This window comes from Sorex araneus, chromosome 5 (assembly GCF_027595985.1).
Source record: "Sorex araneus isolate mSorAra2 chromosome 5, mSorAra2.pri, whole genome shotgun sequence".
Lineage (NCBI taxonomy): Eukaryota > Metazoa > Chordata > Mammalia > Eulipotyphla > Soricidae > Sorex > Sorex araneus.
The window spans coordinates 83700209-83972794 of record NC_073306.1 but is presented as its reverse complement, the minus strand read 5'-3'; the positions used below and the strand labels follow the sequence as shown (position 1 = coordinate 83972794).

At 55.8% G+C, this 272586-nt stretch overlaps 15 protein-coding genes and 1 non-coding gene across 32 annotated transcripts in view; 7 read left to right on the top strand and 9 right to left on the bottom strand.

Annotated features, from left to right (window-relative positions):
- IQGAP3 (IQ motif containing GTPase activating protein 3) overlaps positions 1-20754 on the bottom strand; it is a 36009-nt gene extending 15255 nt beyond the window's left edge. Inside the window, exons 1-18 of the mRNA XM_055139396.1 lie at positions 20674-20754; positions 15620-15776; positions 14548-14625; positions 13359-13435; positions 12692-12759; positions 12492-12605; positions 12142-12320; positions 11486-11564; positions 10928-11091; positions 10276-10363; positions 9304-9467; positions 6820-6977; positions 5468-5580; positions 5228-5391; positions 4441-4531; positions 3487-3654; positions 3270-3409; positions 2996-3166 (exon numbers count right to left, since the gene is read on the bottom strand). Coding sequence (XP_054995371.1) covers positions 2996-3166; positions 3270-3409; positions 3487-3654; positions 4441-4531; positions 5228-5391; positions 5468-5580; positions 6820-6977; positions 9304-9467; positions 10276-10363; positions 10928-11091; positions 11486-11564; positions 12142-12320; positions 12492-12605; positions 12692-12759; positions 13359-13435; positions 14548-14625; positions 15620-15776; positions 20674-20738 — 2238 coding nt within the window. The 5' untranslated portion in view covers positions 20739-20754. The remainder of the gene's footprint in view (positions 1-2995; positions 3167-3269; positions 3410-3486; positions 3655-4440; positions 4532-5227; positions 5392-5467; positions 5581-6819; positions 6978-9303; positions 9468-10275; positions 10364-10927; positions 11092-11485; positions 11565-12141; positions 12321-12491; positions 12606-12691; positions 12760-13358; positions 13436-14547; positions 14626-15619; positions 15777-20673) is intronic.
- Positions 20755-32225: 11471 nt separating this feature from the next.
- Positions 32226-39374, top strand: TTC24 (tetratricopeptide repeat domain 24). Its single transcript, XM_055139911.1, has 10 exons — positions 32226-32925; positions 33088-33291; positions 34054-34182; positions 34452-34564; positions 35456-35554; positions 37628-37722; positions 37815-37918; positions 38382-38472; positions 39009-39149; positions 39225-39374. Exons 1-10 carry the CDS (start codon positions 32226-32228, stop codon positions 39298-39300), a joined length of 1752 nt encoding a protein of 583 aa, XP_054995886.1. The 3' UTR covers positions 39301-39374.
- Positions 39375-46863: 7489 nt separating this feature from the next.
- NAXE (NAD(P)HX epimerase) lies at positions 46864-50399 on the top strand. The gene is made up of 6 exons (XM_004619319.2): positions 46864-47116; positions 47203-47311; positions 47403-47513; positions 47597-47710; positions 49022-49169; positions 50094-50399. The coding sequence occupies exons 1-6, from the start codon at positions 46932-46934 to the stop codon at positions 50294-50296; spliced, it is 870 nt and encodes a 289-aa protein (XP_004619376.2). The 5' UTR covers positions 46864-46931; the 3' UTR covers positions 50297-50399.
- A 27-nt stretch (positions 50400-50426) lies between these two features.
- LOC101539287 (G patch domain-containing protein 4) lies at positions 50427-80068 on the bottom strand. Of its 4 annotated transcripts, XM_055140136.1 has the most exons (9): positions 79946-80068; positions 56781-56978; positions 55607-55742; positions 54645-54718; positions 54464-54556; positions 54281-54367; positions 52369-52460; positions 51981-52031; positions 50450-51779 (listed from the first exon to the last, which is right to left on the bottom strand). In XM_055140136.1, the coding sequence occupies exons 3-9, from the start codon at positions 55683-55685 to the stop codon at positions 51008-51010; spliced, it is 1248 nt and encodes a 415-aa protein (XP_054996111.1). In that variant the 5' UTR covers positions 55686-55742; positions 56781-56978; positions 79946-80068; the 3' UTR covers positions 50450-51007. The 4 variants fall into 4 exon arrangements, with proteins under 4 accessions (XP_054996114.1, XP_054996113.1, XP_054996112.1 ...); XM_055140138.1 differs by lacking the exons at positions 54645-54718; positions 79946-80068 and having other exon boundaries at positions 50434-51779; positions 56781-58799; XM_055140137.1 differs by lacking the exons at positions 54281-54367; positions 79946-80068 and having other exon boundaries at positions 50436-51779; positions 56781-58798.
- On the top strand, positions 65301-72217 carry HAPLN2 (hyaluronan and proteoglycan link protein 2). 2 transcript variants are annotated; one of them, XM_004619320.2, is made up of 7 exons: positions 65302-65506; positions 65984-66233; positions 69760-69869; positions 70038-70391; positions 70542-70658; positions 70756-70938; positions 71616-72217. In XM_004619320.2, exons 3-7 carry the CDS (start codon positions 69782-69784, stop codon positions 71894-71896), a joined length of 1023 nt encoding a protein of 340 aa, XP_004619377.1. In that variant the 5' UTR covers positions 65302-65506; positions 65984-66233; positions 69760-69781; the 3' UTR covers positions 71897-72217. The 2 variants fall into 2 exon arrangements, with proteins under 2 accessions (XP_054996115.1, XP_004619377.1); XM_055140140.1 differs by having other exon boundaries at positions 65301-65506; positions 69760-70391.
- On the top strand, positions 79363-96344 carry BCAN (brevican). Its single transcript, XM_055140135.1, has 14 exons — positions 79363-79572; positions 83183-83291; positions 83746-84117; positions 84397-84571; positions 84852-84979; positions 85660-85953; positions 87756-87977; positions 88562-89167; positions 92415-92522; positions 93217-93375; positions 93920-94002; positions 94705-94849; positions 95203-95414; positions 95892-96344. The coding sequence occupies exons 2-14, from the start codon at positions 83204-83206 to the stop codon at positions 96003-96005; spliced, it is 2706 nt and encodes a 901-aa protein (XP_054996110.1). The 5' UTR covers positions 79363-79572; positions 83183-83203; the 3' UTR covers positions 96006-96344.
- Positions 96345-104980: 8636 nt separating this feature from the next.
- On the bottom strand, positions 104981-111851 carry NES (nestin). The gene is made up of 4 exons (XM_055139537.1): positions 110964-111851; positions 110191-110315; positions 109211-109284; positions 104981-109023 (listed from the first exon to the last, which is right to left on the bottom strand). The coding sequence occupies exons 1-4, from the start codon at positions 111747-111749 to the stop codon at positions 105290-105292; spliced, it is 4719 nt and encodes a 1572-aa protein (XP_054995512.1). The 5' UTR covers positions 111750-111851; the 3' UTR covers positions 104981-105289.
- A 2360-nt stretch (positions 111852-114211) lies between these two features.
- On the top strand, positions 114212-114318 carry LOC129405210 (U6 spliceosomal RNA). The gene has a single exon (XR_008630393.1). It is a non-coding gene; the product is annotated as a U6 spliceosomal RNA (small nuclear RNA).
- An 18220-nt stretch (positions 114319-132538) lies between these two features.
- CRABP2 (cellular retinoic acid binding protein 2) lies at positions 132539-138639 on the bottom strand. Its single transcript, XM_004619321.2, has 5 exons — positions 138501-138639; positions 138025-138149; positions 134015-134193; positions 133429-133545; positions 132539-132954 (listed from the first exon to the last, which is right to left on the bottom strand). The coding sequence occupies exons 2-5, from the start codon at positions 138092-138094 to the stop codon at positions 132904-132906; spliced, it is 417 nt and encodes a 138-aa protein (XP_004619378.1). The 5' UTR covers positions 138095-138149; positions 138501-138639; the 3' UTR covers positions 132539-132903.
- Positions 138640-146514: 7875 nt separating this feature from the next.
- Positions 146515-158960, bottom strand: ISG20L2 (interferon stimulated exonuclease gene 20 like 2). 6 transcript variants are annotated; one of them, XM_055138177.1, is made up of 4 exons: positions 158692-158960; positions 156966-157785; positions 154374-154574; positions 146515-153290 (listed from the first exon to the last, which is right to left on the bottom strand). In XM_055138177.1, exons 2-4 carry the CDS (start codon positions 157713-157715, stop codon positions 153177-153179), a joined length of 1065 nt encoding a protein of 354 aa, XP_054994152.1. In that variant the 5' UTR covers positions 157716-157785; positions 158692-158960; the 3' UTR covers positions 146515-153176. The 6 variants fall into 6 exon arrangements, with proteins under 6 accessions (XP_054994152.1, XP_004619269.1, XP_054994149.1 ...); XM_004619212.2 differs by having other exon boundaries at positions 156966-157782; XM_055138174.1 differs by having other exon boundaries at positions 156966-157826; positions 158630-158959.
- A 73-nt stretch (positions 158961-159033) lies between these two features.
- On the top strand, positions 159034-169233 carry METTL25B (methyltransferase like 25B). 5 transcript variants are annotated; one of them, XM_055138170.1, is made up of 8 exons: positions 159034-159161; positions 165056-165180; positions 165322-165514; positions 165923-165985; positions 166169-166312; positions 167444-167928; positions 168511-168695; positions 168935-169233. In XM_055138170.1, exons 2-8 carry the CDS (start codon positions 165143-165145, stop codon positions 169054-169056), a joined length of 1230 nt encoding a protein of 409 aa, XP_054994145.1. In that variant the 5' UTR covers positions 159034-159161; positions 165056-165142; the 3' UTR covers positions 169057-169233. The 5 variants fall into 5 exon arrangements, with proteins under 5 accessions (XP_054994145.1, XP_004619379.2, XP_054994144.1 ...); XM_004619322.2 differs by having other exon boundaries at positions 159082-159331; XM_055138169.1 differs by lacking the exon at positions 159034-159161 and adding an exon at positions 159338-159491.
- Positions 169234-169655: 422 nt separating this feature from the next.
- MRPL24 (mitochondrial ribosomal protein L24) lies at positions 169656-174754 on the bottom strand. Of its 4 annotated transcripts, none has more exons than XM_055138181.1 (6): positions 174611-174754; positions 170771-171013; positions 170594-170689; positions 170349-170452; positions 169956-170086; positions 169656-169865 (listed from the first exon to the last, which is right to left on the bottom strand). In XM_055138181.1, the coding sequence occupies exons 2-6, from the start codon at positions 170951-170953 to the stop codon at positions 169729-169731; spliced, it is 651 nt and encodes a 216-aa protein (XP_054994156.1). In that variant the 5' UTR covers positions 170954-171013; positions 174611-174754; the 3' UTR covers positions 169656-169728. The 4 variants fall into 4 exon arrangements, with proteins under 4 accessions (XP_054994156.1, XP_054994155.1, XP_054994154.1 ...); XM_055138180.1 differs by having other exon boundaries at positions 174536-174661; XM_055138179.1 differs by lacking the exon at positions 174611-174754 and adding an exon at positions 174426-174581.
- Positions 174755-175993: 1239 nt separating this feature from the next.
- On the bottom strand, positions 175994-186648 carry HDGF (heparin binding growth factor). The gene is made up of 6 exons (XM_055140513.1): positions 186269-186648; positions 178760-178836; positions 178507-178645; positions 177760-177945; positions 177428-177666; positions 175994-177310 (listed from the first exon to the last, which is right to left on the bottom strand). Exons 1-6 carry the CDS (start codon positions 186353-186355, stop codon positions 177304-177306), a joined length of 735 nt encoding a protein of 244 aa, XP_054996488.1. The 5' UTR covers positions 186356-186648; the 3' UTR covers positions 175994-177303.
- A 10901-nt stretch (positions 186649-197549) lies between these two features.
- Positions 197550-226307, top strand: PRCC (proline rich mitotic checkpoint control factor). The gene is made up of 7 exons (XM_004619324.2): positions 197550-198282; positions 209567-209614; positions 213962-214528; positions 218369-218464; positions 220334-220477; positions 224055-224120; positions 225880-226307. Exons 1-7 carry the CDS (start codon positions 197812-197814, stop codon positions 225964-225966), a joined length of 1479 nt encoding a protein of 492 aa, XP_004619381.1. The 5' UTR covers positions 197550-197811; the 3' UTR covers positions 225967-226307.
- Positions 226308-232081: 5774 nt separating this feature from the next.
- SH2D2A (SH2 domain containing 2A) lies at positions 232082-237576 on the bottom strand. The gene is made up of 6 exons (XM_012935139.2): positions 237386-237576; positions 236728-236817; positions 236295-236463; positions 233726-233872; positions 233132-233428; positions 232082-232208 (listed from the first exon to the last, which is right to left on the bottom strand). Exons 1-6 carry the CDS (start codon positions 237574-237576, stop codon positions 232092-232094), a joined length of 1011 nt encoding a protein of 336 aa, XP_012790593.1. The 3' UTR covers positions 232082-232091.
- Positions 237577-253329: 15753 nt separating this feature from the next.
- INSRR (insulin receptor related receptor) lies at positions 253330-272353 on the bottom strand. Its single transcript, XM_004619325.2, has 22 exons — positions 272269-272353; positions 266177-266728; positions 264101-264404; positions 263864-264006; positions 263465-263609; positions 262267-262481; positions 261955-262081; positions 259802-260040; positions 259261-259428; positions 258977-259172; positions 258599-258640; positions 258287-258507; positions 257600-257736; positions 257344-257506; positions 257084-257189; positions 256253-256305; positions 255677-255906; positions 254814-254924; positions 254548-254707; positions 253983-254112; positions 253765-253899; positions 253330-253573 (listed from the first exon to the last, which is right to left on the bottom strand). Exons 1-22 carry the CDS (start codon positions 272351-272353, stop codon positions 253330-253332), a joined length of 3906 nt encoding a protein of 1301 aa, XP_004619382.2.
- Between the last annotated feature and the right edge of the window lie 233 nt (positions 272354-272586).

The window sequence follows — 272586 nt, the reverse complement described above, 5'->3', positions numbered from 1 at the left end:
GCTCAGAGCCAGATGGTCCCCCCTTCCTGCTAGACCTCCCACTGGCCCCCGACTATAGCAAGTGTTTCCCTGTCTCTAAATACACAACAATGGAGGCTGGAGAGATGGTACAGCAGGTAGGGCATTTGCCTTGCACGCGGCTGACCTGGGTTCGATTCCCAGCATCCCATATGGTCCCCTGAGCACCGCCAGGGGTAATTCCTGAGTGCAGAGCCAGGAGTGACCCCTGAGCATCGCCGGGTATGACCCCAAACCAAAGCCAAAATAAAATGGAATAAACAGGTGTCTGTGCCTCTGGCAATGCCCGTCTTCACTGCCCACCCCTCTCGACCGACACCCACTAAAATCCTTCATGACCGCTAGGGCCAAAATCAAACATCCTGGGCTCATGTCCTGGAGGGCACTTCATGGGGGCCACAACCCCAACCTGCAGTACCACAGTACCGGCTCCGGGCGTCCCCACCCTCGTGGACAGGCAGCTGCCCCGCCCCTCTACTAAGGCCCCGCTGCCCTGCCGGGGCCACGCCGTGAGGCCTCCGTGGCGTCTGTCCTAGTGCTCATAGCCCAGAGACTGCCTGTTTCCCTCCTCAGCACTCACCTGCTCCTGCTCCAGGGGGTTGACAAGCCCTCCAGACCCCTCCCTGCCACCCGTGCCCTCTGTCCAACCCCAGGTCCCGCCCTACAATCGGGACTCGCCCCAGCCCTGGCAATGATGCCCAGCACACCGGGGGCTCCACTTCGGGCCCATCTGCCGGGTGGGCTCTGAGCCAGGAGCCCTCTCAGTATCCCGGGGCGCGGGCCAAGCCGTGCAGCGCCAACACGAGCAGCAAGCCCGCCCCTGGCTCCATCCCTCTCCCACCGCAGCGCCCTCTGGGCCGGGTGGGAGACAGCACCATGACCCAGAAGACGGCCCAGCATTGCTATACTGAGTTCTGGGAGCAGTGGCCCACACTGGACAGCTCAGGACGGCCACCACCACTACCGGGAGTGCTTTCTGGGCCAGTGCCGCCAGAGATTTTCCTACTGAGTCCTCGCAGTCAGCGGCCCAGGCAAACAGAGCTGTGGGGAGGTGGAGAGGCCTGAGGCAGGGGCCTCTCTCCAAGGGCCGGGAGGCACAGGCCAGTCTTGTGTGCTCCAGGCCCAGCCGAGTCTGCCTCCCCGTGGTTCCCTGCTGTGGTCTGTGCCCTGCTCTCACCCCCATCTCCACTTTCCCAGGGCCAAGCACGTCCTTGGCAGACTCTGAGCATCCAGAGAGGCTCATTTATTTATTTAGGGTTTTGGGCCACACCAGCAGTGCTCAGGGCTTACTCCTGGCAGACCTCAGGGGACCCTATAAAGTGCCTGGGACCAAACCAGCGTCACCTGCGCGCAGGGCAAGCACCCTCGCCCCTACACTACCTCTCAGGCCCCAGGAAGCTGTATTGAATGAAGTGTCCATTCGGGAGGGGAGGACTTGGCCACACCCTGGCGGTGCTCAGGGGCTGCCCTGGTCCTTTGCTGGGGGATGCCTCCCGGCAGTGCACGGGCGACTGGGGCTGGCCGCATGCAGGGGCAGAGCCTTAGTCTCCGTACTGCATCTCTCACCCTGGGATCTATTTCCGTCTCATGCTTAGGCCTGAACCCAAAGCTTCACACGCGCAGGGCAAGTGCAGCCCCCTGCCCACGGCTCTCTGGCACTGCGCCCTGCCCTGGCAGTCCAGGCTGCCTCGGCCCGCGCGCCTGTGTGAAGTGCGTTCCACGTGCACCAGCTGCAGAGGCCGCCCCGGACACGCGGCATGGGGACAAGATGGAAAGTGCTGGTGCGCGAGAACAAGCACAAGCTCTAGCCCCAGAGGAGACTGGGCTGGGGAGCTAGTACGCCGGGTGAGGCGCTGGCCCTGCACGTGGCTGACCAGACTTCGATCCTTAGAGCCACATAGGGTCCCCCGAGCCCCGCCAGGAGTGGTCCTTGAATGCAGAGCCAAGAGGTGAGTCCTGAGCACCACCTGGTGTGGCCCAAAATCAAAAGGAAATCTATTTTAGAGTATAACCACCGGTACCTCTCCATCTTTTTTTAAAAAATAATTTTAGGGGGCTGGAGCAATAGCACAGCGGGTAGGGCGTTTGCCTTGCATGCAGCCGACCCGGTTCGATTCCCAGCATCCCGTACGGTCCCCTGAGCACCGCCAGGGGTAATTCCTGAGTGCAGAGCCAGGAGTAACCCCTGTGCATCGCCAGATGTGACCCAAAAAGCAAAAAAGAGAAAAAAAAATCATTTTCGTGACCAGAGAGATAGTACAGTGGGCAAATCTCTTGATTTTCATGCAGCTGACCCAGCTTTGATTCCCGGCACCACATACAAATCCCTGAGTACAGAGCCAGGGGAAAACCCTGAGCACTGTCAGGTGTGACCCCCCCCCCCCGCAGATAAATAAAAATATTTTTCTAATTTAAAAAAAAATTCATTTGGGGGCCAGAGCAATAGTACAGCAGGTAAGTCACTTTCTTTGCACACGGCCAACCCATTCGACTCCCCAGCACCCACATGGTTCCCCAAACACAGAGTCGAGTAAGCTCTGCTCTCAGTCAGATGTGGCCCCAAAACAAACAAGAATCATTATCGCCCCACCATTTGCTGCAGTGACAGGGGTCACATACGTGGTCATGGGGCTCGCGGGGGGCCACGTTCTCAGCCGTGGAGCTTGCCCATGAGGGTCGGGGTGCTGTACTCCTTCAGGCATGGGGTTCATGCACACCAGGTGTGGCCTGAGACAGACTCGTGGCCTCACATGTACAAGTGCCTTTGCCTGGGCCATGCCCCCGGCACCCTGGCCTGTCCCGTGCTGGAGCTGACTGCACGGGGCTGGCGGGAGAAGCTGTGCCCCATCTCCGGAGCTGCGGGCGCAGGCCCATAGGGGCAGCTGAGTCCCGAGACTGGCAGACCGGCCAACACCACTCAGCAGACACACCGGGGAGGAGCCTGTCCCTGGGGACATGTGGGAGCCGGCGCTGTCACCTGGATGGTGAGGACTGCGGGGAGCTGGGTCCTCAGGAAGTGGGCGCGCTCGGAGAACGCCTGCCGTGCCAGGAAGCCGCGGAGACGGGCCTGGAGCCGGATGACGAAGCCCTCGCTGGCCTTCCAGAGCAGCCGCCGGTCGTGGGCAGCTGTGACCTTGGTGACAGCCAACTGCGGGGGCACCGGAGAGGAGTCTGGGGCGGGCCTGGCAGGTGGCCACCTCTCCGGCTCCTCCCACCACGACCACCCCCTTTCTTGCAGAGCACCCCGCTACCTGGATCTCCTCCCGCGTCAGGTGGGAGGTGCTGAGGCGACAGCCGCGGGGCTGTGCCCAGGTGCCCTGGAAGCTCTGCAGGTGGAGGTAGTAGGTGGTCCCGTCCTGCAGGTCGTGTGGAACCCAGAGGGCCGCGTCCCCTGGACAGAAGCAAAGTCTGCAGGAAGAGCGGGTGGCGGGAGGGCGGGGCGGCCGGCGGCCAGGCAGGGGCTGTTACCTGGCCGGTGCTTCTTTGCCATGGCACCTTCCAGGGCTCGCTGGTAGCCATGGGCACAGTCGGGGAGCACCCCTCGCAGGGCCACGGCAGGGTTCCGCAGCACCCGCTCCGTCTGGGCCGCCCTGCCCTCCTTGATGGCCTGGTTGATAGCAGCCACCCCTAGAGCCACTAGCAGGGAAGGACAGAGAGCAGAGTGGTTAGTCCAGCTGGTACCCACCCAGACCGGGTGCCCACTGCAGGGGATGCTGAGGAGGAACCAGAACATCCTGCCCAGCAGGGGGGCAGGGACCCCCCCCCCCACCCCAGCATGGACACAGACACAGATGAAAGAAAGCAGGACGAGGTTGGAGGGGTGTCTGTCTTCTGTTCAGCTGACCCAGGTTTAATCCCCAGCACCCCATATAGTTCCCCGGCACTGCCAGGGGAGATCCCTGAGTGCAGTCAGGAGCAACTCCTGGGCACTGCCAGGTGCAGGGGTGGGGAAAGCGCCAGGGGAAGCGAGGTCCAGGTACACACTTAGCACTCAGGAGTCCCAGGTTTGAGCCCTACGTCACATGCTCCCACCACCCTCCAGCATCGAGCCCTGGCTGGTCCCTAAAAGCGTAAAACAAAAAACAGCAGCAGAAGCTGTGTAGGGAGAGGGAGGAAGTGGGAAAGTCAAGGAAGGCTTCCTGGAGGAGCAGGCAACAGGGCTGGGTGACAGAGATTCAAAGGCAGGCGGGCTACTGGCAAAGACCCCAGGGGAGTGAAGCCTCAGCTGCCCGCAGAGCCGAGCAGAGAAACCCCAGACCTGGCACCCACGCTGCCTGCTCCGCCCGAGCCTGCATCTCCTCGCCACAGCAGCGCAGCCGAGAGCTGGAGCTGGGGGCTGGACCCCTGCCCCAGTGACCTGCCCCCTCACTGCAGTGACCGGGGAGCCTGTGCCCTGTCCCTCTCCCCACGCCTGCCCCATACTCCTCTGAGCGGCGTCCGTGTCCTCGTTTGCTTTCAGCACCTCCTGGCGGATCTCGTTCAGCCACAGCACAGCTCCAGGGTCCCCTGTCTCCTGGGCAGCCGAGAGGAACAGAGATGAGTGTCTAGGCCAGTGTCCCCAGGTGGCCTTCCCAGCCTGCCCCCATCAGCTCAGCTTGGCCCCCCACACCCCTGCCCACCCCTTACCCCCTGCAACTCCCTGCAACCCTTCCCTGCCCCCGGGCCTCAGCTGGCTCCAAGAAGACCCTGCACGGACCTGGTGCCTCGTCCCTCTTCCCCCGTGACCCAAGCCACACCTCAGGCTTGGCCTCCTCCCTCTGTCCCTGATCCACGCCCCCGTACCAGCGGCGGGGCCCTTCCCAGCCCGGCCTCCACCTCACACCCTCCTAGTGTGTCTCGGGAATCTGAGCTTTCAAAGCCGTGCCTGACTGTCCACTGCTGTGCCGGTGGCCTCTCAAGCAGCCCCTGACCTTGCAGCAACGAGGCCCGCCTGGCACTCGAAGATGAGCTCCATGTGTGGGGAGCGGGGAGAGCACAGACTGCGGGGCCCGCGCGGAGGCCAGAGCCCTTCTCTCCCCCACCCAGACACTCTCTCCTGCCTCTGTGGCCCCTCTGTGCTGGGATGCGGGGACTGGGGTGGGGTCTGCCCTCATCAGATTGCTGCCCCCTGACCCTTGGAGACCCTCTATCTGCCACTCTGGGGCACGCTCAAGGGCAAACTGGGCACACGGCACTGCCCACGAGAGCCCCCTGGGGCGGCCCTGCTCACCCGAGCCTTCCGCCTCTTGGCTGCAGTGAGCAGGTGGTGGTAGCGGGGCGCCACGGGGAGGCTGAGCTGGTCCAGGCCGGCCGCAGGGAGCAACAGGGCGGAGAAGGTCTTGTTGGGGTCACCCTGCTCCAGGGCCTCGTTGATGAGGCTGACCGCCAGGACCTCTGAGAAAGAAAGAGTGGGGGGCAGAGGGCCGGTCGCGTGGTCCAGGGCGGGCCCCGCGCCCCCATCTCCACTCACGGTCGGTCTCCTCCTGCACGCGGGCGTTGACGCGGCTCACGGCGGCCTGCAGGTCGTTCCAGCTCAGCATGTCCCCGCGCTCCTCCCGCAGCTGCCTCAGCGCAGAGAAGTAACTGGTGGCAGGAGAGGGCGGAGCATGAGGGTGACACACACATAGAGACACACACACACACAGACACACACAGACGTACCACACACATCATACAAACACACACAGATACACAGAAAAGTAAACCAGACACACACAAACACACACACAGAGACACAGATACACACAGACACACACATACCACACACACACACCACAACACACACAGATACACAGAAAAATAGACCAGACACACACAAACACACACACAGGCACACAAGAGACACAGAGATACACAGACATATCACGCACACCACACGAACACACACAGATATGCAAATAGACCAGGCACACACAAACACACAGACACACAGACATACACATAGACAGACACACATATACACACATGCAGACACACACACACACATACACACACTCTCCACACACGCACATGCATGTGCATGCACACACACACTGCCCGCCCCAAGGTCCATCCCGGCATCCCCACACTGGCTGTCCTCTCTCAGCTGCCCCCACTGCTCCCTCCCCGTCCTCTGCAAATCACAGCAGCCTGGGCTCATCTTCGGTCCCTGTCCTGTGCTTCTCTGGGCCTGGGTGCCCACAGACTGTACAGGCTGAGAGGACACGTCCCAGGGACTCCTGGAGGGCCCCTCATGCTCACACCTCGGCTGTTCCCGCAGACCCAGGGCTCCACTCCCGCTTCCAGCCTGACTTGCACTGCCACACCCCATCCTGGAGCCCTGGGCAAGCAGTTCCAGGTACCACTGAAGAGCCAGTGGAGGCTGAGGCATCCCTCCACCTTGGCGGCTTCTCCCCTGGCGGCTTCATCCCTCCCCCTCCTCTCCTTCCCTTCCCTCCCCTCCCCTCCCTGACTGTACGGCTTCCTGGGCCATGTTCTCCTCGCACCCAGGTCCCAGATGGCCTCCTGCAGTGACTTTAGTCTTCTGGTCTCCCTCAGAGAGAGAGCGAGCTGGCTGTAGTTTCGCCCTCTCTCTCCTCCCCACCCCTGCCTCCCTCACTCCCTCTGTGGGACACATGCACCAGGAGCTCTGCTGTCTCACAGAGGGGCTCAACCCCCTGCTCGAACAGATGAGACAACCATGAGCCCACCCAGCCATGGGGCTGCCGAAGGAGCACCTGCGCCCCAGAACACGCTATCTTGGGGTGCAGGGCGTGCAGTCTCTGCGCATGGCTCAGGTCCTGGGCCCACCCCCGCCAGCCCCTCACCCTCCATCTCCCTCACCGCTGAGCATTCTCTCCTTCCACCTCAGCCAGGCCCGTGGCAGGGTGTACCAGGGTGCTCCAGAAGCCGCTGGTGTCCCTGGCCTCCAGCGCCTGGTTGATTAGTACCACAGCTGACAGCATCTCCACAGCCACGAAGAGTTCCTCCTGGCTCAGCGCCTGGCACGGGTGAGAGACACATCTTGCATGTGCTGGCGGGGGTAGCCATCCCGCCCCCCACAAGATTCCCACATCCAGAGTCTCTATCCCCCAAGCCCTAGGCCTAATTCCTTGGGTAACAATTCCTCCTCCCTGGGGGCAGGAGCACAGCGGGGAGGGCGCTGGACTTGCTCACGGCTGACCTGGGCATCCCATATGGGCCCCTGAGCACCGCCAGGAGTAACTCCTGAGTGCAGAGCCAGGAGCAAGGCCTGAGCATTGCTGGGCGTGGCCCAGGAACCAAAACAAGTTTTCTCCGCCTTGACCCTGGAGGACGCTCGCTGCGTGCTCAGGGCACAGGAGCCCCTCACATCCCGGGTCCGTCCTCATCAGAGGCCAGCAGCGGGGCTGGGCTGGGAGACGCCTCTGAGACTCTCAGTTCACAGAGGAGCCCCAGAAGGTTGGTGAGAGCCGCCGCCCTGTCCGAGAGTCCATCCAACAAGGGAGTGGTCAGCTCCAGTCCTCGCCTGCCCCGAGGAAGGCGAAGCGGTGCTCACACCGCCCTCCACCTCGAGCAGCTGTGCCCTTCCCTCTGTCCCGTCCTCTCAGGCAGCAGGTAGCGAACAGCAACATCGGCTAAACCTTCACGCCAGGGCCAGGGAGATGGCTCAGGGAGCACGTCAGCAGCTTGCCAGCCCAGCTACCCCAGAGCATCACCAGGAGCGGCCTCTGAGCACCAGTGGGCGGCTCCCCCAGACTAAATAAGCACAAACAAACCTACAAGGCCAGGCTCCTTTCTTTTTTTTCTTTTTTGGTTTTTGGGCCACACCCAGCGGTGCTCAGGGATCCCTTCCGGTGGACTCAGGGGACCAGATGAGGTGCAGAGGAATGAGTGTGGGTTGGCAGCATGCGAGTGCCCTCCTGCTGGGCTGTCGCTCAGGGCCCAGCCAGGCTCATTTCTAAGTATGTGTGTTCGTCTGTTCAACCCTCCAGCATGGACAGGGGAGAGTATGCTTGTTCCCGTTTCAGAAGGGAGTCGAAGGGCCAAGAAGGCAGCCCTGCTCATGGTCATATAAGCAGATATAAGCAGGGGTGGGACCTGACCCACCACATGCGCCTGTGGGCTCCATTCACCAGGGCACCCTTTCAAGGCCAATGATGGGGCCACTCGGACCTGTTTCGGGTCTAATTCTATGTTGTTTTCAGGGCCAGGGATGGAAGCCGGGGTCTCACACAGCCATATCCCTGGCCCTGCCAGCTAGCCTCTCTCTCCCCCTCTTTCCTCTCTCCCTCCCTCCCTCCCCCTCTCCCTCTCCCTCTCTTTTCTCTCTCTCCCTCCCCCTCTCCCTCTCTTTTCTCTCTCCCTCTCTTTTCTCTCTTTTCTCTCTTCTCTCTCTCTCTCTCTCTCTCTCTCTCTCTCTCTCTCTCTCTCTCTCTCTCTCTCTCTCTCTCTCGTTTTGAGGCCACACCCAGCTGTGCTCAGGGCTTACTCCTGGCTCTGCACTCAGGGATCACTCCTGGTGGGTTTGGGGAACCAAATGGGGTGGCAGGGATTAAGTGCAGGTTGGCCGTGTGGGGGGCGAGCGCCCCACCTTCCCCACTATGACTCGGGCCCCTGCAGGTTTGATTCCTTATTGATCTCTCCCAGGAGGAGCCTCCCCAGACCCACTCCCAGCGCGCCCCTCCCATTTCTCTGGTCCTCGTCTCCCATCCTCCCGGGTGCCTATCCACACTCAGACAGGTTCTAATGTCCACTGTGCCCCGGGGAGCCCCAGCAGGCCCCTCTGTGCTCCCAGTGCGAGGGGCAACAGAGCAGCCCGGGTGTCTTAGCAGCTTGGGCCTCGGCCCCCCGCCCAGTGCTCTAGTTACAGCCGTGCAGGTTTCTGAAACTTTCATCTCATTGAAAATAATTCTCTTTCTTGTGGTAGTGCTGACGAACAGAGACAGGGACACACAGGCGCGGTCCTCCCCGCCCCCGAGTGACATCTCCGCCATGTCTTCAGCTCCGGAGGAAGCACCACATCTAACGGGCTTGAAGGGGGAAACAGACACTGCCTGGGGGCCTGGCTGCTCAGTCCGGACAGACAAGGACAGCGGCCACTTCCATCCTGGCCTGCTGCCCATGGCCCCCGTGGCCTCACAGGGCCCGCACTCACTCACCCCTCTACCCGCTTCACTTCAGGTCACCCCTGGGGGTGCTATGCTCAGCTAGCAAAGTGCTCCAGAGGGTGCTCAGGGGCCCAGGTGTTGCTGGGGACACAACCCAGGGCTCCTGCTGCAAACCCTGTGCTTCAGCCCAAAGCACTCCCCCGCCCCAGCCCCCAGTGTCCTGGAGAGCAAGGCTTACCCCCTGCTGCTGGCGCTGGAGCACTGCCAGCTCCTGCTGGTACAGAGCAGAGGCAAAGGGGTACACTGCGGGCAGCTGCGCGTCAGGGCACATCAGCTCCTGCACAGTGTCGGCGGCCACTCCCCTGTGGATTGCCCTGTTGATCCTCTGCACGGCCTGCAGCACTGCAGGGGAGAGAAGGAGGCTGCGGCCCCTTTCTGCTTTCCTGGCCAGCTGGGTCCTGCCAGGGTGCAGGGGGCAAAGCTTTGCAGCAACTCCTGGAGACAACTGGGTGAGGTCCAAGGCGCGTTTCTACCCAGCTGTTAGGGAGGAAAGGGGCCAGGGGCTTCCCGAAGGGGCTCTGGGAGAAGCACAGGGGAGGCCTATAAAGCAGAGAATGGAAGTGAGAGCCCAAGGAGGTGAGCACAGGACCAATGAGACCAGGGGCTCCCAGAGAACAGATCTCAACCCTGAAAGGAAGAAGGAATGTCCAGGTGAAGCCATCCAGGCCCCCAGGCCAGGGGCGAGGGCAGGTGTCAGCCGAGAGGGGCTGTAGCACAGCTGCTCAGCTGTTAAACAGGGCCAGGGAAATAATACAGTGGCAGGGCGCTGGCCTTGCAGGTGGCCCACCCGGGTTCGATCACTGGCACCACATTGGATCCCCCAAGCCCGCAAGTTGTGATCCCTGAGTGCAGAGCCAGGAGTAAGACCTGAGCACCGCCAGGTGCAAAACAAAACCAAAAAATACAAACCAAACCAAAACACATGGGCTGCACCAAGACGGGAACCAGGGGCGGCAGGGCCAGTGCTGCAGCCACAGTCTCCCGAGCCTGTCCTGAGCCCCGGCGGCCGGGCACGGGGCCCCGGGATGAAGGCCTAAGTCCCTTGCGGGTTGGGAAACAGGGCATCAGCCCGCACTGCCAGACGAAGAGGGCAGCAAAGCTGCTACTCCAGACCAGAGACTCGGCCAGCCTCGGCCCAGAGCAGACTCACTCGCACGGTCCTGGTCGGCCCTGCTGTTGGCGGCGGCCACGCCCGCTTGCACCTCCTCCTTTTCCAGAAGCTCCATGAGGCCCAGCTCCTGAGGAGAGAAGGCAGGCAGAGAGGGGAGTGCTTCTGCCTGCATGGGCACCCGGGCCCTTCCCAGACAACCCCCCCTCCACTTCCCACTTTAGGCTCACGAGCCGGGGCCCCACTGGAGCACTGAAAGCATCTCCACCTCTGGCTCTGCGCATCCCAACCAGCCTCTGAAATAACCGCCCTGCGCGGCGAGCACACGGGTCAGAGGGAGAGAGTCAGCAGCGGTGGAAATAAGGCTGCTAAATTTAGGGCCAGCGAGAGGGCTCAGGGAGCTGGGGCACAAGCTTCGTGTGCGGGCAGGAGCCTCGGACGCGGCACCTGCCACCAATGATCCTTTGAGCCCTGGCTAGAGAGAGCGGCCTCCCACACAGAAAGGAGGAGGGACCAAAAACGGGGCGGCCAAATTTAGATCCCAATTCAGCCCTGGGGGAGGCTCGACTCCCCCTTAGCAGCCTTCCCTGCCCCGCCCAGGCTCAGTGTGGGAGACTGTCTGGGCAGGAGTGAAGCAAGAGAGTCGCTGGGACTTGAGATACACCTGAGCCGGGGAGGAGGTGAGCGGGCTGACCTGCGCCTTCTGCTCTCTGTCTGCACTCAGCTGCTGCAGGTACCAGGCGGCCGAGTCCCGCCTCACGGCCTGCAGGGCCAGGGCGGGGTCCCGAAGGGCCTCAAGCAAGGCCTCAGCGCTCTGTTGCTCCAGGGCTTCATCCACGGCTTCCAGGGCCCCATGAACTGGAAAAAAAAAAAATGAAGAAAGCTGAAATGTGCAGGGACCCACCAGCTCAGGCTCTTCCGAATCCTCACAGGACCCAGGGCCTGGGGGCCAGGCTGCATCCTCCTGCCTTCCCGTCTTCTGGCCTTCCTGCTTCCTGTCTCGCACCGGAGGGTCCCCTCACCCAGAGAGGCAGGCGGCACCCTCACGCAGCCTCTCCTGCTGGCCTGATCACTCTCCGCACCCCTCCATTCTCCACACCTGTGGAGACTCAAACATGGGCTCCTGCCGGGACTGTGGCTGCCTTGAGCAAGGTCACAGGGGCTCCGGGCAGCCAGCAAAAAGCCAGCCCCCAGCATCCCAGGCAGGGGCCTCCCCAGGAATACCCCAAACCTTCCCCTGCCCAGCTCTTACCATTGACCTGATTGATGTTGCCCTGGATTTCCGCCTGTGTCAGGTAGCAGTCATAGATGTCGGAGCTGTCTCCGGCACCCTACAAGGCCACATGGAAGGAAGGGCGCAGGAAACCCTCAGTCCCTCCCTCCCCCACTCCCTCCCTCCCCATCTACTCTTATTTCTTCCTTGGGAGACCTTCCCAAAGCCAAAGGCCAGTCTGGAAAACCGGGGGCCCAGCTGCTCGGTGCTGACTGACCTGGTGAGGCACGATCAGCCATGGACTCCCAAGCCCACCCCTCCCAATTCCATACCCCACAGCCTTTTTCAGTCCCTCACAAAGACCTAGCCCCCCCAAAACTCCTGTCTTCTCTTTTTTTCTTTTTGGCTTTTTGGGTCACACCCAGCGATGCACAGGGATTACTCCTGGCTCGTGCACTCAGGAATTATTCCTGGCGGTGCTAGAGGGACCATATAGGATGCTGGGAATCAAACCCAGGTTGGCCGCATGCAAGGCAAATGCCCTACCCGCTGTACTATCACTCCATCCAGTCCTCTCTTCTGAATCCTCAGGACTCTCCCAAGCTCGACTCCTCTCTCTTTGGAGGAACACGTGAGCTTCTCTGAGCCACACAGGCACCCAAGATCGTCCGAGCCTCCCCCAGGGGCCTCCTTACGCGGTTCCGGGCGTTGGCAGCTTTCTCCATCTTGGCCTGGGCCAGCAGCTCCTGGTAGATGGCGGCCAGCGGCACTCGCAGATTCTCCAGCAGAGCGTTCGGGTTCTGCAAGGCGGCCAGTGTGTCCTCTGCCACTCCTCGCTCCACGGCCTCGTTGATAGCAAGAACAGCGGCATGGACTGGGTGGGGGCACAGACATACAGATGCTCAGAGGAGGCAGGGACACGCTGACACCGTCCCCGACCCCACCTCTGGGGCCAGGCCGAGTAGGTGGCTCACAGCTCTGCCTGGGTGGGTGGTATCCAGTGTCCAGTCCTGTGTGGGGCTCCACGGCCTCCCCCTGTGCCTACCTGCAGCCTCGTCCACCGAGAGCTCATTGGCCAGGATGCCACCAATCTTGCTGAAGGCGGGCAGCTGGAGGCCGTATTTGGCCAGCTCCGAGGCCATGTTGCTGAGCTCCTCAGCTGCAATGACACCACAGGTGCCCTTGGTCAGGCCCAGAAGCCCCACGAGCCACAGGGGGGCACAGCAGGGGCCAGGCTGGACATACCTGAGAACTTGACTTTCCCATAGAGATCGTGGATCTGCGGGGCCAAGCCCAGCCGGAAGAGGAAGAGACTGGAAAGAAGACGGGAGGGTTGGGGGGCACATCCACGGGGACACACTGTCCATCTGGACAGGCAGTGATGCTACGGGGGCCTGGATACAATGGACACCGAGCACCTGCACCTCCAGAGACGGACACGGTGCGGGAAGTGGACAGAGAAAGGGAGGCTGGGACACAGCTGCACCACTCATTCTGGGACTCACCACGGGACACAGCCCCAGTCACAAATAAAGGCCCTTCCCTGCGTGCCCCTGAATGTGCTCCTTTGGGGGCGGAGGGATGGTGCAGAGGTTAGAAGTTGCGCCTTGCAGGGGCCAAGTCGGGTTCAATCCCAGGCATCATCACATGGCCCTGAGAATCGGGGGGGGGGGGGGGGCCTGAGCACTGTCTGGGAGGCATGTGAGAGACAATGCTGCTCACACGGATCAAGCGGACAGGCGTCCTCCAAAAGCGCATAGACCCTCTGCAACCTCATAATGACATGATTCCCCTCTCCCGCGGAGGGCTCCCCTGTACCCCTCCCACCCTGCTGCTGCAGCACACGCAGCTGTCTGCCGTGGACTGGGGCCACGCTGTGGAAGCCGGATGACAAGGAGGAGGGGCCTCCTACCTGAGTGCGTGGATACAGTAGATCACCCGGGGCATGTTCTTCTTGTCATAGATGTCTGTGGTCTCTGGGAAAAAGGTCTGGGGCGGGGGGGTAGCAAATTTGGTTACGGTTTGGACACCGTGAGCATCACAGACACAGAGCGAGAAGCTGGGGACCATCTTCCTTGCTCACGCGGGCTGTGTGCTCTTGGGGTCTGAGTGATTCCAGCCCAGACTCCACATGTGTCCAAGGCCCTGGGGACATCTGTCAAGGTACAGTCATACCCACCCCAGACAAGGCTGGAGGCCATGGCACCCAGGAGAGGCAGCCTCCCTCCTCCTCTGGACACAGAAGCCTGCTGACCCTCACCCTGGACACGCACGGGAAGAGGGTCATGCTGGGCAGCAGGCCTAGTGCCAGAGGGGCCCCATGAGGCAGCTGTGACCAAGGACCCACAAGGGTGGGGACCGCTCCCCGACCTCTTGGCCTCTGACCAATGGTATCCAGAACTGCTACCTCTTGGTGACTTCAGAGTCCCGAGAAAGGGCCAAGTTGAGAAGCTGGACAGTGTAGCAGCCCCCCACCCCCAAGAGCACACATGCCGTTACAAGTCCTGCCTCTCAACAAAGCAACTTGCTTCACTGCCATTGCCTTGTCCTCCTGTCCCCTTCACGGTGAAGAAAGCAAGGGGACCCAGCTCCTGCTTTACCACAGCCGCACTGCCCGTGGGGACAGTCATGTGCCAGGGAGCTCTCCCTGCCCTCTACCCACATGGAAACAAAGGCGGAAACCATGCAACCTGCTTCAAAGACATCCAGCACCAAGGAACAGCAAAACTCTTGGGTGCCTCGAGTGTAGAGACACATGCAGGGTCAGGGACACAGCTCAGGCCTGGCACGTCCAAGGCCCTGAGGCTGATCCTCAGCAGAACCAGGCAGGGCCCTGGCTGGCCCCCCAAAACACACACACACACACACACACACACACACACACACACACACACACACGCACGCACCACCCCCACACTGGGCCCAATCGGCACATCCTACCATGGGACCCTCAGGACCAGCTGCCTGGGAGCACCAGGAGGCTCCCTCCCTGCCAAGAGTGGATGTGTGCCAATGAGGACTAAAGGGCCCCAGGGAAGTCAAGTGTAGGGGGAGGACGCTGATGCAGAATAACAAGGACCCCTTTCGAAGCCTTGCATTACCGAAGGCAGACCGATGTGGGCTATTGCAGAGAGCCAAAAGTTGATGTTGTCCGTGTGACGGAAATGCAAGCCAGTTGCCTAAAATAGAAAGAAAGAGAGGCTATTTGGGGGCTGGAGCAATAGCACAGCGGGTAGGGCGTTTGCCTTGCACACGGCCAACCCGGGTTCGATTCCCAGCATCCCATATGGTCCCCTGAGCACCACCAGGGGAGATTCCTGAGTACAGAGCCAGGAGTTAACCCCTGTGCATCGCCAGGTGTGACCCAAAAAGCAAAAAAAAAAAAAAACAAAGAAAGAGAGGCTATTTGCCAGATCTCAGGGTTCTCGGTGGGCCAAGCCCAGACCCCAATCTGGGAAATCAAGGGATGGGGACTGGGGCTGGAGAAATAGCACAGTGGCTAGGGCTCTTGCCTTGCAAACAGTTAACCTGGATTCCATCCCCCGGCACCCCAAGTGATCTCCTGAGCCCTGCCAGAAATGATCCCTGAGTGCAGAGCCAGGAGCAAGCCCTAAGTAACGCCAGGTGTGGCCCAAACACCAAAACTCATTAATTAATTAAGGGATAGGTATCTAGAGAGCCTGCCTCTAGGATGTCCCATCCCCCACAGGACATGGGTGGGAGGGGTCCAAGTGCCCTTAGAAGCACCATCAGAGCCCTGGGTTTGATCCCCTGAGTACCATCAGAGGTGATTCCTGAGTGCTGAGTCAGGAGTAACCCCTGATAGTGCCGGGTGTGGCCCAAAAAGCAAAAAGATAAATAAAATTAAAATGTAGTGCTGTCACAACAGCAAAGCCCGTGGCCCCTGAGCACAGGCTGCGGATATAAACATCTGCCTGGGAGAGTCATGTCAGGGGCTTTTCATAACCTGTCAAACAAGTGACCCTTGCTGAGACCCCAACATGCATGAGGCGTCCCAAGGCAATGATTAACCATGGCACCGTTCACACCCCCTCCATCCTCAGAAGTGTGCAGACAGGAACAAGAATTAAAGCACACGGTCCTGGAGCCACAGCTTGGAGAGGGGCACTCTGAGGGGGCCAGGGAGGAAGGGCTGAGCCTCCCGTTTCCCACCTGGTAGCGCAGCTGCTCCGAGTCGTAAATCTTCTTCAAGGGAACCACGGACGGTGCGAAGCAGTGGCCCAGCTTGGCCAGCAGCACTCCGTTCCTGAGGCTCTCCTCCAGCTCCACCGGGGGCGGGAGCTCCTCCTTCAGGCAGGCCTCCATCCAGCTGGGAAGCACAGGGAGCGAGGACCTTCGGGGCGCCCATCGGGCGACAGCCTTCCCTCCCTCTCTGTGCTGGCTGGCACTCGCCTCCCACCCTGTGCCCAGCTGTCCTCCCTGCCTTCTCCAGAGCTACCCACCAACACCTGAACTGGCCGATCCCTGGGTCCCACTCGCCCCAAGAAGCATCTTTCCCTGACAGGTCCTGACCCAGTGAGGCTTCAAGGGGCTCTTCCCGAGGAGAGGAGAGAACTCGTGCTCTGTCATGCCCACGGAATCAGCTCACCCCTCCACTCTATTCTTTGAAAGGTGGAGCCCACTGGGGCAGCTGTGATGAGGCTGTGGGGCGAGGGGAACCCCCAGAGTTGAGAGGAAGGGAGCCTACAGTTGGAAGACCTGCTGTGCACACCATCTCCCCGCCCCACCCGAGCACCTGGCACGGTCCACAGAGGGGGAAAGATCGTCCCTGTGCTCCCTGCTTTGAGGCCAGGGTGCGTCAGGAACAGAGCAGCCGACACTGAGGCCAGCGTCTGGATAGAGACAGCAGGTCCTGCATGTGGGGTCTTCACACCTCACATACTGGGGTCCAGACTCCAAAGGAGCCAGTCAGATCTTGACTCACGTCACTCCTACAGAAGCAGGAGGTACTGTCTCCCCCCTTCAATTGACTATTTTTTTTTGGAGAAAATTAAGAATATACTATTGGAGACTGAGAGATAGTACAGTGGGGAAGGCACCTGCCTCGCATGCAGCTGACCCCAGCATTACGTATGGTCCCCGTGCACTGGCAGGAGTGATCTAATAAGATGTATCAGGGTGGTTGAAAGGGCTGGAGCACATGCGGAGCACGTGGGAGCCCAGAGTTCAATCACTGGTACTAAATGGTTTCCTAAGCCCCGCTGATATGCCCCCAGCAAAATGAAAAAACCTCAACACAACTATAAATAGGGCCTAAACCTTCAGACTCCTCTCCCAAGACTGGAGAGATAGGGCAGGGCTTACAGCACTTGCCTTGCATGTGACTGATCCTGGTTCAATTCCTGGCATGACATGGTCCCCTGACTACCTCCAGGAGTGATCCCTGAGCACAGAGCTAGGAGTAACCCTGAAGCACTGCCAGGTGTGGCCCAAATATCCACCCCCCAATAAATAAATAAATAGATAAATAAAAATATAACCTCATCAAAGATGGCAAACAAATATCCAAAAAAAATGCTCCAAATGAAAATTCATCAGGGAGATGCAAATTAAAACAGTGAAATATGGTGACTCTTCACTTAAGAGGCCAACAGCAAGAAGAATAGCGGTGCTGGCAAGGGTGTGCAAGGGAGGGACATGCACTGGTCAGGGAAGGAAATGCAAACTCTAACAGCCACTTTAGAAGACAGTTTGGGGATTGCTCACAAAATTAAGATATAGACTCCAAGCTGACTCCAATTGCGCTCCCTGGTACTTGCTAAAGAATTGAGTAGCTCAGGGAAGAAGCAATAGCACATCGGGTAGGGCGTTTGCCTTGCACGCGGCCGACCCGGGTTCGATTCCCAGCATCCCATATGGTCCCCTGAGCACTGCCAGGGGTGATTCCTGACTGCAGAGCCAGGAGTAACCCCTGTGTATCGCCAGGTGTGACCCAAAAAGCAAAAAATAAAAAAATAATAAAAAAATAAAAAGAATTGAGTAGCTCAATAGTAGAGCACTTGCCTTGCATGGGTTTGAGTCCCAGCCCCATGGTGGGGGCAGGGAAACTATTCTGGGCTGGGGAGATGGCTCAGAGGGTTGGAGCTCCACATAGTCCATTGAGCACTGTTTGGCATAGCCCTCTTTCTCCTCAAAAAAATGTATTATTTATTTCTTTGCTTTGCTTTTTGGGTCACACCTGGTGATGCTCAGGGGTTACTCCTGGCTCGGTACTAAGGAATTACTCTTGGCAGTGCTCAGGGGACCATATGGGGACCAAATGTGATACCAGGGATTGAACTTGGGTCGATTGCGTGCAAGGCAAATGCCCTACCATGCTGTATTATTGCTCTGGTCTCTCCTCAAAAAATTTAAAATTTGAAAATGTATGCTTCTACATAAAGCTCCACGTGGGCCAGAGAGATAGTATAAAGTAAGGTGCAAATGGCTGACCCTGATTCCATCCCCAGAACAACCGTAGAAACAGGTAATATAAGAATGCAGTTGTGTGGGGCTGGAGTAATAGCACAGCGGGCAGGGCATTTGCCTTGCACGTGGCCGACCCGGGTTCCATTCCCAGCATCCCATATGGTCCCCAAGCACCGCCAGGAATAATTCCTGAGTGCATAGCCAGGAGTAACCCCTGTGCATCACTGGGTGTGACCCAAAAAGAAAAAAAAAATGCAGTTGTTCAGTTGTCACGATTGGCATTAACTGAAGCCAGAAGCTGCAAAGGTTTTTTTGTTTGTTTGTCTGATTTGGGTTTTGGCCCACAATCAGTGAAGCTCAGGGGTTACTCCTGACTCTGAACTCAGAAATCAATCTTGGCAGTGCTTGGGGAGTCATATGGAATGCCGGGGATTGATCCCAAATCAGTCGTATGCAAGGTAAGCTCTAGCCCCTAAGATGCTGCAAAATTTGACGGCTTTTTATTTTCCCCCCTCCCTGACGGTTGTTTGTTAGATTACACAGACAACTGTTAGTACTGCTTCTTGCAGCTTAAAAATAAGATTCCAGGGGCTGGAGCAATAGCACAGCGGGTAGGGCATTTGCCTTGCATGCGGCTGACCTGGGTTCAATTCCCAGCATCCCATATGGTCCCCTGAGCACCGCCAGGAGTAATTCCTGAGTGCAGAGCCAGGGGTAACCCCTGTGCATCACAGGTGTGATCCAAAAAGCAAAAAATAAATAAAAATAAAAATAAATAAGATTCCAAGAACTGGAGCAACAGTATAGCAGGAAGGGAGCTTGATCTGCATGTGGCCGACCCGGGTTTGATTCCCAGCATCCCATATGGTCCCCCGAGCACTGCCAGGAGTAATTCCTGAGTGCAAAGCCAGGAGTAATCCCTGTGTACCTCCAGGCGTGGTGCAAAAACCTAAATAAATAAATAAGGCTCCAGAGAAACAAAAGCTATTGCAGGAGGATAATGGAATTCCAGTGCCTCTACAGAGTGGGTGTCTGATGCCCTTGCATGGTCACTCCGGCCTTACAGTTGGCGGAAGGGCAGATGCCATGTATCAGCTGGTTATGACTTCATTCTCCAAGAAGCAGGATCGATTCAATTTATTATCCCAGCAATCAATTGATTCAATGGACCACTAATCTGAGTTCTTTGGGGATCGATGTTTACTGATTTGTATTTAACTGCTACCAATAAAGCAGTTTTTACTATGAAAAAAAAAGAGGAAAGAACAGTAGTCATTGGCAGGGGTGAGGAGAGAGAGCACCAAAGATTTTTAGAGCTGCAAAACTACTCCATGGTTTCCCAATGATGGTTACCGAAACCCACAACACTGGGTATAAAGCCGCAAGGAAAGGCTCAGACTTGGGTTGATTCTGTGTTTAGGTACGTTTATGGGTAACAAACGTACCATTCTAGATATGACCACAGAGAACAGAAGCATGTGAGAAGACAGACACATCTGAGAAATGTCTGCATCGTCCTCTCAGTTTTGCTGTGATAAAACTGCTCTTAAAAAAAAAACAAAACTATTAAGTCTTTAGGACTAAGCATGCTGCAGCTGGATCTTCCCAGGTAAGCCTCTTCTCTGGGCTGAGATCTCTGGAACCTACTGGGGATGGGAATGGGCCAAATCCCCACCCTGCCAGGAGGACCAATACCCCACCCACCACCTGACATCCTCCAGCACATAACGGCCCAGCTCCCGGCCCCACAGCTAATCTCGAAGAGTGCCAAGTTGCTGAATTGCCCCAGTTCCACAACTCCTGGAGCAAATGGTCACGTATTTTCATTTTAATTAAATTAAATTTTAATTATTTTAACACCTCCTAATTCCACAGGACTGACAACCCAGTAGGAGCACAGCATATCAGAAGGGAAAGTTGCCTAGAAGCCCACTAAGCATCTGAGCAAAAACAGTAACACAGAAGCCCAGCGGAGCAGCAGCCGGCCAGGGAAACCCTCAATGACCATAGCGACACTCTCATGAGATACATAGGAGATACATGTTGCAACATAAAGTTATTTTGTGCCAAAAAAACTGTATTATGAGTAACTTTGTAAATCAGTGTTTAAAGTTTCAAACATTTAAAAAATAAACAAATAGAAGAAGTCTTTTTAAAAAAGTGTAGAGCAGGGAAGTATAGGATCCAGAATGATAATACAGCAGGTAGGGTTTTTGCCTTGCTTGCCACCAGTGTTCAATCCTTGACACTCCATATGGTCCCCCGTGCCCTCCAGGAGTGATTCCTGAGCTCAGAGCCAGGAGTAAGCCCTAAGCACCCGGGGTGTGGTCCAAAAACAAACACAAGAGTGGTGATGGGGCTACAGTAGTACAAGGAAGGGCTTGCTTGACCCTGGCTCAAACCCCTGAGTACCTCCAGGAGTCACTCCTGAGCACAGAGCCAGGAATAGCTCCTGAGCACCCATGATGACTTGGGATCCACCTCTCTGCCCCTCCCGTAAAAAGATGCTCTTTCGGGGCTGGAGAGATAGCACAGCGGGTAGGGCGTTTGCCTTGCACGCGGCCGACCCGGGTTCAAATCCCAGCATCCCATATGGTCCCCTGAGCACGGCCAGGGGTAATTCCTGAGTGCAGAGCCAGGAGTAACCCCTGTGCATCGCCGGGTGTGACCCAAAAAGCAAAAAAAAAAAAAAAAAAAAAAAAAAAAAGATGCTCTTTCAACTCTCCCCTCCCACCAGACTCATGTCCTCTGGCGCATTTTTTGGGGGCAAAGACAGAAGAGGGAAGCTCTTGGCTCACCGCTTGGCTTCCTCCAGTCGGCACAAGTACTGGTAGGCCACGTTCTGCCGCCTCTGCTCGTCCATCTCCTCCGCCGTCAGGCGTTCATCTGCGAGGCAGAGGGAGGAGGGTAAGGTCCATGCTGGGAGCTGAGACAGGGGCCGGAGCGGGCAAGGCCGTCCCCATACACTCCCGGGCAAATCTGCTCTGAGGCCACCAGCATCTCCCCTGTGTCCATCTCTCTTCCCAGGACACCATCCGGTGACACCAGCCTGCTTAGCAGCCCCTTTACTGCCTGGCCACACAGAGAGGGGGACTCCTGCAGCCTAGCCATTCCTGTCTCCAGTGGCTCCCCGCCTGCTCCTTCCCAGCCCTTCACTCGGTGCCTCCCAAGACGAACGTCCAAATCTCTTCTTGGCAGGGGACTTGCGTCTCTGTTTCTCCCTAACTAGATGGAATTCGCCAAGAACTATGGAAGTAAGCTCCCCAAAGTGTCAGAGGTGGGACTGGAGCAATAGCACAGCGAGTAGGGCGTTTGCCTTGCACACGGCTGACCTGGGTTCGATTCCCAGCATCCCATATGGTCCCCTGAGCACCGCCAGGGGTAACTCCTGAGTGCAGAGCCAGGAGTAACCCCTGTGCATCACCGGGTGTGACCCAAAAAGAAAAAAAAAAACAAAACAAGGTGTCAGAGGTGATGCCAGTACCACCAACTCGAGTCCACTACACAAGGGTCCTTCCGTCTAGGCACAGGGTGGGCAGATGAGAAGCCCCTCTCCAGAATCTCAGGTCACCATGAGAAGAATAGATAAGTAGTAACCTCCAATTTAGGGGCCAGAGAGGCAGGACAGGGGTTAGGGGACTTGCCTTGCATGTGGCTGACCCAGTTTGATCCTCAACATTGCACATAGGGTCCCCTGAGTCCCAGCAGGAGAGATATCTGATCACAGATACAGGAGTAACCAGGGCACCACCAAGTGTGGCCCCAAAACCAAAACATCAACAACAAAAAACCCTCCAATTTAATTTGCTATGCATGATTCTATCCCACAAAAGCCTATGGAAGCAGCAAATCCCACCTATGCATAGAATCTTTTCTCCTTTTTTTAGGGGGGGTCACACCTGGCTCTGCACTCAGGAATTACTCCTGGCAGTGTTCAGAGGACCATATGGGATGCTGAGAATTGAACCAGGTCAGCCGTGTGCAAGGCAAACACCCTACCCGCTGTACTATTGCTCCAGCCCCTATGCATAGAATCTTAAAGAACAAATTGGTGAAAAGATATCAACAGAGGGCCAGTCACTGAGGATGAAGTTAAAGGCCAATTTTATTTATTTTATTTTATTTATTTATTTTTTTGCTTTTTGTGTCACACCCAGTGGTGCACAGAGGTTACTCCTGGCTCATGCAGTCAGGAATTACTCCTGGCAGTGCTGGGGGACCATATGGGATGCTGGGAGTCGAACCCGGGTTGGCCGAGTGCAAGGCAAATGCCCTACCCACTGTGCTATCACTCCAGCCCCAATTTTAAAAGATCATAAAGGGGGCTAGAGTGATAGCTCAGTGGGCAGGGCACTTGCCTTATCCTTGGCTGAGCCAGGTTTGATCCCTGGCACCACATAGGGTCCCCAGAGCCCTGGAAGGAGTGATCTCTGAGCCTCTGAGTGCAGAGCCAGGAGGTAAGTCCTGAGGAGAGTCAGGTGTGGCCCAAAACCCAAATAAATAAATAAAAACTCAGGAAGGGATTTTGTTTTGTTTTGTTTTTTGTTTGTGTCACATCCAGCTCACAGTTTACTCCTGACTCTGTGCTCAAGGATCATGTCTGACAGGGCTTAGGGGACCCTGTGCCATGTGGGCAACAAATCCAGGGCAGCTACATAGAAGTACTCTCTCCCCTGTATGATTTTTTGGGGGGAGAGGACACCTGGCAGTGCTAAGGGGTTACTCCAGGCAGGCTCAGGGGACTATATAAAATGCCAGGGATTGAACCTGAATTAGGCACGTGCCAGGCGAATGCTCTACACCGTGTGATCTCTCAGGTGATCTGCTCCGTATGAACAAGGCAAGTGCCTTACCCCATGTTCTCTCTCCAACTCAATACAAAAGAAACCGTACCCCCTTTTTCGCATAGTTCCCCTAAGGAGGGAAATAAAATTTGCATACAAAGTAAAATTGCAGACAGAGGCCAGGAATATGAATCTGTGATACAGCACGCACTGCACGCGTGAAGCCTGGGTTTGATCCCTGGGACCACACATATGTTTTGGTACTTTCTGGACCCCACATGGCTGTGCTCAGAGGCCCATAAAAAGGCAGATAAGGGCTGGACAAATAGCACAGGGGATAAGGCACTTGCTTTCCCAGGTTTAAACTCCCGCACTGCCCAGTGTCCCCTGAACTCCACCTCTGATCACAGAGCCAGGAGCTGGCCCTGAGCACAACTGGGTGTGGCCCAAAACCCAAAAAAAACAAAGGACATAAACTCAAAAGATATCACACCTGGCTCTGCACTCAGGAATTACTCCTGGCAGTGTTCAGAGGACCATATGGGATGCTGAGAATTGAACCGGGTCAGCCGTGTGCAAGGCAAACACCCTACCCGTTGTACTATCGCTCCAGCCCCTATGCATAGAATCTTAAAGAACAAATTGGTGAAAAGATATCAACAGGGGGCCAGTCACTGAGGATGAAGTTAAAGGCCAATTTTATTTATTTTATTTTATTTATTTTTTTTGCTTTTTGGGTCACACCCAGTGGTGCACAGAGGTTACTCCTGGCTCATGCACTCAGGAATTACTCCTGGCAGTGCTGGGGAACCATATGGGATGCTGGGAGTCGAACCTAGGTTGGCCGAGTGCAAGGCAAATGCCCTACCTGCTGTGCTATCACTCAGACAGAAATGAGGACAACTGGTTCAGTCCCCAGCACTGGTCCCCTGAGCACTGACAGAAAGTCATTCCTGAGGGCAGAGCCAGGAGTAATCCCTGAGCACCACCAGGTGTGGCCCCCAAACACACACACACACACACACACACAGAGAAAGACAGTGCTTAGCCTCTTTTCTTTGTTATGGGCCATGCAGTGTCCCAGCTTCACACACAGAATCTGAAGTGGACTCAACACTTCATGTCCTTCCCATGGCTTCTCTTACTTCCTTATATTGCGCTTTTGCACAGCCTGAATATGTATCAGAGTGAGGAGGTACTTATTTGACTTGGCAGTTAGGGCAAGCTAAAACATGCCCTTCTCTCTTCCCCGCCTCCCCACTGCCCTCCATGCTCAGATTTGAAAGCTGCGGCCAATCACAGGAAACCCACAGTCTCTCCGAGAGAGTGTACTGGGAACAAGTGCGGTAGCTAAGCACGGAAAACATGAAGCAGTAAGTGAATGACCTCACTTCAGAGTTATGAATTGAGGCCTGTGACAGAGGGCGGGCCTCTGTACACACAGTCCAAACAGAAAGAAACATCAGTCTTCCCGCCCTTCAGGGGCCTGGAACTTTCCTTCAACAGATCAATTTCAGCACACAGACTTTGCTCTTTTCATTCAATGCTGGGTGGCAATGTTCCTGCCTCTAAGCTCGAGGCCCAGGGTTCAGACTGCAGCTACAGCACAGCGCGCCTACAACTTTGGACTCTGCGCTTGAGGTGAGCCTGCAGCAGCACAAGCAAAACTGCAGGGGGGGGCAGGGGGGCCAGGGGCCAGACTTGGAGAGATGGAGAGATAGTTCAGCAGGGAGCAGGGAGGGCCTTTGCCTTGCTCGTGGCTGATCCAGGTTCGATTCCCGGCATCCTGCATGGTACCCCAAGCACCACCAGGAGTCATTCCTGAGTGCAGAGCCAGCAGTAACCCCTGAGTATCAGTGGATGGGACCTAAAAAAAAAAAAAAAAAAAAAAACAAAATCCGTGCAAGGGGTTGGGGAGATAGTCCAGAGGGAGGTACTTTGCCTTGCACATGGTCAACCCAGTTTCAAACTCCAGCACCCCGTAGTGTTCCTGAGCCCTGCCAGAAGTGACTCCTGAGAACAGAGCTATAAGGATACCCAGAATACCACCAGATGTGGCCCAAATACCCCCCAAAAAAGATTGTGCAAGTACTGTGATACCCCACAGTTAAGACCTGTGTGTGTGTGTGTGTGTGTGTGTGTGTGTGTGTGTGCCACTATCATCACAACAAAGCAAAGGAAGAAGGGGAAAAGAGGGGTGTTAAGAGAAGGAAAGGAGGGGCTGAAGAAATAGTACAGCAGAAAGGGTGTTTACCTTGCATGCAGCTGACCCAGGTTCAATCCCCAGCACCCTACTCTGTCCCCTTAGCCCCACCAGCCAGACAGATGCCTGAGCACAGAGATGAAGGGCAGAGCACCGCCAGGAATGGAGAACGGGAGAAAGAACTCAAAGGGCTGGAGGCATGAATATGCTGGAGGTTAGGGTAGATCCCTCCATACTATGTATGGAGGTTCCCCTGAAACCATCTGGAGGAAATCCCAACCCAGAGCTGGGTGTCATCCCGGAATATGGCTGGAGTGTGATACAAAAATCCAATCCCATGGAAACCTCCCTGTCATTTCATATTTCTGAAGACAGTTCTTTTTCTATTTCTCTTTTGAAAATAACTATGTGGGGCCCACAGAGATAGTACAGTGGTTAGGGTCCTTGCCTTGCACAAGAGTAACCGGGTTCAATCCCTAGCACCACAGAGTTCCTGGAGTCATACCAGGTGTGACCCCTGAGCACAGATACAGGAGTAATCCCTGAGCACAGATGTGACTCCCCCCAAAATAAATAAATAAATAAATAAATAAATAAAGAGAATGACCTGGGGTTAGGAAGTCACACAGCAAGTGATACTGTTTAACCTGCAGTTCAGGGGTGCCCAACCCAAACCTAATGGAGCAGAAGCTCAGGTGGGATGGGTCAAGAACCTGCATTTTTAACAAGCTCCTTAGGCAGTTAAGACACAACTAAAATTTGAGAGGTATCGTCTCCAAGAGCGTCGGAAAGCCAAGGAGCACCCCACGTCTCCTTAGGCGCCCAGTCCCCCGGGAGCAGTCGGTAGAGAGCAGAGACGGGAGGGCGTGTCTCCGCAGCCAGGGACTGGGGGCCCTGAGCAAGCTTGGAAGAGCTGCGGGCGTGGAAGCATTTTGCAGTTCTGAGTCGGCCGGACGCTCCCTGCCCATCCCCCAGAACAGACCGCTCCCACCGAGCACAGACCCGCTCGCCCCCCGGCCAGCGGCAGCCCCTCTAGACCACCCTAGTTCCCTCCTGGCACTCACAGGTTGCCCGGCACGGGCCCGTTCCTCTCCCCTCCATGTTCCCCTTCTTCCAGGTTTGAATCTCCCGCCGCTGGGCCACCGCCCCTTATCGGCGCCGCAGCCCAAAAGGACACTTCCGGTGTGCGTCGCAGAGGCTCCTGGGATTTGTAGTTCGCATATGCGGCACCTGTTCTCCAGGTGGGGAGGATAAAGAGGTGCTCCCTTTCTGACTTGACCTGGAGTTTTTGCTTCTGCGGGACTCCTTGTCTGCTACTTTTTTTTTTCTTTTTGTGTCACATTCGGTCATGCTCAGGGGTTACTCCTGGCTATGCACTCAGGAATTTCTCCTAGTGGTGCTCAGGGGACCATCTGGGATGTCGAAGATCTAACCCAGTTCCGTTGCGTGCAAGGCAAACGCCCTACCCACTGTACTATTTGCTCCGGCCCCTACACCTTATTTTAATTTTGTGTTTGCTTGTTTTTTACTTTTTTGTTTGTTTATTTGGGGGCCACACCCGCCAATGCTCAGGGATTACTCCTAACTCTGCGACACCAGAATTACTCCTGGTGTTGTTCCTCGGAGGGCCATATGAGATACCATGAATCAAACCAGGGTCTCGTACATGCAAGGCAAATGCCCTACCCACTGTACCATTAATCCAGTCCTTGCTACGCCTTGTTTTTAAGTAATCCATGCCTTTCTCCTGCCTCTGTGATTCCCCACTCCCCCCACCCAGTAATTCCCATTAACATTACCCCCAGTTCTGCTTTATAGTTTTCCCTTTTGAGGGGTATGTGTGAGAGATGAAGTGGGGTGGGCGTTGGTGGTGGTGGTGTTTCAGAGACCTGGCAGGTCCCATACCGCATCTGGTACTTGCACCTTATGCTCACTAGCCCTTTGAGCTACCTCCCCTGCCACTCTAGAATATTCTCGGGTTGGGCTCACTTGGGGGACCTTCTGAGAGATATGCACTGAACTTGGAGACATAGATGCAGAGATAAATAAGCACAGTTAATGCTCTAGAGAAGGTTGCTGAAAGAAGAATGAGTAACGCTCACAAAGCCAAGTAAGTTAGAGGCCTGTGATACACACCGTCTTCCCCTGAGGAAGGGGAGAAATGCTGGCTGTGATTAAGAGCAAGGAAGGACAGACAGGAAGATGGTGGAAGCGACTGCTGGGCTGGGTTTAAAAGTGAACAAGAGTTTATCAAATCGAAGGAAAAAGGAATTCCAGGCAGAGGAAACTGCAAGAGCAAGGAGATGTGTTCAGGAAATTGTCATCAGGTCTGTTTCATGGGAGAACAAAGCTCAAGCAGGAAAAGGCAGGAAGTATGTTTGGAGAGTCTCAGAGCCAGGCCCCTTGGGGCCTTGGACACCTTGCTAAAGTATGGGGACAAATCAGAAGCCAAACAGCACTTTAGACAGAGGTCAGAGTCAGGCTATATTTCAGAAATATCCTTTTGCAGCAGGGACTTGGCAGAAGATGAGAGAGAACAGAGGTCAATTGGGAGTTTATTGTAGTACTACAGATGTGATAAAGGTTTAAGCTTTTTTTAAAAAAATTGTAATGAGAGGGGCTGGAGTGATAGCACAGAGGGTAGGGCATTTGCCTTGCACGCTGCCGACCCAGGTTTGATTCCCAGCATCTCATATGGTCCCCTGAGCACCGCCAGGGATAATTCCTGAGTGCAGAGCCAGGAGTGACCCCTGTGCATTGCTGGGTGTGACCCAAAAAGAAAAAAAAAATGTAATGAGAGCCTGGCAAGCTACCGAGAGTATCTTGCCCACATGGCAGAGCCTGGCAAGCTACCTATAGCATATTAGATATGTAAAAACAGTAACAAGTCTCACAATGGAGACATTACTGGTGCCTGCTCGAGCAAATCGATGAGCAACTGGATGACAGTGATACAGTGATGACTTGTTGTTACTGTTTTTGGTATATCAAATACGCCATGGGTAGCTTGCCAGGCTCTGCCTTGCTGGCAGGATAGTCTCGGTAGCTTGCCAGGTTCTCCAAAGAGGGATGGAGGAATCGAACCTGGGTTGGCCGCATGCAAAGCAAACAACAAATCTACCCACAGTAACAACAAATCTCACAATGGAGATGTTACTGGTGCCCACTCGAGCAAATCAATGAACAACTGGACAGTGCTACAGTAATAACTATGCTTTTAAAAAATTTTCTTTTGGACAGGGGCTGGAGTGATAATACAGCGAGTAGGGTGCTTGCCTTGCACATGGCCAACTGGGTTCAATCCCCAGCATCCCCCAAACCCCACAAGGAGTGATTACTGAGTACAGATCAAGGAGTTAGCCCTGAGCACTGCCTGATGTGGCCCCAAAACAAATTTTAAAAATTAAACATAAAAAATATACTTTTGGTCAGAAACATAATACGTACCTTATCTGCAGCCAACCTGGGTTCGATCCCCAGCATCCCATATGGTCCCTGAGCCCCACCAGAAGTGATTCCTGAGTGCAGAGGCAGGGGTAACCCCTGAGCACTGCCAGATGTGGCAAAAAAAAAAAAAACACCCTGAACCAGGCAGATCGCCCATGCAGCCAGAAGGGAAATACTGGGATGAGTGCTTGGAATGAGGCCTCTGGGCCTAGGCCAGGTGGATAAGAAGAAGGTGTCAGTGCGTAGAAAACAGGTGGTCAAGGATCAGATGGGGTTTCCCTCACAAGTCCTAGCACTCTGTCCCTGGACTCCGTCCTGACAGGGAAAAGGAGGAATAAAATCAAGACCCCACCAGCCTGGTGGAATAGGGGCTTAAGACAGGAAGTAAAAAAGTGAATAAGGGGGGCTGGAGCGATAGCACAGCGGGTAGGGCGTTTGCCTTGCATGCGGCCGACCCGGGTTCGATTCCCAGCATCCCATATGGTCCCCTGAGCACCGCCAGGGATAATTCCTGAGTGCAGAGCCAGGAGTAACCCCTGTGCAGAGCCAGGTATGACCCAAAAAAAGCCAAAAAAAAAAAATGAATAAGGGCCTGGAGCAATAGCACAGCGGGTAGGGCGTTTGCCTTGCACACGGCCAACCCAGGTTAGATTCCCAGCATCCCATATGGTCCCCCGAGCACTGTCAAGAGTAATTCCTAGTGCATGAGCCAGGAGTAAACACTGTGCATCACCGGGTGTGACCCAAAAAAGCGGGGGGGGGAAAAAGGAATAAATAAATAAATAAATAAACATAAAATATAATTGGGGTCGAAACAAAAGGACAGAGGGAAGGATATTTGCTTTGCACATGGCCAACCCAGGTTCAATTCCCAGCATCCCATATATGGTCCCCTGAGCACTGTCAGGAGTAATTCCCAAGTTCAGACCCAGGAGTAATTCCTGAGCATCACTGAGTGCAACCCAAAAAGAAAAATATATATATATGTATATATATATATATATATATGAGACAGGAAGTCTTTTAGGCAGGAAGTGGACTGGAGCGATAGCACAGCGGGTAGGGCATTTGCATTGCATGTGGCCTACCCAGGTTCGATTCCTCCATCCCTCTCACAGAGCACAGCAAGCTACCGAGAGTATCTTGCTGCACGACAGAGCCTGGCAAGCTACCCGTGGCATATTCGATATGCCAAAAACAGTAACAACAAGTCTCACTTGGAGACGTTACTGGCACCCGCTCGAGCAAATCAATGAGCAACGGGATGACAGTGGTACAGTGAAGACAGGAAGTGAGCGGACATGAATTTCTTTCAGACCAGAGTCAGGGACCAGCACGCCACCTTAATACGCATCAATAATATGCATCAAGTGTGTATCATCGGGTGGTGCTGCACATAGCTCATCTTCAAAGATCCCCTTATTTCCTTCTCCTAGGACAGAGGCAGAAACGGAGATTCCGATTCATAAATGATTGCCAGATCCCTGTGAGGTCGCTGGAGGTTGGGTGGGAGCAATTCCGTCCAGCCCACTCCTCCTCTCGCCACTCCAGGGGAGCCAGCGAGAGCAGTATCTAAGGGCCCTGTTCAAAAGCTGCAGGCAACTGTGAATCCTGTTTGGGAAAAGGGCACCATCTGTGGCACACAGCCCCACGGCTGCGGCAGAGACTGCAGAGTCTGCCAGGCAAGTGCAGGTAAACCACTGCCTTCGCACTTTGTTTCTGGCAAAGGCCTCTGGGCTTGAAAGAAGCCTTTCCCGCAGGTAAATGAGGACATTAGCTTTCTGATGCAGGCCTCCCTGGGTGAGGTGCCCAGTGACCTGAAGCCTGACGTCTCATTAAGCAGAACCTGGAGGCTGCAGATCAGTGGGGCTGGGGAAAGGAGCCCCGGGGCAGGAAGGCTTATCTGATCTCCAGCCCTTCCCAACCATCAAACCTGTTCCCAAAAGGGAAATTACCCCACAGCGGCTCTGTGTGTGTGTGTGTGTGTGTGTGTGTCTGTATGTGTGTCTGTGTGTGTCTGTGTCTGTATCATCTGTGTCTGTCTGTGTCTGTGTCTGTCTGTGTGTCTGTGTCTGTGTATTTGTGTCTGTCTGTGTATCTGTGTGCGTGTCTATGTGTGTCTGTTTGTGTGTGTGTGTCTGTGTCTGTGTTTTCAATTCCATCATTAAATCCTACTATCTCAGTGTCGTGGAAGGGACTCTTGGCTCACAATCAGAAAAACCTGGTTTCTAAGCCCAACTGCCCGACTGCTCCGAAGCCCCAGGCAGGTAAGTCACAACTGCTTGTGACTCACGTCACAGCAGCAGGCCCAGCTCCCACTCTGAAATGAGAGTAGGGGTAGATGTTTGAGGGTGTAACTGGTTACTGATATGTCACTTCTAGGAGTTGGGAGGTAGGCCTGTAGGGAAGGGGACCTGGGGAACAGGAAGTGTAATGCAATCCCTGGGCCTTGATGCCTCTCTGAATGGGAGAGGACATCTGATATGTCAATCAGATATTTCCCTAGGAACAGGGGCGGCACCTGGAAACCTAAAGGGCTCTCAGCTCAGAGCCCAGGGAGGTAACCCAAGCCAGAGGGGCCATTCGGAGAGTCAGCCTTAAGGAGCTCAGAGGAGGTAAGTTGCCCGTGGCTGACACTTCATGGCCTATGGGTGGTCAGGATCAATCAGGGCCTGAAGATGAGGATTCCTAGGACTTTCTCTGAAGAGAGAATGTGTCGCTTCTAACAGTGCCTCTTAAGAAAGGTATTGGGGGGCAGGGGAGAGTCCAGGGAGAACAAAGGGACTGAAGCTCTTGCTTTGCAGAGGGGAGGCCTGGGTTCGGTTCCTGATGCCACCTCCTGGGAGCAACCTGGGATTAAATGAGTACCCTGCCCAAGCACCTTTGGGTGTGGCCCCAAAACAAAGAAATGGGAAAATTGGGAGGGAAGGGAGGTGCTGAGAGCCTGTAGTCTTTTTCTCTCCTGTTCTGGGACATGTGTCCAGGAAAAGGCTCTACCTTTCAAGAGATGAGATACTTGCAGGAAGCGTGTGTGTGTGTGTGTGTGTGTGTGTGTGTGTGTAGGTGTAGGTGTAGGTGTGTATGAATGTATGAACAATATACTTGAACTTAAGAAGCAGGAGAAAGAGTAGAAAATGATTCCCTTAAGATGGGGAGAGAGCAGTGATGGATACTTGCCTTGTGTGTGGCTGACCCTGGCTAGATCCTCAGCACCCCATATGAGCTCAGAGATAAGATTAAGTCCTGAATACTCTCAGGTGTGGCCCAAAACACCAAATAAATAAATAAATAAGGGAGGGGGCAGATAAATGATAGATAGTCCAGCCAGTGGGAAAGGTGCTACTCTGGAATGTGGCTGACCCGGGTTCAATTTCTGGCACTGCATACTGTCCCCTGAGCCCCATCATAAGTGAGCACAGAGCCAGGAGTGAGCCCTCTCCAAAACCAAACAAAACCAGACCAGTGAGCAGACGTGGTGTAGAACTGTCACCACTGCCATCTGCAGATAGTGAGGATAAATGCATCAGTCCCCTCATATTGCTCCCGACCCAGTAAATAGACAAGGCGCTGGAGAATGGTGCCACGGGCCAGGCACAGGTGTTGCATGCAGGAGGTCTGAGTTGAATACCCCCCCCACCTACCCCGGTACCACCTGGTCCCCTGAGCTATGAACAGGGAGTAGTCCCAAGCATCACTGGATGTGGCCCTCCCAAAAAACAAGAGAGAAAGGAAAAAGAGAATTCAGACAGGAGAGTAGGTGTAGTGCCCAAAGATGGCTGGAGCAAGCTGGGGGAGCAGAGAGGAGTCTGGGAGACTCTCCGGCCTGCCGGGGCCAAGCTGCGGGGTATCTTGCTTGGACGGCACCAGGTGGGATTTGCTGACGCCTCTGCTCCCTCCCCTCACCCCCATCAGCGCTATGTCTCCCCCAAACGCTGAGGAGCCACCCCAGGAGCCTGGGCCCTCAAGCTTCAAGAAAAAAAAGAAGAAAAGGAAGTGGCCACAGAGCGAGGCCAGCATCCATGCCCTCACCAGCGCTGGCCACGGGGCCCTCCTGGCTGGCCGGAACCACGAAGCCCTGGCCAGTTTCCAGAGGGCCTTCCTCCTGGCCTCGGAAGCCCCCCACACCAGGGACACCCCCATTCTCCGGGCCTGCGCCTTCAATCTCGGGGCTGCCTATGTGGAGACGGGGGACCCAGCCAGAGGCCTCGAGCTGCTCCTGCGGGCACAACCAGAAGAGGAGGCACAGGGTGTGGGACACGGCGACCAGTGCTTCAACGTGGCCTCAGCCTACCAAGCCCTGGGGGACCTGCCTCAAGCTTTGGCCTGGTACCACAGGGCCCTGGGCCACTACCAGCTGCTAGGTGACCAGGGACAAGCCCAGGCAAAGATGGGAGCCTGCTACCAGGCACTGGGGGAGCCGGAGCAGGCCGTGCGCTGCCTCCAGGAAGCCAGCCGGGCCTATACCCAGGCAGGCCAGCCCCGGGCCGCAGCCCTGGCCCTGGGGGCCGCGGCTGGGTGTATGCTGGCGAGCGGGCAGCATGGGGTGCGCGAGGTGGTGCAAGTGCTGGAGGAAAGCCGGGCGCTTGCTGAGAGGAGCCCGGAGCAGGGCCTGCTGGGTAAGGGCTTGGCTTCCGCGGCCACTGAGGGGTGGAAGGAAAGCAGAGGCGTCCCTGCGGGCTGGGAAGGGGCTGGGGGGGTGGGGGGGCGGCGCGAGCAGGGGGACAGGGTTGCCCCATGCAGCCTTGAAGGCATCTGACCTGCTAGTCCCATCCCCACAGGTCAGCTCTACAATGATCTAGGCCTGGCCTACTCCACGCTCCGGCTGTTCCCTCTGGCCGCAGAGGCCTTCCTGCAGGCACTGCCCCTGTGCCAGGGGCCAGCCGAGGAGGCCACAGTGCTGGGGAATCTAGGGGCAGCCCACAATGCCCTGGGCAACTACCAGGAAGCGCGGGAGTATCACCAGCAGGCCGCGAACCTGCACGGTAGGTCTAGGTGGAAACGGAGTGGACGGAGGGATGGACAGGAGGTTCAGCTGGCACTCCGAGTGGTAGCAGGACTGTCAGACAGGTCCTGGCCGGGGAAGATGGACTAGCCAGACAGGACCAAGCAAGGCCCTGGGCTGAGGCGTGGTTGGGTGAGGAAGCCTCAGGGTACAGAGGGATGCACCCCTGCTCGCTGAATGGCCGAGTCTCATTCTCAGACTCAGTTTGTGGGAGTAAAAAAATGGATCTTTTGGGCTGCAGAGATAGTGTGGCGGGTAGGGCACTTGGCTTGCTTGCAGCTGACCCAGTTTTGATCTCCCCAGAATCCCACATGGTCCTCTCGAGCCTGCCGGCAGGGATCCCTGGTTGCAGAGCCAGGAGTAAGCCCTGAGTATCTCCAGGTGTGGCCCCCAAAACCAAAAACAAAGGATCCTTCAGGGGCCAAAGAGAAGGTATAGAGTTAAGGCACTTGTATTGCACAAGGCCAGCCTGGATTTGACTCAGCACCACAGAGGGTCCTGAGCGCCCACCAGGAGCGATCCTGAGCACAGGGCCAGAAGGAAGCCTGAGAACAGAGGGAAATAAAAGGGTCCTTACTATTAATGCACTTTGCTGTTGTGGAGGACCCAGAGCAGGCAGGAGGCACCCAGGGCTGAGGGAACCTCAGGGGTGAGTCTGGAGGTGTGCTGGGGGGCCAGGGCCCATCCTCGGTGGCTGGGGGCCTGGATGTCGGGTCTCTTCTCAGGACGGTTCTGTCCCTAGGTGTTGTGGGCCAGCGGCGGGAGCAGGGCCGGAGCTTTGGCAGTCTGGCCTATGCTCTGAGCCAGCTGGGGGACCACACTGCTGCCCGAGACAACTTCCTGCACGCGCTGCAGGCCGCCCAGGACACCGGTGAGGCGAGGGTTAGCAGGTGGCTGGAGGGTACGGTGGGTTTGGTGCTTCCCTTGCACACGGCCCACCATGGCACCAATCAGGGTCCTGCCCTGCCAGGAGTGACCCCTGAGTGCAGAGCCAAGAGAACCCTGAGTACTGCCAGGTGTGACCTAAAAAAAAAAAAAAAAGTGGCTTGCAGAGTGCAAGGACTTGGGATGGGCAGCTCTGTAGAGGAAGGGTCAGTGGGGCAGGATCCCATGAAAGGACCTTGAGTTTGTCTTTCCCAGGGGACGTGAAGGGTCAGTGGCAGGCCTGTGAGGGTCTGGGGGCCGCAGCAGCACGACTGGGCCAGCATGATCAGGCTGTGTGCCACTACAAGGACGCACTGGCCCGCTGCCAGGTAAGGCCAGCAGGAACCGTCACTTCTCGCCTGCCTGCAGTGCAGCCCCTCCTGCCTTTCCCCCTGTCCTCTCTGTGTCACTTGTGTGTCCAGTGTGCTGAAACATGCACTCCAGGGGAGAAAGAGCCCATATCTGTCCCCAGTGCTGGGTGGGTGGTGGGGGCCAGGCAAAGGACAGGTCAAGGAGATACAAGACCAAGCCCCCTCCCCTCCTCTCGTCCCTATTTTTTTTCTTGGGGCCATACTCAGCAGTCCTGGCTCTCAGTGACTACTCCTGGTGGGGCTCAGGGGACCTCTTTATCTTGCTTTGGTTTAGGGCTCCCATCTGGCACTCAGGGTCACTCCTGCTCATGGAACCATACAGTACTGGAGGGGAGTTGCAGAGAGGGTTGGGTGCTGGCCTTGCACAAAGCTCACCTGGATTCCACCCCTGGCACCACATAGGATTCCCCCAAATCCCACCAGGAGTGATTCCTGAGCACAGAGCCAGGAGTAAGCCATAAACACTATCACTTGTGCCCCCAAAGTAAACAGAAAAAGAAAACAAAAAACTATGGTGCCAGAGATCAAACCCGGGGCTCCCACATGCAAATCATGTGTTCAGGCTTTTTTGTTGCTTTGTTTTTGCTTGTTTTCTTTTTGGGGCAACTTCCTGTGGTGCTCAGGGATCCCTTCTGGCAATGCTGAGGGGACTATGTGGGGTAATGGGGGTTGAACCCTGGTGGTCTGCGTGCAAGGCAAGCACCCTGCCCCTGTACTATCCCTCTGGTCTGTGCTTGACCGTTTGATCCCTCTCCCTGGCCCTCCTTCCTAGTTCCTTCTTCTGCAGTCCCCTGAGGACTGAAACGTTCAGGCCTTTCCCAGCACCCCATTATCGACCCTCCCCCCCAGAAAGAGCCAGATTCTGTACGTGAGCGACTGGTGGCCAAGCTGGCAGATGCTGTGAGGACCCACATGGCCCGGGGTGGGCTGGTCCCGACTCACACCCAGGTAAGAGGACCCCAAACAAGTTTCTGGGACCAGGGGTAGCTGGCCTGGAGGAGGGGTGTGGAGAACAGAGGGGACGAGGGCACACACTTCTCTGTCTGCTGGGCTGCCACATCTGGGCTATGTATCAGGTGTCACTTTCCCTGCTGCCACCTGGGATGAGGAGCTTGGAGGATAGCTCTGTATCTCCCCAACACTGGTGTTGTGCCAGGGCTTTGCTGAGTAGAAATTAAATCCAGTGGGTAAATGCCAGGGGTGCAGAGAGGGATCCCAAGCCAGAACCAAGAAGGTGGCATTTTTAAGTCTTTTGCTGCAGTTACCAAAAGGGCCACAGGGTGGCAACAGTGCTCAGAGGACAGTCTTCACATCTGCGTTCCTTAAGGGACGTTTCTCCACGTGGCTCCATCTCCTGGCCTCTTTCCCTAAGCCTCCAACTACCTTCTCCCTCACACAGTAAGGCACCATAAGAAGTCTCCCACCCCAAGAATTGAGGTTTTCCTTTAATGCTAACTATATTTATCTAATGAGTTGTAGGTCTTTTAAAAAATTTTGTTTTAAAGACTAGGACATCATATACATGTTATTATTTGGGGGGCTGCTCTCGAGCCAAGGACCTGGGACTTTCAAAATATAATTTGTGGGGCAGGAGAGATAGTACAGCAGATAGTACAGAGACAGTGCTTGCCTTGCACATGGCCCACCCAAGTTTGATTCCCGCCATTACATATGGTCTCTGATCTCTGAGCATTGCAAGATGTGACCCAGAAACAAACAAGAATAAATAAATAGGGGCTGGAGAGATAGCACAGCGGGTAGGGCGTTTGCCTTGCATGCGGCCGACCTGGGTTCAAATCCCAGCACCCCATATGGTCCCCTGAGCACGGCCAGGGGTAATTCCTGAGTGCAGAGCCAGGAGTAACCCCTGTGCATTGCCAGGTGTGACCCAAAAAGGAAAAAAAAAAGAATAAATAAATAAAATATGATTCTTCAGGTTGGAGAAATAGTACAACAGGGAAGACTCTTGCCTTGCATGTAGCCAACCAGATTTGATACCCAGCACCACATATGGTCCCCCAGTGGCACCAGGAGTGATGCCTGAGCACAGAGCCAGGAGTAAGCCCTGAACACAGCCAAATATGGCCCCAAAGCAAAGTGAAAAATTTTTTTTTAGCATTTTTGGGTCACACCCAGCAATGCTCAGGGGTTACTCCTGGTTCTGCATTCAGGAATCACTCCTGGCGGTGCTCAGAGAACCATATGGGATGCCGGGGGATTGATCCTAGGGCAGGCGTTTGCAAGGCAAATATCCAAAGCGCTGCACTATCACTCCAATCCAAAAGTAAAAATTTTTAAATTGAAAAATAATTTCAGAGGCTCAGGGGCTGGAGCACAGTGGGTAGGACATTTGCCTTGCACGCAACCAACCCGGATTCGATTCCCAGCATCTCATATGGTCCCCCGAGCACCGCCAGGAGTAATTCCTAAGTGCATGAGCCAGTAATAACCCCTGTGTATTGCCAGGTATGACCCAAAAAGCAAAAATGTAGTAATAATAATAATAAATAAATAAATAAAAGGCTCATGGCCAGAGAGATAGTATAGCAGGTAAGGCACTTGCCTTGCATGAGACCAATGGGGACCAGGTCGGGTACCAGAGATCATCCCGGGATCAGCTGTACTTCACTTCCCCCATACTCACTCTCTCTGGCCCCCATATTCATTATGTGCAGACACTATTAAGTTAGCCTCATCAGTCATCTTTCTGTACTGGGGGTCAGGTGATCAACCAGTTACCTCTTCCTGTATCTTTGCACCTGGATGCAGGAGGATGTGCTGGGTGCTCAGACCTCGTTCCTTCTGATAGCAGATGATCCTGACTTCTAACCTGAGTCACCAGTGGTGAGACAACCCCTTACCTGGGCACAGTTCTGGTTCCAGACACCTCACACCTGGGCTATCTCCCACACGCCTGACTTCGGGGCCACTGTGTTTGCAGAGAACATTCCCTCACTCATCACATCTCTGCCAGAAGCTGCTTTTCTCACACAGGTCCTCATTCCTCCACTTTCTTTCTAGACCTCCAATCCAGGAAGGACTTGGGCCGTAGGTGGGGTCCCCCCAGCCTGTCCTCCACCCAGGGTGGGCCACAGTGCAGCAGAAGTGCGGCACAGGTGAGAGGTAGGGGTTGCTGGGAGGGTGGGAGCCCCGGGAAGAGAAGGCCCAGCCTGGGTGTCGCGGTGCTGCCTGCTCCCGGTCTCCGCAGGTCCTTGGGATTGTGGGAAAACCACAAGTTAGAGGAAGGCCAGAAGGAGAAAGAAGAGGGGTCGGCAAAGCTTCCTACCAGGTCCTGGGCTCGGAGACCGGAGTGTGAGTCGATGTGGGGTACTCTTCCCAGGCCCCTTGCTCACTGCCCACCTCAGTGCTCCAGTTCCCACCCGTCCCGGCATTTATGTCTGGAGAATGAGGCCTGGTTTTCCATGGAGAACCTTTTCTGACTTTGCCTCGTCCTGCCCCAGAGCCTCCACCCTCCCAGGAACATGAGTCTCCCACAGCTGGCCCTGTGGAAAGCTGCAAGAGCACACGGGCACTGGCCTGGTCGGGGCCACTGCTCCTGCCTCCCCCATCTGTGAGCGAGTCCCTATTCTCATCAGCATCTCTGTCACTCAGCACCCAGGTTGAAGCTACCAGGCTCGGCCATTTGCATCTTTCAGTCTGCAGTGACCTCAGTCATTGTGGCCCATCCTTATTCTTCTAGAGCTTTCTCCCTTCCATCCTGCTGTTTCTCAGCGCACAGAGGCCCCTGGTGAATCTGTCTCTGTATTCCATCCAGGGCCCAAGGCCCAGCTCCCATCAGGAGGCCGAGCTGCCCCCAGCATGGAGGAGGCTGGCACTCTGGGACACAGTGGATCCCAAGTCAACAGGTGGGTCCCTGGAGGAAGGTAGGAAGCCTGAAGGATGGGATGGGGGAAGGAGGAGAGGTGGCTTGGGTGATTAGAACAGGTCCTGCTCAGTGTTTGAAGGCGAGGGAGGGGCCGGGGAGGGAGCACAGTGGGGAAAGTACTTGCCTTGCATGCCACCAACCTGGTTTGATCCTTGGCACCCCTTAGGGTCTCCTGAGCACCACTAGGAGTGATCTCTGAGCACAGAGCCAGGAGTAAGCCTTGAGCACAGAACTAGGAATAGGCCTTTAGCTCAGAAAGAGGTGACCTGAAAACAAAACAAATAAAGCAAAAAGGGGCCAGAAAGCTAGTAAAGTGAGTAGGGTGTTTGCATTGCACAGGCACAAACATGCATAAGCCAGAATTGATCCCTGGCACCCCATATATCCTTCTGAGCCCCACCAGGAGCAATAATCACGATAATAAACAATAACAAAATTTAAATAACTTAAGGCAGGAGACATGGGATCTGGAGTTTGCGGTATCCAGTCCAGAACGTTCTTACCTTTGTCTTACAGCAATCTGAACAATACTCATCCAGCTCCAGGGGCCTGGAGGGTCCCAAGGGCAGCGGACCTCAGAGAAAGGGAGTGTCCTGTTGAACTGGTGGGCTCAGAGCGCAAGGCCTGGCCCTCCCACCCAGGAGCCCAGCGTCACAGGTGAGGGGCAGAGAGGGCAGCAGAAGCCGAGCCTGCACAGGACACACCCACTGGCAAACCGTCCTGTCGCCTCAGGTTGTCCAGATGGGAAGCCCCCCGCAGGAACCCGGAGAGGAGACCCCCTGAGTCTGGCCTCTGCAGCATCATGTGAGCCTCGCCCCCTGTCTCCACGGCCCTCTCCCCTGAGGCTCCTCCCACCACATGTTTGAGGGTGCTGGAACCAGCTTCTCCAGGTTGCTCACGCTGTGTCAACACTGGAGCATCTGTCCAGAAATGGGCTTCTGTCCAGGTGAGCTCTGAGCACTCAGCACTCAGCTGCTCTGGAGTCCTTGTTGGGGAGTTTTGTTTTGTTTTGTTTTGTTTGTTTTATTTTATTTTTTTTAATTTTTGGGTCACACCCGGTGATGCTCAGGGGTTACTCCTGGCTTTGCACTCAGGAATTACTCCTGGCAGTGCTTGGGGGATGATATGGGATGCCAGGGATTGAACCCGGGTCGGCCGCGTGCAAGGCAAACGCCCTATAGGCTGTGCTATCGCTCCGGCCCCCTTTGGGGTTTTTTTTTTTTTTTTTGAGTCACACCTGCCTGCGCTCAGGGATCACCCCGGGCAGTACTCATGGGACCATGTGGGATGCTGGGGACCAAACCCACAATAGCCATGTGCAAGGCAAGTGCCTTACCTGCTATCCTATCCCTCTGGCCCCTCGGATTGAGACTTCAGAATCACTAACTCTTCCCATATCTTCACTGTCTCATGTGGGAAACTGGGTACAATTCTGCAGAAGATACATCGTTGCCAACCGCAGGCCCACTTTCCGCAGAGACTAGCGTGGGAGCGGCTCCTCAGACTGCTGGGTCAAGGCTAGCAACAGTTCCTGGGGCCCCTTCTATACATTCTCCTGGCATGGGCCGTGCACTGTTCTGAAGGCCTTGAGGTGTTTGCTCCTGAGTCCTCATAGCCAGCCCTCACGGAGCTGTTATTACCTGCTTCCTGTCATAGGTCAGAAAGGGAAGCACTAAGCTTAGGACTCGGCCCCTCACACCGCCAGTGAGCGAGAGCCTTTACACTGCAGTATTGTGCACCCTCAAGAGTGTGGCCCTGACCCCTCCCGAGTGGGTAGGGTGTGTGTTTGCTACCAAACCTGTTTAAGCCTGCTGTATGTGTTATTGTGACTTAATCAGCTATCGCATCAATAAACAAAGGGTATGAAAACAAGCATTGTTTCTATGAAGACAAAGTGGCGGCCTTAGGAAGCATGATTAAGGTGAATCACTGTGATAAAAAAAAGAAAAAAAACCTAATATGAGGCCAGAGCGATAGTACAGTGGTCAGGGCACTTACCTGGCATGTGACTGACGTAAGCTTGATCCAGGGAGCCCCACATGAACCCCCGAGCACTGCCAGGAGTGAGTGATCCCTAAGCACAGAGCCAGGAGTAAGCCCTGGGCACTGCTGGATGTGGCCCCCAAACAACAATAACAACAAAAGCAATAACAAAACACATGGTTGAATTAGATGTGATCATGATTATTATACATGTGGGAAGTCGTGAAAATCTAGATGAACTCAGATTGCTTCAAACATGGCATTAATGCTTTTTTTGTTCCACCTATGAAAACAAACAGCAAACTGCAGATGCTACATCCCTAGTGAAGTTTATGCAAGGAAGAAGATGGAAAATAACCATCATCCACCTGATAGGGGCGGGGGGAAGATCTGCAGAGGAACCACTGTGTGCCAGCACAGAGCTAGGTTCTGGAATGCAGTTGTTAATCCTCCTTTTCTGGTTCATTTTAGGGCCACACCTGGCAGTACTCAGGCCTTATGCCTGGCTCTACACTCGGGGATTACTCCTGGTGGGGCCTGGAGGACCATCTGGGGTGCTGGGGATCGAACCTGGATCAGTCATATATGATCCAAATTGATTTTTAAGTCATTTACCAGTGAAAACTTCACAGTTATAAAGGGTCTATCTTAGGATTCAGAGAAACACCTCAAGCCCCCCGCATCTGGAGGATGGTCCTCCATTGTTTCTTCAAAAATCTGGAAGCATGTGGCAAGGATATTTGAGAGGGGCCACCAGCAATGCTCAGGCTTCTGGCACGGAGCCTAGGAACCATTCGCAGAGATGGTCGGGGACCATGTTGTGGTCAGGGCTGAATCCAGAGCTCCTGTAAGCAACGCACATACAATGCACATACTCTAGCACCTTAGAGTGACCCCCTTAAGCTTTGTTAGTGCTTTAGTTTGGTTTGTTTTGGGGGTCACACCTGGCAATGCTCAGGGGTTAGTTACACCTGGCTCTGCACTCAGCAATTACTCCTGGAGGTGCTCGGGAACCTTATGGGATGCTGGGGATTGAACCCGGGACAGCCGCATGCAAGGCAAATGCCCTCCCCACTGTACTATCACTCCGGCACAGTGCTTTAGTTTGGAGGTTTGTAGCTACAATCTGCCATGCTCTAGGACTATCCCTGGCTCTATGCTCAGGAGTAAACTCTGGTGGTACTTAGGGGATGCTATGTGGGGCTGTGAATCAAACCAGGGTCAGCTGAATCAAGGCAAATGCTTTACCGCCTGAATTATCTCTCTGACCCCAAGGGATATGTTTTATGTCTGTAGAGCTGGGCTTGTTACTGTTACTGTTTTTGTCATATCTAATACGCCACAGGTAGCTTGCCAGGCTCACCCGTGCGGGTGAGATATTCTCGGTAGCTTGCCGGGCTCTCCAAGAGGGACAGAGGAATTGAACCCGGGTCGGCCACGTGCAAGGCAAACACCCTACCCACAGTAACAACAAGTCTCACAATGGAGATGTGACTGGTGCCTGGTCAAGCAAATTGATGAGCAACGGGACGACAGTGCTACAGTGCAGAGCAGGAAACCCAATATGTGGAAAACTTGAGCAGGATGATTGTCAATGCCCAAGAAAGTGCTGAGAGTCAGAGAGTCAGCTGAGACATGGTTTATTTGTTTGCTTTTTTTATTTGTTTGTGGGCCACACCTAGCAATGCTCGTGGGGCTATTCCTGACTCTATGCTTAGGAATGACCCCTGGTAGTGTGTGGGGAATTCTGTGTGGTGCCAGAGGTCAAACTAGTGTCAGCCCCTTGCAAGGCAAGCCCCATCCCCCTGTCCTGGCTCTGGATGTCAGCGCATGGTTCCTTGCTGTGTACTTACGGAAGCAGGGTCAGAGGCAGCTGGCGCCCTCAGCTCTGTCAGGTTTTCCATACCAAAGAGCAGAGGTGGAGCAGAAGACAGCCTTGTGCAACAAGCTCTGAAAAGGAGTAGGAGAATTAAAGATGTTGTTCTGTACATAAAAGTTTGTGATAACACAGCTAGCCAGATGGCTCACAAGGCTGGTGTGTATGCTTTGTAAACAGGTTCCATCCCCAGCACTGAGCAGGCCAGGAAAAACACCCTGGAAAAGAACCACCCCCAGCACCAAGCTGGGAATATACCCCACACTTCACCAGGTGGGGGCCTTTCATCCCACCTGCAAAAAAAAAAAAAAAAAAAAGCTTGGGGGCCAGAGAGAGTACAGTGACTAAGGCGCTTGCCTTGCACTGTTAACCCTGGTTTGGTCACACACACCTACAGGTGAACTATGCCAGGAGAGATTGTGAGCACAGAGCTAGGAGGAAGTCCTGAGTGTGGCCAAAACCACCAAATCAATGAAGTAATTAAACAAAAAATTCCGACTCTAGGGCAGGCTGGCTCCACTGTTATTATTGGGCATGCCGTTAGTATCTCTGTGCCAAGTGTAACAAGGGAATACTAAAATGGTTGCTGTGAAAAAAATGCATATTATTACATAGATGACCCAAACCATTCATGTTGATACTGGACACCTAGCACCACTCAAAATGTCACCTCTGTCCTAGAAATATGCTTCATGTTGTGTGCAAGGAATGACCTTCAGAGGCCCCAGGCACAGCGCAATGGCTGATTGGTCACGAGTCCAAATCCCCAGGGTCCCCCATGTGCCAAGCACAGCCCTGGCAGCCCGCTGTCTGAAGTCCCTGGTGTGGCCACAAGTGATTTCTGGTCACTCCACAGCCAGGTATGTGTAAACACCACAAAAAAGAGGAGTGACCCCATAGTAGGACACTGGCCTTACATGCAGCCAAGCTGGGTTTGACCCCTAGTACCCCATATGATCCCTTGAACCCCGCCTGGAGTGATCCCTGAGCACAGAGCTGGGAGGAAGTCCTGAGCACCATCAGGTGTGGCCCCAAAATAACAAAAAGGGCATGATCCCTTATGAGCATGACAGAGACAAAGGACATCAGGACTCAGGAAGTACACTCCCTGGCAGGCAGGTGTGCGAGCACTCCTGTGACCCCCTGTGGGACCGTACTGTGTCCCTTGATCAAGAGGGCAAGTCCTGGAGAGGACATGCGCAGACACAACTAAAGGGGTGGACTATCTCTGGGTACCTGTTTGATGTGTAGCCTCTGGAAAACATCATCACTGAAAATGTTTGAGCCAGGTGTGGGTGGCACTCCAAGTCACACAATAACATCAACAACAAAGGGAATGAGGGAGATGGAATAAAGTAGCACTGTCGCATTGTCGTCCTGTTGTTCATCGATTTGCTTGAGCGGGCACCAGTAACATCTCCATTGTGACACTTGTTGTTACTGTTTTTGGCATATCGAATACACCACAGGTAGCTTGCCAGGCTCTGCTGTGTGGGCAGGACACTCTTGGTAGCTTGCTGGGCTCTCCAAGAGGAACGAAGGAATCAAACCCGGGTCAGCCGCGTGCAAGGCAAACGCCCTACCCACTGTGCTATCATTCCAGTCCTAAAATATATAAATGCTAAAATGTCTGTAAACCTATGTGACCTTAATAATAATAATAATAATTTTCAGAGTGTCCTTTAATATGTCTGCTTTTTTTCTTTTGCGCCACAGTTGGCAGTACTGAGACCTTACTCTTGGCTCTGTCAGGGTTACTGCTGGCAGGGCTCTGGGGCATATATGCAGTGCCAAGGGATGGTTGAATACAAGCAAGCACCAAACCCCAGTACTATCTCTTTGACCCCAAAGTACTCTTAAGAAATAAATAATTTACAGAAGATTGACTGCAGTAAAAGAACATTTATTTCAACTCTGTTACTGCAGTCAAGCACTAGTGTCAGTAGATAAGGCAGACCTTTTTATATTTCTGATGATCAATTTATGGGGGTGTAACATAAACCAACACATGCATAAAAAAAAAATTCTTGGGGCTGGAGCGATAGCACAGCGGGTAGGACGTTTGCCTTGCACGCGGCCGACCCGGGTTCAAATCCCAGCATCCCATATGGTCCCCTGAGCACCGCCAGGAGTAATTCCTGAGTGTAGAACCAGGAGTAACCCCTGTGCATCGCCGGGTGTGACCCAGAAAGCAAAAAAAAAAAAAAAAAACAATTCTTTTTTTCCTCCCCCAAAAAATAAATTCTTATAATAATGGAGATGAATAGCTCAGTGGAAACCTTAAGAAACAACATAGGTATGAATGATCCAAGTGAGCAGGGACAAACACATTCCCTCCAATTCTACCATTTTTTTTTTCCCAATTTGTTTGTTTTTGGGCCACACCCGGCAATATTCCGTGGTTACTTCTGGCTCTGCTCTCAGGAATTACTCCAGGTGGCACTAGGGGGACAATATGGGATATTAGGGATCAGACACGTGTTAACTGTGTGAAAGAATATTATCTTACCCAGATACTATTTCTCCAGCTCTCAATTCTACATTAAGGGATAGAACAGAAAATAGAAAATGTAGAAATAGCATGACTATATAGTTATAGTCATTCTAAACAATTATATGAATAGTCAAAAGATAAAGAGAAATTAAAATGTCTAATCTATAAAATTAAATCATAAAATAAAACATACTGACAAGTAAGGTGTAAAACTGAAGATGCTCCCAGCAGAAAAGTTCTTGAGGAAAAACCTCACCTTTTTTTTTTTTTTGCTTTTTTGGGTCACACCTGGCATTGCACAGGGGTTACTCCTGGCTCATGCACTCAGGAATTACTCCTGGCAGTGCTCAGGGGACCATATGGGATGCTGGGAATTGAGCCCGGGTCGGCCATGTGCAAGGCAAACGCCCTACCCGCTGTGCTATTGCTCCAGCCCCAAAACCTCACCATTTTTTTGAGCCCTGGCTCAAAGTAATATGGAAACAAATGAAAAAATTCAAGGAAGTGGAATATTTTAGCTATTTTCAAGTCTATTGATTCCATAGTCTTCCTGCATTGTCAAAGTAGCTAACATCATAGCAGAAATAGCAAAATGGAATAAATTAAGTAGAAAGAAATTTTCAAAATCACATTAATTTTCTCAAACACATCTACAGGGAGGCTGACAATTACAAAGCAGAGAAGCTCCTCAGATACTGCAAAGTTATCATGGTAATGAGATCTAGGGTAAGAGCTGGCTAATTGTGGATGGGACAGAGTTTAATGGGCTGGAGCTCAAGCTTTGCATGCAATGGACCAGGTTTAATCCCCAGCCCTGCTTGGTCCCCTTTACAGAGCCACAAGTGACCCTTGAGCCTGGGCAGGAATAAGCCCTGAGCACCACCAGGTATATGACCTCAAAACCAAAAAAAGAAAAAAAGACTGTCCAATAGTAACACACTCTATGCTATTACATAGCCTAATAAAACCACATAGTCTAACAAAAACGATTTTCCAGCACAATAACAGTCTGAGAAATTCAATTTCCTACAACAAACATATAAGACAAGCAGACAAGCATAGCTGGAGGCCAAGAGTAAACGCTATAGATGATTAACTACTTATAATTACAGAGGAGAAAATCAGGGGTGGTTAAAAATGCCTGAAGAGTTAACTATCCAGGAATGCAATTCATGAGACAAAGAAACAAAAAATCCAGCATTAAGATCAACACTTTCATTCCACCTGGATAATTATCTTTATCTTAGTGCCTTATTATTGACTGATTTGATATTCTGCAAGCTTCTCCCTTATCATTCAAGTGGGTGTTTGAATTTTTAAAAGCTCCTGTGCAAAAAAAAAAGAAAAAAATTCCTTTTTTAGGATTTCCTTTGAATAATGTATGACCTGGGGTCTACGTTTCAACGACATCTTCAATTTATTTAAGATTGGCAATTTGACAGGGCCTGGGACGTAGCTCAGTTGTAGAGTTAATGCTTTGCATGTTTGTGGGTCCTAGGTTCAAACACACACACACACGCGCGCGCGCGATTTGAGATGGGTGGTGGGGGCGGGGGCCAGAGACATAGTACAGCGGGTAAAGAACTGATCTTGCACGCGGGTTGACCCCTGAGCACTCCCAGGAGTGATCCCTGAGCGCAGAGGCAGAAGAGCATAGAGCGTAGAGCATCGCTGGGTGTGGCCCAAAGCTAAACAGAAAGTACCCTCAAAGGGCGGCTAGGACAAAGTCCTCTGGTCCATCTAAAACGGAGCACGGTTAAAAAAAAAAAAAAGTAAAAAAAAAAGTGTAAAAAAAAAAATAAAACGGCGCAGGCGGGGAGCCGGCGGTCCCCAGCGCGCGCAGCACCACATCCCGCCCGCACAGTCCCAGGTAGCTCGCACCTCCGGGCTGGGGGAGTTTGGAGAGGGCGGGGGACCGTGAAGAGGGCGGCGCAGGCGCAGGGCCGGCCGGGGGCGGTGCAAGCGCAGGCGCAGGGCGGGCCGGGGGCGGCGCAGGCGCAGGGCAGTCGGTGGCGGCGCAGGCGCAGAGCAGTCGGTGGCGGCGCAGGCGCGGGCCGGGCTGGGCCGGGGGCGGTTCTGCGAGCTCATGTCCGGGCTGCGGGCGCTGCTGAGCTTCGGGCTGCTGGTGGGCGGCTCGCGCCTGCCGCGCGTCGGAGCTCGGGCCGGCGCCTGTCCACGCGAGGCCCCTGCGAGCTGGGCGCCGCGGCGACCGATCTCGGGGGACAGCGGGGCCTCGAGGCGCATGGCGAGCGCGGCGGTGAAGTATCTGAGGTAGGCGCGGCGCGGGGTGCGGCGCGGGTTCGGTTCGGCCCGGCCCGGCCCGGCCCCGCGTCCCACTCAGGCGCGGCTTCCCCCAGCCAGGCCGAGGCCCAGGCCGTGGACGAGGAGCTCTTCAGCGAGTACCAGTTCAGCGTGGACCAACTCATGGAGCTGGCGGGGCTGAGCTGTGCCACCGCTATCGCCAAGGTCGGTGGCCCGCCGCGCGCCGCGGGGCTTCCCGGGCGGGGGGCGCTGCTGCCGCCCGCCGCCCCCCGAACCCGCGTGACTCTTCCCGCAGGCCTACCCTCCCAAGGCCATGGCCAGGAGCTCCCCCACCGTCCTGGTCATCTGCGGCCCCGGGAATAATGGAGGCGATGGGCTGGTGTGCGCGCGACACCTCAGGCTCTTCGTGAGTCTCGGCAGGGCCGTGGGGTGGGGGCCGGGCCGGGTGCCCGCGACCCCGGGTACGTGAACCCCTCACACCTCCCGCAGGGCTACCAGCCAGCCATCTATTACCCTAAGAGGCCCAGCAAGCCCCTCTTCGCCTCGCTGGTGACCCAGTGCCAGAAGATGAACATCCCGTTCCTGGAGGAGATGCCTGCAGAGGTAGGACCCGACTCCCCCACCCCAGCAGCCCAGCCCCGCGCTTCTGCAGGACCCCCAGCTGAGTGCGTGTCACTCCGGAGTGCCAATTCCTACGTGGACAGAATTGTGCCCTCCACACACAGGTGGGGGCAGCCACAAGACTAAACCCTTGCAGCTTGCACCTGTTTCCCGAGAAAGACATGATGGAGGAAGTACTGCACATACAGCTGAGGTGCATTTGTGTCTGATCTTGGATCAGGTTTTTACTATGGCCAGAGATTTTTTGTACCCCCCCCCCCCATTTACTAAATAGATCCTATGTTTAAAAACTAGGGTGTGGGCCAAAGAGCTTGGACAGAAGTTCTGGTGCTTGCCTTGCATGAATAGGAGCTGGGTTCAATCCCCTGCACCCCACCTGGTCCCCAAGCCCTGCCAGGAGTGATCCCTGAGCACAGTTGGGTGTAGTCCCCAAACAAAAAACAAACAAAACAGCATTGTAAGGTAAGGCTTAAAGTCGGCTGAGTAGAACCCCTTTCACTTCCCAACCCACCTCCATTCTGCTATGTTTCTCTGCCCCAAGTAGGCAGTACACAGCACTCTCGGCTGAAAAGATGGCCTCACCCCAAACGTATCAGCACTCATGGATTTAGGGAGGTTGGAAGCTTAGGACTTTCTGGATTTTTTTTTTTTTTTTTACAACTTGGCTATGTTCAGGGATCACTGCTGGCAGGGCTCAGGGAACCATTTGTTGCTGAGGATCAAACCCAGGTCTGGTCTGCTGCACGTAAGGCAAGCACCCTGCCTGCTTTCCTGTCCCTCAGGTTTCTGCTAGGCTTTTAAAAAAATAAAACATTAGGGGGCTGGAGCAATAGCACAGCGGGTAGGGCGTTTGCCTTGCACGCGACCGACCCGGGTTTGATTCCCAGCATCCCATATGGTCCCCTGAGCACTGCCAGGGATAATTCCTAAGTGCAGAGCCAGGTGTGACCCAAAAAGCAAAAAAAAAAAAAAAAACAAAAAAAAAAAAAAACCATTTTATAGGTGAAGAGCCTGAGCACTGAGAGTGGAACCAAGCATAGTCGAGGCAGAAGCAGGACCCCCCCTCTCGCTATCCCAGGTGGTAGCTGCCCCATTGGTTAGCAGGCCACACTTCACGGGCTGTTTGTTTCAGCTCACCTGTGCCAGTGACGAAATGGGCCGTTCGCTCTGAGCCTCTGCATCTCATCAGAGCAGACTGCAGTCATCTCTATATACTCTGAGTGGTCTCTCCTGTTGGAGTTCTGGGTGTCAGCACTTGTACTGACACCTCTTCTTTTTCTTGTCACACTGCAGCCCACGCTGATCGATGAACTCTACGACCTGGTGGTGGATGCCATCTTTGGCTTCAGCTTCAAGAGGGACGTTCGGGAGCCGTTCCGCAGCATCCTGAATGTCCTGGATGGACTCACTGTGCCCATTGCCAGCATCGACATTCCCTCAGGTGCTGGGCCAGAGGGGGCTGGAGGACAGATCCTGCACATATTTAGGCTTCCAGTTTGGGTTGGTTTTTTGTCCCCCCTCCCCCCGCTGGTTTATGGGTCAGACCCAGCATGGCTTGGGATCTTACGTGGTACCAGGTTCTGGGATAGAACCCAGAGTCCTCCCCCTCCCCCTCCCCTTTTATTAAGTTTAAGCTTTGGGGCCACATCTGGCAGTACTCGGGTTACTCCTGGCTCTGCATTCAGGAATTGCTCCTGGCAGTGCTCAGAGGACCATATGGGATGCTGAGAATTGGATCCAGGTCAGCAGTTTGCAAGCAAGCACCCTACCTGTTATACTATCTCTGTAGCTCATGGTTCCAGTTCTTTTTGGTTTTGGGTCATACCTGGTGATGCTCAGGGATTACTCCTGGTGGTGCATGGGTAGGCCAGTGGGCCATATGGGATGCCAGGTATCAAACCTGGGTCAGCCACATGCAAATGCTCTACCCGCTGTGCTGTCACTACTGCCCTCTTTTTGTTTTGGGGCCACAGTCTGCAATGCACAGGAGTTATTTCTGGCTCTGCACTCAGAAATTGCTACTGGTGGTGCTCAGGGGACCATATGGGATGCCAGGGACTAAACCTGGGTCACCTGCTTGCAAGGCAATGGCCCTTCCTGCTATGCCATCTCTGTGGTTCCCAGAGTTCCAGTTCTCATCCCAGACTCAGACCAGCTCTGAAGGGCAGAACATGGTTTATGGTTGGGGAGACAGTTCTTAAGTTCCTTCACAATGGCTTATGCACTAGAACAGGACTCTAGGGATGTAGGTTCTGTGGGTAGGATACAGGGGCTTCATTCTTCCTTTAGGACTAGGGGGAGCCAGGTGGACACAGGGAGACCCTCTGTTCTCACTGGCCCTCCCTAAATGCCACCCTTTTTCTAGGATGGGATGTGGAGAAGGGAAACTCTGCAGGGATCCAGCCAGACTTGCTCATCTCTCTGACAGCACCTAAACAGTCTGCAAGACAGTTTACCGGCCGCTACCATTATCTGGGTGGGCGCTTTGTCCCACCTGCTCTGGAAAAGAAGTACCAGCTGAACTTGCCGGCCTACCCGGACACAGAGTGTGTCTTTCGGCTCAAGTGAGGGACAGCAGACCTTCAAGTCAGGACTTAATGCCTCTATCCTGGAACTGGGCAGCTTCTGGGAGTGCTTTTGGCAATAAAGGCTGACAAGTGGTGGAAACAGAGCAGCACTGGAGACAAGGTGCTGGGGAACAGAATGAGATGAGCGGGAGGGGTTTCTAGAAAAACCTACTCTCTCTCTCTCTCTCTCTCTCTCACTCACTCACTCAAACTCATTCTTGGACAAACAGGTAGTTTCTTAGACTACAAGCTCAGAACCAAGCTGATGTTTATTAATCATTTGATAACAGTGACCTAGGTGCGGTGTTCAGAGGCTTAAATTTCTGCTTTTCTTAGTCTTCCCAATATTTTTTTTTTAATTTTTTTTCTTTTTGGGTCACACCCAGCGATGCTCAGGGGTTACTCCTGGCTTTGCACTCAGGAATTACTCCTGGCAGTGCTTGGGGGACCATATGGGATGCCGGGGATCGAACCCGGGTCAGCCGCGTGTAAGGCAAACGCCCTACCTGCTGTGCTATCGCTCCGGCCCCAGTCTTCCCAATATTTTAAGGCCAGTCCTTTGCACGTGAGTCTCCCGTTTTCAGCCACTTCCCATAGGAGCCCCTTCAGAATCTTGCTTGGCTCCTGTAAGCACCCAAGTTGGGATCTCGGCAACTGGCTGAGCCGTTTCCTTCCTAGGGAGGAAATGGGTGGGACCCTCCCCAACCTGAGTTCAGTCCTTTTTCTTGTGTTTCTTCTTTTTTGCTCTCTGGTCTGTGCACTCACATGTTCTTTGTTTGGCTGGTAGCTGCCGCCACCTTTTTATGTCTCTCTGGCTCGTGCCAGTGGGTGCTCTGAGCTCTGCATCCAGAGTCCAGCCCTCCTCCCCCTCCTCTTGCTCCTCCTCCTCCTCCTCCTCGCCTCTCAGCATTACAACATCCTCCTCCTCCTCCTCCTCCTCGGGACACTGCTGCCTTTTCTTTTTGCTCCTGTGCTTCCTGGCCCTGCAGACTGTACCTGTCTCTCCGTCCAGGTCCCTTTCCTCTGCTGGAGGGCAGCTCTTCTTGCTCCTGCGGTGTGGGTCCTTGTGAGCTTTGCTCTCTGGGCTGCAGGCAGCCCCCTCACTTGCCTCCTCAGAGTGCTGCTGCTGCTTCCGTCTTTTCCTGCGGGGCTGCTCACTCTGCTCTCTGTCCTGCACGTCCTCGGGGCATATGGTGCTTCCCTCGGACTCCTCTCTGACCCGCTCTCGGTGTTTTTTCTTCTTGCTTCTCCTGGGGCTCTGCTCAGGACAGTCTGGGAGCTCCTCCTGGGCCTGCTCTTCAGGGACTGCTGCTGCTTCCTCCTCTTTCTGCTTCCTTTTCTTTTTCTTCTTTTTGGGGGTCTTGCTCTCAGGCTGAACTGGTGGGTTCCCAGGATCCTGACCTTGGAGATGAGCCAGGAAGGCCTGTTCCTGGGCCTCTAGCCGAGCCAGCTTAGCCTTCATGGTGATCCCCAGCCTGGCAGCCCTGAAACAGAAGGAAGGGTGGGTCTGCCAGGGCGAGCAGGCCTCAAGCCGAGGCAGCAGTGCTCCTTCTCAGATTGCTTTGGAAATGGGCCGAGTGAAGGGATTGTTTGGGCTGAAGAGTCCAGGAACCACAGGCATTAAGGTAGATGAAAGGAGGCTCCCCCACCCCCCACCTCCCGCCTTCAAGCTAATTCCCACTTACTTGTGTGCTGTTCGCCCCTCACAAGCCTGGAGAAGCATCTCGTCAGTCAGACTGTTAGGGACGGGGAGATCAGGGATTAGAAATGCAGCTTCTGGGGTTCAGTGATAGTACAACGGGTAGAGCGCTTGCCTTGCATGCAGCTGACAAGGATTCTGTCCCAGCACCCTGTGTGGTCCCCCGAGCCCCATCAGGATTCATCCCTGCACACAGCCGGGTGTGGCCCAAAAACTACCCTGTAGTCTGATCTCTGCCCCCTCTGAAACATTCCCAACACTGAATTCTGTTCAGGACCCTCCATTTCTAAGAGCAGGGGACAGATTTGGGTAGCACAGTCCTCCCGTTTCGCCCGACCTGCTCCACCTGCCCCAGCGCTAACCAGAAGTCTCACATCTTTGGAAGCTTGAGCCCAGGGCTGTTATCCTCACTGCAGTGCTCCAAGTCCTGTGCTGGCTTCTCCCCACTCGAAGTCAGTGTGGCCATCTAGAAGGAAGGATTGAGGGGATGTGGACAGGGTCCACTCAGTATCCTTCCATCCCATTTCCCTCCTGGAAAATACCCCCCACCCCCGAATTCATAGCCAGAGGCTCACATTTATTAGGACCCCCCCCCCCCCCCGCAGTGGTGTTCCTTATAGACTTAGACAGGAGGGACAACCCAGCCTCCCTGCTGGCCAGTGTGGAGTGGGCAGAAGTGGTGGGGACAGAGACAGGACACTTACCTTGCACGTGGCCCCCTGAGTTTGAACTCAGGCACCTATAGGAATGACCCTGAGCACCAATGGATTTGGCTTCCCACCTCCAAAAAGGGACTGTCAGGTCATCCCAGTGAAACGAGTGTCCCATGATGCCAATAACTTCACTTCCCACCCCATACCTATGTACCCATTTTTTGTTTTGTTTGGGGGCACACCTGGTGGTGCTCAAGACTTAATCGTGGCTCTGCACTCTGGGATCACTCGTGGAGGGGCTCAAAAGACCACATGGGGTGCCAGGGCTCTAACCTGGGGCAGCCAGGTACAGGCTAAGTGCACTATCCCCCATTCTATTGCTCCAGCCCCAGAAAGCTCAATTTTAGTAGGTTAACTGACACCCTAGCATGGGCCGAGGGGTGGAATAGGTGTGCATGAATGAGGTACATCCAGCACAGTGGGGTCCTCTGAGGAAAGGATGGCCTACGACAGGCCACTGTGACTGTTGGCTATGATGCAGGAGGGGTAGCCTATTCAGACTGGGAAACAGGTTCTAGAAGTACTGAGCTCTGGGAAATGAGGTCAGCAGGCAAAGGTGAAGACAGCAGTGGGTCCCAAGAGAAAGAACAGCATGTGTGAAAACCTGAAGATAGGCTGAAATGACACCACAGAGGGCAACGACTGATCCTGACTCAAGCCCCGTCAGAAGAGACCTCTGAGCACAGAGCCAGGAGTAAGCCTGCTTGGGTTGGACCCAAAAACCAAAAAGAGCAATAGTACAGTGGGTAGGGCGTTTGCCTTACAATCAACCCAGATTTGATCCCCAGCATCCCATATGGTCCCCGAGCACTTCGAGGAATAATTTCTGAGTGCAGAGCCAGAAGTAACCCCTGAGCATCACCAGGTGTGACCCCCAAAGGCTAAAAAAAAAAACAGTAAAGAACTGGAGAGATGGTATAGCAGATAAGGTGCTTACTTTGCATGTGGCCAACCTGGGTTCATTTTCAGCACCATGTATGACGACCACCCCCCACCGCCCCGGGGTGGGGGGTTCGCCCCTCCCCCCCCGCCCCAAGCCCTGCCAGAAGTAATCCCTCAGCACTGTAGGGCATGGCTCAAAAACAGAAAAACAAAACCAAAAACAAGAGTTTGGAGTCTTCACAGAGAAATCTTCCACTGGCCCAGTGTAAGGTACAGAAACAGCAAGAGACAAGGCGAGAGAAGAAAGCAGGAATGGAGGACGACGGGCCACGGGAGCCAGCGTGACTGATCTGCACTGTGCCAGCTCCCAAGACCCCATCTGTCTCTTGGAGAGAACCCTCTAGACAGTGTTCTTGGGGAGGATGAAGTGGGAGCAGAGGGAAGGGCTGGGCTTTCTGCGTGGGGGTGGACGTGAGGGAAGAATCTGAGAGATGACACAGGGATCCCTGAGCATGTCACAGGGTCACAGCCACCAGCCGCCTCTTCAGGGGAAACCTCGAAGAGGTCTCTCAGGACTCCCTTGCTCTTTGTTCCTGCCAAGGCTCCGGCAGTCCCGAGCTCCTGTGAACAGGGAGGGCACTGGGGGCCGCTGCAGGGACCTCGGGAGCCAGGAAGGATGGACCCTCAGTACCTTGACGAACTTCTGATACAGCATGTTGGGCTTGGGATGGTTTGGGCGGGGGGTCTCCTTTGACACACGCCTTAGCTGGACTCCATCCTGTGGGGAAGTAACATTGAGGGGGCCACTCACGTGCCCCTCACTTCCCTAGGCCCCAGGGCCCAAAATTCTGGTGCTTATTAATGGAGCCCACACCTGCTTCGCCTCCACCACCAAGCTGGCCGCCGTCTTGTTGAAGAGATCGCTCCACCAGTGATCAGTGAACTCCTTGGCAGGGTCATGTCCCACCTGGCAGAAGATGACATCATAACTGAGGACCTCTTCCCCCCCATGAGAGGCCCCCTCTGCCCATCCTCCCTCAGCCTTCCAGTCTTACCCCATGAGTGTCCTGCTTCAGTGTGACCCTGAGTGCCTGGGTGATCCCATTCTCCTTCCGGCCCAGACCTTTGCCTACAGGAGATGGGGGATAAGGCTCCTGCGGCCACTCCCAGCCCTGGTGAGGCACTGCCAGCACGAGCCACTCCACACACTGGGCATGCGCTTCCCTGCCAGGCCTATTCTCACGCCTTCCCATGTAGTGCCCCAACTTCGTCCACACTGGTCTTCCTTTTCCCTCTCGCTCCCCTTCTTTGTGGTGCTGGAGATGGAGCCTGGGGCTGCAGACTGTCCTGGCCTCTCCCTGGTCATTCCCAGCAGACAGGGGCCACTCCCAGGCTGTCAGTGTATGAAGGTACTGATAGGTGAACTGAGGGGGAAACCAGGGTTCACCCATTGCTCCTGGGGTTGTAGGGCAGACAGTGACGGGGTGCCTAGTGTGTGGCATGCCCTCCCCAATGAGCTCTCTCTGGGGGGTCCCCTTCATCAGCTTTCCAGACAGCCTCCCTGTTCTTCCTCCACAACCCCTCCCCCACCTGTCCTCCCAACCAGCTCACTCACTTCTCTGCTGTCAAATTTCTCCCCTTCTGCTTTTTTCTAGAAAAATCAAATATTTTTCTGCAAATCCCTGCTTTTTTTGGGGGGAGGGTTAGGGAAATGGGGGCCACATCCAGAGTTGCTTGTGGGTCCAAGTGAGACTAGACTCGAAAGTGTAAGCCTGAGGCTTCCATTCAGCCTAGCACTGGCGAGCTTCTGGGGCCCAAGCAGTGCCAGGGTATCAAACTCAGGGCCTCACAACACCAGGCATACTCCCCACCCTGTAAGCCATCTCCCAGCCCCAGAACACTGCCCTTGAAAGCAGTTTTTCTGATGCAATATGAATGGATCACGTGGGGGTAACCATGCCTGATGGTGAAAATTGGTAGGGGTAGGTGAAGGGGGAAGGGTCCCTGTGGGCATCACCTTGCGTCCATCCATGCTTTAGCAGCTGCTCTTCAGCAAACTTCATCCCACGACTCTTGACCTCCTGGGCAGCAGTCATGGTGACAAGTATGTTGTGTCCTAGAGCCCTCCCAAGGGCAGGGGTTATCCCTCAGCCCTTTAGGAGAAAAGAAAGAAGCCCTCAAACCATCCATCAATACGGACTAGTCCTTGGCAAATTCTTTCCTGAGGTTAGAAAGGAGAGGGAAGTGTGTGGAGCCCCAGTCCTTCAGTTCCCTGACCACACAGTCGGTGTCAACCAGTCATAAAGTCCAGAACTGGTGGGATCCACAGAGTGTCTTATTCCACCAGTCCGGGTCTGATCTCCATCACCACATAGGGTCCCCGAGCCCCACCAGGAATAATCCATGAGCACAGAGACAGTCCTGAGTATCGCTGGGTTTAGCCCCAAACCAAAACCAAATAAAAAAGATTGATCTGGTTAGGTATGAAGAGTAGCAAATTCAGGATGACACATTTCTGTTCAAACTTAAATCTTAAAGGATGATTGCCTGAAAATCTGATTCCTTGAACGTGAGAACAAAAAGCAGCAGCGGGGGCTGGAGCAATAGCACAGCGGGTAGGGCATTTGCCTTGCACGCGGCCGACCCGGGTTTGATTCCCAGCATCCCATATGGTCCCCTGAGCACGCCAAGGGTAATTCCTGAGTGCAGAACCAGGAGCAACCCCTGTGCATCGCAGGGTGTGACCCAAAAAGCAAAAAAAAAAAAAAAAAGCAGCAGCGAGTGAAGCAGACCTATCATTCTTCTTGATAGCCTAACTTTGAACACTGAGGACTTTAACTCCACCTCAAAAATACCTCTTCTCAGACATTATCTCTGAAGTACACAGTCCCTGTATGTCAGTAAGGACAAATCGCTTCAGCAAGGGGCTGGAGTGATAGCACACTGTAGGGCGTTTGTCTTGCATGCGGCCAACCCGGGTTCAATTCCCAGCATCCCATATGGTCCCCCGAGCACTGCCAGGAGTAATTCCTGAGTGCATGAGCCACGAGTAACTCCTGTGCATCACCGGGTGTGACCCAAAAAAAAGGGGAAAAAAAGCTTCAGCAATTATTCTACATCAACTATAGTCAGTAGTTTCACTCACATTATCTCATTTGTTCCTCCCAACAACCCTTTGCTCTAAATCTTACCACGATCTCTCTTGTCACAGAAATTCGAAATGATAAGGCCGGGTCAAGGATGAGATTCAGTCTCCACCCGTGTGCTTAGCGTAGAGCCAGGAATTGAGGGAAATGCGTCCGGTTGTTACTTGCTGTACTGAAGGCTGCAAACACACTTTCTGGAACTGTTTTCTTTCCGATCAACCTGGATTTTCTGGAAAATAAGGGCTGGAGAAACAGACTTCTTAAGATTCTAAAGAGGCCGGCTGCTCTTGCCCTGGGCTTCCTTTCCTCTTGAGGTCCAAATTCCAGCCCTCCTGGTTAGCACCTAGGTAAAACTCTCCCCGCTTCGCTCATTCTCCTCCTGAGCCTGGATTCCCGCCGCCCCTACGCGGGGACAGGAGACCCTGACAGTGACTGCCGCCGGGTCCCATCCGCGGAAACATGTGCCAGACCCGACCCGTGCGCCGCCATGTTCCCGGAAGTGTCGTATCGGCTCTTCTAGGAAGTCAGAACCATAGAGACGATGGCTGGAACCAAAGTCTGGGCTGTCCCCGGAGAAACAGTTGCGGAGATCGGCTTGGGTTACAGTTGCTATGGAAACTCGGCTCCTGAACCGGTTCATTACCAGAAATGTTTTACTTCCAGCTGGCCCTGAGCTGCCTGGGACTTCAGGCTGAACCAGCCCTAGGGGCCGCTAAAAGCAATCTCTGATCCTCTCGGCCTTGTCCCGGAACAGAGAGGAAGGAGAACTGGCCTGTGGTTCGATCCCCAGCGCCCGAGCCCCGCCAGGCGAGAACCCTGAGCACCACTGGGTAGTAACTCCAAACAAAAGACAACGAAAAACCGGCAAAGGATAAAACTGGGTGTTTTATTCTGTGGGGTAAACGACCCCCTTGCCTCTTCTTTGCAAAGTGACTTAGTTCCCTAATAAGCCTAGTGCCTGGAATATTCCCCACCTCCCACACACACACACCAGCACCAACGCTTCAATTTTGTTTTGTTTCTCTCAACATCCTGTTCTGCAGCTTCCAGGCCCTCTTTGGGAACATGGGTGCGGCCATGCAAAACTGGCCCCCATGAGGTTCTCCTCCTCCCGGGTGAAGGGCTCCTCGCTGCCTGCGAGGGCAGGACAGATCAGGAGCCCCAGAAGCCCATTCAGTTCTACAGCTGAGCCGCTCCCTTTCTGTGGTCCAGGGCTTACACGGAAGGAGGGTGAGCTCTAGGGGGTGGCTTACTCTGCCTCCAGGATCTTGGCAGATGCCAATGGTCAGCCAGCTTTTTGCGCTGGGAGCCCCAGCCAGCTTGGCATCATTGAGAATAAGAACAAATGGTGCTGGTGCGGATGTGGGTAGAAAGGGACTCTCATTCATTGTTGGTGGGAATGCCGACTGGTCCAGCCTTTTTGAAAAACTATATGGACATTTCTTCAAAATCTAGATGACTCAGCAATGACCCAGCAATACCACTCCTGGGAATATATCCCACAGAAGCAAAAAACAAACAAAAAAACAGTAGAAATGACACCTGCACTAGTGTATTTATTGCAGCACTGTTCACAATAGTCAGAATCTGGAAAAAACACAAGTGCCTGAAAACAGATGGCTGGTTAAAGAAACTTTGGTATATCTATCTATACAGTGGAATACTATGCAGCTGTTAGATGAAATCATGAAATTTGCATATAAGTGGATGGACATGGAGAGTATCATGCTAAGTGAAATTAGAAAGAGAAGGACAGGCATAGAATAACTGCACTCATTTGTGGACTATAAAGTAGCATAATATGAGACTAACACCTAAGGACAGTAGAGATAAGGACCAGGAGGATCATGACACAGTTTGGAAGCCGATCTCATGTGCTGGGGGAAAAGGCAGTTGAGATAGAGAAGGGACCACTATGTAAATGATGGTTGGAGGGATGTGTGCTGAAAGTAGACTATGGACCAAACATGATGGCCTCTCAGTATCTGTATTGCAAACCATAATGCCCAAAGCTAGAGAGTGAGTAGGAAGTAATGTACCTGCCACAGAGGCAGGGGGTGGGATGGGGTGGGGGTGGCGGGAAGGACACTTGGGAACAATGATTGTGCACTGGTGGAGGGATGATTCCTCTATCATTGTATGACTGAAACATAATCATGAAAGTTTGTACCTGTATCTCACGGTGATCCAATTAAAAAAAAAATCTTAGCAAGCCAAATTCAACAGAACATCAACAAAATCATAAAAAAATAATTTTACTCTTATATTATGTCATAGGGGAACAGGACACATGGATCTTGGCAGAAGGGGTAAGAACACTTCTGAGGTACTTGTCAGAATGAAGAACATTCTGTGTAGAAGTCACACCCAGTCCTTTTCCCTCTAATTCTGTGGCTTTCAGCAAGTCACTTCTCAATATCCTGTTCCTAGTCTAAAACTGAGACTCCCCAGTTGGAAAGCTGCACTGTCTACCGACAGATCCACCCAGGCTTCACCCTTACCTTCCCCCCAAAGTTCCCAAAATGGCCTGGGGATCCCACTTGAAATTCTCGGCCACCAGGCAGGCTGCATCATATCCTCAGGCCCTACCGTGCCGTGGGTACCCAGGCCACTCTGGCAGTGCCAGCAGGGCTGCACCAGTGATGCTAAGGTGACCACTAAGTGGCAGGAATCAAACCCTGTTTATATGCCTGCTGGGCAAGTACCCTAACCATCGGACTATCCCCTGGTTCCATGGGTCCCAAGTATTTGTGCCTCTAAGCTAGAACTAGGTCAAGAACACAGAGCCATGAGGTAGAATGAGTTTGACCTAGTCTTGGGTGCTTAGACACTTTCTAAAAGAGCTTTCCCCCAAGGCTTCAGACCGTTCTGGGATAGGAGAAATGAATCTCGAGGAGCTTAAAGTCTTAATGGGGTCTTCTCTCAAAGTAGAAAGACTAAAAAAGAAAGAAAGAAAGAAAGACTAGTCTGAGAAGCAAGAATGCATGCCTTCAGAAGCAAACCACCTGAGGGCTGAAGTGATAGTAGAGGGGGTAAGGCGCTTACCTTTGCCTTGCACGCAGTCAACACTGGTTCAATCCCCAGCATCCCATATGGTGCTCATCTGAGCACCACCAGTTGATCCTGTAGTGCCAACAACACAGTATCCTTGGGTTCTAGCATTGAACCTATGGTCTAGCTAGCCAAGTAATACCGGAAGTGGCCCCTGAACTTCCTGAACACCACTTGAGAGAGCCCCCATTTTTTGTTTCAGTAATATTTATAAATGGGAAAATTGTGAAGAACCTATACATCCTGTAATAGGATCATGATAAGATTAGAGTGAAACCACGCAATGAACTAAGATGTAGTCTTGTCATTGCTGTGGGTCACAGCTGGCAGGGCTCAGAGCTACTCCGGCTCTGCACTCAGGGTCACTCCTGGCTGGGCTCCCGGAGCCTATGTGGTGCCAGGGATAGAACCTGAATAGACTTCGTGCAAGGCAACACCTTACCTGCTGCACTGTCTTTCCAGCCCTACAATGGTTTTCCGTTTAAATTATTTCCAGGCCAGAAAAAGCTGAGTAGGCTGAACATATGCCCAGGAGTGGCTGGCGGTTTGGAAGGCTCTGCAGGGAAGGCCATGCACTCAGTCACAAGTGCTGTTAGCAGTGCTGGGCATGATCCTGGAAGCGTTGCTGGTGGGGCACAGAGGCTCTGCTTGTGATCCCCAGGGCAGCAAGGGGTAAGACCCCAGAAATGGTATGAGCCCACCACCAGGAAGTGCTCCCCCTGGCGAGTGCCTGTGGATCATAGCAGCAGCATCACAACCAGGATTTGCTGGCGCCCCGCAGGTGGGAGTAGGTGAGATCCAAGGTACTCCCAGCAGCATTAAAAACAGAGAAGGGCAGGGGCTGGAGTGATAGCACAGCGGGTAGGGCATTTGCCTTGCATGCAGCCGACCCGGGATTGATTCCCAGCATCCCATATGGTTCCCCAAGCACCGCCAGGAGTAATTCCTGAGTGCAGAGCCAGGAGGAACCCCTGAGCATTGCTGGGTGTGACCCAAAAAGAAAATAAATAAAATAAAATAAAATAAAAATAAAAACAGAGAAGGGAAGGAGAGTTAAGGGCACCAAGGAGGCACAGCAAAGGTGGTCTCAGTTTTTCTTTTTCTTTTTTTTTTTTTTTTGGACTTTTTGGGTCACACCGGGCGATGCACAGGGGTTACTCCTGGCTCTGCACTCAGGCATTACTCCTGGGACCATATGGGATGCTGGGACTCAAACCCAGGTCGGCAGTGTGCAAGGCAAATGCCCTACCCGCTGTGCTATTGCTCCAGCCCTGGTCTCAAGTTCTGCTTGAGACCCAAGTTCTCTTGGCACTTGGGTCTACAAATTCGAAGAAAAAAACGCTGTTTGAAATTAGGGCTCCTGCTGAGCTTAACCGCCGGGGCTGGGGGCGGGGAATAAAACAAGAAAAGTCAGAGTCTGAAGGACATCTGCAGAGTTCTGAGGACTCTGCAGTGGGGTTTTCATCTCTGAAAAACCTCAACTGCAGACCTGTGGTCCTTGTTGCAACAGCGGGAGCATGAACGGGGCCGGAGCCGAGTACTCAGTGAAGCTACTGCGCCACCTGCTGGTTTCCCGACATACTGCGTGACATCATTGAAGTCATGACTCAAAACCACGAGTAAATGTGTATAAACCCCTGGAAAGTTGAGAAGGAAAGACAAAATGTTAACACTTGTTTTCCCTTTCTGGGTGTTCACACCGGAGATTCTCAGGGCTTATGAGCTCGGGGGACCATGTGGAGTGTAAGGCTCCATCCAACTGCATGCAAGGCAAGTGCCTCACCCATATACTATCACTTCACCGCCAGATTTAGGGAAATTTTCATTTAATTATTAATACAGTTGGGGCTTGAGTGATAGTATAGTTGGTAGGGTGTTTGCCTTTCACATTGCTGACTTGTATTCAATCCCTAGAGCCCAATAACTTCCCTTGAGACCTGCCAGGAGTGAATTCTGAGCATAGAGCCAGTAGTAAGCCCTGAACACTGCCAGATGTGGCCCAAAAACAAAACCTCAAAATAGTGTATAGTTATTAAATTGCCTACAATTAGGTGTATATATGTATTAGTGTAAAAAAAAGTTTTAAAAAATATTAAAGGGACAGGAGCAATGGTATAGTGGGTAAGCCTTACACGAGCAAGCCCAGGAGTAAGCCAGGAGTAAGCCCTGGGCATTGCTGGGTGTGGTGGGAAGGAAGTGAAGGGAAAGGGGAAGGGAAGGGGAGGGAAGGGGGTATGGGAAGGAAAGGGAAGGGAAAAAGAAAAAGGAAAGGAAAGGTCCAGAATGACTGTACAGGGGGTGGAGCGATAGCACAGCGGGTAGGGTGTTTGCCTTGCACGCGGCCGACCCAGGTTTAATTCCCAGCATCCCATATGGTCCCTCGAGCACTGCCAGGACTCATTCCTGAGTGCAGAGGCAGGAGGAACCCCTGAGCATCGCTGGGTGTGACAAAAAAAATTCCCCAGAATGACTGTACAATAGGTAGGGCACTTGGCTTGCATGCAGCTGACCCAGATTCAATCCTTGGCTTCTCATATGGTCTCAGGAGTAATTCCTGAGCAACGCTGGGTGTGGCCCAAAAAACAATTAAAAAGCAGGGAGAGGGAGAATGAAATCAAACACTCCTAATCCATACTTGGCATCTTTTTTTTTGGGCCACACCTGGCCGAGCTCAGGACTTAGTACTGGCTCTGAGCTCAGACATCACCGCTGGTGGGCTCAGGGGACCCTCTGTGATGCAGGAGATGGAACCCAGCTGCCCACGTGCAAGGCAAACGCTTTACCTGCTGTACAATCTCTCCAGCCCCAAGTCTTGGCATCTTAACTCGTTCCTGTTTCACAGTTTAGGGGTCCCTGAAGGAAAGCGGCATCGAGCAAACCAAGCCTGTCAGGCTGCTGATCTTTGATCTGTCCCATCCTTGCCTGTTCCATGCTACTGGCATCAACCTTTCTCAGCATCAGCCCTCTATGGATTTACAAAGCAGAGACTCCCAGAACACAGTTCAGAGGTGATCTGGGAAGGAAGGAGCCTGGAAAGGAGCAGGATCCCATGGCAGGGCCCCATGCCCTGCCTCAGCAGCCACTCGCCCCTGAACCCCGCCCCAGGCTGTTTGTTTGAATTGGGCTGAAGCTAGTCACATGCTCTGGGTCAGGGTGCCCTGGCGGGGACACAGGGAGCTGTTTGTCTTCTCTCATTTGTCCTTGTCTTTGGAACTGGATGGAGCAACAGGGAAGAGAGGAATCGGGATGTTAAAGGGTCCAGGCAGGGTGGGTTCCTAGTAGGGTGGGCCCCGGACTCTCTTGCAGCTGACTGACTTAGAGACACCCAGAGGGGCACAGAAGTGGGGCTGGATAAGCCAGGACACACAGCTGGGGGTTTGATTCAGGGCTGCTGAAGGCTCTGCTATGAAGTGTCTGGTTCTGGCCGAGGGGCTGCTCAAGCAGAAAGAACAGCAAGTGAAAGGGGTAGAAATGTAATTGGGGAGATGGGTCAAAGGGTTGGAGAAAAGGCTTTGCTACAGGACCCCTGGCTCCACATGGTCCCCATTTCCAGGAGTAATCCCCAAGCACTCCTGGGCATGACCCACCCCCCACACACACAAAGCTGGATACATTTCTTTTTTTTTTCTTTCTTTTTGGGTCATACCTGGCAATGCTCAGGGGCTACTCCTGGCTCTCATTCAGAAATCACTCCTGGAGTTGCTTGAAGGATCATATGGGATGCCAGGGATTGAATCCGGATTGGCTGTGTGCAAGGCAAACGCCCTACTCGCTGTACTTGGCTCCAGCCCCAGCTAGATACATTTCTAATGACCACTTGTGGAGTCTTTCCTCTGCAAAGAAGAAAAGAGCTCCTTCAGGGGCTGGAGCGTTAGCACAGCGGGTAGGGCGTTTGCCTTGCACGCCACCGACCCTGGTTCAATTCCCAGCACCCCATATGGTCCCCTGAGCATTGTCAGGAGTAATTCCTGAGTGCAGAGCCAGGAGTAACCCCTGTGCAATGCTGGGTGTGACCCAAAAAGCAAAAAAAAAAAAATTAATTAATTAATTAATTAAATAGAATGAGACTGGAAGAAGTTTATCCATGACTAGCACTAAAATAACCAAAAACAACAACAATCCCAAAACATTGTCAGAGCCACTTTGGGAACACAGAAACTGAGGCCTGATAAGACTCTAACTGGCGCCAGCACTGGCCCAGAGAAGCTCCAGCAGGAACAAAGGGCCGTTGACAGGACCTGAAGGTGAACACTGAAAACCCCCAGCTCTCTCCCTTGACAACACCACAGCAACAGACTCTTATCTCCATAAGGGAGCAGTTGAGCAGGAAACCTATAAATCCTACTCTGTAAAGGCAACCGGGAACTTCCCCATTCTGGGGCGCGACCCACGTCTCCCCCTGAGATGTGCCCTTCCCTCAGCAGGGCATGAAGAAGCCGCGTTCTCTCTTGAATGTCACACTTTTTCCATCCTCATAATCTCTAAATACAACTGGTTTGGGGCTGGGGAGAAGTACAGCAGGTAGGGCACTGATCTTGCACATGACCTGCCTGCGTTCAATCTCTGGTACCCCCATATGGTCCCCTGGATCCGCCAGATGTGATCCCTGAGCAAAAAGCTAGGAGTAAGCTCTGAGCACTACCAGATAAGGCCCAAACCATATCTGAACCCAAACCAGAGCTAATCAGAACCACTTTACTTCACTAGGCATCTCTGCCTGAAATTCTTTTCTGTGAGGGAAAGGCAAGAGACCTGAAAAGTCTGCATAAATTTCAGGACTTTCTTTTCCTGAAAAGAGCAAGTCCTCACTGCAGCCTGGGTTCCAGGACTCCCTCAGAGACTGGGTGCAGGGATTGCTCCCCACCTGGGCAGATCAAGGACAACCCAGGTGCACTTGCTGAATGCCCCTGGGACTGGTGAGACGAGAGGTCGGCTGTGCAGGGGCTCAGAGCAGACTCCTCAGTCCTAGATTTTTCCAGGCACATCCCTGGGGGGTGAGTGGCGGGGGAGAAAGGGGAGCGGCAAATTCCTTTCTCCAGGCTGCTGCCTCTCTGCTCCCCACATCACATAAGCCACCCACAACATAGTAAACAAACAAAAAGATTATCCATTTGTGCTGAAGGAGGAGGTGGAGGACTCGGGGAACAAATAAGATGACCTTTTCTTTGATGAGCGATCCAAAATCCTTGTCTTCAGAAACCCCTGCGTCCCGCCTCCTGCCTGACTCCCACCTCTCTCTCCTCCCTCAGTGGAGCCCAGCCGGCCCCCAACCTCACAGCATCTCTGGGAGCACTGCGTTTGGGGGGAGCTGTGGGGGACCCCATTTCAGCCTCCCCCTGACTTCCCCTTTCCCCCCCTTGGCATCTCTTTCCTAGGGGGTTGTCACTTCCTGCCCTGAGACCGCCCCCACCAGGCCCCTTTCCGGCGCCGTGTGCCAGCCGGTCCTGCATCCCACACCCCCAGCTGTTGACATTCCGCCGCCATTACCCGCAGGATAAAGAAAGGGCCCCTGTTATCCAACAATAGGGGGACAGATGAGACAATGGGAAATTGTGCTTCCGATGGGAGGAGGGAAGGAAGGATGACAGAGGCAGACAGGCAGGGTGGCTCAAGAGACGGGATCAGGTTTCTGGAAGAACATGGAGGTCCTGGCAGTGCCCACCTGGACAGCCTCTCCCCACAGGCAATGAGCAGCCGGGCGGGGGCCCCGGGAGGCAGAGGTGAGGATTCTGTTGGGGGTCGGGAGAGGCCTCTCCAGAAAAATGGGGGCAGCAAAAGCTTGAGGCTGTGGATCTGTTTGTTTGTTTGGGAGTGACAACCAGCAGTGCTCAGAGCTCACTCCTGACTGTGCTCAGGGATCACTCCTGACGGGACTCGGGAGACCCTACATGCTTCCGGGAAGCAAATCTGATTTGCTGTGTGCAAGGCCAGTGCCTTCCGCACTGTGTTATTTTCCAGTTCAAATGCAGATCTTTGGGCCTTGTTTGTCGTATGACCATACAGCCATTGTCCCATCGCCTTTATCCTCATCCGTTAATCAACCTGGTCTCTGGTGCAAGAGCATCCAGAAGAAACAAACCAGGCATCCTGCTCCCCAAGCTTTAGCAATTGTGCTTTTCTGAGGGTCCCTGCCCTACCTTCCTGGCCTGCCTCTTCCCCTGGGCCCAGGACAGTGAGTGCTGGGAATTTGGTGGCAGGTCCACGGCTGCCCTCCAGGACCGGTACGGAGAATTCTTACGTGGCATCTTCTCTGTGTGAGCTCTGAGTGGAAGTCTTCTCTCCTTTGTGGAAGGAACAACTCTGCTGATCCTTTACCTCGGTTCCAGAGCTATTTTTTCTGCTTGGCCCCCTCTGGGGCCCTAGGCCATACCTTCACCTGGATGACCTGCAGAACCTAGAGCCTGGGTTCTGCGCTCCTCCCATCTCAACCAGAGGTGCTCCTCGCAGGTAGGCGCTGGGACGGGCCACCCATCTGGAAGGGGCAGGGAGGAGCTCTGTGGGCACCAGCGCTGAAGCACAGACATGTAGGTCTGGGAATTGGAGTGGGAGGCGGCCCAGACCTCAGCAGTGGGGAATCCCTGCAGTTCGCTAACACGGGAGCTGTGAGGTTTGTTCCAGAGGGGAGAGACGGGCCTTGCCATGGTCCCTACATCCCAGCACTGCTGAGAGGGGGACACTTCCAAGAGTGAGCTATTAGGGCTATTATTTTTTTTGGAGGAAGGGGTGTATCTGGCGGTGCTCAGGGCTTACTCCTGGCTCCACACTCAGGGATCATTCCTCAAGAGGCTAGGGCAGGGGACCCCAAGGGGTGCTGGGGATTGAACCCAGGTTGGCCTCATACAACGCAAGCACCATCCACTGCTGCTCTGTCTCCCCAGCCTGACCAGGACTCACTTATCCAGGCCTCTGCCCGTCTGTGTCCCTGACACTGCTGCCCAGATGTCCTGCCCAGGACTGCTCCTCCCACACTGTCCTTGCCCCAGTCCTTTCACTAAGGGCCTAAGGGAAGGACCCTAGATCCTCAACCTGGGACCTTTTTGTGCTCACCCTCCCTTGATCCTTCCACCTGCCCTTCATGTCCAGGAAGATTTTGCTCAGTGCTTCGCTTTCTTCACCCTCTCCGTGTCCCAGCTGCCTTCTGAGGAGTCCTCTGTCTGGGCTCGTAGCTGACACATTTTTGCAGAAGCTACTGTACTCCCAGACTCTCTGCTGGGAACTGCCTCACAATTAACATCTCCTCCTCCTTCTCCTCCTCCTCCTCTTCCTCCTCCTCCTCTTCCTCCTCCTCCTTGTCCTCTTCTTCCTCATCCTCATCCTCCTTCATTTTTGGGCCACACTCAGTGGTGCTCAGGGCTTACCCCCAGCTCAGTGCTCAGGAAGAATCGAGGGACCATCTTGATCTCGAGGGACTGAATCCAGATCAGACCTGTGCAAGGCAAGTGCCCTATCCACTGTACTACCTTGCAGGTCCCGTATACTTCACTTTTTGTTCTGGCAGTACCTGGGCTCAATCCACATCTTCTGCATGTAAGTCATACCACACATCACCCGTACAATGAACTGAAAATTATGTGTCTGGTGGAGGGGCATACCTAGAAGTGTTTGGAGATCATATGGTTTAGGGCATTGAATTTGGAGCTCACACATGCGGTTAATACCCTCCAGCCCTTTGAACTACCTCCCCAGTCCCACACATTGCTCTCACTGCATGATATTTCATTCAGTTCTCGATTACTCAATGAAGTAGCTATGCTATTAATATTAAGTACATTGAAGGGGAGAGATGTGTTCAGTAACTTGTTCAAGTCATGCGATTAGAAAGGGGGGCGGTGGAGAGAGTGTAGGGGTTAGGTGCTTGCCTTGCATGCGGACAACCCAAGTGTTGCATAAGGTCCCCCAAGCACTGCCAGGAGTGATCTCCGAGCCCTGCCAGGTGTGATCCAAAACCCGAAATAAAAATAAAGGAAGTGGGAGAACCCAATTTTTCGAATAAGTAAAACCAGGTTAAGGAATTCTCTGTTCTATTCTCCCTGCCCCCACAGTGTCTGGGATCAAGTCTGGGGCTTCATACATGTAAGACATGTATTTTTTTGTTTCTTGGGTCACACCCGGCAGTATTCAGGATTGCTCCTGACTCTGTGATCAGGGATCACTCTTGGCAGTGCTCAGGGACCCTGTGGTGCTGGGTATCAGTCTCCAGGATTAAACTCAGATCAGCAGCATGCAAGGCAAGTGCCCTACTTGCTACACTAACTTCTCAGACCGTGGCATGTGTTTTTATTTGGTTGGGTTAGACGGCCATACAGAGCACTGCCATGAGTCGCCCAAAAAACCAAGACAAACCAACCAAAAGTCAAGATGACAAATTTTTCCTTCTGTTTTTGGGCTACACCTGGTGGTACTAAGGGGTTACTCCTGGTTCTGCATCCGGGAATCATTCCTGGTGGTTTGAGAGGACTGCATGGAATATGGGGGATCAAAACAGGTTCAGTCACGTGTAAGGCAAACACGTTACCCACTGTACTATTGCTCCAGTCACATTAAGGTGATATATATATGTAATATTTTTGCTCTTTGGGTCATACCCAGTGATGCACAGGGGTTACTCCTGGATTTGCACTCAGGAATTACTCCTGGTGGGGCTCAAGGGACCATATGGGATGCTGGGAATTGACCCCAGGTCAGCCGCGTGCAAGGCAAACACTCTACCTGCTGTACTATATCTCCAGTCCCCTAAGGTGATATTAAAATAAATAAATAAATAAATAAGAGGAAAATTGGACCAGGGAGATGGCTTTGCATATGGAGGCCCTGGGTTCAATCCTGGCACTGCACTGCTCTCCACACCATGAACTGATAGGTATAGATCCCTGCCCCTCCCCCAAACAAAAAGAGGGAAATCATCTACTGAATTGACAATTGTGTTTGAAATCCTTTTAGTTTTGCTTTTTGGGGTACCGTACTCAGCTGTGTTCAGAGCTTACTCCTGTCTCTGTGCTAAGGGATCACTCATGGCAGAGCTCAGGGGACCATGTGTGGTAAGGAGAGTGAAAAGTGGGTTGGCTGCATGCAAGGTAAGCACCTTCCCTGATGTTCTATCTCTCTGACTCTTGACACTTTTTGTCACTAGGCTTTAACATTTTTTTCCCTCTGCAATAATTGAAAACCTCATCAGTGCAATACATAGGTATATTCATTACTTTAAAATTTACACTTAAGTTAGCTGCTTATAAAATTACTCCTAAGGGTCTGGAGCAATAGCACAACGGGTAGGGCATTTGCCTTGCACGCAGCCGACCCGGGTTCGATTCCCATCATCCTATATGGTCCCCCAAGCACCGCCAGGAGTAATTCCTGAGTTCAAAGCCAGGAGTAACCCCTGTGCATCGCTGGGTGTGACACAAAAAGCAAAATAATAATAATAAATAAAATAAAATTACTCCTACGGAAGAACGAGTACCCAATCCTGTGTGGGAAGAGGAAAGTTTTCCCAGAGGAGGTAAGGCCTTGGGAAGGAACTGTGTCTGAGGGTCAGCGGGAGCCAGGAGCACTTGCCTTCCTGAGTGCATTGCAGAGGCACAGGGATCTCCAGCGAGGTGAGCGGATGGGCAACTGTGCCCCAGATAGCCTTGGAAGTTGCGGCTGGGACACTAGCCTTCATCCTCAGAGCCACGGAGAGCTGGAGAGACGCAGTAAGAGCCTGGTTGTGGGGGTTAGAGCAGGTCCCCCAGGGCGAGGGGACAGCAGAACAGGCCCCATGAAGACCTGCCAGCGGCGGAAGGGTGTGAGAGAGAAGTAAAGCTCCTTAGTAAAGGTCACTACACCACGACCTTCCTCTAGCCTCTACCACTGATTGGCGCCTTTCCCTCAGCTGGACAGTGGGTCTGAGGAATCCCGTACGGGAATTCAAGACGCCCACCCTCAAACACGCACCTGATGTCTTAGTCCTAAGGATTGGTCCTGTGCTTTGCAGAAAAAGCCGCCGCCTCCCCAAGATGCCTGGCGGGCTGGGCTTCCCTACACTCTGCTGCCTCCTTCTCCCTTGGGCGGCCACCACCTTCCACAGGGCGCTCGGGGAGCCAGGTAAGACGTGGGCCCAGCCCCGGGAAAGTGGGGGTGCCGCAAGGGCTGGGGCTGGAGACAGGAGCGGAGCCTTGAGGATGGAGAGCCCGTGCTGCCCCTTTGGGAGGAGGGGCACTTGGCGCGTGGCGGGCTCAGGGGGTTCCAGTCACTGTGGCCCCCTCTACTCAGCACCCAGCGCGGGCCCCCACTACCTCCTGCCCCCCATCCACGAGGTGGTTCACTCTCGTCGCGGGGCCACCGCCACGCTGCCCTGCGTCCTGGGCGCGCCGCCCCCCAGCTACAAGGTCCGCTGGAGCAAAGTGGAGCCGGGGGAGCTGCGGGAGACGCTCATCCTCATTACCAACGGGCTGCACGCGCGGGACTATGGGGCCCTGGGGGGGCGCGCCCGGCTGCGGAAGGGCCACCGGCTAGACGCTTCGCTGGTCATCGTGGGGGTACGCCTGGAGGACGAGGGCCGGTACCGCTGCGAACTCATCAACGGCCTCGACGACGAGAGCGTGGCGCTCAGCCTGCGCCTGGAGGGTGAGGCCCGCGCCCCCGCCCCTCTCCCCTCCCGCGCGCCCGGCGCGTCCCGCAGCCCCGACCCGCCCGCACTCCGCCCTCGCCGCTAGGTCGCGCCCCCTCCCGGCCCTCCTCCCGCTGCCGGCCCTCCCCAGGCTGTCCGCCCCCCAGGTGTGGTCTTCCCGTACCAGCCCAGCCGGGGCCGGTACCAGTTCAACTACTACGAGGCGAAGCAGGCGTGCGAGCAGCAGGACGCGCGCCTGGCCACCTACGCGCAGCTGTACCAGGGTGAGCAGCCGCGCCCCGCACGGTCACCCGGGCCCCCGCGGCGCCGCGCTGAGCTCCGCCTCTGACCTGTCGTTCCTCAACCTGCCTCTCCCGCCAGCCTGGACCGAGGGTCTGGACTGGTGTAACGCGGGCTGGCTGCTCGAGGGCTCCGTGCGCTACCCCGTGCTCACGGCGCGCGCTCCGTGCGGCGGCCGAGGGAGGCCCGGGATCCGCAGCTACGGTCCCCGCGACCGCAAGCGCGACCGCTACGACGCCTTCTGCTTTACCTCGGCGCTGGCAGGTGAGCTGGGCGTGCCCGGGACCCGGCCACCGACAAGGGGCGGGGCCTGGCGGGCCGCGGGCGAAGGAGACTGGCCCAGGGAGCTCGGGGGCGGGGCAGTGTGGCGGAGGGGCGGGACGAGGGCGGCGGGGAGGTGGGGCAAGTGGGGGCGGAGAGGCGGAGGGGCGAGGCCTGGCAAAGGGGCTGGGAGACTGGCGAGTGCGAGGAGGCTGGACGTCGGGCAGGATCATCTGAGGGGCTTAATGCTCTGGAGTGCACGTTTATGCTCTTCTGGGAGGCCCCACCCGTCGGTGCTCAGGATTAAGTCCTGGCTCTGCACTCAGGAATCAGTCCTGCAGTGCTCAGGGGAGCATACGGGAGCTCGAACCCAGGTCGGCTGCGTGCAAAGCAAGCGGCCTACCCGCTGCGCTGGAGTGCATGCTTTGCATGCAGGAGCCGGGGTTCCATTCGTGCACCGCGGGATTGACCCATTGAGGTCTGAGCCGGGAGCAGGCCCCTAGTATCTCTGCGTGTCCGCCCAAAAAACAGTGTAGAAAGAAATCTGGGTGGTCACTTCAAGGCCCCTCCTTCTTCGGGTTTCTCCAGTCTCCAACCGTCCTCCCCCACGTGTCCAGACCCCTGATCCTCCCACACGTCCCCCTCTGCTCCGCGCGATCGGTGACCCGCTCGCTCCCCAGGCCAGGTGTTCTTCGTGCCGGGGAGGCTGACGCTGTCGGAAGCCCATGCGGAGTGCGACCGGCACGGGGCCACGGTGGCTAAAGTCGGACACCTCTATGCTGCCTGGAAGTTCTCGAGGATGGACCAGTGTGTCGGGGGCTGGCTGGCGGACGGCAGCGTGCGCTTCCCCATCACCACGCCCAGGCCGCGCTGCGGGGGACTCCCGGACCCCGGAGTGCGCAGCTTCGGTTTCCCCAAACCCCAGCAGGCGGCCTATGGGACTTACTGCTACTCCGAGTAGGGACCACCGCACCTTCCAGCGACGGGACTCTCCCATGGCCGCGTTCCCACGAGCCTCCCCTGCAGCCGGCCGAGGAGCAGTGGCCCCGACCTGCCTTCCCGGGGAGGGCTGGAGCCGCAGATCCCGGCTGGCCGGGCTTCGGGGAAGGGAGGCTGTGGCGCTGCAGGTCACAGGATGTGAATGGGGCCTTTGGACATGTCCAGGACCCGGCTAGGTCGGGGGGCCGCTGCAGAACAGCCAGCTACTGCTTGGGGGCAGAGGGACGCCCAGGCGGCATTAACTGACCTCTGTGTACAGCAATAAAATAACTTGGAAACTGTGTGTTGAGCGAAATTAAGCTGAACTTTGAACTCAGGAAGATAACCTTAGACTGCAAGCCCAGAAAGACATGTAAGAGGGGAGGATGCTGAAGCTGAATGGTGAGCCTGCAGAAGAGAGGGGATGCTGAAGAGAGGGTCCCCAAGACCCAAAGAGAAGAGAAGGTTGGAGATCCGGGACTGCCCCGCCCGGGTCAGTATCCCGGAGTTTAAGGTGCTTTTGCGAAAGGCACCACTAGAGGGCACCATCTACTCACCTTGGAGGAATCGACTCAGAGGGCTTCAAATCCGCAGGCTGTAGGCTGATCCTTTGGGCATCACCCAAGAACAAATAGAGGGTGGAGCAATATGCCGCGGGGCGTTTCTCTTGCACGTGGCCTCTTTGGGTCGATCCCTGAGCCCACCAGGGTTGATCCCTGAGCTCAGAGCCAAGAGTAAGCCCTCAGCACTGCCAGTTGTGGCCACAAAATAAAAAATAAGTAACAGTGGAGTTCATGCCCAATTCAGTCAGCTTAATCAATGGCCGAATAAATGGCAGTATTCTTACATTAATATCTAAAAAAAGAAATAAATGAATAAATAACAAAGATTTTCTTCACTCAGGCTACATGGGCATAGTAGACAGGAGCTCTTGTGTTATTTAGGGATCTATCTGGTGGGGCCACCATCTCAAATACTATCCTTTCTCTCTTTCTCTATCTCTTTCTTCCTTCCTTACTTCCTTTCTTCCTTCCTTTCTTCCTTCCTTTTTCTTTCTTTCTCCCTTCCTTCCTTTTTCTTTCTTTTTTTTTTTTTTTTTTTGCTTTTTTTGGGTCACACCTGGCAATGCACAGGGGTTACTCCTGGCTCTGCACTCAGGAATTACTCCTGGTTGTGCTCAGGGGACCATATGGGATGCTGGGAATCAAACCTGGGTTGGCCACATGCAAGGCAAACGCCCTACCTACTGTGCTATTGCTCCAGCCCCTTGTTTTGTTTTTTTGCTTATTGGGTCACACCCGGCGATACACATGGGTTACTCCTGGCTCTGCACTCAGGAATTACTACTGGCAGTGCTCAGAGGACTATATGGGATGCTGGGAATCGAACCTGGGTGGGCCACATGCAAGGCAAATACTCTACCCGCTGTACTATCACTCCAGCTCCTCTTTTTTTCTTTCTTCCTGCTTTTGCTTGTTTTCAGGCCACATCCAGTAATGCTTAGAGCTTATTCCCAACTGCACTCCTGAATCACTCCTAGCAGGGATCAGGGGCTATATAGAGTGCCAGAGATGAAAGTCTGTTCAGCTGCAAACAAGGCAGGTGACATATCTGATGAACTATTGCTCTAGCCCTTCAAATACTTTCAATCACCATGCCAGAAGATAGTCAAAGTGCTCTGGAAGGACTTTGGGGCCACGTCCTGGTCCCAAACTACTGGGCATGGGGGGACTGTATGTCACTGGGAAGCAAACCAGGACTCCCACAAGCAAAGGCACTTGACCTATCTCTCTGCTCAGCCCTGTAGCATCTTTAAACAAGTCATTAATCACAGAGTTCTAAGGGATGCTCATACTCCAAGAGGAATCCCCTGTCCCACTAGGTCAAAAGGGGACAGAAAAGAGCGATCCTGGCACTGGAGCCATAGTAGAGTGGGTAAGGAGCTTGTCTTGCATGCAACTGGCCCAGGTTCAATCTCTGGCACCCCACATGGAACCCTACACACAGTCAGGGGTAATTATTGATTTCAGAGCCAGGAGTAAGCCCTGAGCACCACCAGGTGTGGCCCCCAAAGGGAAAAAAATCAGAAAAGAGCAATCCTGCTATCACTCAGGTATCTGGGGCCGACCTAGGGGTGAGCACCAGCTCTCACCTCTGTGGAAGCAGAAGGGGGGGGGGCAGGTGAGTCTGGGACACTCTGGGATGTGTTTATGCTCTCCACTCACCTGCTGCTCCTCTGGGTTCTGACCTGCTAGGAAGCCTGAGTCCCAGGAAGCTGAGGCCTCCAAGGTCCAGCAGTTCTGCTGCAGGAAGATGACTTTCCTGCATGGCTTTGGTTTTCGGAGAGGAGCCAGCAAGGCAGTTTCTTCACCACAAAACCACGTGTGACCACTAACTTCCGACAGGTAGTGGCAGGGATCAACGGGAAAGCCTCACACACACAAACTATCTGCCTACCACTTAAACTACACATCCTGGGCCTAATATTTCTTTTCCTCGTGAATAGTTTCAAATACACAGAAGTTCAGAGAATAGTATAATAAACCACTTCTTCATCTGATTCACCATTTCAAAATTCTGCCTTTTTTGTCTCGTGATTCTCACTTGTGTTTGCTTTTGCCAAAATATTTGAAATCAGAGAGGTTGGGGGCTGGAGCAATAGCCCAAAGGGTAGGGCATTTGCCTTGCATGCGGCCAACCTGGGTTCGATTCCCAGCATCCCATATGGTCCCCTGAGCACTGCCAGGAGAGATTCCTGAGTGCAGAGCCAGGAGTAACCCCTGTGCATCTCTCTCTCTCTCTCTCTCTCTCTCTCTCTCTCTCTCTCTCTCTCTCTCTCTCTCTCTCTCTCTCTCTCTCTTTCTCTCTCTGTTTCTTAAGCACCATACCTGGTGGTGCTCAAAATTTACTCCTAGCCCTGTGCTCCTATGGAGTGCTGGGGATTCGAGCCCTTGAGCCCTTGTGGAGTCCTTGTTAGCCTTGTACAAAGCAAGTGCCTTTTACTGTACTGTCTCTCCAGCTCCCAGCTGGGATGTCCCTGAACACAAGAGTTCACTCTTAAAGTAGGGCTTTGTCAAGGGGTCAGTTGGCCCTGCCCAGGGGGTTGTTTAGTCTTAGAGGCCACTGCTGTCTCCCTTCCATTCTCTTCCTGCTGTCCCTTGTTCAGCTGCAGGAGCTCAGAGCATCATCCGGCCATCCTGGTCCCTCTCGGCGTGGGCTGGGGTCCCGGGTTTCCCAGCCCCTTTCAGAGGTAACAAAGCCCCCATTCTCTGGGCACAGCTGGGCCCATATAGAGGCCCTGACCCTCCCTCACTCTCCCAACACCATCCACCCCCCAGCGTCCGGAGGACCCAGGTGCCTGCCTCCTCAGTCCCCACCCCCAAGCCTGGGAAAGTAGGGGGACAGCTGTTCACTGGCCAGTCCAGTTAGGGACAACATGGTCTCAGCAAAGATCTGGGAAACTGGGCGCAAGAACTCAGAGGGGAGACTCGGGGTTTCGGCAGCTTGGGTCACTGCCTCCACTTTGGCATAACTGGAAAACAGGAGAAGGGAGACTGGAGGGCAGGGGGGCCAGAAGGGCGGAGCCTGGAGGGGGGGGCAGCTGGGCTGCAGGGGAGGTGGGGGGAACGCCCTTTGCTCTCTTCTCTCCACCTGAAGGACTGAGGCTCTGGCAGAAACTGGCCTGTGGCCCAGAGACAATTTTTTAGTCCCTATCAGTCATTTCCCTGCTGGCTTCCCTGGACAGTGACCTCACCCCTGTGGGTCCTGGTCTCCTTGTCCAGAAGACACTGAGGTTACCAGGGACTTTTCCATGACTGGGTCAGGAGGTTCTACTAAAATCTGACCTTCCTCCTTCCTGCTTCCATTGATCCTTCTCCCTTTTAGCCCCAGGATACCATTCTGAGCCTTAAAGGGAAAGGACTCCAGTTTAACATCCCCCAACCCCACCTTCCCACCCCCCATCCCCCCCAGTCAAGTGAAAAGAATGTAGGTGTTGGGGCCAGAGTGATAGCACAGCAGGTAGGGTATTTGCCTTGTACAGGGTCTACCTGGGTTCGATTCCCAGCATCCCAATGGTCCCCCAAGCACTGCCAGGAGTAATTCCTGAATGCAGAGCCAGGAGGAACCCCTGAGCATTGCTGGGTGTGACCCAAAAAGAAAGAAAGAAAGAAAAAAGAAGAAGAATGTAGGTGTCATGACCACAGGCAAAACAAAGTCCTGATCTCCAGCTGTCACTTCAAAGCACAGGTTAGATTTCAGTATTGCTTTTGGGGCCAGGGACCCTCTCAGGTGGTGATTTTGGGCTGGCAACCCGTCCTTGTGATATTTGGCCAACCAGGCCAGGGTTCAACTCACGCCTCCAAGGATGGGGTGCTGCTCAGATTTTCAGATTTTATCATGTATGCGCATGCTGGGATGGAACCTCGATCATATGCATAAGCCCTAACCCCTGTGCGCTCTGTCCAAGCCCTTTGACTGGAAATGCTAAAAGCCTCAGGCTGTGCTCTTTCCTGCCTCTCTCCCAGAAATACTAGAAAAGAATTCCCCTCTTAGAGACAGTCAGTCCCGTACCAAGAGACAGTAAAACAGGTAGGCCTCTTGTTTTGCTTGTGGCCAAACCAGGTTTGATCCCTGTCACCACACAGGATCCCCAAGTCGCAACAGGAGTGACCCCTGACCGCAGAGCCAGGAGTAAGCCCTGAGCACTGGTAGGTGTGGCCCAGACACCCCCACCAAAAGAAATAATAGGGGCTGGAGAGATTAGTACAGTGGGTAAGACACTTGCCTTTCACATGGCCAACCCAGGTTCAATCCCCAACACCACATATGGTCCCCCAAGTCCTGCCAGGAGCCTGATCACAGAGCCAGGAATAAGCCCTGAGCACTGCCAGGTATGGCCCTCAAATTAATAATGACAATAATAATGATTATAATAATAAATCTTCCTTCCTGGGCTGGAGCGATAGTGCAGCAGGTTGGGCATTTGCCTTGCACACAGCCGACCCGGGTTTAATTCCTCCGCCCCTCTCAGAGAGCCCGGCAAGCTACCGAGAGTATCCCACCCACATGGCAGAGCCTGGCAAGCTACCCGTGGCGTATTCGATATGCCAAAAACAGTAACAAGTCTCACAATGGAGATGTTACTGGTGCCCGCTCAAGCAAATCGATGAGCAACAGGATGACAGTGATACAGTGAATCTTCCTGCCCAGTCTGAGAGTAGCCTACAGACTAGTGGCCCAAGAGCTGCTACGGTTAAGGTGTGCATATATGTGTGCATGTCTGTGCGTGTACACATACGTAAAGATGTTCTAATGAGTGTGATGAGCAAAGGACAGAACCCTAGCCTGAGTGCAACAGACACTGGCCAGAAAGGTGACCATCCCAAGGTTTTGTCTCTGCAAATGGTCCTGTGAGTCGGCCTTGGTGCCTGTGGGCCCCGAGCTGGTTCTCCCCGGGAGCGCCCGGCAGCAGCTGTCTGTGCTCTCGCCCTGTCTGCCTTCCTGCCAGGGCTCTGCCTCTTGGAACAACAGCCCATCTGCTCCCAGCCCTGTCCACCCAGGTGCTATTGACCTTGTTCAAGATTGGACACCTGCTCCCACCCCCACACTCGTAGTCACGAGGGCAGGAGACAGAGAAGGACACTGTCATCCCACATCCAGCAGCTTGGGAGGCGAGAGCTTTGGTTCTAGGCTGGAGAGAAATGGTGAAGGAAAGTGCTTGTCTTGCACGTGGCCTAGCTGGGTCTACCCCGGCACTCTATAGGGACCCTGTCGTCCCTGCCAGGAGTGATCCTTGAGTGCAGAGCCAAGAGGCAGCTCTGAGCCCCGCTGGGTGGAGCCCCCACAAAACAAAATGAAAAGGACCTCTGGAAGTGTTGTTGGGGGGGTCGGGGGGATTGCATTTCAGCCACTGGGCTGTCTGAGCCCTGCACTGCTACAAATCGCCTAGACTGACAGGCACCTGAGCCTGCGTGGGGCCGGCTGGATGCCCACAGCCTGGCAGACTATCCTGGAGCGGGGAGTTTCAGTTTAGGGTTGCTAGGTCTGAGGGGCCACAGGGCGTTCTGAAAGCTCTCCCACTGCTGCCCATATTTGTCCAATGGCTCCATGATATGTCACTGGACGCCATCCCCAGGCCTGATCCAAGTGGACGTTGGGGGCATGGTACGAACCGGATGAACTGAAGTTCTCCTCCCTGGACCGCCCCAGAGCCTTGCTCTAACCCTTCAGTCTGGCTCCCTGTGGGGGGGCGTTCCTTTCCCAGGAGGACCAGCTATGCCACTTGCCGTGGGCCCCTGGGCAGCAGCCAGAATCTGACCTTTAGATCTTCAAGGATTGGCGGGTGGTTTGTGAGCGTCTCAAAGCCCTTGGGAACAAGCATGCAAGGGGAATAAAAGCTGAGCAGGCAGAGGGGCACTGCCCTCTCCACAGGGGCCAGGCTGGAAATCTCACAGAGGCCCACAGGGCACAGCCTCCAGAGAAGCACAGGGCCATGCCTTTAGGCTGCGCTGGCCACAGCAGGCACCCCACCCGAATGGGAATTTTTTGGGTGCTCTTGGAGATCAAAGTCCCTGACAAGCTATCCTTGGCGCCACCACTGACATCCAGGAGAGCTAAGCCGGGCGTCTGGCCGCCCTGCCCGGTGTCTATGCCAGGGGCTCTGCCCCCCTCCCCCCTGGCATCCCAGGCGGGGGAGGAGAAGGAGGGGGCAAGGAGCCTGGGAAAGCGGAGGGAAGCCAGACTCTGGAGCTGGGGAAGGGGTGACATTGGCATTCTGGGCACTCAGGGTTGCCCAGCGGCGCCCAGGACCCGCCCCCTGGCCCCCGCTGCACATTCAGCAGCGACTCCCGGGGCCGCCAAGCCCTCTGGGCTCCCGGCAACGCCTGCTCTCCGCACACTGGCTTGCTGGGCAGTCACGTCCACTCCGCACCACCGCTCGGGCCCTTCGTCTGGCGAGGCCGCGCGGGCCTTTGCTGACCCGGAGCGTCTGCGGTCTCACCTCCATCCCTCGGGCTGCAAAGTCAGCTCCACCTCCGCGCACGCGGGCACCAGCCCACCAGCGCCCCCTGCAGGCCGGCGTTCGGGGCCGCTGCACTCGGGCGCGCCTCCAAAAGCGCTTCCCTTGCCCGTTTTTGGGGGCTGGGGGGCTGTCTCTCCAGGCGTCAAACCGTCGCTTCTCCGCTGCCCGCTTTTCCTCCCCGCGGAGTGGGAGGCCCCGAGCCCGCTGGCCGGGCGCGGCTGCACCCCGGCGTGCGGCTCCCGGGAGCGCCCCCCGCGCGCCCCGAGCGCGAGCGCTCGGCCTCACGCCCCGGAACCATGTCCTACTTCGCGCGCCCTTGTTCCCGCCGCCTCCGCCGGGCACCAGCGGGTCCCGTGACCCTGCCGAGCCCCCCGCGTCTTGGCTTAGGGGGCGGGGGCGGCCCGGGGAAGGGCGGGGCGGGGCGGGGTAGGGGGGGCGAAGAAAGGGGGTTTTGTGCGGCGCCCCGCGGCCCGGCGCCCCCTTCCGAGCGTCCTGCGGGCCCCGCGGTTCCCTGCGCCCGCGCAGTCCCCGCCGCAGTCCCGACTGCAGCCGCAGGACCGCGCCGCGCGCTCAGCCGAGACCCCCGGAGCCGCCTCGAACTTGGCCGAGCCGCACCCCGCCGGCCCCGCCGCCGCTAGGTGAGTGCGACCCTGCGCCCCGGCCGCACGGACCCGGGGTCCGAGCGGGGCAGCCAGGCGGGAGGGTCCGGCCGCCACCCCGCGCCCACCGCCCCGGCTGCCTCGCTCCGACGCCCGCACCCCAGAAGCCCCCCACCAGAGTCCGCCGCTGGGGGCCCTCGCCGGGCGCTTGCAGCCGCCGGGACCCTGACCTTGTGCCGGACAGGGCGGCGGTCCCCGGCGATCCCCCACTCTCTACTTGTGGGGCACACAGCCCTGCTTCTGGGGGGCCACCCCCGCCTCGCCCTCCCGCTGCAGGTGCCGCTACAGCCGGTTCGCCCGCCGCCAGTGCCCTTCCGAGCTGGGTCCCCCAGCTAAGTAAGCTGTCACTTACTCTCCCGTGTGACCTTGGGCAAGTTAGTAGACCTCTGAACCTCACTCGGCTCCCCCGCGGGTGCTAGAACCAACACTGAGCCGCTATCTCCTCGCCGTCCGGGTATGGGTTTGGGTGACAGAGTTCTGAGCCCTGCTGTGGGGGAGTCCTCTCCGAGCCCCACAGCGCTGCCCACGCACGCGGCTCTCCCCAGACCAAGAGATTGGGGCAGTTTCCTTAGCCCGGTGATTATCCACATCCGGAGAGCAGCAGTGAGACGCGGGACTGGGTCCCCACCCGTCCAGGGTGTCCAGCTGGCTTTGCCATGAAGCCCAGCACAAGCCGCTCTTGAATTAGACTTGGAGGAGCTACAGTCGCCCACTGGCGCTCTTGCTAACAGCATTATTAATTGTACTTCCCCAAATAGGACTATTTGTACGCTCAGTGCATGGTCTCCTGCAAGCAACCCCTGTTCACCCGCCTGGCCACTTCTGGGTACATTCATGGAGCCCAGCTGAGAGCTGCCCTCCTGCTGGGCACGAGGCCCTGCCCGCACCCCTGCCCTGCCCACCCCACTGAGAGGTTCCCCAGTTCCTACCACAAGGGCCTGGGTTGCAGTGGTGGGCACTCCTGGCATCTGAGGGTGTGTGAACACACAGACACATATGCATGCATGCACGTGCACACGCGCGCGCGCGCGCGTGCACACACACACACACACACACACACACACAGAGTTTCTGCTTCCCGGCGACCAGGGTGTCAGGTCTGTGGAGGAGACCATGTCCAGGGCAGGCAGGCAGGAGGGAACGTGGGGGAGAGTTTGGTGGAATGGAGAAGCCAGAGCTGGAAGGCAGCTGAGGGGCAGGGAGAGGAGAGGGTGGCGGGGCTGGGAAGGGAGAGGCAGAGGATGTATCCAGGAGCCGGACAGAGCCAGGGCTGGGACCCAGGGCCCTGAGTCTGCTGCAGGACTAGGGGACATCTCCAGGACTCAGGGATGAGGCCCAAGCTTGGTGTGGCTGGTCAGGGGGTGGGGGACAGTCTGGGTTTCTCACCGCGGCCGTGAGAACCAGGGCATCTGTCAGCCCCCTGGACAGTGAGCGCAGTCCGTGTCCCTAGCAGCCAGGCCTGCCTCTGTCCCCAACTGCCTGGTCTTCACCCAGAGGTGATAGGGTGGGCCTGGAGTCAGTCTCAGAGGGGCCCCAACTATGTGGGTTTCTGGGGCGTCTGTGGCAGGGCTGGGAGCCAGGTCTGTGAGTCGTTCCAGCTCCAGCCCCGAGAGAGCGGAGGGGGGGGGGCCCAGGAAGGGCCTGGCTCCCGACGTGGCACAGCTCAGCTGCAGGGCACAGCGTCTCCCCAGGCCCCTGCGGCCACTTCTACCCCAGCCCCTGGAAACAGCACCCCAGGCCCACCTTGCCCAGAACTGAACTCAGCACCACTGGCCTGTGCCCACCCTCAGGTCCTCCCTCTCCAAAGCCAAAGGGAGGCCCTGGGCATGCAGCTCCTGCCAACTCCTCTGGGTCTGCAGTCTCTGGCTCCATGGAAATAAGGCCCCAGCCAGACTGGAGGAGAGAGGGGACACTGTGGAGGGGGGCATCTTTCAGGGGCAGGGAGGAGGAGACATCTGTGGCTTAGGCTCCGGAAGGGGTGCGACATGTATGAAAGCAGAGCTCAAGAGACCAAGAGACCAGGAAAAGTGGACACTGAATAGGTGGGAATGGGCCTTTTGTCTGGGAAGTCCTGCCTGTCGTCTAACCTTTGCCCCTCTTGCTGCACCAATGCCCCATCTCCATGCTCTTCTTGAATCCAGCCTGGTTCTTGACAGTGATGTGGGACATGAGCTCTTTAGTCTCCTTGTCTGGGGACACCCTGGCCTGGTGCCTGACCTGGCTTTTACCTGTGTCCCATGCCTCAATGCCTCACCTCCCCCTTCTGAGAGGATGAGTGACCCTTTGAGATCTGTAGAGAAAACTTCTGCTTCCAGAGCTCCCGTAAGCGACTATCGGCCAAGGGCAGGAGGGAGGTGCCCACAAACTTATTCTCATCCCCCCACCCACTCCTCAGCCCCACGGCTGGGGTGGAGGATGGGAGAGGCTGGACAGTGGCCAGGCAGCAGAGACAGGAGCTTTGTCCCGGCGGGTTTCTGAGCCAGCAGATCCGGTGGGAAAGCCCGTGCCAGGCAGAAAGGAAAGACTGGGAGGGAGAAGGGGAAAGGCAGCCAAGGGAGGGGGGAGGGTGAAGAGTTTCCCCTCTCAATGGTGCTGGGGTAGGTCGGGGGAGGTGAGGGGGGGTTGGGCTGCAGAGAAGAGCATGGCCCTGCTTCAGTAAGGGGACCTTCCTGGAGGAGGTCGAAGCGGGAGAGTGCTCAGGGAGGAAGGGACAGGAAGGGGAGGTTGGCGGCAGGCGGGGCTCTGGATGAGGGACAGAGTGAGGCTCGGGAGGGCTGAGGAAAAAAGAATCCACCTTTCATGCTCCAAGCATCTACTGAGCACCTAGTGTGTGCCTGTGTGTGCAGGTTAACACTCAAAGCACATGGCCTGTAGGGTGTTGCGAATGGTGCTATTATTATTATTATTATTATTATTATTATTATTATTATTATTATTACATACTTGAGGGGACACATCCAGCTACTCTCAGAGTTTATTCTGGCTTGGCACTCAGGAATCAATCCCCCCCTTTTTTTTTTCTTTTTGGGTCACACCCGGCCATGCACAGGGGTTACTCCTGGCTCATGCACTCAGGAATTACTTACTCCTGGTGGTGCTCAGGAGTTGATATGGGGTGCTGGGAATTGAACCTCGGTCAGCCGCGTGCAAGGCAAACGCCTTACCCGCTGTACTGTTGCTTCAGCCCCAGGAATCAATCCCTCTTGGCAGGGCTGGGGGACTATAGGTAGTGCTGAGAGGGGAACCCACCTCAACTGCAAGCAAGGCAGGCACCTGCCCACCACACTTTCTCTCTTCAGCTATTATTATTATTATTGTATATGACTGGTGCCAGGGATTGATCCCAGGAACTCCCACATATGATGCTCTTTTACAAGTGAGCAAAGGCCCAGAGTGGGTAAGAGACCCTCCTCATGTCACACAGTGAGTGGCCACAATCGAGTTCTGGCTCTAAGGGAGAATTCCTGGGCTAGGAGATGAGTCCCTGGGAGCGATGAGTTTTCGGGATGAGGAGGTGTGAGGGCCTTGACCGGGGTGGACATCTAGCAGGCTGAGCTGGAGGTGCAGACAGCCCTGGTCCTTTCCCCAGGTCTGCCCAGCACCTTGCGGCATGGCCCCAGGGCTCCTGTGCCTGCTGGCCGCACTGGCCCTGGCCCCGCTCCCTGCCGCCTTCACTGACACACTGGAAGACAGCTCAGGTAAGGACACACTCAGGCTACTGCTTCTGCCCTCCACACCTCCCCTGTGATAGGGGCCCAGACACCCCCTCCTGCCCAGGGGCCTGGGGGACAACAGTGGGAGAAGTGTGGGGAAGAGGGGGGCGTCCAGAACTGAGGATGCGCTCTGGGCACCGGTAGGAGTAGGCTTGGGGAGACCTGGGATCCAGGCTGAGTCTGGATAAAAGATGCAGGTGTAGGTGAAGGGACCTACGGGTCTGGGGGCAGAACTAGAGCAGTGGACCCCAGGAGTGGAGAGAGGAGTCTGGGATGGGGACACCCAGCGGGACGATGGAGGAGTTCCTGGGGGACGACACTGGGAAACATAAGTGTGCGTGTGTGTTGTGTGTGTGTGTGTGTGTGTGTGTGTGTGTGTGTGTGTGTGTGTGCAGACACTGCCGGGGCATCCGGCTACAGCCTGTGCCCCTCCCCGCAGAGGACCGCGCGTTCCGCGTGCGCATCGCCGGCCCTGCGCCGCTGCGGGGTGTGCTGGGCGGCGCCCTCACCATCCCGTGCCACGTGCACGTCCTGCGTCCGTCCACCGGCCGCCCGGCCCCGGGCCTGCCGCGGGTCAAGTGGACGTTCCTGACGGGCGGCCGCGAGGCCGAGGTGCTGGTGGCGCGCGGACTGCGCGTGAAGGTGAGCGAGGCCTACCGCTTCCGCGTGGCGCTGCCCGCCTACCCCGCGTCCCTCACCGACGTCTCCCTGGTGCTGAGCGAGCTGCGGCCCAATGACTCGGGCATCTACCGCTGCGAGGTCCAGCACGGCATCGACGACAGCAGCGACGCCGTGGAGGTCAAGGTCAAAGGTGAGCACCCGGAGCTGCAGGAAGAGCCGTGGGGGAGGGGGTCGCAGGGGTGTCCAGGCTGCAGGGAGGGATGGGGAGGGGAGGGGCGCCCCCAGATGCGGGAAGAGCCGTGGGTGGGTTGGAGGGGTGCTCCAGGCTGCGGGAAAGCCATGGGGGGAAGGGCGCCCCCTGGCTGCGGGGCAGGGGGGTCTGGGGGAGGGACGCCCCCAAACCTCCAGGCCTGCAGGAGGGGCGCGCAGCTGCGCCTTCAGGCTGGCTTCCCCGCCCCTCCTCCCGCAGGGGTGGTCTTCCTCTACCGCGAGGGCTCCGCGCGCTACGCCTTCTCCTTCCCCGCGGCGCAGGAGGCCTGCTCCCGCATCGGAGCCCGCATCGCCACCCCGGAGCAGTTGTACGCCGCCTATCTGGGGGGCTACGAGCAGTGCGATGCTGGCTGGCTGGCCGACCAGACCGTCAGGTGCGCGGGCTCCGGTGCGCCCTCCGGTGGCGGAGAGCGATCTGCCAGGGGCTGCCCGTGGCCTCGCCCTGACATGGGGTTCCCTGCCTCTGGGGAATGCAGTCGGCCTTGGGGAGGTAGTGGGGCGGTGGTGAGGGCGAGGTCTTGGCAGAGGAGGGAGGAATAGCCTTTGGAGTGGGTGGGGGCCCCCAGGGGGAGGGCATAACTGTGTTGGGGCACAGTTGTCACTGAGAAGAGCCACAGGGACAAGTCCTAGGGGACATCTGGGCTCTGTCCCCAGGTACCCCATCCAGACCCCACGAGAGGCCTGTTACGGAGACATGGACGGTTTCCCTGGAGTCCGCAACTACGGGCTGGTGGACCCCCAAGACCTCTATGATGTCTACTGCTATGCTGAGGACCTAAATGGTGAGTGGGGGTGCAGGACCCTCCTGTATTAAGGGAGCTGCCGGGCCAGCAGGTCTCCCCCAGGATCTCCCTCCAGCACTCCCAGAGGACGTTCCTGCCAAAAGCTTCAGACTGAGTTTGCAGGAGGGTTTTGGCAGCACGCAGGGCACAGGGGACTTTGCCTTGGAAATCTGTGCCAACCATGCTTGGGGGGCAGTGCTCAGACCCGGCAAGTCTGGGGCTACCCAGGTTCACAGCCCTGGCAGCACTCAGGGAGCACTAGGACCACAGCAGGCAGTGCTGGCAGCTGTTTGGGCTGTGACGTTTGCTGGTCGCTGAGCTTCTTAGCATCTCTGGACCTCAGTCGGGGTGTTGGTTTGCTTGTTTTGTTGGGGGGCCACACCTGGCAGTCCTCGGGGCTTATTCCTGGCTCTGAGCTCAGGATCACTCCTGACAGGGCTCAGAGGACTATCGGGGGTGCCCAGAATCAAACCCAGGTTGGCCACGTGCAAGGCAAGTGCCCTGCATGCTGGACTATCACTCTGGCCCCTCTGTTTTCCCTTGTTTTGCAGAAATGGGGGGTGGGGGGCCATCTTACCAGCTGCAGGCTCTCTCTGGGCTTAGGTTCACTGACCCCATGTCTCAGATGGGACACTGAGGTCCTGAGAAGTCCCCAACGCTCCTTTTTCACCCCCTCCCAGGAGAGCTGTTCCTGGGGGCACCTGAGGACAAGCTGACGCTGGAGGAGGCGCGCGCATACTGCCGGGAGCGGGGCGCAGAGATCGCCACCACGGGCCAGCTGTACGCAGCCTGGGATGACGGCCTGGACCGCTGCAGCCCGGGCTGGCTGGCTGACGGCAGCGTGCGCTACCCCATCGTCACGCCCAGCCAGCGCTGTGGCGGGGGCCTGCCGGGGGTCAAGACGCTCTTCCTCTTCCCCAACCAGACTGGCTTCCCCAACAAGCACAGCCGCTACAACGTCTACTGCTTCCGAGGTGAGCCGCCCCCACCCTGGCGGACTCCCAGCCTGACGTCCCATGTCTTCCTGGCTTCCCTTGGACCACTTCCGCTTATACCTCCACCGTATGCCTGAAGGAGTCCCTGGTGACACTCAGCTGGTCACCTAGGGTTCTAACTCTCATCTTGTTGGCCGGCTTGGGCTCGGGGGCTTCTCTGCCTCCCTCACCCGCAGCCCCTGCCCCCTGTCCCCCAGTTCCGAAGTGTCCCTCTCACACTGGGCCGGCCATTCAGCAGAGCAGAGCTCCTAGTTGACTGATACTCTCTGGGCTGCCAGCGACAGCTCCAGGGAACCAAGTGTCCTCCAGATCCCTCGGAAGGGTTTCCAGAATCTTCTGCTCGGAGAGAGAAGAACTTTAATTGCCAGCTATTGATAAACCATAATCCCACTCCACCCTTCAGGCAGGGAGAAGGTCCTTAAGGACAGTCGGGGGAGGGGTCAGCAGTCCAGGGCAGGAAGTGTGTGAGGCGGGAGAGCCGGGGTAATTGACTGCCCCGTCCCTGTCCCCACGGTGAGCTCCCAGATCTGGTCCATGGGAGGGGAAGACACAGTCTCCTCTGGGAGTTCCTAGGTCAGTGGAGGGGGGGCATGGTTTCTGCCCTACAAGCTCAGTCGGAGGGAGGGTCAGACACCTTATCCCAGCTGGAGAGATGGAGAAAAGAGCAAACCCTCCTCAAAAAACAAAAACAAAAACAAAAAAAAACAGCTTCCCTTCCCTTCTCGTCCATCCGGACGCATCTCCCAATACTTTGGCCTGGAGCCGGGAAGGCACAGGGAGTGAAATCAGAGGAAGAGCCACCCATGGGCCAGGGAGGGCGAGGGGGTTGATTGTCCTGGCACTGCATCTGTGCTCTGGCCCCACTCCAGGGAGAAGTGACACCACGGAACCCGGAGCAGAGGAGAAGCCGGGTGCCAGTGGCGGGGAGCAGCTGGGGGACGGGGACAGACAAGGGCACAGGTGGCCTGTCTGGCACACACGAGGCTCCTGGGAGCAGGCGCTGAGGGCAGGACGCCGTGTCCCTTCTCCCAGGTGGCTGAGCACAGACGGGCTGCCAGGCTGTTCTCAGCCCAGTGTAGCTGCTGTTTCCTTGGTTTTCTGCTTGCGGCGCCTCCCCCAGAGACAAGGTGCCCCTGCTAAGTCCGGCTGTGTTGGGGAGCCAGGCCCCTCTTTGCCTTCTTGCCCCACCAGGAACCTCCCTTGGGGGCTCTCTCAGCCCCTCCATGGCAGGGGTCCCCAAGACCCCAACAGTCCCTGCGCAGCCCAGGGGCTCAAGGTTCTGAGGCCAGTGCCTGTGCCTTGTCTCTGCCTGCCCTCCCAGGGAATGTCTCCTGGGCACCTGCTGTCTCCCCACCAGTGCCTCTTTTTTTGTTTGTTTGTTTGTATTTTTTTTCTTTTTGGGTCACACCCGGCAATGCACAGAGGTTACTCCTGGTTCTACACTCAGGAATTACCCCTGGCAGTGCTCAGGGGACCATATGGGATGCTGGGATTCGAACCTGGGTCGGCCGCGTGCAAGGCAAATGCACTACCCGCTGTGCTATCGCTCCAGCCCTTTGTTTCCAGGACAAAACTTGGCAGGACACAAAGTGGCTGCCTGATTAAGGCTCAAGGACTGAGGGACAAAGTCCCGGGGTGCCCCTAGTACCTGTGAGCACCCCACAAAGAAGATGGGGGAGAATTGCACGAGCCCCAAACCTCTGCCAAGGCTGACCTCAGCCCTCCTGTGTGGCCGAGGCCTGGGAGGGCTCAACCTCCCAGACATTTTCCTTCTTCCACAGACTCTGCCCAGCCCTCTGCCCTCCCAGAGGCACCCAGCCTGGACCCTGACGCTCTGGAGACTATTATCACTGTGACCGAGACCCTGAAGGAGCTGCAGCTGCCCCCGGAGGCCATGGAGAGTGAATCCCGTGGCGCCATCTACTCCATCCCCATCCCCGAGGACGGGGCAGGTGGGAGCTCCACCCTGGAAGACCCAGCAGAGGCCCCGAGAACTGTCCTGGGTAAGGCGGTGCCTAGCAGGGACCGGCCAGCCCTTCCTGGGCAGCTCAGGGGGGTCCGGCCATCTCTCAGGGCCCTTCCCAACCTTCACCCTCTCAGCAAATTCCACTCCCAGCTCGCTAGGCCTGGAGATGCTTAGACTAAGGGGCTGGCCCCTGGGAACAAGGGGCTTCTGTTTGGAGGGAAGGTGGTCCTTCCTCTCCCTCTGTTTTACAAGATAGGCTAGAGAAGTTTAAATTATTTTGGAGTGGGGACTCTATCCAGGTGTGCTCAGGGATCATTCCTTGTGGGGCCCCGGGGACCCCGAGGTTGAGCATGTGGCAGGCAGGCTTCTTCCCCTCTGTGCTGGCTCTCCGGCCTGGGGCCAATAACAGCTCAGCGTCTTCTCAGCCTTGATGTTGAATGATGGCCAAGGAACGCTGCTATTGTGGGTCTGAGGCTCTTTGCTCGCCCCCACACCTCCCCGCCAGCACCTGCCTCCCAGGCCCCTCACTCTTCTCTCGCATGTCCTTCTCTCCTGGCCCAGCGGCCACAGTGGCCGCGGTGCCCGCTGTCCCTGGTGCTGAACTCTCTCTTCTTTGCCCAGAATTTGAAAGTCAATCCCTGGCACCTCCCACGGGGTCTTCAGAAGAGGAAGGCCGCGCTCTCGAGGACGAAGAGGAGTACAAGGAGGAAGAGGAGGACGTGGAGGACGAGGCTTTGTGGGCCTGGCCTGGGGACCCCAGCAGCCCGGACCCCAGGGTCCCCGTTCCCACCAAGCAGCCCCCCGAGGAGTGGCGGTCCCAGGCTTCCCTGCCAACCAGGGCCAGGGCAACTTTCCAGCCCGGCGCCTCACCACCTCCTAGCCGACAGCCAGAGACGGAGCCCCCGAGGGTCCTGGGACCACCCCTGGCGGTCCTGCCCACGCCCAGGAGGGGGAACCTGGCCTCCCCGGCGCCTTCCACCCCAGCTGGGGCTAGCGAGGGGGTGCAGGCGGGTGCTCCTGAGCTGTCTGGGCTCCCCAGAGGAGAGGGTGAAGAGGCAGGAAGCTCCGAGGACGCCACGCAGGCCCCTGAGGGTGCCAGTGAGCTGGAGGGCCCCTCTGAAGAGAATACTGAAAGGACAGTCCCGGCAGGGAGCAACGGGCAAACCCAACCGGTGCTGCCCACGGACAGCGGCAGCCGGGGTGGAGCGGCCGTGGCCCCCTCGTCAGGTAACTTTGTCCAGGGCTCCGCCTCCCTCTCCGCTCTCCTCCTCCTCCTGCCCCTGAAACTCTGGGCCGCCTGGCCCGAGGCCCTTTAACCCGCTCTGGCCCCTTCTCGCCTGTCCTCTGTCCTCTCTGTCCCACTGGCCACCCGCCACAGGCCCTCCTTCTGGATCTTCTGCCCTGTGACTTCCAATTTGCCAGCTCTCCGGCCCCCCATCCCTCGGCACAGCCCCCCCCCAGGCTCTCCAGTATCTGAGATCACAGGCCTGTCTCTGTGTCCGTCTCCCACCCTGCACTCACTGCACATCGGTTCCCGGGGCTCCGGCCCAGACCCATCTCCTGCGGCTTCCTCCCCGCTGCCATGTCCCATCCCCACAGCTGCCCCTCATGGATATTGGGGAAGTCTGGGGTCCCATCCCCACCCCTCAACCTCTGGGGTCTGGAAGAGCCCTTATGCCCCACAGAGCCTTAAGCGACTACTTCTGTGAAGTATTTTTTTCCGACTGTTTCATGGAAAACAAGCCTTGGAAATAAATCTATTAAACCACTTTATAACAGAACCTCTGGCCCCCTCTGTCTGCAGCCGCAGCGCTTTGCCCTTGGCCTTCCACGGGCGTGCATCGGGGGCTACTCTCGGATGCTTCTCTGTCACACCCCCACCTCACGCCTCTCTGCCTGTCTTTGTCTCTTTGCCTCTTCCCTGTTCATTCGCAGTCAGCATTTCTCCTGTCCGGTGGTCTAACAGCCCCCCACTTTGCCCTCATTCCACGCTTCTCAGAATGGCCTGCCAAGCCCCCAGCCATGTATGATACATGACCCGAGAGAAGGCATTGCCCCTCACCCGACCTGCGGGAGCCCCGAGCTTGTGGCTCCTTATTCCTTGGCGGGGGGACACCTCAGTGGCCTGGAGGGCAGATGCACCTGTATTGCGTCTGTTTCTGGTCCAGGCAGTGGTGATGGAGACGTTGCTTAGCCTAGAGGTGCACCCCCCGCATCCCTGTGCCTCAGTGCCACCATCTCTTCAGAGGGCCAACTCTAACTCCCCCACCCCCATCGCCCACAGTCCCGCCCCCACTAACCCCTCACTAATGATCACCCCCAGTCTCTGGAAAGGATGGTTTCACCTTCCCCTGGCTCAAAATATCTCAGATCCTGGAGCTGCAGACACAGTGGGGAGGCAGATGGCCTTGGAGAGGGAAGCAATGGGGTGTCAGGTTCTGGGGTCCGAGATAAGCCCCACCTACACAGAGAAGGTTGAGCTTCCCAGGGGAGCTCTGGAGAAGGCTGGGTCCTCCCTCCAGTCCTACGACCTCCTGTTGTCACCGGAGCCTGCACCCTGGATTGGCAACCTGCCCAGCCTGGGCTGGGAGTGAAAGCTTGTGAGAGTCTCCGGGAGGGAGCAGAGTGGGCCGCAGGTGTTGCTGGGAAGAGAGCAGCATTACAAATGCCTGTTTGATTTGGGGGCCACCACCACCTGGTGGTGCTTGGGGTCCATCCCTGGCTCTGTACTCAGGGGTCACTCCCAGCATGCAGCAGTGGTGGAGCCTGAACCTGTGCTCAGCCCCTTGAGCTGTCCCCCTGCCCACCTTCCCGGGGGCCGAGGCAGAGGGCCTCTGGTCTGCTCTTGCTGCAGAATGAGGACAGGCTTCCTGTGTGCACAGCAGCTGGCCCCAGAGAGAGGCAGGGCGGAAGGTGCCAAGAGTCAGTTCGCTCCATGCGAATCATCCTGGTCCTGGTTCTGCCACCTGCACCCAGGGGAGTGGAATCTAGGACCCGTGACTGGGGATCTGTGTCTGTCTCCCACACCACAGTTAGAGAGTGGTGAGGACGGCAGGAAGAGCTGGAAAGGGGGGCGGGTAGGGCTCAGAACTTCCGTGGGGCCTGGTGCAGAATGGGTTAAATAAAAGACTTCCCCCTCACTCTGCAGGGTTGTGCAGTGGGGAGCACCTGCCAACCTCAGCTTGAAAGAAGCTCTTGGCAGGAGGGAGATGATTCTGGAAGTGGGACTGGAACAGCTGATTGACTTTCACCCCAAAACAGCCAGGCCAACCCAGAGGGTTTCTCTGAATCGACTCCAGCCTCAGCAGACCTGGGGCCAGAGTGAAGCATTATGGGTCTTGGCCTTGTCTGGGGGGTGGATGGTGCAGAAAGGGCCCTGCTGAGGGAGGGTCCGAACGCCCGGCCTAAGGGCTCTGACCTCACTGCCGCTCAGGCGCTACCTCCCCTTGGGTTAACCCAACAGGAAAGGTCAGATTCTGGCAACACACTCCAGCACTCAAGGACAAACATGTCCCCTTCCAGGACCGAGGGAGTCCAGAGGAGGTCACATGGCCCAGCCAGATGGAACTGGCTCCATATAACAGATTGCAGGCCTTCCGGGGAGGGTGTTAGTCTAAGCCGACTGCCTGGAGGAGGGGCCCCAGATGGGTAGGCGGGATTTCTAGACTGAGGAACCTGCTGAGGCCGAAGCGGGGAAGTGGCCCTAGTGAAGAGGATGAGTCTGAGGTGATAAGAAAGAGAGACAAAGCAGTTGAGTGGTATTGAGAGAAAGTGGGGATGGGGTGCACTGGACTGAGAGCTCCTTAGCTTCGTCCCTGGCATGGCAGGGGAAGGAGGGAGGATTTCTGGAGCTGACTGCCTCGAGGACAGAAGGACAATGGTCAGCTCCCACCAGACCACCCCAATAGCAGGTCCTAGAAGCAGTAAAGGGCAGGTCACCCCTCGTGGTACACTGGGGACCTCCTCTCCTGTCCACCACACATCGGTCTATTCAGGACTGTGCTGCAGGCGGGGAGAGGATGGGGGAGTCGCTTGCCTTGCACTTGGCTGACCCATGTTCAATCCTCGGCATTGCAAAGGAGCCCCATAGGAGTGATCTCTGAGCACAGAGCCAGGAGTCAGCCCTTTGCATTGCCAGGGCTGGCCCAACTCCCCTCCCCACCAAAGGAAACTGCTGAGGGCTGTCTCAGCCCAGACCTAGAGAGGAAAGGATGCCCAGTGCCATGCACTGACAAACAAGCTCCTGCTCCAGTAGGGGGCGTCCTGAGTCCCCTCATCCCCAGACAGCTGAGGCTGCCTGGGGAGAGTATTAACAGGCCCTGGGCTGGGCCAGGGGGAAGCTGGGCAGTGAGGGATTCTGGGGTAGACACAGGACTGAGACGTCTCCCAGGACAAGGGGCAGGGCTGGGGTTTGTACTGGTCCCAGAGGGCTCAGCCTGCCCCCTCCCTTTGTTTTCTCTCCCCGCCCCTTCAGGTGACTGTGTCCCCAGCCCCTGCCACAATGGTGGTACATGCTTGGAGGAGGATGAGGGGGTCCGCTGCTTATGCCTGCCTGGCTATGGGGGGCACCTGTGCGATGTTGGTGAGTGTGAGGAGGGCGGGCTGGGGGGCACGGGAAGCCTGCAGAGAGGCTCCTGAGCAGAGGGCACCCTGGGCTAAGTCTCTTCATGAATGAACGGGCCCCTCTGGGGCATATACCACCCCCTCTGAGCCAACCTCAATTTCAGCCGTTAAGTGGGACCGCAAGCATACTTGGGTCTCTGGAGTGTGTACACGCGTGCGTGTGCGTGCGTGTCTGCGTGTGTGTGTGTCTGTGTGTGTGTACTCCACTCCTGGCCCCAGTAGAATCCCCCCTGACCAACCTTCCAGACAGCTCTGGCCCAAACTGGAGAGGACTGGCCTTGCCCTCCAGTCCTGAAATTGATCCGCCCTCTTGTATAACCCCGCCCCTCCGATTCTGATCCCGCCCACTCCTGCCCGACCCCACCCACTCTTGTCTGCCCCCGCCCCTCCTCCATACTCCTAGTCTGACCCCGCCCGCTCTCCCACAACCCCGCCCACTCATTTGGCCCCACCCCTTACCCTGACCACGCCTACCCCTGTCTGGCCCTGCCTCCTGTCTGGCCCCGCCCTCCGACCCCAGGCCCTGCTCCGGCCCTGGGCGCCCGGGAGCCCTCCCAACTGCGCGTGGAAGGGTCCCGGTCCTTCCCTGAACACCTGGCTCCTCCGGGTTCCCGGATTCTCCGAGCTCAGTGGCCCGCTCTTCTGTGCTCCAGGCCTCCGTTCCTGCAGCCCCGGCTGGGACGCCTTCCAGGGCGCCTGCTACAAGCACTTTTCCACGCGGCGGAGTTGGGAGGAGGCGGAGAGCCAGTGCCGGCTGCACGGCGCGCACCTGACCAGCATCAGCACGCCCGAGGAGCAGGACTTCATCAACAGTGGGCTGGGGCCGGGCGGGGCGACCGGTGGTCTGCTCTCAGCACACGCTCATGCCCTCGCTAGCCAATCGAGGATTCGCGGAGTGTCATTCACTTTGTGTTCTAGACTCCAGACCCTCCTTACTTGGTTTCCCGCATTCATGCATGCATTCATTCACTTTCCCGTCTCTCTCCCTCCGCTCCCCCTGCCACGCCCTCGCTCCGCACGTGGCCAGGGAGCTTCGGGCAGGGGAGGGCTGAGTTCGCGTGGCTTATCAGGTGGCTCCGGGCCCCTGTCCCTCAGCTTCCCCGGCTCTGCCGCCGCCGAGAGCGTTTAAGCTTTTTCCCGGAGTTTCCCTTTTCTTCTTCCCTCAATCCCATACCTCGGCTTCCTTCCGCTCCCTGCGGAGGTTGAAGGGAGAAGAAACGTGGGCTGTGCGGGGTCGGGGTGCGGGCGCTTCGGACTTCGGCTGCTGTGCCCACAGTAGCCCGGCGCGGGGGGATGCCGCCACCTGCTGGCCGCGGAGCTTACTGCACCTGGCGTGACCTCTGCGGTTCTTCCCAGATCGATACCGCGAGTACCAGTGGATCGGACTCAACGACAGGATCATCGAAGGCGATTTCCTGTGGTCAGATGGAGTACCCCTGGTGAGACGCCCCGCTGCCCCCCTCTGTCTTGGAAGCATGTCTGCCCTGGCCCCGGGTCTCCGTCTCCTTTTTCTGACTCCTTCCCTTAGCCCTGCCACAACTTCTCTGAGATGCTTCCTTCTATTATCACTAGCTCTTTCCTTTCTTTTATTTTGTGTTTTTTTTTTGGGGGGGATTTTGTTGTTGTTGTTGGGGGGCCACACCCAGTGATACTCAGGGCTTACTCGTGCTCAGGGATCACACCTGGAGGGGCTCAGGGGACCACAAGGGGTGCCAGGGATCAAATGTGTGCAAAGCAAGAGATTTACACGCTGTACTGGTTCTGTTTTTGTTTAATTTTGGGGCCACACCCAGTGATGCTCTGGACTTACCTCTGGTGAGGGCTTACTCCTGGTTCTGCTCTTAGGGATCATTCCAGGCAGTGCTTAAGGAACCATTTGGGGTGCCAGGGATTAAACATGGGTTAGCCACACACAAGGCAAGTGACTTACTCTGCTATTTCTTGGCCCTGCTTTGCTCTTTTTTTTTTTCTCATTATTCCCTCAAAGTCCCTTGCCTCTTCTCCCCTGCACGGGGCATCCCCTATCACTCAATCCTATCTCCCGGTGCTTCATGATTCCTTTTCTGACCCTCCCCCCACCCCCGAGCCCCTGCCTGAGTGTCCCTTTGAGGTTCCTCATCACTTCCTCCCTCCTCTGGCAGCTTTATGAGAACTGGAACCCTGGGCAGCCCGATAGCTACTTCCTGTCCGGCGAGAACTGTGTGGTCATGGTGTGGCATGATGAGGGCCAGTGGAGTGACGTGCCCTGCAACTACCACCTGTCCTACACCTGCAAGATGGGGCTGGGTGAGGGCTGGGGGATAATGGAAGGTGACCGGGAGAGCTGACATGTATGTGGCTCAGTGGGTACAGTGCTCCAACAGCATTCTGGGGGGTGTTCTTTGGAGTGACACCCCAGCGGTACTCCTGGCTCTGTGCTCAGGGGTCATTCCTGGCAGGCCACAGGGGACCATATGGGGTGCCAGAGATGGAACCTGAGTTAGTCGTGTGCAAGGGAGCGCCCTCCCTACCTCCTGTACCATGGCCCTGGACCCTTGTTTTTCTTTAACGGCAGTTTAGCTCATGCATCACCTCTTCACCCCAATGCTGGGACCACCAACCCAGAGTCAGGCTCCCTGACTGTGTCCCCTCACCTGCAGTGTCCTGTGGGCCGCCCCCAGAGCTGCCCCTTGCCCTCGTCTTCGGCCGCCCGCAGCTGCGCTACGAGGTGGACACGGTGCTGCGTTACCAGTGCCGGGAGGGGCTGGCGCAGCGCAACCTGCCGCTGATCCGCTGCCAGGAGGACGGGCACTGGGAGACGCCCCAGATCTCCTGCGTGCCACGCAGGCCTGCGAGTGCCAGCAGGAGAGCGGTAGGTGCCCCCACGGAGCCCAGGGCCTGGTCCCCTGCTGCAGTCATGGCTGGCCTTGGGATTGTCCTGGGCACCGTCCCTCTTGTGGGGGAAAGGGAAGGAAGCAGGTGGGGCTGCTGTCTGGGGACATGCACATTCTCCAGCTCCTCTTTTCCTTCTGGACTGGCGGGGGGCAGGGGGGCCACCTGTAGCAGTGCCCAATGGCTACTCGGGCTCAGTACTCAACACAGTGCTCCCAGGGATGGCTTGAACCTGGGTCACCCATATGCAAAGCCTGTGCACTAGGCCTCTGAGCTCCCTCTGGCCTAACTCTGCGTTCTTACAGGTTGAACCAGGGCAAGTGTTTTGATGAGGTTGGGGGCCGAGGAGCAAGAAGTACAGAGGGTGGGTTCTGGGGAGAATAGGGCATAGCCCGCACGGAGGCTGAGTTGTGTGTGTGTGTGTGTGTGTGTGTGTGTGTGTATGTCTCTTCCCCAGGCCCGATCACTGCCCCCTTTCAAGACCCCAGAAGTCCAGCAGAGGAGGCCACTGGGGTTCTGGAAGGTGCTGCTGACCCCTCCTTCCCGTTTGGCTATGAGGCCCTGGGGGTGAAGTGTGGACTGGCGCAGGGATGCCTAGCCTGCTTCTCCCGAGCCCTTCCTGGAACCCGTGCTCTTCCCATGCAAGAAGTGACAGTCTGACGGGGGAGCTGGAGTCCAGACTGCAGTACTTGCTGGGCTTCTGGGAATATCTGGGCCCTTCCCCCTTCCCTGGGACATCAGGTTTTCCCCCCGGGATCTGAGTAAGTCCAGAAGTGCCTCAACCGCCCTCTTCTTGCCAGCCGCTGTGCTGCTGTGCCCACCCTGTCTCCATTTTTCAAGAAGAGCATGTCAGACCCGCAGGAAATAAAGCTGCATTTGAGCCCAAAAGAGTCGGATGCATCCTTCAGGGCTTGGCCAGACAGCATCTCCGCAGAGCTCCTCCGTGCGTATCAGCGGCAGTGTCTATCACTGCAACAGTGCCTGGCAGAGAAAAGGAGCTGAAGAACCCCGACAGGGATCCCCTTCTCCCCAGAAATAAGTGAGGTGTGGGAGGTCGGGGGCTCTAAAGAGAATGTGAGAAAGAAGGCCGGGGCAGGGGCTGCATCTCTGGGAGTTAGACTGTAGGAAGCTGACTCTTAGCGGACGGGGGGGGGGTGGTGGTCGGGATTCGGGAATAGGGAAATAAATATAAAATAAGGGCACAGGAGAGGTCCCCCGGTACTGCCCACCCCGGGTGAGACCTGTGGCGCTCACGGGTTGTGGCCAGCAGAGGGCGCCGCAGACTAGACCACGGTGAGACCTCAGTGTGTGTGCGCGTGCGTGCCTGGAGGCCGGGGAGGAGAGTGCGATGCCCCAGGAAGCCGCCAGGGGTTGCTGCGGCTTTTTTTCGGGGGCGCTCCGGGCAGTATGGGGGTGGGGCGAGGTGGAGGGGAGCGTCAGACTTCTGGGCGGCTGAGCTGGCCGGAGGCTGTGAGTCAGCGGAGGTCGGGATGATGAGGTCACTCCTAGACCTGGGGAGAGAATGACCGACTGTGTATATGTGAGCTGGGTGTGTCTGTTGTCTGTGCACCCTATTGCTGGGCTCACAATTGTGCCTTTTTGTGTCTTATGGTCAGGCTTCATGATGTCTTTATTTTGCAAACTGCCTCCTTCACGGGGTGAATCTTTTCTTTTATGGGGGCCACACCCAGCTGTCCTGTCCTGGGGCTGTTCCTGGCTCTGGCCAGCAGTAACCCTTGGCCATGCTTGGGAGACCCTGTGTGATGCTGGCAGTTGGAACCTGAGTCAGGTGGGGTGCATGGCAAACACCTTAGCCCCTGTGCTATCTCTCTGGCCTCTGATGAACCTTATGCCTCACACTTACACTCATTGCACACGCATTTGCACACAGCACGTACGAGTTCTCCTGCCGGTACCACATTATACCATGCTCACCCACGTAGGAAGTTTGCTTGGGGGCCACATCCCGTGGGACTCAGGGATACTTCCAGCTTGGTGCTGGGGGGCCATTCCCAGAGGTACTGGGGGCTGTTCACTGCTGGGAATGGAACTGGAACTCCCACTTGTGAAACTTGAGCTCTGGGCCTTTAAGCTATCCCGACAGCCCCCACATGGGCAGTTACACCTTTTCCTAGAAGTCAATAAAACCTGTTAAAATGAAGAGATGATACAGAGTGCAGAGCTGAGAGTGGTGTGAAGAGGCCCAGGCTCTCTCTGAGACCAGCTCACGGAACTTTCTCCATATTCTGCTTATTTCTTTTGCTTTTTTGGTTTGCACCTGATTGTGCTCAGGGCTTCTCCTGGCTCAGTGCCTAGGGATTGGTTCTGGTGGTACTCTGGGGTCCAGGTGATGCAAGGGATTGAGCCTGGTCTCCTACACAAACAGCAGGTGCTCCAGCCTGCTGAGCATCTTTCCAGCTCTCTCTCTCTCTCTCCTCTTTTTTTTTTTTTTTGCTTTTTGAGTCACACCCAGCAATGCTCAGGGGTTATTCCTGGCTCTGCACTCAAGATTACTCCTGGTGTTGCTCAGGGGACCCTTTGGGATGCCAGGGATCAAATCCCGGTCGACCATGTACAAAGCAAATGCCCTACCTGCTGTACTATCCTTCCGGCCTGTTGTTCTCTCTCAGTTTTATCCCAAAGCCCGTTTCTGAGCTACCAGCACTGACCTCCCAGCCCCACCCCTTGCTGTGGTTCTGTCCTTTCCCAAACTCCCCAGGTCCACTTGTGCCCACTCCTCGTAGCTCAGCCTGGCCAGGGAATAAGACTGTTTCCTAAGACAGTGATCTGGGGCCAGAGTGAACCCCATTTTTATCCTGAGCTGCTCTGCAATCACATGTTTAGGAATTTCAGGGCATCTAGCTGGAGTGGCAGTAGGCTAGGAGCAGGTGGGCACCTATGGGGCTCAATAGGCTGAAGGGTGTGCCATGCATGCAGGAGCCTGGGCATCCCCGGGCTCCCAAGCACCCCAGATGTGACCCCCCAAATCAAACTAAAAAAAAAAAAAGATACTGGGGCTGGAGCGATAGCGCAGTGGGTAGGGTGTTTGCCTTGCACGTGGCCGACCCGGGTTTGATTCCCAGCATCCCATATGGTCCCCCGAGCACCGAGCACTGCCAGGAGTAATTCCTGAGTGAAGAGCCAGGAGTAATAATCCCTGTGCATTTCCAGGTGTGACCCCCAAAAAAAAAAAAAAGATACTAACATGGGCCTTTGGAGGTAGAGTCTGAGGAAGAAAAGGCGGGGTGGGGTGGGTGTGTTTGGGGGTTCTCGGGGAAGCAGAGATGGACTTTTGATGGCAGGCTGGGATTCCCAGTGCTGACAAGGGAGTATGTCATCAGCGCCTTCTCACCAGCTGCCACAGCAGTGGGGGGCAGGGAGGGGAAGCTCCTTCCTGATCCTCGCCCGACCTGTTCACCTACCGGGCTTCGGTCCGGAAACCGAGCTTCTCCTGGCTTTGTGGGACTTCCTGTGGAGGGAGAGCTGGCCAGGGATGACCGGCACCCTGCAGAGTCCAGCCTGGCCCTTGTGTGTGCCTGAGTATGCTGATAAGTATGTGTGTCCGTGTGTGTGCTCGTGTGTCTGTGTCCATGTTTGCCTCTTTGTGTGCATGTGTGTGTGTGTGACCTCTCTTAGGGAAGGGAACTGGCCCCTCAACCCCTATGGCCATTGTCCAGAGCTGAGTTAGGAGCACCATGTTGCCCTCCGCCTCCAGAGCATACACAGATCTGACCTGTGCGCCCCTGCGTGTCCTTCTCACACGTCTAGAACAGGCTCCAGGTTCCTGTTCCCTGGAGAGGGAGGTCTGTGAGGGGCAGCATCTGGGATGGGTTTTGGTGGGGGTTACACTTGGCAGTGCTCAGGGATGACTCCTGGTTCTGTGCTCAGGGATCACTCCTGATGGGCGTTAGGGGACCCTGTATGGTGTCGGAGATGGAACCTAGGTTGACTGTGACAAGACAAGTCCCTTCCCCGCTGTCCTGTCTCCCTGGCTCCGTGTCTGTGGAATGGGGAGAACTACCCAGGTAAAAGTCAGAGCCCAGTGAGAGGAGCCCCCGAGGGCCCACCATCCCCCCATTCCTTCCAGCACTCTCCACTGTCCCACCCAGTCAGTGTGGCCTCTTTACTGGCCCTTTGTCCTGGCCGGGTCTGTCTGGGGGCCTGTCCATGCGCAGCAGAGAAAGGGCCCCATTGTGCGGCCTGCCTGTCCGACACAGCAGCTCCCCAAGATTCTCAGAAATGCTCAGCACCCGGCCTGTGGGTGGAGGGCTTTCCCGCAGCAGGCCTGCTGCTGGGCAGTGTGGGGTGCGGCCCCTCCAGGGGAGAGGGAAGGGCTGAGGACGCCCCCTGTGATGGGCCATGCTCTGACTGGGCCCCCACATGCTGTCACCTCAGCCTCGACCCACTCTGATGATTCTCCCTTCGTCTTTGGGGGCTCCCTGGCAGTGCCAGGGTGCCAGGGACCACTTCCTGTGGTGCTATGCTGACTCTTTTGGTGCTTGGGTCCAGCATGCCGCCAAGGCCACACCAGCAGTAAGTAAGAGTACATGGGGTTCTGGGGACCCTTGTGTACCAGATATGCTCTCCAGCCCTTTGCTCTGTCTCCATGGCCCCTACTTTACCTTTTTTTTGGGGGGGTCACACCGGCGATGCTCAGGGGTTACTCCTGGCTCTGCACTCAGGAATTACCCCTGGCGGTGCTCGGGGGACCATATGGGATGCTGGGAATCGAACCTGGGTAGGCCGTGTGCAAGGCAAACGCCCTACTCGCTGTGCTATTGCTCTATCCCCTGGTTTTGGCTTATGAGTCACATCCGGTGGTGCTCAGGGCTCTCTCCCAGCTCTGAGCTCAGCAATCACTCCTGGGGGGTTCAGGAACCCTGTGGGAGGCAGGGATTGAACATGGGCTGGTCATGTGCGAGGCGCACATGTGCCTCGCCTGCTGTCCTACCTCTCCTGCCGTCTCCTTCTTAACCGAGGGGAGATGTGGATCACCGTGATAGGAGCTTCCAAGAGGAGTGGGCCACAGCCCCTTCCCCTGTTCTGTGGAACCGAAAGTGGCTTCCAGGGACTTTTGGTATCATTCGCATAGTGTCACTCCTTGCCTCAGTTTCCCCATTGAGGCATATTGAAAAGTTCCTTCTGACAGAGTTTCCTAATAAAGGAAGTTGTCCCAGGAGAGGGCTGGAGCGATAGCACAGTGGTATGGCATTCGCCTTGCACAGAGCCAACCCGTGTTTGATTCCTCTGTCCCTCTCAGAGAGCCTGGCAAGCTACTGAGAGTATCTTGCCCGCACGGCAGAGCCTGGCAAGCTACCCATAGTGTATTCTATATGCCAAAAACAGTAACAATAAGTCTTACAATGAGAGACGTTACTGGTGCCCGCTCGAGCAAATCGATGAGCAATGGGATAACAGTGACAGTGACAGTCCCAGGAGAAGCAAAGAATTGTTGAAGGAGAGAGAAAAGGAAGCGGTGGGGCCTGCGAGATAGTGCAGGCACTTGTCCAGCACACAGCCACCCCCGGTTTGATGCCCTGACATCTTGTAGGGCCCCCCCAAGCACGGCCCCCCAAGCACAGCCAATGACCCTTAAGGAGATGAAGGGCAGAGGAGGAGTGGCAAAGGGGGGTTTGGGTGAGAGCCAGGGCGAGTGGTGGGAGAACCGGGCAGGGAGGGGTGTCTCTCCTGAGCCAGAGGATGAGCCCCAGACTCCAGAGGGATCAGGGCCTCCCTGGGGTCCCCAGACAGCTGGCCATCAGCTGCCCGTTCCTAGACAGTGCCCGCCCATACCCACCGCACCTGCCAGTTTATTTCTGGAACCACAGCTGAGAGCGGGGGTGGGCAAGGGGGGTGTCTGTGAAGGAATGAGAAGTCTGGAAGAGAGGAAAAAGGTTCTAGAACTGGGTTGGGGTCAAAGGGCCAGGATCCCGAGGGGAGCAGAGGAGGGCAGGGCACCCACTTGGCAGACCCCAGGGGTGGGAAGGATGGGGGGGGCGGGGAGCAGGAGGCAGTGCACCGCATTTCAGACAGTCCAGCCTGAGTCAGGTGGGTGCTGTGGACGAGAGGTGGAGAGAGCATCTTGTCCTCACTCCCAGGTCGGGGTCCCCATTCTGTACCCCTAGATGCCCTGTTCCTAGAGTGCCCTGCATTCTCCCATGTGCCTCTCACTTTCGTTTTTTATTTCCACTTTTTTGAGAGGCAGCACACCCAGCAGTGCTCAGAGCTTGCTCCTGAGAGACTCTGCACTCAGGGATCACTTCTGGTGGGCTCAGGGGGACCTGATGGGGTGCCCTAGATGGAACCCCGGCCAGCTGTGTGCAAGGCCGGGACCCTACCCGCTGTTCTCTCCAGCCCCTCCTCTGGTTATTGTAGGTTATTGCAGGCTAGGACTGGGGGCCCCAGGGCCTGCGCTGTCTGCACCGGAAGCGTCTCTTCCCTGCCTCCGCGGGGGTCCCCAGGCCTGGCTTCCTGCCTGTCTTGCTGGGCTCTGAACCTTGCTGTGGAGCAGGGGTGGGGCCGGCACCCACCTTCCACCTAGAGCTCCCGGTGCGGGGGGCTTGGGCAGTCCCTGCCCTTCCTCGGACCGCCCCTCTGGCACATTCCAGCCCGAATAAAGCTGCATTCCTCCTGCCCCGCCTGTCGGCCGCGCCCTTGGCAGCTGGCACCCCGCGGGGCTAGGGGCAGCAGCTGGTCGCCCCCCGGAGGGGCGCAGGATGGGGTCTGGGTGGGAGGTGGGGGAGAGAGGTGGGGGAGGCCCCTTCCGACTCTGCACTCCGGCCTGTCCACTGCAGGCCGGAGGCTGCGGGCCCTTTAAGAAGCCCCTCTGCCCCCGAGGCCGAAGCCCCAAGTGCAGGACTTCGATTTCCGCTGCGGAGCCCCAGCGGGCGGCTGCATCAGGCCCCGCGGAGTCGGACTCAGCCCTGACCTCACCCCGGCGGCGCCGCAGCCTGCAGGCCTTATAAGGAGAAGCCCCAAACAAATCGAGGAAGCCTCCTCGGCCCCCCACCCGGACTATATTTACCCGGAGGAGGTCCCAGAATAACCTCCCCCTTGTCCTGCTGCTGGGGGCCGAGTGGGCGGCTCCTAGGGGGACTCCTCTCCCCAGTGCTTCCTGCTCTGACCTCATCCTGCGCGCCCTGAGCCCAGCTCGGCACGGCCCCCGCCGGACGCCGCTTCCCCAGAGACCCCGTCCTCCCTGACGGGGGACGCGTGTCCTGTGCCTGCCCAAGTCTCCCCTCTGTCCTGTCCTCAGCTCTCAGGGTACCCTCTAGCCCAGTGAGCCCCAAATACTGAAACAATGTTTTAAAATTAATTTAAATTTGGACTGGAGCGATAGCACAGCGGGTAGGGCGTTTGCCTTGCACCTGGTGGACCCAGGTTCGATTCCCAGCATCCCACATGGTCCCCCGAGCACCGCCAGGAGTAATTCCTGAGTGCAGAGCCAGGAGTTAAACCCTGTGCATAGCCGAGTGTGACCCAAAATGCAAAAAGAAATTAATTTAATTTAAAAAATTAGGGCCATACCCAGTGGTGCTCAGGGCTCACCTGGTTCTGTGCTGAGGAATTATTCCTGGGCTCAGGGGACCGTATGGTAGGTCAGGAGCAAAGCCGGGCTGAATGCTGGCAAGGCAGGCGCCTTTCCTATGGCCCCCTCTCTCCTGCCCAGCCCAGAAGCTCGCCCTACCTGTCCCCTCTGCTGAGCGCCACCCTGCACCCCGGGGCAGCTCCTCTCGAAGACCCTGGAGTGCCCCTGGATTCTGCAGCTCCCAGGGGTTCATAGATCAGAATCGCTGCTGCCCCCCACCAAGCCCACCTTCCCCCCAACCCCCCACAGCAGATCACAACTCTTGACCTCTTTCCCATTCCATTCCTTTCTCACGTGTCATCCCTTGCTCATGGATTTGCTTGAGCAGGCGCCAGTAACGTCTCCATTCATCCCTGTCGCATGCTAGTGTAGCCCAATGGCGTCTGCTCGCTCCGTGAACACGAAGAGCATATTTTACCAGCCTCTTCTTACTCGTCCTTCCCAACACTGCCTACTGGGGCCTCTTTCAGGGACAGGGGAATGAGGCCCATTATTGTTACTGTTACAACTCCTTTTTCACATATTTTGGGTTTTCAGCCACACCTGGCAGTACCTAGGACTCTAGGCTCTGTGCTCAGGGATCACTCTTGGGGGTGCTGGGGATTCAGTCCCAGCAGCCATGTCCCTGCGTCCTTTCTCTCCGGCCCTCTCCTGGGTTTGAATTTGGTTTCTTCTCAGAAGTTCCTGTCCCCTGGGCTTGCAGTAACAGCTGAGACTTTGGGTGGCAAAGACACGCCCCCAGCCAGTGCCGCCCGGCCGGCTGGGGGTACAAACCCTGGGCTCCAGGCTGTCCAGTCCACTGCACACCCCGCCCTGCCTGGAGAATGGGCTGGTGTGGAGTGCCTCGAGGGCCAGGATGGGCGCACAGATCCTGGGAAGGCTTGCCAGAGCCTCTGTCCCTGGTGCCTCTCGCAGGCAGGGGTGCCCGAGGGCCTGGGTGCTCAGCGCTTCCTCAGCGTGGGCAGGAGGAAGCCCGGGGCCTTGTTGGCTATGGGCTCAGGAAGAAAGGGGTGGAGGGTGGGGACGCAGGAACCAGGACCCCAGGGTGGGGTGACTGGGAAATGGGGGTCTGGGCACCCAAGCCAAGACCTCTGGCCAGAGGAGGGAGTGGCCAGGCCAGCGGGGGGCCAGGAAGGAGGCCTGGGGCCGACAGCAGTGCGCTACCGCGGGGCGGAAGGGCCTAATCCCTGACAGGCTCTCCAGAGCCGAACACTTGCCCGGCGCCCCGCCCCCACTGGGGCTGGCGGGAGGTGTCACCAGATCCTTCCCTGCTGGTGAGCTGGGAGCGGTTTCTATTTGGGGACCCTGACTTCAGGGCTTCAGCCTGACCCAGGGACCCAGAGAATGAATGTGTGTGTGGGGGGGGGTGCTGGGGGGTGTTGTCAGGGAGCTGTGGCTGGGTGGGCATCCTTAGGGGTCCAGTTGGAAGCACCCCAACACTGCTCCCGGCCCCTCTTCTGCTGGCTCTCAGAGACACTCTGGAGAGGAGCCCTGAAGCCCCTCCCCAGCCCCCCGGCCCAGGGTCCCTCACCAAGGCTGGATCTGGGTCCAGAGAGGCTCATCACTGACCCGTGGCCACACAGCCTGACTCAGGCAAGCACTCTGCCCAACCCCCCACCTCGGCCACATACATCACTGGCCAGACCAGACAGTTGTTTGGGTCTGGGGGGCAGAGGGGCTCATTATACTGGCGGCACTGAGGGGCCTGCAGGGAGGACACGGTGCATGGGGTGGGTAATGGCTATAATCACTGGGGACAGATGACAGGGTGGCTCTAAGGCTGAGGTCACCTGGACTGGCCCCCAGACAAGCGGCACCCCTGCATGCCCGGTCCCTAGCACACGGGCTGTCATCCCCTCCGCTCCCCAGGAGCCACAGCCCCGCCCCCCAGACAGCCCAGGCAGCCCCCTGGACTGGGAAAGGAAGAACCAGACTTGGCAGTGGGGACGCTCCTTTATTCAGGCAGGAATGGGGGACAAAGGACACAGCGCACCCAGAGGGTCACTGACATCAGAGACAGCCTAGGGGGACGGGGCAGGAAGGCCTGCCCCTTCCACCCCTCAGGCATCCCCAGGCCCAGCCTGTGCCCCCTGACCCCTCAGTGAGATCCAGGGGGCAGCCTCTAGTCTCAGGGTCCCCTTTGCCTGGAGCGGTCCTCTGGCCACACTCCATTTCACCATGACCAGTCAGGCCCCTCAGACAGAAGCCATAGGTCAAGAGATCATGTTGGGGTGCAGCCCCCCCGCAGGGCTGGGCCAAGACCTGCTTCAGTCCTCCCCAGAGGACCAGGAGTCCCCCTCCCCCTCCCCCTGGGTGAATTGCAGGAACTGCCCTGGGCCCAGATTCAGGGTAGCCCCTGCCCAAGGGGTCTTCAGGGTGCCGGCCACCTCCTCCTGGGGGCCCTGCTGATCCCCCATCAAGGTCCCCAGTTTCCCCTGCCCCCCCTCCTCAGACAGCTCCAGCCCGTTCATCACTCCCCCATTCACGTGCTCCAGCTCCTCCTGCAAGCTGGGGCCCTGCCCATTCACCCCCAGAGGCACCCCCGCATCTAGGCCCCCCTGCCCCACCCCAAGAAGGAGCTGGGGGTCCCTCCCCGAGGGCACAGAGTCAGAGCTCTCCTTAGAGCTGGAGGTCTCAGCGTCCCCCCAGCCTGCGCCCCCAGGGATACTCAAGTCCATGCCCTCAGACTCTAGGGGGCGCCCTCTCTCAGGGCCAACAACAGAGGCCGCGGGCTCTCTTCTGTCTTCCGCCTCTTCCTCCTCCCCACTGTGTTCCTCTTCGTCCTCCCCGCTGTGCTCCTCTCTGTCCTCCCCGCTGTGCTCCTCTCTGTCCTCCCCGCTGTGCTCCTCTCTGTCCTCCCCACTGTCCTCCTCTCCGTCCTCCCCATTCTCCTCCTCATCAGCAAATCCGTCAGACTCGCCCTCCCAGGCTGCAGGCTCCCGCAGGGGCACCTGGTCCTGGGGGTCTGCGAGCCCCCGGGGGGGCCCAGGAAGGAGCGAGGCCTCCGTTGCCAGGTCCTCAAACTCCTCTGACAGCTCAGACTCACGGCCACCTTCCTCCTCCTCCTCCTCCTGCTTCTCCACCCAAGGCTGGCTCTGCAGGCCTTCGGGGGCCAGGGCAGCAAGGGGCTGCTCCTCTGGGGTGTCCCCGGGAGGGGAGGGTCTCTGCTCTCCAGCCAGGGCCCAGCCCGGAGAGGCCGGGGAGCCAAGGTAGAGGCCTAGTGGGGTGGAGTCTGGCAGAGTCTCGCCGAGCTCGTCAGCCTCACTCTCGTCTCTGCTCTCCTCCCCCTCCTCCAGGAGCCCCCCAGAGCCCAGCTCCTGCTCGCCGCCCAACCCCGGAGCTCCGACTTTGTCCTCTAGGCCCCCACAGGCCTCCTGGCCGCCCTCTGCCCAGGGCTGGGGTCCGAGGCTGTCTTGGGTGACCTCAGTGGGAGACAGGGGCTTTGGGGGTCCAGCCTCGGCAGTTTCCATCACTGCCCCAGGAAGCCCAGGCTGAGGGGTGTCACCCCGCTCCTGGTCCCCAGGCACGGGCTCCTCCCAGCTCGTGGGCATGCCTGCGGGGTCCCAGGCCCCCCCAAGTGGTGGGGAGAACCCCGACTCCAGAGTCACCTCTACACCTTCTCTGGCTTCCGCAACTTGCAGCCTCGTCCCCTCCAGAACTTCCTCCCCCACCTCTTCGCTGGCCTGGTGACCTGCGTCCCCCAGGTCCCCAAGCCCCTGCGCCCGGCCCTCTCCAACAGCAGAAGTCCCCGTCGCTGCCTCTGCCCCCCAGGTGGCCTGTGGACAGCCCCACGGGGCAGCCTCCGCAGCTCGCCACACGGGCCCCACGCCCTCTGGCCCTTCCTGGGGAACAGCAAGCTCTGACGTCCCCGGGGGCCCCTCAGCGCCTCCATCCCCGAGGGCGCCCTGGGCTGGGGCCTGCTCTTCGGGCCCCGGGCTCCCGGGCTGGCCCTCCTCACTGGGCCCGGCGCCCCCTGCGGCGGCCAGCAGCACCCCTTCCTGCCCTGCAGACTCCTCCCCTGCCAGGCCCTCCCTCAGGCCCGGCTCATCTTCATCTTCATCTTCGCTGTCCACTGCGGCCCTCCCCGCAGCTGCCTGTTCTCTCCCGCCCCCCTCCGCCCATCTCTGCAGACCCTCGGCTGCAGACTGGAGCAGTTTCTCCTGTGCACACATCAGTGGCTCCGGCTCCTCCTGCTCCAGCGTCACTTTCTCTTCCAGGCCACCGGCCCCTTCCTCGTCCGCCTCGTCCGGCAGGCTCGAGGAGTCCGGGCCCTGAGAGCTCAGGGAGTCTTCGCTCTGCTCGTCCAGTGCTCCCTGTGGTGGCTGCGGCTCCCCCACAGACCCCGGGGGCTCTTCAGCTCCCTTCTCCAGAGGCTCGGCGGGCTCCTGGCTCGGGTCTTCTCGTGGCTGCATGGGCGCTGACGTTTCTGGAGGGGCGGCCGTGGCCAGCGTTCCCCCCGCAGACCCCAGCAGGCCGTGAGTCTCCACTCCCCAGGCTCCCAGGGTCTCTGCACTCCCCCCTTCCTGGGTCCACAACTCCGGCGTCACTTCTTCCAGAGGGTTCGGTGGCTCTGAGTCCTGCCCGGGAGAGGCCGGTGGCTCTGCTGTCCACGCCTGCTCTCCGCCACCTCCCAGGACCCCCGACAGCTGCCCAGTCCCACTCTCCAGGGCCCCCCCGTCCTGCTGGTTCTGGCCGTCTGGAGCCCTCAGTGGCTCTTGCTTCTCTTTCTCCAGAGCTGTCCAGGTCTCTGGGTCCCCGCCCGAGGGGGCACTGAGGGGCTGCTGCATCTCCTCCGCGGGTCCCCAGGTCTCCTGCGGTGCATCTTCGAGAGCCTTCCGTGGCTCCTGATTCTCTCTGTCTTCGGCTAAGTCAGCCTCATGGTTCTCGGCTTCTGGGCAGCTGGGCAGCTCCTGACTTCCCTCCTCGAGCCGTCTCAAGGCCTCTCGGCTCCCCGCTTCCTGAGACCCCCCTGCGTCTTGCGTTTCGGTCCCTGGGCCCCAGTGTATCTGCCCGTCACCTTCAGGAGATCTGATTCCTTCTCCTTCCTCCTCAAGAGGCAGCGGCGCCTGTGGGGCCTCGTTTCCTAAAAACACGTGCGTTTCCTGAAAACATTCGTGTGTCCCTTTTTCTCGAGGACTCGTTCCTCCTCCATCCTTTCCTGCCAAGGACTCCGGCGGCTCCCAACTGTCATTTCCCAGACTTTGCCGTGTTTCAAAGGGCCCATCTGAAAATCTCAGTGGTTCTTCATCCTCCTCCTCCTCCTCCTGCTTCTCCTCCGGGGACTGCAGACCCTCGTGGTCCTCTTTTCCCAGAGTCTCCTGCTGCAGAGACCGCGCGGCCTCTACTTCCCCAGGCCCCTGTGGGTCCCCGGTTTCCTTCAGGCCCAGACCCCCCTCATCTTCCCACACTTCCCGCTGCAGGCTGCTTGCCCTTTGGGCCTCCAGCACCGTTTCCTTCTCTGCCAGCTCCCACAGTGGCCCTTCCCCTTCCTCCTGCACCCTGCCAAACACTCTAACCCCACTGGGCTCTTCCTCTTTGGCCTCTGCACTGGGGGCATCAGGGCTGAGGGGTGGGGCCGCAGAGTACGTGGGGGACAGGCCTGCTCGCGCCTCCTGGTGCTCACCCCCAGGCTCCTCTGGCCCTGGCAGGAGGCCGGCAGAGACGGCAGGCTCGGTGCCGGCCTGCGGGGCCTCTGGTACCTGTTGCTTGCCCGCCTGTGGCTGTGGCTGTGGCTGTGGCTGTGGTGGGGAGACGGGGGCGCCCGGGGCTCTGAGCAGGGCCTCTGCAGCAGAGCAGGGGACCTGAGGGCTGGGGGGGATGGGAGTGCTGGCCAAGGTCGGGGTGTGGGCCTGGAGGAACTCCTGGCTCTTCAGGAAAGCTGGCCTGGGCGTGTCGAGGGCGTTAGGCAAAGGCGAGGAGAGGATGGAGGGGCTGAGGCTGGAGGGCAGAGGCCCCGCGGGCCGGCCTGGCGTCTCAGGGAAAGGCAGCTCCAGCCTGGGGCCTGGAAGGGCAGAGAGGAGAAACGGGTCATTGAGGCAGGAGGCTCCCACGCTTCCACCCCCCCAACCTCGCCCCATGCTGCTGAGTCTCCCACTGATTGGCGGGGTGGGTGGGTGAAGGTGCCAGTGCCCCCCAAAGGGGCCTAGCCAGAGCCGAGAGGCAGTGAGGATTGGCAGAACCCTCCTTACCTGGGAAGCCCAGAGCAGCCTTGGACCCAAGGCCAGGAGGCTGCAGCCGGCCGTTCTCCGCCTCTAGGAGGGTCCTGGAGAGGGGAGGAGGGAGGAGACTTAGTCCACTTAGTCCACTGCCCTCGGGCCCAGGGGCACTGCCGCCCGCCCGACACACAGCCTGGCTGCCGGCTCCCATGCAGTGTGTTCCCTACTCGGTGGGCCCCTTCCCAGCCCGCGAGATGAGATGACCTCATCCTCCCCCGTGTGGGGCCGATTCTCATGCTAATGCTGCCTTTGTCCCTGCGCCATCTGGAGGGTCTGAGGAGGGGGCTTCCTGGGGGGAGTGGGAATTCTCAGGCCGTTCCCATGGGATAGCCCCCCTGCCCCCTCACCCTCCTGCCCTCAGGCACTGCTCAGGGACAAAAAAAAAAAAAAAAAAGCAAAGGAATCCAGCTCCCCGCTCTGCAAACGCTTTCTGTGCCTCAAAAGATGGCCAGGACCCTTCCTCTCACACAGCAATGCTCTGGGGTCCCCTGAGGAGGGTGGGCTGTGGGGCACTCCCTCCCCACCGCAGCTCTATGCTCCCGACTGTGGGGGGACCCCCTTCCTTTACTCCCTTCTCCAGATCCCCCCCACCTGTCTCGGGGCTCCTGCCTTGGTTGACCTGTGGCGTCTGGGGCCACTGTCCTCCGCTGTCCAGTCCGTGGACTCGGGACACAGCCCCCCTAAAGGCCCCTCTGCGGGCTCCCGCCACTGGCCTGGGGTGTCACTCATCACACACCCCACTCTCAGACAAGACCACCTCCCCTCAGTGGGCTGGATGGTGGCGCCCACACAGCCCCTCCCTCTCTGGAGTTGGGGGTGGTTCCAGGGCACAGAACAGTTATAGGCTCTGAAGCCAGAGGAGGGTCCAGGTGAGATGGGGTCTGTATGGAAGTCACAGATGGGGCCCCGAGTGTACAGTGGCTGCGGGCTCAGCGGGGGCGCCCCGCAGTTACCTGTACGTGGCCACCTCCAGGCTGAGCGACATCTTGAGGTGCGCCAGCTGCTGCCGGCCCTCCAGGATCTGAGCGATCTGTCTCTGCAGGTCCTCCTTCTCCTGCTCCAGGCCCTCCACCGCCAGCTGCGGAGGGAGAGGTCAGGGTGGGTGCTGATAGCAGGCGGCCCTCAGAAGGCCCTGGGGAACCTTCCAGAAGGCCCCGGCCCCTCCCCCACCGGCTCCTCCTCAGAGGAGGCTGATGAAACGATCGGTCACACATGCTGCCCAGAATCTGGCTCCCACAGGAAGTGCTCGGGAGGACGCAGAGGCGATGGCTTCCAGAGGGGACCCAGGGCCAGCGGAAGCCAAGATGATTCAGCAGGAGTCTGGGCCCCACACGGGGCCAAGCAGCGGGTCGGGCTGCCCACTGCCCCAGCCCCCTGCCCTGCCCACACGCTCTGGAATCTCTGCCGAGAGGGGAGCGTGGGGAGAGAGGCAGAGGAGGGCTATTTTCTCAGCTGCTGGTCACATCTGCTCGTGAGGGGGGACAGCTGTCCCCGGGCCCTGGAATGTGGGCGTGGGGCCGCGGGGACAGGACGCAGACCACTCTGGGGGAGGTGGGTGCGGGGAACTTGGAGATTCCGCAGGGCCATCGGGGGAGGGCCACCGCGGCCAGGCCCGGCTGCCCTTCCAGGGACTGCCTTGGAGCGCCCCGACCCCCATTCTCGAGCCCGAGTTGGGGGGGGGGGGTCCGCGGGTGCCCCGTTCGGCAGCACCGCACTTCCGGCTCACCTGGAATTTCTCGGTGGCCCGCAGCCGCTCCTGCCACTGGCTGTCCACCCTCTGCTCCAGCGCCGCCCTGAGCTCCAGGAGGCCGCCGCGCTCGGCCCGGAGCTGCTGCAGCTCCAGGCGGCCCTCGCGGGCGCCCTGCACGGCCTGGCCCAGCCGCTCGCGGGCTTGGCCCAGCGACGTCTCCAAGTCGGCCACGCGCTCCTGGTAGCCGCGCACCGCGCCGCGCCACGCCTCGCCCAGCCGTCGCGCCAGCTCCTCCACCTCGGGGGCCGGCGCGGGGGGCGCGCGGGCCGGCGCGGGCCGGCGAGGGGCGCGGGCCGCCGCCTGCGCGTTCAGCCCCGCGCGCTCCTCGTCGTGCGCGGCGCGCAGGGCCTCGCGCTCGCCCTGCAGCTCGGCCACCTGCGCGCGGAGCCAGCCCTGGGCGCGCTGCTCGTCGTCCAGCTCGCGCCGGCTGCGGGCCGCTGCCGCCTCGACGCGCTCGCGGGCCTCGCGCTGCCGCTGCCACCGGCCCGCCACGCCCTCCACCTCCTCGGCCAGGTTGTCGCGAGCCACCTCGGCCACGTGCTTCTCTCGCCAGCGCTGCTCGACGAGGGCGCGCAGGGCCGCCAGCTCCTCGTCGGCGCGCGCGCGCCAGGAGGCGTCCCCGGACTGGGCCCGCAGCCCCCCGAGCTCCGCGCTCAGCGCCTCATTCTGCTCCTCCAGCGCCTTGACCCGGGCCAGATAGGCTTCCAGGCGCCGGTTGAGCTCCCACATCTGAAAAGACTCCTCTCCAAGGCAGCCCTCCATCCTGCTCGACGGATCCACCGCGCGGGGCGTCAAGGCGCGGGGCGCTGGGAGAAGCCCGCGGCTGGCGAAGCTTTTCTGAGGAGAGGGAGAGCCGAGCGCCTGGGACAATGAGCGGGCGGAGAAACCCGAGCGACTGCGCCGGGAGTGGGAGCGAGGCTATTCATACTCCCGCCGGCCTGGCGGGGAAGGGGGCGGGACGCAGGCCTTAACCCCTTAGAGCGCAGCGTCCCGCGCAGCCTCCGCCCCGCGCTGGGCGGGACCCGTGCGCACCAGCCGCGGGGTCCAGAGCCTGCGGAGGGGCTGCCCGTGTCCGATTTCTCCCCTCGTCTCACTTGGTGCATCCCTAGTACTCTCGTTTCTGCAATCCCAAAACGGGCGCGGTGAAGGGACGCCCTTGGGGCGGCTGGCAGGCTGGACCGGGCATAGCACGTGCAACGGGTCTGGAGGCGCCTGCTGGGAGGACACGAACGCGCGCGCCGCAGTGGGCACCGACCCGGGACTCTGCACTGAAGCGCGCGCCCGTCCGCTGTTCTCGGCGGGGGACCGGCCCCTCTGGGCCTCGGAGCCCGGGATTTTGGGCAGAGGGCGGCCCCTGGTGGTCACCAGATGAGCCAAGACCAGCGAAGTCGGCTCCCCTCAGGGCCACCCACCTGCTAGATGTACTGTGAGCTCTGGACGATACTTCAGATAACGTTCGTTGTTTTTTTTTTTCTTCTTTTTTCTTTCTTTTTTTTTTTGTGTGTGTGTTTTTGTTTGGGGCCACACCCGGTGGTGCTCAGGTCTTACCCCTGGCTCTGTGTTCAGGGATGACTCCCGGTGGGCTGGAGGAACCATGCTGGGTGCTGAGGGACAAAACCCTCAGTGGCCGGACACAAGGAAAGCCCCTCTCCACTCACCGTGGCTCCAGCCCCTGGGGGAGGTTTTCTGGAGGCCCTGAGCAGAGCCGGGAGCAGAGGAAAGGGTCGAAGCAGTGGTCAGGGAGAGTGGACTCCCTGGGACTTGAGCAGGGGCGCATTTCTGCTGAGTTCAGTTTGATCAAACCTATAGCACTGACTGAGCCCCAGGGGAGGGGGACTGTGCTGGCCGGAGGGGCTCCTGGTGGACACAGGTGCCGCTGAGTGTGGTGGCCACTGAGCCCAGGGGCAGAGATGCTGGCAGGGGCTGATGCTTCTGTGGGAGGAAGGCCTGGGGGGTGGCCAGGTGTGCTGCAGGGGTCTCAGCAGGGACCCCAAAGATGGGGAGGATGGGGGAACCTGTTTTTTCATCCCCACAATCTGCCCTTTGGCTCTGACAGGGATCCCGGAAGTTGTGTCTCAGAAACTTGTTCTCTTGGGGTCTCTCCTCTCTTGCTTCCTATCTGGTGACAGGTGCTGCAAAATACTTGAAATGCTCTGGGGTCCTTGAGGGGGTGCCCTAGGGAAGTGGGGGACATTGAGGTAGGGATTCTGCCCCTATTCTCCTCATCCTCCCCAGTGGATTGCAGGGAAATATGATTGGGACTGCTTTTCACTCCAGCGAATCCTGTAACTTCTCTAAACATGCCTCAGTTTACCTATGTGGTGAAGGGGGGGGGTTGCACTTCCTCATCCCCATTACATCATTCTGAGATGAAACAATACTCTGAGAGGACCATGGGAGGTCCCTGTACAGAACTCTCTGAGGACCATCCCTGTGGCCTCAGAGGAGTTGATGCTTCCACGGACCCCTCACAGGAACACGAGACTGTGGGGAGCAGAGGTGGTGCGGGATCAGGGGTCCTGCTGCAGGAGCAGGAAGGAGAAGAGGTGTAATCCAGCCTCCACAGAGGGCCAGGCTGACCTAAAACACTTAGGCCTTGGAGACCAGTGTGTAGCACAGCAGGGAGGGGTTTGCCTTGCATGTGACTGACATGGGTTCGATCCCCAGCATCCCATATGGTTCCCTGAGCACCACCAGGGGTAGTTCCTGAGTACAGAACCAGGAGTAACCCCTATGCATTGCTGGGTGTGACCCCAAAAGCAATTAATTAATTAATTAATTAAAATAAAATAAATGAGTGGATAGATAAATAAAACCCTTAGGGCTTGAAATGCAGGGAAACGGAGTCCTGTGGCCACAATCTGGCCTGTAGGCACTCACCGAGCACAGCCACAGAAGATGTCCCCTTTTGTCCTGGGTCACTTGGCTCATGTGGGGTTGTGGCCTGTTCGGCTTATCTCCCTGCAGGCAGGACACATCCCGGCACTATGGGCTGTCATAGTAGATAGATATAATGCTCAGGAGAGGGGCCAGAGACATGACATGGCTAAGATGCTTGCCTTCCAGAGTGCTAATGTGGGTTTGAGCCCAAGTCAGGAGTAGGAGTGAACCCTGAGCACAGAGCCAAGAGTAAGCCCTGAACAATGCTGGGTCTGGCCCCACAACCAAAGGAACGAATGAAGCTCTGGGGCACCCACAAAGATGTCCTCAAGAAAGTGAGGGTGGTGCTCGCTTTGGCAGCACATATACTAAAATTGGAACGATACAGAGAAGATTAGCATGGCCCCTGCGCAAGGATGACACGCAAATTCGTGAAGCGTTCCATATTTTTTGATAACAGCAGCGTATGTACCTCTTCCAACTTATCACAACCTCTTCCCTGATTCTATGACAGCGACACAACTACTGGTTCCAAGTAGACGATGAAGGAAGATAAAGTCCTTATGTATATAGCTTTTTTCTTTCTTGAGAATTCATCTTGAGTTATCTTTTATTTAGATAAAAATAAAGAGACAAGGGTCTACTGTCATTTGTATACAATTCCTGTTACCTGGAAAAATAAAAATGTTAACAGAAAAAAAAAAAGAAAGTGAGGGTGGAGCTGGAGCAATAGAACAGTGGGTAGGGTGTTTGCCTTGCACACGGCCGACCCGGGTTCGATTCCCAGCATCCCATATGGTCCCTCAAGCACCACCAGGGGTAATTCCTGAGTGCATGAGCCAGGAGTAACCCCTGTGCATCACCAGGTGTGACCCAAAAAAAGAAAAAAAGAAAGTGAAGGTGAGGTCACAGTGATAATACATCCCTTGCACACAGCTGACCCGGTTCTATCCCCAGCATCAGCATCTCATATGGTCCTCCCAAGCACTGCCAAGAGTGATTCCTGAGTGCAGAGCCAGGAGTAACCCCTGAGCACTGCCTGGTATGGCCCCAAAACCAGGGGAGAGAGAGAGAGGGAGGGCCGGGGAGAGAGAGAGAGGAGAGAGGGCGAGAGGGCTCTGTGGGTTGTCCCTGGGGGTTCTGTCCTTGGTCCTGACTGTTACAAGTTACTTATTAAAGACCTGGATGCCTGAGTGAGAGAGAAAGTGCAGAGGGAAGGTGCTTGCCTTGCACCTGGCTCACTAGGGTTTGATCCCTGGTATCACAAAGAACCCGAGTCCCATCTGGAGTGGTTCCCAGCACCGCTGAGTGCGTCCCCAAAACCAAAGAAACAGAAAAAAAAATGAGACAAGTAGATGCAAAAGCCCAGGTTAGAGGCGTTAACATTCCCCTTGCCCCTCCCACCGGGGGTACATCCTTAGACCTGTCATCCAACAATGTTTGTTTTTACTGGGACCCCAAACTCTACATTGGTCAGGATTGCCTCAGTGCCCAGGTGGCACCAGGGATTAAGCCCAGGACTTCAGGCTTGTTCTGGACACCTTTTTGGTTTTTGGACCACACCTTCCTGTAAGCTTACTCCTTACTCTGCACTCAGGAATCACTCCTGGGGAGGCCCGATGGACCATGTGGGCTGTTGGGGATTGAACCCCAGTGAGAACCATGCAAGGCAGGTGCCTATCCCTGCACGATCTCTCCAGCCCTGCTCTGGCACTTTTTTTTTTATTAGTTTATTTTTAATTAGAGAGTCATCGTGAGGGTACAGTTACAGATCCATACATCTTTGTGCTCATGTTTCCCCCATACAAAGTTCGATAACCCATCCCTTCACCAGTGCCCAATCTCCACCACCAGTAAACCCAACATCCCTCCCCCCCTCCCCAGTCCCGTCTCCCCCCACCCCACCCTGCCACTATGGCAGGGAATTCCCTTTTGTTCTCTCTCTCTGATTAGGTGTTGTGGTTTGCAATAAAGGTGTTGAGTGGCCATTGTGTTCAGTCTCTAGTCTGTATTCGGCCCGCATCACCCTTCCCCCACATGACCTCCAACCACATTTTACTTGGTGGCCAAGTAAAATGTGGTTGGAGGTCATGTGTTACCCAGTTACCCAGAATGAGAGACCAGGCTCTGGCACTTTCTAAGCCACTGAGTGTGGGTCCTTGTGACCAGGAATCACAAAAAGTGGGACTTTCCTGATCCGTACGTGTGTTGGCATTGGGGCTTGAATTTAGGAGAGTTATTGAACCAGAACTATTGTTGGGGTCCAACATATCTTTTTATTTTTTAGGGGCAACTCCCAGTGGCTCTGAAGGGCCATATGGTGCCAGGGATCAAACTCAGGACCTCCCATATGCTACCACTTGAAACTTTTCCTCATCTGGACACTGTCCATTGTTGCTGGTTTTGGACTACACCTGACAGTGCGGGGGATGTCCCTCCTGGCAGTGCTTGGGGGGGTATCCTCTTTGATAGATCAGGAGATTATGATTGGTGCAGGGGATTGAACCTGGGCCTTCCACATGCAAAATCTATGCTTGGTCCATGGGAATCTCTCTGAGCCTGGGCACTGTTATCTTTAATTTATTTTGTGGTTTGGGGTCACAGCCAGTGTTGTTCAGGGGATACTCCTGGCACTATGCTCAGGAGACCCAGTGTGGTACCAGAGAGTCTATCTGGAGTTGGCCATTTGCAAGGCAAGCACCTTCCCCACTGTCTTCTCTCTTCAACCCAGGGACACTGTACTTTTTGTTTGGGAATAGGCCCTGTGCTTGGGAATTACTCTGGGCAGGGTCTCAGGGTATATTATGGGGTGCCAGGGATCAAGCCTAGGTCAGCCACATCCAAGACAAATTTGTCACCTGCTGCTCTAGCCAGGACCCTGTACTTTGAGACATCTGTCTGCCCAGGCCTTGAGGATAGAGGATTCTCCCAGAAGATGCTCAGATGGTAAAGGAACTTGGAATGATGATGACGACTTCCTTTTTTAAAAAAATCATATCCAGTGATGCTCAGGGATTACTCCTGGCTCTGCACTCAGGAGTTACTCCTGACAGTGCTTGTGGGCCATATGGGATGCCAGGGATCAAACCCAGGTCGGCCATGTGCAAGGCAAATGTCCCCCACTGCTGTACTTTCTTGGTTTCGAGGGGGAGGAGTGAGGGTTGGGCCACACCTGGAGATGTTGATGGGACCATGAAAAGCTGGAGCTCAAACCCAGTTTGGCCAAATCCAAGGCAAGCACCTTATTCCCCGAACTGTCTCTTTAGCCCTGATAAAGACTTCCTAAATCAATTCGTTTTAAGATCACAAGTAAGTTCTGAAATTAAAAATAATACCTCTGGAGCCTGAGGGATTAAAACAATACATTATGGGACTGCACATCCTAAGGACAGCTGCAGGCCCACGTGTGTCAGCCAGCAGCGTGGGTGGCAGGGGGTGGGTGGGCACTAGCCACCAGTATGAGGTGTCTGGCCCTGGGGGGAGGGGAAAGACCAGCCATGACAGTGGGTGCAGGTTTCAAATCCTGGCCACTTGAGGATCTATTGGCATCCCAGTCCTGGGCAGAGCGTCAACTGACCCCTACCCTACTGAGGCAAGAATCCTGGGGGATGCCAAGACAGAGGGGGGCAGAGGAGGAGGGGGTCTCATGTGGGGATTCCTTGAAAGAAAGGCACGGGCAGCGAGCCTGAGGGAGGCTCACATTAGATCATGGGTTACACTCACCCACACCCATACTACACACACCATGTCACATACACCCACACGCAACCACACTATACACATACACTGTCACATACACTCTCCCACACTACACACTCTTGCACATTTATACACTCATACACTCATTTCCACACACTCACACACTCACAGTCGCACTCACACATATACTCACACACTCTCAGCAGTCACACATACACGCACACAGTCACACTACATACACCCATACTACACGCACAGTCACATACACTCACACCCACCCACACTATCCACACATTCTCCTACACTTATATTTACACTCTCACACTCACACATACGCTCACACAGTCACACTCAAACGTGCTCACGCACTCTCCCACACACATACAGACACTCACAGTCACATTCACGTACATACTCTCACACACACCCACACTACACACTCACACATGCTCACAGTCACACACAATCTCACACTCTCACACCCACTGACATGTGCTCAAACCCACACAGGACCTCTCCTTCGTGCAGAGAAAGAATCCAAAGGGGTTCAACTGGGGGAGGAGGAGGCATGTGAGTGCTTCTTTGGCAGTGCTCTCTTTCCCCTTCCCAGCCTAATTTTGCAAGGCCCAGGGTCAGGGTAGCCTCCGCTCCCAGCTAGTCAGACCCTGCTGGGACAAGGGCGAGGAGTGACCAGCAGAGCAGAGAGAGGGAGGCGCGTCTTGCCTCTCGTCCTCTGCCTTCCCTCACACCCTGGTGCAGCCCCGAGGGAGGCAGCAGCATGGGGAGGTCAGGCAGGACCCCTGCTCTGCAGCCTACGATGAGTCCATTCCCTCTTCTAGGTCCTGATTCCTCTTTAATTTATTCAGCGACACCTACTGAGCATCTACTGAATGCCAGATAAAGAATCGGTGTTGGCTGCTTACGCAGCCACGTGACCTTTCCTGAAAAATGAAAACATACAATCTAATGATGCCGTCCAACATGTCTGACTGTTGGAGGAAAATCTCCAAATAATGATAGTGAGATTCCTGTTGAAAATTGAATGTGGGACTGGAGCGATAGCACAGCAGGTAGGGCATTTGCCTTGCACGCGGCCAACCCGGGTTCGAATCCCAGCATCCCATATGGTCCCCTGAGCACCGCCAGGGGTGATTCCTGAGTCCATGAGCCAGGAGTGACCCCTGTGCATCGCCGGGTGTGACCCAAAAAGCAAAAAAAAAAAATTGAATGTAATCTGGGGCTGGAGCAATAGTACAGCGGGTAGGGCGTTTGCCATGCACGCAGCCAACCCAGGTTCAATTCCCAGCATCCCATATGGTCCCCCGAGCACCGCCAGGAGTGATTCCTGAGTGCATGAGCCAGGAGTAACCCTGTGCAATGCCGGATGTGACCCAAAAAGAAAAAAAAAAAGAAAAAAGAATCAGTGTCAAATAAATGTGCCCATGGACTCAAAGAGACTAATCTGCAGCCTGACCCCAGGGGGCCCATGGTGGGCAGAGCCGAGAGGATCCAGGGGCTGAAAGAGACACAGCTTGGAAGGAGTCTGGGCCCTTGCCTGCCGGGCAGCAAGGCGCCCAGGAGGGAACCCTACAGCCCGTGGAGGGCTCCTCCTCGTCTGAGCGCCAGAGACGGGGTGTGGGGAAGACAACAGGGCGGCCACGCGGGAGGAGGGTGCCGCCGTCGGGCGTGCAAGGCATGCAAGGGCTGAAGCCAGAAGAGCAGAGAGGGAAGCAGGGAGAGCACCCAGGGTATCCCACGGGCCTGAGAGGAGCAGGAGCAGGGCCAGGGAAGACTCAGCCCTGAGTGTGGCAGCTAGAATCGTGGGGTTTCAGATTTTTTTTGGCTTATGGGTCCCCCTTGGTGTTCAGCACTTCCTCCCGACTGACTCTGTGATCAGGGATCACTCCGGGCAGTGCTCAGGGGACCCAATGCGATGCCAATCAGCCGAACAGGGTCAACCCCTCTCCCCTTCCCGACCCCCCTCTTCCCCGCAAAGCAAGCGCCCTTCCCCGCTGTTCTATCTCACCGGCTCCTAGTCTATGGGTTTGAAGAGCAGTTTGTAAACTGGCAGTTTGTAAACTGCCAGACGGGTCTGGCTCAGCGCAGGGCTCTGGACAGCGGAGAGCCAAAGGGAGACATGGCCGCCAGGGGGCGCTATTACTTTACAAAGTGCACCGAGAGGGAGCGCGCCGCAGTGTCTGAGCGCGGGCCTCGCGCGAGCCAGGATTCAGTCTCAGGAACCAAGAGGTGCTCGTCCGCCTCCTGCAGCCTGGACTTGACCCAAGCGCCGCCAAGGCTGATTCCCAAGAACGGAGCCAGGAGCAGCCCCATCTCCCAATAGTTCACTTATTTGTTTTTTATTTTGGCCACACCTAGCGTGCTCAGGGTCACTTCTGGCTCTGCGCTCAGCAATTACTCCCGGTGGGGCTGGGGAGACCACGTGGGACCATATGGGATGCCGGAGATGGGACCCTAGTGGGCCCTGTGCAAGGCAAGCACCCAACCTGCTCTGGCTGGCTCCCAATATATTTTCTTAATTTAAAAAATTGTAGGGGGCTGGAGAGATTGGACCAGAGGTAAGGCATCTGACTTGCATGCTCCCGCAAACAAACCCTCATTAGCTCCCAGGCACTATACGTGGGCCCCTGAGCACCACCAGGGGTCACTCTTGAGCACTCCCAAATGCAGTCAAGGAATAAAGCCTGGCAGGTGCCTGGCCCAGGTTCAATCAAAAGGTCCTGAGCCTTCCAGGGATCAACTATCTTTGATCACAAAGCCATGAATAATCCTTGAGCACTGCCAGGTGGGGACTTAAGGGGAAAAAATGAGGGGAGGGGTGGAAGAGAGAGGAAGGGGAAAGAGAGAGAAGAAAAGGGGGAGGGAAGGAGGGGAGTGAAGAGGAGGATGGGAAGAGTAGATTAAGTTTTTGGGTTTATGTTATTTTATATTTTTGCTTTTTGGGTCACACCCGGCGATGCACAGGGGTTACTCCTGGCTCTTCACTCAGGAGTTACTCCTGGCGGTGTTCAGGGGACCATATGGGATGCTGGGAATCTAACCCGGGTCGGCTGCGTGCAAGGTGAACACCCTACCCGCTATGCTATCGCTCCAGCCCCCTCTTATTTTGGTTTTGAGGACACACCTAGTAATACTCGGGGGTTAACTCTGGGCTCTGCATTCAAGAATTACTCCTGACGGTGCTTAGCGGGATCAAATGAATGCTGGGAATGGAACCTAGGTCTACTGTGTGCAAGGCTTGTGCTACTGTGCGCCTTGCCCTCTGTACTATTTCTCTGGCCCCTTATGTGGCCCACAAACAAAAACAAACAAACCAGTCCTTAGGCTGGGTTTAGGCTGGGGAAATGACTTAAAGGGCTGGACATATACTGTCGCTGCAGGACTGTCCCTGGCACCCCTGTACCACTGAGGTACTGAGGTCAGAGTAGACCCAGCGCACCCTGAGGTATGGCTTCCCACACACACACAAAAAAAAAAGTTACTTGAAATATTTACAGATGTTGCAAATATATATATATATATATATATATATATTTTTCCTTTTTGGATCACACCCGGTGATGCACAGGGGTTACTCCTGGCTCTGCACTCAGGAATTACTCCTGGCGGTGCTCAGGGGACCACATGGGATACTGGGATTTGAACCTGGGTTGGCTGCGTGTAAGGCAAACGCCCTACCTGCTGTGCTATCACTTCAGCCCAAAAAATATATGCATCTTTTACATTTTTTATTTATTTAAAAAAATTTTTTTGGCTTTGTAGGTCACACCCGGTGATGCACAGGGGTTACTCCTGGCTCTGGCTCACTCATGTACTCAGGAATTACTCCTGGCGGTGCTCGGGGGATCATATGGGATGCTGGGACTTGAACCCGGGCCTATATATATATAGTTAAAGGCACGGTTATAAAAATAAATGAAGGAGCTGTTCCCTCCAGGAGGAAAAAGGTAAGAGAGAACATTGACAGGACATTTCCAGATGGAAACTGAGTGTGCTGAGTAAAGCTCCTGGCTCCTCTCTCCTTAAGGGCTTTCATTTCTTAATTTTTTTCAACTGTTTTTTGTTTGGGGGGCCACACCCAGGGGTTACTCCTGACTCTGCACTCAGAAATTACTCCTGGTGGTGCTCAGGGTGGGGATGGGGGGACCATATAGGGTGCTGGGAATTGAACCTGGGTCACTGTCACTGTCACTGTCATCCCGTTGCTCATCGATTTGCTCGAGTGGGAACCAGTAACATCTCCATTGTGAGACTTGTTACTGTTTTCAGCATATCGAATACGCCACGGGGAGCTTGTCAGGCTCTGCCATCCGGGCAGGATACTCTCGGTAGCTTGCTGGGCTCTCCGAGAGGGATGGAGGAATTGAACCCGGTCTTGTACAAAGCAAAAGCCTCACCCTCTGTACTTCATTTTTCTGTCTGGAATCAGGAAACAAAAGCAAGCTAAAGGTGGAAGCCCCAGAAGCCAGATGCCGGTGCAAATAAAGTGAACTCAGTCCTTGCTTATTTTGTTTGTTTGTCCGTTTGTCTGAGGCCACACCTGGAGGCGCTCAGGGGAACTGAATTGCCGGGAATCAAACCTAGAGCTCCAGCATCCTCGGAGCCTGCTCTCCAGGCCGTCCGTGGTACTGCACCACCCACAGGCTGCCGCCAGAGGGAGCAAGTCCCAGACACAGGCACTGGCGGGCTCTCCCTCCGAGGCAGGGGCATTGGTCCTGCGGGACCTGTGACTTCAGGCATCCCCAGGGCTCCAACAGTGAAATGTTGGAGAAATGAACACAGTCGATGTGGATCCCAGGTTCCCTCTCCTGTCTCCCCTGAGGATCTGAAGTTCCTGTGCTAACCTATTCCCAGCGGGTTGTGGGGGCCAAGCAGAGGTCTGGAAATTAATTTAGGCGCAGTTTCCCTGAATTGTGGGATCAACAAGAGAAGTGGCGTAAAGCAGAGGAAGACACATTTGTGGTTCCTCACCCAGTCAAAGAGGGGTCCTGGGGGCAGCGGCTAGGGGCCGGAGGCTGAGCAGGGCATCAGAGAGCCCAGTCCAGGGCTCTCTGAGACCTGCCCTGGCCTGCCCACTGCCTTGTTCTGAGCTGGCCTGGGGAGGCGCCCCCCCCCCCCCCAGCCCTCTGCTGGATGTAATTTTGCTATAAGGCACTAGGTGGAGCCAGACTCAGCAGCTCTCCCCCCTCTCCCCATCATTTGGGGGACTTGGTGTGGGGATCCACCCAACACCCGGGAGGGGTTGCCAGGTCCCCAAGGACCCACTCCCACTGGGAGAGCGAGCGTGAGAAACATGAGGAGCAGGTCAGGTGTGAGAGGGTGGATTGGAAGAAGGGTAGGAGCAGAAGAATCTCGAAGGGCTGGTGGGTCCAGGGCAGCTGGGGGAGGGGGAGGTATATTTATCTTCGGAGCCGGTGGCATTAAAAATAACCAGGGGCCGAGTGAGTAACCCAAGCTCCTCTGTGAGGGCGGAGGCCATCAGTGGGACGAGGAGGAAGCAAGGATGGGACCAGAAAGGTCTGTGGGGCCCCACCCCTAGCCTGGGGCCACTTCAGGGCAGGGACTGGGCAGGCGAGTGCCCCAGAGGCTGGTTGTGGGGGAGCAGGGCGGGGAGGAGGAGGGGAGAGGGGAGCCGGGCAGGAACAATGCTGGCTGCCAGCCAGCAGCTGAGAGTGGGGGACTGAGGCGAGGAGGGAAGAGACTGAGAGGAGAAAGGAGCGCGGAGTGTGGAGGTGGTGAAAGGGTCTCCCCGTGCCCCTTCCCCGCCCTGAAGTCAGTGTGTGTGTGGGGGGGCACATCCCAGGTTCCACCCCTGCAGAGCCCAGGAGAGTGGGGGGCCAGGGAAGGGCCCCTGAAGGGCTCTCACTGCCCCTGTCGGCTGGCTGGCCGGTGGCTCTGGCTTTGCCCGAGACATGACCGAGCAGGGTGGCTTTAGCTCTCTGCCCCTGTGTCCCACCCTCCCTGGGCAGAGGCTGTGGGGACACGGACAGTCACAGATTCAGCTGTGCCCACAGTGGTGAGGAAGGGGGCCGCAGTGGCCCAGCGCCTGTGCCCACCTCACCATCACCTTCAGAGCAGGCCGTCGGGGCAGGAGTAGGAACACAGGCCCCGCTGGCCGGCCGAGAGGGGTCCAGGCCCCCTCTCCTGCACGGCTGGAAGGAGAGAGGGGGCGCCTGCGGTCTGGGCGTGCGTGGCCTGCACCCCCCCCAGGGTCTGAGGCGGAACTGGGGTGCCGCTGATGTCTGTGGAGGGGACTAACAGTGCCTTCACCCCTGCTGGAGACCCCCTGAGGCCAGTAGAAATGCCTGCGCAGTACCCAGAGTGGGCCTGGCTCCCTGGGCTGGTCCCTGGGGGCCGCGCTGGGCCTCCAGTGTCCAGTGTCCTCCTCTACAGAGTGGCCTGGGCCTGGACCCCCTGCCTAGAGGCTCCTGCTGACGTTTCTTTTTCTTTATCTTGGGGCGGGTGTTTAGGCTGCAGCCCCCCCACACCCCGTGTGTGCACAGGGCTTATGCCTGGCTCTGCACTCAGGTTTCTCTCCTGGCGGCCCTGGGGGGATCCATATGGGGTCCCCAGGGAGGGATAGAACCCAGTCAGCCACCTGCAAGGAGCACCCCATCTGCATACCAGCTCTCCAGCCCACATCTTATTTTATTTTTCTGAAGGAAAGTAGTTTTGCTTAGAAAAACGTTAGAGACAGAGCCAGCAAGCGAGCGAACGTCCACGCCCTGGTGTCAGGGCAGTGAGGCATGTACCCCCTGAGCCTGAAGCCCCCCAGACCTGTCCAGGCCCCTCCTCTAGAGCCCAGAAGGAGCAGGCGGCCTGGAGAGAGGTGGGCGCATCCCAGGGGGCGGTCTGCATTCTCTCTCAGGTCTCTCTCAGGTCGGGCGCCCCGCTCCCTCCCCGTGCTGGAGCCCAGCTGGGGGGCCCCAAACCCAGGGGCCCGACACAGCCCCTCTCCCCGAGGCAGGCTTTCACCGCCCGCAAGCGGGTCACGCCCCTTTGTGGGCCTCAGTTTCCTCTGAAACAAAGGAGCGGCTTCTCGAGTTCCCGGCGTCTCGAGTTCCCGATCGCGCCTGCCTGGCAGCCGGAAGGGAGGGCTGCAGCGGCCATGCAGCTGTCAGCCGGGCCTGAGTCACCCGCTGGGAGCCCCAGCCCGGCCTGACTTGCCTGCTGTCCCCGGGAGCTGGGCGGGAGCCCCGGCCAGGAGGGGAGGCCGGGGCAGGCTCTCCCACGTGCCCCCAGCTCCCCGCTGGCCTCGGCCAGTCTGCCCTCCCGCCCAGTGTCCACTCTCCCACTCCCCTCCCGCGTGGGCCTAGGGGGGAGTGGGGAGCACTGTGGGGCCCTGGGCAGTGGCACGGCGGCGCAGCGCGAGGCCTCGGGGGCAGCGGACAGGGCCAGAGGTCAGGCAGGCGTTGCAGGAGGGGGGCGGACAAAGGAGGCGGTGACCTCTCCACAGCTGGCCAGCCGGAGCAGAGGAGGGGGCCGGGGCGCCAAGGAATGAAAAAAGGACAAGGACGGGGTGTCAGGAGAAGTGAAGGATGGCTCGGAGGAGACCCCAGGGGCCGGGTTAAGTGGGGTCAGCCCTGTCCTACCCTGCCCAGTCCATGCCAGCCTCGGGGCAAGAGGCCGGCCCAGCTGTGGGGAGCTATTGTCAGAGCCTGGGGAGGGGGGAAAGGGGAGGGCACCACGTAGGGGTGGGGGCCCCCAGCACGAGGCCGGGTGGAGAGGGGTGGGGAAGGCTTCAGGGGAGGCCACAGGTGGCTGGGCTGAAGGACTTAGACCCGGGGCCCCTTCCTGGGGCTCCCCGGGGGCCCCTCCGGAGCATCCCTGAGCAGGGCAGATGGGCCGGCTGCCTCAGTGGGCCTGCCGTGGGGAGAACTTGGCAGCCTGCAGGGGGCGGGGTGCGGGGCGCCTGCCAGGTTTCTGCCGCTGCCTGGGAAGAACCCAACCCGGAGATCCTTATCCAGGGAGGGAACAGAACTGGTTTCTCGACTGGCAGCGCCAAGGGGGACAGGGCAGGGAGAAGCCAAGAGGTCAGGAGGGCAGCGGTGGGCCCTGACGGGACCCGGGGACCCTCACTCCGAGGAGGGTTTCCCAGCCCAGGCTGGCAGCGCCTCCTGGGGCCTGGCACCTCTTTGCCCAGGACTGACTGGGTCCCCTCCCCTGGCCCCCTCCACCTCCTGCCAGGGTCCATCTGCTTCCCACTCCCATCCCTGCCCGCCCGTCTGTCTGTCCTTCTCAGGTGCAAAGGGCCCAGCCGGGAGAAACACCTGGTTGGACTCGCTGACCCCTCCCCTCGCCTCCCCTCCCCCAGCCTCCAAGGCTGGGGGCTACGAGGTCACTGCTTGCTCCGGGTAGGGGAGCCACCCAGGGTATGAGACCCTGCGACCCTGACCCTCCTCCAGCTGCTCCCTGTCACCTCCAGTCACAAAGGACCCCGGCCCCGAGCCCATCTATCTTGCCTTGTGTCTGCGCGGCCCTTGGCGGGACACGGGTCAGAGGGCAGGGGCCGCGGGTCCCTCTCCTCCAGTCTCCCACCCTGGGGCCCTCGCTCCCGCTGGGACCGCTCCTGCCCCGCCCCCTCACGAGCTCTCCTCTCTCCCCCTCTCTGCTTCTGGCTCCACTTCCTCTGGCCTTCCCACGTGGACATAGACTCCAGTGCTGGGTTCTGCGACTCACAAGTACCCTGGGCGCCCCCTCCCCGGGCTCAGTGCTGCCCTATCTCCCTCTCCCTCCCTCCCTCTCCCTCTCTCTCTCCCTCCCAACCTCTGTCTCCCTCTCTCCCTCCCTCCCTCCACCTCTCTCCCTCCCCCTTTCCCTCTCTCTCTCCTGGTGGTATTCCTGACTCTGTACTCCTCTGGGGTACCGGGGTACCATATATCAACCCTAGGTGGGCCTTGTGCAAGGCAAGTGCTCTACCTGCTGTGCAATGGCTCTGGCCCCTGTGTTGCAACCTCTTTATTTATTTATTTTGCTTTTTGGGTCACACCCGGCGATGCACAGGGGTTACTTCTGGCTCTGGCTCATACAGTCAGGAATTACTCCTGGCGGTGCTCGGGGGACCATATGAGATGCTGGGAATTGAGCCTCGGTCAGCGTGTGCAAGGCAAACACCTTACCCGCTGTACTGTCACTGCAGCCCCTGTGTTGCAATCTCTTTTCTTTTTTTTTGAAATAACAGATTTTATTTAGAGGTTTCTGAGGGAAGGAGGAAGGGATAAGTGGAAAAGAAAAAACAGTAGGAGTAACGCGCTCAAGAGAGAACGTGGGCTTCTCCAAGGGTGGAGGAAGCTCTACACACATCCTAGAACTGGACACGGAAGTATGAGAGTACACATCTCAAGGGGGGAGATGCGGGCGACACATGTGCTCGGGCACCACACGTGCTCGGCCATGAGGGCACAAGCAGCACATGGGCTCAGGCAGCATATTCTCGAGTGTGTTGCAATCTCTTGCTTTGGACATTCCAAGGCTCTGCTCTTGGGCCTGTGTGTGCCTCAGTTTCCCCAAGATATAGGTGACTCCTCCCTTTCTGACAGTGCCTTGAGAGACCTCAAGCCCAGGGAAGAGTCTCAGGGGTCCCTGTCTCTGCTCTGCCCTTCTCCCTCAAGCTCCAGTCTTTGGGCCCTTGCTGGACTCACGGGTGGGGGCTCAGGCCCCACTGCTACCCCCAGGGGCCAGTCCGCTCCCGTGGGTGGGCTCCTGGAAACTTGCTGACCACTGACCACAGAGGCAGAGATGGCACAGTGCGCAGCATGGAGCAGGAGTTTCTGTCATTCTCTCTCGTGAGGCCACCCCACCCCCATAGTTGAAGGGGGGCACAAGAGCCTTGGGCGGGTGCCTTTGGGGAGAGTGACTTTCTCCGGCAGGTGAGGCTGCCCCTGCCTGTCCCATCCCTGGGTCTGGAACAGACACCCCCCCTCCGTCTTCTCAGGCTGTGGACTGGGGAGCAGAAGAGAAGGGGGAGAGCGTTGGGGGTGTGGTAGGGAGGCCCAGCCCTGCCCTCAGGGATCCTGGAGACTCAGGATGGGCCACTGGCCCCTTCACAGCAGGTCTGAGCCCCTCCCCCTGCACAGGACAGCATCCAGAATGGGCTCCCTCACCTCTGCACCCTCACCCCTGCATCCCTGCCTCCACATTCTACCCCCTACTCCACCTCTGTACCCTCACTCCTGCATCCTTACTTCTGCCCTCCATACCTCCTGCGTCAACCCCTGCCCTCCACCTTACTTCCCACTGGTATCCTCTACACCTCACCCCTGAAGCCTCACCCCTGCACCCACCCCTTTACCCCTACACTCCTGCACTCTTGCACCGTGCTGCTATACCTCTCTGCACCCTTACCTCTGCATGCCCATCTCTGAAGTCAATCCCTGCACCCCATCCCTGATCCCATCCTTGCAAGAGCACTCTCCCCCCTGCCCCCAGCCCTGCATACTTCCCTCCATACCCCACCTCTACACTCAACCCCTGACCCACCCCTACACCCTTCATCTCAGCACTCCTGCACCCCCCCTGCACACCTCCACTTAGTTTCTCTTCATCTTCCTCATGCTGGAGCAAGTCACGAGGCGAGGCTCCTCTTTGCCCCTTTTCTCCCCCCAGAAGGAGCACCTGAGAAGAATGGAGGTCACCAGTGCCAGCCTCCTCCCCGTGGCCCGGTGAGAAAGGACAGATGGCTCCCCGAGTCCCGCCAGAAGTGACCCTTAGCACAGAGACGGAGTAAGCCCTGAGCCCCCGCGGGGGTAGCTCCCCACCAAACGCCTCCTCCCTGGCTTCTCTGGGCTCTTACAAAGAGAGCGCCCTGGGCTCAAGGCCTTGGGTTCTGCGGGTGCAGCCCTGCCCCCCACTCCAACAGTGCCGGCAGTCCAGGGAGAAGGGCCTGCCCCGCTGTCCTGCCCTCCCCGTGGTTCCCTCTCTAGTGCCTGTCATCTACTCGGCCACCGAAGCCCAGTGTCCTCCCGAGCACGTCTGCCCACCCAGGCTGCACACGCAAGGGGGGGCTGGCTGGAGCGCTGCAGCCCTCAGCGTGCTGTGTGCCATTGAAGGTGCGGCCTTCCTTCTCCATGGGGCCCCCCTCACCCCAATGTGGGGCTGTCCCCTTCCATCCGCTCTGCTCTAAGTCCCAGGACCTCCCTCTGGGCCCCCATCAATGCTGGAGAAGCTGATGGAGGTGCCCCCCAACTCCAGCCTTCCTTGCTCCCTGGCCCAGCCTGCCTGAGCCGCTGCTCCTCAGGAGCCCTGAGCCCGCACAGAGGCTGGGAAGCACGGCCCACCCACCACCCACCGAGACGGGACTGCTGGCTGTCAGCGGGACCCAGGGCCAGGCCGCTTCCGCTGGGTGAGGAGCTGATCTCGGAGCGGCTCAGGTGCAGGTACTGGCAGGCGGGCAGGGGCGGGCCAGGGAGGAGCGTGTGCAGCCGGAGGCAGGCCACGTCTTGAAGGGCCTCTAGTTTCCATTTGTACTTTATTCTAGCCAAAAAGAGGGACTTCACTTACTTTTTTTTTTTTTTCTTTTTGGGTCACACCTGGCGATGCACAGGGGTTACTCCTGGCTCTGCACTCAGGAATTACTCCTGGCCGTGCTCAGGGGACCATATGGGATGCTGGGAATCGAACCCGGGTCGGCCGCGTGCAAGGCAAACACCCTACCCGCTGTGCTATCGCTCCAGCCCCTTCAGTTACATTTTTTAAAAACTTTTTTGTGGGGAGTCCACACCCAGCTGTGCTCAGGACTTACTCCTGGCTCTGTGATGCTCAGGCATCACTCCTGGCTTTGTGCTCAGGGACCCTGTGGGGTGCTGGGAATCAGACCTGAGTCATCCACACGCATGGCAAGGGCCTTACCGCCGTGCTGTTTCTCCAGTCCAACTTTCTCCTTTGGGGAGAGCCACGCCTGGCAGTCTCAGGGCTTACTCTTGGTTTGGCACGCAGGGATTACTCCTGGCGGGCTTGGGGGACCACATGGGGTGCTGGGGAGTGAACCTGAGTCAGCTGCATGCAAGGCAGGAACCCTACCACCGTGTTATCTCTCTGGTTCCTGTCTTGCTTTTTTACATCACACTCAGCAGTGCTCAGCAATTACTCCTTCATGGTGCTCAGTGGTTGCTCCTGGCCAGTGCTCTAGGAACCTAGAGCACTGGTGTTGGGAATGGAACCCCAGGTTCTTGCATGCAAAGCCAGTTTTCCATCCCTGAGCCCGCTCTCAGCCCCAACAATAACAGTTGTTGAGGACTAATTCTGGGTGCTGTATAATGAGATTTCCTTCCTTCCTTCCTTCCTCTTCCTTCCTTCTTTCTCTTTTTTTTTTTTTGCGTCACACCCGGTGATGCACAGGGTCACTCCTGGCTTTGCACTCAGGAATTATTCCTGGCGGTGCTCAGAGGACCATATGGGATGCTGGGAATCGAACCCAGGTCAGCTGCATGCAAGGCAAACGCCCCACCCATTGTGCTATCACTCCAGCCCCATTTTTTTTCTTTTTTTTTTTTTTTTTTAAATCACACCAAGCTGTGCTCAGGGCTTACTCTTGGCTCTGCACTTAAGAATTACTCTTGGCAGGCTCTGGGACAATATGGGATGCTGGGGATTGAAGCCGGGTCAGCCATATGCAAAGTAGTGCCACCGCTGTCCGGTCACTTGGGCCCCTAAAATTTTTTTTCTTAAACTCATACACGTCTCATGAGGTAGGTGTTATATATATTAGCTAGGTCTTTTATTTTATTAATTATATTTTTGGGGTTTGGGGCCACACCTGGTGGTGCTCAGGGCTAACTCCTGCCTCTATGCACAGGGATCAATCACTCCTGAAGGGGTTTTGAAGGATCATATGTTGTGCTGGGGATTGAACTTGGTCAGTCATGTACAAGGCAAGTGCCCTCTCCGCTGTCCTGTCCCTCTGACCCTACCTAGAGTAGCTATTATATAGAGCAGGACCTGAACTATAGCAACCCGCCTCAAATGATATCTGCTGCTTCCCACCCCTTAGAAGTCTGCGGGCTTGTCCACCCCAGTGCCTGGCTGTCTTTTGGCAAGGATGTGGCATGAGGTCTAGGCCTGACCAACCTCTGGCCCCTTGTCCTACCATTAGCAACTGGCCCAGGGGAGGTCACGTGATATGCACACAACCTCAACCGGTGTCTGGGATGTGGAAGATGCAGGTTCTGGGAGACCGTCTCTTCTCTTCTAACTTGAAGAGAGCTTTGATGTGAAGGACTGAGTGCACAGAGAACACGGAGATGAGCAGGCTGGATGCAGAGGAAGGGTAATGACCTTATGTGAGTTCCTAGACCCAGCCACACCTGAAACTTGACCCAGCTGGAACTCCCCAAGTTCATCAGAATGACATGTGTGTGTTTTCTGCTATTGGGTTTTGAACCCAGGGCCTCATGTAGATGAGGCATGCACTTTACCACTGAGCCACATCCCCGGCACCATTATTTTGTGCTTAAAAAAATAGTAATAAGGGCAGGCTGGAGAGACAGTACAGGAGTTAAGACGTTGTATGTGGATGGTTCTGGTTGGAACCCTGGAACTACTCATCTTCCAAGCACTGTCAGGAATGACTCCTAAATTCCAAGCCAGAACTGAGCCCTGAGCACTGATGGGTGTGGCTCAAAAATCAAAACCAAAGAGAGTGAGTAGAGAGATGGCTCCAAGAGCTATGCAGGGAGCAGAGAATGCTACAATGGATAGGGCTTTTGCCTTGCATGCAGTCATCCCAGACTTGATCCCTGGCACCCCATCAGTCCCCAAGCCGACCAGGAGTGACCCCTGAGCCTACTCAGAGTCAGGGGTAAGGCCTGACCATCGTGGGATATGCACCCCAAACAAACAAAAACCCAAAACTTAATGAGAAAGGTATGCGAGAGATTATACAGTGGGTAGGGCTCTTGCCTTGCACATGGCAGACCCCAGTTCACTCCCCAGCACCCCATAAGGTCCTTCTGAGCCCACAAGGAGTAATCCCCGAGCTCAGAGCCCTACCCACTGTATGAGTCCTGAGCACCTCCAGCTGTGGCCCGAGTGAAAAAGAATCAAAGAGCTCAGCGCAGGCCTTACATGTGGAAGGCTGGGGTCGGTTCCTAGCACCACTTGGTCCCTGAGCGCTGCTAGGAGTGGCCACTAAGCAGAGCCAGGGGTAGCCTCTGAGCATCTTGGGGTATGACCCCAAAGCAACCAAACAGCCCAACTGCCCTATAGCAAGGCAAAACTTAAGATTCAGAGCAATGAAATAACTAACTTGTAGGTGGCTGAACCAGGACTGGAACCTGATTAACCCTAGTACCGTGAGGTTTTCACTCTCTCACTTCATGGATGGGGCAAGGCAGGCCAGCTATGGGGGCACTGCAGGGGCAAGGCCTGTGAGAGGGCACTGATCTGGGCCAGGAAGCGGACACCCAGGAACTCAGTTTGCCTCTGGGAAGGTTCAGCCTGAACCTGGGTACGAAGAACCTGGGTGAGCACGGGGAGACGAGTCCAGGGGACTGGAAGGTTTGGGAGGCAGGTGGGAGCGTATGGAAACATGAGGAGGCAGAGTGGGGTCCCACACAAGGTACGGGACCTGGACAAGAGTGAGGCGAGCCCTGGCGGTGAGCACTTGGCCTTGGACGCTGAGTGGGAGGCCAAGGCCAGGCCTGGGTGTCCCCCAGACCAGGGCTGGAGCAGAGAGAAGGGCAAGTGGGAGGAGGCGGCTGTTATCTGCACCCTGGACGCTGGGGGAGGAGAAGGGGCCTTGAGGGAGCAGGCGCTGGTGGCCTTGGCGGCCGAGGAGGACACCAAGGAGCTGGAGGGGGGGGGGGTCCGGGGGCACACAGGGGACCCACCTGCAGCTGTCTGTTGTATAACGCACACGTCCCGGCCCCCAAACCCCACACTCCCGCATTGCCTTCCAGACGCCCTGCTGAGCCCAGGCGACTCACCTACCCCCACAAACTAGACACGGTTTTGTTCTTTTGAATGTTTTAATAAAATAACCCAATAAATATTCTACATGGCACAGGTTGGAAGGACAATGAGGGGACGCTGAGGGCCGGTGTGCGGGCCCCCAGGAACTCTTCCAGGAAAGAAAGACTTGGCTGGGGCGGGGCTGGGGGGGCAGGGTGCTCTGAAGGGCTGCTCTGGGCACCTGGCATCCTTCCTGGTGGGCAGAGGGGAAGGGCAGAGAGGGCTGGAGAGCTGAGCCCCTGCAGCCGAGTCTGCGGGCCCAGGAGCAGCCGGGGTGAGGGGGGACTAGGCTAGAGGGGGCGGGAGGGGGCAGTGGGGCACTGAGCAGGGGTGAGGCTGGTGGCAGGCTCAGGCCCCAGCAATCCTGGGCCTCTCACTCTCGGACGTAGACCCTGGTGCACACGACGTCATCGGCGGTCATGGTCTGCAAGCAGAGAATGGGGGGGATCCTGGGGCTTTGGGGTTCCTGGTTAGTTTGGACTCAAAATCTGCTGCTTGTTTGGGAACCAACAGGCAGGAGGGGGTCCTCAAATGCCATGGGAAGGAGGATGGCCCGAGGGGTTCCCCTATGACGTCTTCCCTAAGCCAGGAGCCCTGCAGAGAAGTTCTGGGAGCTCCCCCTCAGGGGAGTGCACGGGGGGGGGGGGTGTGGGGGGGGACGGGAGCAGCCCAGCAGTTCCCTCAGGGAGACCAGCCATGGTGGCCTGGGGGCATCTGCCCCTGGAGTGGTCTGGAACGGACACAGAGACACACAGACACAGACATACAGTCACACTGACACACACACAGATACACACACACAGTGCACACAGATACACACACACAGTGCCAGGTTCTGCGCGCACACACACGCACACACACAGCTCGCACGTGCCCTGAGCGGGAGCAGCGGCCTCACCAGGATGAGCTCGCCGTCGTTGGTCAGTTCTCTGCTCCAGGAGGTCCGGGGGCCCTCGCCCTTGAGGAGCCTCTGCTCACAGACCATTTTATTCTCGCTCTCCCACTTCACCAGGCTCTGCAGCAGACAGACCATAGCCGGTGAGTGCGGGGGCTCGCTGAGGGACACGGCTGTGCCCCTGCCTGCACGCCAGGGCCCAGCGAAAATGCAATAAGAGGGCTGGGGACATCACCCAGAAGACACAGCTGGGTGGGGCTGGAGCGACAGTACAGCGCATAGGGCCTTTGCCTTGCATGTGGCTGACCCAGGTGCAATCCCCAGCATCCCTTATGGTCCTCCAGCACTGCCACGAGTAATTCCTGAGCACAGAGCTAGGAGTAACCTCTGAGCACTGCTGTGTCTGACCCCAAAATAAACAAACAAAAACCAAAAGGCACAACTCTGCATGCAGAGGCCCGTTTCAGACCCCCACTGGGAGTGGCCCTGAGGCCACCAAGCTTTGCAAGGAGACAGGCCTCCTGTGGTGCCCGTGCTGGATGGGGCACTGGGTGCTTGCTGGGCCCGAGGGAGCCCTGTCTGGACCCACCTTGCAGGGCCTCCCATCCACCGTCTGCTCCTCAAACTCCTCGCCGATCTGGAAGTTGATCTCGGTGGTGCGCACGGTGGTGGAGGTTTTGATGTAGAAGGTGTCTCCCTCCTGCTTGATCTCCACTGCGGGCTTGGACGCGGCCGCCACCGCGATCTTCCTCAGCATCACATTCACCCCTGCGGGGGTGCAGAGACAGGCCCGTGTCAGGGAGCCTCCCCCACACATTGCCCCTTGGGACCGACCGAGATGCCGGCTGTACCCTGGTGGCTGGAAGGGTGTGGTGGGCGGGGGTAACAGGGTGAGGCATTGAAGGAGATGCAGCTGGTGCAGTGTGACCCCCCCCACACACACACCAGGATGGGCGTTTCAGGAACCAGGCAGGAGATGCCATTCGGACTCCTGCCACTCGCTGTGCCCCACCTTTCCACCTTTTTGGGGGCCATATCCACTGGTGCTTAGTGTTCACTCCTGGTTTTGCACTTAGGATCACTCCTGAAGGGGCTTAGGGATCAAATCTGGGTGGAATGCACGCAAGGCAAGTGCCCTACCTGCTGCACTCTCCAGCCCTGCACCCCCCTTGAATGAGGCACAGGCCCTGCAACAGGACCCCAAGCCTTCGCCCTTCACATGCAGTAAGTCAGCAGGGCCAAGAGCCCCCAGAAGACTGAAGCATAGGCTCTGCCTGGGCCACTCCCCCCCAGCGCAGAGGGGCTTCCCTAGCGTCTGCTTGCTCCCTTTTGTGTTTTGTGGTTTTAATTCTGGGGGAATACACACCTGGCGGTGCTCATGACTCACTCCTGGCTCTGTACTCAGGAGACCATATGGGGTGCCAGGGAGCAAACCCAGGATGACCAAGGTCCCCCATCCACCTCACTTTGGGCCTCTGTCCCCCTGAGTGTGACCCCCCTGCTGGCTGGATGCAGCCAGGTCACATGCCCATGGACATGTGACAAGACAGCTTTTCCCTGCCCTGTCCACTTGATCTGGGCAGGGGCACACAGCTCTTCACCTGCCCCGTGTCCATCCTGCTCCCAGCTGAGAAGGCCCCAGGCACCACCAGGAGCGCCCCCAGCAGCACTGGGCCCTCTGCAGAGGCTGGCGGCCAGGGAGGCCAGCATCTGCTAGGCTGTGAGCTCTGCCTGGCTCGGATCCCTGAAGCTGGATGATCCAAGGTAGATGGCTTCCCCTCTCTGAGCCCATACTGGAAGCAAGAGGCCGATGCCGGCTTAGGCCCTCATAAACAGTGCACATTTACCTTTAAGTGTTCCAAAAATCATGGCTACTCTAAGGTTGCTCTGATTTGCACTGAGAAAAGGAAAACAACAGAAATGCCGGAAACAAAGGCCCGGGATCAGACTCTTGCAGGCCTGGCATCCTGGGAGGTCCCCAAGCCCACCCAGCTCTGCTTCTGTGGATTCAGGGGCCCGGGGCCCTTCCCCGCTCGCCTGTCCAGATTTAACCCCTTCTTTGGGCTCCCATTATTAAGAGGATGGGGAGCAGGAGACACTCCCCTCTGAAGGAGAGAGGCAGGGAGACATCTGCGGGCACCCCTCAGCTGGGGCAGAAGCTACAGGAACAATGGGTGGGATGAAGGGGCCCAGCAGGCACCGAGAGACAGGTCCCCCAGCCTCATGGCATCAGAGCAGCCCCACTCTGTTCTAGAGAGACGAGCAGGAGGGAGGAAGCCAAGGACTTGCCTCCCTTTTGTGTGTATGTGTGTGTGTGTGGGGGGGAGGTTGGGGCACACCTGGCAGTACTCAGGGCCTACTCCTGATTCTGTGATTAGGGATCACTCCTAGGGGGGCTTGAGGGGCCATATGGGGTACCAGGGAGCAAACTCAAACCCGAGTTGGCTGTAGTTGGCTGTGTGCAGGGCATAGCCTACTCGCTGTCCTATCTATTGGGCCCGAGCCTCCTTATTCTTTTTTTTTTTTTTTGGTTTTTGGGTCACACCCGGCGATGCACAGGGGTTACTCCTGGCTCTTCACTCAGGAATTACCCCTGGCGGTGCTCAGGGGACCATATGGGATGCTGGGATTCGAACCCGGGTCGGCCGCGTGCAAGGCAAATGCCCTACCTGCTGTGCTATCGCTCCAGCCCCTGAGCCTCCTTATTCTATAGGGACCACTCCCAGCAGTGAGTGCTCGGGGCCGGGGTGGGGGGGGCGGATCATGCAGAACAGGGATCAAACTCAGGGCCTTGTTCATGCTGAGTCTCCCTCTTGGTGCTCGGCTCTTGAATCCAGGCAGAAATAAGTGTCTCCGGTCAGACTGACACGGTGGGGGCAGGAGAGAGTGCAGGCTGACCACAGCCTTCGTACGGAGCGTTTTGGGTTTGATCTCTGGCACCCCAGGGTCCCCTGAGCCCCTCCAGGAGTAGCCCCTGCGTACTGCTGGTTATAAAAACCTAAAGGATGGGTAGGAAAGACACATCTCCTTTTGTCTTCTTGGCCAAAGACATTATGTCACTTTTTATTTTTGGCTTTTCAGATCACACCCAGCCATGCTCAGGGGTTACTCCTGGCTCTGAACTTATTGCCAGTGCTCAGGGGACATATTGGATGCCAGGGATCAAACCCGGGTTGGCCTCGTGCAAGGCAAACGCCCTACTGGCACTGGCCCCATTATGGCACATTCTTTTGCCTCCTGAAGAATCTGCCTTGCTGCCCAGAGTCCCCCCCTGCCAGGGGGACCCGCACCCCCAGTACCTGACTCGTCTCCCCCGGAGAGGGGCCCTCAACTAGGACAAAGGTGGGTGAGAAGAACATGATTCCCGGGAGGCTGGGCAGGCTGTGGCGGAGATGCCCCGTGCAGCGGGCTGGCTCTGCCTCGCCCTGGGCCCAATGGGGACCGTGTTTATCTAAAGGGTCTGTTTTCAATCTGCCCCACAGCAGGGCCTTGAGGAGGGCACGTGGCTCTGAGCAACCCGCAGGGAGGACAAACAGACGCTGGGGTTGAGCTTTGGATCTCATCCCCCAGCTGGGGCAGAGAGCAGGGCGGAGGGCCTGGGCTTCATTCCTGCAAAGACGAGCAAGGAGCACTGAGTCTGGCGGGAGGCTCGTTGGTCTGATCTCCAGCAACCAGCCCCCCTCCCAGCCACCCCCCCACCTCCCGCAAAGTTCCCGAAAGAAGAGCTGGCAGTGAGGGATGATGGAGCCCCCAGCTGGCCATAGAGCAGTCCAGATCTTTCCAGTCCTGACCATTCCGGCCATCCACTCTCCCCAGGGTGCTCCCACCCCGAGGAAAATGGGGTCTCTCTCCCCCCTCGAGCCTTGGGGCTCCAGTGCCTCCAGGAGAAGTCCCAGTTGTTGGTTCCTTAACTATCCTCCCTCCATCATTCCCCAGTGCCCTCTCCCACTTCCCTGGGCACAGGTCACAGGGCAGTTGGGAAAAGACCATGGAGTGAGGGTGTCCCAACTGCCCCCCCCTCTTTATTCCACACACCCAGCTGGGCTGCAGGCAGGAGGATGAAGAAAACTGATTTTTTCGGAAATGGGGGAGTGGGGTGGGGTTTCACACGAAGCCATTTGTTGAAATCTAAGAAAGTGATAATTATCCCAAGCAATTTTAGGGCTCTGGAGCTGAGGGCTGTAGGAAAATATTTGTCCTGCAGACTGGGGATGGGGGGGTAGAGGGAGCAGAGTGGAGAGCGCTGTAGGGGATCACCAGGCGCCTGCAGCTAGCCAGGCTCAGGCTTCTAGGTGCTGGGGTAAGAGCCCCAGGCTGGGTGCCGGATGCAGGATTTGCTCCTCTAAACTGCTGGCGCCCCTGCCCCCCCGCCCCGCTCCACCCAAGGGACACCGGCCCCGCGCATCTGGTTTCTGCTTGATTCATAGGCTGAGTCACCGCGGCGCTTGCATCGAGGGGTCGCCCCGCCGGAAAGGGCAGCATCTTGGGGTCCTGGCCCAGCGCCCCCGGATCCAGGCGCCCGGCCTCGCGCGCCCTGCTCCCAGCACCCCGACCCCCGCAGCCCCGCTCTCCGCTCCTGGGGGTCGCAGACCGCCTCACCCAGGACTTTAAGCAAGTCCTCGAAGTTTTCGGACCGGATGATCTTCCAGTTGCCAGAGAAGTTGGGCATGGTGGTGCGGGGCGGTCCCTCACTCGGGCCTCGCTGCAGCGCGGGACTCGGCGTCCTTTTGTCGGAGGAAGAGGAGGAGGAGGAGGAACGCGGCCGCTTCGCAGGACTCGGGAGCCGAGAGTCAGCCAGAGACACCCCCAAAGCCGGCCCGGGAGCCCGCGCCGCAGTCTTTATACCCCACGCAGGCCCGCCCCTCCGGGCCCAAGAACGAGGCGGCCCCGCCCCCGCCCCGCCCCCGCCCACCTGGGGGGCCCGGGCCCCGGCCCTGCTTCACGCCGCCCCGCCCGGGGTCCCCCGGTCCCTCGGCCCCCGGCCTCCCGAGGTCCTGGGCGCGGTGGGTGCGCCGGACAGGCTGCGCAGGGCGAGCCCGCGGTCTGGGTCCCCGCCGGGGGTCGCGGATGCTCACTCGGGCGCCACGTCCTGCAGACCCAGCCGGAGCGGCCCGGCTCCCCTGCCCGAGTCCACTGAGCTCGGGGGCCCCGCTCTGCCCAGCAGCAAAGAGGGAGCCCGGTGCGCGAGCTGCGAGGACGCGCGCGTGCCGGCTCCCTCGAGCCTGCACAGGACCGGCGTGGCCGCCGGGCACCCGAGGACCGGCTGTGGGGGCGGGGGCGGGGAGCCCCGGGTTCCTCTACCTGCACCTCCGCGAGGCCACGGCGCCCCCTACCGGGGTCGCTCGGAGAGGCAGGGGCGGCTGTCGCACCCGGTGCCACCCGTCTCGGGGATCGCTCCACGCGGGCACCCAGCGACGTGATTCTCTGCATGCGCCGGCGGGCACCAAAGGGTTAAACGAGCCCCGGGCGCGGAGGGCAGAGGTCGCGGCGTCACTGGACACCGGCTCTTTACTGAGGTGGGGGATGCAGCAGGGGGAGGCGGGCAAGGCCGCGGGGCCCGGGGTCCGGAGGAGGCGGGGTGGGGTGCCCCGGGGAGGGCGGAGCGGAGTCTCCGGTGTCACCGCTCCCCGGAGCCGTAAAACGAGCGGAAGGAGCGGCCGCCGTTGGCGCTGGGCTTTGAAGTGGGAGATCAAAGGAGGGGGGTAGGGCTGGGCTCCCCGCGGAGCCCCCAAGGCGAATGGGCGAGACCCCGGAGAGGCGGGGAGCCGGAGAAGCCGAGTCGGGGTCAGGCAGGGGGGACCCGGCGCGGGGCGCGCCCGGGCACTCGGCTGGGCAGCACCGCGGGCCCCGCTGCCTTCGCCCGATCGACGCACGTGGCCTGGCAGCCCGAGCGGCCCCTCCTCCCGGCGCAGATCCCCACATCTGTTCTCAGCCTGGGTTCCCGCGCTGGCCCTCCCTGCCAGCGTGGCCGTGGGTGGAGCCGAGAGGAGCGCTTCCCCTCGGAGCCCGCGAAACGCAGAGGGTGGGGGCCTGAGCCGCCGAGTAGGGACCGAGGCGAAGGAGAGGGAGGAGGACCGAGCCCCGCAGAGTGAGGGCTGACGAGCAGGCCAAACCAGGGCACAAGTCTGCGTGGGGAGAGATCTCTGCGCCGTGGGGAGATCTCTGCGCACTGGGTATAGAACAATGCAGCAGAAGGAGGGTGAGACGGGAAGGACTTCGAGGTGGACCCCACCCGCCAGCACCAGCACCCTGTCTGAACGGAGGGACCTAGTGGCTTCTGCCAGACTGGGCTGGGTGTGGGAGAGCTGATTTGGAGATACAGGTGACCCGGGCATCTAGAAAAAAAAGGGGGCAGGAGTTGAGGCCAGGAGCACGGAGCAGAGACAGACAAAAGCAGAAGTGGTGGGAGGAGGGGGTGGTCTCTGGGGGGTGCTTGAGGCCAGGGTTTCAGGAGCTGCCTGGGCTTTCCCCCTCCCCCCTGCTTTGGCGCTGCTGTAGGTAAAGGGAGGGGGATTAGGTTCTGACAGTGATATCAGGCTCCGGGCCAAAAGGATGAGGAGAGGCTGGGGGAGGAATAGGGAGGAATCCAGACAGCCCCTGGCCCTGCGTCTAGCTCACTGCCCCTTCCTTCTCCCCATCTCGAGATCCATCTGCACCCCACCCCTCTCCACCCCAGCCTGCTGTAGTGCACAGCTGGCCAGCTGTCTCCAGATCAGAAGGCATCCCTTGGGCTGCAGAAAAAGAGGCTCAAACCACCCCACCCTGTGACTCAGGATATGAAACCCTAACCCCAACATGGTCACCCAAGAGCCTCGGCCTTCAGGAGTGGGGAGGAGGGGTGGGGGGTGAGGGGAGGTGGCAGCACCATCGCTGGGGTGGGTGAGGGGAGGCCTGAGCCTGCTCCTCTCCCTTCATTTCCTTACTCTCCCGGTCAGCCGGCTGGCCAGAATTTCCAAAGAGACAGAAGTTAAGACAAAGGGAAGTTGGGCAGGGAGGGGAATTTTTTCCAGATGTGAGTATTTGTGGCTTGGCAGCTGTGGGCCTGAGCTCCAGTCCCTGCACCCCAACCCTAGCTGGGGGAGGTGGGGAGAGGGTACACAGTCAGGTCCTGGTGGGCGCAGCCTCTGCACCCTTGGGAGCAGTGCAGACTGGGGTGCTGAGGGAAGAGGCAGGGAAAGGAATGGCGAACTCAGGCTGGGAAACTCAAACAGGCTGACAGGAAGGTGTGGGAGCTGGGCCAGGGGCCAGGGGCCAGGACCCTGGAATCAGGCACGGAGAGGGCAGCCTAGTCACTCAGTCGCCAACAACTGGCTTTAATTTCCCGTCGGGATCAATAAGGAGAAGGAATTTCCCTATGTCGCTGGCCTTTTAATCATGACCAAATCTACTGCAGATCTGGAGTGTGTGTGTGTGTGTGTGTGGGGGGGGTGTGCACAAGCATGTGGGTGTCGGAGTGGGGGGTAACCCCTTCCCGGTTCTGGCCCTTGGTTGGTCAGGACCCTAGGTCATACTCCTTTGGGACTCCCCCAAGAATTTGGAGACTCCAGTGCGTGGGGGAGGGGAGGGAGTGTGAAGTCAATGAGAAACAACTCCAGGAGCCTGGGCCAGAATAGTGATGTGGGGAGGGAAGGGAAGGGCCAGGCTGGGCGCAGGGTAAAAAAGAGGAGTTGGGGGCCTCGGCTCCCCGTGTGCGCGTGGTGGAGAGGTGCTCGGGGCTGTCAGCTGCTGGCGCGCGGCAGAGGTGAGTGTGAAGGTCTGCAGATGCGCGCAGTGGAGAGGTTTGGGAGGCAGCCACTCCTCCTTTCCCCCTCCATCACTCCCTGGAGTCCCGGCGGGGATGGAGACCACCCAGCACAACCGGCCAATGGGACAGGCGCGGAGTCCAGCACCCCTCCCTTCCCCTCCAGCCGGGCCCAAATTCTTGGCCAAATTCAGCACTTGCCGTGGCGGTGCCTGAGCCCTCACTGTATGTGCTGGTGGGTCAGAGAGTTCGCTGCTGGCGGGAGGCAGAGATGCTCAGCAGGAGGCTGGTCATCTGGGCAGTGCTGCTCTGTAGAGGGCGGCCAGGAGGGGCAGTCTGGGAGGAGGGAACTGGCTGGGCCCCTCAGCCCCCAGCACTCAGCCTAGAGGCTCTCCTGCTCCTGTTCCATTCTCCCCAAACTTGCTGCTACTTCTGGGTGGGGGTAGGGGGTCTGACCCAGAAAGTGTTTCAAGCAAATACAGGGCAAGCTGGGAGACACAGGGTCAGAGATCGGGAAGGGGGGGTGGGGGCTGGAAGGTGGCTCCAGGGACCAAAGCACAGAAACTTTGTGTATAGGAAGGTCAGGTTTGGCCCTGACACCCGGCAAGGTCCCCTGAGCATGGGGCCAGGGGCAACCATCCAAAAGTAAGACACAGAAAAGCAAAGGGATGGAGTGATAGCACAGCAAGCAGGATGCTTGCCTTGCATGTGGCCAGCCCGCATTCAATCCTGGGCACCTTGAGCCCTCCTGGAGCGATCCCTGAGTACAGAGCCAGGAGGAAGCCCTGAGCACGGTTGGGAAGAGCAAAAAAAAAAAAAAAAGACCAAGGAAGCAAGGAAGTTCCATCCTAGAAGTCATCTAGGCACCGGGGGAGACTGAAGGAGGGCAGTGGGACCAAAATCCAAAATGCAGGAAAGACCTGATCTCTGGTGCTGTCCCAATAGGGTGGGACCCCAGGGAGGAGGCGTGATTCCCGTCAGACTCAGGGAGGAGGATCCCTTTCGCACCCAGGTGGCCTTCTGCTCCTCTATTGCTTTTGGCTCTGCTTCCTGGTTCCCAGCTGCAGCCACCGCCCCTCTCCTCCCCTCTCCCTCTCTCCCCTCCTCTCCTCTCCCATCCTTCCTTTGCCCTCCCTTTCCTTCCCTGCCCCTCCCTTCCCTCCCTCCCCTCCCCTCCCCTCCTCTCCCCTCTCCAGGGCTGGGCCAGGCAGGGCTGGGCTTGCCAAGCCAAGCACAGGGGCTGAGGCTGGGGCGGGGGTTGGGGGCAGTGCAGTGCACCTGAATCGAGCACGTGTCCAGACTCTGCCGTCTGTCCCGGGCTCTGCTCTGACTTAGTGGGACAATCCTGAGACAGAGGGGAAGGGAGGGGGGCGTGGAGCAGGGAACTGTGGCAGCTCCAAGAACCCTGGGGGTCACCTCTCTCCCCACTCAGTTTTTGATCCTCGCAGGAGAGTTCCACCCCCTCCAGTCTCTGGCTCCTCCAGGTTGGGGTGTGGGTGGGTGTGGCCAGGACAGTTGGTCTGGTGTAGGCTGCCAACATCTGAAGCAGCACAGGGCCAGCTGCAGAGGGGGCAGTCGGGGCAGTGTCTGCCTGCAACACAACCCACAGTGCAATGACTCCCAATTTCCGGGGAGTGCCTCTCTCTGCCACCCCTGCCCCTTCACCCCTGCAGTACGGGCCTTGGGGAGGCTGAAGGCCCGGCTTGCATGGTGCCAGGGACAGTGGCCAGGCCAGGAAAAGGTTGACTTGCACCCAGGCTGTGGGCCTAGGTGTGTCCACAGCCTCTCCCCATGCCTCCTCTTTCTCCCTCTGTGGATGGGAGTGTAAAAGGAGGGGGGCTCCTGGGGTCCCACTCTCGTGGCGGGTGGGCTTCTGGAGGAAACTGGGGAGCCACTGTGCTCTCCCCTCACCCCACTGCAGAGGGTGGGCACCTGGTGGGATGGAGAGAAAAAGGCCAAGAGGTAGGATCCTGGAGCTGGAGGGGTCGAGGCCTGGTCTGGCCTTGCCCAGGGACACGGGGATGGGACTCGTGTCTCCAGGAAGGGCCGGCAGAAGAGCTGGTCTGGCCTGGTCAAATTTACTCCCTTGGGTAGGCTCTAACCTCTTTGGCTGTTTGGGGGGCCACACGCAGAGGTGCTGGTGGGGGCTACTTCTAGCACATAGCTGGGGTACCCCATAGTGCTGGGGATGGACCCCAGGCCTGCTGCTTGCCCGTGTGTGCCCAGTTCAGCTCAACCCTGCGCGGGGTGGGACTCATGGAAGCTGCTTCTGCCTGCACGCCCCTCCTCTCCCCAGCACGCCACCAACTCCCCGATACAGACAGATTCAGTGGTGAGACCCCCATCCTGGCTGCAGCGGTGTATGGAAACCAGCTGTGTGGTGGCTCCAGAAAGGTCGAGCCCCAGGAGGCACGTAACAAGGACCAGCTTCCCCGAGCCAGGCCCTGCACACACAGGCCCAGCCTCAGTGCCCTTCGGGGCCAATGGACCAGACTCCCTGGAAACAGACCCAGAATGGGGGGGGGGGGGGCTTGAGCAAAGCAGGGCCCTGATTCCTGCTCTTGACCCCGCTCGCCCCTCCCCTCAGAGCGGGCAGGGATTCAGGGCAGTTCATTCCGGCCTCTTCACCAAGCTGGGGCCTTGTCCTCCCAGTGACCTGCACCCCCCAGCCCCCCACTGACCCCTCCTTGAGAAGGGCTGGGGAGAAGGGGGTAGAGGAGGCCCCCAGTCTGACCCAGCCCTGATGGCTTTCCCCGGGCAGGCCGACCAAATGGGAAAAAGATGTGTGAGGTGGGAAGCTCTGATTTCCTTTCCCCTGCGGGCCCCGGCTCTGGAAAATGTTAGCTGTCAGAGAGCGAGCCTGAAACAGCCTCCCGGCCCTGCACCCGGACCCTGGACACCCCCTGCCTGCCCAGACTCCCAGAGGACCCGGGGACCAATGCCTGAGCATTTCAGCCAGCCAGGCCCAGGATGCCAGCCCTCTGCCCTGCCTATCCCCGCCACCAGATCAGAGGCGACTCCCAGGCCAGAGCTTGGTGCTTGGGAACCTGCAGGGACAGTCCCTGGGGGCCACAGGAGATGGCAGTTCGCAGACCCCAGCTGCCGGATCCCAGACCACCTAGATTTGGGGGTCCTTTTCCCCACAAAGCTTGCAGGAGCGACCTAGAGGGGCAGCCTCCCTGCACCCACTGTGGGAGCAGGTGCGGCTCTTGTGGGGCATTTCTTGTCACTTCATTTTATTCACTTATTTTGGTTTTGGAGGCCCACACCTGGCAGTGCTTGGGGATCACTCCTGGTGGGGCTCAGAGGACCCTATGGGATTGAACCCGGCTTGACTGTGGACTAGGCAGGCACCCTACCCACCGTATTATCGCTCTGGCTTGGGTCATTTCTTTCTTTTTTCTTTCTTTTTTTTTTTTTTTTTTTTTGCTTTTTGGGTCACACACGTCAATGCACAGGGGTTACTCCTGGCTTTGCACTCAGGAGTTACCCAGGGGACCATATGGGATGTTGGGAATCGAACCTGGGTCAGCTGCGTGCAAGGCAAACGCCCTACCCGCTGTGCTATTGCTCCAGCCCCGGGTCATTTCTTTTTTAAAGCTCCCTGGTTGGGGCCGGGGCATGGGTAGAGGTTGGGCACTTGTCTTGCTGCCAACCTGGTTTGATCTTTGGCAACCCATATGATCCCCCAAGTCCACCAAGGGTGATCCTTGAGTGCAGAGCCAGGAGTAAGCCCTAAGCACTGGAAGTGCAACCCCTAAAAGAATTAGAAAATAAAATAAAAGCTTTATTTTATTTTAAAAGTTCAATGGCTCCAGGCAATTGGACTCCAAACTGGTCAGCAGCCCTTCTTCGAGTGAGTGAGAGGGGGGCTGTCTGGGGGGGGCGGTCCTAGCCCAGCAGGAAGCCTTCAGAACACCCAGCCCTTTTTCTAGCCCTGGACCTTTAGCTCCTCCCTCCCACCCTCAGGCAACTGTCTGGGTTGTGCCCGCTGAGATAGCCTGGCTCAGCCGGGCCTCTGCCCAGCAGCCAGGAAGGGGCAGTTCACCTCCCTCCTCCTCTGGCGTTCCTTTGGGTCCCTCTCACGGGGCCTTTCCGGAGGGGCAACAGAGAAAGATTCTCCGAGGAAGACCTCTGGGGCAGCCACCTCTGGCCAAGGGGTGCCAGAGATTGTGTATCCTGGCACTGCTATGCCCAGGACGGAGGGTCAGGGCATAGGGACCGTGCAAGCCCAGACCCCAAGAGAGTGGGGGGCGCACCGCCCTGCGCAGGTAGCTCTCTCCTCAAGCTTGGCTCATAGCATGGCCCAGAGGAACTGGGTTGAGCTGGAAGAAGATTACCAGGCACTCATCTCTGCAGGCCAGTTTCTGGGGAGGAAAAAAGAACGCCTTCTCTTTGCAGTTTCCCACCCGGGCCTCTCAGATTCTGATGCATTATGTAGCCGGTTTCAAAGAAAACAGAGGGGATGGCTCCCTCCAGACACTAGAAGTCATACATATTAAGGAGAGGAGAGAAAAGACCAGGAAGTTATGGGGCTGGGAGAGGAGAACAAAGGCCTGAGCCACAACCACAAAGGCCTGGCCAGCGGGCGCCAGAGGGCAGCTGGACAGGAGCTTGATGAGGGCCGAGAGGCCAAAGACCAAAGCTTTGATTGAACATTTGTTCAGGCTCAGCCACACCAAAGATGTGTGTGAAAGTTAATCTACCCTTAGTCAGGCCCCTACCCACCCCCTCTCCCCAACTGCTCCTGTACATTCATTTACTTAGTTTGGGGGCCACACCCAGCAGTGCTCAGGGCTTACTCCTGGCTCTGCTCTCGGGGATCACTTGTGGCAGTCCAGGGGGACCTTATAGGAACCTGGAGATTGAACCAAGACTGGCTGTGTGCAAGGCAAGCTCCCTATCTATCTGGCCCATGTACCTTCTTCTCTTTTTGTTGTTTTTGGGTCACACCCGGTGATGCACAGGGGTTACTCCTGGCTCATGCACTCAGGAATCATTCCTGATGGTGCTCAGGGGACCATCTGGGATTCTGGGAATCGAACCTGGGTTGGCCACATGCAAGGCAAACGCCCTACCCGCTTTGCTATCGCTCCAGCCCCTCACGTACCCTTTTTTTTTTTTTGGCTTCTTGGGTCACACCTGGCGATGCACAGGGGTTACTCCTGGCTCTGCACTCAGGAATTACCCCTGGCCGTGCTCAGGGGACCATATGGGATGCTGGGATTTGAACCCGGGTCGGCCGCGTGCAAGGCAAACGCCCTACCCGCTGTGCTATCTCTCCAGCCCCTCACGTACCCTTTTTAATTGTTTTTTAACTTAGCTCCACACCCAGAGGAGCTAAGAGCTTACTTCTGACTCTGCACTTAGGGATTCCTTGTAGCAGGGCTCAGGAGACCCTCTTGGGGTGCTGGGACCCCAGACTGGCTACACAACAGGCAAGGGCCCAACTGCAGTACTGTCACTCAGGCCCCTCATTTATTTAAATTTTGGGGCCATACCCAACATGCTCAGGGTCTATTCCTTTGTGCTCAGGAGTGACCCCTGGTGGTGCTCAGAGGCCACATGTGGTGCTGGAAGTTCAAACCATGGTCAGCCACAATTGAGGCAAGCACCTTCAGTCCTACACTATCTCTTCAGCCCCTCAACTTATATTTGTGGAACAAATGAATGAAACAGATATGAAATCTCAACCCAAATCTATATTATGGCTGAAGTGGTTGATTGTGTCCTCATTACTAGTATTGCTCCTGATTTAACGATGCATTTAACGGTTTCTCTGACAGATGCTTGAAACCAATTCTGAAAAAAATACAGGTCTGGAATTGAGCTGGGCATGCACAGTTGCAGTTCCTAGCCTGCATGCCGGCAACGCCTCAGCTGCCCCAAAGACAGCCCTGGCCCGCCTTTAAGGCTCACGCTCTGTGCTGATGACTGAAGCTTCCGCTCTTCAGCCTACTGCGTGCCTGGCCCGGGTCTCTGAGAACCCAGCTCAGGCGCCCCACCTTCCCCTTCGTAATCCTACAGCCACCTTGAGGGAAACCTTGAGCATCCACTCTGGACCCTGTATCCATCTCATTTCAGAACTTGCCTCTAAGACCACACACTGCTGACCTGGCTCCTACCACTTTAGCTCTGTGGACAGCCACAAGGCGGCGGGCACTGCCCCTGCAAATGTGGGACCAGAGCCCCAGAAGGAACTAAGCACCGCTCTGGCTCCCCTCCATTCCCTGGAGGCTCCAAATCATTATTTTTAGATGCTTAGGGCTTTTTCCTGTCTCTGCACTCATGGATCACTCCCGGCAGTGCTCAGGGGACCCTCTACAGTGTCAGGGGTCAAATCCAGGTTGGCCACGTGCAAGATAGGCACTTTCCCTGTTGTCTTCTCTGGCTCCATTCCAAGACCTTTATTCCTTCCAAGGTTTCTTCCTCAAGATGCCCTGTTCCTGCGCAGCGGATTCCGCCTCCAGTGTCACCAGCAGTCAGGGCCGCCAGGAGCCAGGCGCTCTCCCACAGGAGAAACGCAGCTCTGCAGCTAGCCTGGCACTGGTACTCAGCCTCTCCCCCCTCTGGGGGTGTCTGCCTCCTCAACTCTCCTGCCTATCCTTCATTCCCGGCCTCTCCTTCCTCACCTCCCAGCCATGGTAGCAGAGCTTCTGCCAACTCCTCATCCAGTTTGACTGAGGATACCAGAGACATCACTTCCCTCCTCCCCCCACCTTTCATGCTGTTGGGTTATACTTGGTGGTTGCTCAGGGATCATCCTGGTGGGGCTCAGGAGACTGGCTGCTGGGGATTGAACCTGGGTTGGTTACAAGCAATGAAACCACCTTTCCACTGTACCATCTCTCTGGCTTCTTTTGTTGTTTTTTGCTTTTTGGGCCACACCCATCAGTACTTAGGGCTTATTTCTGGCTCTGCATTCAGGGATCATTCCTGGCAGGCTTGGAAGACCACATGGGGTGCTGGGGATCGAACCCAGTCTGCGGTGTTCAAGGCAAGTGCCCTAAGGCCCTGCTGTACTCCAGCCTTGCTGGCCCCTTTTCTTTATTCCCTGTGCCAGTAATGGTCTGTGAAACACAGCTCACCTAAGCCACTTTCCACTCCCCCCTCTCACCGGCTTCCCGTGCTCCTCCCCTGGGCCCCAGTGGTTGAGTGAGGACTGAGAGAAGGATGGCAGCTGTTTGCAGTGGTGATAGCTTCTCCTGATGTCCTGGAGATGCAGAATTGGGGATGTTTAAAACCGCACAGTTCAGTTAGGAAGAACTTTAGACCAAGGTGTCACCTTGTGATTTGATAAAATGAGTATTCAGATATTCAATGAGCCTGCATATTACAGTGATGAACTCACTTGTTTAATGTAGGATGCTTATTTTATTCTATGACTTTTTTTTTTCTTTTTTTTTTTTTTGGCTTTTTGGGTCACACCTGGCGATGCACAGGGGTTACTCCTGGCTCTGCACTCAGGAATCACCCCTGGCGGTGCTCAGGGGACCATATGGTATGCTGGGATTTGAACCCGGGTCGGCTGCATGCAAGGCAAACGCCCCACCCGCTGTGCTATCACTCCAGCCCCTTTTTATTTTTTCTTGTTTTGTTTTTTGAGCCACACCCGGCAGTGCTGCTCAGGTTTTACTCCTGGCCCAGTGCTTAGGAATTGCTCCTGGCAGTTTGAGGGATCATGTCTTGCTGGGGACTGAACTGTGGTTGGTCATGTGCAAGGCAAACGCCTTCCTTGCTGTCTTATCTCTGCAGCCGAATCCCTTTCTCTGTTCTGTTGCGTTTCCCACAGCATTCAATACCGTCATCTCTCTCCTAGTCCGTGGGCCTCGTTCCGCAACTTTCATCGGTCCCATAACACTTGGAGGCACAAGTATCTCCCACAACCTACCCATCTTTTTTTTTTTTTTTTGCTTTTTGGGTCACACCCAGTGATGCACAGGGGTTACTCCTGGTTCTACACTCCGGAATTACTCCTGGCCGTGCTCAGAGGACCATATGGGATGCTGGGGTTCGAACCCAGGTTGGCCGCGTGCAAGGCAAACGCCCTACCCGCTGTGCTATCACTCCAGCCCCAATCTACCCATCTTGATCTGCTGTTTCTAGAAAGGTCTTTCTCCACCCAAAGCTGCCCTGTCCAGTGTTATGTTCTAGCTAAAATTTTCTCTCACTTTTTTTTTTTTTCTTTTTGGGTCACACCTGGCAATGCACAGGGGTTACTCCTGGCTCTGCACTCAGGAATTACCCCTGGCTGTGCTCAGGGGACCATATGGGATGCTGGGATTTGAACCCGGGTCGGCCGCGTGCAAGGCAAACGCCCTACCCACTGTGCTATCTCTCCAGCCCCAATTTTCTCTCACTTTTGTTATTTTTTTGTTTTGGGGTCACACCTGGCAGTACTCAGGGCTTACTCTTGGCTCAGTGCTCAAGAATCACCCCTTGTGGGCTTGGGGGGACCATGCAGGGCGCTGGTGATCAAATCTGGGCCAGCTGCAGGCAAGACAATTGCCCTACCTGCTGTACTGTCTCTCTGGTCCCGGTCCATTTCTAGTTCCTTTACAATGCTAGGCTTCAGGCTGCCCCAGTCAGCTGATGCATGACCAGCTGTCATTCAGCCTCAGGCACCTCCGTCAGTTAGTTTGCATTTCCGTCGAAAGGAGAAAAGACAGAACAGTCGGAAAGCACTTGTCTCGGATGTGGTCAACTTGGGTTCGACCCCCAGCATGGCAGAGGGCCCTCCAGAGCCCCACCAGGAGTGATCGCTGAGCACAGAAATAAGCCAAGCACTGTTGTATGTGGCCCAAAATACAAACTAAAACCCCACTCCTCTCTCCCAATGCACAGATTTTTTTTTTTCTTTTTGGATCACACCCGGCGTTGCAAAGGGGTTACTCCTGGCTCTGCACTCAGGAATTACTCCTGGCGGTGCTCAAGGGGACCATATGGGATGCTGGGAATTGAACCTGGGTCAGCCACAAACGCCCTACCTGCTGTGCTATGGCTCCAGCCCTTCCAATGCAGATTAGAAAAGACTCATCTGGGGGCCAGAGAGACAGTGCACTGGGCAGGGCCTTTGTTTTGCACTCTGGCCAACCTGTGATCCCTGAGTACAGAGAGAGCCCTTAGTACTGCTGGGTGTGGCCCCAAAACAAAAACCAAGACTAGACCCACCTTTCCTCCTCTTGCCCCATTTGGAAGTCTTGTGACTCCTTCCACCTCCTCAGTGATGACCTGGCTCTCCTGTTCCTCCCCACCTCATCAGGTCAGGCAGCATCGCCCCACCCCCATTGTCCACGCTCATCTCCTGGCCCTTCTCCAAGCCAGCCTCCACGCAGCACCAACCCACCACCTGGGTCCCCTTTCTGTTCCAGGACTTGGAACGGCATTTGTCACAGAGCACTGAGTTCTTCGAGCTGCTGGGCCTCAAGAATGTCATTTCCCTGGGGCCAAGCACCGTGCCTGGCAGAGAGCAGAGGCTTTGTCAAGGTCTGTGGGGGTGGCAGGCCAGACTGTGGGAACTTCTGCTCCTCCGATCGGATGAGCTAGTGCCCGTGCAGAATGCTGGGAATCGTGTGACAGATGCTGGGAAACCAGAGGCCCTGGCAGCAAACGGACATGGGCGTAGGTCTCCCAAAGCTGGGCCCTGGCTTGTGCCTTTGGGGCAGGTTACTAATGGTGCTGGAAGCATCTGTTCCACTAGGAAGCTGAAGCTTCCTGCTGGGAGTGGAGCACTGCAGGTACAGGGAGCAGTAGTGCTGGCCTCTGAAATTTCCTCATTCATGCCCCCTTCCCTGTCCAACTAGCAAGAGTGGGCACGACCCAGTCACTATACTCACCCAAAGCTCACAGGAGGCGGGATCTCTTGGCATTACAAAATAAGCGCTGGGGCCAGAGAGGCAGGACAGCTGAGAAGGCACTTGTGCATGCAGTCGTGTGGCCAGGGTTTGATCCCGGGCATCCCATAAGGTCCCCCAGCCCGAGAAGTGAGCCCTGAGCACAGCCAGGAGTGAGCCCCGATCACTGCTAGGTGCAGTGCCAAAACAGACGGAAAAAAAAGGAATAAAACCCCCCAAAACCCAACCAACAAGCACTGACATTTCCTCCAAGGATCTCTCCACTCAGACAAGCAAGACGTCTGCTCTTTGGAATTCAGACAGCAAATTGCCAAGGGGTTGGTCCACCTCACAGAGGGGCAGAGAGAGGGGCTGGAGTGCAGGGGCTCTCGGGTACGGTCTTCTGTAGAAGAAAGCGAGGGGGAGTCAGAAGCGGTCTCCTGGAGAGAAGCCAGCCATTGCTCTTCCCACTCGAGCCGAGACCAGGGTCCTTCAAAGGTGCGGGAGGGGTATGGTCAGCAGTGGGAGAGAGTCTAGGCTACTCTACCAAGACCCCTACACAGCCAGGTTGGGTGAATAGTACCCTGAACACAGGGCTCCAGGGAGAGTTGGTGAGATTCCAGCTCCCGCACGACAATATAATTAAGACTTACTTTCATGCCTATTGTCTTAGGTGTGTCCTGCCCACTGTTCCCACTTAGAGGCGTGTCGAGTTTGTTGGCACCTTCTCGACTGTGTCATGGACATTATATTTGGGTGCAACAGGAACCAACTTGCTCAGAGTGCAGCAGTGGCTGACAGTGAGAGTGAGCCTTGCCTGGGGTTTGGCTGGCTGGCAGGAAGCCCCCTGTCTGTGGCTGCCTGGGGCCCGGACGCTGCCCCTGGGGCCCAGCCAGACACTGGGGAGGGCAAGAGAGTCCCCGAGCATTAGCGGATCCTGTGTGCTCTCGAGCTGGTGCAGACAGGGACCCAGATGGCAGGTCAGAGCTGTGAGTCACCTGGCCCCAGGAGGGTGTGGAGGAAGAAAGCTGGCAGCTGCGGCTGGCATCACCGAACACCCTGCCCCTGCCTCCCCCGCTCCAGCCCTCCGCCTGCCCATTCCCAGTCACTCCTGGGTCACGGGCCCTGTGGGAACATGACTTGGGTGTTGTCGTTGGTGTGCTGTGGATCTGCTATGAGGACAAGGACCAGGGCCCAGAGCTGCCCACTGGCCCACCCAGTTGCTCGTGTAGGCCACTCAATGGGAAGTAAAAACATGTCACCATTGTCCTTTTTTTTTTTTTTTTTCATTATAAAAATTTATCAAGGGACACATTTTGTGAGGCTTGGTTCAGCAAAGACTTAAAATACCTTGGAATCTTTTTTTAAAAACCTACCAAGTGGGGTCTAATGTAAATCATTCCTCGATTGCTTTATGAAAGACGTCACTTTCCTCCGCCTGAAAGCTGGTTTCCGAGTCACACTCTGACCTCGACCGCCCTATGACCCTGAGGAAGATAAAACCCCGCTGGGGACGACATGAGGGTGGAACAGGGACTAGTGCACCGCCTCCAGGAAGACTCTGTGGCAAGAGTCTGTGACTTACGGCGTGACTGTGTCAGCGCTGGCAAGAAAGACGGTCCTGTCCAGCAGCTGGGAATGAAAGGTGTGAACAGGGGCCTATGTGGCCCTCCATGATAAGGCAGGTTGGGGGAACCCCGTTTCCCAGCAAGCCCTGCCCCGGGAGAGTCACGATCAAGAGTTCTAGTGAGGGACTGGAGAGCTAGGCCAAGAGTTAAGGCACTTGCCTTGCATCCTGCTGACCCCTTGGTTCAAATCCCCGGTACCACCTATGGTTCCTTAAGCACCGCCAGGGGTCACGACGGAGCTGGATGTGTGCCTCCATCCCTCAAAAAGAGAAGTTCTAGGGAGCCCAGCACGCTGGGACCTTGGTTAGCACCACTTCTGAGGTGAACACTGCAGGAGGGCTGACTCGGTGGCTTCCTTGTTCCACACTTAAGCCAGACGCAAGCACAAGCCTGAGGTGAAATTTCATTGGAAGGTGTCTGGGGAGCGGGGGAGGCTCTCCCCACAAAATTCTGGCTTCTCAAGTGAAGAGGAGGAAGAGCAGGTCCCGGGGCCATTGCCCCGCTCCCTGGGCAGGCCCTTGAGGCCAACCACCAGGGTCCCCAGAGCTACTAGTCTTTCGGGGGATTCTGGACCAGGTGCTGTTCCCACTCAACTTCAACCAATTTGTACAGCTCCATGGTGGCCTGGGCGTCTTCCACAGAGGAGTGACCACTTTTGCCTGTCTGGAGGGGGAGAGAAGAGAAAGGGATGAGGTTGGAGGAGACGGCCTTCCCTCACCTCTCATCCGTGCTGTTGTTCCTGCAAAGGGCGAGAGAACTCGGCCATCTGACTCCTAGGAGGCCTTTGCGACAGTTTGCCTTATTCTCCTCTTGGACTACATGAGCGCCCCAGAATGGCCCTATTCACCATTCCTGAGTATGCTGGGCAGAACCTTTGGAGTGACACTAAAACTGCTCCACTGAAGGGTGTCTGCACCCTCCTGCCAGCAGGCCATCCCTTGTTTACGTGATTTTCATGTGTGGCCCTCTTGAGATATGCCCCAGTTGAGAACTGCTGGTTTAGATCCCCACTACCTGCTTACGTTTTGTTTTGGGGCCTCCCTGGGGCAGTGCTCAGGAGACCATACGGGATGCTGAAGAATGAACCAGGGTTGGTCACTCGCAAGGCAAAGGCCTTCCCTCCTGAACTGTGCCTCAGACACCTTTCCTTTTTGGTTTCTGAACCATCCCTGCAGTACTCAGGGGTCACTTCTGGGAGTGGGGTGAGGGCTTGGGTGACCCTACGCAGTATGGCAGGTCAAACCTGGGTCAGCTGCTTTCCTGCTGTACCATCTCTAGAGCCCACTTTCTTTTTATGGGCCCGATCCTAGTGGTGCTCAGGGGTTACCCCCCTTTGGATGTTCTGGGATCATGTGGTGCTGGGAATCAAACCCAGGCCTCCTGTGTACCATTCCCCAGCCGCCTGTCCTCTTAACTCGAAGCTTAAGCCTGAAGGTTTTTCTTTTCTTTGACAAAGCTGGGGATTGAATTTAGGTCCTGAATGCAAAGCACTTTACCACCAAGTCCCCCCTCTGGCCCTTTTATTCTTTCCCAAGTTCCCTTAGGAACACTGTGGGGTAGAGAAGAGGATCTTCTTTCTCCCCCAGGTCCCGAGGGGAAAGGACCAGGGGACCCTTAACCCTAAGGTGCTTTCTACTGATGGAGCAGCCCTTAGGTTCTGGAACCTGAGCGATTTCTGGGAACAAGCTCCTGGAGTGTGGGCAGCCCAGCCCTGGGGGGGCTAGGGTGTGTGTGTGGGGGCAGTACCTGGATGTCCCGGTTCAGCAGCAACTTGGTGAGGTTTTTCAGAGACATGGTGGCATTCTCCGGGGAGCCGGCCTTGCGGTTGAGTAGGGGGATGTGAGACGTGTCCCGAGTGAGGCTCTTGGGGTGAAAGTACTGCAGGGCCTTGAAGTCGTTGTGGATGGCATGGCCCACCACTATCTTCCCCGTGAGGAGCTTCAGGATCTGAAACAGGGCAGAGGGAGAGGCAGAAGTTACTGCAGGGGCCGATTCTGCAGCCTAAATGCCCATGGGGCCTCCTTAGGTGTCTCTCACCTGAAATCCAGCTATGTGCCCCTCCCTTCCCAGGCAAAAAGTGGAATTTTTTTCTTTTTGGGTCAGACCCAGTGATGCACAGGGTTTACTCCTGGCTCTGCACTCAGGAATTACTCCTGGTGGTGCTGGGGGACCATATGGGATGCTGGGAATCAAACCTGGGTTGGCTGCATGCAAGGCAAACACCCTATCCGCTGTGCTATCGCTCCAGCCCCCAAAAGTGGAATTTTTTTTAGAACCTTCTGCAGTTCTACTAACACGAGTGGGTCCTTACCTCTTAGCTCATTTTCTCTCCAATTAAAGAGTGATTTGGTTTCAGCCCCAAGTCATGCTCTTGTCAGAGATGTTTATGGGTTGAGAATGGTTCAGTATTTTTTTTTTCTTTTTGGGTCACACCTGGCGATGCACAGGGGTCACTCCTGGCTCATGCACTCAGGAATTACTCCTGGCGGTGCTCAGGGGACCATATGGGATGCTGGGAATCGAACCCGGGTCAGCCGAGTGCAAGGCATAAGCCCTACCCGCTGTGCTATCGCTAGAGCCCCAAGAGAATGGTTCAGTATTACCGAAGTCCTTGGATCATTACCACCCTCTGACCTCAGGCAATGTCAGGACAAATGGATTCAAAGATGCCTCCAAGGAGCTAATGGAAGCCCAAATTATATGCAAATATACACACATATGGGGTTTTATTGGGGAGGAGGGAGGCACTGCTTCCATTAGACTGAGTGCCCCTAGGTCACGCACTCCTCAGAGTCAATTAGAACAAGGCTTCAAGGGTGATTGAGGGGACCCAGGCTGTGCATCTTTTGTTTTTATTTAAACATTTTTAGCATTTGTTTTTGAGCCACATCTGATGATGCCTAAGGTGTAATACTCCTGGCTCTGTGCTGAGGGATCACTCTCAGGGACCCCACGCGTGCCAGGGACCAAATCTTGGTTGGCCATGCTCAAGGCTGACAGCGCTTTTCCTGCTGCACTATCTCCTTTGTCCATGGTCTTGTCTGAAAAGAAAGCCAGTCCCTTTGCCTTCTGGCTCCTCTTGCACATAATTAGGAGACAACATTCAGTCTTCACAAGTAACTACCAAAGCCTGTGGGCCTGAGAGCAGGGAAACCTTTCCCCTGTCATCTGGGTATTTAGAACATTATCCATGGGCCACACAATCCAAGCAGACGGGCCATGGGCAGCCGATGAGCAGCACGTGTCTGTCTTGTGGTGTACAAGGGCCAGACCCCAGCACCTGGCTCTAGGGACAGAAGTGCCCCACCCCAGCTAAAGACATACTTCTCAGGCCATCAAAGGTGATGCCATGAACTCTGGTCACAAGTTCCAAAGTGGAATTCCAAAGAGGCTAAGCCTCAGCGGGCTGACTCTTGCAGCAACCCCTTGGAAGAAGTCAGATACACAGGATGCACCTCAGTCTTCCAGGCTGGCTGGGGCACGAGGGAAGTGCCTTCCGACGGAAACACGGCAGTTCAATTGCCTAGGGGCTCACAGGCCACCTTCCCCTGCACTTACTGGCCCCACTCCCACACTTCTTACTTCACATGAACTTCAACGAAGTTCCTGCCAGTGAGGGCTGGGCCCAGCGGCCACCTCAGAGCCACTCTTCCAGTTTTTTTTTTTTCTAAAACTCCAGACATTCCTTGGATAAACCATCTCCAACTGACTGCCCTGCCAGCTAAGGAATTCTTTGAAAAAATGTGTCGAGTGCTTTCAAGCACAGCCCCCAGGTATGAAAATGTGGAGAACCACAGATCTAGAAGTGGAGGATTTGGGGCTGCAATTCCAATGTGGACTAAGGGCGCCCTCTGGAGGCCACCCAGGACTGGCCGCTCGCCCTGCAGCCCAGCTTCTCTAGTCATTCAGGGCTCAGCCTGCTCCCCTAGTGCCTAGTGATGCTCCCAGCGTCCTGAAACCAAGCAGGTTTGCTCCGTGAACGACATGAGACCCCCAACATAACCGCCCTGAGTCTTCTCTCCACCTTGCTACTTAACCCCAGTGTACAAACAGGCTCCCAGCTCCACCCTCCCTAACCTCTCTATCCCCAACTGCACCCCAAAAAACCCAAATCGAGCCAATCCCCCTGGCCCTTGAGCCTGCTGCTTGGGAGCTCACTGAGGACCAAAGATGGGTCTCACTTAGCCAGAGACGCCCATTCCACCAGCCAATGGTGACTTCCTGATCAGGGCGTCTTTCTCCAACCTTTTGGGGTCTTCCGAGGAAACAGTCCTTTGCAAGTGTGATGTGAGCTCTGTCCTCCCAGTCCCCCTGCCCACTGTAACCCAGGCTTCTCACCTGGCCCCGTGCCACCTTGAAGGGGGTGGCATTCACCATGTGATGCCTCTTGATCCCACTCCACCTGGTGCGATAATCCACAATCTGGCAGGGCGGGCGGATATACTCGTCGTAGAGCACATCGCCCTCGTAGCTGACAATGCTACAGCGGGCCAAGGAACTGACATGGCCCTTGGGCCCTGTGCCCACCATCTCACAGTCAATCGCCACCATCTTGCTCGGAATCTTCTGGAGTGTGGCAGGACACTTGCTCTCCGGGGGACCTTGGGTGGACGGCTGTGCGGTGCTCTTCTGAGAAGACTTCTTCCGAGAGCCCTTCTGGGAGCGCGGCACACGACTCTTCACCTTTGGAAGGGCGCTTTGGAACTCCCCCAGTAGATCCACTTTGGCCACCACAGAACCACCCTTCTGTGAAGGGCCTGGGGTCAGCCAAGGAACCTTAGCTGTCCTGTCCTGGGCTGGCTCGGCTGTGCCACTGGAAGCAGCGGGCTTCTTTTTGGGGAGGGAGGCAGCCTTCCCTGAGCCATCCCCTCTGGTCATGTCCCCATTCTGCTGCTTCTGTTGCTTCTGCTGCTTTGCCTCCAAGCGAGCTTTAGGTGCCTTGCTAGGAGGCTGATTCTTCTTGGCCAGAAGACCCTTCCGTTCCAAGAGCCGCCGCTTTTTGACAAAACTTCGGTGCTTGGCATTGCCCTCGAACCCCTTCTTAGGGGGAGGCTTGCCGAAGTCCAGGTTGAGGAGTAAGGTAGACATGTGTCAGGCCGTTTGAGCGCAACCAGCTGGGAAGAGCGGCTTAGTGGGAGGACATGCGACTCCCCCTCTGCTGAAGGTCAGAGAACAGCATTAGGAGACTTGCAATTCACCCTGAGGAAGAAAGGGATATGGGTAACTGAGTCCACAGGTATGGGTCGGGGGGGAAAGACTCAGATCTGTGGGATCACAAGTGGAAAACCATCAGGATCACCTACAAGAAGGTAAAGGAGAGGGCTGGTGATAGTACGGTAGGTAGGATCCTTGCCTTGCACGTGGCTGACTTGAGTTTAATCGCTGGCATCCCATATGGTTCCCCTGAGCACTGCCAGGAATAATTCCTGAGTGCAAAGCCAGGAGTAACCCCTAAGCATCACAGGGTGTCTGCTCCCTCAGCCCCCCAAAATGGGGAGCCGTTCATGAAATGATGGGAGGAAGGCCCTATTGGGGCAAAAGTCCCAAGAGTCACCACACTGAAGGCGTGCGGAAACCTCTACTTCCCTCTTTAGTTTCTCTCATCTGTATAGTCTCAGGACACGCACGTGCACACACGTTCATCCAGCTCCAGCTTGGTGATTCTGGAAGCACAAGCCAGGTGAGCGCTATCACCTGCCTGGGGAGGAGGGAACGTCTAAGTGTGCCTGAGAGCAATAATGCCATCACATACTTCTGGATCACCCCTGGGCACTGCAACACGAGTCCTAAGAATAGCGATACAAATCGTGTGTGTGTGTGTGTGTGTGTGTGTGTGTGTGTGTGTGTGCGCGCGCGCGCGCGTGTGCATGTGTGTCTGTGTGGCGCGGGGGGGGGGGAGGGGGACGTCGGCCATCAGCATCTCACCCAAGTCCTTCTCCCGAGAAAGGGGCTTTGAGAACGCATGATCAATGACAGGGCAATGAAGACCGGCAGGAGCCTACCTGGGCGAGCAGGCTTCGTCGCCCCCGGCCTCCGGGACCAGTCCCCGAGTTCACCCACCTACCTCCCAGACAGGCCTCGCCATGCCCGGAAACGCCGGGAGCCGGATACGGAAACGGGAGCGAGCCGCGGCGGAGAAGCCCGGCCGGCCCGCGCACAGGAAGGAATGCACCACAGCCTCCCCAGCCCAGAGACTCCGCGAACAGCGGCAGTCGGGGGCAGCGGCGGCGTGGGTCGGGCTTGCACTTCCCGATCCCTCAAGCCCGGGAGAGGGCTGCCTCGAAGGTGTGCGGAAGCCTCTATAGCCAGAAACGGTCGCCCGCCCGCCTTGAGGACCCCACTTCCGGGAAAGGGCGGAAGTGTACCGGAAAGGGCGGGGCTCTCCACGCGGGGGCGTCGGGACCCGGGCACCCCGCCCCTCTGCTCTGCGCCCGTCGCGGACTGTGACGTCACGAAGGCGCCTCTCTGTCCCCTCCGCGGAGCTGCTGGGGTCTGCGCTCGGGTTCTGCGCTCTTGCCGCGTTCCACTCCGCAGGTCCGCGCTGCCACGCGCTGCAGGTTCTGGTTCCCTCCTCTCTGCGGCCCGCTGCCGGGATGCCGGGCATCTCCGCCAGGGGCCTCTCTCACGAGGAGAGGAGACAGCTGGCCGTGAACCTCACCCGTGTCCTGGCGCTCTACCGCTCCATCCTGGACGCCTACATCATCGTGAGGCCACGGGCGGCGGGGGTGCCTGGCTGGGTGGTCGCGGTGGGGACGCGGGAGAGTCAGCTTCGCATCTCCTGTGAATTGTAGTCTTTTGAAGCAAAAATATCTAGAACTGGGAATATCCCTCTCCGCCCTCCTTTTTTAGATGCTGTCAATACTGGTATGTTAAATAATCTAGCTTTTTTTTTTTTGGTCTTTTAACCTTCTTAAATACAAAGTCATAAAACCTGTTGGACTTTTAAGCCGTGTTGCAGACACGTAAAACTCCTCTGGAGCATGCGAATTGTTCAGGAACGCACCTGCTCGTTCATTCGTGTGTCAGATATGTGTCTGGTTTTGTATTTGAAACTGGACAGTTCCAGTTTTGGAGTCAGATTTGAACCCTGCCTGTCCTATTGTTAGCCTTTTACATTTATTTATTTTTTTTTCTTTATGGGTCACAGCTGGCAATGCACAGGGGTTACTCCTGGCTCTGCACGCAGGAATCACCCCTGGCGGTGCTCAGAAGACCATATGGAATGCTGGGAATCGAACCCGGGATGTTTGCAAGACAAACATCCTACCCGTTGTACTATTGCTCCAGCCCCTTTTACATTTAAATTTTTAAAAATTACTTTTTTCCTAGTAGTAGAAATAGATTCTAGAATGAAGGATCATTCACTGTATCACTGTATCAGTGTCATCCCATTGCTCATCGATTTTCTCGAGCAGGCACCAGTAACGTCTCCATTGTGAGACCTGTCATTACTGTTTTTGGCATATTGAATACACCACCAGTAGCTTTCCAGGCTCTGCCGTGCAGGCGGGATACTCTCAGTAGCTTGCCCGGCTCTCCAAGAGAGACAGGGGAATCGAACCCGGGTCAGTGGCATGCAAGGCAAACACCCTACCCACTGTGGAGGGAAAAAAATGATGCAGTATATCATTTATCGCACGGGCGACCTCAAAGTACAGATACCGCCTTAATTCAGCTGTTTTCCTCAATAATTTACAGTCTGGTTCTTCAGCAGGTCCTATTGAAGGGGAGTGACTTAGTGGTAGAGCCCATATGAGCATGGGTCAAACCCAGGGATTGATCTCTGAGCCCCACCATAAACAACCAAACAAAAAACGTCTTGTTGATGTTACCTCAAAAATACTCAGCCCATTTGTTTATCCTTCTCTATTGCTACCTATGTGTGGCCATTCTCCTGAGCCTGCTTGCTTACCAATCAGAGTAGAGTCTTCACAAAGCAATCAGAATCGGGCTGCAGAGATACTACAAATTAAGGTACTTGCCTTGCTTGCGGCTGACCCAGATTCATCATCATGACCCCATAAGATCCCCAGGCCCTGCCATAGTGATCCCTGAGCCCAGAGCTGGGAGTACCTGAGCATCACTGAGTGTGCCCCTTTCCCTCCAGAAAAGCAGCTGGAGCTGGAGAGATAGTAGTGCATTCTGCTTTGCATGCAGCCACCCAGGGTTTGATCTCTGTCATCCCTTATGGTCCCAAAGCACTGCCAGAAGTAATTCCTGAGTGCAGTTCAGGAATTATCCCTGACCCCTGAGCATTGCCAGGTGTGACCCAAAAAACAAAAATGGCAACAACAACAGAAAAACAACCTAGACAGATTGTTTCTTTTTTCCTTTTTTTATGGGCCATACCTGGTGGTGGGTTGGACATGTCCAAGGCAAGTGCCCTGTCCACCTACTTTCTCTCTGATACCCAGCTTGATTTATTGAAAAAAAAAAATACAATCTCAGGGTGGGGAGATAGATTGAAGGGCTGGAGTTCATGCTTGGTATATCTGAATGCCAGTCCTAGGTTCTGGCACTTGAGCAACTGTCTGGTGTGGCTCTGCAAGCAAATAAAAATAAAACCCAAAATCAAAATATAAAGCTGTTCATGGTACTCCCTTGCTTTCCCCATGTTTGACATAATCCTGAATCCTTGCTATTACCCTCAGCCACATACCATCTGTCCCCTGCTGTCTGTTGTCTGTTGTCTGTCTGTCTGTCTCTCTTTTTTATTTTTTTGGTGTGGGGGACCACATCTGGTGATGCTCAGAGGTAGCTCCTGACTCTGCTCAGGAATCACTTCTGGAGCTGCTCAGAGGACCATGTAAGATGCTGGGAATCAAACCTGGGTCAGCAACATGTAAGGCAAGCTTCCTACCCGTTTTGCTCTCTTTCTAATTTCCCCCCACATTCATTAAACTGCATCTGTTCTGGCTTGATTTGTTCCACAGATGAGGAGGTCTGCATCAGATTACCTGGAATGTGTTTTCTCCACAGAAAGGCAATAGTGTAGGATGGTCAGGAGTAAGAAGTTTAGAGTCAAAGTAATTTGCTTATATCAAGGCAAGTTACTTTATTTATTTATTTATTGCTTTTTGGGTCACACCTGGCGATGCTCAGGGGTTACTCCTGGCTCTGCACTCAGGAATTACCCCTGGCCGTGCTCAGGGGACCATATGGGATGCTGGGATTTGAACCCGGGTTGGCCGCGTGCAAGGCAAACGCCCTATCCGCTGTGCTATCTCTCCAGCCCCGGCAAGTTACTTTATTGTTTATGTCAGTTTCATTATATATAAGATAGAGCACAAATAAGCTCTACCTCATAGGGTTGCTTTGAGGATTTAGCACTCTTTCATGCCTATGAAATGTTGGTACCTGGCATGCTATAGTATTTTACTAGCGCTAGGTTTGTTTTTTGTTTTGGGGCCACACCTGGAGGTGCTCAGGGCTTACTCCTGGCTCTGTACTCAGGAATTACTCCTAGAGGTGCTTGGGGGACCAACATGGATGCCAGGAATTGAACCCAGATTGACCATGTACCCTGCATGTGTTCTGCACGCTATATTATCTCTCCACCCCAGTGACTTTTTTTTTTTAAAGTACTCAGAATCAAACCCAGGGCCTCACACATTGCAGGTTACATCTCCAGCCTGTCCTGATAACTTAGGAGAGAGTGGAGAATGTTTAGGGCTACCTCTGGGGGTGCTCAGGGGATATTCCTGACTCTGAGCTCAGGAGTCACCCTGGGATGTTCAGGGACATATATGTTGTGGGAATTGAACTGGTTTTAGTCAGATGTAAGGCAGTGCCTTAAGTTCTCTACTAGTTCTTTAGTCCTTGGCTATGACTTTTTCCCCCCTTCTCTTTTATTTTGCTATGGGGCCACACCTGGGAGTGCTCAGGCCTTGCTCCTGGCGGTAATCACCCCGACAGGGCTTAGGGACTACAGAGGATTGAACCCAGGTAAGCTTTTTGCAAGACAAGTGCTCTGCCTGCTATTTTATCTTTCCAGCCCGTCCTGATCAATTTTTTTTTTTTTTACTTTTGGGGTCACACCTGGAGATGCTCAGGGGTTTCTCCTGGCTCTGTACTCAGAAATTCCTCCTGGTGGTGCTACAGGGGACTATATGGGATGCTGGGGATCAAATCCATCCCCAGGTCAGTCACATGCAAGGCAAATGCCCTCCCTGCTATACTATCATGCCCCCACATATACCCCAATGAATTTTTGGGTTTGTTTTCACTTTGGTTTTTTTTGCCACACCGGGCTATGCTCAGGGATTACTTCCTGGATGGGCTCCAGGGACCATGTAGAGTTCCAGGAAGTGGACACGGGTCATATGTACAAGCAATGTCCTACCCACTGTACTATCACTCCAGTCCTCTTAATGACTTTTGAAATCTCTTTTTTCCTTAACAACTTTCAGATATATATATACTATATATATATAGTATACATACTATATAGTACTCTAATATATATATATATATATATATATATTATCATCATCCCTTTGATCGTCGAATTTCTCGAGCGGTCTCAGTAATGTCTCCATTCGTCCTAGCCCTGAGATTTTAGAAGCCTCTCCTTACTTGTTCTTCCCAACGATGCTGCATTGGAGGCTCTTTCAGGGTCAGGGGAATGAGACCCAGAATTGTTACTGTTTTTGGCATATGAATACACCATGGCAAATTTGCGAGGCTCTCCCCTCTCCCATGTGGGCAAGAAACTCTCGGTAGCTTGCCAGGTTCTCCCAGAGGGAGAAGGCTATAAGATGTGTTCCGTGAGCTTGGTTTTAAGTCTCTAGATGTTGGTTGTTGGTGGGATTACACAGCGCCAGGGGCAATCCCTGGGTGTGGCCGCCTAGCTACTGAAAAATGGGAAATCTGGGCAGAAGAGGCCCAGCCCCGATCCGAGCAGGCTTGGAGGTCTCAGACCCAGGTCGCACACACCTGGGTACTTCTACTGGTACCTTCATGCATGAGGCTTGTCTGAACGTGTGGAGAGGGGCTTGAGCATGGCTGTGGCTAGGCTCCGGAGGTCTTCGGCTGCAGGAGCTCTGCTTGGGGCAGGGAGGGAAGCTGGAGCCCACCCCCTCCCCCGGGAAGACAGACAACCAGGCTCGAGGGCAAGAAACTTGTGTGTGTGTGTGTGTGTGTGTGTGTGTGTGTGTATACAGTACACTATTAACTAGTTACTATGCTAATGCATTTCAATCCCACAATTTAGTTTTATTTTTTAAATTGTAGGCACCATCATTCACAATATTGTCAGGTAGTTTCATGCATATAACCTAACACCACACCCTCCACCAGAGTGTTAGGAGTGTTGTCCCCAACCATGGAAAACTCATCATCTGTTTTCACAAGTTTATACCTTATTTAATAATTGGGTAGGAGGTGTTGAAGTACAGCAGTGGTGCTCAGTGCTTTCATCTGGGCCTGTGCTCGGGGATTACTTGCAGTGTTCAGGGGATTGTATGCTGTGCCAGGATTGAAAACCAGGGTCTGCCACATGTAAGGCAAAGAAATACCTTCCCTGGGGCTGGAGCAGTAGCACAGCGGGTAGGGCGTTTGCCTTGCACTCGGCCGACACAGGTTCAATCCCCAGCATCCCATATGGTCCCCTGAGCACTGCCAGGGGTGATTCCTGAGTGCAGAGCCAGGAGTAACCCCTGTGTATCGCCAGGTGTGACCCCCCCCAAAAAAAAAAAAAAGAAATACCTTCCCTGCTGTACTAATGCTTAATCCCAGTTGCCTGTTTTTGTTGTTGCTCTTTAATTTGTTTTGATTTTTGTTTTTGCCACTCCTGGTAGTGCTCAAGGCTTACTCCTGGCTCCGTACTCAGGGGCACTTCTGACGGGGCTCAGGACCATGGGGTGCTGGGGATTTGAACCCATGTTGGCCGTGTGCGAGGCAAGCACCCTATACACTGTCACTATCAATCTGGCCCCTGTCTTTGCGGTATTTTATATTTGAAAATTTTGTTAATTCTGCCAGAACAGTTTTGTCTGTATGGAAGTTTTAGAGATAGTACAGCAGGTAGGCACTTGCCTTGCACTGCCTAGGGTCCCTGAGCCCTGCCAGGAGCAAACACTGAGCAGGCTGGGTATAGCCCAAGAATGAACGAACGAACAAACAAACAAAACATTTGGGCTTTGTCTAATGGCTCGCCTGTCATGGTAGGTGACTAGATGGTCACCGGCTGATGCCGAGTCAGTCTCCTGTGGGTGCTGAGGGTGGTGGTGAGGGTTGAGACAGGAAGGGACAGTTGGTCCTGCTCTTCAGTTTAGTGGGAACCTTCTGGAAGGAAGAGGCCGAGAAGACCAGTGTAGGCGTGGGCTGGGCTGGGGCAGAGGGCAGCAGCTGGGGTTGCCCGTGGTAGGTGCGTACTTCTGAGGTGACCGGGAGGAGAGGCGCTGCCTCAGTGCCTCTCCTCCCTGCAGGAGTTTTTCACAGACGACCTGTGGGGCACCCTCCCTGGCTCATGGCAGGAAGCGCTGGATGGACTGACCCCCCCGCAGCTCGCCACCATGCTGTTGGGGACGCCGGGAGATGGGACATTGGTCAGGTATGGGCAAGAGAGGCCCTGAGCTGGGGACCTCGGCCCCGCACCCTAGAACCCGTTGCTCAGCCGGCTTCCCTAGGCTGTGAGCTGGCACACCTGAGAGTGCTCAGGCCACTCACGGGGGCGCCGGGTGGGCTCTCTCAGGTACAGGTCGGTGTGGCCACTCACCCTACTGGCCCTGAAGGCCACAGCCAGTGCCCTGGCCTTCACCCGGACCCCTGGGTTTCACACCCCGTCTGAGTTCCAGGAGAACCCCAGCCAGAGCTCCCGCCTGACGGCGCCGTTCCGGAAGCATGTGAGGCCCAAGAAGCAGCATGAGATCCGGAGGCTGGGGGAGGTGAGGCCAGAGCCTGCGGCGGGGCAGTGGGGGTGCCTCATGTGTCTTAGAACCAGAGTCCTGAGGAGGCTCCTTGTGAGGCGCATAGACTCAAGTCTGAGGTTGGCACTGGGAATTGGGCTGCTTTGGCCCCGGCCTGCTGGGCAGACTGAGCTCACTGCTCAACTTGTCCTCGTTCCTCTCACTCTCTGCCCCTGACTTTGCAGCTGGCTCCTCTGTGCAGGGCTGAATTGCTGGCCTGAGAGGAGAAGCCCCCCCCCGCCCCGACACACACTTCCTTTCCTGGGTTTCTTCCAACCCCTCTCTCTGCCATCGTCATCTTGGTCACCTTCAGCAGCATGTGTGTGGAGAGCAGGGAGGGTACTAGAGGGTGGAGAGAACCGAAACCCCCTTTCCTTTCTCTTGCAGTTGGTAAAGAAACTGAGCGACCTTGCAGGCTGCACACAGATCGTGGATGTAGGTTCAGGCCAGGTGAGCTGGCCCCTGTTGTTCTTGCTTTCTTGGCTGTGTGGCTTAAATATTGCCAGACAGGTGGCCTAGAAGGCAGGGACCTGGGAGTTGGGAGACCTGAAAATGTGTTGGGGCCACTGAGAGGGAGAGACCTGTGGCAAGGTGCTGAGTCCAGACTCTCTCTTCCCTCTGTCTTGGTTCCAGGGCCACCTCTCCCGATTCATGGCCTTGGGGCTGGGGCTGGTGGTGAAAAGCATTGAAGGCGACCAGAGACTGGTGGAGAGAGCCCAGCGCCTGGACCAGGAGCTCCTGCAGGCGCTGCAGAAAGAGGAGAAAAGGAAGCCACAGGTAGGCGTACAGCCCAGCCCTTCCTTCCTGTAGCCAGGGAGGGAACAGGAACGAGTATGGGCCCAAGGCAGAATCCCTTCAGGTCCCGAGCTTGACCAGGTATGGTGCCCCTGTCCACTGCTCTTTCCTTCGGTCCCCTTGCAAAGGCCTCTTCACTCCCAGAAGGCAGGAGAGAGAGTAACAGCTGGTCAGGCGTTTGCCTTGCGTGCTCCAACCCTCTACAGTTTCCTGAGCTAGGACTGACCCCTGAACACAAAATCAGTACTCTTGGGTATGGCCCAAATACCCCTCACTTCCTCCCCCCCACCCCCAGAGGGGTGAAAAAAGAACCCACCCCACAAGAACCAAAACCTCTGTCTTTGGGGCTGGAGCGATAGCACAGTGGGTAGGGCATTTGCCTTGCACGCGGCCGACCCGGGTTCGATCCCCAGCATCCCATATGGTCCCCTGAGCACCGCCAGGAGTGATTTCTGAGTATAGAGCCAGGCGTAACCCCTGTGCATCACCAGGTGTGACCCAAAAAGCAAAAAAAAAAAAGAAAAAAGAAAAAACCTCCTGTCTTTAAGGGAAACTGCTTTTAGTGCCAGAGAGAGTCCAGCGGGCAGGGCACTTGCCTTGCTTGCAGCTGACCCAGGTAGAACCCTTCAGCCCTGCCAGGAGTGATCCCTGAGCACAGAGCCAGGAGTAATCCCTGAAAACAGCCAGGTGACCCAGAAAAACAAAAAAGGAGAATAAACGAAAAAGACAAGCACTTTTCATAGGGCTAGGGCAATAGTTCAGTGGGCTAGAGTGAATGCTTTGCATGCAGAAGGCCCAATAGTTCACAGACTCCAGGCACTCTGATAAACAGTTCCCGGCCTCCTACCCCCACAGGGAAATCAAGTGCTTTTCACACCAGTTTGTCACACACCCCTGTGAAGTGGCAGCCACAGGTGTTCCTCACTAAGAGGGGAGGGACAGGTGTGTGTTCGGTCTGGACTGACTGTATCCTGCCTTCTGACGGTTCAGTGTCCCTCTCCCACGTCTTCCTGACCTGGACAGAACTGAGGGCTGACCCTTCCCTGTGGCCATGGTGGTGCAGGGGCCACTCACTGGCATGCCATCTGCCTTTGTTCTTTCCTGCCTCTGCAGGCGGGCCCCGCTGGCCCTCGCCTCTGCCCCCACCATGTGGTCAGGTGGGTGGACCCCACGGCTCTGTGTGAGGAGGTTCTGCAGCCACTGGAAAATCCCCCGCCGAGTGGGGCCCGCTTGCTGCTGACGGGTCTCCATGCCTGCGGGGACCTGAGCGTGGCCTTGCTCCGGCACTTCTCCTGTTGCCGGGAGGTGGTGGCCCTGGCCTCCGTGGGCTGCTGCTACATGAAGCTGAGTGAGCCTGGCGGCTACCCGCTGAGCCAGTGGGTGGCGGGCTTGCCTGGCTCTGAGCTGCCCTACCGCCTGCGGGAGGGGGCGTGCCACGCCCTGGAGGAGTACACCGAGCGGCTGCAGAGGGCAGGCCCTGGACTGCGGACCCACTGCTATCGGGCAGCCCTGGAGATGGTCATCCGGCAGGCCCGACCTGAGCTTCGGCGGCCTGGCGTCCAGGGAATCCCCAGGGTCCACGAGCTCAAGATTGAAGAGTGAGGCATGGGGGGCAGGGGTGGGCAGTGGGTGGGAGGAGGGAGCCACCCACCGGAGAGCTGGGCCCTGCCTGGTGGGGGTGGGGGGGAGGTTGAGTTCTCGGGTGGAACTTCTTCCCATGGTTTTGATAAGGGGGTCGCCACTCTTGTCAGCAGGCAAAAATTTTTTTTTATTCTGAAAATAAGTTTTCAGCTCAATATGGAACTGGACAGATAGCTCACACCAATAAGATGCTCATTGATGGGGGTTGGGGCTGGAGAGAAAGGATGAGGGTGGGGGGGGAATAGGATGGTGCTGGCTTGCACACAGCCGACCCTGGTTGGATCCTCAGCACCCATAGTTCCCTGAGCAGCTCCAGGGTCACTCCTGAGCACAGAGCCAGGAGTAGCCCCTGAGTACTGCTGGATGTGGCTCCCAAACCCAACACCCACCCTAAGAGAGATTTTTTTTTTTCCCAAGAGATATTTTTTTGGAGTAACAAATCAAGCCAGGCTGTAATCTAGTTAGGAACAGATAGCTCGAGGGGGCAGTCTGGCAGTTCCTAAAGCCAAACTGAATGTGGCCCGTGGCTGACCCCACAGATACGTGCAGCAGGGGCTACAGCGGGTGGGGCTGGATCCCCAGCTGCCACTGAGTCTGGCCACCCTTCAGGCCCACCAGGCCCAGGAGAACCGAGTGGTAGCCTTCTTCAGCCTGGCCCTGCTGCTGGCCCCGCTGGTGGAGACGCTTATCCTGCTGGACCGGCTGCTGTACCTTCAGGAACAGGGTGAGGAGGGACGGCCGAGACCCGGGACTCGGGGGCTGCAATCCTAAGGCAGTTAGCCCTGGTGGTAGGTCTTAATTCTCCTCACAGGCACCAAGAACGTACAGTGGCTTGGACACTTGTGTTTCCAGTAGCCAGCTAGTTCTCTCTAGTCCCCTGGACGTCCCCTCTCCCAAGACTGGGGTGGTGAGTTGGGCAGCGGCCTCGGCTTCTGCCCTCCTGAGCAGCCCGCCTTCCCCCAGGCTTCTACGCTGAGCTCCTGCCCATCTTCAGCCCGGAACTCTCTCCTAGAAACCTGGTTCTGGTGGCCACCAAGAGGCCACTGGGCCAGGCATTCTCTGTCCTGGAGACTGAAGACAACTAACATGGTCCGAAGAAGGCACATCTCGGTCGCCTGTGAAACCAGCCTGGCCCCATGGTGGGCAGAGTGGGCGCCACCTCCCTGGACACTGCTTGCACTCGGCCTTCAGCTCCGTGTCGTTTCTCCTTCATGTGTTCTTTGATGTAAAGTATTTTAATTTATTAAAGAGGGTAGTTGTTTTTTCCCTTCTGTTCTTGTTGGGCACAGAAAATAGCCGATGTGCACCCCAAAGGGTTCCAGTTGGGTCTGACCCTCCCTTCCCCCGCCTCCACACCGGACAGCAGCCATGTCCTAGTCCTAGAGGCACTTGGGTTCCGTTCAGTATACACCCCAGGTCCTGTAGGCCAACCCTGGGAGCCAACTTAGTGCACCCTGACCCACACCTAGGTTTCCTCAACAACCTCAGTGATATTATAGCCGAGTTCTATCCCCAGAATCCCGTATGGTTCTCTGGGAGAGATAGCAAAGGGCTTAGGGCACTTGCCTGTGGCTGACTCAGGTTCAACCTCAGGGTCAGTAAGGTTGTTTGAACACTACCAGGAGTGATTCCTGAGCACCTTGGGTGTGGCCCCAGGAGAAGAATACAAGCAGAAGACAGCAACTGTAGAGAAAGATGTCTGACTCTTTATTGACGTCTGCAGGAGAGGAGGCTGCAAAGATGCTCTTCCCCCAGGCTCAATACCAGTAGACTTTCCCGTGTCTCCGGGTCTCCTGGATGCCCATGGCCTCCATCACTTCTTCCTCCAATGTCTTTAGACTGGGCACGTAAGTCCTTTCTAGGGCATCTTCTACCGAGGTGTCTTTGGGGCCATCTGTTGAACCAGAGAAGTGTGGGAATCTGCCTTGACATCCCTCGTGCACAGTCCTCCCCTCAGCCCACTTCACGTCCTTCACCAGCTCACCAATCCATGTTTCAGGAATGATGCCGTCACTTCTTGGAAACTCAGGTTTGGGGATAATCCTGCCTGATCTGGCAGAGACGCGGACCCGCTCGCCTGCCTCGGTGAACTTCCACTGCACCTCGGTGGGTTTCCTAGTGGACAGAAGTGAACCAGGCCGGGGACTGTGTCACCCTGCCGCCACTCCCCAAATTCAAACTCAGTGCCCCAGTTCTTGGCTCTTCTTTTTGGGATTCCCTAAAGCCATGTCTGTAAGCTGCACTACCTGATTGTTCTAGAGTATCCAACCCAATCCCCCTTCATTGGCTAAAAGTCAATCCCTGCATAGACTCAGATGGGGGTTGGCCGGGGTGGGGGGGGGGCATGACCCTTAACACCCAGAGACCCTGTGCTTGCCTGTCCACTGGATCCACAAGTTTGACCTGGCGATGGAGCAAGGGTGCTTCACTCGGTACCATGATTCCTCGCGTGCCGGGGGCTTTGCCAACGTAGCGGTAGTGCTGTCCAAAAGGGGAGGGAATGCTGACCGCAGCTCAGATGAAATGCAGGTTCTGTGGCATCAATCCTTGCTCTGCTCTCACTGGCAGCCGGTGGCTGGGACAGCCCCCCAGCAGCCACATATGTCCCCCACCTCCACTCACCGTGTTAAGCCCCTCCACAACCACCCAGTTGCGCTGCCGGATGACCTGAACCACTTTGCCTTGCTTTCCCGCGTCCTTGCCTTCCAGAATCTCCACCTAAGGTGCAAGATGAGGCGGTCAGGGAGGGAAACCCTGACCCAGGAGCCCCCTACCTTGCCACCTGTCGGAGTGTCTCACCCTGTCCCCACAGAACAGATGCCAGTCTTCATCAGAGATGGGTTCCACAGCCACTCGGCGCCGCCTGGTCCCTGGAGGGTTCCTCCTCTTGTCAGCCAGGGAGCCTGGGCGGCTCATCCCATAGCGGTAGTTGGGGGGCAGAGTGACCTTGGCCGCCAAGGCCAGCAGTGCAGAGAGACGCATGGCTGAAGTTAAGGAGAACACGCTAGGCCCAGGAAAGGCCCAAAATCTTCCTAGTGAGCCCTGAGGGAAATGGGACAGAAACAAGGAAGCTCTTTTTGGTGGTGGGGCTCAGGAGGACCTATGTGGTGCTGGGGATCTCACAGGTTGGTCATGTGCGAGGCAGGGTCCCTAAGCCTTACCTTAAGCTTTATTCTATCCACTCCTAACAATATTATTTTAAAAGGATTCAGTGGTATGAGGTCTTTTCAGCAAGTGCACAAATGCTTTTAGAAATTTTGTTTTGGGGCCATACCCAGTGATGCTCAGAGATCACTCCTGGTGTGGCTCAGGGGACTGCATGTTGATGCCAAGGATCTCACCTGGGTCAGCTGCATGCAAGACCAGCCCCACCCGCTGTCCTGTCTCTCCACGCCCTAGAAAGTTTTTCTGAGGTTGGGGAGTTGGTACAGCAGTAGATCCTTGCATGTCTGAGGCCATATTCTTTGTACTATCACTCCGACTCTAAAAGATTATCTTTAAAATAAGAAAATAGGAGCTTTTTTCCTTAATAGTACCCGGAGTGCCAGGAGTAAGCCTTGGGCATGGGTGGAGCTGGCACAAAAACAATAAATAAGAGAAAATAGGGACCTGTATTTTTGATTCCCCGGCATCTTGTATGTCCCCAGAGAATCATCTGAATTAATTTCTGAGTGCAGAGCCAGGACAAAATCCTGAGCATGGCCAGGTATGGTCCCAAAACCAAAAATAAATAAAATGAGAAAATAGGAGCTAGCAAAAAAAAAAAAAACATGGAGAGAAGTTTTATGACTTGTCCATGGTCATAAAGCCCCTCTCTGGGAAACTTGGCATTCAAATTCATTTACCCTGGACTTCAAAGTCCAAAGAGTCAACTGAGGCCAGTGACACTGTTAAGAAGCTTAGCGTACAGTATGCTTTATTCAGTAGCTATTAAATATATGCACGAAGAGCAGAAAGGAAGAAAAAAGGCAATGTAACTAGGGCCAGAGATCGTAAAGGGGGTAGCTTGCCTTGCATGCAGGGGACCCCTATTGGATCCCTGGTAACTCATATGGTCCCCTGAGCACCATGGGGGCAGCCCAAAGCTTCCCAAAAATAAATAAAAAAAGGCAATACAACAAAAAGGACAATAACAAAATATAAGGTCAAAGGTGGGTTATTTATAAAATATGGTGGGACTGGAGAGTTAAACCCTGATCACTGCTGAATGTGGTTCAAAAACCAAAAAACAAAAGTAGCTGGAGAGATAGTATTGCCTTGCACGAGCCCAGTGATATGGTTTGACTCTCAGCGTCCTGAACACCACCAGGAGCAATTCCTGAGTGCAGAGCCAGGCGTTAACCTCTGAGCATTGTTAGATATGGCCTCCCAAAAACCAAAATGTAAAATGGGCAGGTAGTGGAGAATAAAATGAACTATAACATCTCTACTCTTGCAAGCCAGCCTTCACCAAGTTTCACTGCTAAGGTTCTTTCCAAGGCAAAAAGACCCAGAGGGGCTGGAGAGATAGCACAGCGGGTAGGGCGTTTGCCTTGCACGCGGCCGACCCGGGTTCAAATCCCAGCATCCCATATGGTCCCCTGAGCACGGCCAGGAGTAATTCCTGAGTGCAGAGCCAGGAGTAACCCCTGTGCATCGCCAGGTGTGACCCAAAAAAAAAAAAGAAAAAAAAAAAAAAGACCCAGAGCCAGACTCTAGGATTACTGGGCCCTAAATTTCCCTCTTCTCTTTTTTTTTTTTTTTTTTTTTTCTTTTTTGGGTCACACCCAGCGATGCACAGGGGTCACTCCTGGCTCGTGCACTCAGGAATTACTCCTGGCGGTGCTCGGGGGACCATATGGGATGCTGGGATTCGAACCCGGGTCGGCCGCGTGCAAGGCAAACGCCCTACCCGCTGTGCTATCACTCCAGCCCCAATTTCCCTCTTCTTAAGTACCCTTAATCTACCAACTTTGGGTGATAAAGCAAAATCAATGGGGTGGTGAGGGAAATGGCAAAAATAAGCACTTTGGTTCCTTGAGCACTTGCTGTCCTCCCACTGTATGCTATGTGTTATCCTGTGTCACCTCACATAACCCTGAGGATGAGTGTTGGAGACAGAACTTCATTTGATAGCTGAAAATGAAGTCCTAACATTATTTTGTTTTCTGGGGGAGCCAAACCCAACAGTGCTCCGGGATTATTTCTGGCTCTGTACTCCTGGTGGGACACCTGGATCAGCAGCATGCAAGGCAAGCACTTGAACCCTTGTGCTATCTCACAGGTCCTGAAACCCTAACTTGAAGGTACAAAAGTTTAAGAGAAGGAATAAAAAGTCTGGGTTCTAGTCTCAGCTCCACCATCTCCAGCTTCACAATTTAACTCTGAGCTTCTGTTTTCTTATCCCTCAAATCTTATAGGGTTCTTGGTGTCATTTTAATTACTATTTATTATGTTAACAAAACCAGTCCAGAATGTAGATATCCTTCTGAGTATTAAGATAGATGTATTAAAAATACATCTATTCCGCAGCTGACCTGGGTTTGATTCCTAGCACCTCATGTGGTTCCCTGAGCCCCACCAGAAGTGATCCCTGGGTGCAGAGCCAGTAGTATGGCCTGAGCACCAACGGGGGTGGCCCCAGTACAAAAAAACTATTTTATTTTTATTATTATTATTTTAAAAACTTTTAAAATCATTTTTAAAAGTATGTATATTCCTACAAGCTTCCTACCTACGGAAAGAAAACAAGAAAACGTTTTTGGGAAGAGAACATATTTCTTCCCATATTGTTCCTTTCCAAAACTTTAAAATTACTTTAAATATAAAAAAGATAAGGGGCTGGAGCGATAGCACAGCGGGTAGGGCGTTTGCCTTGCACGCGGCCGACCCAGGTTCGATTCCCAGCATCCTACATGATCTCCCCCCAAGCAACGCCAGGAGTGATTCCTGAGTGCACTGCCGGGTGTGACCCAAAAAGGGGTAAAAAAAAAAAAGGCCCCTGAAATTATTTTCAACTGGTGGTGGTTGAATCGAGTGCTTCATAGGCCTTACTACGTGACAAATCGAATGGATTGGGGGGGACACTTTTGCCTTTCTTTGAGCCAAGCCCGGTTGCTGCTCTGTGGCGCCTACACGGTGCTAGGAACTGAAGCCCCATCCCAGTGCTGTCAGGGAGACGCACAGGTTCTTATGAGATGCAGGAATCGGAGCCTGCCTGCTGCAAACGGGGTGAGGGGTGGGGAGGCTAGCGACAACGTAAGACCCAAGACTCAAGCGAGCCTGCCGCAAGAAAGTCCTTTAACCGCTGCCCCTCCGGGTCGGAAGCTCGGGCATGAGAGCCCCGAGCCCAGGCTCCGGGCGCTTCTCCCGCTCCCTGGCCCTCCCGGAACAGGGCTTCCGCGGCGTTCTCCGGGGACCGGGGCAAAGCTCCCAAGGTCGCCCCGCGGCCCCGGCGCCCGCAGCACGCACCCACCGGCTCCCAGTGACGACGCAGGACAAGCCCAGCGGAGTCGCGCGCGTCGGCTGGGATAAAGGCCGACAGGGCCGGCGTGAAGACCCGAGGCCACGCGAGTCGAGCCTCACCTCCGCGGCCCGCCCGCCGCCTCCACAGCCCGGCCCGCTCGCCGCCTACCACAGCCCGGCCCGCCCCCCACTCGCCTGCTGGGAAATGTGGTCCAGGCGCAGAGCGGAAGCTCCACCACGCGGCAGCCTCTCCGCCGCGGCCGGAAGTCGAGTCTCCGGAAATGCAGGAAGCGTGAGAACGCCGCGAGGCAAGTCGGGAGTTGAAGGCGTAGTCGAAGTTGCGCCTGCTCAACGTGCAGGCCTCTGGGAGTTGTAGTTCCAGGACAAGGTGGCTCCATTTTCTGGGTGATTGTCTTGTTAGCCTCACTTTCCAGGCAACCACCTTCCAGCCTGCTGCCTGTCCGAGGGGGTCAGAGCTGATTAAGAGATTACCTCATGCCTTCTATAGAGCCGGTGGCACGTGGAACCGCTCAATGCGGCCACCGAATGTCAGATCCAGAAGGAATCTAACAGGTATTCCTCTCTCCTAGTCTGTACTGTAAGGAACCCATCCCTGGCCCTCACTGCCAGTTAAATGCGGGCCCTAGATTTACCCCTTTGGGTCAAAATTGTTCCTACAACCAGCCCATGCCCATGGCCAGGGTGGCATGGCTTATCCTGGCACCATCTCACACCTACTTGTGCAAACCTTTTTTTTAAAAAATCTTCCCTGGGGGCCAGAGCATAGTACAGCATAGGGTAGTGTTTGCCTTGCAGGTGGCTAACCTAAGTTTTATGATCCGTGGCATCCCATATGGTCCCCAGAGCACCACCAGGATAATTCCTGAGTGCAGAGCCAGGAGTAACCCCTGAACATGGACGGGTGTGACCCAAAAAGCCAAAAAAGATAAAAATAATAAAGCTCCCATGTGCTATGGGGGAGTATGTGTTAAAAGTGGTTGAGCTGGAGGCAGTACAGGAAGGCAGAGTGCTTGCTTTGCACAGTCTACCCAGGTCAATCTCCAGCATCCCATGAGTCCAAACCTAGCAGGAGTGACCCCTGACTGCAGAGCCAGGCTTAAGCCCCAGCATCACAGGGTGTGGGCCCAAAACAAATAAAAATGTGGCTGAGCAGTGGAATGGTGACTTCTTCAGTTGGATGGCTTTTGGAGCTTGTTTTGGTCACACTTTTAGGCCACACAGTGCAGTACTCAGGGGCTAATCCTGGCTGTATTCAGGTGTCCTTCAGGTACTAGGACAGGCACCAAGAAACCCCACATGCAAAGCCTGTAGTTGAGCCCACTCTTGGCTGCAGCTTGAGAGTGCAAGAGGCTGGCAACCCACACTACAGAGAGCTTGATTTTGTTTGGGGGCTACTCAGCATGGTGCTCTGGGGGGCTACTCCAGACTCAGTGTCAAGGGTCCATTCAATGTCAAGACTCAAACCAGAGCCTCCTACATGTAAAATGTGCTCCAGCCCCAAGATGCTGATTTTAAAAAGTTATTTCAATATTCCTCCCCCAATAATCAGTCAGTATCCAATGTAGTAATCAACAGGTTTTTATTTCCCTAGAACTGAAATCGTCTACAGTTTTCAGAGCTACACTTCCAAAGCTACAGTCAGCAATTTTTCATCAGAGCCCAAGGGGAGGGAACAGGGGTGAGACGAGATGAAGGGCGTGGGAACCGCCGAAAGTGGGGGAGGGTTTGCGTTATTTCCCCTGTCCTCTCAGTGTGTGACAACCACATTGATGACAAAGCTGAGGGGATCAGGTGGGGTGTGTGAACGGGAAATGTCACTGAGAGCAACACAAAAGCCCCCACTACAAAAGGAAAAGCCATCAAGCCCCAAGGAGAAGGGGAGCCTCCAAGTGCACCCCAGGAATGGGGCAAGAGTGAGGGAAAAAGAACGTCATGGGAGGACACCAGGAGTGGGGGGGGAGTTCTTTTTTTTTTTCTTTTGTAGTTTTCTTTTATTAAAAACATTTCCTAAAAAATGTGTTTTTTTCCGTTATGTCTGGGTGATGTGGGACTGTAGGCTGGCCTTGAGTACTGTGAGGGAGGGGAAACAGGGGGGGCCAGGGGTCTCCCCAAGCAAGGTGCCCCCCTCTGGCCTGAGATTTAGAGGAGGGCAGATGCTTTCTCCACACTCCCCACCCAAGGTGGGTGCAGCCAAGTGTCCTGACCAGGGTCCAAAGCTCAAGCAATTTGGAAGCCCCCGGAACCTTTTGATAATCAATTACAATTCCCAGAAGTTCTGGGGCCCACAAAAAGGAGAATGGATATTGCCAATCATCAATCAGCAGGGAGCCACCCAGCCCCCCCCAAGCCGTCCCATTTCCCCTGAATCCAGACAGCAGGGCCAAGTGGTACAGGGGGACTGGACAGGACTCCAGACATCACCCTGCCCAGTGTGAGAAATACCCCTCTCCCATTACCCCTCCCTCTCAACTTGGGACCCCCGCCAACTGAGAGGTTCTGAATACTTGGGGGAAAGGGCAAGGGGTGCCCCAGCCCAGAGGCAGAACCACTGGTACCAGGAAAACCCTGGTAGATGGCTCTGGAGGGAAGGGACAAAAGGCCTCCTGTCACCCCCTGGAGCAGAAGACATGGCTTGGACCCAGACAGAGCACAGAGGTGTGGGGACACAGAGGTGGGGCCCAGGTGGCCTGCCCCTTCCTGAAAACAATCTCCAGGGGCTGGGCTTGGAGCAGGGAGAGTGAGTGGAGGAGGGAAGTGAGTTGGGGTGGGCGGAAGGGATTCCCAGTTTGCAGGCCATGGCCAGTTTCCCCAGTAGCACCCAGACAGCAGCAGGAACGGGGCGGGGGCTCCTCTTGAAACATTGGTGGCTACAGGCTGCAGGGGAGGGGTGGAGGGGAGAAGGGTTAATAGGCGGCCCTAGTCTGGCCGAGCCCCCCACCCCCCACCCCCGGCAGGCCCTCCTCCTCTCCGCCGTGGCTGGCCTCCGCTCACCTCTCATGATCTCTCATGCCAGGGGCCTCGGCCTCTTCCTTGGTCGTTGCTCCCCCCTCCTCCTCGTCGTCCTCCTCGTCGTCCTCATCCTCCTGAGAGGGGCCCCGGCCAGAGCCAGGCTCGGTGGCAGCTGTGCTGTTCTTCTCTGGCTCGGAGGGGACTGGCCTCTCCACCTCCACCGCGCCCACCTCCTTCTCCCCTTCTGGCTCTGCTGCCTCCTTGGGACGTTTGGGGGAGTCCTAGGTGGTAGCAGGCAGGGACTGAGCTGAGGCCCCCTCAGAGCACACCCCCATGTCGCCCAGGCCTCCCCCGGGAGGGCAGGCGTCACTCACCTCCAGCAGGTCCCCTGCTCTCCGCTTCAGTGCCCCCTTCTCATTCTTCTCCTTGGTGGGCTCATCGATGACCAGCTTTCCCTCCTCGTCACTGCTGCCCTCCGCGTTGCCCTTCTTGTCGCCATCCCCCTCCAGGGCCTCGGGCTCGGGCTCGGGCTCCGCCACCAGGCGCTTTTTCTGGGAGGACTGTGGTGGAGAGGTGCGGCTGAGTGGCACCCGCGGAGGGCTCCCCTCGGCCCACCCCCCCGCAGCCGCTCGCTCCTTCCTTCACCCTCCTGCCCCCACCCCCACCCATGCCCAGACTCAGGAGACCCACCTCTGTCGGGTTAGCCCCCGGGGAAACCCACTGGCCGGGCAGGCAGGGCTCTGTGCAGGACGGGGGAGGGCTGGAGCAGGAGGCAAAACCTCGGGTCAACTTCTCCCAGGGGGAGCTGGGACCCTGTCCCCGCCCGCCGCCCCCCCTCCCCGCCCCGTCCTGCCCAGCGCACAAGCACTTCCCCCGGGAGCCTCTGTGGGAAGGAGTCAAGGCCCGCCCTCGCCTCCCGCAGCCCAAGCTGCTCCCCACTTACCGCCGCCATCCTGCTCCGCACACCCCCATCACCCCATCGTCCACCTGCCCCCCCAGCGCCTCCTCTGACCAATGCGGGCCTGGCACAGCCCATCCCAAAAGAGGAGCTACGTGGGGCAGGGCTCGTGGAGCCCGGGGCACCCGCTTCCAGGGCTCTCTGGGGGCAGCTGGCAGCTCACCTGGTAGCCGGAAGCCTTGACCGTCGGGTTGTTCTCGATCTCCCACAGCCCCTCGCTGAACCCTTTCCTCTTGTTGGGCTTGCCGAACTTCTCCTTGGACTCCTCGTACGGGAAGAGGTCTTTGGGGCCCAGGAACGCCCTGGCCAAGAGATGGGAGGCCCTTGCTCTCCACCAGCCCTTGCGACAGCCCCCCACCTGGCTCTCCCTGCCACCGTGCTCCCCCCGCCCGGCCCCAGCCAGGCTTCTCACTCACGTTTCGTGGGTCCCAAAGAAGAAGACTTGGTACTTGTTAGCCGTTGACTTCACTGCGGCCTCCGGCATCTCATCAATCTAAGTGTGAAAGAGGGACAGGAGCTCCCTCAGTCTGAGGCGTGCAGCCCCCCAGGCTAGAGGCCCCGTGGGTGGGGCACTCACCCCAAGTCAGACCTCAGGCTGCTGCAAACCCTGGCGCCTGCCTTCCTCCCCCACACACCCTGCCCAGATGCTGGCACGAAGCGGGGGGACACACACTCTCTCTTTGGTCCCCCATTCCCTTTCTTGTGTCGCTCTGTATCTGTGACACAGGAGAAGACAGACTTGGCCATAGCTAGGCGGACACTCGGGCCTGCCAGGCCCTCCTCTCCCGGCACAGCACATACATAGGTTCTTAAACTGTGGTGCACGGGGCCAAAGCAACAGTACACGTGGGTAGAGAGCCTTGCACACGGCTGACCTGGGTTCAAACCCCAGAGTCCCTTGAGCTCCAGCAGGAGTCATCTCTGAGCCCAGAGGCAGGAATAAGCCCTGAGCACAGCTGGGTGTGGCCCCAAAAGCAAACACTAAAGTTAGATCATGGTGCTCACTGTGGGCAGGGGACCGTTTGGGGGGCTGTGGTGGTCAGAGACTGCCTGTGCGGCCCTGCCGGCCTGGATGTGCATATGGGGTACAGGGAATTCAAATGAGCTCCTGTGCTAGTCCTCCCAGCCTCTCTACTCGCCTTAACCAACACAGCCACCTCACCATATCAACAGTAAGCCTCTCCCAGCACAGAGCCAGGAGGAGCCCCCAGGCACTGCTGGGTGTGGCCCCAAACAAAAATAAGCATGTATGCATCAACAATCTACTCCACAGAGGACAATCTACACCACCGCGGGCTGGAGAGAGGACAGAGGGAAGAAGCTACTGAAGGAGCATCAGCCCCCTGCAAGGCATGTGTCACCGAAACCCAGAGGCAGCACACACTGGGTGTGACCCCCTTATCAAAAACCAGTATGAGTTGGGGCACAGATAGATAGTACAACAGGCAAGGTGCTTTCCTTGCACGTGGGTAAGATGGGGTTTGAGGCGTGATGTAGAACACCAGAACACCGCCAGGAGTAATTCCTGAGTGCAGAGCCAAAAGTAACCCGGGGGCATGTCAGTGTGTTGCCTAAAAGAACCAAATAAATAAACAGCAACAAAACAAACAGTATTGCCCTAAGTACTTTATCCTCTTGCTTAAAAGTTCTCAAAACACCGAAAATTGGGCTGGAGGTACAGTGTTTGCCTTGCACGCAGCCCCTTGAACGCGGCTGACCCCGAGGCTCAATTCCCAGCATCCCATATGGTCCCCTGAGCACTGCCAGGAGTAATTCCTGAGTGCAAAACCAGGAGTAACCCCTGTGCGTTGCTGGATGTGACCCAAAAAGCAAAGCAAAACAAACAAACAAAAACCACAAAAAATATTCCCCACCCTGCAATGCTCAGGGATTACTCCTTGCTTTGTGCTCAGGAATTACAACTCTGCTCTGGGGAACCATATGGGATAGGGAGATCAAACCTGGGTAAACTGTGCAAGGCAAAAGCCCTACCCACTGTACTACTGCTCTGGCCCCCAGGGGTAAGAGACATTTAGATAATGTATAACATCATTCCCAGACCATACAATACAGCAGCTGAAGAAAAACAGGAGCATCGGGGCTGGAGCGATAGCACATGGGTAGGGTATTTGCCTTGCACACGGTTGACCCAGGTTTGATTCCCAGCATCCCATATGGTCCCCTGAGCACCGCCAGGGGTAATTCCTGAGTGCAAAGCCAGGAGTAACCCCTGTGCATCGCCAGGTGTGACCCAAAGAAAAAGAAAAAAAAGAAAAAAGAAAAACAGGAGCAGACCACATGATTTTTGTGGGGGTGGGGTGGGGGAAGGGGTTGGGCCATAGCCAGCTGCTCACTTGCAGGCTGGAGGGAACTTATGCGGGCCTGGGGGTTGATCCCAGGTTGGCCGTGTGCAAGGCAGGCGCTTCACTGGGCATTCCCCAGTCCCTTTTCCAGTCCCTATCTCTCCCACGTGATGTTAAGGATGCACCCCAACACTTCCATCACATCCACATGCCTTTGTATGAGTCACTGATCCTCTTTCTGGCCTCATTTTCCTCATCTGTAAAGTGGAGAGAACCAGAGGCTTCAAGCCCGGGTTTTAAGAATCAAATGGCTGCTATATTCTCCTCTCCCAGAACTGGTCCTTCTGCTCAGGCTCAGCTCCGTCACTCCACTAATTAATAACGCCAACTCCCTCCCCCACCATCTTCCAGCCCACCTGCCTGTCACTTCCTCCAGAAAGCGTCTCCATCTCTCCCAACCTGCTAGCCTCCCGTGAAGCTCCAGCCCCCAGTCCTCAGTGGCCCACTGCTTTCATGATTCCAGTTTTACAGCTGCTCATGTTAGCACTAGGCAAAGGCTCTGTAGCTGACAGGGGCCGCTGTCACCTGCCCACAGGCAGAGACCGGGTCTGTGGGCCGGATCTGCAGTGCAGGCCAGAGCACCCGAGGGGCAGGTCAGGCTGGGGCAGAGTAACCTGCTTGCTGGCTTTGGTGGAGGCGGAGGGGGCAAAACCAAGGGGCTGCTTTATTCCACAAGCCCCTCCCCAAGGCTGCTGCGGAACTCTAGGAGAGTCCCCTGGCAGGGCCAAACCTCATTCAACTTGACAGATGAGGACACAGAAGTTCAGAGAAGTGAGGCCACCCCAAATGACAAGGCAAATCCGTGCTGGCAGGGTTACAGGCCCCATCTCCTGACTCTGGATGATCCTTTATGCCAGTTGTGCGTGTGCATGTGTGTGTGTGTGTGTGTGTGTGTGTCCTGCTGGGCTCCTGACTGGATGATCCTTTATGCCAGTTGTGTGTGTGTGTGTGTGTGTGTGTGTGTGTCCTGCTGGGCTCCTGACTGGATGATCCTTTATGCCAGTTCGTGTGTGTGTGTCTGGGGGGGGAGGGGGTAGCACCAGTTGGGGTGTGTGTGTGTGTGTGTTGTGTGTGTGTGTGTCTCTGGGGGGGGGTAGCACCAGTTGGGGGTGGGGGTGTGAGGCCTGCTGGGGTGGGGTAGTGCAGGGGTGTGAGGTCAGGGAAATGAGACGCAGTGGCCTGGGCAGGCCCTGGAGGCTGCGGGCAGGCCGGGCTGGGGGAAGGGTGGCAATGGCGGAGGGGGAACTACAACTCCCGGCAGCCCTTGCAGCAGCCCCGGTGGCCAGGCTTCCCGCCGGACAGAGGCCAGGTGGCCATGTTGACTGGGGCCCCAGACGCAGATAGACAGGCCAGGGCAGTGATTACCCTGTGGGGACGGGGACTGAGGGCCTGGCTGGGAGTCGGGTGCACCAAAACCGCGAGACACACCCAGCGGAGGGCGGGGTTCGGGGGGGCCCCCTGGCCCAGAGGCATCATGCCCCACCAGACAGTCCTCAGGCTCCGGGCCACCTCACCCGGTGCCCAGTGGCCTCTGGGGACAGAGGTCCAACCCCTCCCCCAGCAAGATCCAGCACCAACTGGGTCCTCCCCGAAAGTTGGGGTGTGAGAGCAAGGGGTGGGAAAGGCACGCGGTCCCCCCCCAACAGGATCTCCATCGTCATGGCAACCCAACCCCGCCCCCGGGGCCACTCAGCAACCAGGAATGTGACCACCCCTCCCCCCAGGCGCTTGCTCGCAGCTCGCTCAGATTGGGGAGGAGGGGACAGTCACACACACCCCACCCCCAAGCCAGGAGTTGGCACCTGGGGCCCGGCAGGGCCTGAAACCACACCGAGGGCTGGAAGGGCCTGGGCCGGGGTGGGGGGAGGAGCCAGTGGCGCCAGGACACCTGGGTCCGGTTACCAGCCCCAGGGGGAGGCAAAAAACAAAATGAGTCTCTGGGGCTTAGGGATCTCGGGAGACAGGCAGGGACAATAATAGCCAAGCCCTTCCCTAGGTCTCTTCTCCCAGGATTTCGAAGCGCTGGGAACAGCGGGTGGGGTGGGGATCAAAGGGGCCCCAGCGGGCAGCGTGGCGCTGGGCATCCGCAGTGCCTGCACCTGAGCACAGAAGAGCTGCAGAAAACGCAGGATGACTGGGGTGGGGGTGGGGGGTGGAGAGGTGGGGCGGCTGTGGCACAGACACCCTGGTCCCCACGAGGGACCAGAGGATGGGTAGGGGGAGGGGCCAGCCCCAGGAGCCGCTAAGTTCTCCCCAGAATCAAAGCCAGCTAGAAGAGAGGGAGCTGAAAGATGTGACAGAGGGACCCAGGAGGCCGCCAGCTGCCCAGCCTCCCGGTGGGTGAGAAACAAAGGCTGGATGGGAATTAAAAATAGACAGAGCGAGCCACACCAGATATGCCTGAGCGACTCCCAGCCAAGCACAGGGTGGGCGGCCGGCAGAGGGGCACCTCCCACCCTCACCTTGAGTGTGTGCCCCCACGGGAGAAGGGCAGATGAGGGGTACTCTCTCCACTGAATGGGCTTCTAGCCCCTCGCCCCCAGAAGGCAGATGTCGGGCCCTCCTGTCGTCCTGGCTTCAGGGGCAGTGTCTCCCTGGGATTTGGAAGCGAAGGGTAGTCCTTCCTCCAGGGAGTGGACAGGAGGTCTCAGGGGAAGCCTGCACCCCCAGTACAGATATTTGCCTCCCAGGCGGTGTCTTTATATCCAGGCTGTGACTCAGAACAAGTGAGTCAAGGCTAAGTGGGGCAGGGTGAGGCCAGCTGAGTGCTGGGGACCCCATGCACCCCTCTACCCGTCCATGGAGGGGACCCCATGCACCCCTCTCACTCTCAGCCTCTCCCAGGAACCCATGCAAGTTACACATCTCCCAGACACATGCACTTCCACCTGGAGCCCGGGTCCTCTCAGGGCCCACGGACAGGGAACTTCCTTCCCCTCTTCCCGAGACTCAAATCTAAACCAGGGTCAGCATGGGGGTGGCTGCCAGAGCTCAGGGAGGCAGCAGGGCCCAACCTCTCAGCCAGCCTGGGCTCTGCCTGGCACATGTAGGCTCAGGCCCGACCTGACCCAGGAACCGGAATATCTGGGACAGGAGACAGTTGGGGCTTGAAAAGTGTGGCGAGAGGGAGAGACAGGAGAGAAGGGGAGGGGCCGAGGGAGGAAAGATGGGTGAGGCCCTGGGAAGCTCAGGTTTTCTGGGACCATGAAACAGGAAGTGGAGAAAGAAGGAAGAAACCTGGGGGGGTGGGGGGAATCCCTGATTCTTGGAGATTAATAATCGTGAAATACTTGGAGATCCCCCAAGAAGTCAGGCCGCAGGAAGAGGGACAGAAGGTTAAGATGGAGTCACCCCATCCTTGCATACCACGTGGTCTGAGGGCCAGGCAGTCTCCGGGAGGCAGGTCTGAGGAAGGCCAGGCCCAGTGGCCTGTTAGACCAGGCAGCTGCCCGCCCCCGCCCCACCGGGCCACTCAAGCTCAGCATCCAGGCACAGGGGACACATCTGTCTGTTTTTTGGCCTTGGAGAGGGCGGTATCTAGAAGACAGCAGCATTGGGGGTGACCCCTCCCGCCGTCAACAGGCCATGGGCAGGCCAAGGGAGGGACCCTATCGTTTGGGGGGATCTGGCAGGAACCCCATCCCCCAACCCTAACTTTATCTAACAGGCCCATGCATCCACAGAGCAAAAGACAAGGTCTCTGTCACCCCCACCCAGAGGCCCTGGCAAGAGAAGAAGCGAACAGTGGCCCCAGGTCCTGTTCACCCCAACTCCAAAGGCCCTGGGGAAACAAGAGGTGCTTCCTCTCAGGGGCCACTAGGAGCCCTTCTGCCCCCTCCCCCAGCCCGTGCCCTTTTCCCTCTTCCCTGGCCGAGATGCCGTTCCCTGCAGCCCACACTCCTGCAGTGCCCCCTCCCCAGGGTCTGGCTCTGGTGCTGGACTTCGTCCCCTCCCAGGAGGTAGGAGGGAGACCTGGGTTCAGTTCTTGTCCTGCCCACCAGGGCCGTGGCATCTGGTTCAAGAAGCCAGTTGGATCAAAGGTGCAGGCTAAAGTACATGGGCCTCACCTCGCCACACACGTGCTCCCCCAGCCCACCCACCACACACGTGCCCCGATACCTCCTCCCTGCCCCTCCCTCTCGGGCGGCAGCCGCCTCATGCTGACCCCAAAGGCAAGCCCACTTATCTACACTTCACCCCCACTCCAAAGGCCAGGCTTCTAGAAGTCTGAGAGAGCTGCCCGGGAGTGCAAGGCATATGGGTCTGGGAACATTCCTCAGGAGCGGGCAAGGGAGGAAGGGGCACTTGGGTGTTTTCCAGAGCGGCCCCAAAGTTGGCCCGTAACTCAGCCCAGCAGCCAGGGGCCTGGGGCATGCTCGACGGGCCAGGCAGGGTGTTAGGTCAGACGAAGAGACTGCTGAGAAGAGCCACAGCCCTGCGCTTGGCCTCCCCACCCAGAAGTCCCCTCCCGCCTTGCTGTCCCCATTCCCTCCAAAGCTGCTCACCCTCGATGGGACCGCCCCCGCTGCCCCTAATAACCTAGGGCCTCTCTCCACCACCTCCACGCAGGCCCCGGGAAGCCGCCAATCACCCTTCCTCCCTCCCGGGCTGCCTCGGTCCTCGCGGGAAACGTGCAGAGCACATCAGACTGGTCCTGGGGGCCCCACCCTCCCACCTGGCCAGGTGCAGGGAAAGGGGGGATTGCACGCAGGCGGGCTGAGCCGACCACATGGCACAGGGGCCGGTTCTGGCGGGAGAGGCTGGCGGGTGGGGGGAGGGTGAGGAAGGAAAACTCGGGCTCCGCAAGCCTACAACTGATCCGCCTGCCCGAACCGAGCACGGGTCCCCCGCGTCTTCAGCCCCAATTTCAAGTGGCAGCATATGGAGGATTCCTAGGGGGGAGTTGGGGGGAAGGGGGCGGGAGAGCAAAGGGCCCTGGAGGATCATTCCGGAGCCAGGTAGATGCCACTCCCGCCGTCCCAACCCTTCCTTGACCCTCCCAACTTCAGATGCCCCGAGCCCCGAAGTTTTCTGGAGACTCCGGCTCCGCTTCCATCTCTCCCCTTCCTGGACGGGATAAGCATTTAATCCGGGAGGAAGAATTGAAAGTGGCAGCAAAGATCGGGGAATAATTCCGAGGTCTCTAAGAGGGTGGGGGGTGAGTGGGCGGAACCACACGCCCGGCCCAGACCCCCGCAGCGCGCGCGGGGCCCCCGGGACCGAGGGGGCTGGGGAGGGGGGGCGGACCTGAGCACGCGGAGCCCCGAGCCGGCAGTGACCGGCGCCCCGGGTTCCCCACGCCGCGCACACGCCTCTCGGCGCCGCCGCCGCGCTCGCGGGGGCTCCGCCGACCCCCCAGCCAGCCCCTGCCCCTCGCCCCCCACCATTATATAAGCGGCGGGTGGGCGCGAAGGCGCTCGGCGAGAGAGGCGCGGACCCGGCGGCCCGCCCCGCCGCCCCCACCCCACCCCTTCCGCGCGGGGCGCTCGTGCCTTCCCGCGTGTTATGCAACTCCGAGACCCAAGGGGAGGTCGGGGGGCGGCGGGCCTCCGCGCAGCTTACCCGGGCCGGCCAGTGCGGGTAGCCCTTCATCTTGGCGAACACCAGGTCCCCGCATTTGTACTCCTTCTGCCGGTTGGACCGCGACATGGCGGGACTCCGGGCGCCCCGGGCTCCGCGCCGGGCCGGCAAGCGCGAGCCCAAGTTTGCGCGTGCGGCGGTGGCGGCGCTGCCGCTCCGCTCCGGCCCGCGCGCGGCCCCCGCCTCGATGGCGGCCCCCGGCCCGAGCTCCGGCGCGGCCACGGCGTCTCGGGCCGCGCGCGCCGCACGGACGGGGCGGCCGACGATCCGGGACGAGGCGGTGGCGCGGTGGGTGCGCGCTCGTGCGCTTGTTTGTGTTTGAAATTCAATTGCTCCCTCCTCGGCGCGAGGCCTCTTCCTCCACCCCCCGCCCGGTCCCCACTCCTCCTCCTCCTCCCGGATCCCTCCTCCCTTCCCCACTCCTCCTCCTCCTCCTCCCCCTGAGCGCTCCCTCCCGCGGCGGTTTGATGCGCGCAGCTGCTTGACGCCCCGCGCCTGCCACTGCCCGACGCCCAACCTGGAGCCGCCTGGCGGCGCGCGGACACCCAGGCCTGGGGAGCCGAGCGCCGAGCGCGCCGAGCAGGCTTTGTGTGCCCGCGGTCGGTGGGTGCCCGCCCGCCCGCCCGCCCGGGAGGAGTTGGCGCCCGGCTGGACGGAGCGGCCTGGCGCCCCTCCCCCGGCCCTCCTGGGACGCTCAGGGCCCCGGCGCGGTCCGCTGTCACGTCCACGCACAGTGTCCCCCTGCCCTCTTCCTCATCCCCAGACGCTCGTGTAGGCTGGGCACGGGGCGAGGGTCGCTCGGCGCCGCTGCCCGCAGAGGTTCCCCCACCCCGACACCCCCCTGCCCCCGGACCTCGACCAGCAGGCCGTAGGGTGAGCCCCTCCCCGCCCCCCAGCCGGGATTTGCGTCGTTGCGAGAGCTTTAGTTGAGGAAGGGCTTTGAGTTGGATAACCGGGAGGTGTTGGGGGAGGGGGTCTCCCACAAAGTGGCCACGTGCCAGGTGCATTAGCTATGTCTTGGTTTCCCATGCTACTCCATGAGCTTCAGAATTGTCTCAGTCGGCGAAGATGAACCCCTTTCTATCAGGAAAAGGCTGTAGCCTGCTTGTAAGTCTAAAGCCCATCAGTAAACAGTGCAGACGCGCTGAGCGCGGCACGTCTCTCTGGGGCGAGGGTGGGATGGGAAGTCTAGGGAAGACCACAAAGGTGGTGAGCAGGTTAGCGGGGAGTGTGATTTGGACGGATTCTGGGGCCTCCCCATAAAGCCCTGGATATCCTCTAAGAAGTGAGAAACAAAACTTAACCTCTGACCTCTTCTGAAGCTAAACAAAAATTCCATAATTACATTTTTTATTTAAATGTAAATAATTAAAGGCTGGAGTGATAGCACAGCCGGTAGGGCGTTTGCCTTGCATGCGGCCGACCCGGGTTCGATTCCTCCATCCCTCTCGGAGAGCCCCGCAAGCTACCAAGAGTATCCCGCCCGCTTGGCAGAGCCTGGCAAGCTACCCCTGGTGTATTCGATATGCCAAAAACAGTAACAAGCCTCACAATGGAGACGTTACTGGTGCCCACTCTAGCAAATCGATGAACACAGTGCTGCAGTGCTATTTAAATGTAAATTATGATTTTGGTTTTAAATTTGCCCAAATTTCAGTCACCTAGGATCACTTAAAAATAAGACTGGGGTGGGGGTGGAGTGGAGAGATAGTACAGCTGGTAGGGCATTTGCCTTGCACATGACAGAACCAGTTCAACCCCTGGCACTCCATATGTCACCAAGCCTCCCAGCTCCTAACCACAGGTGGGTGTGGCCCAAAACACAAAAAAGAAGTACTATGATTTTTTTTTTTTAATTTTGGGTCACACCCGGCGATATACAGGGATTACTCCTGGCTGTGCACTCAGGAATTACTCCTGGCAGTGCCCGGGGGACCATATGGGATGCTGGGAATCAAACCCAGGTCAGCCTCGTGCAAGGCAAACGCCCTACCCACTGTGCTATCACTCCAGCCCCTTAAGATATTTTTTATCCAGTTCTTTTTTTGATGGGGGTAGGGGCTCAGGGCAATACTCAGGCATCGTTCCGGCTCAGGACCAAATGTGGTATAGGAGATCCAACCAGCATTCGCCACATACAAGGCAAGTGCCATACCTGCTGTACTATCTCACTGACCCATAGATCCTTAAACTTCTGCATCAAAATACTTGAGGTTAGTTTTTCATTGTTTTTATTTGTTTGTTTTTGTCTTAGGGCCACATTCAGATGCATCCAGGGCTCTCATCCAGCATGACTCTACTGGGATGGGGGTGGGAGATGTACTTACTGCTCAGACCAGTGCCGGGGGACCATGTGGTTTCCCAGGTTCAACCCAGGGCTCTTTCAGGCAAAATATGACCTCAGCTCTTTGAACTCTTTCCGTGGTCCCAGGTATTTGAAATTGAATAGGTAAAATGCTCCTTGGCAAGTTTTCTTGCTCCTACTTCCATATATAGGCAAGGAAGTGCAGGATGGAGGCAGAAGCTAGTTTCCATCTTCATCTGTTCTGTGCCAGGCGTGAGAAACTTATGGGCTCCCTGAATTTCTTGGAACCCTTTCCTCCACTGTAAGGTGAGATTTCATGACCGCCTTAGGGCTGAGCTATAAGTCAGTGGGTAAAACGTTTACAGCCAACCTGTGAATCCCCAGCAGTGCATTTGGTCCCTGGAGTCCCACCAGGAGTGAATACAGAGTACAGAGTACAGAGCCAGAAGTGTGCCCTGAGAACAGCTGGGTGTGGCACCAAAACCAAAAACAAGACCGCCCTGTCCACTTCATGCTCCGAGAGGCTGCTTGTCATGAGCCCAGGCTCGTGGTTGGCCCATCTAGCCTTCATATCAGATGGTTGTGTCTGTATGCCCATGGCAGTGCATTGCACAAGTTTTGCCTTTATAACAGTGTGGTCTCCACAGAATTCCCCCTTGCAGAGGAGTCCCTCTGGCCTTGTCTACAGGCGCAGCTGGCACGGTAGGACACCCTTCGAGGTCCTGTGGCAATTGTGAGCACACCCTCAGCCTACTTGCCCATTTGTTTCTATAGCAAATCCCAACTTGTTACAACAGAGCAGCTAGATTCCAGTTGGTGTTTATGCTACAGTGCATTCCAATTTGAAAGGCAGCATAATGGTACAGATTCTGTCAGGCTAATGCCTTCTATTCTTCATCTTGTTGAGAGAGAAGACTGTTGGGGCCCTTAAAAATGCTTCCGAAAAATCCCAGATCACAGACGTTTCCTTGAAGTGTCCAAGACCAATGTTATAAATATTCTCCGTGGTTGTGCAGCAATCATACTTAGGAACTATTTTCCAATTTAGTGCACCCCAATTTAGTTAAAGCCAGGAGTTCTATCCCTTGGTGGCATAATAATAGCCTGTCTGGAGGTGGCAATAACACTTCTAAATCCTCGTACAAGAAATCTCTTGGGCCTGCCATTCAGTCCACCATGCAGATGTTGGTTGCATGTGAACAACCAGGGTTCCCTTTGTCGCAATAATCTCCCAGGCCTTGGTTGCAATTTAATATCTAAGTTCTCCTTACAATAACAGCGTCAACCAGCTCACAGCTGCCCCTCAAAACCAAGCCAGGAGCCACAGAGGGTCAGTTAAGCAGGGGAGCTTAAGCCAACCTCCCCAGGGATTCAGGCCTAACTTCATGCCTTGCAGACTTTGATATGCAAACAAATCACCTGGGACTCCTCCTAAAAGGCAAATTTGAACTCCCTGGATTTAGTGTGTCTGTATTTCTAATAGGTTCCAAGGTGTCCCCACTGCTTAGAACCACTATTTCTGTAACGTGGGACTAAAAGTCCCAGATTCCCGGCACCCCGGAGACACACACACACACACACACACACACACACACACACACACACACACACATATATTCAGCGGGAGGCTACAGAAACGGGCAGGTGGTTTTGTGGGATCCATTCAAGTTCCCATGGCAAGGGATTTAACCAGACTGTCTCAGTATGCTGCTTTCCACGTAAAAGTTGTGGCTACAGACAAGGGTTAGTTGTGAAGTGAAAAGGAGATCACAGGTATGGCAATCTCACCTGCCCCCTGGATTTGGGGGGACTGTCGGCTTCCTTCCCGTTCACTCCTGAGCCAGTCTGGAGTTTTGGCTTTGGCTTCTGCACTCCGCACTGCACTCTGACCTACTCCTCACGCGCTCCTTGGCCTGGCACTCCGTCTGGAAAACAGAGGAGAGGGGCGAATGGAGAGTTTTAAAGCCAGTGGTTTCCATGGGGCTGGAGCGATAGCACAGCCAGCGGGATTTTGCCTTGCACAGGCGTTTGCCTTGCACGCGGCTGAACTGAGTTCGATTCCCAGCATCCCATATGGTCCCCTGAGCACCGCCAGGAGTAATTCCTGAGTGCAAAGCCAGGAGTAACCCTTGTGCACCGCCAGGTGTGACCCAAAAAGCGAAAAAAAAAAAAAAAGCCAGTGGTTTCCAAACTCATGTCCCAGCCAGGGATGTGACTTCCTGGTAAAGCACATACCTCCCAAACGCAAGACCTGGATTTTGATCCCCAGCACCACCAAAAATGAAAAGGCCCCTCACTGACACCTTCCACTCCTAGCACCCCAAATTAAAGGTTGCAAAGTTAGAGGTAAACGTTTCAGTGTCGACCCCTTTAGAGATGGGTTGCTTCAGAACAACTACCTGAGTCTCAGTTCCCGTGCCTGTCTGATGGAATTTTGATGATAACTGGATGAATTGATTGATTTAAAGTGCATTGAAGTAGGGGATGGAGCACTAGTACAATGGGTAAGGCACTTCCCCTGCACCTGACTTACCAGGGTTTGATCCCTGACATCATACAGGGTCTCCTGAACCCCACCAGGAGTGATCCCTCAACACCACCGAGTGTGATCCCAAGCTCCTCAAAACAAAAAATGCTTTGGGACCAAAGTGATAGTACAGCAGATAGGGCATTTGCCTTGCACACAACTGACCCAGGTTTGGTTCCAGCATCCCATATAGTCCCCGGATCCCCAGCAGGGGTGATCCCTGAGCACAGAGCGAGGGGCAAGCCCTGAGCACCACCAGGAAGAAGGTATGTCCCCCTACTCTCTCTTCCCCCAAAAAACGGGACCATATATGGTGCTGGGGATCAAGAACAGGTCAGCAGTATGCACTGCAAGCTCCCTAAACCCTGTCCTATCTCTCCAGACCTTATAACTTACTATGTTCGATCCTGGGTAATGTCTAGTTTGAGAAATGGGTTCCTTTGTGGTGAGCTGCTGAGATGCCTACTTTAGGCCCAGACACAGTTGGCATTCTGCAGTGGATGAGGATGGTCAGTGTGGGCTTGGAAGTCAGCTTACCTGAGTTTAATTCTTTTCTTCTGCGGTGCTAGTTTCCAATGCAGGACCTCATAATACAAAGCATGTGCTCTAGGGGCCGGAGCAATAGCACAGCGGGTAGGACATTTGCCTTGCACATGGCCGACCCAGGTTCAATTCCCAGCATCCCATATGGTCTCCTGAGCACTGCCAGGAGTAATTCCTGAGTGCAGAACCAGGAGTAAACCTGTGCATCCCCGGGTGTGACCCAAAAACAAAGCATGTGCTCTAGCCCTGAATCATACCCCACCCATTTTACCTGCGTTGGAGTCTCAGCTACATGACTTGGCAACTGCATGATTTACCAACTAAACAACTCACCTTACCTGAGTCTTGGTTTCCTCATCAGTATTATGGATTTAAAAGATCAATCCATAAATATCTGTCAGAGAGCCAAAGCAGCAGTTTGGTAGGTAGAGCGCTTATCTTGCCTTGCACTTGGCTAACTTGATATCACATATATCACCCTGCAGGAATGAGCCCTGAGCTCAGAGCCCTAAGCGCCGTCGGGTGTGGCTGCCAGACAAAAACCAGAAACCAAACCAAAAAGAGTGCCTGGTTCCCAGTCGGTATTGTTTGCTGTGTGTTAGTTATTGACTTAGGCGCATGATGATATTCTCCTTCTTACAAATACATATGTTGGGGCTGGAGTGATGGTCCAGCAGGTAGGGGGCTTCCTTTGCACACGGCCAATCGGTATTTGATCCCTGGAACCATAAGTGGGGTTACCCTGAGCCTCGCCAAGAATAAGCCCTGAGGGGCTAGAGCAATAGCACAGCGGGTAGGGCGTTTGCCTTGCAAACAGCCGACCTGGGTTCGATTCCTCTGCTCCTTTTGGAGAGCCTGGCAAGCTACGGAGAGTTTTTTTTTTTTTTTTTTTTGCTACCGAGAGTATCTTGCTCGCACGGCAGAGCCTGACCTGACAAGCTACCCGTGGTGTATTTGATGTGCCAAAAACAGTAACAAGAAGTCTCACAATGGAGATGTTACTGGTGCCTGCTCGAGCAAATTGATGAGCAAAGGGGTGACAGTGACAGTGACCCTGAGCCTCGCCAAGAATAAGCCCTGCGGGGCTGGAGCACAGCAGGTAGAGCCTTTGCCTTGCATGTGGCCGACCTGGGTTCAATTCCCAGCATCCCATATGGTCCCCCGAGCACTGCCAGGAGTAATTCCTGAGTGCATGAGCCAGGAGTAATCCCTGCGCATCACTGGGTGTGACCCAAAAAGCAAAAAAAAGGAAAGAAAGAAAGAAAAATAATAAGCTCTGAGCAAGAAGTATGGCCCAAAAATGAAAAAAGAAAAAACTTATGTGGAGGTTGAGAGGTAACAGATGGGTTAGGGTGCTTGCCTTGTTCATGGTAGACCCTGATTTGATCCCTGGCACTGCACAGTCTCCCAAGTGGGAAAGAATCCTCAAATATTGCCAGTTTATCCCAAACTGTGCCTCCTGCCCCCAAAAATACTTCTAGTTTTGTTTTCTTTTTTTGGGTCACACCCAGCGATGCTCAGGGGTTACTCCCGGCTCTGTACTACTCCTAGCGGTGCTCAGGGAACCATATGGGATGTTGTGGATTGAACCCAGGTCAACCACATGCAAGGCAAACACCCTACCTGCTGTACTATTGCTTCAGACACAATACTTCTGTTTTGAGGCTTTGGACCCAAAGGGATGGAACGCATGCTTTGAGGTAAAAGCTTTAGACAAGATGTACCACTGTCTGATTCTCCCCAATACAGCATGGGGGTACTTGAGAGCTGTTTGCTGAACACTGCCTTGCATGACTCAAACAGTCTACCCCCACAAATAAAGTCATTAAAAAATTAAAGAGCCAGAGCGATAGTACAGCTAGTAGGGCATTTGCCTTGCATGCAACTGACCCTGACCCAGGTTCAATCCTTGGCATCCACATGGTCATCCAAGCACCACCAGGAGCAGTTCCTGAGTGCAGAGCCAGGAGTAATCCCCCACCAGCATCACCGGCTGGGACCCAAAAAGAAAAAAAAATTAAGTAAGACTCTTCTGGTCCCTGAGAAATCTTCCTATAGCACTGAGTTTATCAAAGGGGTTGAGGGCTGTAAGGGAAACTTGAGACGGTGGTGGAGGGTCTGTGACTGGTGAGTGAGGGGAGTGGTGTAGGGACACTGTTGAATCATAGCATGTTGTAAATCACAGAACCGAATAAAAGAAAAGCCTGGTTTTGATTTTTTAAGTTAACACCATTGGATTTATTCTCTAAGGCTCTATTTCCCAACAAATGGGTCTGGTATGGGTGTTGTTTGGCCACACCCGCCGGTGCTCAGGCTATGCCTCGCTCTGTTCAGGAGTGACCCCGACTGTGATTAGGAAACCCTGTGTGGTGCTGGGGAACCAGGGTCAGCCACATGCCAGGTAAGTATCTTAACCCCTGTGTTGTCTCTTCGGCACCGTATGTGTCTTTGTCGTGACTTTTGTGGGCCACATCTAGCTGTGCTCAGGGGCTGTGGTTTGGAGCTCTGTACTAGTGGGGCACACACTTTCGTTCTGGCACTGAGGGTCCCACATAGTAGAGTGGCTGAGATGGCAGTACTGGCCTTTGGGGTGCCTTCCTTCCTTCCTTCCCTCCCTCAATTCCTCCCTGTCTTCCTTCCTTCCTTCCTTCCTTCCTTCCTTCCTTCCTTCCTTCCTTCCTTCCTTCCTTCCTTCCTTCCTTCCTTCCTTCCTTCCTCCTTCCCTCCCTCCCTCCCTCCCTCCCTCCCTTCCTCCCTCCCTTCCTCCCTTCCTTCCTTCCTTCCTTCCTTCCTTCCTTCCTTCCTTCCTTCCTTCCTTCCTTCCTCCTTCCCTCCCTCCCTCCCTCCCTCCCTCCCTCCCTTCCTCCCTCCCTCCCTCCCTTCCTTCCTTCCTTCCTTCCTTCCTTCCTTCCTTCCTTCCTTCCTTCCTTCCTTCCTTCCTTCCTTCCTCCGTCCCTCCTTTCCTTCCTCCCTCCCTCCCTCCCTTCCTTCCTTCCTTCCTTCCTTCCTTCCTTCCTTCCTTCCTTCCTTCCTTCCTTCCTTCCTTCCTTCCTCCCTCCCTCCCTCCCTCCCTCTCTCCCTCCCTCCCTCCCTCCCTCCCTCCCTCCCTCCCTTCCTTCCTTCCTTCCTTCCTTCCTTCCTTCCTTCCTTCCTTCCTTCCTTCCTTCCCTCCCTCCCTTCCTGACTGTCTTCCTTCCTCCTTCCCTCCTTCCTTCCTTCCCTCCTTCCTTTCTCCTATCCTCCCTTCCTCTCTTCCTGTGATGCTGGGAAATCTGGTGAGCTCATGCCCTTTTCTGTTGAGACACATCCCGACTCTATTTATTTTTCATTTCATTTTGTCTTTTCATCATGTTCATATACTTATCTTGAAGCCCTGGGAGAAATCATCCCATACTTGTCTTTTTCCTTTGGATTTATTTTTCTTCACATAATCCCCATGGAGCTCCTTCTGTTTTGCTGCAAATGGGGAAAACGTCATTGAAAAAAATGTGTGTGTGTATATATATATATGTATATATGCATATATATACATATATGTATGTAGCTGAATAGTAATTCCTGCTATCACTTCTTTATCCACTGGAACTTCCCTGTATCTTAGCTGTTGTAAATAACAAGGCAGCAAACATGGGGGAAATAGAACTTTCGTATTTCGGTTTGATTCATATTCTTTAATGACTAACAGTTCATGAATCCAGAAGCGGAAGTGCTAGGTCATACAGTAGTTCTGTCTAACTTTTTTCTCGCCTTGAGCTATTCCTCTGGTCCAGGTTGTTCTGGGGTTTGGGACCGCATCAGCAGTGCTGGGAAGTTCTGTGCCCAGTGGCGGCCATGCCAGGTAGACACCTGCCTGAGCTCCATTCCGGCCCATTAGCTTCTTGAGGAAGCACTATGTTGTTTTCAAAATGGCAGTACCAGGGCTGGAGAGGCAGTACAGTGATGAAGGCACTTCCCTTGCATGCAACTGACCCAGCTTTGAACCGTGGCACCACGTATGGTCCCCTGAACACCTCCAGGAGGGACCCCTGGTACAGAGCCAGGAGTAAGCCCTGAGCACTCTCCTGGGTTTGTCCCCAGTCCCAAACCAAATGGCTGCAACAATGACATTCCCATCTACAGAATCCTGTGGGGTGGGTCCTTTTCCTCAACAAAAGGGTTGTTTCCCCTTTTGATCTAAGTCATTCTCTCTGGTGTCAGGGGTACCTCGGTATGGTTTTGATTTGCATTTCCCTGATAAAGAGCATACGTTCATATGTTTGTTGACCATTTGTCTGACTTTTTAATTTTTTGTAACTTTTTTTGCTTTTTGGGTCACACCTGGCGATGCACAGGGGTTACTCCTGGCTCATGCACTCAAGAATTACTCCTGATGGTGCTCAGGGGACCATATGGGATGCTGGGAATCAAATCCGTGTTGGCTGCATGCAAGGCAATTGCCCTACCCTGCTCCAGCTCTGTGTGACTTTTTAGATAATTTTTTATTCAAACTTATTTTCCTAACTCCAGAATACTAACCTCTGTTCTTTCTCCTTATTTTTTGGTTGTATATATAATATACACACACAAATACAATTTTTTTGGTTTGTTTTGGGTTTTGGGCCACATCTGGTGATGCTCAGGGGTAACTCTTGGCTCTGTACTCAAGTATAACTCCTGGCTGACTTGGAGGACCCTGTGGGATGGTTGTAAATAGAGTGGTCAATCTCTAGACCCTAGTCGTGCCCTTGGATGTGCTTCTGGATATGCTCCTGGGTCAGGGTGAGGTCTTCTTCCACCTATTTTGATGTTATTATGTTTTGGTGGGGAGTTGTGGTTACACAGTTGTGCTCAAGCTGACACCTCTGTGCTCAGGGATCACTCCTAGAGGGGTTCAGGAGAGGAGACCAAGCCCAGGTCAGATGCAAAGCAAGTGCTTTACCCCTGTGATATGGCTCCACGTGCCCACCCCACTTTAACTTTAGAGCTCAAATTTTTTTTTCTTTTTTGGGTCACACCCAGCGATGCACAGAGGTTACTCTTGGCTCATGCACTCAGGAATTACTCCTGGCGGTATTCAGGGGACCATATGGGATGCTGGGAATCGAACCCGGGTCGGCAGCGAGTAAGGCAAAACGCCCTACTGGCTGCACTATTGCTCGAGCCCATAGATCTCAAATTTTAAAATTATTATTATTGTTATTATTATGATTAGGCTTTTGAGCCACACCCAGCTGTGCCCAGGGCACTGCACTCAGTAATTACTCTTGGCAGTGCTGAGGGATCTTATGGGATGCTAGGGATGAAACCTGGGTTGCACACATTCAAGGCAAGGGCCGTACCCGCGATGTACTATCCAGTCCCATCCCCTGAAGTCTTGATTCTTTCTACCCAGCAACAATTTCATAATGTTAACTCAGGCCCGGGTCTTTGGGAGGATGGTGTATTTCATCTTCGATTTCAGTCCACTTGCACTCAAGACTCAATGTTCATTTACAGAACACGTCCCCTTTAAACAGTTTTCTTCACTCCGCCACTGTCCCAGACACCCTCTCACTCCCGACACTGCTTGCAGTTTGTAAGAGCACTACAACCCCCGTGGATCTCAGCGCCCAAGCCGCAGCTACGGTACTTCAAGTCCCGAAGTGCTCTCTGGCCTGGCTCCGTGACTGCCGCTGTGGGTCTTGGGGCTTGTAGTCCTCTAGGAATCCTCAGGCGACCCCCTCACCCAAAAAACTACTTCTCCCAGGAACCTTCGCGCCAGAGGCGGGTTTTCCTCCTGTCTTTTTGCGCGCCCCTGGCTTCTTCCTTGGACTACAACTCCCGCCGTGCCTTGCGCCGAACCTCTCGCGGCCGAGAGTGGGGCTGTGGCCGACGTCTTCCCTGGGAGTTGTAGTTCCTGTATTGGTGAGGCGACGAGGAGGCGGAGTGACTCGGCGGCCATTAGCTGCGTGTAGTTGTGCGGGACTAGGAGCTCAAGTGAAGAGGAAAGCCTTCCTTGGTGGAAATCACCCGTTTCCATGGGCTTCTGCCGGGGCTAACCCCAGAGCACGGAGAAGGCGGGCTTTTCGGTTTCCCGGCCTGCCGGGTGGCGGGGCCCACTAGGCCTCTGGGCATCCCCGGCCTCAAATAGGCCCGTCTGCCGGCAAGGGCGCCCCAAAGGCGGGAGGCGCCATGTCGCTGGTTGCTTACGCCAGCAGCGAGGAGAGTGAGCCGGATGAGGCTGAGCCCGAGCCGGAGGAGGAGGAGGAGGCGGCGGCCCCGACATCGGGGCACACTTTGGGGGGCCTGTTCGCGTCTCTTCCTGCACCCAAGGGCCCGGCTTTGCTACCCCCGCCTCCCCAGATGATGGCCCCCGCCTTCCCCCCGCCGCTGTTGCTGCCCCCACCCTCCGGAGACCCCCGGCTCCAGCCTCCTCCCCCGTTGCCCTTCGGCCTGGGAGGTTTCCCCCCGCCTCCCGGCGTGAGCCCTGTGGAAGCGGCGGGGGTCGGGGAGGGCTTGGGGTTGGGGCTGCCTGCGCCCCGCGGCCCCGGCCTCAACCTGCCCCCCCCTGTCGGCGGTGCCGGGCCCCCCCTGGGGCTCCCCAAGCCAAAGAAGAGGACCGAGCCCGTGAAGATCGCGGCGCCGGAACTGCATAAGGGGGATGTGAGTATCGGGGCGGGGGGCTCCCCAAACTGTCCATCGGGCCTGGGCGCAGCGCTCGGAGGGGCTTCCGGAGGTTCTGGGGCTCCCTCCTGGGGACGACCCGTTTGCTTCCAGAGCTTTCGGATTTCTGACACGGGGCACCCGCGAACCGGACACCCGCGCGGCCTCGTTGGGACGTTTGGGGCTTGTGTCCCTGCGGAGCCCCCAGGGCGCCTGCACGCACCTGCGCCCCTTGCAGGCGGCGCCCCCCACCCCACCCCCGCGACCCCGGGCGGGCGCCGCGCTCGCCGCCGCCGCCCACCGTCGGGCCCGAGCGACCCAGACGCGGGGCGGGGGGCTCGGGCCCGGGGCGGGGAGCAGGTGTGTGGGAGCCCCGGCGGCAGACCCCCGAGAGGCCCCGAGCGCGGTGTTCGGAGGCAGAGCGCATCGTGGCAGACCCGCGGCGAGGGCCCTGGGGACGGCAGCTGTGAACTGTGAAGCCTGGGGCAGGAAGTGTGCTGGGGACGCGGGGCTTGATTCTGCAAAGCTCGCCCGTCGGTCACCCGCGAGAAGCAGCTCCCTGCCCTGCCCTCCGTGTGAAATGCCCGGAGAGGGACTCGGACACGCTCCGCCCTGCTGCCCTCCGCGACTCCCCGCACACCCCCTCATGTCTTCTCTCTCACCTAGATCAAGTTTTCATTCAAACGACTTGTTCTCAGGCAGAACTTCCTCGCCTGCTTTATTTTACCTTTCTTGTTTGCAGTGACGGGAATCAAACCCAGGGCCTTTCGAGCCTTCCTGTTGAAACGACAGCTTCCCTGGCCTCATCGATAAGTGTAATGGGAAGGCGCTTACGTTGCACCTGGCTGACCCAGGCTCATCCCGGTACCACATAGTGACCACCCTCTCAGCTTCCCTGCAGTGATCCCTGCGCACAGAGCCAGGAGTAAGCCCTAAGCACCACCATGTGGGACCCCCAGACCAAAACAGTGCGGCTTCCTGTCAGCCTCCTCTCCCCATCTGCGTTCTTTGACTTGTCTTCCCCTTTGCACGTGGTGCCCTGTAGATGGGATATAGTTCATCGCCTCTTGTCTGGTATCCAGTTCCATGAAGACTGGCTGGTTTGTTTTATTCATTGTGCTGGCCCTAGTTCTTTTTTTCCCTCTCTCTCTCATTGTTTTGGTCCACACCTGGCACTGCTTAGAACTTACTCCTGGCTTTGTGTTCAGAGATCACTCCTGTAGTGCTAAGGGAACCTTACATGGTACTGTGGATCGAACCTGCTTTAGTATCTCTGGCCCTTACCCTAGTTGTTCTTTTTCTTCTCTTTTTTTTTTGGACGTCACCTGACTGTGCTCAGGGACCTCACCTGGTAGGATTGGGGCACCATATGGGATTCCAGGGACTGAACCCGGGTGGGCTGCATGCAAGGCACGTGCCTTCCTAGCTGTACTATCTCTCTGGCTCCTGATACTAATTTAAAACACTAAGTAGAACAGTTAAAAGTATTACGTACTGAATAGTTTTGCCTGGGTGTCTTCTGAGTGAAGGAACCTGAGTGCGTGTGGGTTCTTGGAGGAAAGTTCCCAAATTTTCCTCACAATACTAATTTCACTATCATCTTCCAAACTTTCCTCCATACCCTCATCCCCCTTTCATTAGGTGAGAAATGACATCTCATGTGAGTCTTTATCATTTCTAAGTCTAGGATCAAAAAAAATCTTTCTCGGGACTGGAGCGATAGCCAGCCGGTAGGGCATTTGCCTTGCACGTGACTGACCCGGGTTCGATTCCCAGCTTCCCATATGGTCCTCTGGGCACTGCCAGGGGTGATTCCTGAGTGCAGAGCCAGGAGTAATCCCTGTGCATTGCCAGGTGTGACTCAAAAAGAAAAAAAATAAAGAATAAGAGTTCTAAACGAGGAGCAGGAAAGATAGTACAGTGGTTAAGGAGCTTGGCTTCCATGCAGCCAACTCGGTTTTATTATCTAGTACCACTTATGGTCCCCAAGTCCCACCAGGTGTGATCCTGAGTACCGCCAGGTTTGGCCCCAAAACAAAAATTTGAAGTGAGATAGAGGTCATTTCCTCAGGATTCTCTTTGTCCCAAACTAGATCTGAGCCTAATTGTTTTGTCAGGGAAGATGGTGCTGAGTCAGCCTGCTTTCTTCCTCCGTGGAAGGTGCCTGTTTTGAAGGTCACTTTAAAGTGCTAGTAGAGGTGGTAGAATCTTCCATGAAGGCTGGCTGAAGTGGCCGAAAGCCCTGTGGATTTCTCCTCTGTCCCTCCTTTGTAAGTATCATTCACTGAAGTCCTGAGATGAACTACAAAGTGGATTATTAAAATAAAGCCTAATCTTAACTCTCAGCTGGTTCAGTTTCCCATTTTTGTTCTGGTTCAAGTCGGTAATTTTTTCTGAACACATAATACCTGGGACGATGTAATATAAGAAAGATGGTCAGTGGAAGTAGGTGCCCTTCATCATTAAAGTAATTGTGTTTCCTCCATTTCTGTGCCCCTTGGTTCTTGCGCTGAGTAGCCTTTAGCTCCTACAACATTTTGAGGACCGAATTGATCAGTCAAATTCCTTAACTAATGTTCTTACTCTTGGCTCTGGCGCTGCACTCAGGAATCACTCCTGGTGGTGCATGGGGGACCATATGGGAATGCTGGGGATCGAACCCGGGTGGGCACATGCAAGGCAAGCACCCTACCCTCTGTACTATTGTTCTGGCCCTCCTTAACAAATTTTCTGTGGAGTATTCATTCGGTGTGGAGGCAGGAACTACTCACCCTGCACTCTTAGTCCTTTGTTCGTTTGCTATTGGCTGCTGCTCTGCCCTTTTCATAGACCCTGCCCTCAAGGAGTTCTGGATTGTTGGAGGAGACAGCCCACAGAATAGATTTCAGTCTAGCCAGGAACCAGGAGCAAATTGGAGCTGTGGAACGAGCCTATTGGCACGCGTTCAACCAGCAGCTGGGGAGATGATGTCCAAACAGATCAGAAGTGAACAGGAGGCCAGAGCAACCAGGACAGAGTGCAGAGCAGAGTGCTTTATTTTGGGAGTTCATAGCGGGCAGAGGAAGGTGGGAATGACCTGGAGAAGAGACCAAGGCCTGATGCTTAGGGCCTTGGGTGCCCTGCTGAGGCCTTTGGACATAAATCTGGGGGCGCAATGGAGTAAGGCCTCTCTGATCACAGGATGGAAGGCCTGGAGGGAGGGAGCAAGGTTCAGATGAGAGATGGTTGCAGTGTGGGTAAGGAAGCAGCAGAGGGCGGACACAGCTGGAGGAAGCATGTGTGTTTTGGAGGGGTGTTACCAGACTGGAGATGTGAAGGGGAAGATTCCAGAGGGCCCTGTGGGCTCAGGCAGCTGGGAGGTGGTACCCTTTCTGTAGGCCCCTAGATTGAGCAGATCGAAGCTTTACTTGATTGGATGGGTCACCACCGTTAGGTCAGCGCTAGCTAGTGTTATTTTTGTTTTTAGGTCACATCCAGCAAGGCTTGGGTGGTTGCTGCAGGCTTTGTACTCAGGGATCACTCCTGGCGGTGCTTGGGGAACCGTATAGAATGCTGGGGATCAAACCCAGGTTGGCCACAAGGAAGACAGCTTCCCTACCCAATGTTACTATCTCCAGCCCTGTTCCAGCTAGTTTAAATGGGGGGTGGGGGATGTCCTAAACATAGAAAGGAACATGCAAAAGGTCCTGAAATTAGGAAATGAAGGGCTCCTGGGAGTCTTTGCAGCTGCTCCCGGCACTGGTCTGTGGGTGCAGGCTAGTCTCCGCTGCTTGCAGGGACCTTTGTTGCAGGTCAGGGAGGCCTGCAACTGTGATTGATTTTCATTTTTTTGGTTTGTGGCCCATACCCAGTGTTGCTCAGGGCTTACTCCTGGTTCTGTGCTCAGGGATCTTTCCTGACAGGGCTTGGGGGGACCATATAGGATGCTGTGGATTAGTCCTGGGTTCTACCCCTGCAAGGCAAGCGCCCTACCTCTGTACTATTGCTGTAGCCCTAGTGATTTTTTTGTTATCATTTTAAGCAAAATTAAATTGAACTGTCATCCTAGTCCCAACTCTGGTTTTCTGTGAGAGACAGGATTGGTTTGATTTGGGTCAGCACCTCCCTGAGCTGCAGGCAGGGGGCAGGCAACACCAGATTCTCTCCCAGGGCTCCTCATGACATCAGACTGCTTCTGACTTAGCTGAGGAATTAGGAACATCCATAAAACACACGCCCTCCTCTGGGCCCTCCTCTGGGCTCTTACTTCCACCCATGCTGCTTCCAAATAATGATCGTTTGTTGATTTCATGAAATTAGGGGATGCAGACTTCTAAAATGAGGACACAGTGGGCCAAAGCTAGAAGAGCATGTGTTCGGCGGGGATTTTCTGTATAGAATGTGCATTCTAGAGTAAATAGAAGCTTAGGCTATCTGTGTTAGTGTTGCTTGGGCTTTCAGATCATTTACCTTAGAGTGGACATTTGAAATTGTGAGGCTGGACTGTCTCAGAAATGAGTAGTTTCAGGACCGGGGATGTAGCTCGTGGTAGAGCCCTTACCTTGCATATGGAACCTCTGGGTTGGATATCAACACTCCAAACCAACCAGCCAAAACTGATTTGGGTCATTTCTGTTAAACGTTTTATAGTTGACAGCAGTAGATTTAGTTAAGATTTTTCTTTGCGTGTGGGCATTCGCCTTTCACGCGGCCAACCTGTGTTTGATTCCTCTGCCCCTTTCGAAGAGCCCAGCAAGCTACCGAGAGTATGGAGCCCGCACGGCAGAGCCTGGCAAGCTACCCATTCGTATTGGATATGCCAAAAACAGTAACAATAAGCCTCTCAGTGAGAGACATTACTGGTTCCTGCTCGAACAAATCGATGAGCAATGGGATGATAGTGATAGTAACAGTGTGTATGTGGTGGGGAAGGGGGTCACACTCCTGCCGGTTGATTGTACCAGGGTCAGCCACATGCAAAGCAAGCACCTTAACCTCCATACTTCCTTAGCTAAGGTCTTTTTGGTTTGTTTTGGGGTCACACTTGATGGTGGTCAGGGCTTACTCTTGGTGCTGTGCTCTGGGATCACTCCTTCGGGTTCAGTACCATGTGGAGTGCTGGAGATGAAACCCTGGTCAGCTGTGTGCAAAGCGGACACCCTTATAACCACTGCAATATCTTTTCAGCATCCACTTTACTAAGCTTATTTGTTTGTTTTTGGATCACACGTGGTGGTGCTCAGGACTTAGTCCTGGCTCTGTGTTCAGGGATCATTCCTGGCAGGGTTTGGGGGACCAGATGAGGTGCTGGGGGTCAAACCTGGGTTGGCCGTGTAGGAGACAAATGCTTTACCCGCTGTACTGTCATTCCAGCTCTGCTAAGTTTTAACCCTACATACAAAGGGAAAGGAAGGAATGTACCGCATCTGTCTCAGACATATACTAAGGTGATCCAGCGAAGCCTCCATTGTTTACAGTGGAAATAGTGATCAGGTAGTGCGTCCAGAACCACAGTATTGGGAGTAGCAGAGGAGTATTTGAAGCTAGGTATCTTTTGGTCTGTCAGGGTCTGCTAAAAATGGTGATCAGAAATAGAAACGCACAGCGATGCGCTAAGGAGGGCAATAAGGGAGAGAAAATGCTGCCCCAGCTGAAGAGGGGTAAGCAGAAGCTGCTGGAGACCAGGGAGCAGAGTTGATGAATCTGGCTAATTGGGGTACAACAGAGGCAGTGAATAGTGATTAGAATTCAGAGCCTGTGGGGTTTTTTTTTTTTGGGGGGGGGGAGGTCTGCTCTGGGTCTTTATTTCCTCCTTGGCTCCTGGCCCTGCAGCTAGTGATTGCTTTTTGGAGAGGGAGTCTGTCAGAGCCAGTGGCTGGGAAGATAAGAGGCTGCCGTGGGGAATGAGGCACTGAGAGATTAGCAGATCCCACTGGGCCTGGCTTAATGGAAAATGTCTGTTTCCGTTCTTGCTCAGCAGTCTCGGGGGGTGTGTCTTGTCACTACTGGCAGCTGCTGCAGAGAGGACAGTGGTGGCTGTTGAGGCTCTCAGGCTCTTGAAGAAGCAATGCTTGATTCTTTTTCTTTTTGTCATACTTGGTGGTGCTCAGAGGCAACTCCTGTTTTTATGCTCTATGGTTGCTTCTTGCAGTTCTTAGGAGACCTCATGGTGCTGGGAATCGTCCCCCATGGGCCTTCCTGCAAAGCCTGTGTTACAGCCCTTTGAGTTATTTCTCTGTTATATTTTACTACTATAATTTGGGAGCTCAGGGGCTGTTCTTGCTCTGTGCTCAGGAGTGGTCAAGGAATCGTGGTGCTGGGGTCAGTGTATGCCAGGCAAGTGCCTTAACCTATCTTTTGTCACTCCTGACACTTCATCCTTTTTGTGTGTGTGTTTGGGTCACACCTGACTGCATAGCGCCTGCTTTTGGCTCTGCTCTGGAATCATTTCTGGTGGTGCCTGGGGGACCCTATATGGTGCCAAGGATTGAAACTGGGTTGGCTGTGTGTGAGACAAGCACCTCTCCGCTGTACTAACTCTTCGGCCCCCAGCACTTTATTCTGGAGAGAAGACCAGTTTGTGCCAGCAGGCCTGAGTGCCTGCTTCTGAGCTCAGCAATCTCCAGCCTTGTTCTCCCGGGGGCTGGCGGCACAGCCCCCCTCAGACCCATGGTCACTAGGAGTTGACTCCTCACTCTCCTGGAGAAAAGAGCTGCGTAGTCTTTTGAAAAGTTAGAATTTTTTTTCATACACCCAGCTCTGCTTGGGATACTCCTGGCAGGACTTTGGGTGGACCCTGGGGAGTTCCGGATATCAAAGCTCGTGCACAGTAAGCGCTCTACCTGCTGTACCGGCCAGCTGCAGGTTAGTTAGAATGAACAGGCTCTCGAAGTTCCATTGCAAGGTGGACATGGAAAACAGGGACTTGGGTTCTCCCGAGTGGCCCAGGGGTTAGCGTCCCGGGGTCCAGCACAGAGGAGCAGGTAAACTTATCAGGGTGCACACATACAATGGAATATTATCCATAGCCTTCAGAGGAGGGAAGTTTTGGTATATGATGCAACAGGAATGATGCTTTGAGGATTTAAACTATGGGAAATAAGCCGGAATCAAAAAGGGTATATAATGGTGGGCCTCACTAACATGCCATGCCAGAGTAGGCGAGTTCCTAGAGAGAAAGAGATAGCCTTGCACGCAGCCAACCTTGGTTCAGTCCCTGGCGCTGTATAAAGTCTCCCTGCTCTGCCAGGAGTGATTAGGCACTGAGCACTGCCCTGGTGTGGTCCAAGTAGGGGGTGTGGGAGGGGAGGGAGAAAGATTTCCAGGCCTGAAGGAGGGTGGGTGTAAAATGATTGTTGAATCGGTTTGGACTTTGCTCTGGGGCAGTAGTACTCCATTGTAGTAGTGGTGAGGCTAGCTCTCCAGCATTGGGTGTGCCAATGACTCTGAATTGCATGCTTTGAAATGGCAGCTTTGGGGCGAGAGCAGTAAGTAGTACAGCAGAGAGTGCCTTGCACTTGGCTGGCCAACTGGGGTTTGAGCCCTGGCATCCCATATGGTTCCCCCAAGCACCACCAGGAATAACCCCTGAACATCGCTTGGTTGTGACCCAAAAAGACCAAAAAAAACCTTTTTTTTTTTTCTATTTGTTTTACCACAAATTAAAGGAGTTTTGATATTGCTCCTGTGCTCACGCTGTCTGAGTTCATTTCTGTGCCTGAGCTAAGCCCATTGCTTCTGGCAGTGCATTGTGGGAGCTGCAAGGAATCTTTGCAGTCTGAGGTGACTCTTTCCCTCTGATTCCCCTCCAGAATGACTGGCGGGTTTAGGGTACATCATTTAGCATCAGATCATCTTTTTGTTATGCTGTTTTTTTCCCCCTGGTGAGGGGATGTTGGTTAGGCCTTGCACTGCTCAGCACGGCCGGGTATTCCCCTCAGCTGCAGGCTCTGTTGCCTGAGCAGACAAGGCTCGGGACCCAGTTCCTAGGTCTTTCCAGTGAGCTGCTCGAATCCTGCTTTTTGTTTGTTTGTTTGTTTTTGTTTTTGTTTTTGGGTCACACCCGGCGATGCACAGGGGTTACTCCTGGCTCTTCACTCAGGAATTACCCCTGGCGGTGCTCAGGGGACCATATGGGATGCTGGGATTAGAACCCGGGTCGGCCGCGTGCAAGGCAAACGCCCTGCCCGCTGTGCTATTGCTCCAGCCCCTCGAACCCTGCTTTTGTTACTTCAACCAACCAAAACTTCTTGTTCATGGTATGTTTGAGTAATTGCTTGGTGAGCTTCAAGTTTCCAGTTGGGCCCCCACATGTCCGGAAGTGCTTTGAGTGGCATCTGGGACTCTTCCTGTCCTGAGTTCCTGTTTCCAGCCTCTTCTAGCAGAGGTGGCTCTCAGGGCCGAGGGGAGATTCTGTCCCCACCTCCCTCCCAGCCCCCTCCATGCCCTGTGTCCCCCTCAAATAGTGACTGAGTTTCTCGGAGCCCTGATTTCCAGCTTTCAGGTCAGAGGGGAATAGTCATAATCTAAAGGTTAAGGGACCCAGTACTTCTTTTTGGGGGGTGTAGGGGAGTGCCACACATGCCCAGTACTGGGTGCTATACACAGTTGAGAATCAAACCCATTGTTCCCACTGGCGAAGCATGTGCTTCAGCTCTTTGTGCAACCTCCCCTGACCTCTGCACAAAATATTTCTTGGTGCGGTGGGAAGGACCCTTCCTCCAGCAACGGCTCTGAACTCAGGAATCACTCCTGGTTGTACTTGAGGGACTGTGTGAGATGCTGGAGATTGACCCCTGATTGGCTGTGTGCAAGGCAAGCACCTTACCTGCTGTACTATCTTGCTGGCCCCATCAGCACAATTTTTTTTGGTCTGTGTTTTGGGCCATACCCTGTGGTGCTCAGGCATCACTTCCTGGCTCTGCTCTTAGGAATCTCCAGGTGGGCTCCGGGGACTATATGGGTTGCCCAGGATCGAACCTGGGTCAGCCATGTGCAAGGCAAGTAAGTACCTTACCCACTGTACCCTTTCGCTCCTTATCAGCAGTTTTTGAGCGTCTTATTTTAGAATCTGTTTCAGTGTGTCTTATCCTATTTAGAGCCCATCCTGTGATGATTTGTAGTGGGGTTCAGAAGATTGTATAAGATGTTGAGGGAATGATGAGTGAGGAGTCTGAGCAGAACTCCAAACCCAGAAGTAATAAAGTTGTTTTTTTTTTTTTGTCTAATATGTTTTTAAACGTTAAACTTGGGTTGTCAGTCTAATGGAAACGCTCTGCGATATTTAAAGAGAAATTGAATTCTCTGACCACAGCTGATCTGGCCTCCAGCTCCATCCATTAGCTGGGGGACAGGCTACCTTCACTTTGACAGTAGCCACTTTTTGTTTGCCAGGGATCTAAAAAAAAAAAAATTAGGATATGTTTGTGTGGTTTTATAAATGTAATAATCTCAAACAGGGATAAAATGTGCTTCTTTTCAGATTGTTTCCCTGGGGGAAGTTTAAATGTGCCTGGGGGTGTGATACAGTCCTGCCCCAGTGAGCCAGTTCTCGGTCTCCTGAAAGGGGGAAGTTAGGGCTCAGGGTTGGGGTGGGTAAAGATAAGGGAGCCCTGAGGCTGTGAGCGTTTGGATCCCTGAAAAAGGTCAAAAATATTTTGGTGCTTGGAGCTTAACATTTTGTCCTTCTGTCGAATTGGACAATCTGGCAGGGGTGATACATTGGACCCTGTGGTGCTCAGGGGCTATTCCTGGCTCTGTGCTCAGGAGTGATCTTTGGTAGTGCCTGAGGGAACCATATGCATGTGAGGGGGACTCAAGGGGGTTTGCTGCATGCAGAGCCAGCATCTTTTCATCCCTGTACTCGCTCTCTAGGCTGAGGAGAGTAATTTTTTTTTCTTTTTGGGTCACACCCGGCGATGCTCAGGGGTTACTCCTGGCTCTGAATTCAGAAGTTCCTCCTGGAGGTGCTCAGGGGACCATATGGGATGCTGGGAATCAAACCCGGATTGGCCGCCGCGTGCAAGGCAAATGCTCTACCCGCTGTGCTATCGCTCTAACCTCGAGGAGAGTAATTCTTAATGTTTCTATAGAGCTTTTTTTTTTTTTTTTAGGTTTTTGAGTCACACCCGGTGATGCACAGGGGTTACTCCTGGCTCATGCACTCAGGAATTACTCCTGGCGGTGCTTGGGGGACCATATGGGATGCTGGGAATCGAACCCGTGTGGGCCGAGTGCAAGTCAAATGCCCTACTCGTTGTGCTATTGCTCCAGCCCCTGTTTCTATAGAACTTTAGTGTATCTATCTAGGGGCAGGAGCTATAGTATTTGTTTGTTTGGGGTGCCACACCTGGTAATGCTCAGGGGTTACCCTGGTGATACTTGGGGAACCATAATTGGTGCCAGGGATCGAACTGGTTTGTCTATATGTGAGACAAGTGCCTTATCCCCTGTGCAGTGTCTCCAGCCCTTTGCATAGTCTTTTTTTTCTTGATGCTCAAACGTATGTCCCCTAGACAAGATGGAACTACTTTAACTTCTGGGTTTTGGGGTTGACTTTTTTAAGTAAACCATTAATGCTTATTCGTATATGCCTTGCAGCATCCTGATAATAGAAGGTGGTATGACATTGGGATTGAGTGACGCTCCGTGTGAGAGCTGTTGTTGGAAACAGTCATGATGATTCAGAGGGGTGACACAGCTGACATTCTGTGTTCCCCAAATTCTCACCATCATCTTTCGCTTCTTCTGGACGCGGGCAGCTCTATCTGGCAGACAATAGATCATACTTGGAGAGAGAATGGATTTCTCCAATGACTTTGACCTTTAATGCCTCATAGAAGAGTAGTTAACACACCACTTACTCCCACTGGACCTCCCCTAGCCCTGTGGTTATGTCCTCTTTATAAGTGGTTTGAGAAGTGAAGCTGAGATTGGGGAAGATTGTGGGCCAAAACCCATTCGTCTTTGAGTGGACAGATTTATAGGAAAAAGAATGGGGAGTGCTTTTTCTTTTCACTGAAGATGAAGCGAGAGGAAATAGTCTTCATTTAAAGTATTAGATGTGCGAGCAAGGAAGACTGTATAGTGGGTTTTGGGGGCAGGGTGACAAGTGACCAGAGGAGCTCAGGGCAGCTGTTGGCGGGGGGGGGGGGGGGGCAAGGTGGGTGGTTGTGTGGAGGTGGAGCTCAGACAGAGAGGCCACCACTGTTCACCCCTTCCTCTGTGTATGAGCGTATGTTCACTGGAGTGTTTGTGCCCTTGTCCTCCTATTGTAAAACCTTACGCCTTTTTCTTTTTCTCTTAGTCAGATTCTGAGGAAGATGAGCCCACAAAGAAGAAAACTGTCCTTCAGGTGAGTCTGGCTCTATTTAGAAACCGTTTCTGCTCCTCCCAGGTGCTCCCTGAGAAGGGAGGGCGTCGGATGCGCAGTGGTTTCCCAGCAGCTTAGAGCCACGAAGGTGTTTGTGTGAGCGCCAACTCTGTGGGCGTGTGGGTTTGCCTTCCTGGGTAGTGTCGGGCCTGGTGCTTCTCTGCCCTCGCTCACTGTTTTCAGCTCCTTCCCGGGGAGGCCAGGCAGTGAGATGAATTGGAACTCAGTTTGGTTCATTGCGTTTCAGGTCAAAGGACCATTTAGGAAGAAATAAATGATTGATCAAAATGTTAGGGAACACATGTCTTGGAAAGTTTTTAGTTTCTTTCTTTTTTTTTTTTTCTTGGCTTTTTGGGTCACACCCAGCGATGCACAGGGGTTACTCCTGGCTTTGCACCCAGGAATCACTCCTGGTAGTGCTCAGGGGACTGCCTGAGATGCTGGTGGGATGCTATGGGATGCTGGTGGGAATTGAACCCGGGTTGGCCTCGTACAAGGTAATGCCCTACCCGCTGTGCTATTGCTCCAGCCCCAGTTTGTAGTCTTTTTGTTTTGTTTTGGGGTTACACCTAGCAGTGCTCAGCGCTTACTCCTGGCCCTTCGCTTAGGGATCATTCCTGCCAGTGCTGGGGACCATAAAGGGTCTCAGGGATCAAATTTGAGTTGGCTGCATGCAAAATCAGTGTCTTACCCACTGTTCTGTCTCTTCCCTGCCCCAAAAGTTTTCCATCTTTTCCTGTAGTATTTTTTTTTTCTTTTTGGGTCACACCCAGCGATGCTCAGGGGTTACTCCTGGTTTTAGCACTCAGGAATTACTCCAGGCAGGCAGTGCTTGGGGGACCATATGGGATGCCGGGGATCGAACCCAGGTCGGCCGCGTGCAAGGCAAACGCCCTACCCATTGTGCTATCGCTCCGGCCCATGTTTTTGTTTTGTTTTGTTTTGTTTGCACACTCAGTGGTTATCCTGGCTCTGCACTTGGGGATCATTCCTGGCAGTGCTCAGGGGACAATATGGGATGCTGGGGATTCAACCTGGGTCGGCTACATGTAAGTTAAGTGCTCCAGCTCTTCCCTGTCTTACTTTGTAAACTGCAAAATAAACATTTCACTAGCATTTTTTTTTTTGAGGAGGGGGGTCACATCCGGCGATGCTCAGGGGTTACTCCTGGCTCTGCACTCAGGAATTACTCCTGGTGGTGCTCGGGGGACCATATGGGATGCTGGGAATCAAACTCGGGTCAGCCTCATGCAAGGCAAACGCCCTACCCACTGTGCTATCACTCCAGCTCTCATTAGCACTTTCTCTATGACACTGTTCTAAGCATTGCATTGATTTAAGCCTTCATTCAATGCCTAAGTCATAGTGTTGTTATTATTTTTTTTGAATTGGGGGGTGCCCCACACCTGGAAGTGCTGGGGTTCCGGCAAATTCCTGGCTCTGCTCAGGAGTGACCCCTGGTGGTGCCATATCATACCATGCCCTGTTTGGTGCCAGGAGGTGCCTTGCCTCTGTCCCCGCTCTGTGGCCCCAACCATGGTGCTTTTACCTCTATTACACATGAATGAATCGAGAGTGTTGTCTGGGTTGAAGAGAGCAGGGCCAGCCTTGGGCGTTCTGCCCTGCCGTCTGCTGCCTCCCCTGCCCAGTGCCTTCATTCTGGCTCGTAGACGGTGCGTCCTGTCTGCTGTGTGTCTGTGGGCCGCACTCCCTGACTTCCCATTCAGCATCCCTGGAAGAGCAGCACCGACCCAGAGTCCTGGGATTCAGCTGAAACCGCCCCTTCCCCTGGCTCTGAGCGTGTCCCTCCCACCACTGGGAGGCTTTAGAGGACAGCATGGGGAATTAGGCAGTGGCCAGAGTGACCCGTGTCCTGTTGGAATGGCCATTGGTGGAGTGGTGAGAGGAGCTGACACAGGGAGACCGAATGCGGCCAGTGGTTCTTTTAGCAGAATGGCTTCCGGAGAAGGTACCTGGCATCTGAGAAAGGTGGACACTGCTCAGAGGCCTGGGGTGAAGAGCCCATGGTCAGAGAGGAGTGGGGCCGGGCACTGGGCTCCTAGGGCTGCGCCTGGACAGAGCTGGATGGAGCTTGCAAAGGGATTTGCCATGGTCCGCGGTGTCAGCACATGCTGTGTCAGCTGAGGACACCCTCCGCCCAGCCCTGCAGCATCTGGTTCTGGAGAGTCTGAGCCTCTGGCTCTGCAGAGACAGTCTTGTGGATGTGGATAGCCAGCCCAGGAGCCCATTTTCTTTTTTTTTTTTTTTTTTTGCTTTTTGAGTCACACCTGTCGATGCACAGGGGTCATTCCTGGCTCTGCACTCAGGAATCACTCCTGGCGGTGCTCAGGGGACCATATGGGATGCTGGGAATCAAACCCGGGTCAGCTGTGTGCAAGGCAAATGCCCTACCCGCTATGCTATCACTCCAGCCCCAGGAGCCCATTTTCCAGGTCAGAGTTCTCTGCCAGGCCTGATTGGCTCAGAAGAATTTTTTGTTTTGTCTTGGGCCACATCTGGTGGTGTTTTCAGGCCTTAACTCCTGACTCTGTGCTCAGGGCTGGCGGGGCTCAGAGGACCCATGGGATTGCCGGAGATCACATTTGGGTTTGCTGTGTGCAGGGCAAGTGTTCCACCTGTTGTACTAATCCTTGGCAGACTCAGAAGTCTTCTTTTGTTTGTTTGTTTTGCCACATCTGGAGTGCTCAGGGATTTTTCCTGTCTTTGCACTCAAGAATCATCCTGGTGGGCTCAGGGAACCATATGGAATGCTGGTGATCTAATCTGGATTGACCACATGCAAGGCAAACGCCCTACCTGCTGTATTATTGCTTCGGCCCCAGTGACTCAGAAGTCTTATTCTATTCATTAGGCATCCCTTGTCTGTGAGGGTGAGGTGCATGTACCTGTACTGCATATGTACTGCAGGCACATGGTGGTCTTACTCCATTTCTTCTTCCCCACCCCACCCTCAGGCATGCCTGGATTTGCTAGGGATCACTCAGGGATCACTCCTGGCGGGCTAGGGGAACCATATGGGATGCCAGGGATTGAACTCAGGTTGACTGTGTGCAGGGCAAATGACCTCCCTGTGTATTATCGCTCCACCCCCTTCCATTCTCTAATTTTCAAAGTGGCACCTCCCACAGCCCTCCAGATAGGTCAGGTGACAAGTGACCCTTTGACATTCTTTTTTTTTTTTTCCTTTTTGGGTCACACCCAGCAATGCTCAGGGATCACTCCTGGCTCTGCACTCAGGAATTACCCCTGACTGTGCTCAGGGGACCATATGGGATGCTTGGAATCGAACCCGGGTCGGCTGAGTGCAAGGCAAACGCCCTACCCGCTGTGCTATCGCTCCAGCCCCAATCCTTTGATGTTCTTAAAGCAGAGTTGTAGAGCCATTTTTTATTTGCTTTGTTTTTTGGTTTTGGGATCACACCTGATAATGCTCAGGGTCTTTTTCCCCAGCCCTGTGCCTGAGGATGGCGTCTAGAAAATGCAGGAGACAACCACGCAGTGCTGGGAATTGAGCTGGAACTCACACATGCGAATGCCTGTGTGCCAACCCACTGAACTCCCTCTGGCCCTGATTTTCAGTTTTTGTTGTTGTTATTGTTTTCTGTGCTCAAGGATCACTCCTGGCTCAGGGAACCATTTAGGGTGCTGGGGATTGAACCCAGTTCAGCTGTGCCCTGCCCACTGTACTAGCTCTCTGACTGCAGGTTCTTTTCAGTTTTGAGTTACTGGGGAGGAATCCTCGGGCACAGCACACGCTCTGCCCCTGAGCGACATCTTGGGGTGAATTTGAGAAACTTCCAAATCGTAGGATTCTGGATGAGCTATGCCAATTTGAAAAGTAAACTGTGCAAGTTTGAAGTTCCTTGTGTATAAACCTGCCCGGCATGCCCCAGCTGTGGGGCTTTCCTGAGGCTGGCCAGGTACCTGGGTCAACTTGAGTGTGTCACTCTCTTTACGTCGCCCTGTCTGGTGGACTGAGGCGCCATCCCACAGAAGCCCAGAGTTCCTTGTAAGAGCAGAACCTTTTGGACCTGGAGAGAGGTGGAGTGATGAGCTGGGCAGGACCCTGGTTTTCGGGGAAGAAAGAACACGTACGATCAGGAACCAAGAGTCCGGGGAGTGGGTGGGGCAGGGGCAGTGCTGAGGAAACCCGGGAAGTACACCTGGTTTGGAGAGAGCATTGAGCCTGAGCGGGTGGAGGTCAGAAATTAGGTGCCGCCACAGAGCTTGGCATCCATGGTACGTGTCATGGTGTCTCACTCACTTGTCTTTCTTCCCTCCTCCTCCGCATCCGCCTGGGCTCCTCAGGGATCCAGCGAGGGAACCGGTCTGTCTGCGTTGCTTCCCCAACCTAAAAACCTGACTGTGAAAGAGACTAACAGGTTGCTCCTGCCCCATGCCTTTTCCCGGAAACCCTCGGACGGCTCCTCGGACCTGAAGCCCCCCAGACAGGCCTCAAAGACCAAGCCCGCCTCACTGGCCCCCGTGGTGGGGACCACAACCACCACCCCATCGCCCTCGGCCATCAAGGCTGCTGCCAAGAGTGCTGCCCTGCAGGTGACGAGGCAGATCACACAGGAGGAGGACGACAGCGATGAGGAAGTGGCCCCCGAGAACTTTTTCTCCCTCCCTGACAAGGCTGAGCCGCCCGGAGTCGAGCCATACCCTTACCCCATGCCCACTGCCCCCGAAGAGCTGCCTCCAGGCACAGAGCCGGAACCAGCCTTCCAGGACGATGCCGCCAATGCCCCCCTTGAATTCAAGATGGCAGCAGGCTCAAGTGGGGCCCCTTGGGTGCCCAAGCCTGGGGAAGACTACAGCTACAATCAGTTTTCCACATATGGCGACGCCAATGCCGCTGGTGCTTACTATCAGGTGCGTAGGAGGCCTGCGGGCAGCCTGCCAGCCCAGGAGCATCCTTAGCCAGTGGAGATGCCCTCTGGGACATCACGTTAGCCAAAGGAATGAGTCTTTGAGTATCTTCATCTTCCTGTAGCTTTCTAACCTCAAGACATACATCTCACTTTTATTCTATTCCTGATTGATCTCAAATGGCCGAAATGTTGAATTCTGACGGGTAGAACCCATGTGCCTGCTGCCTTTATTCTGAAATAGTCTCACCATAGGAGCTGGTGAGAAGAAGGAGGGCCACAGCGGGGGAAAGTGCAGTCTTCGGTCATAGGAGAGACCCAGGGTCGCCCCCACAGGCATGGGAGTGAGAGCAAGGGGGGCAGCATAGATTCCTGTGGGAGTGAGTCGAGGAGTTTCCCGAAAGTACTGAGAAGGGACTGCGGGCAGGGATGGGGGCATGAGAGGTGGAGGGGGTCTGGAGACTGCACGGGTCCCTTGGATGAGGAAAGTGGGGGACCTGGTTTGCACGGTGGTTGCAGATGGGGTTAGAATGGTTTGGGGGTTGAGTCTCAGGCTGTGTGAATCTGGTCGAATTACTGAACTGGCTCTCTTGAGTTCCAGAGGGCCCAGCTGTAGGAAGGCAGGGAGAACAGCAGCTTCGTTGGGGTGTAGGAAACTTCCTGTTAGCCTCGGCGGTGCTTGGAACAGAGCACGTGTTCAGGAAATGATTGCGGAGACTTCTCCTTTGGCTGTTTGGGAGAGCTGATCAGCTTGTTTGGGGTGGACGCCTGTCTGTGAGTGGGTTTGAGCCTTCCCATAGGACAGGCGTCAGGACTCAGGGACAGTTGCACGGTCTGGCCTGACTCACCTGGGATGGTTGGCACGTGTAACTCCCCTTCCCACTCTCATGCTATGAGTAGTGAGTGGGTGGGCTTAGCTTTCTGCAGGGTACAGTTAGGGACTCTGGTGGCCGGGCTCCAGGGGCGCCCAGGTCGGACCAGACCTTGCAGACGGCCGTGCAACTTAAATACTTGCTGCTAAACCTAGTTGTATCCTGCAGATAGATTAAGTACCACATATCTTCTGCTCAACATTGTTAGAAGGAAAGAGGAAGGAGAAAGGAGTTTTTGTTTTGTTTTCCAGCCACACTGGGCCAGGTGCTCAGGGCTTACTCCTGGCAGGCTCTGGGGGCCCTACGTATAGTGCTGAGGATTTGAACATGAGTTGGTCACATGCAAGGCAGGTGCCTCCAGCCTAAAATATGAGAATTTGTTCTTCCCTCTTCAAAAAAATCCTACGCAAGTCTTAGGAAAACAATTGCTTTTTTTTTTGCTTTTTGGGTCACACCTGGCAGTGCGCCGTGTGCAGTGCAAGGCAAACGCCCTACCCGCTGTACTATCATTCCAGTCCCAGGAAACAATTGCTTTACATCTAACAACTAAATAGCAAGTTGGAATTCTTTACATACAGTTATAAAACCTATAGATTCAGGATTCCTGAATAAAACACTCTTATTTAACTCCTGCAACTTAGTTGTTGCGCATTGTAGACTTTTCTTTTCCTTTTTGCTTTTGGGCCACATCTGGCTGTGCTCAGGGCTTAGTCCTGGCTCTTGAGTTTAGGGATCTCTCCTGGCAGACTTGGGACCATATAGGGTCTTGGGGATTGAACCCAGGTGGGTCACATGCAAGGTAAGCGCCCTGCTGCTCTACATACAAGCCCTACAGGTCCCTCTTTTGTAGATTTTTGATTCTTTTTTATTTTTTTAAATTTTTGATTCTTTTAACATAGCATAGGGGATGGATGATGCAAGGGCCTCGTGTGAGCCACGCAGTCTACCACTGGGTTGCATGTTTGGCTCTAAATGGTAAATTTTTTTGTCCTTCTTAAGTTTGGGGACCACACTTGGCAGTGCTCAGGGCACTCCTGGCAGTACTGCAGGTATGAGTGGGGGACCATGTGGTGCCACACATGAACTTGGGCCTCCTGAGAGCAAAGCCTGTGCTCAGCCTGGTGAGCATCTCTCTGGTCCATATTATAAACCTTTTGTTGCTTTGTTTTGAGACCACACCCAGTGATGCTCAGGGTTACACCTCAATCTGAGTTTACTCCTAGTGAGGCTTGGGGAACCCTAGACACTGTCAGGGATCGAACCTTAGCCCCTGCCACCTGCAAGATAAGTACCTTCCCTGCTGTACTAGCTATCTGGCCTCTTGAAAATTTTTGTTTTTTGTTTTGGGCCACACCTGGCAGTGCTCAGGCCTTATTCCTGGTAGTACTCGGGGACCATATGGGGTGACAGGGATTGAACCTGGGTCAGCTGTGTGCAAGGCAAGTGCTGTACCTGATGTATTTCTATGCCCCACCCCCTTTTAATTTTTTTTTCTTTTTGGGTCACACCCGGCGATGCTTAGGTTACTCCTGGCTTATGCACTCAGGAATTACTTCTGGCAGTTCTCAGGGGACCATATTGGATGCTGGGAATTGAACCCAGGTCGGCTGCATGCAAGGCAAACACCCTACCCGCTGTACTATTGCTCCAGCCTCACCCTTTTAAATTTTTTAATAGGAAATTCATATTATAATTACTCCACTTTTTAATTTTTATTTATTTTTATTTTTTTGGTTTTTGGGTCACACCTGGCGATGCACAGGGATTACTCCTGGCTCTGCACTCAGGAATTACTCCTGGCAGTGCTCAGGGGACCATATGGGATGCTGGGATTTGAACCCGGGTCGGCCACGTGCAAGGCAAACGCCCTACCCGCTATGCTATCACTCCAGCCCCCAATATTATAATCACTCCAGAGTTGCAAGTGATTTATTACCTTTAAGGCTTATTTTGGGGACCAGAGTGACAGTACAGTGGGTAGGGTGCTTGCCTTGCATAAGGTTGACCTGGATTTGATCCCTCGCATCCTAAATGATTCCCCCAGCACACCAAGAGTAATTCCTGAGTGCAGAGCCAGAAGTAACCCCTGAACATCGCCAGGTGTGGTCAAAAAACAAAACCCAAAAATCTTATTTTTCTTAGTTCCACAGCCACCTCCAGATAGCTCGTTTCTGAGTGGGCGTTGTCAGACTCCTGACCCGAACACCCGTGACACAAACTCGTTTTTTTCCTGCCTGTAAATTCTAGAGTGGCTTCATCATAGTTTCCACTAGAGACCCACGGGCCCCCAGCTGATAACCGGCCGTCTCCCCAAATGGCAGGGGGAGCAGGCGCTGTGCACTTCCGTGGGGTGTTAGGAGCTGGAGGAGTAAGACTGAGGGCATGCGCTTTCGCGACCGTGCAACATCATATGCTCTTTGTTACCAGTGATAGAAAACATACAGTCTAGTGATGCCATTCCGACAGGTCTGACTGTTGGGGGGAAAATTCCAAATAAAGGTAGTGAATTTCCTGTTGAAAATTGAATGTAATCAAAGTAAGGAAAGAGTAAAGTGAAAATTATCTGCCACACAGGCAGAGGGGGAGTGGTGGGGGCGGGGTATGTTGGGGTTATTGGTGGTGGAACATGTGCACTGGTGAAGGGATGGGTGTTTGAGCATAGTATGACTGAGACTCATCCTAAAAGCCCTGTAACTGTTCTCATGGTGACTCAATTAAAAAAGAAAAAACAAAAAAGACTAAGGGCACGGTGGAGGAATTGATGCTGGCAGCCAAGCGCCTGTCCTGGGGTGCGGTTCAGAGAGGCCAGAAAGCTTGAGCTGGGAAGGGGCCGTGGAGGGGCCAGCTGATCCTGGGGGTATGGGTGCAGTGGGACCTCTGCCTCTTTGGTGCCATCCTTTCCTTCCTGGGGCAGGCCCCGTCCCCCCTTCACTGGCTCCTCAGTGGGTGTGTCTTTCCCTCCTTGCCTGCAGGATTATTACAGTGGTGGCTACTACCCTGCCCAGGACCCGGCCCTGGTGCCCCCCCAGGAAATCGCCCCAGATGCCTCCTTCATCGATGATGAAGCAGTAAGTGAGCTGCTCCGAGCCGGGTACCCTGCTTTGTTTTTTGTTTTCCTGGGAGAGTTTGGGTGAGGCCAGACCCGGCTTAGGGTCTTCGTGCTTATGTGCTCTGGAGGGACCCTGGGGATGGCGTGTGGGGTGGAGGTCCAATCAGGGTCTGCAGCAGGCGGCTGATTGTTTCTTAAGGGCTTTGGGTTTTGTTTTTGGTGTTTGGGCCACAGCAGCCGGTGATGCTCAGGTCTTAGCCCTGACTCCGCTCAGGGATCACTCCATGAGGGACCCTGTGTACCGTATTCGGTGACGGGGCCCCAACCAGGTAAGTCAAGCACAAGGCAAGCACCTTAGCCCTGCACACTTGGACCTCCCATGGCCTTTTTCTTGTCAGGTGACCACTGTCACATCACACTCTAGCCACCCTCTCTGCAGGAGGGTGGAGAAAGGGAGAGGACATTTTCCTCTTGAACACTTCACTTGTTTCATTGGCTGGACTTAGGTCCCATGGCTGTATCTGCTTGCCACAGGAGCCCATGAAATCAGTCTCTCAGCTGATAGATGGGCCTCACCAAAATGTACCTTGACTCAACATAGAATTTAGATGGGGAGAATGACTTTGGGGTGGGAAAGGACAGTCACTTCGCTGTTCCCTCAACATCAGGAGTGGAAGCCATGATTCCCCCACATGTGGGTAGAAAGTCATGACCCCTCAGAAGGGAGCGCAGTGAGGGCGGGGGGAAGAGGGGGTGACCTTTGGAGTGTGGGCTCTTACTTTGAGAGCACTGTATTATTTTGGTGATGTGGGGCGGGGGCAGCCAGTGGTGCTCTGTGGCTCCTCCCCCGCCTCAGTGCTCTGGGAAGTGCTGGACCATTGTGCAGGGACCTGGACCTCCTGCATGGTAGGCAAGTGCTCAGTCCTGGAGCTCACTCTCTGGCCTCCCCACATTATGTTTTTTTTTTTTTTTGCTTTTGGGTCACACTTGGCAATGCTCAGGGGTCACTCCTGGCTCTGCACTCAGGAATTACCACTGTCTGTGCTCAGGGGGCCATATGGGATGCTGGGAATTGAACCCAGGTTGGCCATGTGCAAGGCAAACGCCCTACCTGCTGTGCTATCACTCCACCCCCCCAATTATGTGCTTTTCTGCTTTTTGGGTCCCACCTGACTCTGCCTAGGACTTTCTTGGCTCTGCACTCAGGAGTCACTTGTGGTGGAGCTCGGAGAACCCTTTGTGGTGTTGGGGATTGAACTGGGTGACCGTGAGCAAGGCAAGCACCTTCCCCCACTGTATTCTCCACCCCCGGGCTTGGTTTGGTTTTGGTGTTTTGGTTTTTTTGGTCCCACTATGACTGCTCAGGGATCACTCCCTGAGTGCATAGGAGACCGAATGCAATGCCAAGGATCAAACTGGCAGGTTTTTGTTGCTGTTACCCTGAATTCTTTGACAGTTGTGGAGACCTTAGGAATAGTACAATGGATAAGGCACTTGCCTTGCCTTATGTGAGTGATCCAGGTTCAATCCCTAGCTCTTCACAGGGATCCCCAAGCTCCGCCAGGAGTAACATCTGAGGACCGCCGGGTGCACCACAGAAACCAAAAAAGCAACATAGAACATAATTGTATGCTTGCTTTATGGACATCTAGAATTTTACTTGTAGCCTGAACACAGATTCGCACCCGTGGTTCTCTGTGCTCACTCATGATTAGGCCCACCTCTTGGCACCTCTCTTGCCTGTCCAGAAGAACCGAGAACCAGCCTTTTGTCTGGTAGCAAGGGTGGGTGGGGAACGGAAGTGGCTGCTGTGGGCTTGAGAGCCACCAGGCTGTCCCTAACCTCTCCCTACTCTTCCCTCCTTTTTCACCCCCATTTTCCTTTGCAGTTTAAGCGGCTGCAGGGCAAGAGGAATCGAGGGCGGGAAGAGATCAACTTTGTGGAGATCAAAGGTGATGATCAGCTCAGTGGGGCCCAGCAGTGGATGACCAAGTCATTGACAGAAGAGAAAACCATGAAGTCGTTCAGCAAAGTAAGCAGAGAGAGCTTGACGAACTGGGCAGCCCTGGGCAGAGCTGCCCTGTTCCAGTCTGCCCTACCCCGGGATCCCCTGCCAGAACCGAGGGGCTCTGCTGTCCTGAGTGTGGCGGGGCCTGGCTGCTGGGTGGACAGGGCTGGAGGTTTCCTGGCCTGTCGCCATGGACAGATGGCCGAGGAGTTGCAGCTTGCCCGGCCAGCCAGTTGCTCCTCAGTTTCCTCTTGCATCCCGTGGAGCTGGGATCTGCTCAGCGCATCTGGGAGGTGTGGCTCGCCTGAACCTCAGCCCTGCGGGCCTCGCTGGGTTCTTCACGGGCCATTTCTCTTTTCCTTCCTCCCCGGTGTGTTCTTGCATCAGCTGCAGCCTTTGCAGATGCTTTACCCCTCCCATTGCCCACCCGCACTCCTGCCAGTCTGTGCTTCAGTCAGTGGGATGAGTGTTTGTGTGCCTGGGAGCTGAGTGCCACTCGTGTGCCCTCTGAGGAGCCCGATGCAGGGGTGCAGAAGGTGGGGAAGCCCCGGACTGGAGCCCAGCACTGGCTAGGCCCAGGTCGGGCCTTTAATTCCTTCTTTTCTCCCGTTGTCTTCTGCTTTGTTCTCTGGCCACAGAGGGCCATCTGAGCCTGGCCGTTGGTTTTAACTGAGTAAATGTGGGTGGGTGTACAGGACCGAGTGCAGAATTGCGGTTAGCTTGGTGGAGCTCCACGGCTGTTTCCTGGAAAAACCACTCAGGAGAGCATCTTCAAGCTGGAGGGCAAAGGTAGCATGGTCGGTAATAGCTGCTATTGTTCCCTGCTCACTGCAGGGCCGTCAGTCTTCTTTGACCAGCACTTTCAGAGGACTGTGCGTTACACGAAGGAGTTCCAGCTCGCTCTTTGCTAGCTCTCAGCTTCTTACCACCATCTCTTTACTGAGCTAGATTATGTTTGGGGGGAGGGGCGGTTTCGAGGGAGATACACCCAGCAGTGCTGATTCCTGGCTCTGTACTCAGGGATCACTCCTGTCGGGGATCGAACTTGGGTCAGCCACGTGCAAGGCAAATGCTTTCCCTGCTGCAGCCCTGAGCTGGATTCTTTTAAAGAAGAGAAAGCTCTAGTTCCCATCTTTGAGGAGTTTACAGCGTAGTTGGGAAATAGAGCTTTGAGGACACTTGAGTGTAAATGATTACACTGCAAATTGATTACATAAGTGCTGAGGAGACTCCGGAGAGGAGTTTGGGGAGTTGGGCGGGGCCAATTAAGGAGCTTCCAGTCTGAGACAACTCTGGCAGAGGACAGAAAAACCACAGAAGCAAAGCGCAGACCAATATAGACTCTGACAGTAAGTCGATTGCATCAGAGTTTGGTTAGGGGCTCAGTGCCTTGTGGGTGGGGGCTAGAGAATTTCACAGAGGTGGAGTGAGGTGTTTGTTTTTTTTTTTTAAATAATTGCAGGGCCACTCCTGGTGACATGCTGGCCCTCGTGCCATTGGGTAGGCCTTGCAGTGTTCAGGAGCCACAGCGACACACCCGGCAGTGCTTTTGTTGGGCGTTGGGGGCATAAGGTCTTGGGACCCTCAGACCTGTACTCATGTGCTCTAACATTTGAGTCCCGCCCTGGCCCCCTGGAGGGGAAACGACCACTTAGAATGAGGGAGGTGGGTGTCATCCCCCTGGGGTTGTGATCCACAGCGGGAGGACTCAGGCTAGCCATCTGGGCTGACTGGGGATAGCAGACAGGAATGAAGGGGACAGTAGAGGCAGATGGGCAGGAAGAGGAGCCCGAAGGGAGAGGAGGTGTGTGGGCCCTGGCACTTAAGCTGTCTGAAGCCGTGGGCACTCAGCTGCTCTCAGATGTCGGCGAGGGCAGAGCAGGGCTTGCTGTGGGGCGGGATTACCCAACAAACAAGACAGCCTCACCTCAGACTCTTTCCAGTCTAGCGGGAATGTTTGCTGGCTATTTTGGGCAAGTATTCTGAGCTTGGTTTTGTTTTTGTTTTTGCGTAATAGGTTTAATAAAAACAACGTTTGTGTGGGGGCCACATTGCGGGTGCTCAGGGACTGCCCTCAGGTCTGCTTGGGGTGGGGTGGGGTGGTCACTTCTGGTGGTGCTCAGGAGACCATGTGGCGCTGGGGCTCAAACCCAGACTCTGGCATGAGCTTAGCCCCTTGACCTGTCCCGCCAGAGGGTCCGAAAAAAAATACCTTTAAAGCACACAGGTGTACTCCTTCACCTGGGATTTTATTTGGGTTTTTTTTTGGCCACACCTGGCAGTGCTCAGGGCTTATTCCTGGCTCTGTGCCAAGGATCATTCCTGGCAGGACTCAGGGAACTCTATGAGGTTCTGGGAATTAAACCTGGGTCTGCAGCTTGCAAGTCTGCACCCTACCTGCTGTACTATCTTGTCTCACCAGCCTGAGATTTCTATTTATATTCTCACTCCTCCTCATGTGTTCCTTGTTGTGACGACCAGGGGCTGCATATACACGGGGGCTGTGATGCCCGCCTGGTGCCTGTTGTGGGGTTCATGGCACACTAGCTCATCGAGCGCTGCACTCCTTTAGTGATTCCTGCTCACCTGCTCACCAGGGCTCGCTCTCTCAGTCGAGACACACGAGCTATGGGCGTCCTCACCAAGGTCACACTTCCTGGCCATGGTGCCTGCACTTCTCTTTAGCTACAGAGTTTGCTGGTGTTGCACCTCTGTTTTGTGGCACTGATGCATGCCTGGCAGTGTGTGTAGCTGGGAGTTGCCTGTGGGGTAGACCACTAAGAGAGGTAAACTTAGGACCATGTGCTTGAAAGGTGCTCTAAGCTCCTGCACTGTTCCTTTGCCTCCTCCCTCCCTTTTGGGGGTGGTGGTGGTTGGGGTGCACCTTGTGTAGCTCTGGGCTCCTGGAGTAGCTCAGTGGTCAGTGATGTTTCTCAGAGACCATGAGGATCTGGGGACAGCCACATGGAAGGAACACGCCTTAATCCCTGTGACACTTGTGCTCCCTCTCCAACCCCACTTTGGCCTTTTCACCCAAGGTTTTGCTTTTTGTGTTTTAGTTACACACTGCCAACCAAGGTCCAGAAATATACAGTAAGATATTTGATTCCTTTCATTTTGTTTTGGGGCCTCACCCAACAGTGCTCAGGGCTTACTCCTGGCTCTGTGCTCAAGGGTCACTCCTGCTGGTGCTTAGGAGACCATATGTGGTGCCAGGGATTGAAGCTGAGCCACAAGGCAAGTGCCCTACCCGCTGTACTCTCACTTTAGTCCCAACAATAAGATAGTTGAGGAGAAACTGTATTTTCACAACTCTTATTTAGAGTTGTTTTGTTTTGTCGTTTATCTGCTACTGTGCTTAACAGTTAAGCTCTATCATAGGTATGTATGTAGAGGAAGGAGCAGTTTGACCCACCAGGTAAATAGGGCTCAGGTATTCACTGTGGGTCTTAGAATGTACCCTGATGCCTCAGGGGAGCTACTGCATAGACACAGAAACAGCCCTGGGCGCTGGGACAGCCTGATGGGTTTCTCATCTGGCCATATGAGAAACGGGCTTTTCTTGCTATATGTTAATGACTGTGACCTTTTCACCTTGCAGAGGAAAGGAGAACAGCCAACAGGCCAACAGCGGAGGAAACACCAGATCACGTATTTGATCCATCAGGTAAGGGGGTTAAGGATCCATGTAGACCTGGCAGGGGAGTTCTCCATGTGGCCACTAGAGGGGGAAATGTGCCCTTCAGAATTACTTGCTTCTCTTGTTCTCAGAATAACCTGCTGGAAACAGCAGTCTAAAACATTCATGTGAGAAGGGAATGGAATGGTTTACCATATAGGTTATTTATTTATATTCTTTTCTTTTCTTTTCTTTTCTTTTGCCATACCCGGCAGTGCTCAAGAGTTATTCCTGGCTCTGCACTCAGGAATTATTCCTGGCAGTGCTTGGGGAATCATATGGGATGCTGGGAATCGAACCCCAGGTCAGCTGTTTGCAAAGCAAGTGCCTTACATGCTGTACTAACTTTCCAGCCCCACATATAGTTTTGTTGTTTTTTTTTAAGTAGCAAATTTATCTGGGTAAAAAAAGAAAAATCTACTTAGGGACTGGAGAGATAGCACAATGCACAATGGGTAGAGTGCTTGCTTTGCACTTGGCCAACCTGGGTTCCATCCCGGGCATTCTGTGCACCATCAGAAGTGATTTCTGAGTGCAGAGCCAGGAGTAGCTCCTCAGCATCACTGGGGGTGACCCCCAAAAAATAAGAAAAATCTATTTAAAGAAAAAAAAGTTTCCTAGGCTTTTTGCCTTCTGTCAGATGAGGAGATATTGGTCATATTCTATTCTATTTCTTTGACACCTGATATCAGTACAGCTATTTAAAGCTACAGATATCCAAAAATGTCTTGAGGGGCTGGGGCCAGAATGGTAGTACAGAGGGTAGGGTATTGGCCTTGCATGCAGCTGACCCGGATTCGATTTCCAGCATCCCATATGGTCCCCCCAAGCACCACCAGGAGTAATTCCTGAGTGCAGAGCCAGGAGTAACATCCGAGCATCACTGGATGCGACCCCATCAGCTCCTCCACAAAAAAAAAAAAAAGAAAGAAAGAAAAAGACACAAAAATGTCTTGAAATTACAATGCATTTGTTTTTATTCCTGGGGAGATGGACAAACCTCAGGTGACTTGTGCGGGGAGGGGAGGTGGAAGTGCCCCTTTCTGGGGTGGTGCTTGCACGCCACAGCTCACTTTGCCACACTCACTTTGCCACAGCTCACTTTGTACTTAACCAGGGTGTGAGAGAGAGCACAGTGAGCACAGGGGGGAAGGAGCCGCTTACCTGGCACACACCCCACCCAGGTTCCATCCCCGCCACAGCACATGGTTCCTCCAAGCACCACCAGGAGTGATCCCTGAGCACGACTGGGGGTGGCCCCCAAACCAAAAAGAATAAAACCATAAAACAGAAACCCGGCCAGTAGCAGTGGTGTGGTCTCAGAGGTCCCACCGTGGACGCCACACGTGGCCCTTGAGCCTGACGCACTGCAGCAGCCACGGGGCTGGGCAGGTGGCTGAGGCCTTTCCAGAAGCCAAAATCAAGCTTTCCTTCGTTCTTGGCTATTTGAGTGTTTTCATTTTTGTTCTAGCAGAGGAAGGACCAGGATGTTGTGCTTCTGGCTTTGTTTTGGCGCCACAGTTGTCAGTGCTCAGGGGTACTCCAGGGCTCTGGAGTCGGGATTCGCTTGAGCCATTATTTTCCTTCACTCTCTCGAGGTTTTCCCTTTCTACTCAAATCAGAGAAAACGCAGTCTTCGAAGGAGTGTGCCGTTTCCCGTCAGCGTTAAGAGGAGAGGGTGACTGAACGGGGAGCTGGCAGTGCGAGAGCCTGGTCTGACGCGTGTCTGCCCTTCTCCCCGCCACAGGCCAAGGAGCGGGAGCTGGAGCTGAAGAACACCTGGTCGGAGAACAAGCTCAGCCGCCGGCAGACCCAAGCCAAGTACGGGTTCTAGGCCCAGCCACTCGCTCCCGGACCCCGCAGCCCGGCCAGCTGACCCTCTGGGACCCCCGCTGCTCCGCGAGCCCAGGAATTCTCCCTGAGGACCCAGCCCGCGCCTCTGCGAGAACGAACACATTTGATAGATTTTTCTTAACAGACGTTAGGACATCCGGCTCCTTCCTGCCCGGGAGCTCGCAGGGACTGGGATGAGCCTTGCAGCAGTGTCCCCCTGAGGGGGGAGTGAGACTGCTCCCCGGCGATGAAATGTTGAACCCCTCCCTCTGCCTCTTGATTCCTTTTTTTTTTTTTTTTTTTAAACCAGGGATGTCTATTGAAATAAAATATTCAGCCTGACATGTGCTACCTGCCCCATCCCTGTCCTGCTTTTAGGGACTCCTTTTATCTGGGACTTTCCCTGGGTGTCCCCCTGGAGTTCAGTTCTTGTTGCTCGCCGGCTTCACGGAAAGCATCCTCCAGGCCTTCACAGCCTCGCGGCGACAGCTCTGCTTTTCTCTCTCCATTATCCCTACTAGGTCTGCAGCCCTCAAAGACTCTAGACATGGCACGTTCAGATTTGTGTGGGGCATGGGCTAGGGTCCCAATATAGAGAGCATCGTTCCTCTTCTGTGTCTTAAGTCTGGGTCCTATCAAGGAGATTCATTTGTTTTGTTTTGTTTTGTCTTGTTGGGCCACATCCAGCGGTGTGCAGGGCTTACTCCTGGTGGGGTTTGGGGAACTGTAAGGGTGCTGAGGATTAAATCCAAGTCAGTGCATGCAAGGGAAGTGCCTTAACCCCTATCTCTCTGGCTCTTAAGGAGATTGGTTGGTCTGTTTTTTGGTTTTTGGGTCACACAGGGTAGTACTTGGTCTGTGCTCTGGGATCGCTCCTGGGAACCATATGGGGTGCCGGGAAGCAGACTCGGGTTGGCCACATGTGATGCACGTGCCCTGCCTGCTGTCCTAGCTCTTGAGCCCCGAGGGAAGTTCTGGCTAGGACCCAGTCGCTAGCTGTACCGTGCAGTCTGGCAGGAGGTGAGGCGGCAGGTGTCCCTGAGGTGATCCCAGCTCTCATGAGCGTCGACTGTGCTGCTTTAGGGGCTTGACTTGGAGCATGTAACTAGATCTGTCTCCTGGGGAGATTTCTGGTAGTTGCTGGTTTTGGTTTATTTTTGGTGGGGGGTGGGCACCTGGCAGTGCTCTTGGGTTACTCCTAGCTCTGCACTCAGGGATCACCCCTGGCAGTGCTCGGGGAACCATATAGGGTGCCTGGGATTGAACCCTGGTCGGCTGTGTGCAAGGTCAGCGCCCGACCCGCTGTACTATCACTTTGACCCCTCGGGGAGATATCTGAGCCCCGACCTTTCCCTTTCCCCTCCCTTTGTGTTGTCATGCTGACGGGGGGGTCACACACACTTGGTTGTGAGCTCACTGGGGCACATGCACTCTTGCTGGCTTGCACACAGCTGTGGAGCTCACTGGGGTCTCACACTTGGGTTGCGGTTCTCCTGTGCGCTTGGTTGCCATGTGCTGGTCCCGGGGATCACAAGCAGCCCTCACTGGTGGGGACGGGGTGGGGGTTTGGGGACACAAACTCAGAGTCCCAAGCCTGCAAGTCGGGTTCTAGAGCACCAAGCTGCCTCAGGCTGCCTGAGCACGAGCCAGTTTCTTGCTATGGATGTTGGGGTGCGGAGGGGTGGCAGGCTCTGTGGACTTGAGTTAAGTGGTGGGTGCTGTGCTGCCCAGAAAGGACAGAAGAGGTGGCGTGTCTTCCCCTGTCCTGGCCTGTCCCAGCAAAGTTCAGGCCAGAACAGAGCTCCAGTCAGGGTCACGTGTATGTTACTCTTCCAGCAATGCTGCCAAGCGTGCTGGGCACCCAGGGCGTGACCAGTAGCTTCCTGTGGGAAGAGAGGGGATATTGACCCTTCTCCAAGGCCCCGGGGCCTGGTCAGAGGTGACCAGCTGCAGGGTCCTGTGGTGGAGAGTGGGAAGGTCAGGGACAGGACCGGAGTGGGCGCTGGGGGCTGGAGAAGTGAGAGGCCGCTCCCTGCTCTCTGCACTGGGTAAGTTCAGGAGCCTGTTTCTCATTAAGTACAGAAGAGGGTTTCGTCACTTACAGGAAAGCCACCTGCTTATCTGAAATCTGACCTACTTCAGGTTGGAGCCAGACGGGGCTCCTGGTCCCACAGGGACACTTGGCTCTCTTCATCCAAAGCGCTGCAGCCAGCCTGCCCTCCGCCGGGAGTGGCAGCCCCTCCTCAGGGGCCCTGGCAGCTGGGGCTGATGCCGTCCCCACTGGGGAGGGGTCTGCAGCCTCAGTAAGGCTGCCACATCATTCCAGAGGCCAGAGATTGTAGCAGGGTGAAGGGGCTTGCTTGCATGAGGATGACTTGGACTGGAGCCTCAGCACTTCAGAAGGTCCCCTGAGCATTGCTGGGTGTGGCCTCCACAAAATCATACCTGTTTTTCTTTGTTTTTTGCCACACCCAGTGGTGCTCAGGGATCCAGCCCAGAAGTGCTGGGAATCAGACCCGGGTTGGCCATGGTCAGGCAGATGGACTACCCGCTGTCCTATTGCTCTGGCCCGAGAGCCAGTGCACACCGGTCTGGAGCTCACTCTGCAGCCCCGCACGCCTGAGCTGTGACTCATGGCCCAGCGCTTCCTCCAAGGTCTCACTTGATCTTCCGTGTCAGGATGGAGGGGGTGGGGGCTTCTGCTGGGGGAGGCTGAGGATCTGGCAGGTAGCACTAAGGCTCCTCGGGCCCCTCCCCTTTATTTCTCTAATTTGTTTGGCTTTTTTTTTTTTCTTTTTCTTTTTGGGTCACAACCGGCGATGCTCAGGGGTTTGTTCCTGGCTCTGCACTCAGAAATTACTCCTGGCGGTGCTTGGGGGACCATATGGGATGCTGGGAATCGAACCCAGGTCAGCCACATGCAAGGCAAACGCCCTGCCTGCTGTGCTATTGCTCCAGCCTCTTCTTTGGCTTTTTGTGGGGGTCAGCATGGAACGGTGTCCATGGAAGGCCCGAGACAGGCCATAGGAACACTTCTCCCTCCGTGTGGGGTGTGGCTGCTCCGTGTGGGCATAGGTATTTGATTGGCAGATTGTCCTGCCGCCTCCCTCCTGGGCCTGCGCTGACCAGCAAAGTCAGTGGGGGCCAGGTGCTCCCGGCCAGGCTGGGGGAGAAAGACCCCAGCATACAGGTTTCAGGGTTGGGCTTGCAGCTTTTGGCTGGGCCTGCCCTTCTCTCCTGGGAGGATGGCAAGATGTGGGGGCTTTGCTTCCTGCTCCCTGTTCCCCCTGCAGATTTCCCTCACTTCCGATTGGCTTCACCCAAAAAGCTCCGGGTCTGAAGTCCTGTGCGGTCCCAGTAGGACAGGCTTTGCCCAAAGCCTGGCTCTCCTTCAAAGGACTGGTGAGGGGGACCTGCAGAGAGGGGGTCCAAAACAAAGTGCAGTTCGCCAACTGCAGGGCCCAGCATCCCCACACCACTGGGGGAGTCCCAGGGCCCACCTTGCCCTTTCAGAAACCCGAGTGTGACTCCGCCCACAGGTCCAGCCTCTGCTCTCTATCTTCCCGCCTCTTCTCCGCCTCCCCCTCCCACCCTCCCATAAACTCTCCAACTGGAAGCTGAGCCTCGCTGATCTCCCCCTGATCTGATCTCTGCAAAGCCATCTGCTACTCCCCTCCAGCCTCCCTTCCCCACTCCCTCCCTCAGGCGTGCGTGCATGTAGACAGAAAGCAATGGAACCCCAAGTCTGTTGACTCAGCACCCTGTTTCTCCGGAAGCAGATCAGATCAGCACCGATGTGAAAGGAGAGGGGTTCATGGACACAGACACTGCATCAGGCTGCCGGCAGGGGACAGGGCTGTATGGGGCCTCTCAGAGTCTGCGCCGTGGGCAGGTGGCAGGGCAGGGCCGACAGGCACTGACTCCTGGTAGAAAAGTAAAAGTGGGGAGGGGGCTGGAGTGATAGCACAGCGGGTAGGGCGTTTGCCTTGCATGAGCCAACCCGGGTTCGAATCCCAGCATCCCATAGGGTCCCCTGAGCACCGCCAGGGGTAATTCCTGAGTGCATGAACCAGGAGTGATCCCTGTGCATCACCAGGTGTGACCCAAAAAGCAAAAAAAAAAAAAAAAAAGTAAAAGTGGGGAGCGCAGAGTGATAGTACAGCGGAGAAGGCACTGGCCTGGCCTTGAAGGTGGTTGCCTCGGACTCAATCCCAGGCACAATGTAGCACCCTGAATCCCACCAGGACTGATCCCTGAGTGCAAACCAGGAGTAAGCCCTGAGCACCAGGGATGGCCCCAAATCCCACACCCCTCCCACCCCAAAGGGAGGCCTGAGGAGATAGCTCACAGGCTGAGTGCACTGCAGAGCCAGGTTTCCATCCCCCAGCGCCTCCAGCCACGACTCCCAATACTGCACCAGGACACTATCAGGTGTGTCCCTGCCCAAACTAACAACCAAAGGGAGAAAACATAAGAACTGGCTTCATGGGGCTGGCTGTCGGTCAGCTGGTAATATAGTACAGCCTTGCATGTAGCCAACCGGGCTTGTCTCCCTGCACCGCCTGAGTAAGGAATAAACCCTGAGCCCAGCTGGGCATGGACCCCGGACAACCAACCGGCCTCACAGCAGCAGCACCTTCTGTGGGTGTCTGCTCTGAGCTCAGGGGTGGGGGTACCCAGGGAAGAGATTGTTACTGCAGGGAACCCCCAGTCTGAGACAAAAGTGAGACCCAGCGGTTGGGGTGGTGCTTATTGCTGGGGTGGGGGTGGGACGTTTGTCCAGATGGGAGGGATCCCGTCCAAGGGTCAGGGAGGGAAGATTCAAGGCAAGGGGGCTGCCCCTGCCCCTGGTCTCTGCTTGGTGGATGGGTCAGGGAGGCAGTGCATGGCTGCCCCTTACCCACTCCTTCCCTTTTCCCAGAGGATGCAGCTGCAGTACTTGCAACCCACCCTCCCCTCCTCCCCTGCCTGGTACTGCCCCTACCCCTGCCATGCCCAGCCAGGGAAGGGGTCATTTGCAGACTGAGGTCTGTGCTCCTTGCCTTGGTGTCATCCTGGCCCCAACCAACAGGTCTGTGACCCTTGCCCAGGTGGTCCCCCCGTCCTGGCCCCCTCTCCCTGCCCTAAAGGAGTAGTTTGACTAGGTGCCTTCCATAGCATGGGGAGCAAGAGCGAGAAAATGGAGCCGCAGCAGAAGAGGCCTGGAGAACCCAGATCCCTATGGGGGTGATGATTTATTAGCCAGACGAGAGTCAACAAACAAGGTCTAACATCTGTTCTTGCCAAATCGTTCCTCAGACAACAGCAGCATTGGATCAGGGCCCAGGCCCAGAGGCTCAGGAGGCCGAGGAAGTGAGAGTCCAGGAGGAGGAGGGCCACGGGAGGCAGGGGGTGTCGCTGGCCCGTTCCTTAGAGGACCGCTGAGCACAGAGAGCCATTGGGGGACTAGGGGGAAGAAACAGGGGATAGAAACAGATTCCAAAACTGTTCCTCTCCGGGATGAACCCAGACCTGTCAGGGGGGTTCAGAGGAGGGGGACAAGCGCCCCCCACCCCCAATATAGCAGAACTCATGAAAGCAGCCAGATTTCCTCTCTGAGGAAACTGCAGACATCCCCTGTGGGGAATTAGCAGGTGTGGTGGAAGGAACAGAGCACTGAACAGCGAGGGCAATCAGGAGCCCTTGACCTTAACCAGTTACTAGACTGCTCTGGTTTTGTTTCCTTATTCGCTCAGCAAGGCAGCTGGACTTGATCTACAAGGGCAAACGGAACACTGTTCCTCCCGCCTGCTCCCGTGGCAGACATCAATAATCAATCACAGGCTCTTTTCTGCTGAGTGTAGATATGACCTTCACATCCTTCCTTGTGCAGCGCTCTGGGCAGCCTCGACCAATGGATGGGAGCTGGCACACGAGGCGACATCTTTCTGCCGTCCTTGCGATAGATGATGGCTGAGGTCCTCTCAGCGCTGCTGCCCTGCTGTGTGGAGTAGCCACACTTCTTGAGAAGGGCGCCGGGTATGTGTGAAGGTCTCCGGACCTCATGTTCCAGGTTTTCCTTCCCCAGCTCACTCACCAACTACAGACAAGGCCTGAGGGGGAGAGAAGCCTGACCTCCGGAAGCAACTATTTAGAAAGGTTATGGGGTAGGGTGTGTCCCCAGCGGGGCAGGGGCTGATGGTGCAGTGGAGGGCCCTGTCTAGCCACAGAGTTTTCAGAGCACTGTTGCTGGACACCTGGATTCTGCAGAGAGAAGGAGGGTGCATAGTCACATTTCCTGCTCTGTTCCTCAGGCCTCTGCAGTCTCAAGGTCAAAGCATCTGATGTCAACAGACATTGGCCTCATTCATTCATTCATTCATTCATTCATTCATTCAACATTTCCTTAAAACCTCTGTGCTGGCAACTGTCTCAGATGCTCTGGAAACAGAGGCATCCCAGCCCCCGCCCACAGGAGCTCCCTTTGTGTTGGAAATTGAGAATCGGGGAGGCCGTGTCCCAGGGATGGGGAGCGTGACAGTGTGTCCTTTGCACAGGGCTGGCCTCTGGTCAGGGCAGGGCGGTCCTTCCAGAGAAGGGCAGGTGTGGGGCAGCAGGAGAGCGTGTGAGCAGGAAGTGGAGACAGGCTGGAGGCAGGGCCACACTCAGGGTGCTTGGGGAAATGGGACTGGTTTGGGAGGAGGGGGACAGCTGGAGGGACAGCTGAGGAGGTGGGGATCCCTGATCCAAGTCTGGAGGACCTCAGGAGTTGGGCGGCGGCTTTAGAAAAACATTCTGTGGGCGGGGGAGCAACAGTATAGTAGGTAGGGTGCTTGCCTTGTACATGGCCAACTCAGGTTTGATCCCCAGAATCCCATATGGTCCCCCAAGCCCGCCAGGAGTGATTACTGAGTGCAGAGCCAGGAGTAACCCCTACACATCACTGGGTGTGACCGCTCCCCGGCCCCCCGAAAAAAAGCAAGACATTCTGAAAGGCTTCTTGGGGGCAGCATGCTATGTTAGAACCAGTGGCCCTTGGATGGGTCTGGGAGAGCCCTGGGGCCTGTTCCTGTCTTTCACTCCTTTCAACCGAATAACACCCTGACTTGGTGTCCAGACTCAGCCTCTCTCTGCCTGATCCCGCCTAACTTTCAGGGCGTCCTTGTGCTCCTGGAACCCCGGTTTACCTGGCCTCCAGAGACTGGCCTGGACCAGCACTTGCGTAGGGCTGGGTGCTGGCGGACGGTCTTCTGGTCCTCACCCCTGGAAGGTGCTTCCATCTCCACCTCAGAATAAATATTGCCAGGGGCTTCTCCCGGGCTGCCCCGGCCCATGGCATAGAAGGCGATAGGGTCTTCAGGTTCGTGGTAGATGGGGTTGGAGGGCTTGTGGGGCCGAACCCGGTGGAGTTTCTTAGCGTGGCTGGTGTAGACTTCCGGGGGTAACTGAGGCTTGGCAGGGACGGGAGGCTTGGGCCTGGGCGGCTGGGAGGGCGGAGAGGCCCGGAGGACCACTGGTCAGGGCCTAAGGCCTAGCCCGAGGCTCCACCCAAGCACCCCTCCACTCCCAACAGACTCCACCCCTGGACCCACCCCTCAAATCAGACTCCGCCTCTCGACCGACTCCCCGCTACAGACTGTCCCTGGTCCCACCCTCCTCACAGACTCCACCTCTGGACCCGCCCCTCACCAAACCCCACCTCTCACAGCAAACCCAAGACTCCGCCCCTTGCCCCCGCTCCCCTTCTTCGCGCTCTCCTTCAAGCCCCTCTAGCCCAGTACCTCCTTAGGCTCATCTGCTCCCTGTTTTTGCGCGGGGGCTGCGGCCTGCTCCTTTTTGAGGATTGGACTATACGGGGGCTCTGCGTCCTGACTTCTGCTTCTGGGGTCGGGTTCAGTCCTTAGAGAAAGTCCAGTGGGTTCCAGAGTCTGCTGGGAGAGAAGGGGCCTGAGGGCTGTGGCAGGCTGGCGGACTGCATGGAGGGTGGGGTGGAGGGATCCAGGCAAACAAAATGATCAGGGCCTCGTGGAGGTGGGGAGGGGGACACAGAATCACGGTCTGGCAGGGTTTCCTGGGCGAGGAGGGGCTTGGAGATGGCAAGGAGAGAGGGTCAGGAGGAGGCAGCGGTGGTCTTAGGCCATATCTAGCATTAAACTCGATTCATCAGGAGCACAGCTGCGATGCTCTGTGCCAGTGGTTGTGAAATGCAACAAGGCTTTAGAAGTCTGTATCCTAGAAATATTTGACACAGGGATTGATCTCCCAGACACCTGGGTCTGGGTTTACTTTACTTTTTTTTTTTTTTTTAGTTTTTTGGCCCCACCTGGAGATGCTCAGGGCTTACTCCTGGCTCTGTGCTCAGGGATCACTCCTAGCAGAGTGGGGCTTGAGGGAGCCATATGTGGTTCCAGCGACTGAACCCAGGCCAGCTGTGTGCCTGAACCCTCGAGCTATCTCTTTGGTGTCTTTCTTTGTTTCCTTTGCAGGTTCCCCCTCGTTTGGCAAACTCTAGTAGTGAACATGTATTTCTGTCTTTTCCATGCATGCTCAATCCTGAGTGACCCTTCACACTATGGCAGGTTGAGGATCAATTCGTCCACATGCTCACATGGTCCTGCGGCCTGCTGCCTTCTCCATGTGGCTACTGAATAAGCCCTTGGCCTGTGCCAGAACGTCAGATCCACACGCTCTCGTCTTATCTCCTCAAGTGGCGGCTCCATCTTTTCTCACTCCACATTCAGTCCTGCCCACACCTTAGCAGCTCCACCTTCAAAACAGGACTGATGTTCCACCTCTACCCCCTTACTCCAGGCTGCAGCCACCTGAAACATCATAGTAACTTCCATCTTTCCCCCCCAAACTTGCAGGTCCTCAGCTCATGCCATGGCATCTCTCAGAATCAAGTTCCCAATCCCTGGTCTTCAGCCATTGGTGACAGGTGTAGAAAGATTGAAAACTACTGGTGCACCACCTTGGTCTAATGGCTGGTCCATGAACATAGTATTCCTGCAGAGCTGTCTGAATGTTTGGGGAACACTTCCTGACTCCGTTTCCACCAGCTGAGCTCAATGGAACTGTTATAGAGGAAGTCAGGGGGAGGGGGCTGATAATCAAAACCATTCTATTGGTTATTTTAAATGTCATTTATGTGAAGAGTAGCCATTTAGGTAGAAGAAACAGCTAAGGTTGTTTTTTTTTTTTCTTTTTGGGTCACATCTGGCAATGCACAGGAGTTACTCCTGACTAATGCACTCAGGAATTACTCCTGGCAGTGCTCAGGGAACCATATGGGATGCTGGGAGTCAAACCTGGGTCGGCTGCGTGCAAGGCAAATGACCTACCCGCTGTGCTATCACTCCAGCCCCAAAACAGCTAAGGTTTGTATGTATATACAAACATAGGCATTGCATAGGCAGCATTTGAGTAACAGATGCTGTTACTGTTATTGAGAAACAGATGTTGTTTCTGGACTGCTGCAGCCCACAGAGAAATACCTACACAAGCTGTTGGACAAAGAGCTACTACCCTGTTGTAACACTAAAATATCTGATGGTATGTGTACTAGTATATATCTTTTGTTTGGGGACCGCACCTGGTGGTGTTCAGGACTTCTGAGTCTGTGTCCAGGGATCACTACTGGTGGTACTCAGGGGACTGAATGGGCAGCAGGGGAGGGAAACTCATCGGCTTTGTGCAAGCACCTTTGTACAGGTTCGCTGGCCCCTGTACACAGTTCCCAAAGACACAGACATTAGCCTGTATCCTCTGTAATAGAAACCTATTTGATTTTCTCTCTCACCATACTCTCTGGCTTCATTTCTACTATTTGTTTTTTTGCTGCTGGTGAATAAACTTGGTGAGTTGGAGATCCATTTATGCTTCTATTCCTGGGGACTTGACAGTACCTGGCACCTGTTAGGTTCTGCCAGTGAGCATCCCCCCTGCCATTGTGTGTCCTGAAGGTGTCTCAAGGTCCACACCACTGCCCCGCCCCCAAGGGCTTCTTGAGGAATTGGGAAGTGTGGACGAAGGAGGCAAAGTTGGGTGTGCACTTGGAGTCAGAAAGTGCCTGGTGGGGCTGGAGCGATAATTCAGCGGGGAGGGCGTTTGCCTTGCTTGCGGCTGACCCGGTTCCATCCCCAGCATCCCATATCCCCGAGCGCTGCCAGCAATAATTTCTGAGTTCAGAGCCAGGAGTAACCCCTGTGCGTCGCCGGGTGTGACCCAAAAGGCAGGGGGGAAAAAAAAGGTTCTTGGTATAGGGATGCCTGTCCTAGGTTCCCCGTGGGAAGGGGAGCTGGCCTTGGTCCTGAGGCCCAGGGTGTGTCAGGGCCCAGGCTGGCTGCGTACCTGGCGGGCGAGGGGCTGGGTGAGCATCTCCCCGTAGGGGCTGAGCGGGCAGGCAGTGTAGTGCAGCAGCAGATCCTGCAGGCGCGCGTGGGCGCTGTCCTCGCCCAGCACCACGTGGCGCCCGTCGCCCAGCTGGGCCAGCAGGAAGTGGCGGCAGCAAGTCCGGCTCCTGGAGGGCGCGGTTTGTCATCAGACACGCTCCCTCTCCCTGCCACGTCTCCCCGCCCCGCGCCAGGGTCTCCCACCTCCAGCCGCGAGCTGGGGGCGAGTGGTGGAGGGCGGCTGAGCTGTGAACCCTGCTAGTGCCTGGGGTAGGCTTGAAGCGCTTCTTCAACATCAAGCCCCGCCCTACTTAGCATAACCACGAGCCCCGCCCCTGATCCAGCCCACATCGCCCGAAGCCCCGCCCCTGGCCGCTGAGCCCACCCCTCACTTGTAAGTCAACACGAAGGTCACTGCGCTCTCGCTGAATCGCACCAAGTAGCATCCCTGGAGCTTCTTCTCTAGCAGCCTCTCAGCCTCCCTGTGGGCAACGGAGGGGAGACCAACGCTACGCTTACTGTCCCACCCTCGCTCTCTGTGTCCCCTGTCCTCCAGGGGAACCCCGACCCTGGAATGAGCTAGCTGGAGAATGGGCTAGAAAAGGGTGGGCATGGGAAGGAGGCGGGCTGCAGAGACAGGAGGCTGCCCCGCCTGCCTCCTCCCTGCCCCTCCTGCCGTGTGTCTGGGGCGGCTGCAGCAGGGATGGTGGCCGACTAGACTTCGAGAGGAGCTCAGCACTGAGCTGGGAGGCCCACAAGTGAAGCTAGGAAACCGCAGAGGGAGGAAGGAAGGAAGACAGTGAGCCAGAGGAGATAGGTGGAGAGACAGGGGCAGAGGGGAAATCTCTGAGAACCCCGCGGGGAGACCTGAGCTCAGAGGGGAGACACTCAGCACAGAGGGTTCTGGGGTGAAGCCGCTCTACAGTAGAGAAGTGTGAGTGAGGAAGTTTTGGTCTGCAAGATGCCAGTAGGCTTAGCCTAGGGCCCACCCGCTCCGCCGAGGGCCTTGCTGTGCCCTCTCTGGGTCGCTCTTCCTCCCCCGTGACTCACCTCCGTGTGATGAAGCCATGAAACCAGGTGGGCGCTGCTCCACGCTGCAGGAGCCCGTGGGCCTGGGTCTTCCAGAACCAAGCTCGGGTCTCAGTCTTCAGGGACAGGCCTCCTTCCCCGGGTACCTCCTCAGCCTGCCCGGCATTCCCTACGTTGGAGGCAGCAACCAGGGCCTGTGCAGATGTCTCCATCGGGAAACAGTTCAAGCAACCATGAAAGTGGGTTTCTGGACTCCACACAACTACCGCTTGCTCCTGCTCGTGCCCACCTGAGCCTGGAGGGAGCCTTCTGTCCCCGTCCCAGTAGTCTCTTGGAAGGTGTAATTCTTGGTAGCAGGGATTTCTCCTGACTCTATACTTGAAATCACTTCTAGTGGGGCTCAGGGGACCATATGGTATGCCAGGGATGCAACCTTGGTCAGCTGCATGCAAGGCCAATCCCCAACCCGCTATACTATTGCTCCAGCTCCAGTTCTCAATAACTTCTTCCCAAGGTCGAACTTAAATCCTTTCTTTGGCTCTGGCTGTTTTGGTTTCAGGAGCTTCCATATCTCTTCCTTCTAGTCCCCAGGGCCTTCAACCTAGTAACAGTGAGTTATTAAACTGGACGTAGTGGCCAGAGAGTCAGCTAAAAGGGCTGGAGCACATGCTTTGCATCTTTGCGTGCAGAAAGTTCAGGGTTGATCCCGTGTGGTGGCTCCCAGCCCTTCACCCGCCATGGCCGGGTGTGGCCTCCAAACAACGACAAAACAAAATTCTGCTTCATCAGCACTGAGGCCTTCTAGGTGGAGACGTGCGTTACCTGATCTGAGGGATGAAGGAGACGCTATAGTAGGTCACCCGGAGGCTGAAATGAAGCATTTCAGGGCTAGGCTGGTCTCCAGGGAGTGGGCAAGGAGCACTGAGGTATGAAGGCCCTTATGGGGATAGAGCAGCTGCTTCTGCACCTCACTACACTGTCCCCTCCCCCCACCCCTGCCCATCACTAGGGACTTGGCCTGAACTTGTCAGGAGGGTGGAGTGCAAATGGGCAAAGAGGGGGACACTCCTGCTCCCTTTCCCTCCCCTAGCCCTGCTCCCTCCCTATGGACCTGAGTCCTCATGGGAGGGTGGAGTGCAGGGGGGTGCCCCAAGCCCTGGTTGACACTCACCACATCAGGGACCGCAGGTGCCCGGGGGCTGGATGGGCTCTCTTCTGCCTTCTTGGCCTGCACTCTGGGCCCCCGTGAGCTCTCACCCTGGCAGCGCCTTGAGGTCGAGTCCGCCAGGGGCAGGAAGGTGCTGAAGGTCGGGATAGGGCCTGTGTAACTCCCTGTGGTGATGGGGTGCAGGGTTCTCAGGGAGGGGTGTCCCTCTCCCAGGCTCAGAGGGTCCTCACGGGTCTCAAACTGGGGTGGTCAGGGGCAGGCCAAGAAGTGTGGGAAGGACAGAGGGAGGGGCTCTGGGAGGAGGAGTCAGGAGCCCCGGAGGGCACACAGGGCCTTGCTGGGAACTGGTCAGCAGCCTGGCAGCCCAGAGGCCCAGGTGGAAGGCAAAGGCCTTCTTCTGGCCCACAAGCTCCAGTGCCTTCGCTTCCTCATCCTGCTTCTTCCCCCTGCATCCCCAATAGTCATTCAGTACAGCTTGTCACCTTAGTCCCATACTGAGGGGACCTAGAGACTTGGGAGGGTGGGGGACACAGGCACCCAACCAGACAGCCTGCTTTGGAAGAGGAGAGAGGTTGGGCAGGGAGAGGAAGGGGGGAGTGGATTTGCCCGCCCTCCCTAGCACCCCCTTCCGCCACCAACACCCACAGGCTTCTGTAGACCACACTTACCTGGCGGGCCTCTCTGGGCCAAGGGGAGGTCCATGGGCCACCTGTAGTTATGTGAGGATTTGTGAAGAAAGAAGAGAGTCACACTCAGCAACTCTCCTCAGCCCAGGCAGGAAGTGTCACCTCACCACCACAGCCCCGGCCTTGGCAGAGGCCCACGTCATGGAAAGGTCTCAGAGGCTGGGCCCGCCCCCGGAAGCCCACAGACAAAGGCGCTGGGGTGCTGGGGTGCCGAGGGGTGTTTGTGTCCATCTGTGTGGGGGTGGGGAGGTTGCCCCTTTCTTCATCCTCCTGACTCTCCTGCTGCCTTCTCCACTTTGCCCCGCTAAGCAGTGAGAACAGGTCTCTGTCAGGATCTGTGGCCTGGCCTGGGATATATAAACTGGGGCAGGATTAGGCTCCAGGACACACAAGGAAGGGTGGGGCCAGGGCTGAGCAGGATGGATGTGGGTACATATTGTGGAAGAGCTTTCTGAGGTTATCCGACATGGGTGAGGCAAGCAGGCAGAAGGGAAGGCCATTCCTCCTGCAGCAGGTAAAGGGCCCAGGGCATGTGGAATGGGGTGAGCCCAGCAGAGGGAAGGCCACCTCTGCCACTCTGCAGCTGGCACCGAGGGCAGCACCATGCAGATGTCTACCTCCAACTTTCTCTGCTTTCAGCCATGCCAGTGAGGAAGAGTCCCGAGCCCATCACCCCACGCCACAAGGACTCACAGATGCTCAGAGTTCAGTGCTCAGCCTGGCTCTTGCAGTGTCTCAGAAGTCAGTGGCAGGGGTTAGAGTGGTAGCACAGCGGATAGGGCATTTGCCTTACACGCGGCTGACTTGGGTTTGAATCCCAGCATCCCATATGGTTGCCTGAGCACCGCCAGGGGTAATTCCTGAGTGCATGAGCCAGGAGTGCCCCCTGTGCATCGCCAGGTGTGACCCAAAAATAAAATAAATAAATAAATAAAAAAAAACAAGAAGTCAGTGGCAGAGTTGGGACTAGAAACAAGATTTTTGAGCAATTTTACTATGATTTAGGCCAGTGGTTCATGACTGTGTATGAAGAATCCAGAGAGAAACAGCGTCTTGGGCTGTGATACTGGGTAGGGAAGACACTTGCCAGTGGGTCCTCAGGAAGAGATGCGGTGGCACATTGTGTGCTCTATTTCTTTATTTTTCATTTTTCTGGCCACACCCAGCGATGCTCAGGAATTACTCCTGGCTCTGCACTCAGGAATTACTCCTGGCGAGGCTCAGGTGAGTCTATGGGGTGCGGAGGACTGGGATCCACCACGAGCAAGGCAAACACCCTACCTGCTGTACTGTTGTTCTGGCCCAGGACCCAGAATCTTGTTCTTGAGCGCAGGTTTCAGCCAGGATGTTAGGAAAAAAGAGGCTGCCAAGGGAGTGTGCAGAGATCTATGTCACACAAAGCAAGGAAATGTGTACTGTGGATGGCAGCGGCAGCTTTCTTTGCCCCCCCCCACCCCTTTTTTTTCTTTCTGTGGCTCCAAGCTGCTGTCGGGAACAAGACTGCTGAGTTTTCATTTCCACCATCCTGCCCTCTTGTATGCAGCTTTTTCCTAGCCAGCCACTATGATTATTGAATAAAGAACTGCCAAGGATAAGCCTTGCTGTGCTTCAGGATGACCTGGTCCCTTTTACAGGTGAGAAGACAGATGGAGCCAGATATTTGAGGTTTGGTCTCACAGAGACTATTCATTTGAAAACATGGTTTGGTTTGAAGCCACACCCAGTGGTGCCTAGGGTTTATTCCTGGCTCGACGCTCAGGGATCACTCCTGGCAATGCTGGGGAACCTGTGCAGGACATGGATTGAAGTGGGGTCAGCTGCATGCAAGGCAAGTACCTGAACTCCTGTTCTATATCCCTGGTCCCTGGGGCTGCCAACTTGGCACTCTGGCACTCTGGGTAGAAGGACAATTACACCCGTGGGGCCCTAGTATGTGCTGGACTCACAGACATAAACTCAGGTAGCATGACAGAGACCCCTGGCCTTGAGGCACTCGTTGTCATGCCCACTTTACACACAGGTTCTCTGAGACTTGGGGAGAATAAGTGACTTGCTGGGTCATCTCCCAGCCCAGAACATGAGTTTTATTTATTTTCATTTTTTTTTGAGGGGTGTACATACCCAGGATGCTTAGGAATTACTACTGGCTGTGAACTCAGAAATTACACCTGGTGATGTTTGGGGAATCATATGGGGTGCCAGGAATTGTACCCGGGCTGGCCATATGCAAGGCAACTCTAGCCGCTGTACTCTCCCTCTGGTCCAGAACATGGGTTTAATTTTTTTTTTTTTTGCTTTTTGGGTACACCCAGCAATGCACAGGAGTTATTCCTGGCTCACGCACTCAGGAATTATTCCTGGTGGTGCTCAGGGGACCATATGGGATGCTAGGACTTGAACCTGGGTTGGCTGTGTGCAAGGCAAACGCCCTACCCGCTGTGCTATCACTCCAGCCCCAGAACATGGGTTTTAGATATACCAGTTGTGCTCCTGGTTTGGGCTCTCAATTACTAGCCAGTGAGGGAGTTAGGGATGTGAGGCCACTGGGGATGGGGTCTCTTCTCCCTGTATCCCACGCAACGGCTGCATGGTGGACATCCAAGGGAAGCAGACAAGATGGACTTTCAAAGTCTGCGACTGAATTCCCCTGAGAATGCTCCAGAAACTTGAAGAAATGAGATTCCAGGAAACTTTTCTAACCACTAGCCAGAACGCCACCTGAATTAATCTATGCTTTGTGGCTATTTCAATGCTAAACAGGAGCTCCTTTGAAGGATCTGAAATTTTTTGTTTATTTTTATCTCGTGGCCACCCCAGACATGCTCAGGAACGACTCCCAGCTCTGTGTTCAGAGATTGCCCCTGGTGATACTCAGGGGACCATACAGTGCTAGGGCTCAAACCTGGGCTCCCTGCCCACAAAATGTGCACATTGAGTCATCTCTCTGGCCACATAACTCCCAGCTTTATTGGAGAATTAGCACACATGCTTATAAGCCAGGACTAAAGATGTTGCTCTCTGTTTTTATGAAGGTATGAAAAGAAGACTCCCTCATAAACTAATACATACTGATAATATTAAGACCTCTTACAAATGTAATGTTTATATGAATATTGATAAACAATCATTTGCTTGTTTTTTATATATTTGTTTTTAAGTCACACCCAGCAATGCTCAGGGGTTACCCTGGCTCTGCACTCAGGAATTACTCCTACCAGTGCTTCAGGGACCATATAGGATGCCGGGGATTGAACTCAGCTCAGCCATGTGCAAGGCAAATGCTCTACCTGCTGTAATATTGCTCAGGCTCTTGCTTGGTTTTTAATACAGTACTATATTGTAGGGTAGGACAGATAGTATAGGTGTTAAGGTACTTGTCTTTCATGCAGTCAACCCTGGTTTGATCCTCAGTACCAATTGTAGGCCCCTGAGCACTGCCAGGAGTGACTCCTGAGCACAGACCCACGAGTAAGCCCTGGGCACTGACAGGTGTGGCCTCAAAACTCCCCAAATAATATAGTATTTGTAAAACATATTATAATGGGCCCAGAGAACAATCAATTTACTTGAGTGACAGAAGTGATAGATTTTCTTTATTTCATTTCTGTTTTACAATGAAAATTCTTGCATTTATGTGGAACCCCCTGTGCAGGCATGATGCTGGTATGTGAGAGAGGCTCAATAACTTAATTATATGCCTTTTTATGAAGGTATGAAGGTATGGCTAGAGCAATAGCACACCAGGTAAGGGTAAGGCATTTGCCCTGCACGTGGCCAACCCAGGTTTGATTCCTCCGCCCCTCTTGGAGAGCCTGGCAAGCTACCAGAGCCAGGAGCAAACCCTGTGCATTGCCAGGTATGACCCAAAAAGCAAACAAACAAATAAATCTGTTCTGACATATGGCGCAATGCCACAGAGTCAGGCACGGAGTTCGGCTGCAAACGGGCCAGTGGAGCCTGCTGGAGGGAGAACCAGAACATTTAGCCAGTAAGAAAAATGATTCCAGACCAGTGTGGGTGGCCGTGGCAGTTGTGACCAGTCCTGAACCAACCACCAGGTGAAAAGAAGCCAGTATCCAGGGTCTGGGGACAGTATCCGGCACTGGAGGACAGGGGCTTGAGCAGGTGGCCTGGAGCACCATAAACTGTCCAGATTCCTCTCACACCCCAAAACAATTACCTCTTCCACCTCGGAGCCTAGGGTGGGTACACTCCACTTGTCCCCCACTGCCAGTGTCGGGCTCCAACTGGGGTACAGGCCTATGTTATGATTTCCCCCCACCGCCACCTCTGGGAAATTGGGAGGTACTGGCCCAGACCTAGCAAGGAGCAGAGCAGACTAGAGGGGTCCTGGGGAAGAGAAAATCAGTGAAAATGAGGGGGTGGAGGGTATCAGGCACTTGCACAGGGGTGTAGGCCTAGATGCCTGCCTACCCAACTCCAACTCTATAGAGAGCTCCTGAATTACACAGACACACAGACACACACACATGGAGGAATCTGCCTTTTGTTTTCTCTGTGTGTGTGTGTGTGTGTGTGTGTGTGTGTGTGTGTGTTTGTGTGTGTGTGTTTCCTTGCATGGCTGGAGCGTACACTTGTGGCCAGCAGTCAGAGCAGTGAGGGCTGCAGATTTCCTGGTACAATTTGGGTGCTGAGCTTCTCCCCTGGAGTCTAAACAGCAACCAGGACTCCAAGGGAGGGCTGGACCCCCTGTGCAGTGTGCTATGCCCTTTGCCTTTTGAAGATGAGTTCCACAGGGCCTGGGAAAAGTAAATCACTTGTTCAAGCAAAGGAGTCAGCCAGGAGGCTGCACTCGAATGCCGCCCCGGGTAACCCAGTCTAGCAGGGTCTCTGCCTCTCTGCACTTCTGCCCCACTGGCTCATCTCCACGGATCCATCGAACAGTGGCTGGAAGTCTGTTATGTGCTGGAGTGTGGGCTGAAGAGACAAGAAAGGCAGAAGGCAAGGGGGATGCAGAGAAACACGCGGCTCATCTGGAATTACGGGAGCGAAGGCAGAGGCAGTGAGGGGCTGGGTGGAGGCCTAGGAGGGCTCTGCTGTGCCTAAGGTGAGGGTCCTTGGGAGAGCGCCAGAGGGGCTGCTGCAGAGAGCAGGTGGCTGGAGCAGGTGGCCATCAGGAAGGGTGGGGAGACTTGGGGCTGATGGAGCAGGGGACAGGGTACAGGGGCCCAAAGATGGGAGAGGCAACCCAGAGATTTCTTCTTATTTGGGGGGTTTTGGTTTGGGGGCCACACCTGACTGTGCTCAGGGCTTACTCCTGGCTCTGTGCAGGGATCACTCCTGGCAGGGCTCAGGGGACCCTATGGGGTGATCAAATCTGGGTTGGACACGTGTAGGTACCTCCAGCCCTGAACTAACTTTATCCCTTTGTGTGCATCGTAAGCAGGGCCCCAGGGGCCTCAGTGGCAAAGCACCTGCCAGGCAGGTGTCAGAGTTCCATCCAGCTCCATCCCACCCGTGCTTCTTCCGGAAACCCTTCTCTGGGACTCCTTCCTCTCAGCGTCTGAACTCTGATCCCTCCCCCAGACCCATCTTGACCCCCCTCCCCCACCAGGCCAGGTTTCCGCTTCAGGTAGCTCTGGTCTGCTTTCAGCACTCACCACCGTGATGCCAATTCCTGATGTTCAGTACTCTCTGTGGAAGCACCTAGCATGGTTTCCATTTATTTTGGGGGGTGTTTTTTTTTGGGGGGTGGGTATGTCTGGGCATGCTCCAGGATCACTTCTGGAAGGGCTCAAGAGGACTTTGTGGTGCTGGCGATTGAACCTGGGTCGGTTGCATGCAAGGCAAGTGTCCTACTCACTGTATTATCTTTCCAACCCATGGTTTCTATTTTCTTTCTTTTTAAGAAACAATTAATTTTTATATATATTGAGTTTTGGGGGCCACACCAGGTGATGCTCAGGGCCAACTTCCAGTCCTGTTTTCAGAGATCACTCCTGGTGGGGCTCAGGGGACTGTCTGTGGTGCCGGGGATGGAGCCCCATCAGCTGCGTGCAAGGCAAGCATGCTCCCCACTGTAGTATCTCTCCAGAGTTTCCATTTTCTAAGGAGATCCCTGACACTAACACAAGGCTGTCTATGGTCCAGATAGAAGGTCCTGGGAGGGGCAGAGTTGGGGCGGGGGGAATCAACAACCCCGTCAGATCCCAGCAGAGCACAGGCCAGCGTGGTGCAAGGCATCACCAGTTAGCAGACAGGGTGTGTGGGGGGGGGGTGGAGGGGGGTTTCTAGACAGATTGAATAGCAGGGATGTGAGGTAAGACATTCACTTCTGTGGTTGTAAAGGCGCTGCAGGGGCCAAGAGATAGAACAGCGGGGAAGGCACTTGCTTCCCTCTAGGCTGGGTACAACCCCCAGCACTGTGTATGGTCCCCTGAGCCCCACCAGGGGTTATAGCTCAGTGCAGAGCCAGGAGGAACCCACCTACAAGGTATGGCCCCAAAGAAAAAAAAAAAAAGCAAAACCAAAAAAAGCAAAAACACCATGGGCAGAGCATAGCCAGCCTCCCAGGATGGGGGTGGGGGCAGAGATTTTTTATTTATTATTAATCAATTAATTAATCAATTTTTACTAGGATTTACTTTTATTTTTCATCAAAGAAGTAAACACTGCAAGAGCCTGTGGACTGTGCCCAAGGCTACTTAGCCAGGAAGTGTCCAAGTAGATTTGAATCTGGAGTTCAGATTTTTTTTTGCAGAGATTTCTTTTAACACTGTAGCACTGTAGCAGTGTCCCTTTGTTCATAGATTTGCTTGAGTGGGCACCAGTAACTTCTTGTTACTGTTTCTGGCATATCCAATACCCAGGGGTAACTTGCCAGGCTCTGCCGTCCGGGCGGATACTCTCGGTAGCTTGCTGGGCTCTCCGAGAGGGACGGAGGAATCGAACCTGGGTCGGACTCATGCAAGGCAAATGCCCAACCCGCTGTGCTATCGATCCAGTTCAAGAAAAAAATATTTAAAAAAGAAAGTGTAGAAACACTTGGCCTCACTGGTCACAACCATTAAAGCGTAAGGTGCTGGAAGGACAAAATCTGAAAAGGTTAGGCCAGAGCACAGGACAGCAAGTTGAAGTGGCCCTATATGCAGCCGACCCGGTTCCATTCCCAGAGCCACCCCTAAGCCCCACCAGGAGTGATTCCTGAGCATCGTCAGGTGTGGCCCCAAAACCCCACAAAAGACAATGTATAAGGACGAGAAAGGGGGATAAAGTGGGGGAACAAGCCACTGAGGACTGGAGGCACAGCTGTGGGTGAAGCTGCAACAACAGCTCTGTTGTTGTTTTTTAACAACTGTCATCGTCACTGTCATCCTGTTGCTCATCGATTTGCTCAAGCGGGCACCAGTAATGTCTCCATTGTGAGACTTGTTGTTACTGTTTTTGGCCTATCGAATGCACCACGGGTAGCTTGCCAGGCTCTCCGAGAGGGACAGAGGAATCGAACCCAGGTCAGCCGTGTGCAAGGCTAATGCCCTACCCCTGTGCTATTGCTCCAGCCCCCCTTTTAACAACAACAAAATTTTTTCAAAAGCTGTTCACTTAAGAGTCATAAAAATGGATTGAATGAGGGAAACACAAGTATGAAAATGTGTACATCTGTTACTGTACCTCATGGTAATTCACTAATTAAAAAAAGAAAAAGAGTCATAAAAATGGACTTTTGCTTGTTCTCTAAGAAAACTTTGGATACAGGGTTGAGGTACCCAGGCAGGTAGGGGTGGGAGGAGAGGCCTCAAACTGCCCTGGGCAAGGAAGACCTTCTCTGAAAAGCTCCTGTTTAACCACAGAAGCAGGGTATCCTTTTTTCTTTTTTCTTTTAGTAAAGCAAAATAATTTTATGGACTGGAGCGATAACACAGCGGGTAGGGTGTTTGCCTTGCACGAGTATGACCCAGGTTCAATCCCCAGCATCCCATATAGTCCCCTGAGCCTCCAGGGGTAATTCCTGAGTGCAGAGTCAGGAGTAACCCCTGTGCATTGCCGGGAGTGACCCAAAAAGCAAATAAATAAATAAATAAAATGGAGAAACACAGCTACTATCTTCTTTTTCTCTCAACATTCAGGACATTTTATAATTCCATACAAGCTTTAGCAGTATTTGCTTTATGAAACCAACATTACTCTGACACCAAAAACAGAGTACACAAAAAGGAAATTATCATCAGAATCTACAATGAACATGGATAAAAAAAATGCTTCAAGTAAAAATCTCACTTAATGGGGCTGGAGTGATAGCATAGCGGGTAAGGCGTTTGCCTTGCATGCGGCCAACCCAGGTTTGATTCCCACATCCCATATGGTCCCCTGAGCACCGCCAGGGTCGATTCCTGAGTGCAGAGCCAGGAGTGACCCCTGTGCATTGCCAGGTGTGACCCAAAAAGCAAAAAAAGAAAACAAAACAAAACAAAAATATCACTTACCTGAGCAAAGTTCTTGAAAAAAGATTATATATCAGATCAAGTGAAATTTATTCAGAGATGCAAGAATGGTTATGACTCACTGAATGTTATGCACCATATCAGCAAAAGATAAGAAAAACCCATATGAACATATCACTAAATAGGATAAAGCTTTGCATTGTATGACTAAAACCCAGTCATGCACAGCTTTATAACTGTGCTCAAGGTGATTCGATAAAATAATTAAAAATAATAAAATAAAATAAAAAAATAAGAAGTACACAACTTTGAAACCAACTTTATAAGAAACATCAAATAGTCTGTAAAATACAAGAGAAGATGAACTTCACAAACACTCTCAATTTCTAGAAAATGATGGCAATAAGATTTGGTGTAGTCCCTATAAAATATGAAGTATGGATATGAAATGAGCTGTAAATTTGTTGCATTTAAACTTTACCATATTTAGATTTTTCTATCCCTGTTCTGTTGAAAGTCTTATTTTTATTTATTTATTTTTTGGTTTTTGGGTCATACCCGGCGATGCACAGGGGATACTCCTGGCTCTTCACTCAGGAATTACCCCTGGCGGTGCTCAGGGGACCATATGGGATGCTGGGATTAGAACCCTGGTCGGCCACGTGCAAGGCTAACAGCCCTACCGGCTGTGCTATCGCTCCAGCCCTGAAAGTCTTATTTTTATCATAAATGGATCTGATCAATAGCGTGTCTTTTTCAAAAGCCAAGAGACAATAGAGAAAAACCGCCTTCTCTCCTCTCTCCAGATGTCTTTTTCCCCTGGTCTTTCTTTGAGTTTGTTGGTGCAAATGGGCCTTTCTGTTGTTTGTAATCTGGAGCTCTGTTGCTAGGTGCCCTCCGCCTCTGTCCTCTCAGCTCCTGGGGAGATAACAGGGAGAGCCTGCAGGCCCTTCCCTTGGTGTCCGGGATCTTATTTCAGGCCTGGCCTGGCTGCCCGGAGCCCTCTCCCCACACAGATTCTTCTGCCCCGACGGTGTCCTCAGAGCTCCCGCCTCCTGGGAAGAGTCTCCTGCACCCTTGTCTCTCTCCCACACCGCTTCATCTCTCCCTTTCCTCACTACCTCCTCTGCACCCCTGCTTTTCGTGTCCTCATCTCTGGGGCAGCTGGGAGCTGCAGCTTCTGTGGGGAGGGATGGGCAGGACCTGTGTCCCTGAACAGGCCCCCACTTTTTTGTTTTGATGTGACCATGTCTAGGTACTGGGCCGCCCTGCCATGCTTTGGTACGAGTTGCCTAGTCAGATGTAACTCTGCCCACTCCCTTCGCCAGCCACGCGAGCAGACCATTCCGCCGCCCGCCCGGGGACAAGCCTGTCTGAAAGGGGCCTGAGCCTTGGGCCACTCACTCAGACTTGAGAGGTGACTAGTCTGGGCCAGCCCCAGTGCTGAATAAATTCATTTCCTCTTCTTTTTATTTCTTGCAAGGAGTGGGGGCACACCCGGCAGTGCTCAGGAGTTACTCCTGACTCTGCACTCGGGGATCACTCCTGGCAGGACTTGGAGAACCATATGACATGCCAGGGATCAAATCTGAGCCAGCCACTTGCAAGGCCAGCAGCCTACCTGCTGTACCATCCCTCCTGGCCGAAATCCGTACTTGTCATGTTCTTCCCAGTGTGTGTCCTTACCTCTCCCTTTGCCTGGGCTGTTCTGCCAATCTGCCAGGACCGCCCCCCACCTCTACCCCCATGTCTCCATTCTTAGCTTTGGGGACGTGAGGAACCAGCCTCGAGCTCCTCGGGGTCAAACTCTAGACACCCCACTCCCTTCTCTGCACAGGGAAACTGAGGCTGGGCCAGCTGCTCAGTGAGCTGGCACTGGAGAGGGCCCGAGCAAGGTCACCCCGGGGTCCCCACCCCAGACACCCTCACTCCTTGCTCCTGCTCCTCCCCGGGGTCCTTTCCAACAGGTGGGCCTGGTTACCTGTAGCACCTTGAGGCTCAGCCTCAAGCAAGTGTCACACCTCACCCAGAGGCCTTGATTTCCAGGTGCTTACCACACCCAGAGCATTGGCCTCTGCTCAGGCCTTACAGGACACCCAGCAGGTCCCTTTGGCACAGGATCCCTGTCACTGCCCTTGTGGGGAGAGAATGGAGCCACCCAGCACCCCTGGCTGGCTTGTGGTCGAGCTTTACATGAAGTCCAGCTCTTGAGGTGACCGGAAGGCCAGGGTGCAGCTCTGGGCAAGAGCAGCAGTGGGCGTGTGGGCGTGGGGCCCTCACTGTCCCTTGTCACTCACTGTCGTCTCCTCCGATGACAGCCTCCAGGACCTTCCCCGGCTCAGCCCTCTGCTCTGCCCCAGAGCTTTGAGGGGGACACTGCACCCTCCAATTCATCCTGTTCTCCCGAAACCTCGGTGGTACATCCACCCCTGCCCTGGGCTGGGGCTCTCCCAGGAATCCCGCCCCTCGCTCAGACTACGTGTCTTTGGAGCTCAGCTTGGAAGGGTTGGGGTGAGGCCCACAGCCTCCGTGTCCCAACATACGCAGCTCACGACAAGGGAGAGTCCCGGGGGAGCAGGAGACACCTGCAGTTCCCACGAGAGTCTCCATTCTCCCCTCAGCCTGCGCCATGCTATTTTTTCTGAAGTTCAATTTTAATCTCGGGGTGGGGGAGAGGAGGAAATTAAGAAGGATATTTCTATATTCTCTCTATACTGCTCTTTTGAAGAGGGGGCTACACTGGCTGTGTTCAGGGCTTCCTCTTGCCTCTGGCTCAGGGGTCAGGGAACCTAACCTCCTGATAGGTTCAGGGAACTCTATTCAGTGTTACATGGGTCATGTGAGGCTGGTGCCTTAACCCTGTGGCCAGTGCCAGTGTGCTATCTCTCTAGTCCCATTTGCTGCTTTGTTTTTTTCTTTTTGGGTCGCACCTGGCAATGCTCAGGGGTTACTCCTGGCTCTGCCCTCAGGAATTACTCCTGGCAGTGCTTGGGGGACCATATGGGATGCTGGGAATCGAACCTGGGTCAGCTGAGTGCAAGGCAAATGCCCTCCCCACTGTATTATTTCTCTGGCCCCTCATTTGCTGCTTTTTGAGGGAGACAGGAGGGTAGAGGTTTGAGCCATGACTTGTGATGCTCAGGAACTCTTCCTAGTTCTGTATTTTGGGGATTGCTCCTGGTGGTACTGGGCTGGGGGCACCATATGTGGTACCTGGCAGTGAACTGGGTCAGCTGCATGCTAGGCAAGTTCTGTCCCCCTGTGCTGTCTCTCCAACCTTGGTCACTGCTTTACCCCTGCACCTCACATCTCTAACACGGAGTGAGGGTCATTTCTCTGCACAGTCCCTCCCCACATGTGGCTGCAAAGTCCCTGCTGAAACCTCACTCTGGCTCTCTTGCCACATGTCAATTTCTTCTTCTCTTTCTCCTTCTCCTTCTCCCTCCTCCTCCTCCTCCTCCTCCTCCTCCTCCTCCTCCTCCCCCTCCTCCTCCTCCTCCTCCTCCCCTCCTCCTCCTCCTCCTCCTCCTCCTCCTCCTCCTCCTCCTCCTCCTCCTCCTCCTCCTCCTCCTCCTCCTCCTTCTTCTTCTTCTTCTTCTTCTTCTTCTTCTTCTTCTTCTTCTTCTTCTTCTTCTTCTTCTTCTTCTTCTTCTTCTTCTTCTCTTCTCCTCCTCCTCCTCCTCCTCCTCCTCCTCCTCCTCCTCCTCCTCCTCCTCCTCCTCCTCCTCCTCCTCCTCCTCCTCCTCCTCCTCCTCTGCCCCCAGTGCACTGGTCAGGGCTTATTCCTGGGTCTGCGCTCAGGGATCACTCCTGGCTGTGCTTGGGGGATCATGTGGGATGCCAGGGAACAAACCAACTCGGTCACGTGCAAGGCAAACGACCTACCCGCTGTACTATTGCTCCAGCCCAGTCTACTGCCTTTGTCTTCCAGTGTCCCTCCCTCCTCCACAGAGTCCTGGCCAGTCCCCCATGCCCGTCGCTGGGGCTGGAGCACAGGCAGATTTGCTCAGAAGCTTTCTCTTCTTTGACTCCCTATCTCCCTCCAGCCAAGCTCTATCCTAAAATCGCCGAGCACAGAGGGTGGAGACTGGGGGCAGGGCAGTGGGTAAGATTGGACCCTGTGACCATCCTCTGTTCTGTGGCCAGTGTGTGAGCGCTTCAGGGCCTGGGCTGTAAGAACAGCCCAGGCGGGAGGAGGGGACTGCGGACCAGGCTTCCCTAAGCTGTAGTTCGACGGGAGACCATTAGGGGTCACTGTTGCCTCACCCACCGCTACTAGCCTGGTGGGAATGGGGTGCGGCCCAGACAGGTGGTCCTTGCTCTCCACCCAGACTCAATCAGAGATCAGGGTGAGGTTACGTGACCTGTACTTGTTATTAGGAGAAGACCCCCCCTAGGGACTTGTGGTCTCCACTCAGCAGTACAGATGTCCCCAGACCCCGAGGATGGCCGAGCAGCAGCTAGCCTGGAAGGGCTGATTTGTTGTTTGCCTGTGGACTGCATCTAGTGCTTTGGGCTTCTTTCCCGTGCTTGGGGACTCTGCTGGCGGTGTTGGACTGTATGTGGTACCGGGAACCAACCCGGGCCTGCTGTGTGCAAGGCCTGCCCCCTGAGCTCCCTCTCTGGAATGGAACTGGCAGCTGCAAAACTATATAACCAGCCTCCTCCATGCCACCAAGGTGACAACCAAACTTTGCTCTTCAAATGGTCTCAGCGCACCAGGGGGAGAACCTGGAAGCTGCTTCTCGTTCCTTCCACCTGTCTGCAGGCACCCGGCTCTGAGCTGAGGCAGCCAGACCAGAAGGCTCTGCTCAGGGCAGACCTGGGCTAGGCTGGGGGCTGTGCATGTGAGGGGGGGCGGTGGTGTTTAGGTGGAGATGTCACAGGTGCCCCTCCCCCAGACCTGCCCACTGAAAGTCTGAGTGGGGACAGCCCAGAAAAGGGCCCTGAGGGAAGAGCCGGGGACTCTGGCTGAGGAGGCCAGACGTGAGGTTTCTGCCCGCTCGGTCCTCTTGGAGGTGATGCCTGATCGCCATGTCTTCATCCGGTCCCAGTGCCTCCCGGGGTCACCACTCTCTCTCCCAGGGGGCAGACAGGAAGTTCACAGGGTGGTAACCCCAGAGAGATGGAGCCATAATGGGCCGCTCAGGGAGCAGGGTACAAACCGACTGGGCCTTTATTGAGCCTTCTCGGGGCTTCCCTGGAGATGGGGGGTGGGGGCAGCCAGCAGGAAGCGAGGCTCTCAGCGCTTGAGAAGCAGAGGGTGTGAGGGAAGTGGGAAGCAGATGGGGAGAAGAGGGCGATCTGCCGAGGGATACCCCTGGAGAGGAGCAGCACCGAGCTTGGGGGTCCCTGGGTATGATGAAGGAGAGGGGGAGGGGAGGGCAGGCCTCCGGGGCCAGGCTGGGGACCTGCTCACCCAGCCACCATGTGGGGTCCTCCCCACCCCACTAGGTGTATGGGGCAGCCCTTCCCGGCTGGTCTGAGGGGGACCAGTCTCATTCCTGGTTTCATTCCACCACGGCTGGGGCCATGTTTCCTCCCTCACGGAGAACTCAGGCTCCTGAGGCCCCCCAGGCCCCCCGTTCCTGGCCTTCCTCAGTGCCCCTGAGTGGGGTGTTTGGGGGACTCTGGGGCATCTACCCACCACAACGGCCAGAGTCTTCCTGACCGCCCCGGGAGGCTGACCAGCTAGGGAACGGGGTGCCGTCAGTGCCCCGGGCCCCCGTTGGGGGTGCTGCAGTTTGAGGAGGCCTCTTTGGGGCTGGGCAGGGCGTCGGGCTCCGCATCGGTGGGTGGCAGGGAGGCCCGGCCGGCCCGGCACTGCGGGCTGTGGTAGAAGGACAGGAGGCGGAAGGATGGACGCAGCTCTTCCTCCACGCTGGCCAGGATGTGCGTGAAGGTGGGGCGCAGGCGTGGGTTCTGCTGCCAGCAGCGGCGCATCAGCTCCTGCCTGAGGGGGTGGGCGTGGGGGGGAGGGTGTTGTCAGAGGGGTCCCCAAGTCCCAGCCATGGGGCATGATTCTCTGGGCGGGGCCACTGAGAGGTTTAGGACAGGCCAGTCTCAGAAGCCCTGGGCATGTGTGAAAGGAAAAGCCTCAGAATGCAGGGGAGCAGGGGAAGGGACAATAGGTCAGCGACTCACAGCCGGAGGGGACAGCTCTCCAGCTCCTCCAGGACCCCGCCGTCCATGACAAACTTGAGCACCTGCTCGTTGGACAGGCCCTGATAGGGCTGCTCTGCCAGGGTGGCGATCTCCCAGAGCACCACGCCGAAGGACCTGGGAGACAGGTGGGAGGCCTGAGCCAGGCCCGGGGGGAGGCACGCCCAGTCCTCCCCGGCCTTGACCCTGCCAGACCCCACCAGACATCCGAGTGGGTGGTGAAGATGCCATCTTTGAGGGACTCGGGGGCCATCCAGCGCACCGGCAGCAGCCCCTTCCCGCCCTTGCGGTAATAGTCGGTCTCGTACACATCTCGTGTCATCCCAAAATCTGCAAAGTGAGAGGGCACGGGGTGAGCAGGTGAGCAGCTTCTCCCGTCCCCCGTCCCCCGCCCCCCACCCCAGACTGCCAAGAACCCTGCAGAGTGGGGCTGGGGCAATAGTATAGCAGGTAAGGCATTTGCCTTGCGTGCAGTCAACCCAGGTTCAATCCCCAGCACCCTCTATGGTGCTGAGTACCTCCAGGAGTAACTCCTGAGTGCAGAGCCAGGAGGAACCCCTGAGCACTGCCAGGTGTGGTTCCAAAACAAAACAAAACAAAAAGAATCCTGCAAAGCGTGAGTTCGCGGGCCTGCAGCCGTCACCTCCCAAGCCTTCTGCTCTGGGAGGAGGATGCTGAGGCTGGGGGGACTGCAGGACAGAGCGTCTCCTGATGCCTAACGTGTGGGAATCTCTCCTGCAGCCTGTCCCCTGGCACCCTCCGCACCCCCGATCTTGACAGTGAAGTCCTGGGACACCATGCAGTTCCGGGCTGCCAGGTCTCGGTGCACGAACTTGTTGGCGGCCAGGTAGGCCATGCCATCGGCGATCTCCCCAGCCATCTGGATCATGTCCTCCAGGGCAGGCCGCGGGAGCCCAGGGTTATTCTAGAGGCGAGAGAGGGGGCTGGAGAAGGAACCGGAGCCTGGACTCCTGCCAGCCCCTCCCCAACTGTGTCCCAGGCCCCTGGGCCAGTGTCCTGCTGCTGCCCACCTCTGCCTCAGGTCGCAATGATCGAAGGTGGCTCTTGAGGTCTCCACGGGTCATTAACTCCATGATGACCAGAGTTGGCTGTCCCTGGGACACCACCCCCAGGAGACGTACCTGAGAGGGACCAAGAGGCTAGTTGTGGGTCCCACAGGCCCTCGGCCCACATGACCACAGCTTTGACCCACTGTGATCACAGCCTGACCCAGACACCACCGCTGACTCTTTTTTTTTTTCTTTTTGGGTCACACCTGGCGATGCACAGGGGTTACTCCTGGTTCTACACTCAGGAATCACCCCTGGCGGTGCTCAGGGGACCATATGGGATGCAGGGAATCAAACCTGGGTCAGCCTGGGTCGGCCGCGTACAAGGCAAGCGCCCTACCCGCTGTGCTATCGCTCCAGCCCCCCACCGCTGACTCTTTTTTTTCCCACCGCTGACTCTTAACCCCAACCATGGCCATCACTTTGACCTCAGAGTGACACTGATTTAATCCGTAAAGTGGAGCACAGCCAGTTCTCATCCCAAGCTTTATGACTGGGTCAACTCTAACCCTGACCCAAATTATCACCCCACTCACTCAGGACTTACTCCTGGTGCACTTCTGGTGCATGGGGCCATGTGGGGTGCTGGGGATTGAACCCAGGTCAGCCGTGTGCAAGGCAAGCTCCTTACCCTCTGTCCTCTCTCCAGCCCCACACCCCACTCACTCTTGACCCCTAGATGTCACTGAACTCAGTCTCAGCCATGACTCTACCAAGACTTTACTGAACTCCGCCCCCCAAATGACCTTATCACATCAGAATCCTGCCCCCACTCCCAGCCCTGGCCCTGTCTTCACCACCTGCCAGCCCCCAGCCGCCTTTACCACATGGTGACACTTGAATGCCTTCATGACAGATGCTTCCTTGAGGAACTCAATGCGCTCCCGGGGGCTTGCCAGCTCATTCACGGTCTTCAGGGCCACCGGTGTGGACAGCTCTCCAGCCTCCAGCCCTTGTGCCAGCCCCTCGTAGACCATCCCGAAAGAGCCTTGGCCCAGTTCCCGGATAACGGAGATCTGCTCCCGAGGCACCTCCCACTCGTCAGGGACATACACTGGGGGGCGGGGCGGAAGGCGGGGCTGCTCTTGGCTCCACCCACGTCCTTCTCCCCTCCCTCTCCAGACACCTCCCATTCGTCAGGGATGCACATTAGGAGGTGGGGGGCTGATCCTGGCTCGGTCCACATCCACTTCTCTCCTCCCTCTCCAGGCACCTCCCACTCATCACGAGGTGGGGTCTGGCAGGGGGGCCTGCTCTAGGTCCCGCCCCAACCCCTTTGCTCTTCTGGGTGAGGCCCAGACCCAGGGCTGCCTTCTCCACGGTTTGTGGGAAGCCCGTCTCCACTCTCCTCCCCACCTCTCTCCCTTTCCACCCCGCCTGTCTGCACACCCCCCACCTACTATCACAGGCGCTGAAGTATTCAGGGTTCACAGAGGTGTACAGAGTACTGTTTCTGCAACGGGAGGTGAGAGGTTCAGGTCAGGCTGGAAGGGTACACAGGAAGTCATTGTCTAAGGGACAGGGTGGGCACTGCAAGAGGAGGAACGATGGTGATGACCACACCTCCAGGGACTTCCCAGGGAAGTCTTGACTAATCACTTTCCAAATTGGTCTTGGCTCTAGACCTGGGGTTTGCAATCAGCTATGGGGAGGAGTTAGGCATTCCTGCCTCCTTAGCTAATCCTCAGAAGCCAGTTAACCAAATGCCCTCATTTTCATTTTGATTGTGCTCTCAGCCCTAGGAGGGGGGCATCTGTCCTCAGTATCCCACGGGTTGAGGTCTCCTGTACCCCCCTCCCCCACCATAGCTATGGCGGGGGCAGCTTTATTGACCCTAGGGCTGAGAGCAGTGACCAAATTCTGGTTATTCAGACAGATGTTTCCCAAGACATGGGGCTGTCACTGCTCATCATCAAAGTCCCAGGCTCAGGGCAACAACAGGTCTAGTCAGTGCTGCACCCCAGGAAGAATGCACAGCTGGAAGGCTGGCCTCCTGCTGGCTCCTCCGTGCTCCCCACACACACCTGCCTTTTGTGGAGGGCCAGGGATGCAAAGGTGAGGAACTGGTGGGATCTGTTATCACCTCTTATTTTGGTGGGGGAAGGGTGCTTAGGGTTACTCCTGGCTCTGCATGCTGGGAGCACTCCTGGCAGGGCCTGGGGGGACCCTCTGTGGTGCCTAGCATCAAACTGGGGTCTACTTACAAGGCAAGCTATCCTTCTGGCCCTCACCTCTTTCTGCTGTAGAAAAAGCCAAGGACCGTGAGAATGATGAGCAGCATGAGCCCCACTGGGGTGACAGTGAGAAGGACGTGTAGCCCACCAGAATCTTCTTCCTCTGGCAAAGGATAAGATAGTGGTAAGCAGGAGGGAGGTCAAGACGAGGAAGCAGAGCGCTAAGGCTCCTTCTCCCCAAGATGCACCTAGTGGGGGAATGGGGTGTAAAGGCCTGTGGGGCTTGTTTGGGATGGCATGTCTGGATGTCTCTGTACCTGGGCCTGGTATGTAGAAGGCGACGCCATCTGTCCAAGAGCCATTGCCGGCCAGTGAGGTCGCCCGAACCCGGGCAGAGTAGTTTCCAGGGGGCAGCAGGGCCAGGTGGACCCCCCCAAACTTAGCATATCGCAGGCGTGACACACACAGCACTGTGGCCTCCTGAGGGCAACACAGAACAGTCGGCTTGGACAAGGAGGAGCTGCAAATTGGTGCAAATTGGTGCTTCACGCCTGGGCGCCCTGGAGTTCCTACCTCTTCCAGTCGGCGGTACTTGATTTCATACTTGAGGATGAGTCCATTGGGGTCTGGGGGCTCAAGCCAACGCAGGAGGATGCTGCTCTTGCTGGCCGCTTCCCAGGATACCTTCCCTGGGATACCATCTGCCTCTCCTGCAGGGGCAGGGCATCAAGCAGCCGGGCTTCACCTCACCTTCAAGGGTTTTTGTTTGTTGTTTTGGTTTCTGGATTTTGGGTCACAGCCAGTGATGCTCAGGAGATACTCCTGACTCTGCACTCAGAAATTACTCCTGGCGGTGCTTAGGTGACAATATGGGATGTCAGGGATAGAACCTAGGTCAGTCTTGTGCAAGGCAAGCACCCTACCCGCTGTACTATTGCTCTGGTCCCTCACTTTCAAGTTCAAACCCAAGAGGCAGGAGACAATGGGGGGCGGGGGGGGGGGATTAAGGCATTGGCTTTGCATATGGCTGAACCTGGTTAGATCCCTGGCACCTGGTTAGAACCCTGAGTATCTCTGGGAGTCACCCTCAGAGCACTGCCTGATGTGGTGCCCCTCACGTTCCCCTTAATAAACCTAAGCAGTTACATTGGGAGGGTGCAGAAGCTCTGGGGTTAGTGCGGTTCGCACTCACTAGTTGCAACATTAATTCTATAGGGTCCTTGGGGTCTGGGAAGGGGGAGAGGGTGAGGGATCACCTACTATGGGGCATGGTGCGCGCAAAGACGAAGGTGGCAGCGCTGCAGCCCACCGTGTGCGCGGCATGGTTGCAGGCATGAATATCGATCCGATATTCGGTGAAGTGGCGCAGACCACTTAGCACCGCTCTCTCCCGGGGCACTTTGTCCTCCTGGATCTCAAAATCTGAGCTGTTCCCTGCAAATCGCAGAGCTCCTGCAGCCCGGCGTTGCCTTCCCGAATCGCTGCGGAAAGTGAGGGTCAGCGGCAAGCCACCCATACCTCCTCCCCCATCCCGAAGTCCCGCCCCTCCGCCTAGGACCCAACCCTGTTCACCTTTGAGAGCTTTTGTTAATAGACGTCACCTTCCAAGGGGACCTGGAGGAAGCCAGGGAAAACCCTCTAGGAATTCGGCCCTTTGCCTCCACCACGCCCAGCCCCGCCTCCACTCAAGTCCCCGCCCACTTCCTGTAAGCCCCGCCCCAGCCCACTTCCTGTAAGCCCCGCCCCAGCCCAATCCTTAAGTCCCGCCCCGTCTCACTGCCTCCAACACGCCCAGCCCCGCCTCCACGTAAGGCCCGCCCGGTGTCTGTAAGCCCCGCCCCCCCATCACGCCCAGTCGCCTACCAGCCCCGCCCCCAGGACCCCACGTCTGTAAACCACGCCTCCAGACCAGGCCCCGCCCGCTGCCTGTAACCGCCGCCCCCTGCGCACTTGGGGATAGTGATGGCGTTGTGGAGGAAATTTTCAAACTTCTTCTGGAAGGAGGCCTCTTGCGCTTCCAGCGGTGGCAGGGCCTGCCCAGGAGAGGGGTGCTGGCAAGGGCAGCAGCCCGGCTCCATCTCGGCCTCGAGTTCCGAGTCTTCGTGGTCGAAGCGGGGGTCGTTGTTGCTGGTGGGCAGCCGCAGGCCTGGTGCAGTGGCAGGGAAAGCTGCAGTTAGGCTGGACACCCGCACCCTGAGCCCTGCGCCCTCTGCCCACGCCCTCTCCCCGCGCACCGCGGTGGCAGTAGTCATTGAGGTAGAGATCGCCGTCCTCTGCCAGACGCTGCCACAGCACTAGGTAGTATGTGATGTTCCCGTTGCGTTGGGTGGGTGGCTTCCAGCGGACCAGCAGGTGGGAGGAAGAGTTGGACATGGCAATGACGTCCTGCGGCACGGTAGGTGCTGGGGGTAGGGGTTTGGTAGGGCAGGGGTGAGGCTCTGCAGACCCCTCTTTCAGAATCTCTCTGGGACACAAGCCGCCCTTTGCCCAGGAATAGAGAACTCTCAACTTCCACTGCCTGGAACTCAGCCTTTGTCTTTGCCTTGCCCTCCAAAAGCCCTTGGGCTGGCTCAGTTGTTTGTTCCCCCTGCACTCTCCTTCCGGCAGCCTCTCTGGGACCAAGGCCCCATACTTCTAGGATCCAATTTTGGGTCCCCCAGGCTCTGTGGGCTCTTGTGTTCAGTGACCCAGTGGCTCTCTCTGGTGCCCGTGTCCCCTCATTGTTACTAGGATTCAAGCATCTAGTTCCTACTGCTTCCAAAGGGTTCTTCTCACCTGCAGGCAGTGTTCGGAGGTAGATGATGGGGCTCTGGGCTCCTTGGTGGGGGCTGTCTTCAGCAGTGGTCAGTGTGATGGCTCGGACAAACACTGCATACTGTGTCCAGGGCTTGAGGGGTGCTAGGGTCACACCTGGCTCCTGGGTACGGCTTAAGGGCAGCTCCACATCCAGCAGGTTCCAGCTCTGGGCTCCGCAGGCATCTGGACCTATGTGCTCTGTGGCATTCTGGAACGGACTGAACACCATGCCTGCAGCTGAAGTGCGCTCAGCCTCCCCCCACCCCTACTCTGAATCATCTCAGACTGTCACTGTCATTCTTCTTCCTGTAGGCATGAGGGCAACGTCATGATCGAGCCTCCTGGGTTTTTTGTTTGTTTGTTTTGTTTGTTTTTCCTACTCCCCATGGTTTTCAGGGCTTACTCCTGGCTCTAATCTCAGGGATCACTCCTGGCAGGGCATAGGGAACCATATATAATGATGAGGATAGAACCATCAACATGCAAGGCAAGTGCCCTTACCAGCTGTACCATTGCTCCAGCTGATTGAGCCTTCTGTTAGACCCTGTGGACCTTGTGAAACTAGTCATTTTTAAATTTTTATTTATTTTGGTTTATGGACCACACCAGCAGTGCTCAGGGCTTAATGCTGGCTCTGTGCTCAGAAATCACTTCTGGTGGTGCCTAAAGGACCGTGAACGGTGATGGGGATCAGTTCAGGAGAGGCTGCTTGCAAGGCAAATGCTATCTCTCCAGTCCCTGATAGCTGTTTTCAGTGATTAAATCTTTCCTTGTCCCTGAGCGGGGAATACTAAACTTTGATCTCAATGCGCTTTCAAAAAAAGTCTCACAGGGACTGGAGAGATGGCTCAAAGGGCTAGAGCACATGCTTTGTGTTTGGGAGTCTGAGTTTTGACCCCCAGTTAGGTCTCCAAGAACCATCAGAAATGTTTCTTGAGGGCTGAAGAACAGGGGTAAAGGCTCTTGCTTGGTATGCAGCCAACCTGGTTTTTTTGTTTGTTTGTTTTTTGTTTTATTTTGGTTTTTTGGGTCATACCAGGCAATGCTCAGGAGCTACTCCTGGCTCTGCACTCAGGAATTACTTCTGGCGGTGCTCAGGGGACCATATGGGATGCCGGGGATTTAACCCAGGTCAGCCGCATGCAAGGTAGTTGCTCTACCCATTGCTCTGGCCCAAAAAATGTTTTTTTTGGGGGGGGGAGAGCGGTGGGGGCTTACTTTTGGTTCTACACTCAGGGAGCACTAATGGAGGGGCTGTATGGGGTTCCATGGTGCTCCCCTCACCACTGGCTGCCTGAGGCCAGAGTAAGGTCTGGGCTTGGATGCACCCACTGGCTTCTGGGAAGGGCTGCTGCTTCCTGGAGGTTTTACCTCTATCAAGGTTGATCAAATAGTCACAATGGGCCATCACCCTGATGTGTAGGGTATTTGATGCCTTGGAGGAGGTCAAAGGGATTGGAGTTGATGCTGAGTCAGGGCAGAACTGAGGAACAGTGAAAGAGAGTTAGAAATGTTTGCCTTCGTTGGGAGCAGAGTTGGAAAGCCCTGAGGAAGGGTATGCATAGTGGGTGCTGTAGTGGCACCCGCCTGCCATCCCTAATCCAAGATCTCTTGTGCTATCATCAGCTCACTCTCTCCAAGCAGGCAGCCCCTGGCTGGACTTGCTCCCTCCCTTCTTTGGGCTTTAATTAAATGCTGGCAAACCATCGCATAAAACTGGCCAAATTAGTGGGTACTCCCCAAACCGCTGCTGGGGCAGGAGCATGTGGTCAGTACAGAACATTAGCATCGTAAATAGAAGTTTAATTATCCAAGCCTTCCCAGCGAGGTGCCTCTGCTGGGCTCCCAGAAGTCCTAAGTGTCCTCTGCATTTCGCTGGTGAAGTGAAACTGAGGCATGGGGGAGGAGACTAAGGTAGATGAGAGAGAGGCCATACCTTCAATTACTTGCATCCCCAGCCCTGCCCCATTCGGGCCCCGCCCCCTTCTGACTCCGTCCCACGTTACCCTGCCCACTGCCCACCGTCTCAACCATTGGCCCGCCCCGTTCTGGCCCCGCCCTGTGTGGCCCCGCCCACTATTCCTGCGCCCCGGCCCCGCCCGTCTGACACTGGCACCTCTACCCGCACTCACGACTCCTTGTAGTACACGATGAAACTGAGAAGGTCCCGAGCCTCCAGGGGCTCGTAGCGCTCCCAGCGCAGCAAGATACGGTCAGTCTGGGTGATGTTGGACACGAAACGCAGCGTGCGAGTCTGGCCTGCGCAGGGAGAGGGGGCGAACACCTGCTCGCTATGCTTGCTGGAGCCCCGACCCTGACCCGGGGCAAGTCCCACCCACATCGCGGTCCCTTTCAGACGCCACCTGCCACCCGGTGTGTGCGTGTCTGGGGGTCTTGGCAGGTGCGCTGCCTCACAGTGGGGTTTGGGGGTGGTCAAGCCTCACAGGCGGCGCGATCTCCGTTGGTGCGGGGGTTGATCTCAGCCTTGTTTTGGCGACCCCGCGTGCCCGTCACCTCCTCCAAGCGATAGATGTGCTCCAGGCAGAGGCGTGGGTTGAAGGCAAAGTAGATCTTGCCCACCGGAATGGTGAGCCCGGCGGCCACCCAGGACCCCAGCTGCTCTAGGTTCTGATTGTCCAGCACGTACAGAGTGTAGTTCCTGGGGGAGGCCAGGGGACGTTGCTCTGCACAGGAGGTGGGGACAAGGGGCAAAGAAGGGAGTGCCTTATGGGCTCCCTCTGCAGGGGCTGTTGGGGGGCACTCACGCCCAGACCCCCCAGGGGCATGGGCACACCCCCACATATGCCACGAATTCCACATTTCATTCTCATCAGTGAGGTGGTGTCAACAGCTTCTCTGTCTCTCTCCTCCTTCCCTCACCTCACATTACCTGAGCACCTGCTATGGTCCAGACTCTGCTGGCTTTGAGAGACAGGGAGGAGTCTGACTCAGCCTGGGGCTACCAGCTGGAGTGTGTCCACCACCCGCAGGAGGGGGGTAAAAGGCAATGTGCCAGGAGACATAATAAACTGCTTGGCTGGACAGTGATTTTAAATGTTACTTTATGGGGCCAGAGAGAGTACAGCAGGTAAAGTGCTTGCCTTATCCATGATCAACCTGGGTTCAATCCTCAGCATCACATACAGACCCCCAAGCACCACCAGGAGTGACGCCTAAGCACAAAGCCAGAACTAAGGCCTGAGCACAGCTGGGTGGTCCCCAAATAACAACAAACTCATTAATTTTGGAAAAGTATGCATAGGGCTTGGCTGGTAAATTATAGAAATAGGTTTCAAATACACAGGGTCTAACTCTGCAGCTGAGAATATCAGAAAATAATGACAGCCAGCTCATGCAAAGTTATATACAACTATGATGTGTATAGCCTATACTATGTTTCAGGTACAGTATAAGTAACTCTGTATTGAACAACTTAAGTAAAGCCATAATAGCCCTAAAAAAAAGTAACCTCAGTTACGGATAAATATAAGTTGAGGATTAGAAGAGTTTAGTAATCAATGCAAGAGACATGCCAGGAAGCAAGCGGGCTGGTTCCAGGGCCCATGCCCTGAGCACAGCACTGGCAGTGTTTGAGGGAGGATGATAGACGCAGTTGTTGGAGGTGGGTTTTGAACCTCTTACCCGTCCACCATGATGTCCCCCCGGATTAATTTGAGGTTCTTGAAAAATCCAAGGGACACAAGGGCGAAAGAATGCTTGATTTTGAGGAACCCAGTGATGGTCTCGACCAGCCCCAGGCTTCGCTGCAGCTCCAGCTCCAGGTTGTCTAGGAATGGGAAACAAGGCAGGAGCAGGGGCAGAGAGTGATGGGTCCATGGGGCGTGGCTAACGGGGCTCAACGTGGGACGGTGGGTAGGAGCAAGGATGAAAGAGGTGCTTAACCTGGGTGGCCACAAGGGGCGTGGCAATATCGGTGGGCGTGGCTTGGAAAGAGGGCGTGACCGGAAAGGCTGGGCCCTGAGAAAGGGTGTGAAAGGGTGTGGCTGGGAGGAGGGGCCTGGCCTTGAGGAAGGTACTGACAGCCCTGGCGAAGGTTGAGGATGAGGCTCCCCTCCACGTGGGTGCAGCCCACCAGATCTTGTGCCGCCTGGACGGAGTCGATGGTCTTGGTGCCCACCTTGCACTCTTTGGGGCACAGCCCTTCACATTTGTGGCAGAATATGCTGGCAAGGGCAAGCAGAAGGTTGTGGCATGAGCCCTGGGCCTGAGCAAGCCTGCTCACCCTCCCCGTAATTCCCCCAGTCGGCAGACACTCACCTGCTGTCATTCCGGGTGAAGCCTGGAGGACACTGGGCCAAGCAACTGCCATGGTGGATGCCGAAGGTGGAGGCACGGCCCGGCACTGAGCGCAGGCTGGCACAGTGCTCAGCAGTAACACAACGCCAGGACTCATGCTGGTAGGTGCCAGGAGGGCAGGCCTGCAGGCAGGCGCCCTGGAAGTAGAGGTGGCGGCAGGCCACACAGGCGCGAGGGTCCTCTGGCCGGCTGCATCCCCCCAGACATTCCGGGTGGCAACACTCCCCGGCTGCCGTGCAGGCCAGCCAGCGGGAACAGGGACACACTGCGGGCAGAGTACTGTGTGAGGCCTTGCCTGCCTCCCGCCCAGCCCCATCGCTTCTGCTCTGCACCAACACCTACTAGTCCCTAGCATGTGGCATGTGGTTGCTGGCTGTTTCCCTGGCACAGAAGCTTTTTAATTTTTTGGGGGGGTCACACCTGGCAATGCTCAGGGGTTACTCCTGGCTCTACACTCAGGAATTACTCCTGGTGGTGCTCGGGGGACCACATGGGATGCTGGGAATCGAACCCGGGTTGGCCGTGTGCAAGGCAAATACCCTACCCGCTGTGCTATCACTCCAGCCCCATGGGGCAACTTTTGAGGCAAGGCTTGGGACCCCTCTCCAGGGCACCCCACCTCTTGCAGTGCCTAGACTGAGAATTAGAACCTGGAACAGAGCCGTACCCTTGGCCATCCAGGCTGCCCCTGTCTTGTCTGTCTGGGCCTGGTGCCTGTGTCCTTGCTGGGCAAGGTGCCTGTAAACCAGCCAACCTTTCCACACCAGGGCAAGGCGGGTTGTGAGGAGGGACCACCTTTGCCCGCCTTCCTGCGCTCTCTGCCCTGGCTCTGTGGTCTGGGCACTAAGCACAGTTGCTGCGGACTGTCTGGGCCGCTGCGTGTGGTGGGTCAGTCAGGCGTGCTGTTGATAGTGTACACGGGAGAGGGGACCAGGCAGCAGCTGTGTTTACAGCCAACAGGGAGGCCTCGAGAGGGGGCCCAATGGCTACAGCTGGGATCTGGTTACTCTACCCTGATGCCAAGGCACTCACCCCCAGCTCTGCTCCCAGTCTCTGAGACTGCTCCTTTTCCACCTCAGAACCTTGATTTGAGGGTCTCCCAAGGAGCACTGGGGGGCACCAGAACGCCCCTGGCAATGCTTGGGGTATGTGAGGTGCCTGGGATTGAACTCAGGGTCCCCCCCAGGTCAGTCCGTGCTTCAGTCCTCGGGGCCATGTCCCTGGTGCCCCTCCTGCATACTGACCCCCCCCTCCAATGGCCCTTTTCTCTCTATGAACCTCACTTCCTAAAGATGACATTGGTCTTACACATTTGTCTTCACCTGGCCTGTCTTTGTTCATCACCTCCTTATTTCTACTCACATGCAGCTCCCGAACGTGCCAGTACGACCCAGGCTGCCTGCCTGTGTCCCTGAGTTGTGACCCTTCTCTTTGGGATCCAGCCATGACCCAGACACTGCCCTGAGGGTGTTTGTGGAAGAGCTCATTCCTTAGTACCCTGCCCCATTTTACAAAAGAGGAAACTGTGGCACAGATAGGCAAAGCAAATAGTTAGCAAGGAGATTTGAGATTTGAGTCCTCCACGCTCTGACTTTGCACTAACCACTGCCTCACATAGCCTCCTGGATCTACTCAAGACTCTCTGCCCCACCCCTTCCTGAGGTACTCTCTGTCCTTTACTTTCTTCTGTGGTTGACGGGGTAGAGTGGGGGACAACATCTGGTGGTGCCATCGGCATGGTGATTATCAGAGTTGGCTGCATGCCATGCAAGTGTCCAGGTCCCCGTGCTATCTCTCCAGGCTGTCCTTTGTGTCCACCCTGGCTGCCTGAGACTGCCCTGAGCAACATCACTTATTTCACTTATTTACAAACCTCCATTTCCTCATCCACAAAACAGGAGTAACAATCATCCCTGCCTCATGGGATCTGTGAGGATAGACCAGAGGTGGTCAATCCTGACCCAGCACGCTAAGCTTTCCAAAACCACCCGTTCCCATTCTCCTGGGGCCCTCATCAGGGTTAGTGCGAGTGCCCACCTCTCTGGCAGTGGCTGGAGGTCCAGCACCTGTAGTCGGTGTGCCCCGCAAATGTGGTCCTGGCACAGGGCTCGCCGGCAGTCCCCAGCATCCCGGGACAGACATCGGCACACTCCTCGCCTAGCTTGTTACCCACGATGTGGTTGGCGCTGGGCGCAGGCTGCAGCAGGCCCCAGTCAATGGTGGAGAGATGGCAGAGCTCCTGGTTCTTCTCCACACGCACGGCGCCCCGAAGCACGGCTCCCAGCGCGGGCAGCCCCACGTCGCGCAGGTGTGGCATCTCAAAGATGACCAGCGCATAGCCCAGGAAGAGGCGGGTGCCCCGGAGCACGGCAAGGTTGGGGAAGAGGTCGCGCAGGCTCTCCAGGCCGTAGACGCGGAAGAGCAGCAGGTAGTCGGTGACCTGGGTGAGGCGGGGGAAGCTGAGCCCACGGAAGTCCTCGCCTGTGGCCGTGAACATGAGCAGGATCTGCAGGTGGCCCTCCACCACGGTGCAGTTCTCCAGCCGCCGCAGCTCTGCCACCTCAGAGCGGATGTCCAGGCTCGGGCACACTGCGGGCACAGCGTCGGCAGCAGTTAGCTCAGGGGGACCGGGCACCATCTCACCAAAACAGCTTGGTGTTTGTTTGTTTGTTTCTAGGGTCACACCCAGCAATGCTCAGGGGTTACGCCTGGCTTTGCACTTAGGAATCACTCCTGGTGTTGTTCAGGGGACCATGTGGATTGCAGGGGATCGAACCTGGGTAGGCCACGTGCAAGACAAATGCTTAACCCGCTGTACTATTGCTCCCGCCCCACACACAAGAGTGTTGTTGGTTTGTTTTGTTCGGGGGCCACACCTGGCTATGCTAGCGGGGACAGGGGAAGCAGATGCAGTACCAGGGATTGAATCCTGGTCCGCCATGTGCAAGACAAGAGCTTTCCCCCCTCTACTATCTCTCCAGCCCCATCATCTCGACGACCTTGAAGGAGAGGGACCACACAGGCAGGGGGACATTGAGTGGGAGCCAGGCGGGGCTCTGGGGCTGAAGTCTGCCTCTTGGGGCTTCACTACAGCTCCAGGGACCTCCACCAGACAGGCAGACAGAGCAAGTCCCTGACCTGCCCTTGCAAACCCTTGTCTACTTTGTAGCTTCTTTCTTGCAATCACATTTCCAACTTCAATCTTCCTGCCCTTCTTTTCCTCATTCCACAGCCCAGGCTCTCCTCTCTCTCTTCCTCTCTCTCTCTCCCTCCCTCTCTCTCTCTGTTTTTTTTTTCCCACACCTAGCAATGCTCAGGAGTTGCTCCTAGCTCTACATTGAGGAATTGTTCCTGAGATGCTGAGGAGACTATATAGGATGTTGGAGATTGAACCCGGATCGGCTTTGTACAAGTCAAGTGCCCTACCTGCTGTACTATCATTCTAGCTCCTCTCTATTTATTTATTTATTGGTTACACCATGAGATTACTCCTGGCTCTGCACTCAGGAATTACTCCTGGTGGTCCTTGGGGGACCATATGGGATGCTGGGGATCGAACCCAGGTTGACCGCATGCAAGGCAAATGCCCTACCCATTGTGCTATCGCTCCAGCCCTAGCTCCTGTCTTTAAAATATATTCAGAGGGGCTGGAGCAATAGCACAGTGGGTAGGGTGTTTGCCTTGCACATGGCCAACCCGGGTTCGATTCCCAGCATCCCATATGGTCCCCCGAGCACTTCCAGGAATAATATATATATATATATATTCAGAATCCAAGTGCATCTCATGCTTTCCCCATCATCTTTCCCTGCCTTTACAGCATAGCCTCCCCCGTGGTCTCCCCTCCTCTGCCATTGTCTGCTGATAGTCTCATTGCCACTCCATAGCCAGGCTGATCTCAAAACACAGTTGGGTCGCATTTGTCCACCTTACAAAACAGCCCACAGGCCCCATCTCACTGATGTGAAAGCTGAATTCTAGGGGCCAGAGAGATAAAACAAAGGCTAAGGCACTTACTTGCCTTATATACAAATGACCTGGGTTCGATTCCTGGCACAGCATGGGGTCCTCTCAGTCCCACTGGGAGTGATCCTTGAGCACAGAGCCAAGAGCAGGCCCTGAGCACTGCCAGGAATGATCTCTGAGTGCAGAGCCAGGAGTAAGTGTCCTGAGCACTGCTGGGCATGGCGCCAAAATGAAACGAACAAAAGTACAAGCAAAAAAAGCTGAAGTTCTGGGGGCTGGAGTGATAGCACAGCAGGTAGGGCATTTGCCTTGCACGCGGCTGACCCGGGTTCAATTCCCAGCACCCTATATGGTCCCCTGAGCACTGCCAGGGGTAATTCCTGAGTGCAGAGCCAGGAATAACCCCTGTGCATCGCCGGGTGTGACCCAAAAAGCAAAAAACAAACAAACAAAAAAAGCTGAAGTTCTACTGCAGCCTCCCAGGCCCCCTGTGAGCTCTCCAAACTCCTTCTCTTTCTCCTTCAGATCATCCACACTGAGCTCCTTCTCCGCTCTCGTGGACCTCCTCGAACCAGCAGCGAAGCTTCGCTCTGGAGTCTGCACCTTCGTTCCTTCTGGCTAGCACCTTCTTCCCTCTCACTAGATTCCTCAGCACCTTTAAGTTTCTTCTCTGGAAACTGGAGCAATAGTATAGAAGGTAGGGCACTTGGCTTGCAGACTTGAACTTAACTTAAAACTTTTGGGCTATGGGGAGCTGCAGAATGTGCCTTCAAGAGTGAATATGTGGGGGAACCACAAATCTGATTGATTCAGGTTCATTCCCCAGCACCACAAGTGCCAGAAGTGAGCACTGAGTGCAGAGACAGGAGTCAGCCCTGAGCACAGCCAGGTGTTGCCCCAAAACCAAAAATAAATAAAGAAAAGAAAAGAAAATCCCAACGCTCCTTGCGCCAGAGAGATAAGGGTTAAGGCATATGTCTTGCACACCACCAACCTGGTTTGATTCCAGCACATGGTCCTCTGAGCCTTTCTGGGGGCCCTGGGTGTGGACCTGATACTCCCTTGGAAACAAGTGAGTGCAGGACCCCAGAATCTGGCCTTCTAGGAGGAATGGTGAAGCCACTTGGGGAAGGTGAAGAGTAGAGGAGGTGGGGCCCTGGGGTTTGGGACCTAGATACCCTGGATTCACTAACCCAAGGTCCTGGAGCCCTGAACTGAGTGTCCTAGAGGATTGTGGCTCTGACTACAGAACCTGCCCTCATGATCCCGCACTCCTGAGAGGGACAGATAGAGACAGCAAGGACACCCCTTTAGTGTTCTGGGGTGCTGCTGAATGCAAGGAAGGGGAATAACTCGGGAAGGTACCTAAAGTAGGTACCCAGGCCTAGAAACCCTTGTTAGTGGGGAATCAGTTTTTAGCACCCCAAAAAGTCAGGCCGAGGAATTTAATTTGAACTTTGGGCTATGGGGAGCCCCAAAATGTGCTTTTGAGAATAAATATATGGGGGACCCACACATATCTGATCTGGACTCTTAGGACAAGATGCTCAGGCAGCAACTTCCGGGTCAGCCTCCACACAAGTCATCAGAAACTGAATGAGCATCCAGGTTAGGGGGCACCACACCAGTACCAGGAATGTAGCAAAGGAGTGATGCGAAACCCCCACCTGCTGGGGCTTAGAGAAACCAAGCAAATGCCTGGTTACTGGTTATTCAGAGTTAATGCTAAGAATCAAAGGGAGGGGCTGGAGAGATAGTACAGTGGGTAGGGCACTTGCCTTGCACACAGCTGACCCAGGTTTGATCCCCTGGGTATGGTCCCCCAATGACTACCAAGAGTAATTCCTGAGTCACTGGGTGTGATCCAAAAGCCAGAGAGAGAAAGAAAGAGAGAGAGAGAGAGAGAGAGAGAGAGAGAGAGAGAGAGAGAGAGAGAGAGAGAGAGAGAGAGAGAGAGAGAGAGAGGGAGAGAGAGGGAGAGGGAGAGGGAGAGGGAGAGGGAGATAGGGAGGGAGGGAGGGAGGGAGGGAGGGAGGGAGGGAGAGGGAAGTGAAATAGAAAGAAGAGTGTGGGGTAGTAAGATTTATTTGTGGGGAGAGGGGCTCCCCAGCATTCCGGGAATGCAGTTCTGCTCAGGCCCTGGTGCAGAAAGATCAAGTTTGTTTGTTCAGTTTGGATTTGGGGCCAGACCTGGCAGTGCTCAGGAGGGGTTTGGAGGGCCCTATGTGGAGCCAACCAGGGTTGACTGGGCAAGGCCAGAACCTTCCCTGCTGTTCTCTCTCAGGTCCCAATGTTCAAGTCTGAGTTCTGCATGTGTGCTCAGGTCCTGCTAACCTTCCAGCCTCTGCGTTTTCCTGCTCACCTCACTCTTCAAGCCACATGCACATGCTCACCCAGGCCCTGCCCTCAGGCCCAGGGCAGGCAGGGCTGGCACAACCTCTCTTTGTTGTCGTGAATGGCACAGGCTTGACTCTGCCCAACAGCTGGTGTGGTGTGTGATATAGGGTGTGTGGGGTGGGGGTGGGGTGTAGTGTATGTAATATGATTGTGGTTTTGTGTGTATGTATGAGGTTGGGTGTGTGATATGTGTGAGGTGTGTGTGGTGTATAGTGTGCATGTAATGATTTTGTGTGTGTGTGGTGTGTGTAATAAGTATGTATGTTGTGTGTGTGATGAGAGTGTTTTTGGTATGTTTGGTGTGTGTGATGTGTATGTGGGAGTGTGGTAAATGTGAATGTGTGTGGTGAGTGTGAGTGTGTGTGGTGAGTGTGAGAGTGTGTGGTGTGTATGGTGAGTGTGAGAGTGTGTGGTGTGTGGCAAGTGTGAATATGTGTGGCAAGTGTGTGTGGGGTGTGTGGTGAGTGTGAGTGTGTGTGGTGTGTGTCAAGTGTGTGTGGTGTGTGTCGAGTGTGTGTGGTGTGTGTGGTGAGTGTGTGTGGTGTATGATGTGATGTGTGTTTGGTGTGTGTGGTGAGTGTATGTGGTGTATGATGTGACATGTGTTTGGTGTGTGTGGTGTGCGTGAGTGTGTGAGTAGAAGAGCAAACGCAGGTACACAGGCACACAGCAGAGAGAGAAGGAGAAAACACTTGTGGGCTCTCGAGGCAAAGGCAATCAGACTCTGAGGCAGATGGGGGGTTCTCTCAGGCGCCCACATGCCACTTCCCATCATGCCCTTGCCTCTTTAGGGCTCCCCTGATGAGAGCCCTTTGGAAAAACAAGGCAGGGACCTTCACAGATTAACCCCTGCCTGCCTCGCTCAGGCCAGACTGTGCAGGGTGCGACTGGGAAAGGCACATCTGGGTCCCCTGACCAAACACCCCCGACGTGCTCCTGTTTGGACAACCACACTCCAGGTTGGCATGTGCCGACCGTCCTGGCGAGCGGGGCAGAGGGGAGGAAAGGGAGGTAGTGCTTTTGTTGACTTGCACCCTTCTTGCAGGGACCCTCACCCCAAACCACTTGCCTCGCTCTGTCTGTGGAAGGGGAGGTTCCATGTGAGGGTGTCATGGAACCCTGAGGGCAGGCACAAAGCCTGGGTTTCCGGCTTCCTTGGCAGGACTGTCAAAGGGGCACCCAGATCGCTCCTGCTTGCCCTTCAAGCCTCTAACATCACCAGCGTCACCAGGTACCACCTGCACCTTCCAAATACCAGACACAGCATGGGAAGGTGGGGTCTCCAGCAAAGAGTACCCCTCTTGAGGCCCTGGACCATGTAGTCCCTTCTTTGGGGGGTGGACCCTAAGAGTGGAAGGGGGCCACAGGACCAGGGGGAGGCAGGGCCTGTCTCCCCACTGCTCAGGTCTTTGCTTCTTTCCCTCACAAAGGGTTTGGGCACTTAGTGGTGCCAGGCTACCAGTCATCCTCACACCCCTTTTTTCCTTTCAGCAGCCCTAGAAACCACCATTAAGTAACCCTGCCCCTTTCTGGGCTCTCATTCAGATTTTACTGGATGGCGATTTCCTCCCAGAACCCAGGATACCTGTTCCTCCTTCAGATTCCAGATCCTTCAAGGAATGGGGAGATTTGGCCCCTAAGTGGGGAAGATAACAACCTCCTTAACTCTATAAATTTCCCATACTAACCCAGCCCGGAGGCAGGGGGATTCTGCAGGGCTGCCAGAGAGGTGGAGGGGGCTGCAGGAGAGAAGTGGGGGTACTCACCCTTTGGTGTATCCAGGCCACATCCCAGGGAGAGGAAGCTGGCAAGTAGGCACGCGACCCCTGGCCACGGACTGGGTCCTGCCATGTCCCCGCCTTGCTTTGCAGCCAGTGCTCCTGCTCTCCTCCAAATGTGGCAGGGAGGGCCGGGCCTGGAGGCCCCTAAGGAACGGGAGAGTAGGCTTCAGAGGGAAGGGAGGGGCAGAGCGACAAGGACTCCCTCCTAGAGACAGCAGGAGACAGGAAACTGGGAATGAATGAGCCACAGAGGTACACGACAGCGACAGGAAGAGGGAGAAAAAGCCCCGGCGTGAGAGATGC

Bases quoted from the DNA above. Each gene is read 5' to 3' on its own strand.
- SH2D2A (XM_012935139.2), bottom strand. From the start codon at position 237,576: ATGGAGACATCTGCACAGGCCCTGGTTGCTGCCTCCAACGTAGGGAAT. The intron at 236,464-236,727 runs GTGAGGGGTGGG...CGCGCCCTCCAG, and splicing joins ACCTTCGTGTTGACTTACAA to GAGCCGGACTTGCTGCCGCC. The intron at 232,209-233,131 runs GTAAACCGGGGT...TTCTCTCTGCAG, and splicing joins GGCCAGTCTCTGGAGGCCAG to AATCCAGGTGTCCAGCAACA.
- NAXE (XM_004619319.2), top strand. From the start codon at position 46,932: ATGTCCGGGCTGCGGGCGCTGCTGAGCTTCGGGCTGCTGGTGGGCGGC. The intron at 47,117-47,202 runs GTAGGCGCGGCG...GGCTTCCCCCAG, and splicing joins GCGGCGGTGAAGTATCTGAG to CCAGGCCGAGGCCCAGGCCG. The intron at 47,312-47,402 runs GTCGGTGGCCCG...CTCTTCCCGCAG, and splicing joins GTGCCACCGCTATCGCCAAG to GCCTACCCTCCCAAGGCCAT.
- CRABP2 (XM_004619321.2), bottom strand. From the start codon at position 138,094: ATGCCCAACTTCTCTGGCAACTGGAAGATCATCCGGTCCGAAAACTTC. The intron at 133,546-134,014 runs GTGGGTCCAGAC...TGTCTGCTGCAG, and splicing joins TGGATGGGAGGCCCTGCAAG to AGCCTGGTGAAGTGGGAGAG. The intron at 132,955-133,428 runs GTGAGGCCGCTG...CTCTGCTTGCAG, and splicing joins ACGACGGCGAGCTCATCCTG to ACCATGACCGCCGATGACGT.
- BCAN (XM_055140135.1), top strand. From the start codon at position 83,204: ATGGCCCCAGGGCTCCTGTGCCTGCTGGCCGCACTGGCCCTGGCCCCG. The intron at 84,572-84,851 runs GTGCGCGGGCTC...CTCTGTCCCCAG, and splicing joins CTGGCCGACCAGACCGTCAG to GTACCCCATCCAGACCCCAC. The intron at 94,850-95,202 runs GTGAGGGCTGGG...CCTCACCTGCAG, and splicing joins CACCTGCAAGATGGGGCTGG to TGTCCTGTGGGCCGCCCCCA.
- MRPL24 (XM_055138181.1), bottom strand. From the start codon at position 170,953: ATGCGTCTCTCTGCACTGCTGGCCTTGGCGGCCAAGGTCACTCTGCCC. The intron at 170,690-170,770 runs GTGAGACACTCC...CTTGCACCTTAG, and splicing joins ATCTGTTCTGTGGGGACAGG to GTGGAGATTCTGGAAGGCAA. The intron at 169,866-169,955 runs GTGAGCTGGTGA...CTGGTTCAACAG, and splicing joins CATTCCTGAAACATGGATTG to ATGGCCCCAAAGACACCTCG.
- INSRR (XM_004619325.2), bottom strand. From the start codon at position 272,353: ATGGCAGGACCCAGTCCGTGGCCAGGGGTCGCGTGCCTACTTGCCAGC. The intron at 264,405-266,176 runs GTGGGCACTCGC...CTCTGCCCGCAG, and splicing joins CTCCAGCCACTGCCAGAGAG to TGTGTCCCTGTTCCCGCTGG. The intron at 264,007-264,100 runs GTGAGTGTCTGC...TGCCCTTGCCAG, and splicing joins TTCACCCGGAATGACAGCAG to CATATTCTGCCACAAATGTG.
- LOC101539287 (XM_055140136.1), bottom strand. From the start codon at position 55,685: ATGACTGCTGCCCAGGAGGTCAAGAGTCGTGGGATGAAGTTTGCTGAA. The intron at 54,719-55,606 runs GTGATGCCCACA...CATCTCCTGTAG, and splicing joins AAAGCATGGATGGACGCAAG to GCAAAGGTCTGGGCCGGAAG. The intron at 52,032-52,368 runs GTGAGACTTCTG...CGTCCCTAACAG, and splicing joins GGGCTCAAGCTTCCAAAGAT to TCTGACTGACGAGATGCTTC.
- HAPLN2 (XM_055140140.1), top strand. From the start codon at position 69,782: ATGCCTGGCGGGCTGGGCTTCCCTACACTCTGCTGCCTCCTTCTCCCT. The intron at 70,392-70,541 runs GTGAGGCCCGCG...TCCGCCCCCCAG, and splicing joins GCTCAGCCTGCGCCTGGAGG to GTGTGGTCTTCCCGTACCAG. The intron at 70,659-70,755 runs GTGAGCAGCCGC...CTCTCCCGCCAG, and splicing joins CTACGCGCAGCTGTACCAGG to CCTGGACCGAGGGTCTGGAC.
- METTL25B (XM_004619322.2), top strand. From the start codon at position 159,221: ATGCCGGGCATCTCCGCCAGGGGCCTCTCTCACGAGGAGAGGAGACAG. The intron at 159,332-165,055 runs GTGAGGCCACGG...TCCTCCCTGCAG, and splicing joins TCCTGGACGCCTACATCATC to GAGTTTTTCACAGACGACCT. The intron at 168,696-168,934 runs GTGAGGAGGGAC...GCCTTCCCCCAG, and splicing joins GCTGTACCTTCAGGAACAGG to GCTTCTACGCTGAGCTCCTG.
- HDGF (XM_055140513.1), bottom strand. From the start codon at position 186,355: ATGTCGCGGTCCAACCGGCAGAAGGAGTACAAATGCGGGGACCTGGTG. The intron at 177,946-178,506 runs GTGAGCTGCCAG...TCTCCACCACAG, and splicing joins TCAAGGCTTCCGGCTACCAG to TCCTCCCAGAAAAAGCGCCT. The intron at 177,667-177,759 runs GTGAGTGACGCC...GCTACCACCTAG, and splicing joins GAGCAGGGGACCTGCTGGAG to GACTCCCCCAAACGTCCCAA.
- ISG20L2 (XM_055138177.1), bottom strand. From the start codon at position 157,715: ATGTCTACCTTACTCCTCAACCTGGACTTCGGCAAGCCTCCCCCTAAG. The intron at 154,575-156,965 runs GTGAGAAGCCTG...GCCCTGTTTCAG, and splicing joins TCAAGGTGGCACGGGGCCAG to ATCCTGAAGCTCCTCACGGG. The intron at 153,291-154,373 runs GTACTGCCCCCA...CTCCCCCTCCAG, and splicing joins TGCTGAACCGGGACATCCAG to ACAGGCAAAAGTGGTCACTC.
- PRCC (XM_004619324.2), top strand. From the start codon at position 197,812: ATGTCGCTGGTTGCTTACGCCAGCAGCGAGGAGAGTGAGCCGGATGAG. The intron at 198,283-209,566 runs GTGAGTATCGGG...TTTTTCTCTTAG, and splicing joins CGGAACTGCATAAGGGGGAT to TCAGATTCTGAGGAAGATGA. The intron at 220,478-224,054 runs GTAAGCAGAGAG...TTCACCTTGCAG, and splicing joins CCATGAAGTCGTTCAGCAAA to AGGAAAGGAGAACAGCCAAC.
- TTC24 (XM_055139911.1), top strand. From the start codon at position 32,226: ATGTCTCCCCCAAACGCTGAGGAGCCACCCCAGGAGCCTGGGCCCTCA. The intron at 35,555-37,627 runs GTAAGAGGACCC...CTTTCTTTCTAG, and splicing joins TGGTCCCGACTCACACCCAG to ACCTCCAATCCAGGAAGGAC. The intron at 37,723-37,814 runs GTGAGAGGTAGG...CGGTCTCCGCAG, and splicing joins GCAGCAGAAGTGCGGCACAG to GTCCTTGGGATTGTGGGAAA.
- NES (XM_055139537.1), bottom strand. From the start codon at position 111,749: ATGGAGGGCTGCCTTGGAGAGGAGTCTTTTCAGATGTGGGAGCTCAAC. The intron at 109,285-110,190 runs GTAACTGCGGGG...TCCCCTCTCCAG, and splicing joins CTGGAGGTGGCCACGTACAG to GACCCTCCTAGAGGCGGAGA. The intron at 109,024-109,210 runs GTAAGGAGGGTT...CTGCCCTTCCAG, and splicing joins GGCTGCTCTGGGCTTCCCAG to GCCCCAGGCTGGAGCTGCCT.